The sequence below is a fragment of the Grus americana genome, chromosome 5 (genome assembly GCF_028858705.1).
Source record: "Grus americana isolate bGruAme1 chromosome 5, bGruAme1.mat, whole genome shotgun sequence".
In the NCBI taxonomy this organism is placed as follows: Eukaryota; Metazoa; Chordata; class Aves; order Gruiformes; family Gruidae; genus Grus; species Grus americana.
In genome coordinates, this window is record NC_072856.1 from 35,920,241 (window position 1) to 36,208,598 (window position 288,358).

Consider the following 288,358-nt stretch of genomic DNA (forward strand, 5'->3'; position numbering starts at 1 on the left):
TTTCCGTAAAGATAAAACACTTTTCACCCTGCTCTCAGAAATTTGCAAACACACACTTGCTTTTGTTGTAAGATTGGCTTCCCTCCTGTCCAAAATCTGGTCATTTAATAGCAAGAATTGGCAGCATTGCAATACATTCAGAATTTTGAAAATGATGAAGATTCTCCTCTGCTGTCTTTTGAAGTTCCATGTTTATTAATCAGAAGAAAGCTGTTTTGGCCAAAGTAACTTCATTGTTTGGGTGAACTCAAAAATTAGATTTGGTATAATTTGAAATGGGCAAATCTGTATTTCTCATTAGAATAAAATCTTTGATATTGATGTATGACAAATGGATTGCTAATGTAAACTGCAAAATTCCTGTATTAGCTGTTTTGGGGTCAAGAATTTATGAATAAACCAAATTAACACAATGCAGTATAATATATGTTGGAGACAAAAAAACCACTCTGCTCAAAAAAAATCCACCCCAATCCATTTTAAAAATGCATTCCAATATATTTGCATTGATGTTGATTGTATAAAGAGTGTAATTGCCTTTTGTTTTCTATAGGAAGATATAGAGTAATCTAGGTCCTACAAGTCAAATTTTATTTATTTTAATAATTTTTAAGAAAACAGATGGTGTCTTACACTTAACTAGATGATTTCTTTTTTTGTCTATAAATTATGCCAGAATTGTAATTGAACCTGTTAATCACAATTTATTCTCAGTGTTATTGAGCAGAATCTCGACTGAGTTTTAGATATGAGAAGAAAACTGGCAGGGGGGACAGAAAAGGGATCACAATCTGAAGTAGTGGTTAGTGCATGGAATCCCCGGAATGATGACGCAAATGAGCACAACTCATCCTGCAGTTCCAAGGCATGGGATGGTGTGGATTAAAGAATATGGGATGATGACACAGGGGGGATTTGAGGGGGTGCGGGAGGAGGAACTGAAGAATACAGAGTTCTGAGTGTATATACTGTGCCATAAACACATTCAATTCACGTATTTAAACATGGCAGGAAAAAAATTAATTATTTTGGGTTCAAAACTGGCCATGCAAATAGTCGTAGGCAATGAATTGTTGAATTACGGACCTGAATTTATTGAGAATTCAAAGTGTTAATTTTAAGTTGAAAATATGAAATCTTATATCCCTGTTATACTGAAGTGTCAGCTCTGATGTGCAATGTTAAAACAAGAAAATAAACATAGTAAAAGATGGAAACACCTGTTCAGGGATGAGAATTTGCTGCGGGCATAAAAAAAAAAGGAAAATGGAACTAGCTTATATAGGACGGCTTTTTGCTTTTTAGTTCTTCATGTTCAAATAGACCGGTAACAAGTGCTTTGTCGGCAAGCTGTAATACCTTTCCTACTCCCCTTTTTGCATCATACAGTTCATCTTTTCCTCATGTACCTCTAGGAGATTACCCATACATCTTTATGAACATTTTTCTGACAATAGTAAATTAAAATATTCATCCTCTGAGACAAGAGCACAAAGAATCATAAACATTCAGTTGTCCAGCCTGTATCCTCATTGTTAGCCCTTAGAACTTAGTTTAGACTTAGGTTTCCAGACATCAAAGTCAGTCAGTACCTTTCCAATTCAGGTATTGCTTCTGAAAACATTTTTGTGTTTCCTTTGATGATTAGCTACGATTTCTGGCAATACTTTTCCAAATAAAGGAGTAGCCTGAACAGGAGGTTCCATGAAGATCTTCACTGGTTCCATTAAGGTCTTCACTTGTATAAGCCTTCCACACTCACTTGAACGGAGCCTAAAACAAGTGATAATCATACTAGCCCCACTCAACAGCTTGGATTATTAACTGGAATTTAACAGTTTATAAAAGCTCCTGAAAGGTTTAAGCAACAGCTATCGTTGCTTACCATCCACAAAGTCACAGATTAAGATATTAAATGGTAGCTAAAAGTAAGGATTGTTTCATCTAAAGCAGGGGGGTCAGTTTGCATACTAGATGTAGTGAATAGCTTTCAACTCTAATTAGCGTGTCAACTTAGCAAACAAACGACTTCCAACCTTTAATGTTCCTTTAAAAACTGAATGGTTTCAAGTTCCTTTCCGAATACATTTCTACATAAGCTCTTACTGCTTGCTTCATACAAACCTATACTAGTGTTCTATATAGGGTAAATGAAGCAGAAGGCAGGTTGCATTTATCCTATGACAAGATGAAAAGCTGATTACGCAGATGAGTGCAGATGAAGTGGAAACCTCTCGGAGATTAGGTTTTGCTCTCAGTGTGCCCTACATTGCAGCCTGACATAATAGTTTCATGTAGGCTGCTTTTTTGAACTCTGTCTCCATGTAAACCACGTGCTTGCAGAAAGGGAAGTTACTAACCAAGTAATTGTTAATCTTTGTTTGAAAATACTAAAGATCAGAAGAGAAAGCCTTACTTTCAGCTAGGGCTTTTTCCAGTCCCTGGTCTGCAGCCATGTCTCAATATGCAGAGTATGAGCCAGTATTTATGTATAGGCAATCGGTTGATGGTCAGAAAATTTCAGGCAAAAAGGAGAAAACTCAATTTGTAAAGATTTCAAAAGGAAATGATGCTGTGAGTGGCCTAAAGCGACAGGAATCTGATGATCCCCAGTGTTTCAAATAGAGGTGGATGATTGCTGTTAAGATCCCATTTATGAAAAATCTGCACAGTGAGCAAATAAAGAATTTAATAAATGTACCACATATTAATGAAGCTCAGCTGACCCAAATGTGACATTTTCAGGAGGCTGTAAGTTACAGTGAGGAAAGGCATTTCATTGCAATGTTTCGACATTGGGAAGGGTCTATAATACCAAGAGGAATCAAAAGATCATTTCTTTCTCCCAGTTGTGTCTGTTACTAGAAATATTTTAACCTTAACTCTGTTACTTCTGAATTGTCTCTATTATTTTCCCCTAAGTAAGTTGTTCCAAAGGACTTTTGCTTCCTTTCTGGTGCCTTCCAGAACGGAGTACTTTCAGCGAAGAGTAGCGGGAAGATTACTTGTAGAAAAACAATGTTCAGACCAACAAATTAGGTCTTTTTCTTGCTCCATCTAAAATTCTGCCCCTTAAAATAGCTAGGTATTTTATGAGGTAGTTTAGGAAACCTGCCTGTATTGTGATTTACGTCTTCAAGCAGTGTTAGGAGTAAAAGGTAGGATTCCTCGTCCTCTAACGTTGCACCTGGGAGTTACATCTGGTTTGCTTAAGGGCCGTATTGCAATTACCGCCGTAAGCGGTAGCTACACGCTTGGCAGCGATGCTCTTCCAGGAAGAGATCTGATGGATTATGCAAAGGCAGTTTATGACAGAAATAATCAGGCTGGAGCCTCGATATGTCAGCTCCCCGGAAACCCACACTTTGCGGGACAATCTGTTTTCTGACCCATCAAGCGGCAAGAATATACGGCCCAGCGACAGCCCTGCCAGAGAGCCAGAAAATACCTCCAGCCCACCGCCCCCCTTCCGGACAGGACCGGGAGCAGGGAACCACGGCAGCCGCCACGCAGGTGACCTCAGCGGCCGGCGGCGGGCCCGCTGACACCGGGGGCTCGGCCGCCCCCCCCCCCGCCGCCCGCCTTCGGAGCCGGCCGGCCGCGCGTCCCGCTCCGCCGCCGCGGGGAAGCTGCGCGGCCCGAGGATTGGTCACTTGCCCTGTCAGTCCGTTCGTGTCGCCTCCCCCCGGCGGGAGGCAGCGGTGGGGCGGGCGCACGGCGAGGGGCTCCCGTGCCGGGAATGAGCCGGGAGGCGACGGCCGCGGCGGCGGGGAGGCGGCATCGGCGGTCACCGAGGGGAGGAGGCGGAGGCGGCGGCCCGGCATAGCACGGGGCAGCTGCAGTCGTGCAGCCACTCAGCATCCCGTGTCCTCCCCGGCACCTGAAGCAGCAGCAGCAGCAGCAGCAGGAGCATCTGAACCCCGGGCTCCGCTTCTCGCACGGTAATACCCTCTCGTTTGCTTGTCCGCCGCTCTGCCCATCTGCTCGGGTCCCTGCAGCGGCTTCTGGCGCAATCGAAAGGATTAAAAAATAAAACCACTCACTCCAGACTGCAGAGAAGGGATCTGTTTAGTCCTCGTTAGCATCTCGTCTGCTCGCTCGCAGTTTATTTATAAATAGCTTCTGCGGGATCACAAAAGCTGGGATCTCTTAGTTTCTCTCGCAGTCCTAAGAAAGTCCGTAGCTTTCCTCCCGCCCCCTTTCCTGTCAGTGCTATTAATATAACTTGTTCCTGGATTACTTCCCCCAGCCCCAAAATGACTCGTGAAACTGTGTGCTCTTTTCCTTGTGGTCTCATCTATGGGATAGGTACAGTGAAGTGGGCAATGCAGATTGGTATAATTCTGTAGCATTTGATGGATGCAAATATCTTCATGCGCTCAGGAGGGCAGATGAGTGGAAGACACGTGATTAATATTTACAGCGTTCAGACAATCTGTTACTCTATATTGTAAAGCTTATGGGAGTCACCATTGCAGCTCAGGCTACTGAACTCTTACCCTGAGTTAGAATGCATTTGTATAATGACATTTGCAAATATCTTTTGCGCATAAGAAAAGGACACATACTGACATTGTGGAGAAACCCTTCTCTTGCTGTCTTGCACAGTCTCCTTTCTTCAGCTGCAGTATTCACTCACATTATGATACAACTGACAGAGAGTTGGTCTGGGAACTGTATATACTCAGTCCTTCTGGCTGTCCCACGGTCTTGTCTTGTGATATTTATTTTCCCAAGACTGTAGCAGGAATCACAATGGGTCCCTACTTCCTTGGAGCATCACAGAAAATTAATCAGTATTAAAAAATTGTTAAGAAATTATAGGGAAGTTTTTATTATGTTCCTAATTTTAGTTAGTTATTTCCATCCATCCTTTAAATTGTTCATGATGGTTTAATGATCATTTTACTTGTAGAAATGTCTTGTGCAGGTGTTGTCATTAAACCATTATGTACACACTTAAAGATATTTCTACAAGTTTATCAGTAGTATTACTATGAAGTTCAGGTAAATCTCTTGCACATAACGTTGTGAAACTTTCACCTTTCAGGTAGCTTGGCCTGTGCTTGCAGGTGATTTGCCTTGTTTTGGTAAGTTTCAGCAGAAACAGTTCAGCCGCTTTGGATTAAACGGAGAGTGGAAGAGAGAAAGAAGAAATGCTTTTTGTATTACTAAAAAAGGAAACTGTCAACCCATAACATCATTAACTTGATTTGATGGACTGTAGACAGAATGTCTAGAGATGGAGAGTTGCAGTTTGGTATGAAATCAAACCGTCTTGTGAAGTGTCTTTTTAACAATGGAAATTAGTTCTGACTTGAGTGCAACCTGTCTCATTAAAAGGCAAGTGCCGTGAACACGCATGTTCCTTGTGATTTTTACAGATGTACGTGTAAAGTGTACAGCTACATGGGCACAGGTGACTTAATCATGTAGTAAGTAATGAACGACAGGTGAATGTTTCCTTGGTATTTTGCAACATGTTAGGATAGGACTGAAGTAGAAGCACGGGTAAAAGTATGTTATCTCTGTAGAGGTTATCTTACATAGCCAGGTATTTCCATAAAATTTGAAATTTGCCTTTCAATTTCTGTTATCAGTTTTTCATGTCTGTAGACCGTACAGATCCATCTATCGATCCTTGTTCACTGAATTTAAAATAAACTGTTAATACTCTTCAAAGCAGAAAATAATGTGTTACTACAAAATGACAACAAATTGGAGAAAATGTCACTCTGAGAAAGCCTAGCAACTAGAAACTGAAGACCTTTTCCTTTTGTGGAAGCTGTAGGCAAATATCAAATAGAAAATTGCAAAATGGCTGCTTTTCAAAATAAATGCCAAGGTAATGAATGTCAGCTTTATACTGACATTTGTCAGGATATAAAAATATGGTGAAGAGCCAGTTCTGTCTGGGATATGAAGAACTACTGGTTTTTTGTGGTGGGTTTTTTTGTTTGTTTTGTTTTTAACTAGGAAAACACTAATATCCCACTTTGGCAGAAAAAAATATTTTTTCTGATTTATTTAAGAACAACTCCTGATGATTTGTCTATGTAAAGAAGCATGTAGACTTGAGCCTTTACAATATAATTTAATAAGAAGGTGATCCTTTCTGAAGCTTTGATCCTGCTTTAACTTGCACAATTAAAAAGTTTGGAAGTGGAACCAAAAGTCAAAAGCAGCCTTTGTAAATGACCTCAAACGATACGCTCTAGACAGTGGTCAAGAGTAGGAAAAGGAAAGCAAGAACAATCATAGAGGGCTTCGTCAAGGCTCTAGTGCAGGATGGATTTCTGCTCTTTACTTTTTTCAGTATTTAAGAACTGAATGAGAAAAAAATTTCCATGTGCCTCTGTGTTGCTGTTTTCAAAAATTGGTTTGCATCCCTTTCTCCACCCAGTCTTCCTGGCATCTGAGAACGTTTGTCAGCTTTTAATTTTGCTGTAGCTATTTTGGCATGAAATAAATTCTTTTTCTGGCTTTGATCTCATATTACTTTTAAAATAGATAATCTGAATGTATATTCCATTAGCTTTTAGGTATCATGAAGAGCACCAAAAAGGCAAGAAACTGTCCATCATGGAGTGATCAAATAGATATAACAATGGAATCTGAACCTTGACTGAGTATAAATTGTTTCTACTGTTTCAGCATATTTTATATGTTTATACAATATTCCTTTATGCCCAACCCCTCTTTTTATTATTAATAATCATATCTCAGTGCTATCCTTGCTAGTTGTGACCATCCATGTTGATTTGCACGTACTTGGAGACTGTAGGAACAAAGACTGCATTAATATTTTAATGACCAAGCACAACAAATCAGTCCTTGTGATTTTTGTTGGCTTTTTTGATCTGATTGTATGCCTAATGATCTGTTTAGTTCAACCTTCCTCTGTGACCGCAGACCCTAAAGCTGCCTGCAATGGGGAATCCGAGAGGTTTTTTCTCTTTTATCATTTAAAGCCTTATGCAATTTCATAACATCTTTCCAGATCAATGTTTGTGATTTTGCCTCCCTGTAAGTGTTGCCAGAGTAGAGATACAGCATGTATAGTGAGTCTCAGCACTTCTGCCAAGAACAGGGCACGAAAGCGCATAAAATGTGCTGCATGAATTCTTATCCAAGTAACTGTCTCCCAGTCACGCAGATACTGCCGTTTCTTCCCTTTCCATGGAAGATTGAACCTCTAATCATTAGTTTGGACATTCAGCTTGATTTTAAATCCAGTTCTATGTGTTGGTACTAGAGGACTTAGTACCTCCACAAGATCACGTATTGTTGGGTTGGGCCCTTAGAAAATTACATAAGACCTGTAAATCCTTAATATTGAATTGCTTCTGTCCTCCATTTAAGGAGTCATTAAATCTTATAAATTATTTTAAATGGCATTACTGAAATCTTGAAGAAAAGTCAGTATTTACTATGTCAAGAATTAAGGTGACGTTTTTCTCAAAGCCATTCTTTTTATGCTGCTGTATTTTAAGCTTATTACACTGAAATCCTGTATACTGTGTCTTCATGTTTTAATCCTCTTGCTTTTTTCCTATGAGAGTTGTCTTGCTGCTAAAGTTAGAACCCCCATGGGGCATCTATGCAACCTGTTTAATCTTAAAACAATTTGAGTTTTATAAGTATTTTTAAACATTATTATTGATAGAAGTGCATTTGCCTGTTGACAGACTTGCTGAATTTAATAAAAATTCCATGTACAGTCTTCTATGATAGGGCCCAGACCAAGAAAACCAGAGTGACATATAAGCAATTAACCATTTTCAAGACTTTTTTTAATGTTAATTGATTTGCACTTGGGACAGATAAACCAGACTAAATGTTGTATATATAAAACCCAATACTTAATGTACTTATTTGTTTAACAGGCCTTTGGAAAACCTGTAATCTCTCCTCTCAGATGAATAGCAATTGGGTTTATAATTTTTTGTTAATTGTAGTCATATGTCAAAACCATTTAGCTATGTATGAAATGCTGCTAGCAAAAAGTTGCACGGAAGAAAACAAATGTGACCATAGTTCTCTGCTTTAACACTCCCTTCTTTGAAGTGTTAATATGTTCATCACAAGTCTTTACATCCCATTTCATCCAGTACAGCCAAGCTCTTCATAACTTGAATGATACGTATGAATTGTGAAGCAACGCAAAATTCATTAAGGCTAAAGTACTTCCAAGATCACTAAAGTTTGGGAAAGGGAAATAGTTAAAAAGCTTTCTGAGTTTATACTCAAAGTTTACATAATTTTTTGAAATATTTTAAAATATACATAGTTAAAAGTAGTTTTGTTAACTTGTCAAATACATTATTTCAGAAAATTGTTCTTGATTCCCAAGAACTTAATGTGGGGCAGCATCTTTGACCTTTCATTGCAGAAAGATATATTCAAAGCTTGCTGGATTCTATGGAGGGGTTCTTCTAAAGCTATAAAATGTTGTTATGAGAGGGTTTTTTAATTATTGTTATTATTCTTTTAAATTCCGATTCTCTTCTGTCTTCACTACTGAAGCTTCCTTAGCATTCACACCTCCTTTTGTGGTTGGTCCAAACTTTTTGCAGCTGGAATTACTTTCCTTGCTCATGAAATAGGTCAAAGATTTGCTCTAACATAGCCTTTTAGTTTTCTTCTCCTTTGCTTTCCTTAAATACTGTATTTGGTTTGAAGTTCAGAATGTACGGGTATGCCAGATGTGTCTCTGAAAGTGATGTTTGGTGAAAGACCTTTGATCTCAAAGGCTGTGTACTAAGTGCTTCATTTAAATATCATCATGACACTAATAAGCATGGATGTGCAATAATTAAATAAATAAAAATCTGGTGTCTTGGTTTAGTGTAACTCAAGATTGTAAACAATACAAAACAGAACAAGATGCAGCTCTTGCCTGAAGAGTTTACTGTCCGGACAAGCAAAATCAAAGCTTTTGGACAAAGATTAACAAGAAGACAATTGTTTTACTTCAAAAATATTTATGTAATTCATGTTGGTTTTCTGTAGAAATATCCTGTACTTGCTGCCAGAAGTGGAAACAAGCTACTGTGTATCCTGTAAAACTTACTCATGGATAAAGGATTACATAAAAAAATGTTTTATTTTATGGGGGATTATTTATCTAGGTTAAAACTGGGGAAAAGTCATGTGTGCAGTTTATGACCCAAGCCTAAAATATAGAAGTGTGATCTTGAAAGGTTTTTTTTATTTTGTTCACTATCAATGCAAATTTTTTTTTGTTTTACTTTTCATGATAATATAGTATGTTTCTGTTGAAATATGTAAAGATTACATTTTAGACATGTGAACAGAGGTCTGTACAAGCCGTTTTGGTCTAGTACAGCTTTTTGTTGTTGTTTATTACTTGAAAATCAGCTGACTATTAACTAGTACAGCTTTTCATTAAGACCTCTGTATCCTGAGGCAAAAGATCTTTCTTCTTGCCTGTAATTAATTCGTACATCATGATGTGAGTTCAGCTGAGTATTAGCCACGTACCCGTGTACACATACACACAAGTGGTTTTCAATTTTAAGTTATAAGATTTTATTCTGAGTATTCATCTTAGGTACAGAAAGTTGTAAGGGAGGTTTATTTGTTTGACTAATGTCCAGACTCGGCAAAATACTCTTTTTCTTACCAGCAAGGAGAGTTTGAAGTATTGTTTGCTTGATCTTTTGAATCCCTTTGAAGCATAACAGTTTGTGCATGTATCCTCTAGATATGATGAGAGCGTAAGTCAAGTTGCTATGATGATATTGTACCTGCTACCTTAGCCCTTCTGAATTTTGGATAGATATACTCAACGGATTTTCATTTTCCTTATGTGGTAAGAAATGAAGAAAACATGGTCTGGAGTGTGGTGAAGATGTCTTTGAGTTTCATTGAGGAAGGTGGAAATGGACTGTTGTTGTTGGGTTGGCCTGGCAGACCCAGGCCAGGGAGGGTGGCCTCATCCTCTGAAGAACTCTAGTATCTATTTAGCTCCAAGACTTTCCTTTAGAAGAGAAGATCTGAGGGTCTGTGTTGGTGCTTGAAACAAAGGCTGGCTGGTGTTTTCATGTATCATGCAAAATGGAGCTTCATCCTCTTTCATCTGTCACGTAAAATAAACTTGTTTTTCTGATACTCAATTTCAAAAATCAGCAAGACTGTTTACTACCATCTGTACTGAAGTTGTGCAGGCCCTTTTCATTTTAAGACTCTCTTTTCAGTTATAACTTTGTGACACTATAATTATTTCAGCTGCAATTTTCCATGCCAAATGTTGCCCTCTGAAATGCTTTTTCTTAGGAAAATCTCAGTAAAAAAACTAAGGCGGTTGTTTTTGCAAGTAAAACGGGAGGAGCAGGGTGAGAAATGACAAATATAATTTTGATCATGTTATAATCTATTAAACCTATTTAATATCTTTAAATTCTGTAAGAGTTGCTGTTGCCATCCCTTAGGAAAAACTCCCTTATTTATAAGGCTACGTGTCTTGGGAATCACATTTTTGCTTCAAATCCTATATATCCTGAACTTGTCTTTATCTGGAATGCAATGTTTTTAGTGATACTCTCCTTGCAGTTTGCCTCTTCAGCAGTCAAAAAACTCTTTTCCAGTTCAAAAAAAATGGAAGCAAGATGACTGACTCATCTGTTCTCTTGGTTCCTTCCCTGCTAAGTGGTGGAGAATGTAGAAACCTGACTGAAGTGTGGAGGGATGTTGTTTGTTTGTTTCTTTGTTTAAATGCTGTATTTCTTGAAATACAGACTGTTGCTGTGTTAAGAGTGAGTTCTTCAGGGTACGTGGAAGATTGCCTTTGCTCTTTCTCTCCTTTAATGTCTGCTGGTTTACTACTTACTACATTAAAGACTCTTCATAGTTATAATATCCATTGCGGAATTTTTTATTAGCAACCTAATGGGAGAGTTTGTGACGGAAATCTCATTTGGTAACTTGTTGCAAATTAGTCACCTTTTTCAAACAGATTTTGGACAAATACATCCCGTGGTGTGGGTGAAGTCTGCCAAGACAGTTTCAGTAGCAGTGAAGACATGTTGTGTGTCATCTTTTTTCTTTTTTTAACTTGCTGTCGCAGTTGTGTCAGAAAAAACAACATATTGCTTTGCTAAATTGGAGTAGGCTGCAGAAGGATGAGAACTTCCATGTCAGTCTTTTTTTGGGGGGGAGAGGTCTGGTTGCTTTCTGTAACTAAAATTGCAAAAGATGTATTAGCACAGGTAAAATATTAACAGAAAAAAAAATACCCACTTGTACAAATTATTGTATATTTCCAAATTACGGCAGGTTATATTTGGAAAGTATTGCAGGTAGAAGAAACATACTACTTGCTATCAGAGTCCCCATTAGCATCTGCCTGTGCTTCCACTGCCTTCCTTTTCAGTTTGCCTAGTCGTAATACTGTTTTCTTCTCCAAGAATCAACTCATACTCTAAGATCTTTAAAAGCAGAATTCTTTGTCTTCCTTGAATCACCAGTAGTTCGATGCAGTTATTTCCTTCTTTGTACTCCAAGTTCAAAACTAGACCTGACAGGAAATTATTTTCTTTTGAAAGTTATTTATGAAAGAAATGATACATTAGATTTCTTGCTGAACCTGCAGTATAATAATAAAACTCTTATCTGGATTTTTAAAAATATAAATTTCAAGTATTACATGCTCTTTCTTTCTTTCCCCTTCTCTTTATACTGTAAAAGACAGGAGTGTCATCCAGGATTTTTTCCTATTTATTTATTTATTTATTTATGCATTTATTTTCCATCTGTATATTTTTTTTTTATGGGTTTGAGGAATTATATACATTTTACATATATCAGGTTTCAAGATATGTTCTATGCTTCTCTTTTTTTGTTCTTTTTCCTTATTCCTGTGCTGTCTTCTGTAATGATGCATTAACAAGCAAAATTCAGTTCAGTTCTTTGACCATCTTGATATTTCTGTGAAATTGTAATGTTCTGTTTCAACTGTAACCATCAGCAGAAAATAGTGTTTTAAGAGAGATTTCTGTTCTGTGATCTTCATTCCAGCATCATCCTTAAAATGTACATCACCTTTTAGATAAAATATAGATATTATAAAGCCTATATTTATCACACATTTCACGATAATGGTTCTCCATAATTTTGTGTATAGTTTCTTTTTTTGTTAATAAAAAGTTATGAGTTGTTGCTCATAGAATGTGAAGAGAGTGACAAAAATAATTTTATTAACAAAATTGTGAAAACCCTAATACATTTTCATGGCATAGAGGTCATAGGTGGAGAGTTGGTATATTATTTGTGCATTATTGTAAGATATTTCCGTGGGATACCTAGTCTAATTGAAAGACAGGTAAAACATTCTGTGAACTCTGAGATGCATTAGGTGACAAAATTTAATAGCGAATCTAAAAGTGCATGTTATCTGGAGATTATATTTCCTTTTCATACATGTTTCATCTAGTCTTGTCCATGTTTTGGTGGTTATAATACAGAAAGGGTTCTTTGGTCAGATAGTTAGCCTATGTTCATTTCTTTGATTCCTGTTGCGTAGACCATTTCCGCTGCTACCAAGTGATTTACCAGGGCTGTCTTGTGGCCTCAGACAGCCTTGTGAGAAACCAGAAGCATTTGTTTGTGGTGCTTCTCGTATACCGCTTTTACGAGGAAGCAGTGGAGTGAAAATGAGACTTTGTAGTAGTGGAGCTTAAATGTCCTGGTCTGGTCATATGTTGATATTGCACTTTGGAAATCAGTAAGAAACCATGAATGCTGTTTGGTTAGTGGGTGGTTAAGAGGATAATTTACCTCTTTATGGATTAAGTTTTGTTGTGTGAAACACTGTATAAACTGCCTGGTCCATCTGTACCATGCTAGGCCATTTACGCATACTTTGGAAGATGTATTTGGCTCTAATGCATCAGGAGTGCTGGGTAACCTGGAGTTTCTATTAGTGTTACAGGAGCACCATTAGTTCATCTAATTAGCTGGAGCTTGTTAACCCTTTGTGAATAAAAAGATTCTGCCTAATATAATTTCCTACAGATCTGCAATTAAGTCTTATATTTGCATACCTTTTAATAGTAAGCAATGGGAGAGTTCCTTACAAAACATTAAAATCTGTCCTTCCTGCCTTCAGTCAAGGCTGATCTAGCAGAAGGAAGTTCTTCATGCTGGTCCTGCCTAAGCTAACACATGTTGCTACAGAAGCGTTAGTCTCTTAGAGCTATATTGTTGTATATTGCCCTCGGTTGTGGATGCCCCCTCCCTGGCAGTGTTCAAGGCCAGGTTGGATGGGGCTTTGGGCAACGTGGTCTAGTGGAGGGTGTCCCTGCCTATGGCAGGGGGGTTGGAACTAGATGGTCTTTGAGGTCCCTTCCAACCCAAACCATTCTATGATTCTATGATTCTATTATATTGGCTCATTTTTGTGACTGTTAGAAGAAAGATGGAGAATTATTTGGCATAGTATTTTGCTGGAAGTAAGTACAAAGATTGATAAGGTAACAGATATATTCTTTAAAATTACTGTCTGTTTTGGGGATCTGGAGGTTTTTTCAAGTTGCAGAAAGGTGGGCAGGCTAGAGGAGCACTTACAGGAAAAAAGCTTGCGGTTGCAAGGATATCATTGGAATTATATACATCTCATTCTGAAGTCTTTGAAAATACAGGTCTCTAAAGATACCCATATAATATTTATGACCCTTTAAAGTATCCTTTTTATTTTTTTCTGCTTTTACAATAGCAATTTTTAAAAATTCCCTGTTCCTTGATTGAAAGGCTTATATAGCTTTTCCCCACCATGTGGCTTTTGGCAAGGGATCACTAACAAGTTAGCACAGATGGGTGGAACTAGTTGGAACTAGAACTGCATGGTTCTAACAGGGAAAAACATCATTTATGTCTGGCATTTAACTCAGATAACTTGTATTGGAGGTCACTCGGCTCTAATCATAGGAGCAAAAATCTGAATAAAGGGACTTTCTTGGTCGGAGTACAACTGAAAATATTTGTCAGGAATAATTATAAATAATGAAATACTCTAATTTTGATTATTTTTTGTCACAATCCAGTAAATACAATGTAGACTTATAGTTGGAAAGTTCTTGTTGTTACAAAATTCTTTTATTTACGGCTAAGCTGCTGCCAGGAGCTGTAACATTTTGACTCTTCACAAAGAGGTAATCACTTTTCATCTTTGTAATGATAACATTTGTAAGTCAAATGGTGGTTTGAAAGAACCTCAGAGAAACATGAGAGTTTAAGCAAGAGAAGAAAATGATGGAGTTTGTCTCTATCAAACAAGTTGTGCTCAGTAAACAAGTATTATTTTAGCTTCATTTCAGTTTCTTCTAGCTTGTGACATGGATCTTCCTTCTGTCAGTGTTTTTACTACCTTTCCTCTACCGTCCTTTTTCAATTTTGGTGTGTTAATTAGGTACATACAGCACAGAAAGTTAGCCACAGCATCCTCAGGAACAGATTGCCACTTAATAACAATCAGATATTGGGGAGAGCTGGGAAAGTAAGGAGTTCCAATTCTTGCTTACTTAAAGATCAGGGAAAGGAGGAAGACCATCCGTCGCGCTGAGCAGCGAATGATGCGTCCTGCTAGAGAGAAGGAACTGCAGCAATGGAGACCTGGCTTTCTAAGAGCACATCTTGAACAGCAAAATGGATGGATGTGTTGGCCCTAGACTTTGAGGAGCATTAAATCTGTGACATTTTTTGTTGTTAAACTAAAAAAAAAAAAAAACCCAAAATAAATCCAGCAGCAGAGCAAGTTTGCTTCTCAGCCGCCTATTTAACAATTTCAGTTGTTCTTTCCAGTTTTTAGCTAGCTATCTCAGAGTGGCTGTTTTTATCCTTAAAGTAGTATTTCTCACAACCTGAATCCCACTGCTCTGCTGCTATGTATTTGAAAGCTACATGAGAGAAATGGTTAGCAATGATGCTGAAGGTTGGTTTCATTGCTCCACATCGTATGTTCTGTAGTTAAAATTTTAAGTCTTCTCAGATTAACGTGCACTTTAGTTAAGCTGTAAACTTTGCCTGAATGTGGCTTTCATTTACAAAAATTCACGCCCTATGGTAAGGTTTGCAAATGGAAGTAGGGTGCTAAACAGGTTGCAAGGTGAACAGAAAAGTTGGGGAACGAGTGTTTAATTAAGTTTGACAGTCCTTAACCAGTTTCCTTCCTTAACGTAATTCTGCTGATAGTTTCTGATAAAGCTTCTGCTTATAGAGCAGGGAGTTCCCTTGTTTGTTTGTTTTCTGATGGAAGATTAGAGAAAGGCTGAATAAGGTGCTGAAAAGGTTTTCTTAGTAAAGAATGTATCTGTTAGTAGAAATAAGCTTTAAAATACCGCTAAACAATGCAGCAGTGCATGGTATCACATTATCTTTTAAATCAATGAAAACTTTGATACAGGATATTTTGTTGGCCTAATAAGTGTCCTTTCTGCTATTGCTATTGTTACTACTACTGCTTTTCTCTAAAACTCACTTTTAATATGATTTGATTTCAATGTGTAAATTTTTTCATCATAAGGAAGGGGGTTGCATTCTATTCAAGGTGATTCTACGTTTTAATGTGTCAGTATGTGCGCACCAAACCCAAAGTTTAGTTTGGTGTAACTAAGAAAAGATCTAATAGGATGTAGCCTTTAAAACAGGTCTAGACTGACATAACAGGTTGTTGTCAAAGATGGTAAGATTAAAAAAAAAAATCTTCAATAGATTTGTTTCTAACTGAAAAAGAGTTTTTAGTTGCAATGTGATTTAAGGGAGAGTTGTAGGTCTTGTTTCTGTTATGTAATGATTCAGAGCTCAGATTAGATTAGGGAAGCTGCTTGTGTTTGGAGAGGGGCATAGCCTAGCAAATTTGTGTGGCAGAGGCAAGGGCTAGGTAGCTCCGTTCTTTACACACATATTCGTCAGAAAAAAAAAAAAAAGAAATACCTGTTACCAAGAATAATGTACTCTTCAGCATTGAGCTGAGTTGCACCTGATATCACAGATGTCATTTGAGAATATTAAATTTGATCATAATGTCTGGGTCTATAGCTACTGGGTCTATAGTTTCCATGATGCTATTTCTTTGTAGTCACTTTATCGTATTTCAATGAGAAAATGCCGTGCCAGTTGAGGTGAAACAGAGGAACACACAAAATAATTCAGAGTAATTTAACGCTAAGGTTTTTTCCTAGATAAGACTGAAATACACATAATACAGACTGTCTTATTCAATGGATTAAAAAAATGTCCTTTCTTCCTATTGCTCCTTTCCTTATATTTTCTAAATCAAATGCATTGACAAATACTTTGATGTGATGCATCATCTGCCTTAAGTCAATACTAAGCATAGATTTGGTCTCCTTGGGATATCCACCTGCACCTTAGCTAGGTTTTTCCCTGTGTCCTATTCTTTCTTCTTCCTAGTTTAAGAACTGTGTATTGCCAGTGGACCAAAATAGGGACTGTGCCATCCACAGTCCATTCCCTGCCTAGTAACTCCCTTGAAATTCTGCTCCTCAGTTAAGTTCTCCTGTAAGTAAAAACTGACTCAGCATGCATTAGCTGGGACTGCTGAGTACTCATTTATGGAAATGTCCACAAGTTAACTGGCTCGTATTTGATGGAGCTCACCGCAGTAGATTACTTGAGGGGCAATTTGGTGCTATGGCTAAGGTAATGTACTGGCAAAGTGCTGCTATAAGGGGTGTTCCCTGCTGCCTGGGTGAAGAGTGAGTAGGTTCAAGACTACGCCTGTGATGAAAAGATGTTCTTTGATGGTTGTTATTTCTGTATGCAGAACCACTCTTGGTTGCATCTGCCAGCGACACACCCTGTGGCTGCAGGATCACTCAGTTCTACACCAGAAAGCAGCAGGCGTGCACAGCTGGAGACAAGGAAGACTAGAAGTGAGGCTACTCTTTTTGCAGTACTCAGCCTTGTCCATATGTCGAACTCCAAACTCAGGCAACGAGTTAAAACAAGAATACAAGAAGAACCAGTATGGCATAATTTTCTTATAGGTCTTATAGGTCTATGAAACAACAAGCCAGTCTTCAGCAAAAGTACTGACTAAAGGTTTTGTGCCTTTCCTACCCCTCCGTCTACCTGTACGTGATTCTGCATCGTGCCACGTAACTGTTGACTGCTGATGAACAGAATTAAGAAGCTGATCTGGCTCTGATGGAAGATTGTTCTTACTATTAGTCTCTCTCCTTAGGATCTCCCCTCTGTCTTCAAGGATTATGTGCGCATATTAAAAGTTTTGCTGGCGTGAAGAGTTATTAGGCTCAAAGTAAATGGAAAGTTTGAAACTATTTAAAGAACATTATAAACAGATGCAATGCTTTAACAAAATTTAGTTCAAAATCACTGCAATAAATGACTACTTGCTGGTAGGATAGGGTCTTTTGGGTAAATGCTGCTTGCTTCTTAGAGTTAGGATTCACTAATTACTTATGATTTGTTGTTGGCATCATTTTATATCTGATTTCCTGCATAATAAAAACTGGTACAATACTTGTATATTGAAAAAATATGTAAAACTGAAATGTATGGCATGGTAATGTGACAGCTTACTTTTAATTATTGTTGCCTGAGACTAAGTTTGACTGTTTAGAAACTACTGAAAGTTCTGCTGTATTTATGCTTTGAAAGTTGAAAACTGAAAATCTTCCAATTTAATTGTGGCAGCAGAGTTCCTTCTGGATAAAAAGCCAATTTAGTGCTCAGAAGGAGTAAACGAACTTCTATCATGCTGTATCAAAAGAATGTAAATATATCCAATCTGTAGCAAGAAAATACAATGTGATGCAAAGAAAAGGAAATAGCAAAGCTCAATAGACCTGCCTGTAGTAGTATAATTACACTATTGCATGTTGAATCAAAATAGATTTATACAGTACCTGCATGCTGGCCAAGTAAACAGAACCTTTTTTTTTTTTTTCCTTCTTGCAAGTTTTCTTGATGTCACAGCAGTTTCACAGTTAAATACGAGAAGAAAATGTTCAGGCTTTTTTATTTTTTAAATGTTTTCTTGGTAAAGAAAGCAGCGAGAGCTAATTACGTTGTGATGGTGTTATGTTGCTGGTTGTGCTGACTGAGTAAAAAGGCAACATACATGCTTGAATGATTCTTTTGACTAAATGATCAACAGCAAGTTAACTTTTAACAGAGAGAGGGCAATAGGTTCCAGCATTAAAAAAGTAAATTCTGTTTGAAATGGGTGTTTTAGTGAACATCTCGTGCCCTTATGGAACAGCATTGACCGAGAACCCTGGAGACAGAGTGATGATGTATGAGAGAAGGATTATGACTCCAGCTATCAGTGTTAGCCATGTCATCCTTTTTGTGTCAGATTTTTCAAGGTAAAAGATTTGTATCAGAAAATACTGAGAGAAGATTGTGCTTCTGCAGGCTTGTTATTTGTCATATTAAATTTGCCATAATCAAGTTTGACAGGCTTCTCTTTATTTTTTCCAGCAGACAATATTATTGTTGAAGATTAGTCAGATGCCTTCCGTCCATTCCCTGCCTCACATGCTATGTCATGCAAGCTTTGAAACACTTAGCACATAATTTAAACGAGTGACTAATTTGGCAAGCATAATGGAAGGCACGCATACTATCCTGCAATTGCACAAACCCATTATGGAGCTTTGTTACGTCAGCTTCTATCTTCCAGAGGGAAAAGTCAGAGGATTTACTTACAAGGGCTGTGTAACGCTGGATAGAACCAGTAAACGTTTCTGCAGCTGCTATCAAGTAAGGGAGAGGTTAGAGATGGAGCTGAGAGAACAGCCATATGAGAACTTTGGAGATATTATTTTCAAGCAAACTACCACAAAAGATATTCTTATCGAACTGTACAAACTAACTGCTGAAAAGGAAAAAATGTTATCCAGTCTTCTGAGATCACATCATATGCTGGGCCTTAACACAGGACGTCAGGAGGGAAAGCGACAGGATATTTCCGGAGTCCCGAAACCTAAAGGTGATGATTACTCTAGTTTTACACATCAGCAGGAGTTCTTTCTGAATTCCACGAACACAGACAATTTGAATCACAAAAAAATGAGGAAATATAGAAGGAAAGAGAGCTTTGAGGAGTTCAGACACCGGAAAGGGGGAAAAAAGATATATGAACGACTGAGTGCACAAGACATGCAACTGGAAAATAAGAAGCAGCTCCCCACAAGATTTCCTACCAGGAGTTTTCCCAGTTCCTTTTCTGCCTCCAGTTGGATACCAGTAAAAGGTAAGGATGATTTACCAGCAGACAATAGTATACAGCCAGAAAGGTGGAGAGAAGAGGGGTATTTTCTTAAGAGCAACAAAGCTGTGAAACCGGATGCTGACTTACCAAGTTCTCACTCAAAAGACAACAGTGATATGGTCGCAGTTGACCTAGTGGATCATGGAGAATGCCTTCCTGAAGTTACGGAGGCACAACAGGGTATCACTTTGGTAAAGACATCTCAGGACAGTCTGTCTAACAAAGTTGAGATATTAAGTAAATCTTCAGCTGCTAAAAGCTTGAAAAGTAGCAAGTATACTGAGCTGGTATGCAAGGAGAAACCAGGAATCTCAGTTGTTGCTGAGGCACAGGATTCAGAAGCTTGTATTAAAAAAGTTGCCAAACCCCCTGCAGAGTCTTTACCTGATTTTCACAGGGACAAAGAAACCATTTCTCCTGTTCTCACAACAGTAAATAACGAGTTTATATCAAGAACTGATGTATGCTCCGTAGATGAAGCTGCCGGAGACTCTAAACCCACTGAGCTGCAGGAAAAGGAGCAAGACGGCTCTGGCTTGCAGTACAAAGCAGAGAGAGTGCACATTACTGATGAGTCATGCAACCTTGTGGGAGCAGTCAATAAAGCTCTTCTGAAAGTTATACGGAACGACAGTTTAGATGAAGCTGCAGAATGGAAGAGACTGCAACAAATTACAAGAGTAGACAGAAACCTGCCAGGCTCAATATATGAGAAAAGAACCACGGTATCCCGGGGAAGCAGCAAGCATTTATTGTTGAACCTGCCTGTAAATGAAAGTGCTGATATTTCTCAGACAAGTAATAATCTTAAACTGGAAGAGAAAAGGCTGCCTTCACCCTCGTTAGTAGCAGTGAGTAATGTTTTTAGTAATTCATATCCGCTATCTAATACACACAAACAAATGTCACCTATTCCTTCTCCGTTATCTTCGAGACTGCCTAGCCCGCAGCTGCATCATCGGATTCTCCCGTTACCGACACAGAACGCCGAGGACGAATCTATGTTCAGTGACTATGGCTGTGGGAGACACGGTGCTATAAACCTTTCTTTCAGTGATTTGGAGCCACAGTTTTATCTGAAGTTTTCTGAACCTGGAGAATTGGGATTTGCCACCAGAGAACCAGGCCTACATCAGAATGCAACTGCAGGGCAGTTTGAAAAGCACGCTGTACAGGAAAAATTAACTGCTCAGACACAGCACTATTTCTGTCCAGGTCAGTCCTGTTTCATACATTTTTAAACTAACAGAATCGACCCAGCATGAAAGTATTGGAGTGGTTTTTAATACTAGCCTTTAATAATAAATAGTATGTTTGCAATGAAAGTTTTTTTCACTACTTAAGGACTGAGTGAAAAGTTGTTGAAGTTTTCCAACAAAAGTTATAGCTATATAAGATTTCCTTACAGATGCTTTTTTCACGTCAGCTTATATTCAGTCCTGTTGTTACTGAATGACCTCATACACAAAGTCAATTAAATATTTTTCTATATAAAATGAAAAAAAGTTTACATGCTTATTTTCCTGCTTTTCCTGTGCTGTGTTCTAGTCTGTCAAAATGTTACGATAACATTTACTAACCAGAATATTCTTTTTAGTTTGTTTGGCTTAACTGATAGACTATTGCCTGGGCAGGCTAATTTACATTGCCATAAGTATAGGACTGGTGCTTTGACCCTTTAGCTACCAGATGTAAATCCTGTAACAACAAAGGCTTGTTTTTAAAAGGACTGCATGCAGGAGTCATGTTACAATGTATGTGAGTACAGTACCTGGGTTTATTTGTAAATATATGCTGTGAATATAAAAATGCATAGATATATGGCATACTGAAGAGCTATCTCTGTTAGCTAGAACACGAACAACTACACCCTTATTTTTTTCTCTAAGAAACAGGAAGGCTGGAGGATGTAATTCTGCAGTGGTCTAGGTGTGACTTAGACTGGTCCCTGTCTGTTATAGGGAGGGCTGACAGTGCAAAGTGACATGATTTCACTATAAAAGGGAAAGATGTGCTAATTTGCAGCCTTACTACTTCTCATGGAAAACAGGATAATTTTCTATAGTCTCAAATTAAAAGGGAAGCTAGAAAAAAATATGGAAAAAAAATTTGTTGTCTGTGTTTCTTAGTATTTACCTAGACTTGAGCTTCTTGTGTGATACATCTTCCCACTCCCACCCCTGCTTCCATTTAAAGTGTGTTTGGGTCTCTTGCCATACCTTTGGCTGATTCAGATCACTAAATTGGCACAAAAATATTCTCTCTCTTTTTTTTTTTTTTTTTTTTGAGACGGGAGAGTGGGGGGTGGCAGCAGAGGGTAGTCTGCCGTTTTAGTTACCTAAATTGCCTCACAGGGTGGTCTAATGAGTGAAAGCCAGAGCTGGTGGTGCAAGGTGAGTTACAATATTCTGCACCCTAAACCGGGGAGGAAGACATGGACATAAGAAAAGGGGGTTTCCGAAAGGAGAAGTGTGTAGGGATGTAAAACCATTACCTTAGCCAAAGGGTTTTGAATACTGCCTATGAGGCTTGCAGTTATGCCTGTTACTTCTAGAAATTGCTTTAGTTCCACTCAAGACTAAATGAAATTTAGAGTGTTGTTTGATGAGTTGACAAAGCTGATGCAAACACTCATTGGCAGCAAAAAAGATGGGTGCTGTGCTCTTGTTTTTTCATTCCTTTCTTGGTTCCTGTTGTGCTGTGTTATCCTACCATTCTCATTGCTTCTTGTACTCATCATACTGTTTGGTGAGCCGGTTTAGCTCACAACACCAGCAGAAAATTTCATCCATTTATAAGACTGAAGTAGCACAGCCAGTCTTTTTCTCTCTGCTTTGCATTAGTATTTTCTTAATTAATCATTTAGGATCATTGGATGTGGAACTGTACCAATTGTGCTGTGCTCTTGTACTGGTTTTGCCTGGGACAGAGTTAATTTTCTTCACGTATGGTGCTATGTTTTGGATTTCTGTTGAAAATGGTGTTGGTAACACACTAAGGTGCAGTGTTCGCACAGCATCGATCCTTTCTCTATTCCCAGTGAACAGACCGGGGGGTGTGCAACAGGCTGGGAGAGGACGCAACAGCGCAGATGACTCTAACTAACTACAGAGTTATTCCCTGGCATATAACATCATGCTCAGCAATAAAAGGGGAAAGAGGGGGCTTTAGGGAGTCAGCCGTCTTTTGCTCGGGAACTGGGAGGGCATCAGCCTACCCATGGGAGGCGTTGAGTGGTTGCTTTTGCATCACTTGTTTTGTGTTCCTCCCTCTTCTTCCATTTATCCTTCGCTTATTAAAGAATTCTAGGGGTTTGGTTTTTTTGTTCATTTGTTTTATCTTGTCCCCCAAATTTTGTCATTTTTTATTTTTCCTTTCCTCTTCCTCCTGTCCCACTTGGGGTGGGAGGGGAAGTGAGTGAGTGACTGCGTGGTGCTTATCCGCAGTTAACCCACAACAGCTCTGTAAGAAACAAAGCAAAACACATGCACACAAATAGCATCTGTTGGCTGAAAATCCCGGCTATTAAGCAGAAACATCTCTGCGGAGAGAACAAAGTACAGACAAAACGAGATCTTACTTCTTGTTCACAGTTATCTTGCAACATTAATACAGATAGAAAATATCACTGCAGCTTTCTGAAAGATGTAATACTATTATGGGTGGGGTTTTTCATTGTCATGTACGATTGCATGTCAGCATTATTACTGGTATGTCAGAAAAACTGTAGGTATGTCCCTGGATCTGGGATAATATGACCTTTCCATTTTGTTCTGAACCAGGAGTGGAGTCATAGTTACTGACAGGGCACTGGGAGTACCACTCTGCTGTAAACTGCCTTAAGTAATAACTGACTGACTACAGTGCAATGGGGCAAATGATGGCTCTCCAAATTTAGGCAACGTAAGTGGTGTTAAGAATTACAGCTGTAAATTTGCAGTCCTGGTTTGATCCTTATCAGATTCATCCCATGTGTGAAGAGCAAAATTCAAGACTTGTTCAGATTTGTCTTTAATGGGGTGCTACTGTGAAATGATTTCTTTCAAATCTAGTCTGTTATTAAATTGTGTAAGTACCTACAGTGAACCTAAGAATTATGGAGAACTTTGGTTGACTCTTTATCAGTCAGATTGGTTGAAAGATTTATTTCATGTCAAAAATGCTGGTCTTACAAATGGCTTTTCAAAGCTATATTACTATCACAGTTTGCACTGCTTCATACTGCGAAACATTTGGAGCCTTTTATTACCTGTGTAACTTTCTGTTTGGAAAATTTCATGAATGGGTTAAAATATTTTAATTTATTAGTTTCAGTAATGAATTGGACTCATTATACAGGCCTACACATAATTTTAATTCTCTTTTCTGATTGTTTTAAATCACGATTCTTCATTCTTTGGATAGTTGGAGAATATTCCTGCAGTCAAAACTGAAACTTTCAGCTAAGGCAGAGTGCCTTTTTTTCTGTACTTCCACTTTTTCTGCAAGTTCAGTTTCTTTACGGCAAATATTTATGCCACAAATCTCATAGTTTCATTACACAAAGCTCTATCAGTAATTCACTTGAAATATCCAGTTTTCTGGATCTTCCTGTTGAAGTGCAACTGCTGGCCATGGGAACAGGCCACAGCTTTTATCTTCGCAAGTTAATAGTTAACTGGGAAGAATTTATAGTTCCACAATAATTATTTAGCAATTTTCTCTGTAAGTGGGACTGGGAATTAACATTCCTATATTTGCATGTAATAGTTCCATTTGAATTATCAAAATTCTAATTAAAAGTTTCAGAATAAATTAAGGCTTTCAAGAAATAAACCGTTCAGCTTCTAGCAGCAAAAACAAAAGTATAAACACTAAAATTTCTCATAAAAAAATTTATTAAATTCTCAGAAGCATACCTCCTGCATTTCTGTAGGAAGTTCTTTCTACTCTAACATAAAATACATTACGCTTTTATAGCCCTGGAGAAGCCAAGCTTGCTTTTGAAACAATCCTCAATATATCTGAATATCTGTCTCAGGGAAAGATTTTCTGAGACTTTTTAGTTCCTGACTGTGCTTCTCTCTCAAGTTGTTCACAATGGTAGAAAAAAACTAGGGAGAAGATTTTCAGAGCTGTTTTATTTAATTAGTATGGAATGACACCAATATACTGTTTTACTAAGTATTATCTGAAAGAGGAGGAAGATTGGTGATATTTTTAGCAGTTATTGAAGTGAATTTGATTCACAACAGGAAACTTAGAAATAAAGCTCTCTGGTTATGACGTAGCCTCTATGACTTAGAGCGAGTCAGCCACAACATGCCATTATTTGAGGACAGTGACTGGTGACTGTGCTTTGAGTCAGGGTGAGACTGGGATGGGTCATTCACCACACTTTCTGTTTTATATATTAGTGCTGCTGTGGGAAAAGAACAAAAATCTGGCAAGGGGGAACGGTGACAGCAAGAAAGAGAACAGAAGAGAAGAATGTTGTTACCCTACCCCCACAGCCAATGAAGATCACTCCTTTTTTGATATCTAGTAGTTGTGAAAGAAGAATATATCCAACAAACACAGAAATCCCAAGTTAGTAGGACCGTAGAGAAGCTGAAACTAACGTGGGATAGAACTGAATGGTTAAGGCTCGTGCCAGGTAAAACGGCTGAGCCGATGGCACCGAAAGGGACAGGTCCATTCTCTCCCCGTTATCTTCCCTTCTCCCAGCAAAGGCCTCCTCTCTCACTATCCCTCCCCTTCTTTGGAACAACGTTGGTATTTTTCTTGCCTTTTGGTAATTTGAGTCAGATGACTAAGCAAGTTGAAAACTGAGCCAGCAAGCAGAGAGGTGAGCAGCTTTTGCTGGTTTGCTGAGTGGAATGGTTCACTAGTGGTCTGATGAAAACCAAAGCTAGGGTGAGGGGGGACATGAAAGTGTGCTGCCAGGAGGCAGAAAGGACAAGTGAGCACGACCACCCGCGCTGGCAGCAGGGAATCGTTAGGTCTCCAAAACCTCAGCAGCATCCCAAAACTGGAAGCCGGGAGGCTGGCTGGGACTGGCTAAACCAGAAGTTGTTGGGAGTAGGAGATAAGAGGCGAATGAAGTTGCATGAGGATGCGGAGATACTGCGATCTTTTAAGTGGGTGTTATTAATAGTGAAGCAGGAAGAACAAGAGAGGGTGGACAATCGAGAAAGGAGAACTCCAATGGACTGAGTAGGGAGTGTGGCCTTGGTTAGGATGGAGAATAGGAATGGAGTATCACAAAACAAATGGAGTATGGCAGCTTAGAGTTGAGAGAATTAATTTTTTATGGGGAAAATGTGCAAAAGGGTCTGTAACCATTAGAATGTACATCATGGATGTAAACAGTCTTGCCGATGATCCATGAAGTCAGTGTATAATACCATATGGAATTTTGGAGATGCAGGGAAGAGAAGGGATGAAGAAAAAGAAAGATGAGGTAAAGGGGTTTGTATTTAAAGTCTTAAAAGTTGTAATGCTTATTGTGATGTAGGGAAGGCACCTCAACTTCTGGAAGAAGTTATGAATACAGATCTTCAGATTATTTCATAAAGCATTTTGTTTAATTGACTGATGAGATATATACCCAGTGGTGGGTCCATCTTGGAGCCGGTTGGCATTGGCTCTGTCAGACACGGGAAGCTTCCAGCAGCTTCTCACAGAAGCCACCCCTGTAGCCCCCCCGCTACCAAAACCTTGCCACGCAAACCCACTATATTGATCCATTTTACAGTCTTAAAATATAATAAAAGTACTTCAACCTATAAAGGAATGTTTACTATAATATAGATAAATACTTGAGTAAGTATTATTCTTAAATTGGTCTAAGATTGTGAATCCTCATATTTTAGTCAAAGGTTTTTAAGGGAATGAAAAGCACAAAACTGTCTTTTAATTTCGGTACTTCACTCACTGGTGGCTGGAGGAACAGTTTTCATAACTCTGCTCTGAGAGATATCCTACTCCTTAGGGCTTTTAACTGCCAGTTAAAACTGGGTTTTCCCAGTTTTCCTGGGTTCATTTCTGTTGGCAGTGTAAACATAGCCTACTTCCCCATGAACAAGAATACTCTGATTATACAAATATAGCAGTTATATAGTCTTAGTTCTATACATCTGTTTAAATTCCCATAATTAAAGTAGCAGGTTGAAGTATTCATGTGAGTAAGCCTTAGTTTTGAATTTGTTGGGTGTATTATTAATCACAAAAAATGAATCTATCACAGTGCCAGTGCTAGAAGACTTGTTATTGGAACATGGAATACAGGCAACATTTTTCCTAGATATTTAATGAAGGTAGCAAAAATAATGAATATAAAGTTACTATTTTGTCTTTTCCTAACTTACCTAACTCTTTAAGCTGAAAAGGGACAAATAAAGTCAGTTAAGAGAAATTCAATAACAAGAGCTTATGATGTGTTCCTGAACCATGGTTTTGGAAAATGAAGTTTCATATAAACAAAACTCTGTTTGAAGGTTCTTATAACAGGAGACAGATGATATTATGTTGGTTTTGATGTTCCCTTTATAAGGAAGGGAAGGTTTTATAAATATCTTCTCTAATTGAAGTGGTTCAGAGAATTGCTAATTAGCATTTTAAAAGCACTATAGTGTTCTGTCCATAACAAGTATGCACTTCATGAGGTAAGTTTGCATATAGATCACATGGAAACATGATGCATAGTTTCTCACAGGTAATTCACATGAAAGTAGTATACATTAGTGTGTTGCTTCACTAAAAACAGTTTATTCAGAGTGCATGTTCTTTGAAGGTGCTATAAAGGAGTTAAGAATTAAGAGACTGGGGTAAGAACAGAATTACATAAAAAAAAAGAAAAGAGAATTAGTCATCGAATCTCAGAATCATTTAGATTGAAAGGTACCTCTTGAGATCATCTAGTCCAACCCTCTGCTCAAGCAGGGTCACCTAGAGCAGGCTGCCCAGGCCCACATCCAGTAGGGTTTTGAATTTCTCCAAGGATGGTGACTGAACAACCTCTCTAGGCAACCTGTGTCAGGGCTTGGTCAGTCACACAGTAAAAGAGTGTTTTCTTATGTTCAGGTGGAATTACATACATTTTAATTTGTGGCCATGATACTGTTAGGCTTTTCCTTGCTCTAAGGGTGCCTTGCTGTCTTATGTTCAACTTGCTGGCCACCACGATCCCAAGGTCCTTTTCTGCAGAGCTACTTTCCAGCCGATTGGCCCCCCGCACGTCCTGGTGCCTGGGCTTACTCCTCCCCAGGTGCAGGAATTTTCACTTCCCCTTGTTGAACTTCATGAGGTTCCTGTCAGCCCACTTCTCCAGCCTGCCGAGGTCCCTCTGAATGGCAGCAAGACCCTCTGGTGTATCAGCTACTCCTCCCAGTTTTGTCTCATCAGCAGACTTGCTAAGGGTGCACTCTGTCCCACTGTCTGGGTCAATAATGAAGATGTTGAACAGTATTGGTTCCAGTATTGAGTCCTGGGATAGACCACTAGTTTGTTGCCTAGTTTTAACCACGAGTTTCAACAGGAATTAGTGCCACTGATCACTGCCCTCCGAGCCTGGTTGTTCAGCCAGTTTTTAATCCATCTCAGTGTCCACTTATCTAACCCATACTTTGTCAACTTAGCTATGATGATGTTATGGGAGATAGTGTTAAAGGCTTTACTAAAGTAAAGGTAAACATCATGCACTGCTCTCACCTCATCCACCAAGCTAGTCATCTCATTGTAGAGGCAATGATGTTGATCAAGCATGATTTCCCCTTTGTAAATCCACGCTGGCTACTTCCAATCACCTTCTTGTCCTTCATGTGTTTGAAAATGCTTCCCTGGAGGATTGTCTGTATCACTTTCCCAGGGACTGAGGTGAGAATGACTGGCCTATAGTTCTGTGGATCTTCCTTCCTGAAGATAAAGAGAAATACTTGCTCTCTTCCAGTCTTCAGGAACCTCTACCAATTGCCATGACCACTTGAAGACAATAGAGTGGCTTCATAATGACACTGGGCAGCTCCCACAGCACTTGTAGGTGCAACCAGTTTGGCCCCGTGGATTTATATACATCCAGTTTGTTTAAATGCCCCCTAACCTAGTCCTCCTCTATCGTGGGTAAGCCTTCCTTGCTACAGAGTTTCCCTCTGATCTCAGGAGCCTGGGGTTCCTGGTAAAGACAGAGGTGAAGGAAACATTGAGTACTTCGGTCTTCTCCATGTCATTTCTCACCAGTTCCACTCCTCCATTCATCAGTTATTTAACTGATAATCTTTCATGGTTTTCCAAACTTGGATAGTCTTATCACAGGTTTTTTTTTAAACAAAGAGTGAGCTCATAAGCACATCAAATTTATAAGATAAATTATGATAATGATGTTCAAAAGTTTGGAATCCAAACTGGGATCATATAAATCCTGTCAATCTATTTTGATTATTTAAAGCTATTGCCTTCCTTTTCTGATGATGAAATCATTCTGCAGGTTACAGTCTGGATCAACAATAATGAAATTTTATGTAAAATCTGTTAGTGTCTTAATTGAACCAATATAATTTAGTACTATGCACACTTGTGGGGTAGCAGTCTTGAGTTCTATTTTCCCTCAGTGTTTTTCCTGTGGATTATCATCTCTGCAAAATTCAGTTACCATCTCAGTGTTGTCAATACCATTAACTGCTATTCCAAACTGGTTTGGTTTTGCCCAATCTAAAACCTTGATGTGTCTCTAATATCTTACGAGAATTGTGTTACCTAAACACTCGCTATGGCTAAAATGGAGGTAGTTACTTCTGACATCTTTTCAGATATTGGCTTTCTGAATCATAGTGAGTAACACAACTATCCTGACTGCCACTTAGGTCTGTAAGATAGATATCCTCTTTGATACGGATATCTGTTGCTCCTTTTGTGAACAGTTGCAGGCTGTATCTAAAATTTTCCAGTTAAGTCTGCGTGTCCTTTCTAGCTATGTAATCTTGCAAAGTTCACTACATAGTATGTCCAACTAAAATCACAGTCAGTACATAGCTCTTTCATGGATCTTTGCTCTCCTGTTACATTCAATGCAGTTACTCATCATGCAGTCTATTACGATTTCCTTCAAAGACATCATTGTATGTTCTCTATAGAGTCTTATGACACATGGTAATGATAAAAGATCATTAATATTTCTTCCCAGTGAAGCCAAAATCTTTTTCATAGTGACGTAAACAGTACGCTGCAATGCCGCACTGAAACCGCAGGTTTATGGCAGTTTGGAATGAATGTAGACAGGACCAGAAGTTCAAGACAAAATCTCTGAGTTAAAAAGACCCTCTGAAGACTGACCTTGATAGATGCTGTGAACAAACAGCTCCTGTTTTAGTTGAATGACTTCCCAGCATGACATGCTTAAGCAACAGTTATATTTTCATCTCTCGTTGTAACATGTGACTCTTCAGTCAAAGGCAATCAGTGAGGGGAAACCAAGTGAATTAACTTGGAATGAAAAACCAGAGACAGCTTAATGTTTTCTGCTGGTCATAGATTAACACTTTTCTGTTTCGTGGGAGGGAGAAAAGGCCAAAACATTCACATTCATTTACAGTTTGTGCACTCAGTTTAAGAGACTTACCGTAATGAAATGGACTTCTTTTTTCATCAGTATAAAAAGAACTTCTTGAAGTAAAATGCTAGCGTAATGTGGAAGTTGTCATTTATTAAATCTGTATGTATTCTGTTGGCCATTTAAAACAAGTCGATAGAAATGGTTCAGCTGACATTTTTCTTGATGACTCAGGATGATATATAAGCTGAGATCAAATTCAAGTATTTACCTCTGTAAGTATAAATTAATAATGCATATAGGAATTTTTAAAAGCTATAATAGCTACTCTTTGGTATTTTGTCTCTGAAAAAGTGACATTGCGCCAAATCTAACTTGTAAAAGTGGTGCAAAAAATCTGCATATTCCCTGCTAAAAATGTACTTTAAAATATATGCAATGAAAATGAATAAAGATGCGATTTATGTGTTTGTGGTATCAGTAAATAATTTTGAATAGTATTTCATGATTTAGATGTGACATTGAATCTATAATAATATATTTAAATAATACTTATAAGTAGTGAATATTATTGAGGAGTCATAGCACTAAAATACTGCACCTAGTTGTTTAATGATGTATTTAATTGTTTGTGTCAGAGGAATTTTTCTTTGGAATTAGATTATGACTACGCTTACATTGTAGATTATGGTGGCCTCTCACTCACTCCAAGTGTGTGGGATTTTCCAGAGCATAGTCAAAGATCTCTTTGGGCTTGTGTGTTACACTGGTGGGATCAGTGAGGTGAAAACAGAAAAGTCGAGAACTGTGGGGTGTGTTTTACAGGAGGAATTTTAAAGGCTAAGTGAAATTACTCTTTACCAGAACAAGAGGTGAGTAAGGAAGGAGATATAAATAATTCACAGTCCCTCACCTGAGTGACATCCTCTATATGCTGCCACTTGTAGTGTCCTGTGTGATAAAGATTTTGATGCTTTGTAATATTCTAGCTTTTTTTACATTTATGTTTTGGAAGTGTTGAAATGCAAAGTGCTATTCTTTTCATAAGGTTTGCTATTACGATGAAGGGGCATAAGGGCCATTTTTCTACTTTGGATACAATTATGTTCGCTGAAATAGTCCTAAGAGATCACTTAGCATTCATTTCCTATGAGTACACAATTTAGTGATTTTGACTTGGATAATTCAAAACTACAAAGATTAAGAGTATAAGTGAGGAATGGTTTAGTTAAAGTGTGACCACGTTTACTCCCATTTCTCTTTAGTATGTTGGAAAATTAAGCTGGAAAAACTTTGTGTGTAGTAAAAAAGACTGACTTTATGGAGAAAGGTATTTTGAGTTTCTATTCTATAACTTCTTCAGCGGTTTCTGTATTTGTATGTCTACCTTATGAGTAGAAAATATTTCCTGATTGTCATCCCCTATAAACTGGAACCTCTTACCTCACCAAAACCACTAAAGATTTATGAATAGAAGAATAAATAAATCTTATTATAAGTACAAACTGAAGTAGATTGGTTCTTGTTCTCTAAGCTTCAGTGTTTCTGTTATAGAAACATCAGTAAAAATAACAAAACTGTAGTACAGAGGAGTCTGCCCAATAACAAGTTATTACTTCTATGAATATATGAAATTACTAATTATTTTGGATGGAGAAGTTGCAGAAAAAACTGGTTGTTCCCTTTCCTTTTCCCCCCTAACGCTTCACATTTTGGGCAGCAAGGCTAAGAGCCCTCCCAGCTGGAGGGGCACGCCCTCCGTTCCCAACCTGCTCCCAACACCTTTAGCTGTTATTATCTGCAAAATACCAGGTGCTTCTGTGTGACCTAAGATGTTAATCTTGCTTACCCCATATGCATAATTTGTATATGGGATCTGGTTCATATTATCAGTGTATTTATAACAATTAGCTTGATTTCCACGTCCAGCGAAACTGAACACTACAGCCACTAAGGCAGACTTGTCTAAAAGCTGCACAATTTTCCTGAGCATATTATGGTAAATTAGGAGTATTAGTCACCAAAAGTAATTCCAAGTTCTTTGGGGCAATTACTAAAAAAAAAAACTTATTTTATGCAGCACTGAAGTTAGTGTTTTTGCAGCCCCTTGACTAGCAATTTGTTCGCATATACCTGAGTCCGATAGTTAGTGTTGCTATAAAAGTGAAATCTAAAGCTTCCTTTAGTCCTCTGGAGAGGACAGAAGTTCTGGGGTTTGCTTTCCTGTGCTAATTTTATTCAACTTAAGACATATACGCATGACCTGTAAAGCTGCTGGCATTGAGCCATTTCATCTCACAATAATTAAAATCTAAATTATTTCCTCTAAGTTTCTTCTAGAGTCTATATTCCCATCAGTAATGTAGTTGTCTATACGTTGTAAACTTGAGGAAATGTTTATTAATTTCTGATTCTTCAAAATAAGATTTGTTTGGTCTTAAGAAATTGAAGTAAGGAAAATGTATTGAAAACATGTTATTCAAATAAAAACTATTAACTTTTGCAGAGTATATATTTTTAAATAAATGTATAGTAAAATGATGCTACAGTTATGTATAAATTTTGAATAGCCATTACAGTTTAAACTTTAGCACGTATTTGATTGCTATCGTAATTCATGCCAGTCAGTTTTTTTCTTCTATTTGGAAAATGCCAGCTTTTATAGAAGTAAAACTAAAAATAATAATTAAAAAAATCTAGAGGGTTTGTGTTTTTTTTTTTAAATCAGCCAGATAGCACCCTTCTGAAAATTGTTTTTTAGGTGAATAATAAAACACTGCTAATATACCAAGAACAAAAGACCAGCTTTGGCTGGTAATACACCTTTTTGCGTAGGTAGAATAGTCTTGTATAAGACCTAAGCATTTATTTAGAATGCTTTTGTACCCTAATTTCCTCCCATATGCTTCTTTCCTGGGAGATGGACCTAATAATTTTTGTACCAGTTTACTGCAACAGATTATTCTTTAAATCTGACACACAGTGAAACTATAGTTTTAAATATTATGAGTAAGATAAATACCACCATATAAATTCCCAGGAACGGTTTGCAACTTCCTTTCTTCTGATTAATTTTTATTCCACTTTTATACTTATTTATGCAAGTTGTACTTAATTATGCAAAAATGAAAGATGTTTGTCATCCAGAGCTGAGAAGAAAAATGTTAGCACATACTTCTTCAGTTTTTCACTTTTTAAAAAAACCTCTTACATTTTAGCCTTCAGTCTTCTATCTTGTCATCTAATTTATAATATGAGAGGCAGTGTTCCATTTCAATATTTTTCTTAAATTTTTCCAAGTCATGGAAAAAAAAAAAAAGATACTCCTAATTTTGGTGCTTAGTTTGACAGTCTTAATCCATCCTGAGTTTTTTTCCTCCAGCCTATGGATTAGCAAAAGAGGCGAAGCCTAATTAACCAAAGAATCGTATTTTTCATCTCATCAGGCATTAAGAGTTTGTCTAGTTCTTTTCATCAAGGTGGTTGGATAACATTTAAACTATTTCACCTTGCAACCTAGACAAAAGATTTATTTCCATTGTATTCAGATTTTGGTGGCCAGCAAGACCTGCGAGTTTAAAGGCTTTGTTCAAAGGTTAGCAGAAAATGGGCTATAGTTTGAAGCCATTTCAGATTTCCAGGATGACGTGAACTTAGTGAGAGGTATCTCTTGTTAAAGAGCTACCTTTGTGATAGTTAAGTCCAGTGACATTACTTTCTTTTGTAACAGCACCAAAATGAAACGTTTTTTATCCAGAACAGGCAGAAGTCTGATGGGGTTTTTTTAAATTAAATTAAATAAGTTTTATTTCTTCCTGTCTTCCATGGTATTTGTGACCCTTCTCATTTACTTTCAAGTCCTACTTCTTTTTCCTGTCTGCGTAATCGTATTTCAGTTAGAGAAAGGTAGATGCTTTGTACGAGAGCAGTCATGTAGGGTGTGTTTGCGTTGCATGTCTGGTCCACACTAGCAACCCACTGCTTTTCCAGTCTGGTCTACGAGACTCGCTGGATGGATACTCACGCAGTTCAAAGAGTAGCCTGAGCCTGAACAATTCTTGTGTAGTTACAGTTACTAAGATATGTCTACACAGGCCTCGTACATCTATCAAAATCTTCACAGCAGGGCTGGCATTACACAGCTTCTCTCACCCCAATGAGTTAGAGTCATTCCACCCTTGTGGCACGGAGCAAGGACCTTAAGCTTTCTTCATGTGGGTTAGGTGTGACTGTAGGCTCAGAGGGGATTTCAGGCTACAAACAAGGCTGTGACATAGCCTGGGCTTGAGGCATTAATAATGCGGATGGTCAATGAGACAGAGCATAAAAGCAGGTTCAATTAACTTTGTAAAGTCAGTTGCAGCTCTGTCATCAGAGGGTTGACTTCTCTTATGTGTAACTCTCATTGAGATTGATGTTAAGTGTGCAAATTGGGCTGACAGCTGGGTAGTACCAGTGGGACAAATGAAAGGTTTCTTGGAATTCAGGTCTGCTTTAGCAGCTTTGGCTGCTAAACCCAACGTCTAATGATACTAACATTTAAACGGTCATGGCTTTGAACAGTCATGGAAATATTTCCACCCATCCTCTTGGTGCTGTGTTCATGAACCAGCTGTATAGCATACTGCTTCGGTTTCTTACTCAGCAGTCATCCTCACGGCACTCCCACAGCCCCTTCATCACTTCTGCTTTATTCCTATTACTTTTCTCCTTCATGTGACTTATGCTTTCCTACCTGTACTTTTTTGGAAGAAGAAAGCTCATACTATGGTTGTTGACAGAAATGTTCTCTGCCACGTGTTTCAATACCCTGGGCAATTACCTGTAAGATCATTTCACAAATGAAAGCAAGGCATTCTGAATTACTGTTGCCTCCTTACTCCACAAGATCTTTGGAATGGATGCAAAAGCGTGCAGAATGGAAAAAGCACAGTTTCAGATGCCGTAGGGTGTCTGAGGCACAGGTATAGAGCTGGCAAATCTGACCCGGAATGATCCACACCTTTGTGGACTGGGGAAAATTAATTTCAGGATCTAACCTTCATTTAGGCAACTGAATCCCAATAATTGTATTGTAAATGATGTGACAGCTTTTTATTGCAGCAATGTTGTTAACTTTCATCAAGCCAAATTCATCAAAATTGGATTTATTCCTTCAGAAAAAAATATTTTAAAAAAAATCTGAATTTTGGTCTAAAATCTCACCATACATTTTGGTACTTTGTAGTCCGTCTTCGTTCATTGTTCTAAAAATTGAACTCTATTTAATCCTGCATGCTTTCTTCTGGGAACTACCTGTATTTCCATATTACATTTCTAGTAAAGTATAATTTTGTCATTATCTCTGGGTCAGGGTAGTAAGGGACTTCATTTGACTTTTACCCATAAAACTTAACAGACTATGTTGAGATTTTCTGGAAGATGATTTTACGGTCCTCAGTCCACTGAAATAGCATCCCCTTTTTTAATCCTAGTAGGAAATTTGATCAAGTGAAACTAATTGTACTTCTTGGTGGCACAAACACAGGGCTCAGGAGGACAAACCTTAGAGGTCTTTGGCCAACGTGCAGAATTTGCATAACAGGTTTACTGTTACCACAGAACTGTGAGCAACAGAAATAAAAGGAAGTTATGCCTTTCATTTGGTTCCTTTGGCATCTACAGGTTGAAGATGAAAGAATTTCAAAATATAAAGTATACCTTTTGTGTGAATCAGTAATATGACCAATAGCATTTTCCTGTCACATTCATATAGTGGTATGCTTTAGCATGGCGTATGTTATCACCATGTCTTGAAAGAGAAACCCACCCTTTTCAAGACCTGTACTGAATGCATGCTTAACTTGAAGAAAGACTGAGAGCAAGTATGTGCTTATGATCAATTTAAATAGGAATGCTTTCCAAAATAAAATTATATGCTAGATGGCCAACAATTGCTAAGCTGTAATTTTATTTTTAAAGTAAATGTAATACTGGCAGCCTTGAGGTTGCTGGATTGCAGTAATAACTGGTATTTATATCTGGTTCATTAGCATGCCAGTGAAAAATTTCATGTGACAAAAATTCATTTGGCTAATGAACCACCTTTTAATTAGACCTTGCATTTTCAAAAGAATACACCTTATTTTTTCCCTCAGTAATGTAATATAACTGCATGGAACAGTTGCAAAAATGAATTGAATGACAGAAATATTTTCAAGTGAATTAAGCAGACTACTTGTTAGGTGCTTAGACATCTAAAGCTTTGTTTTGCTCTGCCAATAAACAGGGCCAGGTTACATAATGAAGAGTGTTTTCTTTTGTTTCATAATAGAATCCTTTGCGTTTGAGAAAGCCTTGATAAAGCTAAGATACTTGTGGCTTCTTCTGGTGATTTATACGGTTATTTTGATGTGCAAGTCTTACTGAACATGCATGTACTATCTTGCAGATGTTATACAATCAGTCAGACAGCCTGAAAAAAAGTCTTTCCAAAAAAGCACTTTAAAAGAAGTAAAAAGCTATCCCCAAACTTAACGGGTTTTAACGTGAAGGTGTGTCAGAGTTGAGACTGTGAAATGTTGCTTGTCATTTTGGCAGATACTTGTTAAGATATGACTAAATATAGACTGTATTAAAAAGAAATTTAGGTGGTGACTATTGATGTAATGTTGTAGCTCTTTTTTGCATCGTTTCTGATGCTATAATTAGACAGTCCATTACTGAATCTTGCTGTAAAACAAAGGAAATGAGTGGTGTTGAGAGGTAGCTGTTCTAGAGTAACATGTTCCCTCACGACTTCTGAGAGCTCCTCCATTGTACTCTTCTCCTCCCATTCCCCTCTTTTTCACTATCCCAACAGTTCCTCCAGTCCTAGTCAGTCTTCACCAGTAACTGTAAAATCAGTGTTGCTGTGCCTGCGGATGCATAGCCTGATATCTGACCTGACCTCTCTGAGGAGCAGGAATAGCGCTCTAGCCAATGCATATCATGTCATGCTATTTTGGGAGAAGCGCCGTGAAGAATTGGAGAAAGCACTTACTGAGCAGTAAAAAGGCAGGTGAAATTCAAGGAAATAAATATGAAGCTATGCACACACCAAAAAAAAACCCCAAACCAATTTCACTCATATATAAAAAGAAGCTGACCATTACCTTTCAGGAATGAGATCTTTGAGTCATGACAGATAGTTCCATGTAAATATTTGTTGAAAAATCAAGTTTTCAAAAAAACAAATTGAATGCTAGGCATTTTTAGAAAAGAAAGAAAACCCAAAGCCATTATGCCACCTTACAAGATCTAGTGCTGTCAAGCTTCAACTATCTTGCAGTTCTCATTTCTTCATCTCAAACAGTATGGTAAAACTGGGTCATGTTCAGGGGAGGACAACAGGCTGTTTTAAAGCACAAAAAAAATTGTCATGTGAGGAATAGTGAAATAATTTCTTCAGCTTGGAAAATAAAATAAATGTATGATAGAAACTGTAAAACTGAGTGGCTGGAGAGGCTGGCTAGGGGTGGATTTTTTTCTTTCTCTCCCGTACACCAACTGAAGGGCACCAGAGCGTGTTTGCAGGAGCCAGGTTCAGAAGAAGCGAAAGGACGTAGTCCTTCAGGCAGTGTGTAGCTGAGCTGTGGAACGCTTTGTCAAAGGATGCTGCAGAGCCCAGCGTTTACATCAGCGCCGGGGACACTATGAGTAGAAGTCTTTGGAGGATTACTGAAGAGCTTGCACAAAAACAGGTGTCTGAGTTGTACATGGTGGGAGGACAGGAGAGTACACAGAGGAAGTATCATAGAACTTGTATGTTCTTACACGCTTCCTTAGGCATGGGGCTCTGTCGCATGTAGGATACCGAGCTAGTCAGGCATTTGACCCTTATGTAATTTTTCTTTCTTTTTTGTTTTACTTTATTGTAAAAAAATGTATTCACACTTAATAACACTGATTACACTGGTATTATCCACGGTCTTGTTGCAGTGACCTAGTACTCTTTAGGAATGGTTTGCAGTGTATCCTTAATCTGAAAAGAATTCTGTTTCTCAGAAAGGCAATCAGTTCCCACAAATGCTGTTAGGGATAGAATAAATATTGCTGGACAAATTATTTTGGGCAAATATTTAATTCCATGTACTTACTTCATTTTATAGTTTTATGACTGATCCTGAGGAGAAAGGAAATGGAATAGCTGAGGCAACGTAGTTTACCCAGCTGAACATTTTACTCTCTTTAAGTTGCTTTCTATTGGACTGTTCTAATATCAGTCAATATATAGAATTGAAAACTTTCCCTTGCTGAGAAGCAACACCTAATTTTATGGACCTATGTATACCTTTCTTATCATATAGAAGTAGTTTATAGCTGTTTTCTAGTTTTTCTTCATACCAATGAACAGTTGTTCTCTCTTTTTAATGCCTGGCTAGCTAATCATGTTTGAGCTACAATGAACTTGAGACTTGAGTCTAGAAAAGATCTGATATTACAATACAGGCATGTCTGCAGGTGAGAATTTCAATCCTGTGGCAGGTCCTAGGTCAGGTAGAAATAAAGGGAGGAACCATTGGCTTTCCAACATTGTGTTATTATGTCTGGAACAACCTTATTTTACATAATTTTGTTAATTTTTGTTTCAGTTAATACACTAAGATATTTGATGTCATATTACACTCACCTACTTCCTGAATTCTGCACAAATATTATCTAGCTTGCAGAAGGCAAATATGATTAATAGTATTTTCTGAATATTTAATGTAGAACTTCTCCACTGCTCCAGTTATAACAGGAAAGTGTGAACAACACGTCTGCCAAGACATATGTTGAGCTGGGATTGAAGCTCTTGAAAGGCTGTAATAAAACATATATTTACTTTGGGTGAATGTATGTGATTGCTGTATCTTGACACTCAATCGATATTAACCTAATAGGTCACTCAGATGCACTAAAATGTTGACGATAGAATGAATATAGTAACTGTACAGCATCTTGTCTGAATGCAGAATTTTCAGTTGGCAACCATTTTCAACAGTTGAAGAGAAGCCCCTCATGGATGCCACTGTAAATTAATCTTGAGCTCACAGATGTTATTCATGTAGAGTACATCGCAGTACCTGTTTACAAAAAAAACCAAGATCCCAGGAAAAGCTCAAATGTAAAGGAAATAGTTTGAACCTGAATTTATTCACAGAAAGCTAAAATATTTTAAGCAATCTATTATCACTTCCACCCCCCCATGTTTTTACAAGGGAAGGTATCTAAATAGGTGGCATCATTTATTTTCAGAAGTACTGTTCACATCTAGCTTCTTGTGAAATCTATGAAAGCAGGGAATAATCAACAGCTATGAAAATGAAAAAAAAAAAAAAAGGTCCAGTGGTTGTGTGTAATGATTAAGTCAGAAATGGTACCAAAGAAAAGGAATAAAGAAATTAATTATTTTTCTGAAAATTAGTTGAGAAAGAAGAGAACCTATGGATTATTTTTTAACTGCTTCGTTGTCCCATGTTTAATACAGCCAGCTTATGATTAGCTGAGGCAAGTGGGGCTTTGGAATGCCTTAGATAAAACAAAAGCATGGACAATAATAAAATAATGTACAATAGGCCATTCAGTATTACTGTTCAAGTTTAGTGGAAGGAAGAATACAAAGCAATGTCATGATGCAGCTCAGATTCTCACAGAAGTGCTGACTGGAACTGAGAAAAACACATCTCAGTGCTCCATGAATGTGGCTATACTGCCTTCCTGACATTTTGGATGAGTTGAAGCCCATTTGTGAATCATGATGTGCCACAGTAAAGATAATCCACATGTTTAAGTGAGAGTTGACTGCAAGCATATCCAAAAAATGTACCCTATCCAGGATCTTTTTCTTTGGTGATGGGACTTGAACATATGTGAACACTCCATTCAGAGGATTTGCAGGATTGGTGATCGGTTCCCTTTGCTCGGTCATCCAATTTTCCTAAGACTGTAAAAAATCAGTATAGGTCTGTCTGTGCCTGTAAGTTTGTTTGATAGTGTTTCAAACATCACAATGATAAGATTTACTTGATAAAAGTATAGCATATATTGAGTGGTGACAGGCTTGTTGTCTTTCCACTTGCACGCATTCACTACTCACAGGGTTAAATTGTTGATGGGCAAATTCTTAATATCAGGATTATTTTTTATTGCTTTTTTCCTAAGGAACCTGCCTTCCCAGATAAGTACAGCTGTTTAAGCTGTTTGATTATATACTTTGCCAAGAAAATCTTTCCAAGTGGTACTTGTGGTAGTTACAGTACACTTAAAATCTTCTTAATTGGAATCCTTTCACAGTCTGTTTCTTCTCCTAAATCTCCATCACCTTTCCCTCTCACTGTCTTTTGTCTCATGGCTCTCCCTCTCCCCCTTCCTCTCATCTTAATCCTTGACCCTGGGAACTTTCAGCCAACTCCTCCGTTTGTTGCTTCCTCTGCTTTGTCTCTCTGTTTGGCATCTTGACTGGCTCAAGCACTGTCTCCGTTTCTTGCTGCCTTCTGTTCGCTCACATCTCTTGCTCCTTGTACCTCAATGCTGAGAAGTTTCAGTGTTTGTCTGGAGAAAAATAATGCAGGTCCTTCCCCATTAAAACTAGATTATTCTGCTTGGTCTCTTTCAGTCGGTAGCTGAGCCTGACCTGCCTTATGTTGTTTGAAATCTGTTGCCTCTTTCTTTTTTAAAATTGTCAATTCTTGTGTACCATGTTATTTTGTTTGTTTAGCATTAAGCACACTGCTAAGCACAAAATTTTAGTTGATTCTATAGGCTATATCCTTCCACCTATAAGAGTCTGGCACAGCTGTATGTGCTAAATTATAGGATTAGGACGTATAAAGATGGATCTTAATAAAAAAAAAAACCCAACAAAATAATAATGCTTAAATCCTGCAAAAAATTTTTCACCAACCTTTCTCTTTGATTTGGCAGTTCCTACATCAATATTTATTTTGTTTTTAAATATTTACTACTGAACAGAAGCATTTCATTATTGTAATTAATTCTATGTCTTTCTTCATTGGACAATATCTCTTATCACTTTCCAGGAAAACATCAAGCTAAAATGCACTACATTTAGTACCTTTTAATTTCTTCTAGATTATTGTGTATTAATCATTGCTTATGGAAGTATATACTGAGGACCATATCCCTAACTTAATAGGATTCACATTCCTGCAGATGTGAATTTGGGACTGCCTGTAGTAGGGATAGGACAGGTTACATACTGGGATGAAGGCATGGAAGGTGATATTTTGTTATTTAGTAAGTATTAAGTATTGTTATAGACTACAGTCGGGGCTGTTACTGCTGCTTCTCACTTATGCTTTCAGTTCTTATGAATTCATCAAGCTTCAATAATTTCTGATAAAATTATACATCTTGTGTGCTTATCTTAAATTGAGGTTTTTAAAATGTCAGCTGAAATCATTTACCTACTTGTGAGAAACAGGTTGGAGAAAAATGCTGTTTTAAAAAAATAAAAATTGTTATATTAAAAAAATAAAAAAAAAGCTATAAAATTTTTCTGGAAGATAATTTTTGTCAGGAATATATTTTTATCTTTCCGTCAAATGTGGCTAAGTAACAGGACTTCAAAAACAATAATCATTTGCACATGCCATCAAGTCTAAATCTCAGCATTTTTTGCAAAATACTACATCTGCAGGGACTGTGTTCCATTCAGCCTGTGCTTTCTTCCCACCACCACAGCCCTGGGCAGTGTACAAGAAGCTGCGACCTTTCTTTAAATGAAAGAGAAGAGCTGGAGTAGAAGTAAGGAAGAGTAACCAAGAAAAGGAGCTGGCGCTCAAGCTCATTCTTGATTTACAAGCTTGGCAATTAACTCTCAGAGGACAGGTTGGCACCACGTAACAGCGCAGAAATATCCAACTGGTGTGGAGTTCAGCTGGTGCACCCGCGTGACACAGTCCAGAGTCAGGAAGAGATACTAATTTATGTCTGAAACTAGTACAGCTATATACCATGGCGTTGTACTATGGTCCAGCTGCGCAGGGCTTGTTAAGCAGGACGCAGGGCTGCACTGAGTACCTGTACTAGTAGCTCTGTCTATTAATACCGTTAGCTTATAGATTAGTAGTTTTGATGCCACTGTCTAGACATCCTTCCGGCTGGATGTAGAAAATTAGTGTAACAAAACTTCTGTGGGACCTTAAAGAAGGAAATCACGGATCTCTATGTAAGTTGATCCTGCCCATTCGCAGCATGTTGTCGCTCTCACTCAGGATAATGCGTATGTTAAAGCAGCCTGGCCAGCATTGCTAATGAGGCTATAGACAACAAGAGACGCCAGCTGTCAAACCCTCACTACATCTCTTGGGTTCTTCTAGACTGGTGACAAAACAGGGGTTTTTATCCTCTAAGGATAAAAAAGATTATTTTTTTGACCCCTAAGAATTAACAGTTAGTATGGCATGATCCTTTTGCCACAAAATCTTGTGCATTCTATCTGTCATGGATGTTAAGCAAGGTTGCTGCCCATTGTCTTTGTTTCCTGATTTTCAGTATCTTTTTGGCCATCGTTTGTCTTGCTGTTGGATAACAGGCAAAAGAATGTCACGTGCAATGTGGTGTTATTCCACGAGGAGGAGGAGGAGGAACAGCACAGGCCATGTGGTGTCACCCTCTTGCCATCCTCCTCCTATTATCAGAGTGCAGTTTTCCACTGATGAATCATGTGCACCATGGTCTAGATATAAATAACACACTCGGTGTTAATTAGTTTCGTTGCTGTCAGTAGTGTCCCTGGTTATCTATGCAGGCTATCCTTTTAATTGATGCTTCTGGTGCTTTTGCACATTTCTATCCATATTTCATTAATTCCAATCTTAACACTTGTACTAAAAATCTTTATAGAATAGCATTTGTGCAATGTAGAAGTGACCTAAGTGACCTCTGCAAATAGATTCATCAATGTTAGAGCTTATTTTAGCAGTTTTCAACATTTTTAAGTGTATTGTAAAAGATGTAGATCATTTAAAATCAATCTTATGACATATGTCACGCTTTTTCACTTGCCTAATGCCCAAACCAAATCTGGTCTGTGGTGACTTTGTCTTTCTGATAGTCAACAGAAAAGTGAGAGCCAGTGAGTAAGGAGAAATATTCTAAGAAGCACATGAGATGTAATGTAAACACTTTAAGTCATTAAATAGCTTATTAAATTTACTTAACCTGCTGACATTGTGGTCAAGGATTCTTGTAGCCTCTATTCCTAGCTTGCTGCCTAAAAGATGTTAGCTTCCAGCTGTGTAGCTTTTTGACTGGATTTTCTATATACTTCTTTGTTTTCCTTATTGCACTGGCCACAGGTTTCTAATCTTTTCAAATACTATTGCTTGCAAGGTCAAATCTTGCTAAACAAAATAAGGAATAAAGAATTTAAACATCAGTCTCCTCCTCCACATTCTTTTAGCTCACTGGCTAAGGCCACAGATCAGAAAACCAGTTGTAAAAAGACACGGTGAAACACTCCCCAAATAGTGGACAAAAATTATGGTATCGGGAATGCTTCAGGTTTTGGTAGTTGCTTTGAGTTTAATCTATAACAAATATGGTATGTACTGTATGTACTATGATTGTATACATATGACTTCAGGTAATGAAAGAAAGAGTTATAAACTGGTTTTGGAAAATGGCCATTATCTGTTTTAGAACCCCACCAGACATTTAGCATATGCTTAACACTAAAAGCACCTGTGACTTGTCAGATATTTCAAAGCCTTGTGTGGCATGTAATTTTTGTATGTCCACAAATTGCTAACTTGGGAAATGTATAATCAATATATGCTGATTGGATATTTAACTAGATTACTTTGGGTATTATCCCAATCTGGAAGTTACTGTGAACGCTGAAATTCTTTGGCATTAAAAATGAGCCTTTTGCTAAAAGTTCCTGGCATTGCAGCTCAGCACCTTGGCCTGAACGCTGATTGTGGGGTTTGGCTGTGGACACATGGAACTCCTCTGGGAACAGTAAGAGATTCAGAATTTGCACCAAAGGGCCAACTGCCTCCTGTGTTATGTCCTCGTGGGGTTTTTCGTGGCTTCGTTTCTTTGCTTATAACGTCAATTGTGAACACTTGGAGAGCATCCCGCTTGCATCTGAAACCAAGATTTGGCTGGAAAGTAACAAGTCAGGTCCAGCTCGTTATTTGCCCAGTGTAACTAACCTGGTGAAACTGGAGCACATGCTAAAGCAGTATGCTGAATGGGGTCACGCTACTCAGTAGCTTGCAAGGACCATATCCTAATTCAGCAAATACATCCTGTACTTGTTGCTAGAGTTCCTGTTCCTCAGGTTTCTTGAGCACTTGTGGGATGGTTGCACGGCATTGAAACTTGAATATGGGAATATGGTTCTCTCATCCTTATGCTCATGGTCTTGTGCTTTTTTTTTTTTTCTCCTAATCCAAATTGTGCTAGTTCTTTTACACTAATTTAGTGATAAGTATTCTCATTTTTGCTATTAGGATTTGCTCTATTAGGGGATGGGTTTTTTTTTTATCTGGAATAAAGAGGTGGAGGTGGAGGAAAAAAGCAGTATAAAGTATATAAAGGACTGTAAATGTAGACCCTTAATAAAAAAAAAATTATAAATAAAATTCAATGTCAACAGTCTAAATGGAAAGTTATTTTAATAAAAACCCATGAAATTTATACAAGTAATTGGTGGGATTTGCTAGATGTTGCTAATCTTTCTCAGGTTTGTGACCATTCAGAAGCATTTTTGGAGAAACTTTGAGTTGTATCACATGCTCTTGCAGTTGATACACTCTGCATTGACAAGCTGCACAAATGTTTTTCACAAGAAAATAAATATTTTGAATTTCCTTCACGTTCCTATGTTTAGTGGTTGTACACTCAACTTTTCTAGGCCAGAGAATTTTATCTTCACTGTTTTCTTGTTGTGGTTCTTTTTTTAATGTTAGAGGTTCGTGTCAAGGCTAGGTACAATGTCTCTCCTCCTGTGGGAAGATATCCTAGTTTGAGTTAGCCCTTCAGAATTACACACTAATCTTTATTTACCAGCTAGAGAGGGCTAGAGAGGGAGGTCTTAATTTTACTTGGTAATAGAGTTCTCTGTTAACAATCGAATGGATTTGAAGCCACTTAAATATTTTTCTCCATTATTGGCAATACTAAATTGTATTTACTATTTGCTGGGAGAAATAGGACACAGCCAAAAGACACAAAATTGTTGATTGTTTTCGATATTGATACTCCAGGAGCTTCTAGCTCTCTGAACATTACAAGGACCCCAATCCTCAACTCCCACTGCAGGGTGTTGATGCTCCAGGGCTTTGTTCCTACACACACCGCTTTCAGGGATTTGATTTCAAAATTGTACCGTGCTATTCAGGTTTCTTTGTTAGAGCAGTATAGCAAGTAGCAGGCCTAACATTTGCTTTTTGAAATCCACAAATTGTCATCACCAAAAAAAAAATCCTTAAATGTACTGTGGAAACATAGACAATCTTTTGTTAAACTGCTTATAGTACAGATCACCTCATGCTCCAATACAGAATAAATAGAAACATAGGAAATAGGGGGAAAGATGACAAAAAGTCACATATGTCTTCATTCCTAAACACATTCTAGATTTTTTAATTCCCTTTCAGCTTTTCTTATTTTTCTCCCTACTTATTCATATTTCTTCAACTTCAAAACAGAGTTTAACTCCAGAAAAGCAAATCTTATTGTCCTCTGTGTCAGCTACGTACATGGGAATATTGGATGCAGAATATATATGTTTATACAGAATTAATGTCTTAATGTTCTAACAGATCTAAGATACCACAGATGGCATGTGCATGGAACTGTGCAATACCATCTACCCACAGAATCTGAAACTGCGGAGACTATTTCACAATGCTATTTTTAAATTGAGATTTATTAAATTGGTGTCTGTACCAAAAGAAAAGAGAAATTTTAAACAAGAAAAATCAGGAAGCATTTACTGCTTGGTTCCTGATTTAGAAAGAAAAAGGTCAGGCAAGAGGGATGGATTGTAAAATTTGAGGTGCACACAGTAAAAAATAGTTTTGGTAGGATCTGTGTATTTTGGATTTCCATGTTTTTAAAAAATATGTTGACTTTTCAGCTGAGGTTACCCTTACATTCCACCAATGCTTTCAGTAACAGTGGTCAATCTTAATCTATTTGGGCAAGGAACTATACCAAAGGTTGTTTAACATGCTGTGACTTGCTGATGTGAGATCTTGCAACAGCTACATCCCTACAGTAATATATTGTCTTCAGTTAGTAGTACCACAAGTGCTCTAAATGTAGTTCTGATGTGCAGAGTGTTCAGCTCTGCTGTCAAAACGGTGACTTTAAATAAGCAGCTTTGCCAGACTGCTTCGGTTTTGTGGTCCACTTGCTGAATAAATCTACTTGCATATTTATTTTGTTTGTTTGTTTCTAAAATTTAAGACCCCCAAAACCTTAAAGGTCCACAAAATTTGGCATTCTGAGACTTGTTCTCAAATGGTGTACAAAGACTTAAATTTTATTTTATTTACCTTTTCACTCCTTCCAAGAGGCAAGCAGTGGACACAAGCACCTAATTAACATAAGGCTTTCTTTATTCATGCTGCACATATAGGAGTGTTTATAACATTTAATCAAATAAGCAATAGAATTGTACATTACATAGGAATCGCCATACCAAAAAGAGTAGCCACCGTGTTTTCAGCATGTGTGCTATAACAAAGCAATCTAGAAAGAATGGAGTGCGATTAAAAGATTAATATACAGAATGATCAGTGATCAGAAAACAAAAGCTAAAAAGACACAGTGTAAACATTGGTCTCAGCCTGAAGCGTGTTGTGGTTAAGCAAACCATGTTCCCACAGGGAATGGGTATTATGACTCATCCTAATTCCTTGGACTAATGGCAAAAAAAAAAAAAAAAAAGAGAAGCTTATTTTTTTCCCCCGAGTTCTTTTTCCAAGACAGCTGAGAAAGTACAAACAGGCTTTCTGTAGAGAGACTGCCCAGAGAAAACATACTACGTCCCGTAGAAACTGTAGAACTGTGGATTCCACAATAGTAACTTAATGGAAACGTATTACATGTTATCTAATATGCCTGTTTGCTAATTTAAGAGATTGTGTTTAACAGACTTTGTATGACAAGAGTGTGACATTTGTACAAAAAAAGTACAGGTGTAATTGCATTACGGTTATGACGGTTCAGCATAGGACTAGTGGGTTTAGGAGATCCTGGATGTGCTCTTTATTACCACAGTCTGATGGTATGACCGCCTCTGTATCCCTGAGGTTTCAGCGCCTCGTTTCTCTTACCTGTAAACTTGACAAGATAAAAAAGTTGTTTACTTACACTTGCTAAGTCTGCGTGGTACAAATTGCCAAGGAAGCATTAAGTACTCGGTCTTCCTGCATTTACTTTGCTCTGTCTTCTGTTCCCTTGGGACAATAGATGGCAGCAAATCTGTATTTGGGCAGTCTTCTTTCTGCATGTAGTGTTCATGGCAGGCAGCACCTAATTGATGTAAGCTGTAAAACCTGGAAGACAGTTTGAGTAGCAATTGGAGTGTCTTGGAAGCCTTTTTTTCACAGGGGGGGAAAAAGGAAAAAAAAAAGAAAAGAAAAAAAAAAAAGATGTCACATCAGTTAAGTTGGCTAAAGCCGATGATTGAATGGATACATACATGTGTTTGCATATACGTGCATAAAATATATATGACCTTTTTTTAAACACACACTCAGATATTTTAAAACATTCATTATAAATGTATGCAGCATATAAACCTAATTCAACCACAGTCTCTGAAATTATAGAAACAATCTAGTTTTCCTCTTGGTGGATTGCAGTGGGTTGCCAATTTAAAAAAAAAAATTGTTTCCTGGAGAAGTGTAAGCAGCAGTAAAATCCATCTGTCGGAGCTGACAGAACGGTGAACTTAAGGGGAAAAAATGGCCAAGTATTTAAGAATTTGCTTAAAATAGAATAGTTAGAGAGATGGTTAAAGTTCTCCTTTCATATTCCACTGTCTGCTGAGGCGGATGGGTCCCTTAGCGTAGCAGTGGCTGTATGCTCACAGCGCGTACAGGTGAGAACTGGTCCAGGGAACAATGGCGTCATCAGCTAGCAAGGTAAACCCACACAGAACAGAACATGACGTAATAAGTGGAACAGAAGGTGGAGAATAGAGGCTTGGTAACAGACTGGCGAGCAGTCTGCCAACAGCGAAAATAATATAAATGAATATGATGGTGCATAAAATTCAATTTGGACAAAAACTGAATCTCTGCAGCTGAGGGAGGTACTCATTTTTGTAGTGGCCCAGAAAGCTTTTGGCAGGGCTGGCCGTTCTTAGCTGTGCCACGGTTAATCATGGGAAAGACCAGCTGCTGCAAGAAGGAATCCTGAATGGGGCCCCTTGCTACTGCTCTGTATCACTCATGAATCAATGAAAATTATGAGAGTAACCACATTATGGGTAAAATTCACTGCCACATAGGAATTTTCTCTTTAGCAGTAGCTGACCTAGAATAGACATCTCGAAACGGAGGGGACATAGATAAAAAAATTGATTCAAACTGGCTGCAGAATGCAGCTGTAGTCAAGCTTTGAAGTACTGCAGGTAATGCTGAGCGGGGTGGGGGGGGGGAATCAGTGAATAGGTAATTGCAAAAAGCAAAATGAATTCCCAAAGAGCGTTGAATTAAAAATGGTAGTATTTCCTGGGGTTTACTCTATATATATGCATTTTAATACTGTTTTAGTGCTGCATTGTTTTATGGAAGCATGTATGGGTTTTGTAGGTTATATGACAAGATTCCAATTTTTTTGCAGTGTGAAGTCGGTAGATACCTACAAAAACCGTAGCATTGGTATGTGACAGAAATGAGGAGAAAGGCTAAAAGCTGGCACGATAGGTTGCTAGCATGATACAAATATGTTCAATTACCTTAAAAATGGTGATTTTTTACTTTTTCCTCTCCTGTCACCAGGAACTTTCTTTATATTTTCCACGTTATAGTCATGTAAAATAGAGTGGGCAGAGGTAACTGGGTTAATTGTATGGAGCAGTAAAGATGAGGTAAATTTTCAACAGATACATTTTATTCAGCTTATTATACTACAAAGCATAATATTTGTATTTCTGAACTTAAAGTTTTCTAAATATCCGAATCGCTTATATAATGACGTAAGGGCCAACAAGAAAAATAGTTTATCAAATGCGTAAGAATATACAAAAAAGCAAGGATTCAGAAAGTCAGAAAGCAAGTCTCTCTTTAGATGCCTGATCTTAAAGATGAACTTGAGTATGTCCTAAAATACGCTGTCTTGTGTTTGAATATCTTGCTACAGTTTCATATTATATGCAGTGCATCATTTCAAAAAGTGTAAAGTATGCGTTATACTCTTTTTGCAGAAATGCTGTCTTTTGATAGGATCTCATTTTGAGATTTTGTGTGAATAAGAAGAAAGATGAGTTTATTCACACAATAATAACTGATTTGTACTTTGGATTGTTGGCCATTTTACCAAGTATTTTACTTTACTATGCTTATTGATACAGTGTGGCACCTAAATTATTTGGAGCTATAAGCTTTCAGCAAGTTTGAAAATCAGCCTATATTTAAGCAAACAAGCTTACAGATTCCAATCCTAGTGCCTCTTTTTTAACGCGATCTTTTAAAATTAGGGAAAAATGCAAAAAATTAAAAACAAATTACAAAATTGTAAGTGCAGTTGCTTGTATAACACTAAGCTACCATATGTAGCAGCCAGGAATTGTGCTAGTGTCTGAATTTTCCACCAGAATGTTCCAACATGGATGTATCTGTGTATATGAAAGAGAGTATATAACCCAGGGAATATAAAAAGAGGAGTATATATCCTATATCATTGCAGACGTTACACTTCAGAGAACACACTGACTTCGTGGAGTTCATTGGTTTTCTCATCGCTAAATTAGAGGCTATCATGCAGAAAAAGACCTATTGCTGTTTTGGGAGACTACTAAAGCAGCGATGCTGCGAAGGGGAGGGAGAGGGCTGGGTGGCTGCAGTGAGTGACAGGTCTGTGCTCTTGGCTCTCAGGTTTTACTCTGACCTCACCTGCTAAATTCACATCTGTTCGTTTATAACTAAACCATTCCAAAACTTGGTTAACGCTATGTTTAAGGTTACTGGGTGTGTTGGGTTTGCGTGGCAAGGTTTTGGTAGCGGGGGGGCTACAGCCCCCCCGCTACCAAAACCTTGCCACGCAAACCCAACACACTGGGGCAAGGTAAAGTATTAAGTATCGCTTCTGATTGCAAGACTCTGCTTTTTATGCATTTGGTGTAGGGGACTAATGCGGATTGGCACAGTTCCCGCGAAGGCTGTGTTGGGCCGATGTCAAAAACTTTGCCTAAGTTTCCTTAGCTTAGTTTTATACTTCACGGCCACCTCTGAAACGTGCGTAACAAGCACGTTCAGGAGGGCAAGTAAGAGCGCCTTGGCAGAGGCGGTGAAAACTCACGCACCTTACGTACAGCGTGCGTCTCTGTTTGGGAGAAAGACAAGCAGCTCACTTTTGTTGCTCCATCTGTCCCACGAAATTTAAGTACAAAATCATTTTTCCTGAGTGAAAACAAAGTATGTATGTACCCCATTTATGCCGTTCTGTTTTGTTTTAAACAAACAGGAGCACTGTAAGTGCGTGCGTTGGTAGTGTGTACCAGACTTTCAAAAAGATACAGAACTTTCTATGTGCAGGGATTATCTGCAGATGCGTACATTTATTTTATTTAATTTCATTTCACTTTGGCATTCCAGCAGAGTGTGCTTTAAAGGATGACTACACTGAACAGCTGACTAACTTGGATGTGGCAAACAGAGATGAAGATACCTGGGTTTTGGATTGCAGACTGGGGCACTCAAACCCATTTGCTCATTCAAGTGAGAAAGAGAAGATCAACAGAAACGTGTTGCATTTGAGCCTAGAACTGAATGTGAGTAGGACTCTATTCATGCTATATTGGGTTTAAACAAGGATTTATTATATACAATTACATTTCTGGTATGCTTTTATTTCTGGTATGTCTAAAACCATGTTCCAAAATAACTGACGAACTGCAAAATTTTGGATGGGATACAGTTTTCCAGATGGTTTGTGAGTCCATATGCGTTTGTGCAGCTAAGTCTGAGAGCAATACATACAGAATTTTTTTAAAATTATATAAATAGATTAAGATATATGATGCGCGATTTCTAAAATCATGATGCGTGTTTAGTTTAATTTAGTTGTTTTCCTGGAAATAGATTGTAGGAGCTAGCAACTAGGAGACGACAAGGGTAAGAATAGGTGCCAGGAAGATTGAAGTCAGCAAGCAGTGTGTGCGCACATGTGTGTGAGCGTGTGCGCCCGTGCACATGTGCGTGTGTGTGTGTGCGTGCACGTGCATGTGCACAGCCCAGGACTGCCGGGAGCCGTGTTGTTGCTTCTCAGAGTTTTGGAGCAGCTGAACTGGCACTGGAGTCAGACTGGCCAAGAATTTGACACAAAAAGTTTCTGAACTTCCTGGGATATGAGACACCGAAGCTTCAGATGGCAACCTGAGTTAATCACAATGTGAGCCGCTTGCTCAGCAAGGCCCAGCCCAGTCTAGCTGGAAATACTCCTGTGCTCCCAGGATGAGCAGTAACCAGCCGACAGATAGACACTATGTTTTGGCACTAGTTTTCAAATCAGAGGGAGAAGGCAACATAACGTAGTAGAAAAGGAAAGAAACATAGAAAGGATGGCATGGTTGAAAGAAAATGCTTTAAAGACTAGACTAAATAATACAGTTTGTGCAAAGAAACGCTAACACAAATTTGTGTAACAGTGACATCTATTGGTAGAAATACCAGAACTGACTTAGAAGTACATTTAAAATGCTTTTAATGATGCTTACACTCACTGTTGCTATTCTCCTGAGCATGTTATAAAATCGATTTCTAGTCCTAGCCTCCTTTTCCTAAAATAATTCATTAGAATGTTGTTGTAGTACTGTAAAGATACAGGTTTATCCTTGTAAGAAAATGTTGAGATGAAAACAAATAACTGGACTGAAAAGAACTGTGACGTAGTGGTTATCACTGCTACAAATACATGCTACAACAGGGAGAATCCAGTTGTCCTGGTTTCAGCTGAGATAGAGTGACTTTTCTTTCTAGTAGCTGGTACGGCATTGTGGTTTGGATTTAGGATGAGAACAATGTTGATAACACACTGATGTTTATAGTTGTTGCTAGGTGGTTGCAGTGTGTACACTAAGTCAAGGACTTTTCAGCTTCCCACGCCCTGCCGGGTGCCCAAGAAGCTGGGAGAGCACAGCCAGGACAGCTGACCCAGGGCGGCCAAAGGGAGATTCCCTGCCATAGAACGTCATGCTATGTATGTTCAGAAACAGACTGGGCATCGAGCTGTTTTATTTTTTCCTTCTGCATGTGGTGAGCAATTGCATTTGTGCATCACTTGTTGTTGTTGTTATTATTATTATTATCCTTTGTTATCCTATCAAACTGTCTTTATCACAATCCAGGAGGTTTTTTTCCATTCTCCTCCCCATCCCCTTGATGGAGGAGGGGTGAGCGAGCAGCTGCCTGGTGCTCAGTTACCGGCTGGGGTTAAACCATGACACCAGTCCATGAGGATACTTTGCATTTACAAAGTCCTTGCGTAGAGCAGGAGGAGTTCCAAATTAAAAGCCATTTAATTTGAGTAAAATATGAGATATCTAAGATTAGCAAGCAGTTTGTTTCCATTTTTCTTACTCTTTTTTAAGCAGCATTTTCTGTCTAAAAATCTAATTAACTGCATTATGAAAAAGGGAATTATTTCAGTTTCTTGTAATTAAAAAGGAAGCATATTTATTCCACTGTTTCTAAGAGATTCAGAACAAAAGCCTCAACTTCTATAAAAAAGGGGTGCTCAGGTTGGGCTGATGGGCTGTTAGAGACCCACCAGGACACTTCATCCTGCAGCTCACTCCCTGTGACACTCTTGAAAGTTTTTCAGGACAGAACTCTGGGCTGAATTACTTGCAGAGCCCTTGCATCTTAAAGACTATTTTTCCGCTTCAAGATTAAGCAGATGTCAAGTTGTGCAGCAAGGGATTGGAGGAGGAGCTGGCAAAGGACAGCAGTGAGAAGGTTTCTGCTGGTGCTGCCATCAGAGTCCGTTTGGACGGCAGCACTGCTGCAAGCAGCCTATAAGAACGATAATGGCCAAAAATAGGCTGCATGAGTTGCTCTGGTGACAGCAATCCACTCCCAGATATTGTCTTCCCTGTGCACGCCTCAGATCGGGCGGCAAGACAACTGTGGTCAAAAAATGTGGCTGTGTCTGAAAAGCAACTCTGAAACAAAGATGATGTTTCCAGGAAATAGCAACTGAAATGGACCAATGTATTTACTCACAGTTGCGCTACATCCCGTCGTGTGATCTATGGCCCTTTCCCGCTGTTGGAAGAAAAAGTTCAGCCTGACTGATCAAAAAGTTAGGCAGTACTGTTTTAAAATGCAGTTACAGTCATGATAGTGACAATGTGAAAAACAAAGCTTCTTATTGAATAGCTCTGCTTTCTATGGATTAGGAACATCCTTACAGAAATGTATAATATATTTGTATATGTGCAGATATAAATATACTAGTATTTGCTTATGTTATTGAAAAGATGTTTCTATTCGTTGGAAGGAGGCAGATAAAAGTAGATGAGGGAGACAGTGGATGAATTCTGCTCTGACAGGAATTTCAAATGCACAATCTCTAGCAGAAGCCTGAAAAAAAGTCCTGCATTAGATTTTAAATCTTAGTTGGAGCATGCTGAATTCTCATTCACAATCCAGCATACAGAAGATATAGAGATACGGAAGATAATGAAACAAAACAGAAATGCAACTCCACCCTGTTCTTTATACAGCATTTCATCTCAGATAAAAGCACATAAATGAGATGTGAAAATGCAGCTAAAGTAACTATTAATAGCTACTAATTACTTAAGAAATTCTGGTAAATTATTTGACGTTTCCTATGTGGATTTCATTTTATAAAGTTTTTTCTTTAATCTTTATTACATCATACTGTAGATGGGGAGCAAAAGGCCTGTTGAAATGAAAAGAAGGTGAAAAGAGAACAACCTAGAAAAGGAAAGCACAAAGGGAAAAGATTAAAAATTCATCCCCATTCTTTGTTACACTAAGTGCCGGCCTTTGTGCCTTAATGCACAAAGATCTTACTCAGTTTACTTACACAGTTCACAGTGATCTTCTGTTCCCTGTCTTTGTCACTTGTATGTCTGCTGGTTTTAACCAGATCAGCCAATACATCTCTTCTACAAGTGCAGCCTCAGAACTACCACTGGTTTTTCATATGATGGGTTTTATAGGCTAACTGCTCCATACATTTGGAATGCGTACTGCGTTCAGCTCTGGGGCTACCGCGTTCAGCTCTGGCGCTGCTGTGTTCAGTTCTGGGACCCCCAACATAAGCAGGACATGGACCTGTTGGAGCGAGTCCAGAGGAGGGCCACGAAGATGACCAGAGGGCTGGAGCACCTCTCCTATGAGGACAGGCTGAGAGAGTTGGGATTGTTCAGCCTGGAGAAAAGAAGGCTCCAGGGAGATCTGATTGCAGCCTTCCAGTACCTGAAGGGGCCTACAGGAAAGACGGTGAGGGACTGTTTACAAGGGCATGGAGTGACAGGACAAGGGGTAATGGCTTTAAGCTGAAGGAGGGGAGATTTAGATGAGATGTTAGGAAGAAATTCTTCACTATGAGGGTGGTGAGGCACTGGAACAGGTTGCCCAGAGAGGCTGTGGATGCCCCATCCCTGGAAGTGTTCAAGGCCAGGTTGGATGGGGCTTTGGGCAACGTGGTCTAGTGGAGGGTGTCCCTGCCCATGGCAGGGGGGTTGGAACTAGATGATCTTTGAGGTCCCTTCCAACCCAAACCATTCTATGATTTATTGATACAATATGTAGTCCTTCGAAATAGTAAACTGACTTTCTTAATGTGCTTTCTGGTTTTATAACCACATAACTAAAGTAGTCCATATTTCAATGTCAAGCAGAATTTTGATGAAGATGTTAAAAACCACACTGCATTTCTACAGCCCCCTATACCAAATGTGCCTGGTGTTCACTCATTCTGTTAATATCATGTTATGCTGAATTTTGATAAGAATTATCATATCTATGTTTCTGTCGCTACATCTAAACTTAATTATTCACATTTAAAGTGATTATGTTAGTCATACCCAGATCCTCAAGTCTCAGGAAAATTGCTCACATAATTGTCTATAGTAAGGTAACAACGCTGAGAATATTGATGAAAATGCAGGACTTATAGGTTTCCTTCCATCGCCACCGCCTTTTATTTCAGAGTTTTTATTTAAGAGTTTTTATTTCAGAGTTTTTATTTAAAGAGTTAAAATGCTAAGTATAAAACAAGATAAACAGCAGGAGAGACAGACAGGAGAGCAGGAGAACGTTAAGATCATTATCAGTCAGCACAGTAAGCATTGGGCTGGGGACGGGGCAGAGGCCAGGACTGTGTCAGCTGAGCTTCAGATCTGTTCACACTGCCTGAGACACAACTGCGGCCTGCCGCTTCACAGGGCTCTTCTGAAGCCTGACACCATTTGTGCAGATTTGATTCTATAATCATTTTCAAGAAATTATGCAAAATTTTCTTTGTTTAAAGCTGTCATGGATTAACCCAGCAGGCAGCTAAAACAACCACACCACCATTTGCTCCCTCCCCGTCCCCAGTGGGACGGGGGAAGAGAATCAAAAAGGAAAAAAAAAAGTAAGACTCGTGTGTTGAGATAGAGATAGTTTAATAGGACAGAAAAGGATAATGATAATAATAATAGAATATACAAAACAAGTGATGCACGGCACAATTTCTCACCACTTAGAACCAATGCTCAGCTAGTTCCTAGCACCTCCCAGCCAACCCCCAGTTATATACGGAGCATGACATCACATGGTATGGAATATCCCTTTGGCCAGTTTGGGTCAGCTGTCCTGGCTGTGTCCCCTCCCAGCTTTTTGGGCACCCCCTACCTTCTCGTTGGCAGGGCAGTATGAAAAGGCTGAAAAGTCCTCGACTGCTTCGCAACAACTAAAACATCCGTGTGTTATCAGCATTATTCTCATCCTAAATCCAAACCACAGCACTACACCAGCTGCTAGGAAGAAAATTAACTCTATCCCTGATGAAACCAGGGCAAAAGCTCTTTATGTTGAAAAAGCAGTAGGAAGTTTGTTTTCTATACAGAACCGTGTCTTCATGCCCTGTTCATGCTTCTCTAGTTTGCTATTACAGTCATCTGAAAAGGCAATCTGAATAGATATGGGGTCAGGAAGCCTTGAGCTCAGCTGTACAATAGTGATAGACATTAGATTACTTTATTCTGGCTTATTGTGTGTTTTCTCCAAAGCTAGTTTTAAAACCTACTACAGGGGAGCTCTTAGACACCTCAAGAAGAGAGCTGGAGCGACTTGTAGGTGTGACTTCTGTCTGTGATGAAATGTAGGTCAGAAAGGGTGTGGATTATTAAATGCACTTTAAGCTGTAAGGAATTATTGTCCTTTTGTATAATTAGTGTGTTCACTGCCCTGAAAGTTGCTATGACAGGTTTTAGGGGCTTTTCCAAGGCGCCAGAGAGTTGTCAGTTTTATTAAGTAAAGAGACCTGTAACATTATCATAACTGATTTTTTCTAGAGATTTTGAAGTTGTTTCTTCCTTCAGATGCAGTATTACAGCCAGTTCAGAGAGATTTTCCTTATGAGATACATCCACCCAGCATTAAAACACTTCTGCCAACAAACTGGCTCCGTCTCATTTGCACATCACAATATGGTGATCTCCTCCTTGTGTAAAAATATAAGGGCACATATTGATGTATGTATTTTACCCAGAAACACTCTGTGGGGTAAGTACTAATGTGTACTTCATTATCAGTTGTCCAGTCCCTCAGCAGGGGACTGTCCACTGGGATGATCATCACACTGTGAGAAACAAGTCCTTACAGAAGTGTTAATTGAGGCTGGGGGTTCATGGACGGCGTGGTGAATTTGACAGACTGGCTGGCTTCCAGGTTTTGATCATTTCTCCAGGGGTAGATACAGAGATGAGTCCCTCTGTTCATCCTAATGCTCAAAAAGCTTGAAAGTCTCTTCTCACTTCCTAGAGTTCATTATCAAGAGAAGAGGTACACATAAAGCAGTATCATTTTCTGCAGGCTTTTGAGATTACCTCTGGTTTTTTAAGGTACATTTCTCCTTTTGGAGTTTTAATTATTCAGTGTTCAACTGGGTTTTCTAGCATCTCAATACATTGCATAACTTCGGCCTGACACCCAAAGCACCATCCTTTTCACTACTAATTTGATCATTGTCTCATAAATTTTGTTGGGGTGCTGTTTAGATGTAAAGTATGGTTTTCCTGCTTTTAAGTCCACTTTTAAACTAAACTTTTCATACATACTGTTAAAACCTTAAATAGTTAGATAGTGGCTATTTTCAGTATCCTGCCTACGTACCATATTTGTAGGACTGTTACAGCTTGATGACCCTAGATTATTACAGAGAAGTTTTATTCTAAGTGTGGGTTGTCATTAATATAAACAGTTAAATAAATATTTTGGCATAATCTCTGAATACGTATGTTTAGTTTAAAAGGTACCACAAAGTTGTTCATGTAGGTATATTTTTTGTTAGTGACCAACTAAACTGTTCTAGAAAAATACGATTTAATGTTTATCCATCATAAGTTAACCAAACCCCAAATAAATAGGTACATAAATAAATAAGCAAGATATAAGCATAGAATTTATCAGGACAATTAACAATTAGTCCTGTGGTTGAACATAAAAATAGATGTAAATTTAAATGTGTAAAACTTTGGTTCACTAGGGTCACTTTGCCCCAGTTATTTTGTCATAAAATGAAATTTAGAATTGCTGTAGATTTGCCTTCAGGAAAGGGGGAAATGACCAGTGCTGAGGTAGCCGCCTTCCGCTTATTAACCCTGGGACTGTAAGAGTGGGTTGGCATAGGGAGTGATAAAGGCTCAGTGTCTCTTTCCTTATGTAGAGCTTCCTTTTGCGATATTAATCTATATTAAGCCTGGAAAACAAGGGGAGCCAAGACCTGTCAGTCGTTTCTGTCCTTGGCACCTGATGATTAAGCATAGCGGAGAAGCAAGTCCGGAGCTCACTACAGGAAAAGGCAGGCGGTAAGGCAGAAGGCACAATGTTAAATCACAGATAAAGATGGGAAAGATTCCAGTGCCCTCTGTCTATACGTATGCGTGCAACCCTGTAATTGAAAAGATGTCTGTAAGCTTCATCTAAGCCCTTAGTATTACAATCTGATTTTCAGGAAACTTTCTTCCTGCAGTAGATACCAATGACTTCTGCCGTTGACTTTATGATCTTGTACAGTATACTGAAAAGGTAAACACATGCTTTTTGGACGGTCTACATTTTTAAACATTAAACCAAAAGTTAAATGTGTTGGGATACTTTGCTGTTGCTTGTTGTCTGTCACATTCAGCTTTTCAGTAAATGTCTTTCAGTGATTTGACAGAGTGGCGTGATCTGCAGCTGGTTTCCCCGTGAAGGACAGCTTTCCCCATGTTGCTTGTTTAAGATTCCTCATCACAGCTAAATGGCTGACTGTGGAATGACCCTCTAACTTGGGTGCAAAACCAGAATCGTATCTTTGAATTTCTAAGGTGCCAATGGAGAAATTTGATTAAACAAACTTCTTAAAGGCCACGGAATAAGAAAAATATATATTCCTGCAGATCTGCAGTCTCTGTAGTTCCAAAAATTGAAAAAGGAGCAAAAGCGAAGTCTTTTGACTGGAACCTGACCTAAATATTACTGACTTTCTGAATATCAAAGGTGCTTAAGAGTATTTCGTACTTTCTTTATATGTGTGTTATGAAAAAAGTATGTATTATCCCTGACAGCTCCAGTCTTGAAGATTTCCTTCAAATGTTTTTGCCAGCATTAACTGAAACAAATCTCTCATGCACATATACCATTAGGTAGATGAAAGTTATCAAAAAAATATGTCAGCAGAGATTGTTCTGGTTTGAAATAACCCAAGCTTGGGTGCAGTGCAGGTGGCCAGCCTGCCTGATTTCTAAACAGTTAACTCGGCGTTCCTGGCTGTTTACCCTGCCCACCCAAGAGCTCCGAGTCCCTGGGTGTGGCGAACGCCTGTGATAAGTACCTGTGTACAGTTCGCAGAAATAGCAGTGCACAGTGAGGACAGTAGTAATATGAAACCAGTCTTGTTGGTTTTTGTTCATGGCCCTGGAGGCTGAAATCTGCATTCCAGATGAAACCTGCAGCAAATCGGAAGAGAGCCTCTCTCTTTTTTTTTTTTTTTTTCCTGCTTTCTTTGGCTTCAAGGGCGCTCACCCGAGTTCGCTCTGGCCGGCCGGGAAGTGGGGACTCTGCACAGGCTCCGGGCGGTGGCACTGGAAGCTTCAGATTCATTTCTTCGGGTTTCCATTTGACGGTTTTTGGTGATTATGGATTTACAAAGGAAGATCTTTATCAAAGTGAAAAGACTATGCAAAAGAATCCGTCAGGAGTTTTCTGCTGAAAACCACTCACAGCTCGTGTACTGGGACGAGGAAGTAGGAAACTACAGATGCGCCCAGTTCAGTTTGGGAGGCTGGTTTATATAGCTGCTCTGCACTTAGCACGTAGGAAGTTGTGTGCAGCCAGTAGGATTGCAGGAGTCCCAGCAGTAACCATTGGTCGAATTTTCAACCGAGATTAGTGCGCTGGCATATTTGCTGTAACAAAAAGCCCTTTGTGTAAAGGAACAAGTTACCGACGCTGCTGAGAACTTTTTTTTTTTTTTTTTTTTTTTTTTACGGTGGGTCTTTTTGCTGCTCCCGACGTAGAGTTTGGAGACCCGACGGACGCCTTGGCTGCCGGCTGCAGCGCTGGAACCCGAAGGAGGGGCAGGCTGACCTGGGGGAGGCTGGCTGCCTTCGCAGGGCAGGGGAGCGCTGCCTGTTGCAGCGCCTGTAGTGAGCTCAGGCTGCTCTCTGAATGCATGGAGTAAACATCTGTTTAGGAGCTAGCAGCACTGCTAGAAGCAAACCTATCCTGTACTACACGCAACATGGAAGAAGAAAATGCGGTGCCTGATGGTAGTGAGCTTTCAGACCTGGAGAATACAGCAGAAAGCGAACCTGATCTTTTCACTACATTTTCCGTGAAAACACGTTTTGGATTTACAACTAAACTTGAATCTACAGCTTCCAAAGAAGAAACAGTGCTTAAAGCATTTCAACCTTTGCACACCAATATAAATTCTCATGCTAACACCTGGCATGAGAGGAATGATAATGATTGTAATGACGACTCAGAAAATCAGCACGGCATGAATAGTACCAGTGGCCAAGCTGACCCAATGTCTGGCAGGCAAACTGGAGCTGACCTGGAACTGGAAGCTGAACAAAATGAATTGCTTCTTCACCAGTTAAGGTTTGTACAGACGTCTTTGTCCGAATTGGACAATGATGACAAGGATGCTATTCTCGTGCAAGGTACTTTGGTTCATACAACAAGTGATACAGAATCGGACGCGGAGAGTAAGGACCTAGACACCGATGAAAACAATATGAGTGAATCTGGGCTAAATAATGCTGCTTTGTCTGCTGAGACTTTGGATGATAACAATCAAAATAAGGAAGAGTCAGAATCAGAAGGGCACAGCAACAGTGATGACACTGTGGATACAGATGACATTGAGTTACACCCATCAGTTTCTAAGCTACTCCCAAAAGAGCTGGATGGTATTCTGGAGCATGACTCCAATGGAAGAGACAAAATGTTAATGGATGAGCAGTTCAGTCGCTTGCTTGCTACAGGCGAATGCCCTCAAGAACTTCCAGATGAAGAACAAGGACCTTCAGCTGATAATACATCGCTCAAAAAAACAGCACTGGCTGAAAAGACTTTCCAGCTGCCTGCTTTCTTTAGTGGACTACGTGTGAGGAAAAAGGGACTAACCACAGAGGATGGGGAAACTGTTACAGAAATTAAACCAAGGGAAAATGATTTAGCTCTGCTTAAATTACGACAGCCTGTTAAGAAATCCAGTATTACGTCAGGTTTGACCACTAAAAAAAAATCAGCTGAACCTAAAGCAAGTCCTACTTTCCTGGAACAGCTCTCGCACTTGTTAAACATAGACGTCTCCAAGAATGAAGATAGAACCGAGGACTCCGGTGAGGGATCTGGGGAGACCGAGGACAGTGATGAAGCTCAAGAGAACAAAGCCTCCGGCAAAACAGAACCACGATTTCCCTCTGAGGAAATAAAATCAAGCCCTGCTGAATCTGCACTGGATGTCTTCAAAGCTTTATTCACACGGCCTCCCAAAAAAGAAACAACTGCAGATACTTCAGAGCTGGAAGCCATAAAACGCAAAATGAGAAATGAAAAAGAGTCCTTGAAAGCTGTATTTGAAAGGTCAAAATCAAAACCTGGGGATGGACCAGCAGACAAATCTGTAGGTTGAATTACTTTTCTTCCTAAGATCTGGAAGTAGACAGATAAAAAATAATTTCTTGTTTAAAAATTATTGGTGGGGACTTAAGGTCAAAATGTCATAATTGTCATCTTCTTTTGGCAATCTCAAATTTTGGATTCCCAACTGAAGAAATCTTGGAGCTAACTTGTCAAAATTCTTGATCATCTGCAGTTGTAGCAGAATTCAGTGAGAACTGGTGATAGTCACAGCCTTTCAATTAGAAGTGAGAACTTAAAAATCAGTTTCTTATTTTAAAAGATCACTGCAAAACAGTTGCCCATATGTTAAGTATGGCTTTAAATCAGTTTGGTGCTGCAAATATTTACTGTAGTATTATTTAATAGTTTCTCAATCTCACTCTGTTTTCTTTCATTGAGTTTTTTATTTTTAAAAGTAATACTTCATTTGCCTTAGGAATAATTCTATGATAAGAGCTGATACAAGAAGTTACAGATGATTTTCAACTCGGTTTGTCCATGACATAGAGTTTGAAGTAATTTTTTTCTTACTTACATGCATATATCTGGCTTTGCAAATATTGGTAAGCATTTAACCTTATCCGACTATAACTGAGTGATTCCAATTAGACGACTCACGTTATGGTTTAATATAAACATTTGCAAGGTTAATATTCTTAGGCATATGGAGGTTTAGTTAGTATATTTTTAAGAAATTAAAAAAAAAGCTATGCTAAGTTTTCATAGAACCATAATGATAAATGAATTTGAGTGTGACTTGAACTTCTTAATTAAATGCGTAACTCTTGGGTTGGGGTTCCCCCAGCCCAAAATTCTTACAGCTACATCTTTGGCAGATATAATGAGTCCAGAAGATTGTGCTCGTTGGCTAAAGGGGGAATTATCTGAATGACTACATTTGCAGGACTGGACTCTAAACCTGAAGCTACTTAAGTTAATTTGCTGTGTTGGTTGTACTCTCTTTCAAATTTTTATTCTTACATAAAATTAAAAACTTTTTAAAAATCTTGGCTGACACCTAGGTAGACCGATAATACCAGTTGGTAGTAAATTACCTATGGGGAGGAGAAAAGAGGTACTCATTGGCCGTGGCATGTACAGCAATTGCACTCTGTGCATGCCCCTCCCATTCCTGGCTTGCTCCTTCCTGCTTACACCATTCCCTGCGCTGGCGTAAGCGTTCGTGTGGCTCACAGCAAAGCTCTTTGGGAAGCTGTCATCACACGCGGTGAGGCAGGAAGCTCGGGAGTCAGCGGGAGTGGCTTTTAGAAATGTCTGCTTAGCGTCTGGTCTAGTACAAACGTAGGTTTTCTCGGGGCAAGGCCGGAGTAGAAGGGCCTTGCCTTTCCATCTTCCTTGCTCCTGTGGGCCGCTTGCGGGGCCGCTTTCGTACAGGGCTTTGCTGTTGCTGCCGTTGTCTCTATGCAGTTACTCGTAGCAGCATGTTGTAAATCAGATTACAGAAACGCTGGCGATGTAAAAAAAAAAACAAAAAAACCCAAAATGTAAACTTCTAAAAGAATGCTCGTTTAGTGGGGGTTTTTTTACGCATTTAAAGGGTTACTTTAGCATTCCAGTTGACAGTGCAGTCCCATTACCAGCTTCAGCAGCACTTTGATGTGGCAGTACTATGCGGTATGTGGACTGAGCAAGCTGCCGGGGGTGGGGCAGGAATTTCATAAATTAGCTCTGCTTCCAGAAAATTATATTTTCAAATGATGTCTTAGGTGAATCCCACTAACGTTTACTTGTAGGAGGAGCGCAGATGGGTCTTTCCACTCTGAAAAAAAGATACAGGAAAAAACCCTAGTGTTCTTGACCACCTCTATTGTTCACCAAAGGACAGACGTCTTTTCACACAGATGTGAACAGTTTCAACACGTCATTGTATGTCACGTGCAATATGTTATTTTCCTCCTCCAAATTATTTTCCTGCACTGATTTCTTTGTGTCTCTTCCAACCAACTGAGCACTGTTTCAATCGGTAAAATGAGGCAGATAACCATTCTGGACTACATATGTAGAGCTGAGCATGGTGGTTGCTGTTTTGGAGTCAATTGATAGTGCAGACTTTAATTTTTTCTTGTGTAATTTTAACAGCCTGACCTGAGTCCCTCAGAGCAAGATGACAAGACTCCAGGGAGACTCCAGACTGTCTGGCCGCCACCAAAAGCAAACCATGAAGAAGTAAAAGTAGGATTAAAGTACACAGAAGCAGGTAAAACAAAGAGGTGAAGCATTTGCAGAAGTTAGTTTCTGATATTTTTAATCTTGTTTAATAGAGAGATGGTGATAAGTCACAGTATTTTCTTATCTGGAAAAACAGACCTGATGTTTTGGATGTGTTAGTTACTGCTACTTGTTAAGCATCTGATTTTTAAAGGTAAACGGCTAAATCTGTGTTGAAATCTAAATGCTTGCCTGTACAAGTTCATGAGGAATGAAGCGAGGGTTTTGATAAATTAGGTTATCCATTTCTAATGGGATTCTGTTCAATTGAGCGAGAGAATAGTGACTGAATGGACACCAACTGCCTTTTCCATTGCCTTAGAATGCGGGGGGCTGGGGGCTCTAGTCTGGCTGCAGATTTTCTTCAGATGGTGTCTGGAATAAAAGTAATGAATACCATTATTACAACTTGTGTATAAACAGAGGAATACTTATATCCACTCAGATCACTTTTATAGCTAGCCATGTATATTGTCCTATACAAATGCATAAGAGGGTATGTCTGAAGAGCAATGCTAACTAGTTAGCAGATAAGCTTTCCACAGAAAAACATTTCTAAATTTTTTGTTATTTAGATAAATGCATAACATATTTACAAGGGCAAAAGTGATTATTGTAGGCACTGCAACTGTGTTTCAAATTTGTATTCTTAAACATAAACCAGGAAGTCCTTGTTACTCAGAAATTAGTCATAAACTGTGGAAATGTCTGAACTACCAAAATGAAAGGCAGCAGACCATCTGTTCTTCATGTACCTGGAGATTTTAGAAAATAACACCTAGAAAGGATTAAGTAGAATTAAAACCCCAGCTTTTCCACTACCTTGCTGTGCGAAATTGTACTGGGTAATGCTGTATGGTTCTTTCCAGTTCCAGTGGATATCTGTTTGGCCTCGTAGATGAGAAAGAATAAATAGGAGTAGTGTATGTACTGCTTTGTATTATTTAGTGTATTACTTCCTTCTCCTTCTTTCCTCAGTTTTCTCTACCTTAATCTTCCTTTTTTCTAATGTGGGCATGATACTGGAAGTATAAAAGTTGCTGGAAGATTCAGGAAATGTGCTTTTGAGAGGAACAACATGTTTCTAATATAGACAGAATGGAATTTACAGTGTATCTGATCGGTCTGAGGTGTGGGAGTCTATCACTAGATGACCAGGAGAGGTATTCAGCTGTTGACAAGGAGTGCTGCAGGCTCTTGCTGTTACTCTTACATTCTTATTATAGGCTACATGCTTGCCGTATTTAATTTTACCCAAATAAATATTTTTTTTTCTCCTAATGACTGTAATCATCTGTGGCAAAAACATATGCTGAAATAAAGAAAGGAAAGGAAACTGAATTAACAAAAGCTCCAGATTCTACTACTTGTAGAGAAATTAGGTCATGCTTTCCTGAAATTTGAATAGGAAGGAAAGACTGGCTTAGAGCCCATGTAAATTGTTACTCTTTTGTTACTGTGATATTTTGGGTGGCAGTGTCATCAACATGCTGATGGTTAGTTTGCTAAGTCAAATTTTTATACAGACCAGATTCTGCAGTTCATTAGTCACTCCAGTGTCTGGCAGAGAGAGGGATTTGAATGAAAACAAACTGCTGCTGGTGATTCAGCTGGGATGAGACAGAAGCGGTGCTTTTGAAGGAAAGAGGCAAAGATTATATTTGCAACATATGTTAAGAGTGGTGCAGTAGAGTTGTGGGTGTACCTCAGTGATTAGCAGGTTTGTGGTTTTTTCAGCTGTTCACGGATGCCCAGAAAGCAGTTGCAGCAGCAAGGACACTGCAAGCAGTTGCAAGTTGCGTGTGACGGTCAGTTACATCTGCTTTTCTGAGCGCTGGGGTGACTGGTTTAAAGCACTGTGTGCAGGAATGAATTTATGCAGTCCCCTGCAAGTGAAGGAAGGTACTGTTCATGAGCAGTGCTGATATAATTTAAAAAACAGAGTTTGTATTCAATGTTGGTCTTCTTGCTGGAGGGCAGGGTTTGTGGTTTTTTTAATGAATATGAAGGTGCATTATCTTCTTTCTGACAGTGGTTGGTACCTTCAAAGTGTATGTGCATTTCCCCTCATGCCCCTTCCCATCCAAAATTCCCTCCCAGCCACCAGTACCTCAGGACCTTCTTGTCCACAAAGTGGGCTTCTTAAAAATGATATAAAGCAGTTTAGCGATCACCATTAGACTGACTGGTCTCAACCAATCTCAACCTGAAACCCTATTTCTTACCCCAGTGTCTTCTCCTGACAGCTAAGATCAAATGAAAAATTCTTGATTTCAGAATAGAGTTCAAAAATTGTGTGGGCAGGGATGTTTGTGATTCCAGTCTTCCTCCACTGATGTTTCTGAATAGATGATTATCTGTAACACAAAAAAATGCCGAAATGACTTGCTTTAACTTTCAGTCAATGGTTTATTTAATTTCTGTGATTAGGAGTTTCATCTACCAAAACAATAGGAATCTGTATACAAGCAATAATAATAGGCTGAATTATTAGCTAGGTATTCATTTAGCACAGCTTTATTTTAGGTTTAAACAAAATACATCTGTCACAAGTGTGATCACATCCAAGGATAACTATGTGGACATAAGTCTTTGTACTTCTAGCAGGGTACAAGAATATGTACTTATTTTACGAGATAGCACAGATTTTTTTCATTTGTCACGAGAAATCAGTATTGAAAGTTGGAATACTGTAATCTTTCTCACAATTCTGCACTAAGTCTTTGATTTACTTCCTTCATCACCATGCACTGTGGCAGCTATGACAGGAAAGCAGGGATGTTGAGGGAGAGGATTCCTGGCTTTTTGATCTCTTCTGACCTCCTTGCCATGTTTTTCCTCATTGTTCTTGCTGCCTAGTGGAAGCAAGAAAATCAGGCTTAATTTGGCCTACGCAGCAGACATCACAGTGACTCATAAGAGCTTGGAGGAGCAGCTAACTCCCTCCTGAGGCTCGTAGTCTGGCTTGATGTGTGGGAAACCAACTGAAAAGCAAATGGACATAACAAGGAACACGTGTGTGGGGCTGACTAGGCCTGTTAGGAATATTAGAAGTGAAAGAAGCTAGTGGACAAATACAACTTTGCAACAGGTTTTTTTCATGCCTTTGATAACGTCTTGTGTAGCCATAGTATTGTCACCCCCAACACCCCAATCTTGACTTGTAAATTCTGAATTAAAAGGATGGTATTAGGATATTTTGGCATATTTTATGTTTTCTTAATCCTTTAATTCCTCTGTTTCCATAGAGTAAGTGACTGCATTGTCAACTGGCTCTCTGTAATTAGCACAAGCTGCTTACATGGTTCTCCAGAGAAACTGGAACTTCTTTGAAGTGTGTCAGTCTAAAATTGTTTAAGTCTAGAAAGTGTATAGTACATTACACCATTTATATCCTGAAAGACTAGCAAAAACATCTCTTACTTGATAGTTACAGGTTTATACCGTGGAAATCTTTCCCGTGTAATCAAAGACATTTCTGTGCATATTTCTCTGGTCCTGAAATTCTGTTTTTCTGTTTTCATTAAAAGTTTCTTTTTCTTTTTCCTCCGTAATTCTTAAAGAGATTTCTCCCATTTTTAGGCACTAAATCTGATAGAAGGGTAGATGTGTCAGCTAGTACATATGGTGAAAATTTCTAGCCAGGTAGAGGAGACAAATACACGTCTATACGGAGCGAACTCATCTGTGGTACTAGATCCCATAGAATCCACCTTACTGTAATGAATGTCTCAGCTGCTGCGTATGATTGATCAGCACTTGCAGCCTCTCACGCCCAAGAAGAGGAGTTTAGACAGGAGTTCTGCTGCTCATAAGACTACTTATGTTTGAAGAACAGCCTCCACGTTAAGGTGGTATAGATATACAGATTCTGTGATTCCTATTAAAAATGCATTTTTAGCCATAAGGATCAAAATAGTTCTATATAAAACAGAGAGTTTAGTTTTTTGCTTAAGCAAAACGGAAATTTAAAAAGTGATAAGAGAGATGTCTTTGACATTCCTGCTGGAGAAAATTAAAGAAAAAAAAAATCAAGTCTAAACATTAATCCATTTAGTGCTTTTTTTTATTACATATTTTCTTGTTAATTCAAATGTCTGTATTTAACATTAAAAATCCCTGTTCTCTCACAGTCTGTCTATTCATCATCCTTAACTCTGCAGTGAGGTAATGCTGTCTCTATCGTGCCACAATTTCTATAACAACAGTCTGTTATGCTGTAAGCACAATTTTCAGAGTAAATAAGAAAATCACGAGGTGACTGAGAAAGCTCTTGTTAAACAAAAGGTGTCTAAGTAAATGGCAAATGAAACACAAAATAATGACAGAGGTTTATTGGCAAGTCTCAAATATATTAAAGCCTTGGTTCCCTATGCTCTGGGTTCCCAGCAAGAAAATCACTTTATGGTCATGATGTAAATGCAGCTTATGTGAGAGAAAGAGAGGCATAATGGCCTGAAGAAAGAGATGAGAGATAAGAACATGATTTCTTATCTTTCTTTATCATGAACTTCCTTTGTGGCCTTGAACACTTTGTGTTTGTCTCTAAAACAGACATAATGCTTAATGTCGTTAGTGTCCTGAGGGAAGTTGTAACAGTGGCTGCTAGCTTTTGATTTTGCCTTAAAATTAAAAAAATGACATTTTTTTAGTTATTTCATCTTACTTGATTTCAGTGTGGTCTTTGGGGTTTAGTTCTGGAACTGTATTGTAAATATTATTGAATGACTTAGATAAAGCAGGACTACAGCAAGCAGGATATTATGCATTGCTTGAAGATAGTGCTTTTGTGATTTAATGGTCACCGAGCAGTTTGATGTGCCCTCAGAGTGTAGGTGGGCTGCGTAAAGGTTTTGTAAATTATTTTGCTACATTTTACGGCATTTATTGTGTGGCAAGGCAGGTGTATTTGGCCATGTTATGTCAGTGTTTCATATTCCGACAAACACACTAGCTTGTTACTGAGAAGCTGAATTTTTTATTACAAGCCAGATTGTTGTAGCCATATTATATTCCCTTAGAGTAACAATGACATTTTCTCCCCTTATTTATGCCAACAAAAGCTATAATTTTATGGATTTGGAAGGTTTTGGGCATAGTGCTGCTTGGAAATCTCTACAGTCTTAGACAAATGGGTTGTGAATGTGCTGATCAATGCAGCAGCCACTTTTCCACATCTCTTGCAGCCCTGTCTGCTAAGATTTACTTTGAAAATATTTTTAAAAAACTCTCAAAACCAAGCAGGCAACAGAAACTTCCTTTGCTAACAAAAAAGATAGGCATCTGTTAATGCTGAAGATTTGTTGTTAAGATGCTTATGTTCCATTTCCAGCCCTTTTGGTACCTTCTGGAATGCCTTCAGTAGAGTTGTGAGACCTTTCCAAGCTTAAGTTTACCCATGCATAAAATTGGGATAAGAATCCTGACCTATTTTTCAAGCCAAATTAAATTCCTTTTCTGTTTATAGGCTATTAGCATTAGATAGAGATTCAGAATGGAAAAGAATACTGATTTCTTAAACTTAAGTCTGCAAAAAACTAACACACTATGGTAGCTGCGCCTAAGGCGGTGTGATAAAATGTTCGTGCCTTCCTATACACTGAGGATTATGTTATTACAAGGTGAGAGGGAAGAAGAGTTATGCTCCACTTTTTCAATAAAAATCCCTGCTTTATTACATGTTTTACAGTATATAATGCCGTATCTGGATACATATATCTGTGCAGCCAGAGATACCAGCGTGCTTAAGAATTCACATACAGGACAGCTTTGGTACACTCGAAGGAGACACCTGATTTTTAAACTTCGTTTTTCAGATGAATCTATAGTCTGAATATAATGAAGGCAGGTTCTGTGAATTATTTCTTTTACTGTAGTTTTTATTTTGAAATGTAGGCACCACTATGAGTCCCACCAAGGTGACATTGCAAAGGCCCAAAACGGTCACAGGGTTTTACGAGATGATTCTGGTTATATAAAATTGAAACACAGTAAAAGAGCGATTGTGTACAGCACAAGAAGAATGACTTTGTATTTTATTTCCGTGGTTCTATTTCAAAATACGAGGCCCTCAGTAGAACAGAAAAGTCTCTGAGTTTTATGCAATTCACTTTCCTGTTCCCCAGTCTCCTGTTCAAGTGAAGTTCTGTTTGGCCCAGCATTTGAACGCGAGAGATGTAGGTACTAGTCTGAATGAACACCCTGGCACTTTCTGAAAATTTGCACCTGGATTTAGAACTGCTTTTGGGGTTTCTTTTTAGTTAAATTCAATATCATCCCTGCCAAGTTTGCCCCCTCTGCTATGGCACAGACACATACTCTTATCGTAAAAACCCCAAACTTATTTATTGTACGTTTCTTCATTTTGTATATATCCATGTTTTAAGTTTGTCAACAGCTCTGAACGTGAGAATTGCTGAGAATATATTGGGGAAGCGCTGTGCCTATGCGTGTGGATATGTGGTGTGCCTACACTCACCTACATCACCCACATGTGAATAAATACATGCTTAACACTGCATGTATACATGCATTCTCAACGGATGCTTACTCTGTGTAGTATACAGTGATTGTGAAGGTGTTATAGATCTAGAATAAGTGCTTTGTATTTTAAATTTGTGCTAGATGAAGTAGGTAGAGTCTGTAACTCATCAAAGAAATTCTGTAATAAATTTGTTCCTTATGTTTGCTGATGAGGAGTTATTTGTTTACCATATTGCACCAGTGAATATGATCCTGTGATAGGTTGGGTTTGTAAATCGGACGTTTATTGAGAAAGCAATCACGCCGAATGTCCCTAGCAGCAGTACCTCTGATGCTGCCTTCCTGGGAGGGTGAAAATGACAAACGAAACTATTCATTTCTGCTCCCAGGGAAACGAACTGTCGCTGTAACCTCACCTGTGACAGGAGAGGAACAAGCAAGTAGATAACTTACTCAGGTGACTGCTGCTGAATGGTGCTTTATACTGCTCTGCAGACAGAAAGACTAAGAACTCTTTTCCATAACAGAGAATCAAGGGGTTGCTGTTTTTTCCTTCAGGAGGCTGCTTTTCTGTGGGTATTCAGTGAGTGTTGTGAAGTTACTTCATTTTCTGTAGTATGTTAATTCTTATGTCTTCTGTATAATCTCAATATCCAGACAGTATTTAGATACTGGACTATTGGCTTCTTTGGGACTATTTATTCTCCACATGTCCCTCTCCTTCTCCCTTCCTCACGTCTTCCATATTTTCACTGTACCAGAATCTTTAAGGTGCTGAAAATCATTGAAATTTTAGGCTTGGAGGGTTCTCCCTTCCCTTAAAAAAAAAAAAAAAAAAAAAAAAAAAAGTGAAGGATATTTCCTCATTTCCCAGTCTGGGGAACTGACATCCTTATATGTATTGAATTACGGGGCTGTAAAAGAGTTCAGGTTCAATGGGAAGTAAAGAAAGGAGGACAGATAGGAGTAGATGGAGTGGGGTGAGGGAGAAAGGATTAGAATAATAGAATAATGTGTCAAAACTACATTCAGTATTGTTTTAGCCAATCCCCTATCCCTAAAAAATAGGTAATTCTAAGAATCAATTTTAATTTCCTACTTCTGAAAGGATGCTTAGATGCAAAACTTGTTCAAACTGATGTTCAGAAAGTTTAAGGAAGTCTGTCTGACAACTTTTTACAAACTTAAGCTTTGGGCTTTCACTGACCCATCATCTTGTAAAAAATGTGTAAGCCACAATTCGTCTGCTTGAAACATCGCATTAATGTAGGGTTTCAAATAAATGTCTGTATTTCTCCCAGTGTTACTTCTTCTGTGTGAAAATCACGCTTTATAAACACCATTCCGAGACTGAACAAATGGCATGTTTTGAAAGTTACTCATTACTATGTTTATTGGAAGAAAAACCTGAGCATTTGCTGCTTTTTAGGACTGTAGCGTGAACAACCTTGGAAGGTCGCATCAATGTGCCTGTAAAAACAAATATAGAAATAATGGGAAAGGTGCAGTTGTGGTGAGTAGATTCCCTTCTGACACCTGGTGGTTAAAGGGGAAAACTACACGGGGAAATAATGGAGGAGGAACCAAACACTATAATAAAAGAGAATATTGAAAGTGATGTGACCAAGGGTTACCAAGGAGGGAGAAAAGATTAAAAACCCCTCACTGTTCTGAAATTTAATGAATCAGCTTGATTAAAAGTTAATGATTTCCATTACGCTACAGGGTGTGGTACATCTCGAGGGAGGTAGATTGCACTCAATTTTTCCAGCTTTTGTTCTCTAATTACTTTTAAATTGTGTTAACATTATTTTGCATGTTTCCACATACTGAGTTTAATATGTGAGAGCTTTTACAAAAATGAATGTACTGACCAGAAGTGGCTATATGGTTCATTTATCTTCAAAGCTTCTGCTTTCTGCTTGAAGTTTTGAGATCATGGCAGAGAAGGTTCCTAAATTGCTTATGTAAAGTTTGAGGAGCCATTCATCTATTTGAAATGTGAGGTCTGGAAGTTTCTGTGGGAAAGGTTTTCCCGTAAGATTTGATTTAAAATTATTCAGGTAGGTAAGTTGTTTTATTATCAAAGAAGAAAAGATAATTTTTGCTCAGCACAGTTTTGGACACCAATGGAATAATACTGAATAACATTTGAGCGTGTATACTTGCTATTTGCAACACTTTGGAGAATGCAAATTGCCATTTGAAACATTGTGACCCACTGTATCCTGCATTCCCAAAGTAGTAGGTTAAATTTTTTGGGTCACCAGATTTACCAGTGAACGCTTGTGCTTTTTCTTTTAGAAATCGTGATGAACAGTGCAGTTTGCTCAGTATCATGACAAAGATTTACATGAGCATGTATTGTGTGTATTTGTGATCGTTATTGCTGCTCTGTATTCAGATAATTTCAGTGTGATTATACAACTGAACATACGTTAAGCATTTGCCTCATAGTTTACTAATCATTAGTAATATCTTGCATGCTTTATTTCTACCACCCGGTGGCATATGTCATACACTGGCCACTGTTATTGCACAGTCTATCATTAGTTTTAAATGTGCATGTTTTAGAAACAGCTTAAAAAGCAAAACAAGGAATTCTTGAAAATGTTCCCACCCCAAGCTTGTGTATTCTAACCAGATTGCCTGGAATGAGTCTGTCAGAAGAGGCTCAGCTTTCTGAGCTCTCCTTGCCTTACCACGCAAAATGAAAAGGGAGTCAGGAGTGAGCACCGTTGTTATTTCCAATTGAAATTCCTGAGGAATGAATAAAATAAATTCTTTAATCATTCTACAGTGTGCGATACACAATTCTGTGTATATATCAAGCTGAGAGCTTTATAGAGGTATTTCCAAGTTTTCATTGTGTTACTACATGTGGCCTATGGTTAACTAAGGAATGGTCTTGGGATTTTTTACATGGTAGAAATGTATTTAAATACTTGCTATTTGATTTTGATTCGATTTGATGGACAGTGCTAATATCTAGGAACACTTAAGAAATTAAGCAATTCAGAAACAATTGATAATTTTTTGCAAAACAGAATTATATAAATGGGAGCTGAAAATACTGAGCCAGGTATATGTCTGTAGTAATGAATGAAAAGCAGGGAGTCTGCCAAACTTTTATGAGTGTAAAAATATAAATTCCCTGTGTGAAGCTTAAATACAATCTTACTTATGCTTTTGTCTCTAGCTCACCTAAAGCTTTACAAGGAGGGACCACCAGGTGGGTGGAACAGTGTAATGTTGTCCGTCTGTGTCTAGTCCTTGGTCTCTTTTGTTACTGTAAAGGCAGTATTTACCTTTCCTTGATGGAATAAAAATGGTAAAGGCAGAGTCTGCAGTACCTACCACTGTTTAGGACTGAAAATTTAATAAAGACTACAGAAATTCTGTAACATAGATGAGGAACTGTTTTCAGAATTCTAGCTTCCATTACTTCAGTTTCAGTGGCCACCATCCCACTAAAGTGAGTGGAAGTTAGGGTGATTTCTTTGACTTTCAGACCCATCCCACAATGCTGAGCGTGAAATTTTGCAAAGTTAAGATTTGAAGTCTGATGGGAAGAACATCGCAGTTGAGAATTGGTGTATTACTTTCTCCTCTTCTTCGTCATCATCTTTTTTTTTTTTCCTTATTTCTCTTGTCTATGATCTAACTCCAGGTAAATGTAACTCATTTTAGAGATAATCTAATATGGCTAATAAATGGGCTTGTTATAATTTGGCAGTGCTTATTCTAAAAATCTTTGAAGCAAAGACTGTAGGTGTAGTGAAAATTGAGCTGGAAAAGTTCTTTCTGAGTTGGTGGCTAAATTTAAGCGAAAAGACAAGATGAAGTGTATTAATAAATAATGAGAAATATTGCAGCAGCATACTTTTACTAATTTGAATAATTATTGTGTACAAAAAATGGGAGCTGAAGTTTTTTGTACAAGAACTAAATTTGCCCTGTTTACTAGTTTAGTATTAGTCAGTTTGGAAGGATTAAAGGGATGATAGCTTTTTGCTTTTCCATAACCTTGATGTATTTGGACACACACTGGTCCTTATTCAAAACAAGAGCACATTTAACATTGCCAAAGAAACACAATACAATCCCATTGAAAACTGTATGAGGACTAATTAGATCCTAGCTGATAATGCCATTAGCAATGAATCAGTAGGGATGTCTTTTGAAGGAAAAGGAGATTTAATTGTGCTTTAAGAAAGGGAATGAATGATATTAACCTGATTTATGGAAGTTTATTTCAGTTATAGCCCCTGCCGTGTCTTTCTGCATTTTCTTGCTCAGTTTTGTATCCCACCAAGAGCAGGAGACACAGAGCCCTCGCCATTGGATTTCAAATGATGCTTAAGGAACTGATTTTGTACAAACTCTTGTGACTTGGAAACTCCTTTTAAGCCACTCTTTCGAATTATCTCAAATTACTGTCGAATGTGTGATAACTAACAAGCTGAGTTGGAACTCAGTTTATTTTAGGAGAGATTTTCTGATAGCGTTCCTCTTTTCTCTACAATGACTTGTCACTTCTGCAATTGCTTGCTGAAGTAACTGACGTAACTGAATCAGGCATGTTTCCAAGCATTTATATTTTTCCGTGCGTGTACAAGTGAGAGAAAGCGATGTCTTCTGGAGGGTCCTTCTGTGACGGCTGAGATAGCAGGGGAGCTTTCATGGTATTTTAGATGCAGACTGACTAGTTTCATTCCAGTGTCATGAAGGTGGTGAACCTGTGTACTTTTTATAAATGTGCTGCTTTTTTTGATACTGACTTTATATAATCCATAACATACATAAAGTACTCTGAAATTTCGGTCTGCCTTTTTTGCTTAAAAAAAACCCCCAAAATTTGAATAAAAACTTCGTAAAGACATCTCAAATAATGAAGCAGCAACTCCCAAGTGATTAAAACACCCTTTCTGAAGAACAAGTTGTTCTTTCTGAGTCCTCCTTTTAGCGTGATGTATTGCCTCAGTATCTCTAGCCTGTCTTCTCCTTTATTGCTGTAAATTAAGAAAGTGTCATTATACCGTGTGCGGATGATTGTTATTTGTTTATTCATTAAGCAGTTTCCTGTTCTCATGCTTTTCAAACAATTACAGTATAGCAATCTGCTGAGTTAAAACTTTCTAAGGATTAAGATTTGGTTTTTTTTTTTTGATCCTGTTTTTGTAGTTGAGTTAGGAATACTACATGTTGTTGGTGAATATGCAGTGTGATTATTTTACAAGACTTATAAACAAACCTTGATGCATTATATCACTGAAGAGCAAGTTAGTCCTTAATTCTACCATGAAACGCCATTTAGATGATGATGTGAGTGGACATCATATTAGAAGAAATAAATCCAAAGGACTTTGAAGCCCTGTCCTATTCCCTTTGAAGTTTCATAAATGAGAGTCCACTCATGTTCATTACAGCTGCATGCATACTTCTTAGGAAATAAGACAGTGTTCAGACATTTTTGCATTAATTAAAGCAAGTTATGTTGGAATTTGTTATAATTTCCCTGCACATACCATCAATGATGTTAGGGTAGGAAAGTTACGTTGTCTGTATAAACTGTGAAGTGGATTTCTGAAGAGTGTGGTCTGACAGATTCATCTCTCCCTGGCAATTCAATTGCTGGCATTTCCCATTTCCCTTGCTTGAAGTAGGCTCTGACTTACAGGACTCTGGTGGTGGTGTGGAGGTCCTGGAAACACTTCGGTATTTCGAATTACAGGCCATTCATGTGATTTACTGCCTGCTTGGAGACTGGGCAAGTGAGCAAGCTATTACATTTGCCCATCCCATAAAAATCTCAATTTTTTTTCTTCCTTTCCAATGGAACAAATAAGTAAACACCATCTTAGAATTGTTCGTGGAACAGAAAAGGAAAATCCTACTGCTCATCTCTACTCTCAAAAGCTGGGATTCAGAGGTGAAGGAATTCTGGCCCGTGTAACTTCTTGAACACAGTAAACAATATTTACTGATCATACAGGTACACGGTTCAGATTTTGAAGGTGTTCTGAATCTGTAACTAAAAAGATCAGAGGTGTAATTATTTGGCAATTCTGTGTATTTTAAAGAAGCCAGCTCAAACTAAAGCCTCCGTTCAATATCCTTAACATCTCGACATCCTAGCTCAGCTTTGTCTGTAGAAACCACAGACCCGAACGGCCCCACAGAAGTTACGGGTGTATTGCCTGGAGACCGTGTTTATCCTGGAAGGTCAGGATAAATGCTACAGTGGAACAGTTGGGCCAGTAAATACTGATGGACTCATTCATATTCAGATATCAAGGGCCTATTTATACTAGAATATGCTGCTATTCTAGATACTTGGGTTTGTGATTAGTAAGGGTAGATTTGAGCAGTCCTGCGTTACACATTTTATTTGCAAGATTAGCTTTGAGGGCCAAAATTTTAGAAAACATAGTGCTGTAAAAATTGGTCCAATATACTGAAAACATCTTCCTTTGTTTCAGGTTATTCTGTGTTAAAGTTTAAAAGTCATAGTTATAAAATACAATAACTATTTGAAAGTATGTGCTTTTTGTATAATTTATATCAGGATAAGCAACCTTTCTCTATTGCCTTACTTTTTTCCCCATATGTAAGTTTTGGCATCTGTCAACTTTTGGGGTTCCAGGTACTTTTGTTTTTAAATTGCTGTTCACGAGAACATGAATAAAGCCTTCTGCTGTTGTGCCTGTGCACCCCTAATGTTCTTTTGTGTATTTGTACACTCTTTGCTCCGGCAGATGTGATGTATAAATGGTTGTAGGCATTTGTCCACTGCTTCACAATACGTGATGCTCTGTTGTTTTCATACAGTTGATGTCTGTGATTCTATAATGAATTCCATTTCTGGCTTCTTCGAGCATTTTAAGCCCTTTGTTCACCTCTTGTCCATCGTAATTATTCACCCATTTTTAATTGTTTGGGTTTGCTTCTTCAGCTTTTCCATTGTGCTTCCACAATAATTCTCTTATCTGTTTGCATACCATGTTTGATGCAATTATAGGACACAGAGTTGTTTCTTCCTCCTTGCACTGGGTATTTAGTTAAAACATAATCTCATATTTCCTTCGTGCAACTCATTACTTTGTTGTAGATGTTCATTCCATGCTTTAACTGGAGCATTTCAAATATTGTAGTACCTTATGATAAAGAAAATACTATTAAAAAATCCTTGCATTTAGATCCAAATTTCTTTTCCTGATATACTGATATCTTTTTAGTCAATGTTATCTTTGTATGATCCATATTGCCAACATACTTTAAAATCATGAAGCAGACTGATACCAAATCTGGAAGTTAGTTAAGGAGGAATATCAGTTTTGCACTGGTTCTGTCTTTGCAATGTTCAGTGCTAAAATATTTGTTTAAAATCAGATAAAATGCTAATTAGAATTAATTTCTCCTGCAGTTGTGTGTAGGCAGAACCAAATATAGTATGATTGGAAGTAAAGTTATGATACTTTCTTATATTGACTATATCTATGGGTGGCAGAACAGGATCATGACATTAATCTAGTTGGTCACTCCAGAAATTGTGGGGTTTTTTTTCCCAAGCAGCTTCTAAAACATACAGTTGAACAAGGAAATTTCAAATGTGTATGTTACTATCAAATACAATTTAACAAGCTAATCATTATGAAAAAGATAAGACAAAAAACTGTATTAAAATAAAAATCTAGATGAAAAAATAATGAGATAACAAGTTCACATCTAGAATAAAAGAAAAGTATATATATATATATATCCATAATTTGGGGAATTATAGTTTGAGTTCAGAAAAAAAGAAAAAGAAAAAGAAAAAGGTTATTAATGGAGTGCAAAACTGCCACCCAGTGGAAGTGGCTAATTTTACATTTTCTCAATCTCCTCCTTCAGATTTTGAAGAAATCAGAGATCTATTTTCTTGTTACTGGAATGTATAATATATTTACTCATTATGGAAATTATTCCCAATTTTCTTGTTTTAATCGTAATTATATTTATCTATAGTAGAGAATAATGTTTCAAACAAACAATACCAAAAAAGGACAATTATGATTTTACAAGAGATAACATTTAATGTACAGTGAATATTGGAATGCGTACATGGAGCTAGATTTAAAAAAGCTCCATATCTCTCTTGTACTGGGCAGCCCAGAACTGGACACGGCACTCCAGGTGTGACCTCACCAGTGTTGAGTAGAGGGGAAGGATCACCTCCCTCGACCTGCTGGCAAAACTCCTCCTGACACAGGCCTGGAGGCTGTTGGGTGGCTCATGTCCAACTTGGTGTCCCCCAGGTCCTTTTTTGCAGAGCTGCTTTCCGGCCAATTGGCCCCCCGCATGTCCTGGTGCCTGGGGTTATTCCTCCCCAGGTGCAGGAATTTTCACTTCCCCTTGTTGAACTTCATGAGGTTCCTGTCAGCCCACTTCTCCAGCCTGCCGAGGTCCCTCTGAATGGCAGCAAGACCCTCTGGTGTATCAGCTACTCCTGGTTTTGTATGGTCGGCAAACTTGCTGAGGGTGCAAACACTCTGCGGCTCTACACTCTGCACGTATTCATAAATGAACTGGAAAAGTGAGACCTGAGAACAAGAAGCTGGCTGATATGAAGTTAGTAAGAGTAGTAAAGATAAGACCTGAATGCAGATTTAACATTCTCTCATCAGAATGCAAATATTTTTCATGAGAATTGGGGGGAAAAAAAAAAAACAAAACCAAAAAACAAACCCAAACTGTAAAAAAATTCTAAGATTGAGGGACTATGCAATAAAATGGCAAAGGAAATCCAAAATGTAGACTTATTAAGATGTGCAGTTGAGGAAAATAATCCTAAATACATATGGAGAATAATGAACTCTGATGTGACCATTACTCTTTAAAAACGAGACCTTGATGTTAAAATAGATCTTGGGAAAAGTCAGCTCAGTGCTCGGTAGTGATCTAAAAGCAACTGAAGTGGTAGAAAGTAGTAGGAAAGAAATAGAAGATAAAATTTTCTAGACCATCATAATGCTGTTGTATAAATGTCCACATTCTGTAGTTTTGTCAGCTCCGAGAGGGTACAGTAGAACTGTAAGAGGTTCAGGGAAGGACGGCAACTTTGATCAGCAGTATGGAAGATGTTCCTTATGAAGAAAGCCTACCTAGACTAATGTTCTTTCAAATGGAAAATCAGTCAAGGGGACATATGATGGAGATCTCTAAAATCATAAGACACAGCAAATGGGTTGTTCACTGTTTCTTGCAGCACAGGAATTGGAGGCATCAAATGAATCTAACAGATGCAGATTCAAAATAAACAAAAGGGTCTTTTTTTTAATTGCACCTAATGTGCAGTTACTACTTTGCTGCAGGACGTTGTCTGCTTGCAGGAGTTTTAAAATCAGCAATGCACATTCCTGGAAGAAGAATCCACTTGCAAACTATTAAATATGCAAACAACTTCTCCGGTTTAGAAAGTTCCTGAATTGCAAATCAGGTTGCTGGAAGAGCGTACTGGAAAAGTGCTACTACATTTTTGCCAGTTTTTAATTTTTAACATGTCACCTGCTTTTTGGCTACTGAGACAGGTTACTAGGCTTTTGGCTTGTCTCAATAGAGGTATAATTTTTTTTCACTATGAAACTGAATTATTTTTATTTCACGGTTGCACTGCTCTGCACTGTGGCAGTTCTCAGTTTACGTCTTCAGGGGCCTGTAGAAATACAAACAAAAATAGGCTTTGCATTGTGCCCTCAAACCTCTGTAAGTTAGGAATATGTGACATGGGTAATCCCAAAGTAAGATGTTTTTGCTTAACTCACTGCACTTTGGAGTGTCTTCTGGAAACGAAATCAGTTTCTGGTAAGAACTTAGCTCCTTTTTCCAGCGTTCTGCTGCTTTAATGGTCTACAATGAGCTTATCTTCCCAAACTAGATATTTTCTTTTTCTTATGTAGCTATTTTCCCCCCTGTTATGCCTTGGTGCAGCTTTTCTGTAAAATCTGATTGACTGGATAACCCCCAGGTACCTTCATCAGGCAACAACTGTTCCCCTGGAAGTGATCTGGATAGAACTCAGAACTCAGACAGGTGATTTGATCTAGACCACAGGCATCTCTCTGTCCTGCTTCTACGTGGAGAGAGGATCTTCCCAGTTTAATGTTGGTGTAAGTGGCGCATTGGGTGTAAAATACGTATGGCAAGTCCTGGAGGCAGAAAGTATGAATGCGAAAGATGGAAGTGCAGAAAAGTGTTACTGGTGGTGGAGGGAAGGACATTTTGTCATCATTATCATTCTCATGATAATGAGGTCCAGGTAGAGTTTTGGTCTATCTGATAAATCCGTATGATTAGCAAGACTGCGTTAGATACCAGTCTTATCTACCGACTACAGCAAAACATGGAAGTAAATGGAAATTTAAGTTTCACAGTAAGGAGATTTTTTTTTTTTTTACAATTAATAACCAATTTATTTTTCCAACAGCAACATAGAAAGAGACACCTCGCACTGTCATGTCACTGTATATCTTCAGTTTTCACCAAGGCCTCTATCCAGCTTCCCATGTACTTTGCCAACTTTCATGTTACATTAAAAAAAGTATTTTAATGAAACACTTTTCACTAACCTGGAATTTTAAAATGCATTGCTAACTACCAGCAGATGTAACAAATACTTGTATTTATTTAAGATTTCATAATGTATATCTGCTTTATCTCACTACCTTATAAAAAACCATCCAGTTTTATGAAAGCTTGTTTTAGCTGCAGTGGGTTACAGTTATTGACTGAAGGAAGCATCAAGTTGCATAAGAAAGGAGTATGCCCAACAACATTGGCAACAAATTCCATCATTTATTAAATTTTTCTTGGGATAGAGTCCTCTCAAAACAAAGGAAAAAGTAGTAAATTAGAAGTAGTAAATGAAAATTAAGAGTTAGAGCTGGTTGGAGCTGAATCTGTGCAGTGAGATTGTTTACTTTTTTTGCTTGTTTGCCTTCTGTAAAGGACTAACAGTTTTAATTGTTTTCTCAGTAATGAAATCCTAATTTGCTTGTGGACATTTTTCGGGATAGGAGAACTTGCCATCTGATTTGTATGTGATTTGTTTGTTTCAAAAGCCCTTCGGAGTAATATTTGCATTAGGGATAGCTAACTTATTTATGCCCTACAGCCGTTGTCTCCCAGCAGGCTGTTTGGAGACCAGGCAAGTATTCAGAAGCATTCAAAAGCTGTCTGGACGTGGTCCTGGGCAACCACCTCTAGGGCGGGGGTCGGACAAGATGACATCCAGAGGTCCCTCCAACCTCAGCCGTTCCGTGGTTCTGTGTTCAGAAGCTTTATTTCCATGTTGGTCTTGAAGGTCCTTAAGGTATTGCAGCACCAGGAAGCGGGAGGTCATACAGTTCAGTCGCAACCTTATATCTCAGCTGGCTCTGAGAACTATCCACATATGTTCGTGTGTCTTCACTAATAAGGCCGTATGAGTTACAATGGTTATGCAAGAACCAGGCTGCCTACACACGGAGCCGTATCAGATTTCTTAAACTCTGGCACAGTTAATTCGTAACCTAGGCAAATCACTCTGATAATTTAGAGTTTACAGTATTTCTGGATTGTTTCTGTAGTCCAGCTTAATTTGTTTTGTGTGTTAAATGGAATTTAAGAACTCAGTAGTTTACAAAGCCTGACCTATATTTTGTTCGCAGCACAGTTATTGCCATTAACATGTCATTGTTATTTACTGTGCTGTTGTGATTTTACCATTCTAAGCAGCATCCCAACACCATTGCGTGGTTAAACTTTCTTATTCTGTTGCCAGTATGTTAAGAAACTGATTTTTGGAATTATATGGTTGCAATTACTCGTTCTAGTCAAATGCTTCAGTATTTTAATGATTGAGATTGCCATCTCTGTGTGCAGGATATTTTCTTGGGATGTTAACTATCCATGTAGAATTTTAACAAAATAAGGTGACTTCACAAAATATATGAAGGGAATGGACATGGCACATGAGTTACTCTGTGTCATACTAAACTATAATTGTGATGTGATTTCTTTTTCATTATAGTATCTTACAGACAAAAATAAATGTTTACTTGAGAAGAACTAAAAAGGTACAGGTACTTTGCTGGGTGTCAGCTTCTATCCAATAGTTTCTTCTAGTTAAAAAAAATACAATGGTAGAAAGAAACAAAATAAGCTTATACTGTAGAATGTTAGTTTATTGCATAGTAGCCAATCTATTAAATATGTTAGAGTCTATGAATTTATGATGCACTTGCTTTTATGCAGCAGCAGTGTTTTAAGTAATGAATTAGGTTTATTAATTCTTATAATCTATACTTTCTAAGGATATTTTTAAGGAATAAGTAAACCATAAGAGAATTACTACTCTCTATCTTACCTCTGTTTTAGAACAAAGATTAAACAAAGCAATCTCTAGAACTTGTTTCGGAGCTTTCAGCTAGGAGAAGTAATGAAAAACACATGCCAACTTAACTTAAAATGATGTCACAAAAATGATATACACTTAATTTAAAAAAACAAAACACAACTTTAACTTTTTATGCTATGTTAGGTTTCATCCATGGGGGTTCTTCCATCATTCTCTGACTGCACAAACATTTGTGCCAAGATAAGAAAATAAGCAACAGGGGGCTGGGAATGGGTAGACATGGTGAAAAATCTGCTTTTGGTGCCAGTGCAGGTCTATGTCAGTGCATGTGAACTATGACTCTCTTACCCAAATCCCAAAGAATGATAAGCATTGGGCAATCCCACATAGAAAGCAGATCTTTTGTTAAGGTAGATCTGTAGATCTGTATGCTTCTGTTAGCCACACTGAGAACTGATTGTTAGCAGCAATTTCAAAGCCTGTTGTTTGTTTTGGTTATCATGTGACCTTCAAGAGCTGCACCTCAGGTCAGGATCTTCATCAGGTCCATGCCCTGCAAACTCCGTGAGTGCTTAACCAGCTGAGGTGCCAGAAGGGTCACAACTTTTCCTGGGGACCTGAGGCAGCTGCTTTGTTAAGTCCTCTTTAGGTGAATGGATAAGCAGAGCATGTGTCCAGAGGGAATATCAACCAGTCAAAGGGATTAACAGCAGAATATCTAAAAGTCTGTAGACCTAATCAGTTGTGATTCCAGCAAAGCAGGGTAATTTTCCCATGCTGGAAAGCTCTAGGTAGAGGCCCGCTAGAGAGGAAGGAGGAGTGTAGATAGGTACTATTACTAGTTGGAATCACTCAAGTTTTTTCTGTTGCGTCTTGTAAAATATCAATCCCTTTTCCTTTTGATTTTGTATATCAATTCAGTTGCTTGCATATAGCTTCACCTCTGCTTGAAAAAGTAGCTTTGCATTAAAAGCTTCCACGTCATACAGATTTGCGAGTGATGGCCAGGATATCTTTCCTTTCCTCTGTCCTCCATGTGCTCTCAAGAGAAAAAGAAAAACAGAAGAAAAAAAAATGAAAAAAGCACCTAGGCACTGGAATATTTTACTGATCTGGCGCTTTGGCCCATGCTTTGTTCTAATGCTAGTTTATTGGTTCTACTGTTCCAGGGACCATACAAACCCCTTAGTGTTAGAGAACATTGACAGTGAAATTTAAAGTCTTTGGACTATTTTCAATCCTTGTTTAAATTAGGATTTGATTCCTTTTTTAGTTGAGGAAGCAGAAGCCAAGCCAGGGAACTGAAAATACACTTTTGGATGAATTTTGATTTGGAAGCAGATAGAAGTGGGGCTTTGATGGTCTAAGAATGAACTCCAGTTACTTGTTTAGGAGGACGGTAGCTTCTGGGCCAATGTCTTACAGAAGACAGGCTTCTCTTAAATCATTACACAGCTGTAATGAAAGGTCTTCTCTTTCTTCGTCTGGCCAAATGTAGCCACGGTATGGATTGAGGGAAAACATAGTGTGAGACCCAGGTTCTAGAGGTCCATTTGATAAATCTGGATCTTAACATTACAGCCATCACTAACCCTGTGTAATCAATGCCCAGCCTCCTCATTTTTTCATTGCTGATTTAAATTTCTCTGACTTTAAGTTTCATGCTTTCAATTTTGTCACACCTTAGGATTTTGTTATATTCTTGCTAAATGGAAAAGCTATTCTGTGCCCTGTGAAGGTACTTAAACTCTGTAATTAATCTTCATCTGACAGAATTAAGACAAAGAATTCTTCGTATCTCTTGCTGTTGGGTACTTTTCCAGGTCTTCATTTGTATTTGTTATTGTTCTTTTATCCAGTTTGCCTGTGTATAGTGATTGTATGTTTACAGTTCAGTTTAAATCATTGTATTTAATGCATTTTTTTAGAATTCAGATGTATGTGTGCATGCATGGGTATGTCATAATATCCTATCAGCTCTACATTTATCTGCAAAGCGAAGGAAAACTAAAGTTTCCTCTTGCTATTTCAGTCTGATAGATCGTCTTCCCATTTTCCCCTCTCCGCATGGAAGACCTCTTTGCTTTGTTCTCTACTCTCTGAAACACCATGGAAAATCTGGTTGTGTGGTCTTAGAAAATAATGCTAATTGCTGTGTTCAGATTTTCTTTTCCATCATCATTGTAAAAAGTCTTTTATCTGAGAGCCTACATCTGCATTCTGGACCCAGTGGTGGTGTATGAATTTTACTATGCTTAAGATGGCACCCTGTTTTCTGACTCTAATGGAATGTACTTTTTTTATTTTTCCAGAGTACCAGGCTGCCATTTTGCATTTAAAGAGGGAACACAAAGAAGAAATTGAAACGTTAAAGGTATACTTTTGTAATGATTTTTTTTCCTTTCCCTGACTCTAGTGCATTTTACAGATTTAAGTAGTGCAAACATATACTTTCCGTCAAAGGTTAAGAATTCAATCATTTCTTTCTAAAAATTGTTTTCAGTTGACTGCCAGCTCAGTTAAAATTAATCTAGTAAAAATCCATACATGCACTCAGATATGATGAGAAAAAGCAGTTTTACATGTCTCGCCTTTGTAGTTTTGCTTATTATTGTACTCTTAAATTCTTCCCTCTAACTCAGCAGTGCAGTACTTTTACATTTGCTCATTATATTAAGGCACTGGTATTTAACTACTCACTCTTAGTGAAACATACTTCTGTAGAAGCAGTTTTCTGTAATTTTAGACTGAAAAAATAAGCATGGTGATTCCATTTGTGATACTCTGAAATTGTGTATTGAACACTTTTTATTGATGTCTGGTTTTGTAAGTGTAAACTTGACCAACTATCTAATTGTCAAAGTCAGAAATAACAAAGTTTAATATTAGAACTCACTTTCTCTTGGCATGATTGACTCCGCTAAGCAAAGTGAAATAATATAGGAAGTGTTTTTATCATAAAACTAGGAACTTAAATGGCAGTGTAACTTAGAGTGAATTTGTTGAGCAGTCCTAGTTTAAAGAAAATTAACAGCATCTTCCCTTTTCCACCTATTGTGGTATATTCTCAAGCATAGCTGCACTGTGTTCTAATACGGGTCCATAAGCTAAATCTTGAGTATACAAGTCATCCAGTACAAAACATTCCGTATTTTCTTTGTCATCATTAAGGCAAATAGAATGGAAAAAAATCCCAAATATACAAATACAGGGAGTCTGATAATCCAGTATATTGATACACTGCCCGTGTCATTTGGCAGGTCACATATAGCAGTCATCAGACTAGTACAAGTACAGTATTTGTATTATACAGAGCATTCATGTCTTTGTGTCTTGACAAAGGCCGGGACATAATGGACGTAAAACCTAGGAAGCTGAGAAAGCTCAGTGAGGTCTTTGAGTAGACAGGGGTGGAGTGATGGTAGCAGCTTGTGGAGTGGACGGGACAGGCAAAGCACCTCCGGTGTGTGCAGCATCTCTTAAAAGTCAGCACGGGGAAATGCAGGCTAGCACTAAAGTAAATACAACAGCAATGTACAGTAAATATTATTAAGAACTCTTACAAAGAATAGCATAACTCTCCCACACAAGAACAGCAGATCGATGCAAGGGGGATTTATTCATTCTGAGAGGGTATTTCAGAGAATACCTAGTCTTGGTGAGAGAGAAAAATGTGTTTGTGCATCTCCAGAAACCCTGGAAACAGTAGAGGCAGAGGAGACAGTTACTGGCAGGCATCCATGAAGAATCACACATCTCTCCAATTTCATCTTTCATTAAAAGAATTATTTTTTTTTTTTCCATAAGAGTACATCTGAAAGACACTGGAAGAGAAGTAGATTCATTTATTTGCTGCTTATAACTTTGAGTTTTCCTCAAATATCATCATGACTTAATGATTAATTGTGTTTATATGTTATCGTGTTTAGTAGGAAGGAAATTCTGAGTGGGTTGTTTCCAGAAAAGTGAAATGGTGATGTAACTTTCAGCACCATAAAATCTTACTATTTTATATATGTATGTAAATATAATTAGAAATTAGATAAAATGCAAATATTTGCTGACCGTGATTAGTAGAAGACTTACGCACTCTTAGCAGCAATGTCCTACAGATAATGTTTTCTTATATTGCATGCATTTGGTGATTATTCTCATGAGTGGTACTGTTTTATCTTACAATATGTAGTTCCAAAAGCAAACCAGAAAAGGTGATACAAATGTTTTGTAGGCCTTTTAGGTAACGGCAGTGAGGTGTAAGGTCTACATCATGATGATCAGAAAAATAATTTATTCAGAAAAATATTACTTATGTTTATTGTACGCAAGACATAATTCAAACAGGATTTTTAGACTTCTGTTTTGGAGTTACTCATAAGCTACTGGAGACCTTGCACAGAGTTCTGGTTTTAAATTTGTTAGACTGATAATTCCTGAGTTATAATGTGATTTTTCATTTTACAATATTGAAGGACATAAAAACTTCCTATACCAAAGGCCAGTTGAAGCAAGTATTCTGTCTCCAGCGACGGGTAGTTAGTAAACACATATAGGAAATAACGGAGCGTAAGAGTAATGCTTTCTTCCTGTATGGTGCTTTTTGTTTTGATTTGGGGGGGGTTTTTTTGGCAAGTCTGAGTGTCTTCATTGTCTCTTCCTTGTCACTTCTGCTATCACTGCCTCCATGCCCCTTCCTTACCAGTGTGCGGCTGCTTGACGTTTGGACCTCAGCCCAGCCGCGGGTAAGGCATCAGGTTCATAAAAGGTGCATAGTGACTAAATTACTGCGAAATGTTGCCCTAGTACACCATTTCCAGCAACCAGTATTTTAAGGGTTTCCTGAAACAGAGTCTGCACACAGGTTATGGTAGATAGTACTGGTGAATAAATTATAGTATCACATGGTTCCGTGACTTCTGAATGCTATGCCATCTGAGTAGCGTTCCTGTTCTTTTTCTGTATGCCCTTGACAATGAATTCCTTGTACTAGAATGTGACCCGTCATAGATGCATCCTTTTTGTTTGGATGGTTGTTTTGGAGCTGTTTATTTCTCTGGAACGGGTAGAATGTCATGTGAAAATTTCTATGTAGTGCCAGACTAATAATCTGAAAAACATTCAGGCTGAAAATATTGAATTCCTATATTCTTAATATATCCCGTGTCCAAAGAAGATCAACACCAAGTTACTCATTTTGTGAAAAGAATGTCAAATCTTACTGCAGCATGTTATTTTTTATAGTGGGTGAAATCTGAGACTCAGATGCTGCTACATGGTCCTGATGCTTTGGTAAATCATAAATTGTTAGTTCTGCTTCTAAGTTTTAGTAGTTTCCTAAATGAAAGGGTGTAATTTCAAACATTTTTTCCTTTTTTTATAGCCTACCTACTTTAAGAGGCTCTTTCTCCTGTGTCCCTGATATTCAAACATTTTAAAGAACAAATTTTTTTTCTCCACATCTCTGCTGTTAGCCTTTATTATTTTGTCTTTAATTTCAAAGGAAATTTCCCTGGGTTTTGTGGTTCATTTAAAAATTATTGCTTTTCCCTGAAATTGCTTCAGACTGGAATATTTAAATATAACAGCAAAGGGACATGATTTTTCTTCATTCTTTACGTTACAAGTGTTTGCACTGGTAGAAATGGAATGCATTAGAGAAGGCCAGACATTGTCTGTATGCTCTCTTTCATGTGGCTTTTCATTATTTGAAGGAGGGCAAAGATATATTTGAAGATAAAATGTATTAATTGCTACATACTGCTGTACATTTGGAACTTTATATTATAAAATTTCATATGGGAACATATAAGGAAGTAAAATTATATTGTGATCTAATGTAATAACTTGTTGCATTCTATTCTTTAAGGGTATAACAGAAAAGTACAGTGGTAATGCTTGGGTTAAAACTGATTTTGCAGTATGCACTGAAGTAATCTACAGATGGAGATTTCTCTGAACCAGCTCTTTTGCAGACTGATCTGAATCCCATATCCTGTATTTATGAAGAAGGTCGATCATCATACCTTCTCTGTGAAAGATTAGGAGTGAGACCCTTATTCTTTGTCAATCCTAAAATGCCTAGAAAACTCCTAAGGAACCCTGGAAGGTATGTGTAGGGAAAGTTCTCAAAAAATTATTAAACTGTCCTCTGAAGGTGAAAGCAAGCAAAGTTATCTAGAATCTGTCCCTCAAAACCTATATATAGTGGCTTATAAGTGAGCGAGCTGCTTACTCTTTAGCAATAGAAGGTGTCCTGCACTTCTGTACTGTTTCCTTTGGAAGTTATTCTTTTCCTTGACTATGTGAATGAAATTCCTAATGGATTTTTATTCTTTAAGATTTATTATTGCTGTGTTCATTTCCTGTAAACTTCACGTGGAATACCCGGAGTCCAACCAGAGCTTTACCCATACCACCAGTTTGAAAGGGCTGGTGGTGGTTCTGTAGGCAGTTGAAGTCACAGCGAACGTAGCGGTCTTGAAGGATGTGAAACAATCACTGGATAGGGAGGGTGAATGACAATATTCTGTTTATTTTATGCTGCCATCTTTACGTTATCACACTAACTTGAAGCTTTGTTCCTTTTTTTGATGTCATTTGAAATCAATTCTAGTCATGTAGCGTGCATATTAAATTAAGATTACAACATTTATTACGCCAAGTCAATTATTGCTGAGTATGTACCATATCATATTGCATAACAATCCGAATAACTCATATCATCTCTTAGTGGGTTCATTAATGCACATAATTCAACTGAATCATCCACATGAAGATAATCTTTAGAAAGGGTAATATAGTAGAGATAAATACTTAGTTTTTACCCATCTACTTTTAACTACATTTGCTAGGTGCTGTGTTCAAAGCATTTCTTGAATTTTTCACCTGTTATTTACAAAAAAAATAAATTATGTATTTTTAAGACTTCAGACTCATTTCTGTTCTGATTTTTTTTACTTTTCCCGCTCCTGCCGCTAGATGTCAGCTAAGTCTTTCAGAAGTTCCCGAAGCATGTCACAGCTTTCCCATACGGGTGCAAATTCCATACTTCCTACTAAACTCGGAGAGTATGTGTGGTGGTAACATCCCGCACACTATTTATCTGGGGATCTGGCACAGTCTTAGCTTTAGGTCAGAAGTTAGCTTGCACGTTATGGAACTAGAATTGAAGTTGCTCAATGGATAAGTAGTAGCTGTCGTCACCTTGGTGGTATTTTTCCCTACAGAACCAAGTCTACAGTATCTAATCACCGACTAAGTAGATGACAGCGACTTAACATTAAATCAAAATATTGTAAATGGACTACCGACTTCTGAACGGAAGGAATTAACTCAAAGGCGATGTTCTGATTGCAGTATTTAATAGTTAATCCAACACATAGCTGCACAAGGCTGCAGCATACCTTTTTTTTTTCCCCCCTGTAAGTTCACTTGATGAAATGAGTAAAACAGTTAAGCTTTTTCACTAATTTTCCTTCTTCCGTTTAGCACAAGGGTACCAAACGTCTCTTCATCTTCAGCTACACAGAAGTTTAGTACTACTTTTGGAAGATGGAATCAAAGTCCTAAGCTGTCCTGTAACTCTGTACCCTGTGCATGGATCTTTCTCTCTGATACAGGTTATTAGGCTTCCACCAACTGACTACATCTTTTGTATGTTCCCAAACGGAGAATACTAGTGCCTTTAGCCATTAATCACAGGCTTTTATAATAATATCCCTATGTATTATACAATGCACTTATCAAATATCCTCTTTGGCAAATAATAATAGCTATTTGATAACAATAAAGTATAAACTATAGATAGCTTGTAAATTATACAATAAATATGACATGATAAAATAATTTTTCTACATCTCTCGAAGTATCTCATTGCAAATTGTAGAGAGAAATACCAGTAGTTGCATCTAACACAGTTATGAGCGTGTTATGAAAACCTAAGAAATAGTGAATAGAAATGCAGTTGGAGTATAACTGCCTGTGACATTAGGAAAGAACAGGCTGGCCTCATTTAGAGAAGAAATGTGTCATGGGGTGTTCATAGTGACCTTTGTGGTCTCCCTAGTAATGCTTGCATTTTTGCATTTTTGTGAAGGTTTCTAGATCTGAAATGTAGAAGTGGGTAGAAAGTCGTTTCTTTTTCACAGAACTTGCTTAACTTTGAAAACAATTTCCTATCATAAATTGAGATTAAAGACCAGTGCCTCAAAGTGCCACAGAAAAAGGTTGAAAAATGTATGTGAAAAAGGAACGTGAAAGGGAAAGTCATAGCGCCAGTCAGAATTGTCTGATAATTTCAAAATGATTAATTTTTATTTTGTACTGAGACCACAAAGGCATCAAAGCATTTTCTCAGTTACTGAGTAAAGTAATAAAGCTTTACCTTTGTGACAACCTTTCGATTCTTTTACAAATGTGTTTTTACATCCCTCATGCTTCACAAGTCCTTTCCCTGGCCCTTTATCTTTTCACTTGCCCGTTTGTTGTTCCTCACAGTCAGTGTGCTTCCATTTGTGAATGCTTCCGTTGCTCTTTAATTATAACATGACTCTAACAAAAGGTGCTGCTTCTCCCTGCTACCTTTTGAAATTTGTAATCCGACTGTAGGAGGCAATGGTGAATAGTGTTGAAAGCTGTTGTATGCCAGAATGCATATCAAAAAAACTTTCATAGAATTGAGTGACTTCACTTTTATTTTGACAATTTAAAATGCCTTTTACTTATATGTAAAAGTGAAATTGCATTTCAGCTTCAGAAAGAACATCAGAAATTAGATGGTTTAACACCAAATCCAAACATTTTAAAATATTTGAATTTGTCTAAATCTTCTCTTTTGTAAACAGTCTATTACAATAAACAAAATATGATTTTTGAACAGATTCAGTTGAAAAATTTCTGACCTGGATGTTCTTAGGTAGGGATCTTTATAATTCCTTTCTGGGGAAAAAAAAAAAAAAAGAAATTTTTAATTATTTTTTTTTTCCTGGCAGTTTTGTGTGTACATATGAATTCTTGCATAGGATAGGCATCTCACCATGTCAGAAGTCACTATGTTTGGAAATCTAGTATTAAAATATGGGGGCCAATGATGAACAGTGTTGAAAGCTTTGGTATGCCACGGTACTTAACCAAATGTTTAAGAAGTGGATAATATGCTGACTTTTAGTAACAAAATTTTGCTTTGGGATGCTGAGATTATTGTTTTTAACCTCTACAAGATGAAATGCATCCGTAAGGTGGTTAGCTGCTTTGTGTGTTCTTCGCTGGGTTTTCATGTCCCAGCATGCACGAATAAAAGAAAGCCTGTATGATGTAGGCTTCTGTCTGGTGAAACAGAGTTGCAGCTCAAAGGAGCAGCCAAGGTCAGCAAGGGTTTATTAATCAGTCTTTCCTAATGAGTTGTTCAGGCTTTTCAGCATTTCCATGTGGTGTTACTGATGAAGGTCTCCCAGCTTGTGGTTAATTATTGATACTACTCCTGCCTAACTTGAAATGTTTCGGTCTTTCGTGCTGAGCTGCTAAATGTATGGTTTCACCACTGTGTGTGTACTGTGTCTCTTTATGAATCTTCTTCTCGGCTACTTTGTCCGCATGTGGGAATTCTCCCTGTTCAGTGCGGAGTCTCTCTGCAGTGCAAGACAGTGAAAGTATGAAGATTGAGAAAAGCACAAAAAAAATGAGAAAGAAGAGGCTGAAATCCTATGATAGTGTATTAAAATATCAATTTCAGTACCCGTAAGGCTCCCAGACAATGGGAGCAAGATTATCTTTCAAATATGTATTTCCTGAAATAGAAAAATCCCAGCAGGAGAAAAATCACCTTGTAATGAAAAAATTGCAAGGCCAGTGCTAGAGAAGGTGGAGTAGCATACTAGGGAATGATAGCAAAGGACAAGAGCAATAAAACAGCAATTTTCTACAGGGCACATGCAAATTCATAGAGAGCTAGCAAGAAGCGCTTTAATCTCTTTGGAGCCTCTTGTCGACAATTGCATCTTCATTCAGAAAGGAAGCATGGAATGATTCTTCATGGTATATGAAGATAATGCCCAGTTCAGTGCTTAATTATGTTTTAAAAAATTGCCCATTATAATGCCTATATTCATGTCATACTCTATAATCAAATTCTTGATGAAGATTTAAGTATCTTTTTCTGTGCTCTGATACTTACATTAAGCAAAATTCTCCCCCTTCTCCTCCTCCATTGACTTCGTATTTTCCATATTTTTGATGCAATGGGTGCTTTTCATCCTCATTTGTCTTTGATCATGTGATTACATTGCAGTTGTTTTCTTATCAGATAGCCTGAATATCCAGGAAGACTCTTTTCTTTCGTCATGTTGGGGTTTTTTCACTGCTACTTGCCATGTCTTATATTGCCGCTGTATTATTTTTATCAATACAATTTCCCCGTAAGAACTTGGATTGTTTAGACTTTGTGTCAGCTGCAGAATGCTGTTAATTCCACATGTTGATCCAAGGATTCTCCTGTTTATTTAAAAAGTTACCACAGATGATATTCTGTGTATTGAATACAGTGAAAATCTCTTTAACTCTGTTTCAGCACATGGACACGGACATGGTATTATGTAGTTAAAATGTGTGTAGAGATCAACAAGATAATTTATAGCCTTAAAACTTGAGCAAGATGGAGCTCCTGCTCAAATTTAGACACATTACAAAACACTCTGCTTAATTAGGGCTAAAATGAAACTCTTCTAAAAAAATTCATTATAAAACCCTGCATTTATCATAGTTCATGAAAGTTAATTTATCCCGTCACCTTGAGTAAATATGTTATGCACTCGGGAGAATAAAGTAGAACACATACTGTGAACATGATGACATTTTATTTTGACAGATTTGGAAGACCTCTGTAACATAGGAAACAATTGTCTGCAAGAGAAATGAAGTGAAATGTGATCATGGGAGTATAAAAGCCACTAAAAATTAAGTAGTATCAATATCTTACCATTTTGATTTTGCAAACATGTACCGCATGCATCTTTGCCAAAATTATCTGCTTTTTGAAATTTATTGCTCCAGATATTTGTTTGAATCTAATAATTGTAAGCCATTTCTCTGGATGAAATACATAATTTTCTGTAGTTTAAAAATTCTAGCTCCAATATTCCTTTTTTTAGAACAGGAACAAATTTGGCAAGGATGAACATTTTTCTGATAGAGGAAAAACCTATCTGAAATTGGAAGTTTTGAAACAAAACTATTTTTTCTCATATTCAGTAAAGACTTCAGATTTTAGCAGCTTCTGACTTTGCAAATCTGGTGCTCATTGTACCTAATTGCATCTTCTGTTGCTGACCAAATTTTTAATGTGCCATTCCCACAAAGCCGCCAAAGATACCGAGGCCACCAAATTCGTTATAAAATAACACTGGGGCAAAACTAAGTTCCACTGATTAATGGGTGCCACAAGTTACTCGTGGTTTAGTGGGGATCACCCTTCCAAGGATGCTTTGGAACTGAAAGCCTGTCTCCTGACCCCTTTTTTGATGATGAGGCAACGTGAAAGAAAAGCCACTGGAATTTGAAGCAGACTACAAGAGCTGGAAAGATGTGTGGAGATGTGAGAGGTGCAGCTTTAGGTAGAAAATGGTGCGTGGCGATACTAGAATGAGACTGGCAAGCTGGAGGGGGAAAGTGGTCTGGCAGCTGAGACAGAAAACTGTGGGAGATAGATTGCAGAGACTTGGATCTGGGCATCATGATACAGGTTTTACTTACAAGTGGATGATTTCCCCCAGAATATGTATCCTAGAATGAATGCAGTCCATTCAGTATTTGATTTTATTTTTGTTGGTCAGTGAGTAATACTATCCCTTGTTTATTAATCAAAATGTGATCTGAAAATAGATAGCTTTAGTATGGATTTTCCAGTGTCACGAGTTTTAATTTGTCAGGATGTTTCATATGTATAAATTGGATTTTACAATATGTATTCAGATAGGCATGTGTTACTATTCATTTTTTATGCACATCCCAAATTTATTTGGATGCTTACGTTTGCATATATGTTCATATCACCATTCACTTTTAACTTGCAATTATAAATTGGATCACAGAATCTCCAGGTAGTTGCTTAGAAAATAAGGTGTATCATTGGTTACCACTTGAGAAACACTGACTAAAATGACTTGGACTCATCTTGCAGGAGCTTTGCAGTTTGAGCAAGTATAGAATCTGCTTTTCCAGGTCAGCATTATCATGCATATAATAATGTAATACAGTTGTGTCTCTTCCTGAGGTTGCATGCTTTGTTCATTATATACCTTTCAAATTCAGCACACGTAATGATGAAGTCCTAAAAGCTTGTAGCTTTTTCATAATACAGTTTTTGATTATTGTCTGGAATAACTCCCGTCATGTTCATGGAATGGGATACTGGTTCCGTCAAAGAGAAAGTTTCTCCGTAGCTGTGCTACATGGAAGCGTTGATGGAGAGGGAGAAAATTAAGGTTGGTCTGGCAACCACACTTGTCGTTTTCCCTTTTGAGTAATTGACCCAGGTTGATTTTTTAATGCATTTTTATGTGTGCAATATTTTCTTCAAATTCTGTAATGGGAACCTCTAGAATAATGTGATGATGCACAATTAGCATGTAGCATAGATTTGTTTAAAGCAGGTATGTCTTTTACACAAGGAGAGAGTCATTTCCGTAAGTGATGTTATACTTCTGTTTATCCAGGTAGAATCTCTGGAGTTCGTAACCTGTACCATAGTTAAGTGCACTGATATCTTTATCTGCTCAGTGTAGCAGAAACATCTCTACAGTGTTAAAAAGAAGACTAGTTATAAACACAGTGTTGGGTTTTCTTCTAAATATTACCTGATTGGTGAATATTAAAAGACCGTCTTCTGTTTTTCCCACTAATGTTTATGATAGTGTCTGCAGAACTGGAAGCTTCCTAGTTAAACTAAGAAAGAAGTCATGAAAGAGAAACATGTGTGTAGGATCTCCTCATATGCTCTGCCTTGACAAGGATACCTACAGTTTGAATTTTCTCTTTAATCATTGTAATAGAGTCAAGCATTATTGTCAATATGAAAATATATTTTCTATAATGAAGTTGTGAGGGAAGGAATAGATTTTTTTTTTCCTTTTGTAGAAAATGTGTAGCTTAATGAAAACTGTTGTTTTCTGAATATGAGGCTGAATGTGAAATTAACATCTGCCTTCATTTCCTTTGCTATGGAGAAAGAGGTAGTATTTTTTGTAGTATAATATATTTTATGTTGAAGGAAGGACTGTTTCACCAAGCAATCCATTTGTTTTGACGTGTTGAGGTCCCTCTCTATAACACATGAGGAATGTGATAATTGTAAGCATCAGAGAATTACTCTCTTAGGTGATTATGTCCCTTAAAGTAAAATCAAGCCTCTGTTGTTATTTTGGTATCTGGTGTCAAAAAGGCCCCAGAAAATTAGTTTCCCTCCATAACTAGGAAGTGAATGGCTTGCTACACCTCAAAGTCTTTTAGTTGTTTTCATTGCATCTGGGAAGTGTCTATATGTAGGTGGAGAGGCTAGTCGTCTCCTCAGTGTAGGTATTCTTAGAATTTTTAGACAAAAATTATGTTCATGCAGAATGAAAATCATCAATTTTGAAAAGTCTGGAGTTACGTTACTTTATGCTCATAGCACTATTTGGCTGAATATTTCCTATTGAAAAGTAGTATTTATTGTTGCCCCTTATTCTTCTATAGATGTATAACTTTATCTTTGCTTATTGTTTTCCATGTGCTGTCCTTGCACTGGTTTTTGCTTTGACTTTTGCTTCAACCAAATCGTTGGTTGCAACTTAGCAGAATGTGATATATATATCATTACTTTCCTATGTAGTTACAAAGCTTTGTTATAATGGCTTAATCTTGGAGCCTGGCTGCCAAAGAAATTAGTTCTTTATACTGTGAAGCAATGTTGACAGTAAACTCTCCTTTCCTCTCCACCCCCTCCCCAAAAGAAAAGGAAGAAAAGAGAAGAAAAACAAGGTTGCATTACAATTCTGGCAACATCAGCCACACTAATAAAATCAAATTCAATGTTGTTTTACGACTTTGAATTTATGTGACTGCACAGGATCAAAGGATTTGTATCCCACTGGACTGCAAGGTCTATAGTTCATGGCAAAAAAACTCATCAAAAAGAACATTTTAGTAGTAAGGCTTTTCATTTTAATCAGCCACAGTAATAAAAAAGCTGTTAGGTGTCCAAAAACATTCTCCCAAGATCAGAGACAACTTGCTCTCTACTACAATCAGTTTTCTTATTGGATCCATACTTCCTCTGTAGTTTTTGTCACTGAAACTTCATCTTCAACTTGTTTTCAGCCATTTTTTGCATTGTTTTCACATTTTGCATTCCAAATCAATATATCTATCAGTAAAAGTAATGATTCATATAATTTCCCTGGCAAATGAGAAATACTGTAACTTCTTTAGAGTAAATTGTCATCATGATAAGGGATTAACTAAAACGGAATGTTAAATACTGGTCTCTATTTTTATATATTGCATTTTAAAATATTTGAATAGCAATAGTATATTTTTTTTTCTCCTTGGGTATAATCTTTTGAACATCACCAGAAAGCATAGGTGTTAGTATTTTTGTATCTATACAGACATAGTAACCTAGTCGGTCCTAAGACTATGGTAGCAGTTGCAAGTGAGAAACAGAATAGGGAAGTAACTACAATATTTGTCACAGGAAAGGCTCCTGTTATCATGTTTGGATTCTGCATGCTAATTGTTCGTGGTCCTAGTTCAACAAAAGTTTGAAATGAATTTTTAACACGTGGTGTAGTTTCATACTTTAATTAGTTTGGCCTCAGAGACGTTGTATGCAATATATCATTTACATTTATGGATGTGTTGCATGCTGAATTGCTTCATTCCATTCGGCAGAATTCAAATGTTTAACAGAGTTTAACAGTATGCAGAGATTTTATCAATGAAATTGTCTGTGAAAGTATCAGTTTTCCTTGAAATTTACAGGTAGGTCTCAATTTCGCCGGCTACCCCTTTTTTACAAATTTTTCCTAGCATAAGCCAACTTTCATTTAGTAAGAATCAACACGCAGTCACTTTCTGCAAGGATCGCTCCCTTTCCGCAGGGCATGACGCATGGTGGATGTTACGTGGCCTCTTGTAGCTGCTGTACGCCACTTACTTACTTGCAAAATTCTGGTGGGTGTGGTATTCCCTTCTCACCGCTACCTGAGGTACTTGCAGGCTTACATTGGGTTTTGTCAGTTGAATATTTTCATGGTTTTATTTTTTTAAAAAGATTCATTCAAATGAACAGAAACTTTAGTATTAGTGGGAATTTTATGTCACCTATTACACAGAAAATCTACATAAAACGCTAAATTATCTGCTGTTAATATTTATTAATAAGCTGAAATTTACCCCTTGAAGCATGTGTTGTTGACAGTTGGCTTTATTAAGTAATATTTAGTCTAGTTTTTTGGAGGTGCTATCATTTATCTCAAGGGATGACATTGCTTAGCAAATGTGTTTGTGCAACAAGTTAGTGAATCCAAGGCATTAATAATTTTCTGCTTTATATATATGATTCAAGAAGGATTTAGATTCCAGTGAGATTTGTCTGTGGCTACAGAGATGCTGCAGTAGAGTACATCGCTTACCAAGTGCTAAAGTTGACATAATAGGATCCATAAATGTGGAGTACGCTCTGGAGTACAATGAACATTATTAGAGATATTTTTCCATATATTGGAATTCATAATGTTTGCAGGATTTTGAGAGATTACCCAGAAATTTCAAGGATGGATCAAGGGTTCTGCCTGGGTGTTTGATTAGAAGTTATGGAGAGGAGGAGGGATTTACTCCTAATGAGACGGTTCATCTGAGTAAGGTTACATGTAAATAGGACAGCTGTAGAAAAGCAAAGACGATAGAGGAGCTGCTGTGAGTTATGTACTGTATAACAAAATTCTCCGAGTGGGTGTACAATTACAATTTGTGTAATCTCAAATGGTTGGATGGTGTTATTAACAGGGAAAGAACTGAGGGGAAGATATGTATGTGTGCAGGAAACAAAACCTAGATGAATGTAATTTTACAGAAGCACTTAGAGTGCAGACACAAGTCAGTCAGGATGAGGAAAGCAAACTTTAAGGCAACCTGGAAATCACACTGTGCGGAGCATGGACAAGAGGACAGAGCATTAAGAGAGAATCGAAGGTCCACAAACAGCTGGAAGAGGAAATGCTAAAGCTTAAAAGAATGTAGGACTGTGCGCAGTCCATAATGCAAGGGGCGGTTTGTATCTTGTTGGAGACAGGCACACGGGCTTTGCAATTGGAAGGATGGTAGCCTGGCTCTTACCGATTCTAGGTCCTGGAAAAGGGTGACGAGGAGGGAGAGAAGACAGAAGCATATATAAAGAATCAAATTGCTAAAGAATGGGATTTAATTTAGGGGAAGAATAATTTTATAGTAATATAATAAAAGTGAAGGGTGACAACAAGCCTATAATGAATATAGTCATTTCAGTGACACGTTTCCCATGTAATATACAGCTAAAAATGCTTAGAAGATGAAATAGGAAAGACGACGACAAAACCAGCCCTGGGAGTTGCTAGGAATTCAGGGAGCAAAGCAGAGGGGTAATACAACTGACATACTATACGGAAGGAAGAGGGTGAAGAGTAACTGAAGATGTTAATAAATGTTTCTTAATTTTGTACGCAGAACTGAGTATAGAAAAGAAGTGTTCAAAATGTGTTACAAATGCAAACTAATTCTGAAGTGGCATGAAGAACATATTACTGGCTACATCAAGAATAGTTTTAACTGAAACTGGAACAATGAATTGGAAGAATATTAGAAACATATAAACATACAAGAAAATGTAAGAATATGTTAATTTAAATACTCACTATAAAAATTTCATGCTTGATTTGAATGGGTTTTTGCAGTAGAGAGAGTAGATATTATTATGTTAATACCATCAGTTTCTCGTTGATTTTCTGTATTGTGAGAAGTGCAGTTTCCTGGTTTTGAAGCTTTTCTAACAAAGAATAAGAAAATACCAGAAATAACAGCAGATGGACTACAAAACAGTGCATTTCCCAAAAATAGTTTTTCCTTAGGTTGCCTTTAAATACCTACTTGTATTGAGTGTGTTACTTTCTCATACTTTCATTCAGTTGTTCATTTACCTGTTTGGGGTTTGTTTTTTTTTTTTAAGTTGATCTTGATTAGATGGTGTTTCTTCCAGACAGGACAAAGAAAAATATGAAGTGTGTCATAGCAGTTATTTCAGCACAATCAAAAAGGTGAGAGAGGGAAGAAGTAGTAAAACTTCTTTACCATCTCCTTCCCTTTATACCAGTCTAGAAATACAAGGTTTTATTTTATTTTGTATCCATCTGGATTGGTGGCATAGGAAGGAGAAATTCATGAGGGAATTCAAAATGCCAGGTTGATGGCATTACTTTGTTCTTTCTGGTAGATAATTCACACAACTTGTGCAGTTATACTACCAATCCTTTTTTACATCAGTCAGACCTTAAGATAGTATAAATACGAGTCTCATAAAGGCTGGACATGTTAACTGCATCAAGCTTGCTTTCTTCTGTTATACTTTCTGTAACAACTTCCTCAGGTTCACAGTAATGTGTATTTTATAATAAAACAGAGCTTTTAACATCTGCATTCCTTATATGAATATGCATTGTTTAAATATAGGGATCCATCTGTTAAGTATGGTGATAAAATATTAAGTAAGGATATTATTATGGAAGATGTATTCTGAGCCATTCTAAATGTGTAACTGATATATTCAAATACCTAATTATTAAAATTCTTAATATAGGATATACAATTTGGTCATCTAAGTTTCCTTTTAATAAATAGAGATTTTTACTATTCTGTTTTAAATAATTAAGCTATTAAAGATCTGCTTTGATTTTTTGATGTTTAATGATATTTGACATTGCAAAATGCAATTTAACTAGAGTGTTGAATAATCATGAAATTTAGTTGTTGGAAGAATAGTACCTCATTTTTTAAAATGTGTGATCAAATAGCTACATGCTTGGTGTCTATTTCTAGGTTTTACTTCAGTGTAGTAACCTGAGAATGAGGACCTCTTCATAATATATCGTTGTAGAAATGGTAATTGTTCAAAGAATCACAAACCAATCTCTACACGTAATTGCAGGTGTTGTTAAATCAGAAGTTGTATTTCATAACCTATCAAACATGATATATATTTTCACAGCAAATATTTAAATTATCAAACTTGAAGTGAATTAGTGCTTAAAATGTTATGTGAATTTTGAGCCATCTGTTCACATATATAAGTAATCATGCACATGATTTTTTTTTTTTTAAATCTGTGTGTTGCAGCGTAACCAGGTATATTGTAACGACGTGCTATACCAATAATTTTGTACTCCAAAATTACTGGCTACAAGGCTGTATTTCTTTCTCAGCTACCTAAATGGCAATAATTGTTACATAACTAAATATTCATAAATATATAGAAAAACAATGTTCTGTATACCCACTATGTTCAAATTTCCTCCCAACAACTTTTACTGTGTTTCCTCTATAAAATTATGGATATAAAATTTTTAAATTAGAGAACTGGGCTCTGTATACATAGCCTGTACAAATATTTAGACTTCTGGTAATGTTTGAGAATGGTCAATCATTTAGCTTACTTTTTTACTATGAGGTATAAGAATAATCCTTACTGCGTACCCTTGAAAACTGTGATATACCATATGTAACTGATTATATTTGTTGAGGTATTTGTTAGAGAGGAATTCTGATTTTTATGTAAATTGGCACAGGTTTAATTTTTTTTTTCATTGAGAAATCGTTTGCTAAATCTCTGATTGTTGTTAAAATTTAAAACAAATGTATGTTTTTTCAAGGACAGAGATCTAACAAAAAAAGGCTCTTTTTCTTTGTCAACACAATACAAGAATAAAAAGTGTCAGCTCTTCCAAAAACTGAGGATGAAATTACTTAGAATGAACAAAACCAAAAAGTCAGAGGCTGTCTGTGAAAAATGTGTTTTTCCTCTCTTTTCTATGCACACTACTTTGATTGCCAAAATGCTATTAAGAAAAAGAAAGCTGTAAAGGCTGTAAAAATATCTTTCATTGGCAACTCAATATTTCATTTCTTTCTCTTTTCTTTCTTTCTTTCTTTCTTTTTCTTTCTTTCTTTCTTTCTTTCTTTCTTTCTTTCTTTCTTTCTTTCTTTCTTTCTTTCTTTCTTTTTCTTTCTTTCTTTCTCTCTCTTTCTCTCTTTCTCTCTTTCTCTCTTTCTCTCTTTTCCTTTCTTCCTCTCTTCCTCTTTTTTTTATTTTTTTTAACGTCCCTCCCTCCCCCCCCAGCATTTCCACTTCTAGAAACCATATCCTTAGATACTTTGTGTCTTCTTTGTTCGAATTTTTTTTTTTCGTTTTCATGGCTTGGCATAAGTAACTAATTAGATGTAACAATCAGTGTATAAAGTCAGAGAAGGGAATAAAATCAAGCTCACTTTCTCTCTATTATGTTGTTTTTCCAGGCTAATTAGAGTAAAAACTAGTAAAAGTGTGTATTTCTCAGTTAAAGAAGAGGTCTGTCTCTGATATACGTAGAACAGCTTTGTTCATTAAAGACGTGCCATTTTTACACAGTTGCTATTCAGAGTAGAATTGCACTGTAAACACTAGTGAAAAAATATTAGGCATTAACAGTGAAGCATTAACTTGCTAGTTTCAAAGCAAAAGTTCTGCATATTGCTTGCTCTAAACAGTGTTTTAGAGAACTTTTTTTTATGTCTTACTGTTACACTTCTCAGGAGTTTTTTAAACATTTATGGTGCAAGTAATTCTTGACTAATAACAAGCCAGCAACTGATTTTTGAATGTAGATTGCTGTAGAGATTTATGGTTTCCTCATAGTCATACATACAAATTGTTCTAAAACTTTTCGTAATAGAGGAATTCTATGTCATGGTTAGAAAGGCTTTGTCCATATAAAATCACATCATATAAAGCAGTAACACAACAAATACGCTTGAGTTGATTGCATTTAATTGACTATATTGACTGTATTAAATGAGACTGTGATCTTTCTGTCACCTATCAGAGCACAGAGTAAAGCTGTCACGTTGGTATTGAGGTTTGTCTATGACAATCCACGTTATCATTTCAAAGACATTTAGACACCCTGTAGGTTACAGTCTGAATGAGAGGGTTTAGTCTTTTTCTGTTGTGATTAGTTACATGCCTTATCATCGGAGCCTGTAATGGTTAATGGAAGGCCAGTACACTGATTCAATTTGGGGGCTTTTTCTTCCATATGCTCCATACGTTCCCGAGTCTCATGGGACCAAGGCTGAGCTGTCGGCATTATTTCAGAAAATATATCTTACCTGTTTTCTCTGTGTTATGCCGAGTCACTTAGCAGGTGAAAAAGGAAGTCACTGGAGTCCTATGGCACAGGGCTGGCTGTAAGGGGAAAAGACACGAAGACAGCAGAAAGCCACTCCAAAAACTCCTCTGATTTTCCAGGTTACAGTATATCAATATTTTGCATATTTGCATAATCATCTTTGTGTCATGGCAATATCATGTGTTTTAGTAAAAGAGGTGATTTGATGATTTATTTATTTTTTAGGTGTGCCTTTAATAAAATACAGTAATACAGATCTTCTAACCTTATATATAAATGTCTGTGTTTAAGGGAACTGAGAGTCAGCTGGGATCATTTGCTCTGGTGAGGTGATTTTACTCAGTGGTGCCCATTCCAGCAGCACGTACCGGGCAAAACTGGAGAAATTAAAGAAACTCATTTGTGAGTAGAGATGTACTGGTGAGGCTTGAATAGCAAATAAGCATGGATCTTCCTTAGTCAGAATCAGAGGTGCAAAAACTCTGACACCTGCGGTCCAAGCAAGGGCAGATTTGGAAGCAAAAGAAGACTTCTCAGGGAGAAGGACAGACCGAACTGCCTATTTATTCAACCGCTTCAAAATGGCTATTGGGTGGAAGCAGCAAGCCTATGGAAGAATGGAAAAAGAGGTGCATCAGCCGGGAAGGCTAGTTTTAGAGGTCAGAAAACAATAGGATTAAAAGGACAGTTGACAGCGCTCAAGTTGAATTACATCTTGCAAAGCAAATTTAAGGGTACAGTGGAAGTATTCTTCAGCAATAGAAAGGGAAAGAAGCTAAGGAAACGAGGGAGGTGTTATCCAGTAAGGGTGAGATGGAGACAAAAGGCAACGTAGACTGAACCTAGAAAATTCAGTCCCTTCAGTGGCTGTGTACGCTTGCCGTTCTCTTTTTGGAATCGTAGCATGCGTTTTCAGACCACTTCCTTGAGTGACAAAATTATTATGAATTCTGAATTCTAACAGTGTTCTTCAGCATGCTAGCATAGCATTGTTTCCATGTTTAATATTGACAATGAATGCAAAAAAGATTGTACTAAGGTGAGGCAATTTTTTTCAGTAGCGTACTGCTGTGTGGATTAGGTTTAAGGTACTCAGGAGGTACTTTCAAATTTATAACTGAAATCTGATTTCGGCACATTAAGGCTTTTACCGTACATTTATTTATATACTTCTATTTTCTTCTGAGCTGGCAATATGAAGAGGAAAGAGTAATAAGGTTTTATTGAAATGTACCTGCCTCTATTCTGGTATTTGTAACAGTAATCTGGAGAAAATATATCTCTACTGTCATGGAAATTTAGGCAGCTGTAAGTATCAATTTTCTCTGTGTGTGTGTGTGTGTGTGTGTGTGTACAGGAGAGGGAGGAATATGTAACAAAAACTAGATAATGTCACTGACTGGGTGGCAAGACTCATCGATACAATGAGAAGCCAGAAATCCTCTACGTGCCAAGGCCTGAGGGCTTGATTTGATAGACTCTCTGAAAGAGTGGCTTAATGCTGCAAGAAAGTGAAATGGTCAGGGGAGTTGAAAAATGTGTTCCTTGCACTAGTTTGTTGGGTGTTGAATCTACATATACAATCCCAATTTCTTATATCAATGTTGTTGAGAAGCAGGCAACTAGGCTTCTAAACAAGTCAGCAGAGTGGCAAATGCATTTTTCAAATGCAAAAAATTGTTATTCTGTACATCTAAACCATGCTGATGAACATCTCCCTAATTGTTCTTCTCAATGTCTTGCTTTCATTTTATACAGAAATTTATGTGGACATTTTACTCTGATAGGTTTCCAAACCCTCTACCCATCTTCAGGAATAACTCATGTTCATTCAGGCTGCATAGGGTGGCTTTCTAAGCTTTAGTTTCCAGCCTTCTTCCCATATCTTCTGTCCCTCCAGCCTTCTTCCCACACCTTCCCTCCCTCAGACATCTGCTGAATTATTTTGGGTTTTTTCCATTTCATTCTGCTTAAAATATCTGTGACCAAACTATTATATTCTGATGACAGTCTTTGGTCATTGTTCATGTTAACAGCAGTTCCCAAGGACTCCAGGAGTCTGGTAGATGACGTGCCATGAAAACAGACTCGGTATAGTAGTAGAGTGATAGTAGTAATGGCTGACAGGATTCGGTAACAAGATACTGAATAATTTGAACTGTATCTATTCAAATCCCTGTAGGTTTGAAGTTAGCTAAAAATCAGTTGGTCCCAGCAGCCACAGGTATTGTTATGTACCCATCATAAACATTTTAAAGGAGTGTTGCCAGACACCTGGAAATAAAATGGTAAGCTTTGCTAGACATATGTGTATTATATTAAAAAAACCCCGTGGTTCCCATTTAGATGAAAACAATATATTAACTGGAAAGGTTGTGCACAAGTGCTTCTAACACTAATTTCTATTCAATAAAATGTCTCTGTGTTCACATTATGTTTTTAATATTTCAGGATTCTGGTGACAGCATATAGTATAAAAGTAATTTTGATTGATTTATTTCCCACTTGAAATTGTGAGATGCAAATAGTTCTATTATATTCCATTTCAGTATGTTAGATTTGTTTATAATAATGTAAATTATAAAAAGATTCCATTGTTCTTATCCATCCTTTTATGAATTGTAATTGTAAGAAAATATTTGCCTGGATATGTACTGTATCACCAATTGCTATAGCAAAATTTAGTGACTTATCTTTATAATAAAAAATGCTAACTATAAATTTGATGTATAATGCATCAGAAGGATTCTAAACTAATACAAATCCCACAAGTTCTAAAGAACAACCCATTTGTAAAGTGAAGAAATCATAATGAATGGTTGTATTGACAAAAAGGTTGCATCAAAATTTATTTTAGTTTAAACTTAGTTTAATTAATTAAAGTTAGTTAATTTTAGTTAATTTCGTTGTAGTTTGAGTTCTCCATAGGCTTCTTCAGGATTTGGATGTTGAGGTCTAGTGATTATCAGTAAGTATTCTGCAGCCTGAATTCTGAGATTTCATTCTAATAGGCAGTACCATGTAAAAAGTTTTAAGGCACAGACAAGTGAAAATTGTAATTTTTTAAAAAATTATTTTTAGTTGTTGACTTACTTTCAGGAGTCAAAGATGCCTAAGTTTAGTACATGTTGGTTTTATTTATTATTTAATACTACATGTTGATAAGGTATCTAATTTGTCCTTAGTGATGTAATAAAGAAAATGTGATAGACTTTATACACACTTGTCATATTACATGACAGAAAGAGAATGTTTAAATTCTGCCTGCGTGGCATGACTGGATGCTGTTTGATCTCCATTTGATTCATTATAAGATTTTAGAGCGTTTCATCTCTTTTGAAGAAATATTTGCCAGGAAGCAGACCTTTATTAAGAATATGTATGCATTATTTATGTGTGTGTGTATATATATATAAAATAGTACATATTAATATCAATATTCTTGAGAATTTTGTTGAAAATACTGTCATAGCTATGTAAACTGAAAAGATGTCAATATTACTTAATCTTATTTTTGTGAACAAGATTTATTTTGAGATGTAAGGTAATTAAATTAAAAACTTGTTTTATTACTTATTACTCCTTTATATTGCAGCCAGTTGGAAAAGACTGATCTTTTCCATTGATGAGATGTTCAACACAGATCCCCAACGTGTCATTTTTGTTAAGCCTGCTTTTCTTTTTTGTGCTTAGTCATTTTAGCTTTAATTCTTGTTTATGGTAATAATTTTATTATTTTTATTAACAGAAAATAATTTTGGAAATGTGAAAGAGTAAAAAGCAAGACAAAGCATAAAACTATCATCTCACATATAATTTCGAGTTTAAACCACCAATTTTATATTGTAAATTAAAGACTGAAGATCTGTAGTTGAAAAGGTATATAATACTAACACAGTTGCTTTCGTGCCCAGTTAAATGTAATAAGTAGTTCTGTTAAATACTGTGCTTGTTTTACAGTGTGTTTTTAAGGTGACTTCAGATTTACTGCTGGGAAATTCTTTAACGTTCAAAGTAAATTGTTCTATTGGGGAGTTTTTGATGTCCAATAGGGGCAAAATACTATGATAAACAAAATAGCTAAATTCCCTAAGGCAAACTTACTTCATTACCTCCTTTGTGGATAAGTATGCCAAGTTTAAAAAGAAAGGTGATTGCTCTGGAGCAATTCAAATGGCAGAAAATCTTGTGATAGTTGAACTGAACTAATAATTAAGCTGAACAAGAACAAACTTTCATAGAGTAACAGTAGGAAAAGAAAGAGAGCTAAGCTAAAAATGTTCTTTTTGTTGTATACATGTTAGTCCTAGTTCTTCTGTAAAACTAATAGAAATTGGGTTGTTTCCAGTACAAACCTCTGTTTGATCATCTCTGCAAGACTTTAAACTTGAATTCCCACATTTACACTTGCCGATTAAGAAAAGGAGCATTTTGTATCCAGTGTTTTCAGATTGTTTACTTTGGACTTTATCTTAACAAATTGATCAGAACCCAAGCTGTAGGAAATAGCATATATAGTTGGCATATCTATTCAAGCTTCTTTGTATGATATAAAATTAGAGTATATTACACTACTGTATTTGCCATACTGAGCTACACATGCATGACTTGAATGCATATTAATTAATGCTGTAAACTATTAACTCTGACCTAATACAAAGCTGGAACGATAAGTAGGGCGTGCTACGTTGCCACTTCTGACCAGCACTATGTGGCAATTTTTTAAGCGTAAATTGCTGTGCCTGCAGGAATTTGGGAAAATCACAGCTCGTTATCTGCTTCTCTTGAAACGTGGGCTTCCCTTTGTGCAGAGATCCTGAAAGAACCATGGGAAATGGCTCCTTCAGGAGTCATTGCCTTGCAAAGAAGTAAGATAACACCAGTCAGCTGCCTGATAGTATCATGGCATAGCAGCAAAGAGCTTGTAGGGACTTAATCATCTGGAATAGCAGGATTGGATTGGATTATTTAAAGGAGATATTTCTGTGTCAAATGGTTTGTATTTTTCTGATATATGGTAAGAAAAGTGGGGTTTTTCTTCCTTACATATATGCTTCAAAGATTGTTATTTTCTCTACCTCAGTGAAATCCTCTTGATCCTCTTGGTTCTAAGATACATTTTGCCTGAATTGTAGATTGAAATCTATCTGCTAGAAATAAAGTTTTAATCTAATAGGAAAGATAAATTTGAAGAATAATTTATGTCTACCTCTGAATTTAATTGATGAGAACACTTTTAATAGATTAAGAAAGTGGTTTAATTTGTTTATTTAATGTTTTATCTAGGAGGAATTTCAACTTCTGTTGTGTTTATTTTTTTACTTGCTAACATGTTAACTATATATATGGCATATTTATGAAATGACATAGGCAATAAAATCATGTCATTAAGTGCAATACCATTCAAAAAAGGTAGCTTTTTTCCATAATGAACTATTAATTATTGCATTCAGCAATTTAAAACTACTAAGTCTGCTTAAAAACAAGGTACAAGTTAGAATTTGCTAAACTGATGTTCTGGATATTTAGTCATAAAATATGTTTTGTTGAAATACATGCTACTTACATTTCTTTAAAGACTAGTAATTGTCCAATTATATAATAGCTTGCAATAAAGCCATTTAGAACTGGGAAAGTGAAGTATTTCTGTCATTATGGTTTGCTTAAAGTAAGAACATAGTCTAAATGTGAAGATTTTAAATTACTACAAAATAAACACTTTAGAAAAATATTTGCACTAAGGGTTTTTTTCTTGTTGTCCTACAGTCTCAGTTCGAACTCAGGGTATTCCATATTCGCGGAGAACATGCTGTATCAACTGCTCAGCTTGAGGAAGCCATTGCACATCTGAAGAATGAACTCGATAATAAATTAAAGAGAAGAAATGAAAAAGCAAAAGATATTGGTGTTTCTACTGAAGATGATAACCCACCAAAGACATACCGAAACGTATGTATACAGACTGACAGAGAAACTTTCATAAAGCCTAGTGAAGAAGAAAACAGAGCTGTGAAAAATAACCAAATAGTACCCAAAAAGCTTAATATTTCTTCTTTGTCACATAGTATTTCTGCCCAAAGTGAAAATAAGGACAATTACAATGCACAGTCATCAGAAAGTGTCTTATCGTGTCAACCGAAACAAATGCTGCCTCCACCACCACCACCACCACCTCCACCACCACCACCACCTCCTCCTCCTCCCCCCCTTCCTGATTCTTCACTACCAGGTTTAGTTCCTCCACCACCACCTTTGCCAATGGATCTGACTTCACTGACATCTCAGTTTGGATCTGGTCCACCACTGCCACCTGCACTTTCTGAAGGCTGTAGAAATTTTCAAGCACCGCCACCACCACCACCACCACCACCACCGCTTCCAGGGCTCGGACCTCCTGTTCCTCCTCCACTGCCTGGATCTGGGTTACCTCCACCCCCTCCACCTCCTGGGCCTGGATTCTTTTTTAATAGCACTTTATCTTCAAACCAAGGTCCTCGAAAACCTGCCATTGAACCTAGCCGTCCCATGAAGCCTTTGTATTGGACACGGATACAATTACAAGGCAGCAGGTAAAATATATTTATTTGGACTTAGGGTTGCTATTTATAGGCCATGATACAAGGGTATGTGTACTATAGAAGACTTAATAACAAAAAGTTAACAGTCTAGGAATGTGTAACAGTATCAGTGTAGAGGCATGGAATTTACATGTTTTAAGAAAAAATTGAATCAGTTCTAGAAGTCTAAAAATAGATAATTATTTTAAAATATTAAATATAAATTAAAATTATTTGCATTATAAATGGAAATTATATGCACTATAACAAGAATAAATTTTGTTGTTTTTTCCAAAGTGCTCCATGGACAACTCTAGTGACAAGGTAGTTCCTAGACTTATCACTAAAGAGAAAAAAAATAGCCAAGAGATTAGAAAGACTTTTTTTTTTTTTTAAATGTTAATTAGAATTAGAATTGAAATGTTAAATTTTGGTCAGGTGAGAACTTAGAGGTTCATTTTTGCTTTGCAGTCACTGAAGGTGATACCATTTTCAGAGTGCTACATTGTGTCATCCTCTATGATTCCAGTTCTAGAAAGAGTTAAACTGGAACCTAACCTCTGTGTATAACTCTGTCAGAGCAGGAAAAGTAAACCATATGTATAAATATATGCAGCTCGGGAACCTCAAGCATGAAGTATCCATTATGGAGGAGTCTCAGGACTGATAGAGACCACTATAGTTTAAAAAAAAAAATATAAAAAAAATAAATTACCAATCTTATTGTGAATTAGTGCTGGGATAAAACACTAGATATACTTCAGGGAAGGGATGCCATCCAGAGGGACCTTGTGGGCCCATGCAAAACTCATGAAGTTCAACAAGGCCAAGTGCAAGGTCTTGCACCTGTGTTGGGGCGATCCCCGGTATCAATACAGACCAGGGGATGAATGGACTGAGAGAGGGCCTGCAGAGCAGATATTGGTGGATGAAAAATTGGACATGAGCCATCAAAGTGAGCTTGAAGCCCAGAAAGCCAACCATATCCTGGGCTGCACTAAAAGAAGTATGGCCAGCAGGTCAAGGGAGGTGATTCTTCCCCTCTATTCTGCTCTCATAAGACCCCACCAGGCATACTGCGTCCAACTCTGGGGCCCCCAGTACAAGAAGGACATGGAGCTGTTGGAGTGGGTCCAGAGGAGGGCCGTGAAAATGATCAAAGGGCTGGAGCACCTCTCCTATGAAGACATGCTGAGAGAGTTGAGGTTGTTCGGCCTAGGGAAGAGAAGGCTCAGGGTGGACCTTATTGTGGCCTTTCAATATATAAAGGGGGCTTATCAGAAAGATGGAGAAAGACTTTTTACCGAGGCCTGTAGTGACAGGACAAGGGGCAACGGTTTTAAACTAAAAGGAGGTAGATTTAGATTGCATATAAGGAAGATAATTTTTACAAGGTTGGTGAGACACTGGAACAGGTTGCCCAGAGAAGTTGTTGATGCCTCATCGCTAGAAGTCTTCAAGGTCAGGTTGGATGGGATTTTGAGCAACCTAATCTAGTGAAAGATGGCCCTGCCCATGGCAGGGGGGCGGGACTAGTTAATCTTTAAAAGTCCCAGACAACCCAAACCATTCTATGATTCTGTGAAAGTAGTCTAATAGCATATACCGTTGCAGCAAATCTAAAACTAATATGAAACATATTGGTTTATTGATTTGTTTATAAGGGATCGTTTGGTGAACAGGCATAAATAAACAATTTTTAGACAGTCTTTTTGAAATGATCCCACAACTTTTGTTTATGCTATCCATTTATTCAGCTGACAGAAGAAAAGAACTACTCCCATTTACACTTTCTATGCCAGGACGCATACCTTACTGCCACAGCGGTATGTGGTTTCAGTACTGCTCAGCTGCTCTGTTGGATTTTGGCTGATAGTAACTTTGCTTGAAGTGTTTATTAATGTAACATAGAGCTCTGTTAAGAGGGTTGGCTCAAAAAGTATTTTCTGGGGATGCTTAAGCAACACAGACTATTTCTAGTTTTACGAGTTGCTAGAATCCTGAAATAAAATTCAGGTCCTGTGTTATACAAGTAATGAAATGACATAATTCTTCGGGTCTTAAAATTCAAATCATTATTATCTGTGTTCAAAATTATTTTAGCATAAGTGCAGTTACAAAGATGCTAAGTTTATTTTAAACATTTTAATAAATTACATTATATTATTGTATATGATTTAGAGTCATAATATATAATGTAATAGTATTATATATGTTATTCTGTATATTACATACTGTATTATATCTTGTTATTATATTGTAAAATATATTGATATATATAATGAATTATTATACTGCATATGATTTGCTACAGATTACTTATTATATTACTATAAGTCACTAAATTATTTAAGTATTACAAATTATTTATGATTATTTTTAAACTTTTATTTTGAGTTATTTTTATTATTACATTTAGGCACTGCATTTAAATCTGCATTTAAATGTATTTAAATATGAGTTTTATTTTAGTTCACAGCTTTTTGTCTGAATTTATTTTGATGAGAAAGAATCATTATTCTGGTATAATAAAGCATTGTAAGGTTTTAATATTTTATATAAAATGTTTGACAGAAACAAACAGTTAATGAAACATCAGTCGTATTCTTTCAACAATTCAGAATTAAAGGCATTGAAATATTTTGGAGCAGGAATTCTGAGCATTTTGGTTTTACTTTCCCAAAATTCCTAGTGAAAAATTGTTTCATAGTAAGTGAATAGTTGGTCCATAAATAAACATTGTAATTCTTTCTACTGATTCACTGACATAAAAATTTTTGTTCTGAAATATTGCTGGTTCATCAAGCTTTTGCTGAATGCAAGGTAAGGTCTAAGTCGTAGCTTTCTGGTGAACTGCTGGTCACCAGATGTAATGGTCCTGCATTTTCATAGTCTGCACTAGAACTGGAAACTTCTTCAAGGGTCTGCTGCTCAGATCAGCAGCTATACAGGACTTCAAAGTTCTTCTTACGGAGCCAGGAAGAATCCTTCATTCTTCAGTGTGGCTGACACTGTGGCTAATATCAAGGAGAGTGAAGCTATGGAGCTGTAAGCATGTCCTGTGCACAGAATATGCAGCATCAGCGAATGCTAATGGAAAAATTAGAGTTACTTAAACATTCATCATAGTCAATGTACAGTTGAGTACTAAGTAGAAAAAATCGTAAATTTGAAAAAAGAAATTAATTTTGATTCCCCTTAAATTGATGGGTGTTGCATTTTGTTGCATATTACGTCTAATAAAAGTATGTTTAGTGACATCAGCCATTTGTATTTTATAGGGTTTTTCATCACCTTTTTTTAATTGCAAATAATTTCACTGCCTTTTAGTGACATCTGCTGGAAGAAGCGGCCCACCTTCCGCTGATAAACAGACAAGAAGAGCACTCGGTTTTGTCCCACATATTTTCCTGAAGCATTGAAATTTTGAAGCAAAGCCCATTCAGAATTGAAGTGCCGCGTTTGCAGCGTTACATAGTATTTGCCCCAAATCCAGATAAAACTAGAGGGTTGTGTAAACAAGATGCAAAGTGTTCCAAAACTAAATCTGGTCTTGGAAGGCAAAAAAAAAAAGAAGGAAAGAGAATCCACATTTAAAATTTACAGTTGGTTGAATGGAGCAGAATACTGGTTAGTCTCCCAAAATATAGGCCAAATAATTACTCTAGTTTCTGAGAACTGGAGCAGGGATAAATATGAGCATACAACATCTGCAGCTAACATGAAGCGAATCAAGCCCTATGCAAATGACCCCAAGTGCTGTTAAAATATGCTGGAATAAAGTTTGTTCGCTATTTGTTGATACTGGTTTTTTTATAGGTCTAAATAGATTACTGGGAATTTCTCAAAAAATCTGCTGTCGAAATACTCCTAATCCTAGTTGAAGTGGCAGAAATCTTTCAAGATGTATTTGCACAAACTGCAGTTGTAATATTTGGTTGTTGTACAAAAAACCTGTACAGTACAAATAATGCATTTTGATCGTCTAGCAGGTAGGGGTACTAAATAGCTAAACTTTTTGGTACGGCCTTCTGCAAAACATTTTGATTCCTTACAAGAGCACGGTATAGGGAAGGAATGCTGTCTGTATAGCAGCAGTGCACGCTGCTTTGAGTTTTAAATCTATTATGGATTTTCATCTGTTGTGGTTAGATCTATTATGGTTTTTCATGAATGTTTATTGGAAATTTTATTATTATCTTTCCCTTTATAGGAAAACTGCTATGCCAACATTGTGGGAATCACTAGAAGAACCTGATATACTTGATACTACTGAGTTTGAATATTTATTCTGCAAAGACACCACTCAGGAAAAACGAAAACCATTATCAGAGACTTACGAAAAAAAAAACAAGGCCAAAAAGGTATTTATTGTTTCCTTGTATTTGCTTTTTTGCGTCACTGTTTAATTTTACATTTTAAGAAAAACTTCTTTTTTATTTATTGTTGAACAAATAGGTAATAGATAATAGATGGGTTTGTAAATCTAATTTTAAAGCAAAATAGGTGGATTGCTGATTCAACTCTTGCTTGAGAAAGCGGGGTCATTATTTACCTTGGAAGATTTCTTGCCATTGAAAATGAAAGTTCCACATCCCAGTGAGGTAGAAAAAATATTGTATAGGGGAACTGAACGAAAGTTCTAATAGGTATCTAAAAGTGCCAATCTTTCAGCCCATGTCTGCCCTTGAGTGGATTTATAATTAAAGGCTGTCATTAAGTTACTCTAGCAAACCTCTCTTCCATTAAGATTAATTTTGTTGGAAAAATAAAGTATAAAGCAAGGAAGAACTGTTAGACATTTTGAATAAAAAATGCTAAACCCCTTTTTTTCCAGTATCGCTAAAGAGCTGTGTCAGGAAGGGGCAGGACAGTCATGTCTTTAATGGCCAAAATTTATGCAGTAGCTGTGTCATTACCGTAGCGCAGGTATGGCCTGCCTCAGACGTGATCCATTACAGAGAGACACTGTACATCTCCATTACTATGTGCAGATACGACAAAGATATGGCATTAGGAGTATTTGCTGCCGGAAAAATTCTAGGCTGAATAATAATTGATACTGTTTTCCTAAAACAACGTGATTATATGTTAGAAACCCATTTAAATATATACTTTATCATAAATCTCTTTGAGTTTACCTGCTTGGAACCACAAGAGGGCACTTTGTATGTAAGCTATGCTACCTACATTTTTCAATTTTATAATACATATAACATGGATATACATACGTAGAACCATATCAGTGCAATCAGATCTTTCAAAACATCTTTGATCATAAAATTCCTGTACTGTGTCTTAGCGCAATAGTTCACGAGAAGTGTAAATAAGGCTACAGAATTTATAAAATTCAAATTCATGTGATGCAAAAAAGTGAAAAATGAAAAATGGAGCCAGGATGGGGGCATGCTGGCATTTGTAAATACACCCTAAAGAAATTATCGATTGTTAGAATCCTTCGAATGTTAGGTTCAGTTTGGACATGAAGATCTCTGTGAAGAATATTTTGGCATATTTTACTTGAGAAATGCTTCAAGTATTGTATCTACTACATGTTTCAAGCATGTAGTACTCAGCTGTATCTGTAAATCCCATTAGTTCACATTTCTGATGGCCTTGTTCTAAAATTTCTTTTTACATTTCATCAGTTTGCCTCTTTCAGAAGAAAAAATATTTTAATAGGAAAAAACCAAGTTTCTAAAGAATTTTGAAGAAGAATGTAACCAATGTAACTTTAATGCGGAAATAATATGCACAGTTGCCTTTGTATTTAAAAATCTCAGCAATTAGGGGAATATACCTATTTCTCCAGGTGTATTACAGCAAACCAGGTAGAGAATTAGATCTGTATTCTGAAACATGAAATTGCATTATTCTTTTCTCCTTGCTGCTCTGTAAACTAACTTATTTGCTACAGCAGCACAATTTTTTAAAGACCTCTCTTAACTTCGTCCAAAATCGAATTGGATAATAGTTACTCCATACAATATAGGAAATGATGGTATAATACTAAGTACTATTTCTTGTGAAAAACCAATGTATTTTCTGACAAAGATATCTTCTTTATTTATGTTGCTGTTTGAATTATTCTGTTTTGTTATTAAATGTAAGCTTAATGTTTTAAGACTTGGGATATGTTTACTGAAATTAATGAAATGAAAAAGGTTCTTTTAAAATACTGTGTGAAAATACAAAACCAAATCACCTGAGAGGTCAATTAAGAGTTGTATCTGTTACTATGTCTTTAGTTGGGTAAAACTTATGGAATTATGATCATGGTGTTACAAACCATGGGATTCATAGGGCTTTCTGTGAAAATTAAAAAACTCATGGTCAACAATATTAAACTTTCCATCGTTTGGTCAATTTAAAAATTAAAAATAAATCATCTCTTAGAATTCAAATGATGTTTGAATTTAATTGAGTACAGAAGCCTTTTCTTATTGTGTATCCTGTCTTTCCATCTTTCTCTGTTAAATTACTCGTCGTAGCAGCTGAATATTTTTACAGAGAGTTACTCCTCTTTGATGGTCCTGTGTTTTGCTTTGTCTCTCTGAAAGCCCAGATGTCTGCAGGCTGGCTCCAATGGATCAGTCGTGGTGGGCTGCAAGCGATACAGTAGTAGAGAGGCATTTTATTTACTTACAGGAGGGTTTATTAGTAGACAGTAACAGAAAGCTCCTGTAGGCGAATGCGAAACTATCAGTTCTGCTGGCTTCATTTGTGTTTTCTCATGCTTTTTCTCGCCTCTTTTCTAACAACTGTATTTATCTGCTAGGGTTTTAACAACAATCCTTTTCTTCAGTACAGAAATTTGTGCGTGTCTGGTCTTTAGAATGCTACACGTGTCATGGTGTGTGGAGTTGTATAGTCTGGTTAAAGATGCTTTCTACAGACATGAAGAAAGACGTATGAATCTTACCAGGTTCATCATATATTATAATTTTTAGCTGATGCTGCGTCATTTTGCATTTCTTTGTACATCCCTTTCGCACATTCTGTAAGAAAGCCTTCCAGAGCAAGATATAGGTGCAGTGATAGAATCTGGAGTAGTACTTTGTGTTTGGAATAGGTGAGCTATTTTATTTAATAATACATATTACTGCTGACCTATTCACTGCATTATATCTCTTATCCTCTGCACAAACAGATTAAAATATTCACTGTATGCTGTGCTTTTGTTGCTTACAGCTGATAGACATCTACCATTTTCAGCCAGAAATACCTAAAACTTGTCCTATATAAACGGAACGGATGGTCTGTTTTCCAGTACCATTTGGCAAGTTATGCTCAGAAGGGAAACTTTTCAGTATATATTTATATTCATATATATGTTTATACTCATATATATATGTATATAACATACTTACAATAGAATATATAATTTATAAAATAAGTATTTATAATATAGAATATATTTATACTCATACATATACTCGATGTCAAAATAGGAGAATACGTTGAGGATTCTGTGGGCATCTACGCTGGGTCTGGTTACCTCAGTATTTTCATTTATAACCTGGATAATGGAATATTAACTCTGCAGCCACCACCTTGTTGTGAGAGGCTTCAAATGTACTGGAGTAGACCCTTTAGAAAGCTTTCATGTATCAGAGATACAGTCTGAAAAATAGGGGTAAGCACAAAGATAATGTAGTTCAGGATATGCAGCTACCTAAAAATGAGATGGGGTACAAATGGCTAACTGATTTGGTAAAATAAGTTAGCAGAAAGGATCTTGGGATTACAACAGCTCACAAGAGGAACACTAATTGTCAAATTGTGGTACTGCTAAAAAAGGGAAAACAGATCACTACAAGTATTGCTTGCAAGACAGTCTGCTCGGCCATGTCTCAGTTAAGAACTGCATCCGGATTTAGGCGCTACAGCCCTTCATTAAAAATATTTACTAACTGTAAAGCATCAAGAAGAGTGAGAATGATGAAAAGTGTAAAAGTAGTCTCTGAGAAAATAATTGAATTATGATGATTGTTTAGTCTAGAAAAGAGAAGGTTGATAAGTGTCATCAAGTGCATGCAGCTGCTGCAAAGAAAAATTATAAAAAGCTTTCTAAGAGTAAGGATAACACAGGAATGCAGAACAATTTTGGCTAGGGAAATTATGTTTCTGTATTGGGAGATCTTTAAGAAAATTTGTTTCGAATGGTATACGTATAGTTGATACTGTCGTAACGTGCAGAAATGCTTTGGATGACATTTTGAGTGCCTTTCCAACATCATGATTCTGTTACTCAATTAAAAGGCATAAAGTCCACTTTCTGTCCATTGTCCTGTGGATGGAAACAGCTGGCTTTCTTTTTTTCCAAAGTGGAAGCACTTTCATGATTCCCAAATTCATTGCTTTCGTGCCTGCCAGAAAATGGCTCATTAATTGAGTTACACTAGCTTCTAGAGGCTATCATCCTGACATGAGGATGAAATTATTAGAATTTGAAATGCAGTTATTAAAAAAAAAAAAGGTATTCTAACAAGTATGTGAGAAGGGAAGTTAAGAACCTTCCAGCAGCAATGGTAATATAACTTCTTAAATAACTGCATAGAGGGTGATTTTATTTATTTTTAGGCATATATTAGCTCATTTTGGAAAAATACAGTACCTTCACTTGATAGTGATACAATGTAAAAATAATATAGTTTAAATGAAGGTCAGATGTACCTTTCTGGTACACTTATATATTCTTGAACTTTGTTATGGTAATGCTTATCTGGCTTAGAAGCTCTGCAAAGTGTGTGGCTGTTCATGCTTCTTCGATCATGCACTCCTTTGGACAATTTAGCAGCTTTGGAAGAATCTCTTTTCTTTTTCAACTCTACATCCTCTGAAATATTTCAGGAAACCCTCATTCTTGTCCATTTATCTCCTCTGCATATATGCGGTCTTGTTAATAAAAGTTCTACAGTTTTATATAGATAGTGATAAAAATAAATATTCTAATTTTGTAGGTATTATGTCTTGAGAGTAGAATTTGTCTTTTCTGGATGGGGAGAATTTACTATCTGGATGAATATTTAGTTATGTCCCAGTATGAGAGCAAAATAGTGTGCAATATATTTAAGAATTAATAAATGTAATTCTTCTCTCATAAGAATGCTTTTGAAGTGGAAGACTAAAAGCATGGTAATCTCATACGAGAAAATACAATGCAGTGGTTTTTTGGATGTGATATCTATGAAATGGAAAAGAGACTATTGCTTGCATCCTGACTTTCCCAGAGACTCTAGATGGATAAATGATGTATAGAAGGACTGGGATTTATTTCCTAGTGGTTTCCTAGTTCTGAAGTGGTTGAATTTGCAGCAAAGCTGTTTACCGGAGAAAAGAAGTTCATTGACACCTGAATATGAATCACATAAATGTCTCTCTGGTTTTGGCCTGTTCAGTTACTGGTATGACGCATCTTGGCAATATTCATTGACTCTAAAAGTATTTATGCCGTGTAAGGTGTTGTAGTCTTTAGTTAAGCTTTTTCAAAATTACGTAGAAGTTATAGCTTCTTGTAAATGAAGAGGAAAAGGGCTAGATCCACCAGGTTATTTTAGTACATAACTTCAATTTAGGTATTGATTCTATTGGACATTAAAAGCCTTTTGAATATGACTCCTATTTTTAACTCCTATTTTTAAAGTATCACTGACACGCTGTGAAAGTGCAATTGTTAATCTAGACTGTTTTCATCATCATGTCTGTATTTTCTTATGCTTAGATTGCAGTTGTAGCATTCTGGACATAAGGTTTTTGCACCTATTGTGTTATCCACTAACACGCACATTAAAGCATTTGTCTAGGAATGTATGGTTTATTTAAAAAAATTATTATAAGTTATATTTGTGAAATTGTAAATGGACTTCAGCTATGAAGTTTTATGTACCAAAAATATTTAACCACAAGTAGGTTCAGTAGAGTACCATTGAGGTCCGTAGCTGTTTATGAAAACAGTGAAAACTGAAAAAATTAGCGTATTAAAACTCTAAGCTATTTTTCTGAAGGAAAAAGAAAAAAACCCAGCCATTGATTGTTTTTGAAAGAACTCAGCTTTCAGTAGATTCGAATATAATTTGAAGCATCAAACATCCTTCCCAGACTCTGAAATTCATCTATAGATATTTGCATGTCAGATGAAGGACTAAGTCTTACATACAGACAATTTTGCTTTCATTCATTCTAAACTGTTAACATTTCTTGTCTGTACATATCCATGCAAATTATTAAGCTGATAGGCACATGTAATTATTTTCAAGCCATAGGTTCTGTTTCCTGTTAAATTTGCAGAACGAAAATCTGTTCTTGTGGTACCAAATAGAAGAAAGGCAGAATTAGGTCATATATTTTGGAATGAAATAAAAACCATGATTCATTATATATTAAGCTATGAGACCCTGTAAGCCTGAAAAAGAGGTACTTTAGGGAAGGACATTCCTTTGCTGTGATTTATTCCATGTGCATTCTGTACCTCCATTGCTGGACTTACACATATTTTGAAGTTGCCTTAGTTTTTCCAATATATTTGAGCACTTGTTAGTAAATTATCCTCAAAAACTCAAGTATTTTCTATACTTTTCAAGAAACAGGATAGTTGGATGTTTGTGATGCCACTCTGTCTTCATCTTACAAAAAAATGAGTAAAAGTCAAGTAATTTGTGTCAGGTGTATGCTCCAAATGAAAGTCCATCAATCATTTTTGGCCCTTTAGTGCAATGATTATCATTTCAAAGACACAGGAGGACATTAAAGATAATGGCTTTTCTGTTGTCTATTATCTCTAACAGACTTCACATAATTATTAACATGTGTTCTCATTTAAGAAGAGTGTCAATATTTTGAGTGAATTGCATTTTTTTAACTGAAAGGGATATGTCTGTCAGCAAGTTTTTTGTCCATCTAACTAAATGAGGAATTACAATTAATGAATTTTGGGTTTCCGCGAGAAGGGTAGATATTGCAGAAAATGTTGGAAGCTTTGCAGGGTTGAAACACAATGACTGTCTTCAGCTGTCTGCATCAGATAATAAACAATGTTCAAACTTGAGCAGAAGTAGTAAAATGCTAGTGCGTGCTCTTCCGAGGCACTCTCACTTTCTTTTTATTTTTTGTGCTGTACTGAGAAGAATGAATACGGCATTTCCTTGTTTACCACAAAGCTCTGCAGTCATACAGGATATGGAAAGTATCCATAAAGGGTAAATATCTATTTTGTGGCTTTGTCTTGTTTTTACAGTTTTGATAGGAATAAAGATACTGATATGTTTCTTACTAGCTCATTTCTTACCTCCTATTTTATCCTGAGAAATTGCCATTTGCTTGTCCTTTAGCAAAAGGCTAAAAATAGTGGGGGGGTTTAAGCCGGTAGAATTGCAAATAGAATTACATGTCTCTTAAAGTATTTTTTAAATATTTTAAAAATATAAAGCTATGGTTCATCCATGTGAAATGAAAAATAGTTAAACTGGGCTCTCCTTTGAGTAGGGGTAGAAGAGGTAATGTCTAGACTTAAGCTTCTGAAATTTCATTGGTAACTCTTGGGGTGTTTATGTAGAATGGCTTGAGGGGCTTACTTACTTGCTTCTTGTGCAGGATATTCTTCCTCCGTTTGAAGAGGGTTTCAGCAGACTACTTATGGGACCAGGCTGTTGACTTCACCATAAAAGTTAATGAGTGGGAATGGAGGGAAACACTGTGATATGCAGGACAGCGTTTTAGCTTATGGTTTCTCTCAATGAATTTAAATATTATGGAAAGAATCCGTGCACCAGCAGGAGGAAGGATTTAGCTTTTAATCAGTAAAGTAAACTGAATCTGTTCAGATTTCAGCACCAGTAAGCGTCCTCGACAGAACGTAGACATTGCAGTTAGACAAAACAGTGAAGTCTGTCGTATAATATTTAATGAAATACATTTCTGGCTACATTAGAGAAACACCTTTTAATGGGAATGACAGAATAATTTATGAATGTATTCAAGCTTCACAGTATGTCTCCACTTTTAAATTAGATGATAACTATTTGAAAGATGTAGAAGGGGCACTTGTCTACAGCAAATCAATTAAAAAATAGTTGGGGAACATCACATAGAGCAAATAATACCATGGATCGGTGAATTAAATGAATTAGCACCAGCAGGCACGACTTTGTCACTGAGCCAGAAGATGCTGCATCCGTTGTAACGATACATTCATAGTCTGGAGGAGCAAACCCTGCCAGCTGGCGTAGCAGCATCAACTGGCGTCAGCTGGATTTGAGCTGCTTACCTGTCACTGCCAGCTACAAGCAAGCCCCAATATGCTGAGAGGTGATCAGTGATTTGTCTTTTAAAAGCTTAGACTAAATAGTTCAATGCAGTCTTTACAAACTTTCATTTTATTTGCCTTATGGTTTTTATGGCCTGGAAAAGTGCTGATTTTTGTGTGTCTCCTTTCCATTTGGAATTCACACACATATTTAATTCCCTGACAGTGATTTCCCCAGAATAACCATAATTCGGGGCAAAATGAGTATCTCTGAAAATATGTTCTCTGTTTTATTACTGATTATGTATTTTTGTCAAGTTACATATTGGTTCTAAAAATCTATGACAAAAGTCCTACACTTGGCATTACAACTGTGTTTTTAGAGTAGTTTTATGCCCAATTTAAGCTATTCTGTTGTCTTGTTGCTCCATTTTTGCTCTCTAATGAATAAAATATCAGCCTTCAGTCACAGATTTCAGTTGGTTGAAGCTATTTCAGGTAGTCTGAGTCTAGTCTGATGCCTGGTAATTGTGACCATGTGTACATTTGTCCAAAATGCATGTGAACATACAGTTCGTTGGCCGTTTTAAAACATGAATCTCTGTTTTAGCTTTTGAAATTATACAGGGTCTTCCATAAAATTTTTTTCACTAATCTTTTAAGGAGAAAGTCTTGCTTAGCAATGTGAGCTAGTTTGATCATATCTGGAGAATATATTAGCACTTAAAAATACTTTAATAGAATGATTTCAAATGTCATATCGTCTACAACGGCTATAGTATGGAAAGGTTTTGCCTCAAACTAGGCATGTCTAATGGGGTTTATGACAACCTATGAATTTGCCCCTGAACAAGGTCAACTTGGAGGTCAGTGAATGCTATACAAATTGCATACTACTCAAGCCTGTAATTATCCCTGTAAGAAGTTAATGTGCTGCGGAGTTCAGCAAATTCATGTAAGGCTTCAGAAATGACCATGACAAACTGAGCAGTTACTTACATTTGCTCTGAAAAATCAGAGTCAGGGGGATGTGATGCTTATAGAGTATTCATTTATGGTAACTTGTAGCCAAATCTGCTTGTGTAGTCAGGAGATAAAGAGCTTTAATTCTTTCCCATTTGTAGAAAACACTTTAAATGCTATTACTTACTTAATATCCAGCATACGTGCTGTACATATAGGCTGAAAAAACCTCTCAGGATAGAATTGATTTCCAATTTTGGCAGAAAATATGCAACATCTACTTTAACATCAGTTCAGTAAATGTTGAGTCCCTGCCACAGGGACATTAAATATCTGTCAGATCTTTGTTGAACGCAACATGTATTCCAACTTGTTCATGTATCGTCCAATTTCAGTATTCTATAAATAAGAACTAACTTTGCATTTTCAGGTGAAAATGTCACTGTCGTTCCTGTTTTTCCTGTATTTTTCAACTATAAATCTACTTTTACATAGGTGAATAACTAAGCAGTTGCACAGTTAAATAGTCCTAAATCCCATAAAACACAGATAAGAAACATTTGTCTGAGTTAGTACAAATTTTGTCAGTTAACTATCTGTAATGTGAGCATCTATAAGAATGTTACAGGGACAAGGGATAACAATTACGTGGAGTTTTTTATATTATATTTAACATCCAAATATTAGTGTCACCCAACTATTAAAATTAAATTTGGATACATATCGATTAAATACTGTTTAGATACTAGGAATATAAATTTAGAGGAAAACTTAGCTATTAGTTTTAATTTTACATATGAGTTAGTATTTTTAATGGTATTTGTTCATCAATGCTATGAAGTAAGCCAACTGCTTGGATCTGAACATTTCTTATTTTGAAGTGCTTATGTCTGTATTGCATTTTGTGATGTGCTGCTGTCATATCTTCCTTACGATGCAAATCAAAATCACAAATACCAACAGTCCAAACCTTGTAGGAACTTTGATTTTGACATTTCTAACATCCAAACTACACTTCTAAAATTCTGATGGTTTACTTTTCATTATTTATGGACTGATCCACATCAGTATCACTAATTTCAACCAGCCAAAATAACTTTCCCAAGGTTTCCCTCCCTCCTTTTTCTTCTCCTCCCCCCACCCGTCATCTGAAAAGATTACAATCTGAATGTCAGTATATTATACTAACAAGGGTCTGTTACCCAAAATGTGAACAAAATCTTCAAATCCTTATGAAAAGTCAAGGGTGTGGAAGAAGAGTAAAAGAAATCCTTTCAGTAGCCCCTGGTGTTCCAGAAATAGAGTTGAGAGGGCATAAGAAGACAATTCTCCAATTCTCCTTGGCCAGACATTGATCCTTTGTGAAAAAGCTAGACTTACATGTCTTCACACTGAAGTATAAACTAGCAGACAAACTAAAGAGCATGTGATGTACTCAGCGTGTCTTAAGTGCTTCTGCCCCGATCACCTTAAGGAGAAGGGGGGGATGTATATTCAAGAATAAATATTTGCTGTACCTTTTTTTGTTTGTTTGGGTTTTTTCGTTAATAGCATCCTACAAGTGAGAGGTGATGCTCTTTACTAGACCTGGTGAAAATTCAAGCTTACATTTATCAGCCATTTGTTAAGGTGCAGAGCATAGGGATAAGATGAAGGTCTGATGTTTGGAGAGACATTGAATTCAATTCACAAATTAGCTTCTGTCATTAATTTGAATGAATCCTTTGTAGGGTGTTCGTTTGATCTCAGATCATTTTGCATTATCTTTCTAGATTATCAAACTGTTGGATGGAAAACGGTCTCAAACTGTAGGAATTTTAATATCCAGTTTGCACCTGGAAATGAAGGATATTCAACAAGGTAAGTGTTTCTTACACTTAATGTATCATATTTGGATGTATATTTTCTCATAGCCCCCCTCAGAGAATTTCTTACGTTACAGAATTCTGTGCTTTGAATATAGTCCTCTTTAAGGTATCAGAAGAATCATTCTTTCAGTATGTGTAAAAGTTTCACCTAAATAATCGGAATTGAATTTAGGTACAATTCCTTCTGTACCAGTTCAGCTCGCATATCACTTCCAGTACAAGGTTTTCTGAAAACTGTTTCATATTCCTCCCCTACAGTCCCCTCCTTTTTCTTAAGCAAGTCCTCCACTGACAAAACTTAAATGGAGGGCTTATATATAAATCGTTTGGGCTTCAAACACGCAGTCGGTATTTGTTGAATGTTTAAATTATGATTCATTAGCAATATAAAAAGTACATCCCAAACTGATGCAGCTACCACGTAGCAATCAGAAAGGTGATTACTGGATGGCATGTTTTAAAGCATAGAGCTACTCATTGTATAAATTCCATTACTGGTAGAAATTATCTGAGTTTGCCAATAAAACTGTAGAGAAATACAGATTTTTCAGAACACTGGGGTAATTCAGATTCTGCTTATGTTCTGGATTTAAAAAGATATTGTTTAAGGATATTGTTTATTTCTTTTTCACATTAAAAAAAGGAAAATATTCGCCATTTAAAACAACTGCTGGAAGAATTCAAGTTGATGTCTCCTTTTTGCTATTGTTTTCGCTCCATCACATGCAAATACTGGGTAGAGCGTTGAGATGCTGCTGGCATTGATTATTATTAATTTCAGAAGAGCCTTTGAGCATCTCGCACTTTAAAAGCACAAGGGCTTACAGATGTCTCTTGGGGTGGAGGGAAACAACAAAAAGAAGGAATAACTTTGTGCCTGCCAGTATTGTGTGAAAGGTATCAGAATGAGATGGAAAAAACCTGCTATTACTAAAGGTCTGAATAATTTGCTGGCAGGAATTGCAGCAACATAGGATAGGATAGCAGCTGTATTATAAAAGCTGCGTAGTATTCTTAAGTATCTTCAGAGATGTTTTCAGGACTTTTTATTTTCCATGCTATGACGTTCTACTGAAATAGAACATCTCTCTCTCTCTCTCTCTCTCTCTGTCTCTCTCTCTCTCTGCCATTTGCTGCACTTCTATAGCTTTTGAAACCCTCTGGCCAATTTATACCAAATTTAAGAGAAAAGAATAAGTCAAATGTTTGGCTACGTATACACTAGCATTTTAGCTTGAATCAGCAGTGCACTTTTGAATCAAATCTACCAGTTGCCCCCTTTGCTGTGTTTGCATTGCGGAGCGCTGCAGAGCAGTCTCAGAGTGCACAAAGAGCCTTCAGAATTAAATTAAATGGGATGTGCCCTAGGAGCGTGCCAGCAGTCTCCACCTATAGCAGGCTTTAAATTCCACAGGGTCAGGTGAGAGATAGTTAAAACTCCCCGAAATGTGTATAGTGTGAACACTGGATCCTCGGTACCAGCTGTTGCTGTCTACAAATCCGTTTCTAAAGATGACACTACTTGCAGTTGTAGACATAGCTAATGTAGTCCTACAAGTTTAATGAAAATTAGAGTGGTGGTAGAAGAGAGACACCAAACCAAGTGCTGTCACTGAAGGAAAGTTTATAACTCATCACCCTCTCCATTCTGAGGTAGCAAATGACTGGCCTGTCACCACGTGTGTTGCTCAAGGCAGCAATAGGATATGCTGCCTCTTGCTTATGGAAACAGCTAGGAGATACAAACAGGATTTGGGACTAATGTTAGTGGAACTTTTTTTTAAAAATATTTTACAAAGCAGGAGGAGTGACTCTAATCAAGATCTGTGTGCAGAGACTATCTAGGGAAAAAACCCACCAGACTCAAGGAAAACATCTGTTCTCTAGAAAGGATCTTTAGAAATGCATACGACAATGAAGGCAACTGTAGAATTACGCTTGTTTCTTTTTTAGTGTGTCTTTAACCCTAGTATTTTAATTAATTTAAATCTGTGCGCAGTCCTGCCTATCAGCAGACAAATTCTTTGAAGATAGCTATAGTCAACATATTGGATGAAAAAAGATCATAATACGTTGAATAGCTTATGACAACACCTAACCAAGAAAGCGCATGATCATTGAGTGATGAATGTCAAAGTTCTTTTTTTTAAACAAAGTAAAGTTACAAAGAGCTACCTCTAAGAAACATGAAAATTGAGCACTCGTCCATTTTTTCAAACCAATTTCCATTGCATAATTCAGTATGTGAAAGACATGGAAGAGAAAAGTTAATGGTCTTTAGCAGCTTGCAACAGAGAATGAAGAAACTTGAAGCAACAGAAAGTTGACATGAAAAAAAAGCATATCTGATTTTATTTCAAGTTTTTCTGACCATCTTTGTTGAAAAGCCATGTACGAATTAATTTACTGCCTATGTATAGCGTACTGGTTACTCTACCTTAAGTAGCAGTTACGGAAATAGAGATATAGAAAAACTGTCCTCAAATCAACTGTCCTATGCATACAGATGCGTGCAGAATTGTAGAGAAGACAAAACAAGAGTAATCCCAAGAAAAATTACATCCTTCTTTAAAATAGTGTGAGATTTCTGTATCTGTAGGATCACCCTCTCAAATGAAAGTAAATAGCTGCACAGCTTATTCTGTAGCGAGCTCAGCAGTGTGAAACAAGCAAGTGACCATATCTGGCACCCAGATGTTTCAGTTTGCATTTGATAATGAGCCAGCTACCACACTTCAGGAAGGGAATCTTCCGCACATCTTTGTTGGAGAGTGTGAAGTTCATCCTTTGCAGATAAGTTTAAATTCTTGCTGTATCTGAGTACAGTCTAGGGAGAAGACAATGTAAAATGGAATAATTATTTTGGCTAGTGATGGTATTATATGATGCAGAGAGAAAGTTAACATTGTCATGCTGCACCTGTCCTAATATTCAGCTTTTTGGTAGGTGGGAGAGGAGGAGAAATCCTAGGTACTGTAATGTTCTGAGAATACTAACAAATTTTATTGGTGGATCTGGTATTCAAGAGGATAATATAGTTTCTGATTAGACCACTACTAATAATATTCATTTTCTGAGCAGAAGCAGCAGACAGAAAATCTGCCTGTCTCAATATGCTATATAGGATCTGTATTTATATTTAAAAATCAAATAGCAATAATCAAATTATGCATAAGTTTGAGATTATTTTCCAGACTTCTTCCCTGTGTTTTTTTAAAACCTTTATAAAGAAGAGATGAGGAATAGTGGAGATCATCTCTTAGGTGAGGAACATGGTTTAACACTACACACAGAGAAGTAATCTCCATTTCCTATCAATGCACCTCTGTCTTGCTATCATTGTTCAGCTGAACGATTACGGCTTGAGAGACAAACTTGTTGCTCAAGACTACTTGTGTGGCGTTGCTGTTGAAATACTACAACTCCACGGTGAGGTGTTTCAGTTCTGTTTCTAATGGGAAATGCTGGTTATAACTGTGTATAAAGACCCTCTGTGGGCACTGGTCCCAACTTTTTACAGGGCAATATTCCAGTCACTCAGGCAGTTCCCAGTATAGTAGCTAGCAACAGCAGTATACTGGAAAACACATAATAATACTATTTTCTGCAGTGTATATCGTCTGTGCCGGCTTCCCATGAGCTACTGAGATTTTGTTCAAGAGTAAACTGGCAAAATTCTGGGGCAGCCCAGATAAAAAAAAAATTTAGTTACAGAAAATGGGATGTAGATAAAATGTAGATGCCTATGTCCAAAAGAGTGATTCTCCCAAATCCCTCCCTACCTCCATAGTACCTACATTTTGCCACTGAAATTGTGGGGCACCAGAAGTTCTGCTTCTGTACATTTCTGGAAATAGTGTCACTGTCTAATACCCCTAATTTCCATCAGGATGCATTAACTAGATAGTCTCACATGCTGGTGTATTTTCCTTGGGACCAAATCTATGAGATGCAGTAGGTCACACCAGATGCACACTTATTATAGCCTGTTGCACTCTTTGTGGCAATAAAGTGCCGTATTACTCCGCGCAGAACACCTGCAGGCTTTGCTAGTACATTTACCAAGGCAAGAGTTTAACACCGTAGCACTGCAACGCTGGCAGAACTTAGCCCATATGGCAAAGGGGACATTTAACACTGATCCTTGGCATTCAGACTATTTCTAATGCTCATTTAGTAATGGTTTTTTCTTTCCTAGATTTTAAGCAATTAAATAAAATGTCTGAGACTCCATTTATTAAATCAGAGTAGCACTGGCCAGCCTGTAATAGCACGTGGGACCTGGCATGTTTATTGTGCATTTGGAACATTCTTGTGTTCACCAACAATGTAAATTATCTCTGCAGAGGCGCATCAAGCTTTGAAAATATTAGAGAAATGTATCTGATCACACTTAGATGGGATGGATTTTTTTAAAAAAAGCCTAGGCCATGCCATCTTTTTTTGATTCTCCTTCATTATTGGTTTGGGGTTTTTTGGTTGGTCCTCAAATGTGAATATGTTTTTATTATAGTGTCACAGTAATGATACTCTGATGGTGAGCTATGCAAATAACTATCGTGGCACTCCGCATCGAAATTTTTTGCATGGTGTTGTAGGAGGGGACCAAGTTTCTAGAAAGAACACAGTTATGGTACTATTTCACAATGTCAGTCAACCAGTTGAAAAGTGTTTGATTGGTCTTCTCCAACTTTGTGATTTACCCTCCATTGTCAACATACTGGAGTAATTAATTGGAAGAATGTGAACAGCAGATTAACTTGCCCAGCCTGATGATCAGTCCAGTAATCATTCTAATTCTATATTACGTTTCTAATCATCCTGGGATTTCTGTGTGGTCTTCCTCTAATGAGAGGCCACAGAAGTTATATAAATAAGTTACATTTTCTTAATACAATTTATGGTTTGTGGCACATCTAAGCTTTAGAGAACGGTATCATTGTTAACCAGGCACTTTTCTTAGCATATGAGAGACTATGTGTTATATGTATAAAGCAAACTATTCCAAAGCAACTCTAATCTGCAGATCTTAGCGTGCTCAGAATTTCTGAATCCCAATTTGTGTTTTAACCATATCATGCAGCACAAATAGTTTCACAGTTCCTTTCTCTATTATATTTTGTAAATACTTCTGGATAAAGATAAATGCTTTGGAATATCTCTTACTTACACTATGTGAAAAGAGTTTTACTGGGTTTTCAACTAAAATATTTTGCAGGTTGGAAGCATAGATTATAAAGGTTTAAAAACTTGTTCCAAAATTGTGTGAATTTTCCACCTACACAGAATATTACATGTATGCATTCTAAATATACTGTGTAGTATGCATGAAGTACAGAGATAGCTGCATACCCAACTCAGAAGTTGGGAAACAATTTTCTTTAAAAGTTATTTTCTTTGTTCTGGAAAATTCACAACATATGTTTTTGTGAATCTGCCTTGGGCATCCAGCCTGATGGGGTAGGTTAACATTAGTGCCAGAGTCTTTTGCTCATGACTTCTTGCGGGAGTTGAGCTTTCTTAGTGTTCTAAACCTACGTTGTGCCCATGGTGCTTCTTTGTAACGTATATTTTAATGTTTTTTGTGTTGTGTGACAGTTAAATACTGGAAAGAACTATAAATAAGTTTAGAACATATCAATTTGTCAGAAGTAAACCAGAGTGATTTGCATATTTTAGGCAGTTTTGCCAAGCAGAGATTTGTATTTAACAATTGTTGTCATTTTCTGATCGACTCGATTGGGCACAATTTAGTTTAAATTTCCCAGGGACAGGCTTCACGTTCCCATGAAATCAAGCCTTACTCAGCAAAAGGTACTACATAAAACAATGAAGTATTTCCAGGTCAAATAAATGTACCTTTGGCAAGCTTGTTTTATTTAAATAACATATTTCTGTTTTATCATTAGGGGGCGGTTAAGGTGATTTCTTCATATTTCATAGCTTAATTGTCACATTAAGTGGTTTGATACTGCTGAGTATATGTAAGCTCTGTCAGCAGGACTTAAATCCTGATTTAACCAAAATGTGTTTAGTAGGAGTGAGGCTGTATATCAGAGTCAGCCTTAAGACTGTTGGTATTTAAGCTGGTTAAGAGGAGAGAAGTATCTTTTTCATATTTAACCTCTGAGTTCTACAGTTGTGTGTAGACTGCACGCAGTGTGCTTTAAATTCTCAGTTTTTCTTTGGTGTACGTTTCGATGTGAAAAATCCATGCAGTAAGGAATCTGGTTTTTACAGTTAGATTCATTTTTTAAAAAGTGAGTCTGTTAAAAACCTTTGGTACAAGTTTATATCCGAAGCAATGCCCTTAGTATGTGAAATGTAGTTGGCAAGTATTTTTATGTGTGCCTGTTAGTTTGAATACATGATGCTGATCTGTTTTTTGTCCTAGCTGACGGTTATTATATCCTAATGGGTGCAACCCTGCACTAATGATCCTTGTGTATATAAATTCTTCTTGTTGTGAGCAGACACCATAGGCCACATAAAAATGTTTGCCTCAATTTCCCTGCAAAAAAGGATCTCAGAAACCAGACTTGGCCAAGTAACAGATTTTTTAAAGGTAGAGGAACCCAATAAAATTACCAGCTTTTCACAGCATGAGTCTACTTCCTTTCGACATATTGTGAGGTGTAGGTGAAATATTCTAACTGAACTGACAGTGTAAGGAAGACAGCTAACTAGAAAGCAAGATAAAAGTAAAAACCACCAATGATGATTGATATTGTAATAGCTATTAATTGTTTTGGAGCCTCTTTTGTGGATTTATGATACTTCATCCATATTACTTACACTTACGTGAGTCTTGATATAATGAGATTTAATGTAGTAAAGTATCACGGTTAAATTCACTGTATCAGGAAGAGCATTTTGAGAAACTTATCAAGGTTTTTATTCTTTTTGATAATGTTAATATAGATATGATTGAAACTGGGTTTTGTTTTTCACAGAAAAAAGTAAGAAGCTTTTGTTCCTTGTAACTCTTAAGTAAAAATTGAAATAATTAGTTTCTTTGATCTAGTGTAATGGGGGTTTTTCAGCTGCCCCAATTCAAGTTAATTTACACAACATAATGTGAATGTCTTGCACATGCTGTATTTTAAGAATATGAAAAATATTGACACCTGTGAATTTGGGGATTTCTTCCACATTTTCAAAATCAAAATGCTTCTTTTTTAAAAAACAGGCCAATCTTCATAATTTTACATGTTTTCGGTTTTTGTCTTCTGCTCCAAATGTGTATGGCATTAAGTTCGATCAGTTTGAATGAAAAAAGATATAAGGATAAAGATATTGAAATACATAAAGATGAAATAAAAGAGTTTGTGTGGATTTTGGCAGTACTTCTGATGTTTTGGAAGTGTGTCTCTACATACGTTAACATCCTAAGATGTCCAGCTATCATTGAATTGAGTAATGGGGGCTAGATTTTTAACTGCAGCCTGGCTGCATGGACATTGCCACTAACAGCAGGACAGGTTGTATAGCAAGTAGATCGGAAAATATTTTTTGGTACTTTTATACAATCACATACTTGTCCAAAAGAGAAAATAATTCATATTAATGTCTCTTAACATGGATTATTATTAATTCTGTTAAAAAATTGTTCATTTATCAGACTGTACTTTATTAATCTCAAACATTTATGTCACTTCAAAACAACGCTGATTTGTTCAAACTGGTGTTGAGTACATAAACATGGATAAGGAACAGCATTAAAACCCACTTTGTGTTTTCAGGGGCTTTTTTGTGACAAATCCCTGACTGAAAATTCCGGTTAAATGTAAAAATCCTGATATTCTTATTAAAGTGTTCCCTTTTTCAAACTAATTCCTCTCATTGTAATACTTCTGTACCTAAACAAAAAAATCCGCTGTTAGTTACATGTTTCGCATTTCTAGTACGAGTTCAGATTACCTCCAGTAAGTTGCTTTTCTATATAACTCTGGACAAATATATTTCTCCTTGCAAACAGTTTTCCATATATTCCAAAATAGGATGAAAGTTAAACCACAAGGGGAAACTTTTGAACTCAATATGCGTATTTTAAAATCTCAACAATTAAATATATTGGACTGTGAAACCAACTTTCCAATAGATTTTCCGTTATCTTAGGTTATTTTGAAGTTTCATTGGATAATACAGCAGATAATGCAACTCATGGAATCGTCTTGCAAGAGCCAACAGATGATCTCGTAGATTCAGTCTCTAATGATTTTTCTTTAAACAATTATTTTTGTCAAGCTCGCTTGTTTGGGCTTTATATTTGGTTACACTCTTCAGCTTTTTCTGAATCTTTCCAACAGGACAAAAATAGTTGGAGATATTGCTTTTTTTCACTGATACTGTCTTCTTCTGTATAATTCTTTACTTCTAACCAAGGTGCAATGTCAACAGATGGAATCATAATTGACAGGCAAAATTTTAAAGCATTCTAAATGTCATTGGACTTTTTAATAAAATTAATTAGCCTGCCACAGAGAAAATTTACTAGCCTGCTGGTTAATTTCACAATGTAAAATCATGGGGTAGGTGGAAGAGCAGGCGAAAGCTTATTACTTTTAAATAATTATTTAAAGATGTGTGCCTTGCCCCTTTCAAACATGTATTGCAAATGCAGCAAGAGCTTTTAAAATCTTCTAAATTCACAAGCAGTCAAGTTTCCTTTGAAGAAATATAATATAGTTGAAATTAAAAGTTATCAGGTACTAGCTAATGATGAGTCACTGGTTATGTGGAAAATTGGTAGAGGGCTTAAGCTTGATTCTTTTGGGATTAATGTTTCCAGTAACATTTAAACATAAGTCAGGAGTTCAGAAATTGTGCCCAGTCCCAATATGAATCTTGATGAAATGCTGGTTTCAGAAAAACTAAACATCCAAAGTTATTTCTATTCTGTTGTGCATCTCTTAGCTTATTGGAATTTAACATTAGAGAGCATTAGAAAGCACCGTGAACCAATCCTATTTACTTTTCAGAAGAGTCTCAATACGTTGCCTAAATTGTAATGGGATTTGCAAATGTTGGAAACACCTAATGCCATATATTCCAACCGTAGTAACATTTGGAACTGGGATAGGAAACTTTTTGAGACTTTTCATTTTTGGTAATGAGGCATAATTAATCATCAAAGAGTATACTTTAGGTGTCTCTGTGTGATGTTTAAAAGTATTTATCTGGAAATTGTCATGTGGGTACTTTTCTAGTGGATAAAGTTAACTCAAACATGAGCTGCTGTATGAAGATACTTTAAAAATCTGTAGCACAATATTTTGTGCTTGCAAATTTGCAATGTGCAAATCTTGCAAGTTTGTCTACCTGTCTCCTTCCCAAGATTGCCAGCCCCAAGACAAGCAGATCTCCCTGTTTTCATATCTCCCTGATCTCCCATGCACATTGGGAGACTTAAATACCCTAACTCTCAATTCCTTCCTACCCAGCCTCCTAAGCTACCATGAAATCTGTGCTGTTCATAGTCTGGTATCCATTGTTCTCATGTTCTCCTGCCTGGCCAGCTACACAATCAGCGGAGTACCTGGCACGTCATATCTTTGACTGCTGAGTATACTGGAGAGGAAAAGTAGAACTCCTTTCTCCTGAGACAGAGTTTGTAGTAAGTTCTTGCGTGAGTGCTGCACCTTGAAGTCAGAATTAAAATGCTGAAAATAATAAAATAGTAACTGGATACAAATGTGTGCTTTAGCTAGGTCAGATCTCTTTCGGACATTTCTCAGGAAACAGAACTGAACTCTTAAGTATGTTTTCTAGCATCTAATTTGTGACTGTATTCTATACAGCTATTCTATGTGTTGATGACTCCGTAGTAGATCTGGAAACACTGGAAGCACTATATGAAAATGTAAGTAAGCTGGGGTAAAGCTGTGGTTAATTTACACTTGGCTGTAGAGATATCAGAGCTACCTCTCTGACCTAAACTGTGAAGCATCCTATAGCAATGTTTGTAGTGCTGTGCTCTACAAGGATGCTCTGCTTTGTGGCCATAGGTAGCACAAGGCACTTGAAGGAATTTATTATGGATCTTTATGCCTCACTCCTTTGCATAGCCTAAATTTTTCCTAATAAAAAATATAATAGTTACTAGCAGACAAGCAGGTAAATTAGTATTTTATTAATTTGTTATTAATTAGTTATTAAATATTTTAATTCACTCAGAGAGCACAAAAGGATGAACTGGAGAAAATCAAGCAATATTATCAGACATCAAAAGAGGAAGAACTGAAGCTTCTGGACAAACCAGAACAGTAAGATTTCTTTTTTTTTTTGGTAATATTTTATCGTTATATAGTATAGTCCTTTGCTGATATATTAAAAGGGATCTTGATACATAATTTTCGGTAACTAATTTTTAACTTTGTTGAGTATTTCAAGGCATGATTAGCCTTTATCACATAACTTTTTTCAGACATGACAGCTTTTACTATGTCAGCTTGGACTACCAGAACTGATAAAATATGTAGCCTTGAATCCATAAAAATTCCTGCTCCCATTCTCACATTTGTAAACAGCTTATCCTTCCCTTAGAGCTTTTAGGGGTAAATTAATGTGTCATAAAGCTGGGCCAGGCTGGTTTTGGTTGTTCATTATTTGAAAGAGGTGCACAAACAGAGGGTTTTAGTGAGTCCTGTGGCAAAGACGCAATGTACACTCTGGTCACGCTGACTGAAGACGTACAAGGCTGATTCCACAGTTCATCTCCTGCAACTGTTGTGGGCAGTGACAACTGTTAGGATGGACAACTTTTTAAGTGTTGCTCCTTCTGTTGTAATATACCTTAGACCAATGTGAAAGTTACAATAATCCATGAGCAGAATGGTAATCCTGAATTTTATTTTAGTATATACATTTGATTTCAGATTTTGGTCTACCAGTGGTGTTTGTCTTCTGCTACTTTGCTACTTTTCCCTTTGTACTTCCATCCTCTTCTTCTAATCACAGTACAGTTTCCTGCCCTGAGGCCTCTCTGTCGTCTTGCTTCCTTTTCCCTCTTGTTTCTGCTGTCTTTGGCGTAAGAAAGAGTAGGGGGAAGAAGAACTGAAACAGCAGAGAGAGTACATGATTGGTTGATGTCAGAAGTATTACGTTTTCATACGTTTTCTCCCATTAAAATGTTGGTGAAGAGCAGAAATGCTTTTTCTCTTTTTCCTAACACAAGGCAGCTAAATACCCATTTGTCCACTAGGGAACAGGTTAATGCCGGGACATGAAGCTGTCACGCGTACTCTTGATTATGAGTGACTACCGTTCTTGAGTAAGGCTTAAGGCGGCAAATTTCTGTAAAGTGTATATACTAGCTTGTTTTTGCATCCCATATCCATGGCTTTCGTTGCATTGGCTTGAGGAATAAGAATACATTGTGTGACTAGTTGATGTTTTCCAGAGCTTGAATCTTTGGCAATCTGTTTGCTGTATGTCTGAGTGAAATAAATATTAATGCATTTTGTGTTCTGGAGAATACGAATCTTGTAGAGCTCTAGGGTTATAAAAGGTTGTCTGGTTTTGTAAATTATAGTGGAGAGAGGTTGATCTTAATTAAACACAGCATTGGATTTATTCTATCATTGTTCCATAATTAAAAGTAAAGAACTGTAAATAAAGCAGTTACGCCTGATCAGTCAGAATAAAATAGTAGTGTCAAAGACAAAAGCTACTTTTTATCAATTATTACTCTTTGTGTTCTCTCTGCAAGTTTTAATTTTCACATTTTTACCCTATTATTAAACTACATAGGTTAAGAAAACTAGCTTTTTAAAATGTTGCCTCAAGGGGGAAACATGTTGCTGATGAGGCACTTATGTAAATTTCATTGGGCCTTCAAAATAACGTCCATTCTGAAAACTCAGTAGATCAGGTGCTGCTGGTTTTGCTGTCTAAGTCAGCCTCTAAGTCAACCTAAATGCAGAACTGGAGATTGGTTGGAACTGTACTATGCATATTAACTCCATAAAAGGTTAAAGACAGAAAAGTGCTAAATTTGTACGTGTGAACAAAAGTATTTACTACAGGGCATAATCGTCAATGTATTTTCTTTAATGAGGATCAGAACAAAAGTGTAAACTAAACCATTTCTCAAATAGTTGCAAATAGTAGCAATAGGCATTCATATAATGAATTCACTGAAGTCTAAAGGAAACCTTTGCCATTTTTAAATACTTGGATTAGCAGTCAAATAGAAGGCTTTAGTGGTATCACTGATGCTGTCGTGCACATATGATTTTGATTTGTTTTGCTGACATGTTAAATTTGCTATTGTTGGCACATACTGTAAGTATGATAGCAACATGACAATACCCCCCTAAATTATGCTTCATGATAATAGTTGCTAAAATGCTAATATTCATTAACATGATAAAGATTTATATGCACAATTGGCTACAATTTGGGGCTTTGCTAGCAGGATACAGATGCTTTAGCTAGTTTCCAAGAAGACCCTTCTAGTTGCTATATAATCTCTGTGAAGTCCTCTCTACTAAAAGAAATACTAGTGAAGGAAATAGTAGCAAAATAAGGTTTTGCATGCAGTTTGAATTCAGGACGTAGTGAGCTATTGATAATTGCTGTCCAGTAATGTCATTTGCTTCTCTTTGAAGAGCACTTCCCTTTGACTTCAGTTTAAATCCTGCCGGTTTACTTAGAAGCTTGCAGGATTAGATACACCTTTCCCCCCCAAAAAAAATGTTTCTAAATTTTATATTCTGCAAATCTGGATAAATGTGAACTGATAAATAGCTTACCTCCATGGAATCAGCTGCCTTTGTCTATCTTCTGGAAGAATGTTCTGTTACACTAACAACATGTTAATGTGCCTGGCTTGAAAGTACTGTCAAGTCCTTTACTACAAGATTCTGGGAGGGAAAAAAGAGTTCTCAGGTAAATGCATTTTTTATTTACAGTTTCTGCAGGAGAGGAGTAAATTGGACCTCACAGAGATGAGCAGCAAATTCTCTATGTTTACTTTAGGGCATAAGAAGTGCAGCAATGAGAAACCCATCAAAAAACTATGTCACAGTCATGTCATCGTTACATTAAGTCAAAATCATACTTTTCTCAGGCTAAAATTGCAAAAGTGACTGAACTAAGAATATTCTTTTCTCTCCAAAAGTTTTGTCCACCTGAATTGGTGGTTTATCTTTGATAACCACAGATTCATGCCATGACGTTGTGTTTAGTAACTACATTTGTAATCACTAAGATTCCTTTTCGTGACAATTTCAGTTATAAGCGTTCTATCTGGATATTTACATTGAATACTTTGAATTCCAAAATCTGGAGACTTTTTTTTTTAATACTGATGCTGTTTTAACTCTCAGCACAATTATGTCATAGTTTGATGACCAGCAGTGTAGGAGATAGCTCCCTTTTCAAGGGAAGGCAAGAATATGTGTCATTTGACTCTTTCAATTTAAACTTTAAAAATATATGTATGTTAGAACATTAGTGAAGCAGTTTGGGTTTTTCTTTCTTTTGTTTCTCTCACACAAAGTGCAAAGTATCCTCTTTTTTTCCTGGCAATACCATTCATTCCCAATAGGAAGCATTTTTATTAATACCAGCTTGGCATTTCTTTTTTTCCCCAGTGCTTAAGTGTAAGAGCCAAGCTGGGCCTCCCCAGTCCTTCTCTCACAATAGACTTTTTTCATTCGGCAAGAAAGAAAAAGAAGGAACAAAAATGATATTACAATTAAAACATAGTATTTCACACCAACCACAGGTGGATTTTGCTGATTTTTTTGACAGTTACAATGTATTCAGCAAAGCATTGAATACATGAGAAATTTATAAAGTGGATTTGAAGACAGTGATATTAATTATTATGAAAAAGAAATAATTTGGAGAAATCAGATGTATTGGCTTAAATAATTAAAATAAATTTGATAAGAATTCAAGCTAATAATGGTTCATAGAATTTCCCATAATTCAGTGAGGCAGCAAAATCTTTATGGCAATTGTGTTAAAGGATATCTCAGGATATCCATAGACAGGAGATTAGAAGAATGTTTCTAAAGTGATATTGGAGCAAAAGACAGCCTGTTTCCGGATTTCAGGAAAGCATGTGCATCACTGAAATCCGAGGCTTAAAAGTCTCAAAGCACGTTATGCAAGCCCTGTTATTATAAGAAATGCTAAAGTTTCTTCTGTTATTTAGCCAAGCTCTCGCATTTTAAACTGAAGGAGAGAAAAGGGAGGAATTACTCATGCCTTTGGGATGCTTTCATTTTATGATATCCGAACTGGAGTTGTTGAATGTGCTTCTATTTATTTTTATTTAGCAAAGAGTTAAAGGAAGAAAGCTGGAATACACTCATGAGGAAAGTATATGTATATGAGGACAGATAAAGAGAAGATAAAAAGTTAGCAACTTTGCTGAACAAAGACTGGAGAGAGATATAATCTGCAAGTGGTTTAGAGCTAAATACACGGCTAGGTGCATTACCATAAAACATGCTGCTATATAATTGGAAGTGTGGTGCAAATTAGTAAAAGAAAATTGAGGCCGAGCATCAGAAGAAATTTCTTGGCAGATATTTTATATGATGAAATAACTTTGTAGGAATATATTGAGTTACGTATTGCTGGGCACATTTTTAAAGGAAGTAAAAACACATGAATGAAAAAAGTAAATAGTGTTTCTCTAGCTCTTTTCTTTTCTTTTTCTTTTTTTTTTTTTTTTTACCCTATGATCTAGGTTTGTGGTTCTTCTATTTATTGCTATGCAGCTGTGATGCTGGGTTAATGGATTAATGTGATAATAATTGTCTTGCCTTTTTCTGGATTTTAATAGGATTTCTTAACACATTGAGGATAAAGAATATAACAATTATAAATTCTGTCTTATTTGATTCAAAGTAGGAAAGACTGCATGTATATTTCATGATACTACAGCTTTAATCCATTATGTACCCCACAGATAAGAAATATAAAGATTTATTAATATTCTTTTTTTTCCACAGATTTTTATATGAGTTATCTCAGATCCCAAACTTCACAGAACGAGCTCAGTGTATTATCTTCCAGTCAGTTTTCTCTGAAGGAATAACATCAGTGCACCGGAAAGTTGATATCATAACTCGTGTTTCCAAGGTAAGTCCTAGTGAAAGCCAAATAAAAACATAAATGTGTTTTAGAATATTCATGCTTCTTTTTTTTTTACTGTAAGTGATGAACCTGAAGACTAATCATTGGCTTTTCAGGAAAATAAAAATATATTGAATCTTTTAGCTGCTTATAAGAACAAAACGAGGAGGAAAGAGGTAAGGCGAGTCGAGTGTGATGCCCCGTGCTCTACATAGGAAAATATATTTTTATTTGAATGGCAGATTTTTATTACTTTGCGCATTAAGTAGGGTAGTAGATAATCTCCATAAAACAGAATTTAAATATCAGACTAGCTTAGTACAGGGCCTTGCAAACTTACTTTTTTGCATATCACTGTTGATGCCATCAGCAACAGATGCCTGTCATGTTCATTAGCTTATTACTTTCCCCTAATATCTATACATTTCTATATAGAAAAGTAGAATGAAATAAGAATAAAAAGTGACCTAAAGGTATAGCGTCCAGGCCAGGACAGCGTTTGAATTTTTTTTTCCAATTTGAAGATTAGCTTTTGGTTAAATTTGCTGCCACGAAGTACCCATGCTCTACCCCTTTGGATTTCTTTGCATATTCTAACAATAAAATTAGTTAGTTAGTGTTTCCTGTCCAAAGGAGACATAAATAAGGAATTATTTCTGTATGAGATAGGGAAAGTGATATTGCCCTCAGTTTACTTATGAGGAGCTGACACTACTACTGGTTTATCCAATGGGTAGTATAAGGGCTACATGGTTAAGAATTAGGCCCGTGGTCTCAGATTCTCGATTGTCAAGATAGATGTCTTTATATTTAAATTAAAATAATTTATTAGTTCTTCACTGTATTTCTGGATTTCTTTTCTGGTTTGAGGCATAGTAATTTAGTCCTTACTGCTGGTATATTTGCATTAAGAATGGATTCAGAAATGTGAATTTTCAGAGCGCCAGGACCAATGAGAAGCAGACTGAATATGACAGTCCGAGTCTAACATAGTGGCAGCAAACCCAGCACATCTCCATTTGACTGTCTATTATGTAAACTCCTGATAAACCACCTTGTCTGTAAGATTTTTAAAGGCTGCTAAGAATGTTTAGTAATCTTCTTCCATTAATCTTTTTTGTCATCTACATAGTATATGATGCCATATAATTTGCTTTGTATGGATTAAGTTAAACATAGTATCTTAGGTGGATACAGTCAAATAAATGCTTCTCTTAAATGTTTGATTCTTGTACCAATTTTAGCTTCCTTTCCCTACAGGGGTGAAAACAGACAAGAAACAAAACCTCTAGCAAAAATAAAATTTAAAAAAAAAATAAAAATAAAATTAAAAATATAAAATTAAAAAATGAAATTTAAAAAGGGGTTTTTTATATTAGTGATTAGAATTTTTGTGCCAATGGAAGTTATAGACTAGTATCCATTTTCCAGGCTTTGCTGAACATGACAAGCATAAAGGAAATTTTAGGTTTGATTCTGGCTTTTGGAAATTACATGAATGGCGGGAATAGGACCCGAGGTCAAGCTGATGGATTTGGTTTGGAAATACTCCCCAAACTAAAGGATGTCAAAAGCAGAGTAAGTACTAATTTTTAATTAAGATAATTTTTCTCAAGTGATCGTTTTTTGTTCCGTCATCTGTCAAAAGTTAATCCTTTCTTATTTCTTACCATTCTTGCTTGAAAGAGCAAGGCATTTTGTACCATTTTGGGGGTTTTTTTCTCCCAACTTTTCACCTCTTTCTCCTGCACATGTGCATATTTCCATAATCTCCAATTTCTCCTACTCAGTACTACCAGGATAGTTGTCTTATGTGAGAACTTCTGTGTGTCTCTCTTACTAGTAGGTACTTAATTACAAGAGGTTAGAGAGAAGTGAGAGAGCACAGACTGCTGAAGTCTTCTCCAGTAAATGTCCCCATTCTTTTTTCTTGGTCTTAAAGTTAAGGTAGCTCTATGTGAGTAAAATGTTCTAAAAGTCAGGTTTAAAAACAAAATATCAGTAAAAATTCAGTGTAGCATATATACTAAGGAATTATACGTAAAGGACATAAACATATAATATACAGGATTTTAATCCTCTTCGAAGAGATGTGTCAGACCCAACAAGATATTTTCAGTCTTTCTTTTGAATTGACAGTTAAATGGATGTAGGGCATGAATTCTGAATGATATGAACGAGAAAATGCTCATAGATGGCAATAAATTATTTTGTCAAAAATTGAGAACCACTAGCACGTTTTTGATTAGTCATGCTAGGATCAAAGTCAGGCTCAAACAAACTCTGGACACATTCTGAGATGAGGTTACTTTGTTCCTTATTTCAGTAGGGCAGGGGAGGAGGTGCTAGATAATGTAGGCAATGGAAACACTGCTTAAAGTCGTTCTTTGCCAAAGCATACCTAGACATCACATGGATATATGAAGCAGCAAAGAATAGGATGTATTTTCTGCTGATGCTGGTGCAGATTTGGAGGGTGAGGAAAAAACTTATTCTTTCATGTTCTTCCTCTTTTCCGATGTGCTGTCTTGAACTATAAGAAAGGTAGCTCTTAAGCTTTTGTTCCCAGTTATGCTTCATGTACGTAGGAGTGCATTTATGAGACAGGCAACGTCAGGAAAGCAGTAGGTCAAGGGAGCTTTTTATTTTACTTGTGAATACCGTCATTAACAAAGTCTAAAAACACGTTTGATGAATTGTTCAGTGAGCAACTGTACTAATGAAAGTTTTTCCAATTGATTTGAGTCCTTTGTTTCCTAAAGACTTTGAGGTGCTGGAGCGTGTCCAAAGAAGAGCAATGAAGCTGGTGAAGGCTCTAGAGCACAAGTCTTATGAGGAGCAGCTGGGGGAACTGGGGTTGTTCAGCCTGGAAAAGAGGAGGCTGAGGGGAGACCTCATCACTCTCTACAACTACCTGAAAGGAGGGTGTAGCAAGGGGGTGTCGGTCTCGTCTCCCAAGTAACAAGTGATAGGATGAGAGGAACGGCCTCAAGTTGCACCAGGGGAGGTTTAGATTGGATATTAGAAAAATTTCTTCACTGAAATTATTATCAAGTATTGGAAGAGGCTATGGTTCTAATTTTTACTTTCCTTTTCACTGCAATGTTTCAGCTGTTCCCAATGACCACTTTTCTTCCAGTCCTGCTCCATGGGCAAGACACAGTACAAGCTGCAGCTAAACTAGAACCAGGCCAAATTTCCCAGTACTCAGGTGTTCATTGGTTGGGCAGCTGCCGTGCAGAAGAATGTAAAACTGAGCTTTGCCTGACTTTTCTCAGCAGAAGTATTAATTTTAGTCTCGCTTTTTTATCTAACCATAAACTTGTAAGAATTTAATTATCTCTGGGACTTTCCAATTTGGCTGAATTTAGCCAGCACGTTACAAAATTATGAGTTATGAAAAGGAGTGACAGATGTACAGTATAATTGCATAAGACTTGTTCCTTAGCAAAACAAGCTAAAAAATTACAGTATTTACAGTTTCCCAGTAGCCAAAATAAATATATTATTAGTTTAGACTAGTCTCCAAAAGGCATAAAAACTCAAAGGGGCCAGCTGCTACAGGCAGACACAAAACCTCAGAGATAATTGGTAGACCACATTTGCAAGGAAGAAGAATGCAGGGTCTTGTATATTTGAACACTAAGGTATCCTTCCTATGTCCCGCAATTTCCTTTTTGGGAATTGCCAGCAAGCAATATTACATCTAGGTAAGCTCAATTCCAAGAGCTGAGGTAAAGAGTCAATGATAAGTATCCCTTATTTCACATAAAAGTCATTTGTTGTTAGATGAGAAAGTTACTCAATGTAGAGATTTTTTTTTTAATAATGTAGCTCACCGCTTCAAAATCTCTGTCTTCTGTCTTCTGCAAATACTCTTTAAACCAAAGTAATAGGTTTGATAGTTTAGCATATGGAAAATAGAATAATAGATGTATTTTTCTCTAAAAAGGTAATCAAATGTTCACAAGTCACCTCAGTTCCATTTTGTCACATGACCTGCCAGCAATGTCTTCTAAAACCGTCATACAAGCCGCGTGGCTTTGTCTGCATGACAGCAATGACTTGCTTGGTCAAGAATTTTGCTGGTGTATGATATGAATAAAATATAATGTGCTGCACAGCTCTAATATAGGTGAGGCAGCTCTGTACGGGAAATCAGGCATTGCTCACGATATACAAATGTTTGCCCCGATATCTGTCAATATACAATATGAAAACGCATCCAAAATAATCTTCATAGACATTCCAGATATAATTCCCTATATTATGATTCTTTTGTGTTATTGAATGGAACCCTGTAATGTAGAAGTTGCAGTTTTACACTTTTCCTTTAGTTCATCTGGCCTACGCCAACTCAATGACACGTAACAAAATAAAATGATGTTGTGTACAGTTGTTGTATGCAAGACCGTGGAAATGTTGATTCCACAAATTGAGTATTGAAATTCATATTTAAATGGCAACAGGGCATGAAATATACTTGTTAGTTATATTGGGAGTAAAATAAGAAAAATATCTATGCCTCTCTCAGATCTTCATTATAGATGAAATAAGACTAGAGGAATCAAGAAATTCAATTCACCTTGATATATCCGAGGTGACTGTAATATTTAGTTAATATTATATTCAAGAATAATATTCTTAATTAATATTATTATTCAAGTTAATATTATTATTTAGTAACGCCTTGTATTATTAAAAAAATACAAGGAAAGCTTCTCCCAGTGCATATTTCTTACCTGGTATTTAGAACCAAAAGCAGCTCTAGCTCCTGTGGTGGTACGATCAAGCCTATGTTATAAAAGATTGACTTTTTGCTCAGTAATTCTAGGGCTGAAGACATTGCGAGTCCTATTCCTCACAGCAGTATAAAATAGTAACATATTTTGATTCTGAAATAAATTTTCGCTCTCTTGGAACAGTGTTAATCGCATACGTTTTTAATAATATATTTATTTTTTCCTAGGATAATGGTATTAATCTTGTGGATTATGTCGTGATATATTACCTACGCCATTGTGATAAGGTAAAAGATGTATTTGCTGTATCAGCCTCTCCAAAAGTAGGTTTCTTTAAGAAATTGCAAAAGGGGTTATATTAGCTTTTTAAAATCTGAACACAGTAGCTCTGATGGAAAAAGAAAATCCATTTCTGTTGCTTTCTTATAATAGTCGTGGACCTCAATACGTCTGAAATTTGCTACAGGTTTTCCGAGAAGGCTTTGGAACATTTTACGTTAACTGTTGAACTGCCCGCTGCGGGCAATTGCCTGTGACTGTCGTAGACCGGACAGGTGGTCACTCCAGCCCTGTCTTCCTGCGTCCCGCTTACTGGAACGCTGTAAAGCTTCTTGTCACGTGGTAATAATGGAAGACAGAGGCGGGATTTCTCTCTCGTGACAGAACGCAAGGACAGGTTGGGATTTTAAGATGGGTGAGTCAGGTGGTGGGGATGAAGTTGGAGGTTGAAAATGTGGGAAGAGGTGCGGCTGCTGCTTGGAGTGAGTTACATTTACGAGGCTTTTTGATAGGTACCACCAGTGCCCACAGTTTTTGAGTGGAAAATTTGAACTATTGTCTTTTAAATGAAAATGTCACTATTAATTGATTTTAAGTATGTAATTGCTTATTCTTGAGATTAAGAAGATGCCTTTACCTAGTCTGTGAATCGAAGACTACTGTAACCAGGCCCTCTGTCTGGTTGAATATAAACAATTATTTTTTTTCTTTTTTTTTTTTAATCCTTATGTGAGCATGTTGAATTGATGACGTAGTAGTCATGAGTATTTTTTCTAGTAGTAAGACTAAAGTAAGTGAAGACAAAGTGAAGACATTTCCCTGCCCATGGCGGGGGGGGGTTAGACTAGATCATCTTTAACGGTCCCCTTCCAACCCAAACCACTCCATGATTCTATGATTTCTAACAGTGGAGGATCTGTATGTCAGGAGACGGTGGAACAGCTCCTGGGGCTGAGCTGTAGATGAGATTAAAAAAATAGCAGACAGGTAGTTCTGTGCTTGTTTTCTTTTTTTTTTTCTTTCTTTTTTTTTCTTTCTTTCTTTTTCTTTTTCTTTTTTTAACAGGGAAATAAAGTGTCATTACTTTAACCTAAGGACCCATCTTGTAAAAAGCCTTATAACAAAAGCAATTTTGTCCAGCCTGTAATGTTTCTCAGTTCTCAGGGTATTGACATATATATTCTTTTCTCCTTTTTTAATAATGCTGAAACTAATGCTTTCTAATTCATTTATTTGTATTCAATATTTCTGCAAACATTCTACTATACTGTAATTTTACTTCAGGGAATTTTGTAAAACAAACCAGCTTATCTTCCTTGGGAAATGCACACAATGTAAATGTCATCTGTTGTACTTCCCCCTCCCCCCCCCCCCCAAACGTTTATATCTTTATAATAATAAAATTATTTTTTCCTTGCTCACAAAACAATTAGTTCTCCAACCTGTGGGTTTTCCTTTATTACAGACTGAAATCTGTGCACAGGTAGTATTTTAAACTCACTAGTATATGCTTATACACAGCAATGTCATGTTAATGCCATGTTAATGCCATTTATATACTTGTTAAATTTCCACTGGAGATATTGCTTTGAACCTTGTAAGGTTTTGTTTTGTTTTACTTCTGATTTTTTTTTTCTTACTGTGCTAAAAATAAGGTATATACTTAGGAGTTCCATACAGACATGTGATTTATTTAGCCACATAAACCTTCAACTGTATATTTTTATCTGTATAAAATACTTGAGGCAATATATAAATATTGTTTTCAATTAATGCTTATAATGTCTGTGTATATTTAATGAATTGAGAGAGAGTGAAACCACAAACTTTTGGCATAAGATCACTTGTTGCATTAAAATAGGCATTCGTGTTATCTGTTTTTAAGAAACTTCTAATCCCTTATCTAAACCTTTATTGATATAAAATGAACTGAAATGTTGTGAGCTCAGTGCTGTTTCGTAGTTTAAATTGAGCACAGTTTGCTTTACAACATCTAAAAGGAAGTTTCAACACTCAGAATGGTCAGGATTTCAGCTTAAATGATATATATGTTGTTTCAGCAAGAATGATTTAAAATATATTCTTTTTGCGCTTTTATAATAGTGTTTCATAGACGACATTTCAAAAAAAGTAATTTATTTCACTGCGAATGCATTTAATTTTCATAGTGGCCTGTTTGTTTGTTTGTTTGTTTAGGAAGCAGGAACAGACAAGAGTATTTTTCCTTTACCAGAACCACAGGATTTTTTCCAGGCCTCCCAAGTTAAGTTTGAAGACCTAATAAAAGACTTAAGGAAACTGAAGAGAGATCTAGAAGGTAACTGGGAACTTTCACATTTGTTCTGCGAACAACAAAGTGCCATTTAAAATGTGACCTTTATGAGGTTTTCTTATTGCTAATTAGGTTTATAGTGTTGATTCATTTGGAGTTTTTACACTGTGGCACAAATTACTCACATAAATTAAAAAGGAAAAAAAATTCAAATTCATGACTTAATAAAAATGAAAGTAAAGATACTGAAAAGTAATGTTCCCTTTTACAATCGAAAGGCCCCTGCAGAAATGTTTCTGAAATTTTCTTTAGCTATGTGTGAATTTTCCTCTGGCTTCTCCAGAACCGTGTGTTTAACTGTAGATATCTGCTAGTTCCATAACATAAATACTTTCTTCAGAACTTGTATAACAACAATTTAACAGCTACAAGAAAGAGTTGAATACTATTAATGTAGAAATAAAACACAGCTTGCCAAGGCACAGCAAAGGGAAATGGAAAGCTCCAGTTCAAAATATTTTCACCCTGGGACATAAAATAAACATTTAAAAATGTTTATTATAAAGAGGGGCTCAGAAACCCAACTCATCTATCAATCAAGGTACTGAGTGGAAATAAAGTAGGAAGGGTTGCTCTCTAAGTGTTCCAAGCAGTTTCGTTTTTATTTTGTGCTTCATGTGACTTTCTAAACTAAATCCAGCAAATGATGACTGAATATTTTAAGCCTGACTTTTTTTGTTAAGGAAAAGTTGCTACTTTTACTGAAGCAGTTTTCTGTAGAAAATAGAGTTTTGGAGAGAATCTGCATAAAAGCTTACAAAAACTTCTTCATTTACATTTACATCTCTGCATCAAAATGGAAGAGTCCTTTTAGAATCAGAGTTGAACTCTGATTTTTTTTTTTTTTCCCAATCTAATTCAGTGAAAACCGTTACAAAATAATTTATCCTTACAGTTAGAAATTGCTGCATTAGGTCACTGCCATCCTTCGGATGGTTTCAAAGGTTAAGTGTGGTAGGAAAGTATCGGTTGTTGTTTGTTCGACCCGGGCATGAGTGAGTGCTCTATCTCCTCTCATCGCTTGGCCCTGTAAACCCCTTGGCCTGCCCTCTTTTGGGCTAGTTTGTGCAGAAACATGATCTGTGTTTGATCTTGTACTTTTTCAGCTTGTAGTCCTGCTGTCATGCATCTTAGTCTTGCAGGATCTGCACTGAGGCTGTGGCATTCACATCATATTTGTTCTACGTTGCAAAGACACAGACAGCAAGTAGGGAAAGCTAAACACTTTAACTAACTCGTAAAATAAAAACTGCAGCTTTCTTATAATCACATTTCTTTTTTCTAAAATAAATTTTCTTAGGTATTTATAGAAAATCTAGAAAAATTGTTCTGTTGAGGTTGTTTTCGTAATTCTTCGTTGAAAGATGTATTTGAAACCCAGCCAAACCAATTAACATATAAAGTTAATGACAGCAGAGATGTGAAACAAAAAAGGTTGTGGAAATGTTTCAGATGTATTTTATCACTTAGAAATATGCGGCAGAATTCTAACAAGCATTCATGTGATTAGTTTCTCTTATATTTAAACAAGGAAAGAATCACTCATATAAAAATGTTTTATCTCTTTCATACATTACCTTTCGAATTTTTTTGTCTTCAGATAATGCTGTAGTTTATTTTTAAATCAAAATTTTAATTGAAGAGGTTATAATTTTAACACGTACAACAAAGATTTGATGAGTCTCTGTAGTTTATTGTAGCCATTAAAAAGTTGTGGCTGCTGGCAGAATACCAGTGAAAGTCTAAAGCTGAAACAGATGTGAGTAGCAGAAACCAAGTCCAGAGAAGCGTCGGGCCCAGCTATCCAGACAGGCGCGGCCCTTCAGATGTAAATAATTTGAACAATATTAACTGGGGCTGCCTGTGTTATAGGGTACGTTGGATTTATTTCACAGTGTGGTTGGCGAAGGTAGTCTTAAACAGATTACCTTGGAGGTGGGATGAGATAAAGGTAATAAATGAAAGAGGGGTTTTCTTGTGTGTCAGTAGTGAATGAACTAATGTTCCTGTTAGTGACTTTTTTCCTGAGATTTGTGCAGAATGATTAAAAAAACAAAAAAGATAAATATCACCTCTTGTGCCCGAAATGGCAATTTTGATAGACGCTTTTCATAATAGTTGTCATTCAGTATTTAAAAATATTTTTTCTAGTTTATCAAGGCATTCATTTATCTTTCTAGCACGGATATTAACATAGGAAAGATTGAGTTATCATGAGTGGCATGTCTTAATGGTGTAAACCTCTGGTTTGAAATACCTAGACACTGTGGAACCGAAAGCTCAAATCTAGATGGAGCACAAACCCTTTCATCCTTTTCAGATAAACAGATTGAGTTCCATACAATTTGCTATTTTGAAGTATTTCAGATTAGACTTTAAAGGGACAGACTAACTTTAGACTAAAGGGATTGGCACAAAAATTCAAACGAATTTTTGAAGAACCTTAATCCAACAGGTTTTTAGCACATATTCCAGAACAAACTTTGTAATCACGAGCATTTTTAGGTTAAAAAGAATGATAAACAAGAATATGCACTTAATATAGGTGTTTAAAGGGAAAGAAGTGCAAAAGAATGCAATATTAACTAGTGAGGTGAAAATTTTAGTGTGAAATCTGGTTCCACTTCCAAGTCACAGGAAAAAGCAAAGTTTTCTGTAAGCTCAGGTTTTCACTCCATGTCTGTATAGTCTGTGTATTTCCAAGGTTTTCAAATATTACATAGTAGCCTAAGCAGATACATTTATTTGTTTCACAGGTATGGATTAGCTTTCCAGCTAATCTTTGTATTTACAGGAAAAAAAGGTTTTGCTTTGTATCCATACTTTTAAGATTGTAAGATATCTTATTCCTTGTCTAGGGCAATGATTTCCACTTTTTCCTTTCCCTATGACCAAACGTGATTTCCCTTCTAGTCTGGACAATGCCACCTGATTGGTATTCTTCTGGAATAAGCACAGAATATTTGAAATGTGTCATCGTAAGAAGATTTTTAGAAAGAAAACCACTTTACCAAAGCATGATAGACTTGTATAAGTTTTACCATAAACCTTTTATTCACCTCTCTCCAATGTTGAACAATCTTAATTATTCAAAATTAGTTACACTGTAAATTGTTTCCATCTGTCATACTCATTGCTCTTCTTTGTAATGTAAAATTTTAAAATGCTGTTCCATTAGTCAAAAGAAAGCAATATTAGATTCCTTGCATCATTTACTGTAACGTCCATTATAACTTCTTAGTATTCTTGACCTTAACAACTGAAAGAGCAAAAATATTTATTGAATGGTTAAAAAGGGAAACCAGGGTAGGTCCGCTCTGAATGCTTTCAAGAGTCACACCTTTATTTCTCATAATTAATTAAATTTCCTATGAGATTGTAACATTCTGATCCCATTGAAAATCCACATACCTTTTGCTTTCACCTTCTTTCAGGACCACCAGTAGAGATATTAGTTGCCATTTTCATACTATTTTTTTCAGTACTGTATATATGTTTTAAAGTTTTACTAACTTAACTAAGTGTATAAGAGTATTTATGTAGGTGTTTGCACACACACATACATGACTGAAAGGAAATAATTTCATCTAAAATAGAAACAAGACTTTGTGGATCAGCTCCCTGTAATAATCAGCTGGATTTCAGTACTCCAGGAGACATGGTTTCAAACTGGGGGCCTCTTAACCTAATTGTTGACAGATCTATATCTTGCATAAGTATCTTAACCCCAGCTTTTCCACATTTAAGTAGTGGAACTTCATCAAAACATCAGCTTATGCCAACCCAATCCTGTAAAATTGTATAACCCTTATAAAAGATTAAAAGGGAAGCAAGTAAAACTATGCATGAAAAAATGAGAAATGACAATGTTACATTGGCTGTTTTCACATTGGTTTTCATACAGAAGCATTACAAGTATCTTAAAATCATAGAGAAATGTAAGTAAGTTGTTTGGTTGGAAGGTACCTCTGGAGGTCCTGTGGTCCAAAGCCTTTGAGCAGGACTAACTTCATATTTAGATCAGGTTGTACAAGGCCTTTGCCAGCTCAATTTTGAATCTAAGGATGGAAATTCCAACACCTCGCTGGGCGCCTTTTCCAGTGCTGAATCACTCTCTTGAATATTTTTCCTTATCCCTTGTGAGAATTTCCTGTGCTGCAACTTGTGACTGTTACTCCTTTTTCTTTAGATGTGCATTTCTGAGAAAAGTCTGGCTGCATCTTCTCTGTAGCTATTTGCTAGATAGTTGAAGTGAAAAACTGGATCCCCAGTTAGCTTGCTTTTCACCAGGCTGAACGTACCTGGCTTCCTCTGCCTCTTCTTCCAGTGCTTCATTTTATTTTCATTCTCAAATGGCAGCATGACAATATATATATTCTTTTTCAGAGATGACTATGTGTGTATACATATATTTTCAGATACATATATATTCTTTTTCATAGAAACAGATGTAGTGTTCTGGATGTGACTAGCATGGTGTTGCTGTGCCGATACCAGCATCGTAGCTAATTAACCCTGTCTCTTAGCATGGCTGACTAGACCAGGCTAAACTGTTGCATCTACGTTGCTCTCCTTCAGTGCCTCTTCGGGGAGCTCTGTATTACATTATATTGCAAAGCAGATGTGTGTAAGAAAATTAAGGTAAGAATGGAAGAGAATTTAGAAATGAGAAAAGGGTGGAAATTGAAAAGGGTCGCTCATTCTTGATTGTTGCAGCCACCATCACTATAAATAGAGACAAGGAGGAAGCTGCAAAAATAAAAAATTAATTAGCTCATGCTTATTTAAGACTAAAACTCTGATTTTCCTGATTTAAAATCCTGAACAACATCTACTTTTATCAAGGATTATAAGGGAATATATTTACCAATAGGGAGATATACAAAAGCAGAAAAGTTTAATCAGTGTTATTCACAAGAAGTTAATTTAAAATTCTTAAATGTGTGTGTTACCATCAGAGACTTCAAACTGAGTTAAAGGTTTTTGCAACAAAATGTCCACCAATTAACTGTAAACTATTTTTGTTCTAGAGATTAATTGATGTTTTCAATGAATTAATTGGGATATTTTCAGCTTTTGTTGGATTTTTGTGTAAGCACAGATGGAGAAATTAATTGAACATATTATTGTTTATTCACATGGAATTATATACTTACCTCATACCTAATATGGACTTAGATAAAGTCTGTTTGATGGAATAGAGTTTTAGTATAATCATGATACAATAATTATCAGTAGGGCAATGACGACAAGGTTGAGAGGTTTTGTCTATTGTTTGCTTTATAGACAGTAAGGTTATGGGATCACATCATGAAAATTCCAAATACTATATCAGTTTGAGTGTTAATTTTGTGAATAATTTGTTGGATCAATAGATATTTCTCAGTAAAAGGTGATTGTTTATTCATTACAGGAGGATAGTATTCAAAAGAGTATCAAAGGCCTTTTTCTAAAATATTTTCAATCATTTGAAACCTTAGTCTAATTTAAATTTAAAAGTGGGATTTAGACATCTGAGTCACACACATATTCTAGAAAAATTTTCCTAGCAGGAGCAGAGAAGTTGTAAGATACTTTCCAGGAACTAGTCACTTTAATTTTCCTCATGTTAATTATACATTTAAATTTCAAAATTCACCTCAACATTTTGGAAGTGCAGGCAAATAGAAATTAGAACTGGCTGGTGGAACATGAGGAGCCAAAGAGGCGCATGTCTTATTTCTTTAGACAGTAGCACAAATGGAGCACATTGTTTTGTACCTGGTAAGTATTGCTATATTTTTGCATTGTCCAGCATTTACGTGATATATAAAGGCGTAAGGAGAAGCGCAAAGGTCAGCTTCGTACAGGAACAGTTATTTTATTTTCAGGAGTTGACAAAACGACACTCTTTTCCTTCTCAGAGTTTTCTGACCTCTAGTCGAACAGTCTCTTGCCTCAGCAGGATGAGATACATTTCAGTTTGTTTTGATTTGGCAAAGATACAACACAGGCATTAAAAAACACATTTTGTATATGTGCACTGGATTCTATTTTACAATAAAACTAACATTTTGACTGTGTTCCATTGGTAATGTTCATATGTGAATACATTAAGTGAAAATTTTCCTAAGTGGATCATTTCTTAAAATTCCATTAGATTTTCTAGTTTGTGATAGTAGAGAATTGTATGGAATGGTTTTAATAAGATTCAGAAATATAATAGAGGAGCAAAGCAATGATGTTTTAGAAGAGTTTATTCCCTGGAAGCAGCTGTCTGCATGTGTGCACAAAGGCGAGAGAGAAAGCTTTCTGTTGGTTAAACAATGGCATGCTGTTATTTTTTTTTTCTTTTATATTTTTTCTTTGGCTAAAGAATCTTCAGAAATTTATTGTTAAAAATAATTCTCCAAATGCGAAGACTCCTGCAAATACTGCAGTTATGATTTTTTTGGTGCACTTTTCTGTATGCCCTTGTATATAAATAAATAAATAAATGTATGTAGGTGCGGGTGTGTGTTAAGCATTAGTTGCATAGCTATGTAGTATACACCTGGGAGCAGGTAGTGTACATCTGGGAACAGGAGGAATATTGTCCCTATCAGTGTGGATGATGGATAATGAATGATGTCGTTTGGAGAATGTGTAATGCTAGTGTTGGGAGGAACAGTGACTTCATATTTGTGGATCTCATCAGCATTTCCTCTTTGAGGGAGCATACAGTAAAAGGAAAAAGCAGATTTCTGCTAGAAGTGAGGCGGTCGCTTAGGTATTTACTGCCAATGATCAAAGATTGAAAGTACGTTAATTCAGACAGTGGTATACAAATTAGGAGTAGTGAGGCTAATTAGCACTTTCAGAAGCGTTCCTGCTGATACTGTAGGTAGTTTATGAATTTACATTATTTTAAATCTAAGCAGGATGCTCTAGCTGAACCAAAGCCATAAACTTGGTAGAAGAATTAATTAGGTGGCACTTTATGATCTGTCTTGCACAGAAAATCAGAGATCGAGCAGTACGGAGGGAAACAGGAGATCGCTTCTCTGGCCTCTACAATTTCAGCTCATAAACATAGTATTTCAGCCATTGCCCAGCAATTCTCTTCTATGTAATGCCTTGTTCAGTACGCTAAGTAATAATGTGTTCCTGTGTTTGAAAGGTCTTTATTTTTCCTAGCAGTGTAAAAATCTTAAGCTCATCTGATTAAAAATATTATTATTATTGCTTCTGAAAAATTTTGTCCTCCTCTAAGTTAGCCAGACAAGACTCTTCAATTTCAAAATATTCATTTTTTGTAGTGTTCAGACAGAAGGGAAATGTTCTGCTTTCTCAGCGGGTTCTGCTAGCGCGCATTTCTACACTTCTGACGGATCTTAATGATGCGTGGAGGTCCGTATGTTTCGATCTTGACACTAAACCAAAACTTTCTACTAATAATGTGCGCTGGCATCTCTTAAGGAATCTTACAAACTCGACTGGAAAATCATGAGGGTTTAGTCATTATATTCATTCCTATGTGCTGTTCCGTCCCTTGCAGTATGCTCCTCTGCTGAAGGGCGCGCTGAATGTAAACTACCATTTCAGGGAGAATACATTAACCAGAGTCTCAGATATGTTGCTATGGTGTGAAAAATATTTAGTTTTACTAGCAATCTTTGTTCATTTTGTTAAATGTATTCTTAGGAAACAATCTTAGCAGAAAGGGTTTTAAAAGATTTATATAAAATGTTGATACCCTTTGACAAAACGAGGAGCAAAAAAAATTTTTCTTTTAGGTTACTGGAAACTAATATGTGTCTGACAGTTCCTCTGCATGCCATCGCATACTGTAAAAGTTCAAAATGTTATTAAACGTAAAAGAAATAAACAAAAACCACTCACAAATCTTAAATCTGAAAGAAAAAGCCAGAATATCCAATCAAACTCGTGAGAATTGTCAAGATGACTGCCTCTCAGCTGCCATTAAAACTCCAGTAGAACAGGTGAACTTTACAGCGTGTTTCGTATGCCACTAATTCAATTATTGCACTTTCCACAGCTTAGCACTTATCACTGAAACGTTGTCCTGTCTCATTTACACGTGAGAGCTTGAGCACCTAAACAGATACTGGTTTCTCTGTGTCACAAGGAAAATTTCTTTCAGCCAGACAAAGATCGGACTGTTTAAAGTTTTACAGGTTAGCTTCTATCCTCTGGAATGGCTTTTTAAGAAAACCGAATTATTAATGAGGGAAGAAAATAATTGTGCATAGAAGCACGTTTCTTCTTCTAAATTAGCTGAAAATAACTTCACAGAACAGTAACTACATAAATGTATTTAGTAATGTAACGGTGTATTTAGTTTTATGTGTGCTAACATTTTTTTGCATTAAATTGTTGACCTTTATTTAAAACAATAAAAACGATGCTTGAGAATAGAGTACCGCCACAATTTGATCCTCTTCTACGTTTTTCTCAGATATTTTTGTCTCAGAAAACCTCACACCCCACCTCATGGCATTTCCCTCTCTAGCTGGTTCAGAGGCTTCTGTATTAGTCACCCCAGCTCTAGCCAGGGTGCGAGTGCTTGAACCTTTCTCTGTTGCCGTCATTGAGATTTGTACGGATTATCAATGTGTGTCTAAAAACGCAAAAAAAATACGGTCTCTGAAACTTTTCTGGGTCAGTAACAGCATAACCATTTGCAGTTAGAAGTTGTCAAAATTCTTATACTGTACTCCAAAGGAACCAAGATAAATCTCTTCCCTTCTTCTCCACATTTATTTAAAATTCTGTCTGAAAAGAAACATTTACTTGCAAGATTATAAATAAGCACGAGAGCTGTAGATGGCACAGCTATAATGGATTGTAATAAAGCTAACATTCTTACGGGCATACCCGCAGTAAATATGTATCTAAGTTGCATGTACTAACAAGAGAATATAATCAAATCCTGCAACAGCGTCCAACAGGTAAACGTGCATCTCCTGTAACTTGTTGTTTAACTTGGAAAGTTGTTTGCAAGTAAGAAAATGTAATAAAGCAAACCCAAACAAACTGAATCATGAGGAAGTTAAGTAGCACTTGCTGCATGATTTAAATTTATGCATTTTATCTGAAGTTCATTAGATTCTTGTTTGGGTATATAGGCCCAAGTAGTGTAACAGGCTTCTGCACTGTAAAAAATCATGGATCCTCTCATACAGAAATTTGGGGTTATTTAGTGCTACATTGAATTCATTAGCGCTGTGGTTTCAAATCTCCTTTGAAGCAGAAAAGGTTCTAAAACAACAGAACAGAAAGGATGTGAAAAAGAATTATCAAATAGCAACGCTCCTGTCAAAGATAAGCCTGCATTACAACAAGAAAGTAAACCAGCAAGCGTAGCAGTATAACCTGCCGGGCTCCGAACAGCCGGGGTGGCGGGGGGACGGGCACGACGTTTTGGAGCTTTCACAGTGGCATAACTCACGGGGGATAGTGTCAGTGACAGGTTTATAGGAATTCACGGTGTTGATACTTGGTTTCACTGTCAGGATGATTCCTGTAACTGCTACTGGTGGGTTCTGGTGAGTAGATAGTTAGTAATTCACTTTTATCAACATTAAACTATTTCTGGTTTTGCGTTTACTTTAAAAATGGTGCTTAAAAAATTCCAAATCCTGTCTGATTGACACTGAAATGCTCTTTACGTGAAAGTTTGTTTATGGGCAGTGATTCTTTTGACAGATTTACAAGTGTCTGTGGAGTTTTAAAAGACTATTGCCCAATAGGCATTAAGTGAGAAACATTCTATTTTGTAAATATTTTCACTTATATTGGGGATTTTTAAAGAACTTTTTGAGCCAAGTACTGCATTAAATCTGAAGACAGTGGCAAACTGATAATCAGCAGTTTCCAGCTTTGTTTTAATGTTTTGCTAATGGTTTCCATTTCTGTGGCCAAGATTTGCAGTGGGTGAAGCATGATGTACATCCAACAATTTGTAAGGGCTTTCAAATACTATTGCACACTCTTATTTTCTTTTTTTTGCAATAGCTCATTTAGAAATAAACAATTTTCAAAGTAGCATATTACATTTAATTTCACTAACATACAATGCATACCAAGAAAATGAACTAAAAGTTTGTTACAGTAATGGAGAATTTGCATCTGTTTGAACTCAGTAATGATGAAACAGGTTGTTTATTTTCTCATATGATTATTCTGGAATGAGATGATGAGAGGAGAAGTGTACATGTGGTGTGCTAGCTGTCAGGTTCCTCAGAATTCCTTCAGATTCCTCAGAATTTCAGACAGAAATTTTTTTCAGAAAGGAACTTTTCAGAATTTATTTCAAAGAAGGAATACATAATACCTCAGAGTCATTCTAAAAAAACCTTGCTAAAATAATTTTATTTTTAGAAGGAAAGGGTTTCTATTGTAGTGAATATGAGAACAAAATATAAAAAAATCATATAATCTTCCCTTCCACGTTACAGCATTTGTAGCAAAGAAAATCAGAGCAACTGATGGAACAGGACTTTTCAGTTTAAATTTTAATATAATGTTTGGTATGACTTGGTAATTTTATTTTTTTTAAACAATATATTTAAAGTAAATTTTTGAGAAAACAAAACCAAAAATCACCCGAACTTATGTAATATTAGTTACCAGAAACCTTTATCTTATGTTGTGTAGAACTGAGGCTGGTCATAGAGTCATATGGTAGCCTTTCACCATTACTACAAATCTAGATTGACAAAGATCAGCTGACTTTAATATGTAGAATTACAACTGCCATTTTAATCAAAACCTTTGATTTAGCCCTGTCATGAAAATCTTTTCCTCTTCCAAGTATGTCTTTATTTGTATCTGATTTGTGATTCCTTTGAACACACTGCCACTGGTCTTTGCCATATCTATCCCCAGGCAAATTTGATGATGCTCCAAGGTTCTTCAGCCTAAAAGATACATCTGGTTGGTGGTCCTAGCCATCATTTTCTTAGAGGTATTGAACAATGAATCATTATTCTGCATAGGACAATCCATTATTGAAGGGAAGACCGAGACCGGAGAGATTTCAGCAGGAGTATAAAATTTTTGAGACTGCAGTTCCAGCTGAAGTGGAACTGCCTTCAGCCAGTGACTCCATACCTATGTGAAGTGTCTTATTTTTAATGTGAGCAAGTAAATAAATTGACATTTTTCCCAAATATTTCAATACAGTTGTCTTTAAATAGAATTCATTAACCTTCAGTTGCCCAGATACCTTTTTGTTTGTTTGTGGTCCAAAAGTATAGGTTATTGAGAGAAGTGTAACCTAAATTCAGAGTCAGTTGAAGGAGGATTAAGCAGTATAGGGCAAATACATTGCTTTTGTGATTAACAGATTTTTCACTTCATCACCCTTGTCCTTGATTCCTTTAACTGAAAGCTAAAACTTTCTCAGAGCCCTTCAGCCTATTTTGGCAGTTATCTGAAAAGACTTCAGGAAGTCAACTGATAGATTTTAGTTTTAGATAGATATCTCTAGCTAAATATCATCAGCAGAGAGAATCGTCCAAAGGTCTCTTTTTAAGGCTTTCCAATAATGTAAATTCTTAGAGTCTGCCAGCATTTACTTGACGTCTTTTGTCTCTTTCAGTTTCATTGTTTCAAGATGACTTAAGCAATGCAAACTGGTAGCTCATCTCATTTCATCTTGTCTCAAACTTTTAGAGTTTTAATCAGCACCCCTGATTCACTTATTCTATGTCATCTGCCTCATTTGCTCTTCTCTTCTGTGCCTTTCTTCTTACTCTTCCTCTCCCCTCATTCCAAATGTTAATCTTCTTGTTAAGGATGTTAGGATTCTTCTTAAGAATTCACTATCCAAATCAACTTTTTCTCTGTATGCTGGTACTTCTTCTTGTCCATATTTTCCTGTAGCTTTTGTCATCTGATTAAGGTTAATGTCAGTCATCTTTATTTTAAAAATATATATATATATATAGAAGGGGGTTTATATATGTTTTTATTTTAGAAACAATTCATTCTAGTCTTAGTCATTTAAATATTTACATGGGACATATCTGAGTAACTTTTCTAAATCTTGTGTTATTAAAGCTTGTAGGAAATATCTAGGAAGCTTTCAATACTCCAGACAATGCATTAGCAACACCATATGTTTGGGAAAACACCTTTCTAGAGTATGTTAGAGTATGTTTAGCTACTACCAGAGCTACCAGGCTATTATTATGATACATATTCATAGAAATCTACCTCTGTATATATTTACACAAATTTATTTAAGATTATTAAAAAATATTTTTTGGCTTGTAATCATTGCAACCTTACATGATTGTAGTAATCATGTGCATTCTATAGTCACTGTTTACCAAATGCCCAAAACAATGTGTACTTTTACACTTTTGTCATTTTATATGCATCTAAACAAGTTTCTAAATATTGTCTTATATAATTTTCTGCAGTTTTTTTAAACACAAAGAAAAACCATGAACCTGTAGCTGCTACTTTGTTCAAACTTCCAGCCAGAATCTTAACAATACTCAGTTATTTTGCTAGATTTTTTCCACCATACAATTCTAATGTGTCCATCTTCTTCCAAAGTGTTATAATTTGCTTCAATAGCTGTAGAAATCTCCTTCTAATTCTACAAACATAAATGTTGAGTATACATAAATTTCATTCAGTGTCTGATAACAGTCATGGAAAGTTCAGATTTTTAATGGTAAGAGACATGTATCATAAGAAAATAATCTTTAAAAGTCATATAAACTTGCCTGGTTTCTGATTTGTTTTGCTTAATTTAATTTATTAAAGACACATAGCTCAGCACCTAATAAACGACTTTCTTTCCCAATCTGTTATGTTTAAATTAATGCTCCATTCTGCCTACTATCTGGCATGCAAACAAATATCCATTAACTTTCCTCTGAACCGTTTCAAAGGTCTGTCTTACGCTGCGGGTTGCAAGACTAGAGATTAAAGATAAACTCAGACTGTAGCCAAGGCCATTTTACATAAGCTCTGGAGCTCCCCACTAATGTCATAGTCCACGACCTACATGAGTTGTGGAGGGATGCTAAATTAAAATATACACTTAGGAGACATCAGGTATCTTTTCAGTATTTTTCTGTAACAACAACTGTCCAAATGTGTTTCTTAATTAATTGAAAAACTGGGGGTTTTTTAGTAAGTCCTGGTGGTCCAAGAGTATTATAGGCACACTACCAGTTGTACAATACAATGTATGCATCTGTTTTCAACCTTTTTTCACTGCACTGCAAACTTACATTAATATGACATTTTAATTACGAATTCTCAACTTCTGTTTCCACAGTTTTGTATTAACTTTTGCTGCGATAAGTTGAATTATATAATGGTGGTAGCAATATGGTGTGAATATGTTTCATGCAGCCAAACTGTAACTCTTGGGTTTAACTCCAAAATAAATTTCCATCTAAAAATTTAGCTTCTTGGGGATGAAGAGTTGTGGAAAAAAAAAATCTTATAGTAGTTCATAAATCCAGTTGCTAATTGGAACGTAATTGCATTTTGATTTCTAACAGTCTCGTTGCATCTTTAATGTGAAATGCTGGAATCTACAAAGGCTACTAGATGTTCTAGGAATGTTAAAATTGGTGAATAACCTGGAGTTTTTAGAAATTGGCATGGCATCGGGTCTTAAAATAGATTAAATAGTAAACGAATTGCAGTTAGATCTAAGTTAACTTTCTTACAGACTTCTACTATTTCATGTCATAGCCTGGAATTTGAATACTTAAGTAAAGCTGAATTCTTGCATCTGTGTTAGGAAAAATGGTTGAGTATAGGATGCCTGGCACTGACTGATTAAAATCATTCCAGATACAAGGCATCCTCCACTCACCACAGACACAAAGTTTGGAGCTTTAAACGCCATCTAGAATTTGTGTGTGAGGCACGCTGTGTTAGTGACAATTCTCAGCACACAGCTGGAGTTTTAGGACAAAGTCATTACGAAAGACAAATTCCACTCTTTAAACAAGTATAATTTTTTCTATTTGGTATGCTAGACCAGTGTTGGTATTTTTTATTTTAATGTAATTGCTGGATTCCTTAGTGCTTATTTGTTTCGATTTCCTCTAAAGTACATCTAGGTGACTAATTTAGATATAGGCTTCTAGAGTGTTGACATCTACTTCTGGTAAACAGATTCTGCCACAAATGTCTCTCAACTTCTTTTTGTAGCCTCTGAAAAGCAGATGAAGTTAGTTTGCAGAGAGTCTTCTGAAGAGCATCTCCAGCCCTTCAAGGAGAAATTGGAGGAATTCTTCCAGAAAGGTAACCACATTTGTAAAAAAAATTTTTTTGGCAAATAGTGTAGTGGTTTCCAAAGTTATGCATAATGTAAGCTGCATTAAATATCTGTTGCCTCTGAAAATTCCTACTGTCTGTTATGGATTATGTTCCTAATGTGCCTAATATATGTTTGTAATGGTTACACAGGTCTTGGACATCACTTGTCAAAGGTAATTTTTCCCTTGATCTCACCCATTTCCTACTGAGTATTTTCTGCTTTGTTCTTTATAAATACTTGTAGGCAAAATGAAAAATATCATGGACCAAATTTATCAGAGTGAATATAAAGCTTCAAGTTTATAAAAGACTAGAATGAAAAATACCTTTCTGGAGAAAGTCCGCATATATGCGTGAAGTAATGGCATCTTTTATAGATAGTGTGGGCTGATGAATTCAGATTTAAAGATTTTGTCTTGTAGAAATATGCGTAAGGATGTGATTTACCAGGGTAGAGGCTGGAGACAACGGGGGTGAGATCCAAAGTACAATGTGATCATCAGTTCAAAATGGTGATGTAAACACAGGTTGCTGTTGTTGAAAAGAGCAGTCCTGCTCTCACCTGTTTCCCAGACTGTGATTCCCAGTCACCTGCTTCTGCCCACACCATTGTCTCTGGAGCTGTGCAAAATATATAGGGGAAAAGATTATTTCTTTTCCCCCCAGGTTGTAGGTGTACAGACTATTTGGGTAAACGGAGTATGTGCTGCATTTCTGATTACTATATTAAGAATTTTTAAGAATTAAATATTACCAAAGGGCTAGTATTTCTCACATAAATCATGAACAGTTTAACAGTTTGCTGTCTGAGAAGTCAAGTGAACTATCTGAATCTACTAATCCATGCAGAATGTTTACTTACTACTAGTGATTATTCAGATTGTTGTAATAATTTCTGAATTAACTTAATCCTTTTTGTAAAGTTTGCCCTAATGTCTTTTTAATAACTTTATTTCATGAGGCTATCTTATTAAATACTTTGATAAGTGAAAACAAGATGCTTTAAAAGTAGCAGTCCCTGTTAAATTGTATTGTTAAATAAACGAAGACTCTTCATCACCCTTCTCCCAGGCCATGGAGCTCAATGGATATATTTACCTGATATGTTTTTTTCTTTTAGTTGCAAGTGTATGTGGACAGTATTAAAGCTGCAGATTTCTTGCCACAGAACTTGTAAAACAAAAAAATTATAATGGAAATCTTTATGTCACTGTAGGACAGTTGTATTGTCTTTCCAACTTAAACTGGAAATTTTCACTTACGTTTAGCAATAACATCAAGATTGAGGTAATACTATGTATATTTCTACAGAACCATTATGATCTCCAGCATGCTGCTTGGTCTTACTTCCCAAAGTCTTGTAGCAGATCAGTGTAATTATATCTTTTATAGATTAATTGATTCATGGTACTGTATGAATTACCCTGTTAGAGCAGCTCAGAAATGAATGGTCTGTATGCTTTCCTCACTACTGGCCACAAATGCATCAGAGCAGAGCAGTCAAAATGGTAGACTCAGGTATAGATAATTCAATTTTGCCCAGTTCTTGCCAAGACCGTAATCAAATGGTGTCTTCCACGATCGTATCACAGGTTCTGTAATTCTTATTACACCCTGGATCTCGTGAGGACGGTTGTGGTTAGTCTGGCAGGGAGCTAAGCACCACACAGCTGCTCGCTCACTCCCTCTCACTGGGGTGGGAAAGAGGGTTGGAAGAGTAGGAGAGAGAACACTCATGGGTTGATATAAAGACAATTTAATAGGGAAAGCAAAAGCTATGTGCACAAGCAAAGCAAAACCAGGAATTCATTCCCCACTTCCCATGGGCAGGCAGGTGTTGAGCCATCCCCAGGAAAGCAGGGCTCCATCACACATAACCACTACATGGGAAGACAAACACCATAACTCTGAACTTCCTCACCCTTTCCTCCTTCTTTCCCCAGTTTTATTGCTAAGCACGATGTCATATGGTTTGGGTTATCCCTTTGGTCAGCTGGGGTCAGCTGTCCCAGCTGTGGCCCCTCCCAACTTCTTGTGCACCCCCAGTCTATATTCTGGGGGTGGGCATTAGAAATAGAGAAGGTCTTGATGCTGTGCAAGCACTGTTCAGCAATAGCTAAAACATGGGTGTGTTATCAACACCGTTTTGGTCACAAATCCAATACACGGCACCATACGAGCTGCTGTGAAGAAGGTTAACTCCACCCCAGCTAAAACCAGCAGAAAGAATAGCAAATGCGTATCACCACGGTCCCCAAAAATAAAGGCAACACAGTACTTGGTTTCTCCTGCAAAGCTGAGCTACCCTGTTTTCTGGTGAATGGAATATGGTAAAAATGCCCAGTTGATCTTGGAAGAAGATTAGTTCTGCTTTAGAGAAATTTGCAATTTAGTTGTACGTTACCATGTCAAACAGAAAAACATATTCCTCCAAACATTTGCCCTGTTTATGCTTATTGATGTGGAAATTGAGATGTATTTATCTTTGTCAGCGTAACAGAAAATATTATCCTTATGTTGGTGAATTATATATACATTGAAAAAAAAAAAAACCAAAACAAAACAAAGCAAGATACATTCCTGGGACAATGAGTTCTTTCTATAAATTATTAAATTTGTTGGACCCTTTTTAATGTTTCAGGTTTTTTGTATTCTAGAAAGAGCAAAACCACAGGTATTACTCACTTGTCCACTTTTTTCTTATGTTCTCTTGTTCTCCTTTTGCTTTATAATATTATGTTTTATGGTATCTAATTATACACATTTAATTTTGTCTAATTTACTTCTCATCTTTTGACATTTCTGTTTCGTCTACCTTCTTCTGAGATGAGTTGTCAGTAGGTTGTCAGATCCAATAATTATTGACCCTGTATCTCTTTCAGTCACCTGATTGATTTGGATCTTTATAATTAGTGGCTGGTACTTCCTGTGGCATTACAATGGAAATCCTATAAAATTCTACACTGAAGATAGGTAAAAATAACACACAGAAACCCATCTTGAGTTATGGTACTAGAATAGGCATTGGACAAATATCAAGCTCAGAGGTTCAGTTTAGATAAGTGTCTGGAAACTCAGCTGTTTCTCTGAAATTAGGAGTTAACTGATAATGCTCAGCATCCGTTAAGCATCTGCTTTCAGTTTTGTTTGTTTAAAAAAGAATTGTGACTGGTTTAAGCAAATGTAAGAAAAAATTGTCTGTTATCTTTCTGCCAACTCACAGCAAGTATCCAAAGCTCAGATGCTTTTCTGAAACTTCTGGCTTGAAAATAGGGCTGGAACGCATAGATATTCAGGTTTTTCTCACACGCACAATTTCACATAATTTCTAGTCAATGCTAAGTTGGAAATACTGTAAGAAACAAACCATATGAATTGCTTAAACTGAACTGTTTACATTTCCTAATTACAATTAATAGCAATTAAATCTAATACTTGCTCTGTTGTAACAAAAAACACTGAGAGTGTTATGGAGACTGACATTCTAAAATGCTAGAGGGGATAAACTGTACTTCTGCTGATGTCAGTGCTGTTTTGTACAACTGGATGTAATGTAGCCTGGTGCCTTCAACAGGGAATTAGGTGCCAGAACCTTTAGATTCGATTCCCAGTTTTGCTGCTTGATATGTGATGCTAGAATAGTTGGTTAATCTCTTTTTCAGAGAGCACTTCACTTTTCTGGTACACAGAATGTTAAATATTCTTGCCTTTTTTTTTTTTTTTTTTTTTTTTGTAGTGAAGGATAATCTTTGTCAAGTACTTTGTGGTTCCCACATGAAAGAACTGGTGTGTAAACTGTGCTAATGCTTCATTAGCTGTATTTGATATGCCCATGCTTTTTGAAAAGGGCTTTGATTATTCTCAAAGTGGAAATAATCTTTAGTAGATTTAATTATATTATATGCAATGAATTACATTAGCTTTACTATAATATGGAGACGTAAGAATTACTATAAATTATTATACATTTACTGTATTTTCAGTGGAATTACCATAGTTTTATTTATTTATTTTTTCCAAAATATGTTCATAATGTTTTCCATTTAAATTGCCATGATATACAAAAAGAACTTTGAAATTATGAAATTAATGGTTGGTTTGGAATGCTCCTTAATTTATTAAATTCTTGCTCAGAATTGCTTGGAAGAAAAGTCCTCTTTATATATGAAGCTATTTCACTCAAAAAAAAGCAGAATAGTTAGATGAATATGAGAAAGATGCAAAAAATACTCTGTTTTGAAAAGGAGAAAAGAGTGAGTTTGATTACTGCAGCTATGAAGCTCACTAGAAGGGATGCTGGCCAGTAGCCACTGGTGTTAGTTTTTCATGACATTTTTTATTCTCCTTGTGGATTCTCTCAAGAGTAATACAAACCAGAAAGTAATTGACATACAGGAGTAGGCAACTTGCCTTAATAAAATTTACTTCTTGTTTTGCCACTTGACTATTTCATATTGTTTGTCCATTTTAATAAATGTGGAAATGCATAACACAGTTTCATGCAAGATCTTGCAAAATCTGGTCCCAAATTCCCCTTCATTGGTTCCAGGTCAGAAAGTATGTGAAAACTTTAATCTGGGCTCAATTTCCTCCCTCATATACTGGAATGTGCAAATCGAAAACTCTTTATGCTTTATAGCAGTTAGCATAGGAAAGGCATAGCTGCCTCTCTTCATTTCTCTGAGAATAAAGCATCTTGATGATGAAGACTTTGCTGTTAAAGGAATTCATTTAATTTACAGCAGCGTCTGGGAAGCAAGTAGTCTGATGTCAAGGCAGAACACTTTCTGAAAATCATTAATAGTGGAAAGCAAAGCTGTTTGGGAAAGGCAGATGATACACTGAAGTGTCCAAGGTAACAAGCAAGATGGAGAGGGAGGGATTTGTCAAATACAGTAGATAGGTTGAGATTAATCCTGTAGTAAAAGAAATAGTTCTGTGTTTAGAATTCTAGCCTAGCACTTAGGAAACCTTGGTTAAGTTCACTGCTTCGCTGCAACTGCTGTATGTCTTATACTACGTAAAAGATCAACACTGTGCAGTCACGGGACTGGACAATAGAAAAATAGAGTCATAGACCAAGCTACTCACCGCAGCATTATGTCAGGACATAGTGCTTTTTTCAGAGAAGCTTAACAACCACGTGGAAAATGTCAGTAAATCTGATTTTTACTGCTGACTGATTTCTTCTTAATAATTTTAGCCAGGTTGCAGTAGCTACCTGGGCATGCATCCAGTCTATTGCACTTTTTAATGTATTTCTGGTGCAGAACAGGAGCTTTGATCCACATTTCCTCATTTGGCTGTTGGAATGCACCGTAGAGGATTGTCGAGGTAGTCCAATGAGAAACAAAATAAGAAATCATTCTAAGGGTAGCCCGCTTCACTTGTATGTTAACTACTTTCTGATTTATATTATTCTTGGGGAGATTATACCAAGGCATTAAGAAATGTTATGAGAAAACAACATCCAAGTGTACTGTCCAGAAACTCTGATCAAAACTGCTACACTCTCTGACGTGAGAATAGGGAGGGTAAACAGGGGGACTTGTGCGATTCCATAACATACCTGGCTGCCTAAAAAGGCAGAGAGCGACCTTCTGGCCTTTTCAAATGCGTGACTCAATTTCACATGAATTGGTTGATCTAGGTTACTGCAGTTACAAAAAGTAACAAATTCTTATTGGATACTGTGATTCTGTATATTTTTTACAAATTTGTTCAGCAGTAAGAAGATGAAATATTGATTCTTTATTTGGAATCACTGTTTTTTAGATCACAGAGTTCTAAGTGAAACCTTGTTGAAGTATATTTGACTTCTTTTAACCAAATAATTGAAAGCCTAAATCATTTAGATCTTGATTTCAAGCTAACACCAGGAAGGTATTTCTATTATTGTTGGTTTTCATTCCCAATATCCCTACTCAAATAATTTTAGTATCACATTACTTGTTACCATCTTAAATTTATTTTCACCTAACTTTACTTGTTTGCATTTTCTTCCTCAACAATACATAAAAAACATCTTATAACAGATTTCATATAATACATTTATGCCACTAACTTTTCTTTAACTATACCGTAGTATATTTCAGCTGACAGACTTTCAATTTCTTGATTATTTCCTACTTGTTCCTGGGTATATAAATATTCCATCTTAAATGTTGTTCTTGTGCTATAGATGCTCATAGGTAGTGATTTATGCTCTTCATCTAGTAGTACCCATTGTATTAACCCAGGGAAAGCAACCTTCCTTTCTTAGCTTATAGCCCCATATGGATTTTGAGTGTAGGAGGATGATATAGTATAATTCTTTCTGTTTCAGCAAAAAAAGTTTTTCCACTCAAAACTCTTCTGCTTTTCAATCAAAGCAGTCTATGAAGTACAAGGCGGGACGCTAATGGCATTTAGTACTAGTGAATCAGAAATCAAGAATACTCCAAGACACCATTACCAGTACCATTTTCACAATACAATAATATTTCTTATTTCTCTTTTACTGTCAACAGGACATACTTTTATAAATTCTACTAGAGTCAAAGATTAGGAAGAAATTTACATTGGCACTTGTTTCCTTTAACAATCTGACAACATTATATTGTTTTTAAAACAGATATAGAGATTATGTTTTAAGTCCTTATTCATAGCACTTTGGTAGAGCTTGCCTGTGATGATTTACCGAAATATCAGAAGTGCCTGAGAAATATTTAAAATTCTTGCTTCTCTGCAGTAAAAATATAGCTTTTCTCCCCAAGAAGACTATTAACAGAAAGAAAAATATTCTAAAACTGCACAGGAAACTAAGTCACATACTTGTCTTCCCACTAGTGTTGTAGTCCTTTATTTTAATCTACATATCGGATTATGGTACTTGTGTTCCATTTTATTTGTCAAGCTCTTGAACGTTTTAATGCTGAATAAGTGAAGCAAGAAAATCAAAAATATTTTTAAGACCACCGAATTTCAGTAACAGCTGCCTTTTAAAATATAGTGTGCAAAGAGCAGCAGCAGAGCAGTAGCACTTACAAGGATCTTACAGTTGCCCTGGTTTTCTGTTACCTGCAAGTCTGTCAACCAAAAGTCGTGTGTCTGTAAAGATAACCAGTTCTACGGGACATCAGACTCTCTTGCAGATTCTGTCACTATCCAGTCTACGTATCAAATACTGATTCTTCCTTTTGTGAATAAACTGTACAAATATGAAGACTTTTAACTTCAAAGCTTTATTTTCCGTTCTACTTATCATAACTCCTTTTTTTCCTCTTCATTTGTTTTCACTGGGATGTTTTATTATCTCTGCCACACATATGCAGTTCTCACATTAAACAGTGTGGGAGGATATTTATGTCCAGTGTCAAACATGAAAAATATGTCATACTTCCTCACAGTGATAATGTTTGCTTAAAACTTTTTATCCTTCCCAGCAACGACATTACAGACCAGGCAAAGTTTGTGTTTAGATGTGGAACGCTGTTTTATACGCCAGCAGCAGAATTACTTTAATCTTTCAAACTGTTTGTGACAGTCATAACTGTTTTCATCACTCAAAGATCGTTGTATTTAAACAGATGAAAGAGTGATTTACATAAATTGGCATGAGTCTGCAAAGCACAGAACCTTATTGCTGTGGTACTCTGAGATTGTGTAGTTTGACAATAGCCTCAGTCCGTGAGACACCAAAAAAGGTGTCCTGGAATGTGATTGCATCCATATGCCTCTAACTAATGCAATATTGACAGCGAGCTGATTCAAAGAGCAAGAATTTGCTCCGAAACGAACGTTTCCTCCTACACTACCAGAAGAATTACCAGCATCAAAGTCCTAAAAATTGATGTTAATTGAAACTATGACTTTTCAGGAAACTTTCAATTGCTTTTTCTTGAGACAGATATGCATCAAATTGCTATAATCAGTTCCACTATATCATGACTTACTATAAAAATTGGAGGGTTACACCACCTTAGAATGTGTAATATGAATGCAGTTCAGAAGGACTTGTAATTAAAAATGCAATGTCATCCTCTCTTAGACGACACAGAAAGAATCTCTTCGAGACAACAGTTCTTTCTGGCTTCTTTTCAGTTTGATTGTGTTACACTGAATTACCATGGCTGCTGCAAAGTCACTGGCATTTCATGATAGAGAAAGATTTCCAGTAACAGCGAGTGACATAATGAATATTAGTTTGATACCCTCGATTTAATAAAAAAAAATATGATGTATATGATAGTTATAAAATCTATACCTAGAATTACAGATACCTTTTAGTATAACCACTATCAGCTGTCTGGAGTCTAATATTTCTCATTGAAACCTTTATTTTCTGTTCAATTCCACTGGATTTCTTCCAGTGCCTATATCATAGGCTTATAGGTAAACAGAACCGTAGGTTATATATGTTGGCTTTTCACATGGATTCTATTAGACTATTCTTTTAGTCCCGCTGCTTTCTTCTTCTTTATGGTATACTTATGAATTTCACGCATGATTTCCTGTTTATCTACTTATCTTCTTGTGTCATTATTCTCTGTACTGCAGTCAATACCACTAGCATGGAGTTTATCTGGATTTGCTCCGCTAGTTACATCCTTGTCTTGCCCTACTGATATTCAAAGTCAGTGAACTAATAGAATTTAAATCCCTGTCAAAGCTCTTCTTGGCAGGAAATCAGGATGCTCACTGATTGATTACTTTAGATTGTATATCCTATGAGCAAGTGCTTACATATATGGAAGCTATTACTGCAAGGAAAGAGCACAGTCGAGAATGGGAAAGCACTGGATGGAAGAGATTAATGCACTTCATTATTTATTAAGGACCCAAACACACTTGCTCTCAAAAGCCTTCAATACCTACCATCACACTGGTCACTCTCACCTTATGTTTGTCCCTTGTACTCTGTAATTTCACACCATAGTCTTTGGATTAAGCTTGGAAATACCCTTCACTGCTACCATCATACAAACTCATTATGACAATAACATGCTTAATCTGGTATGCATTTATGTACAATTTCTCTGTAGACTTTTGTAGTTTTAGTATGTTCATTATTTTTCTCAATTATGTTTTGTACCTGCACAAACACATGAGTATCCTGTTTTAATGCTTTTGAGCATGATTGATAAAAATACTAGATACTGATATCAGCAGGAAATTGGAGGTCTCTGGATTAAATTCTGTTATGAGGTAAACTATGTTTTTCTTTTTTAAGCAATGATAACAGGTAAAATCTGTTGGCCAGACAGGAAATAGCCATCAGAAGGAAGCTTCTTTCTAAGAAAAAAAGATAAATAAATTTGACACCCAAATTTGTTGAACAGGATGTAGCAGGACCATTTGTTTTGAGAACAAAAATAACAATCGCAATGTCCATAGGGCAATTCTCAGAAACTTGAAGCTAATTAAAAGACAAAGCACCAGGTTGCTACTAAGCTCTCAAAATTGGAGAATGACAGAGTAAAAACATATGGATGATACAGTGTTTTAAGATTACAGCTGTGATAAAAGACAGACTTCTCCCAAATGCAAGAGAAGTCTGATTTCAGGTCATCATTCAGCCTCTCCTGCAACAATTTCTGTGATACCTTCAGGTGCCAGGGCAGGATATTTAAAAACGCATCTTCGTCCTGCAAAGAGCCCTTACGTTGCTGCTTTGTGAACACCTTAACAGAGGTGGAGAAATCAGTAGGTTTATTTCTTTTGATTTTTCAGCTATCTAAACTTTGTCCCAAGTCAGCTACTTCGAAAATGTCTCAAAAATATTTCTTAAAGGACTTCTTTTCAGCTACTGTATAGCATATTTTAGAATATAACTATTTGCACAAAGCATGTGTATAGAGTCTTTCATTTTGAGAATGCCTTATAATCTGAAAATTCCCGCCACGAAGCATTGCCATCTCTGGAATGGAACGTGGTATCAGAGAACGTGGTATCTCCACCCTAGGACAGGCAGGGATACCTGACCAGACACAACAGTGTAGCTTCTGTGGCCAAGCAGAAAACTTTAAATGTCAAAGAATATAATGCCAAAAGGAAAAACTCCTCTATATAATGTATTTGGTTTGATTAACTATAGAGTTATGGGTACAGTTTGTCAGTAAATGTTGATAATACGTTTCCTTACCTTGAGTTTTGCACACAGGGCCTGACCCAGTGTTGACCTAGAGTTGACTGGGAGTTGGGTAAGGGACATCTGTGTTTAAGATTATTTAAGCTTTCCACATTGGGGCTTCTTTTTGTACGTGTAATTGAGCAGTTCCTAGGACAGAGAATCCCCAAGCTCAGTTAGGAGAGCTGACTCTACATTTCTGTTTGAAATAATGGTACGGGAACTTTGACTTTCCTGCCTTTTAAATGCCAGTCATTTTTCATTTTAATGTAATTTGATATTGTTTTGGCTTTGATGTGAATGAAGTAAATTGTCTCAAGAAACAAAATTTCTTTTCAAATTTAAAAAAATATTTCCAAACATCTTCTAACATTTCCAGAAAATGTTGTAAAATAGGTTGTCCTATTAAATATTTGATGTAAAGAATATTCTGCCATTATAAATGCAGATGCATGAAATTCCAAAGTGTATTATTACTTTTACTCTGCATATGATTTTTTAAATCCATTCGAGACTTTCTTGTTCTAATGGAGAAAAAAATGGAGAGGAATTAAGCTCATTATGACTGAGTTATTACAGCAGAATGAATCCAGATACAAATTATATTGGTATGGCTTGTGTTAATTATTATTCCCAGAAATAGTTTTTGTGGGGTTTAATAGATAAGATTGAATTCAAAATGGTAGTCAAATAAAACTTCAATATGAGTACAATTATATTTAACTCTTCTACTAATAGGTCAGTTGGAATTGCCTCCATTTTCTAGGATTTCAGTTAAATGATAATTATCATGTATTTCTATTCCTCTGTCTGCCTTTTGCATGGACCTACTACTATTATTGAGTAAAAGCCATTTCCAGGAGATAGGAGGTACCTCATAAGCAATGAGGTAGTAATAAAGGCCCAGAGGAAGAGTGAGCAGAAAGTCTGCAGTCACGGGATTAGCTGCTGCACTCACATTCCCTGGTCCTGTTATATAATCCTCACATTCTTCTTCTTTCCATGAGGCAAAACATGAACATGTAAAAATGTTTACATCCACTGTGAGGGGAAAAAAATCCAGATACTCCCAGCATAGTGTTCAGCAGAAAATAAGCAAGCTGTAAAAAACCAACATAGATCAGATAGAGGCAATAATAATTCTCATTATTTTCTTAGGCTTAAATTAACATCAGATTTTTTTCTTTTGTACACACTCTCATTTCTCTTATCATGGTGGTATCTGAGCACTTTTTGTAGGAATTAATTAAAGGGTCTGGCTAATATGTCACACATGCTTTACTTTTCCCATCATCCTTTCCCCATAAGGAGAATAGTAGGGATTTTATTTAGAAATTTAGAGATCCTTTTTAAAAAAAAATATTCTTCTATGTGTTTATCGCAAAGAAGGCAAGCAAGTACAAGAAAAAATATATGCCTTGTACTTGAATGTAGATTGGTGTTTCTTGTAAAAACATTGATTAAAAGAATCCTGACAAAATACTTTTTAAAGTTAGTATCCTGTGGTTTATTTGTGGTAAGAAGGAGAAATGTTGCAGGTCCAAGGTTGCCTCTTTTTTACTTTTTGTTTCAAATTACAGGCCTCTCAAACTAGTATCTAGATAAATTTTTCTGCATAATTCTAAGTTGTAGAAGAACTTTGAGTTAAAAATAAGATTTAAATACATTGGTAATATGAAATCATTTGACAAATATTTCTGGTTTTGTAGAGGAAATTACTGCATTTTTGTTTAGGAAATTATTGAGCTTATATTATGAGATATATATTTTTTTAACAATCTGTCATAACTATTTGTGTAGAATGTATGTAGTCCAGCGGAGGTGATTTTTCTATTGATATGTTCTTTAAGTGGAAGTTAAATAAGACACACATGCTTTTTCATAAAGACATATGTGATTTTTGAGCACTATAATTTCTTTCTTTTGTACTGGTTCTTTCTTATTTAATTCCACCTTTTTGAATTTCATATTTCTCAAGCTAAATCTTAGGGTTTCATACTAATTAAGAAACTTTATAAACAGGAAGGTTCTTGGTTGAAAATTCAGAGTTTTATTGAAAAAATTTTCCTCTCTTCTATAAGGCATACAGGTTTGGGTTTTTTTCTTAAACAAAATCCTACTAGGTGTTCTCCAAATTCGGTTTTGATTTGAGTGTGATGAAGACTAAAACATTGAACTTTAGAGGTCAAGTTCAGTGATGTTAATAGATAAATGTGGAGAAGTTTGCTGTATACCTTGTTATACCTCATCTATAGTTTTATAAGAAATTTTCAGAATAAGTTCATTTGGCAAATTTCACGTCATAATATGCAGTTATGGATACTGAAAAAAAAAAAATAGGCAAAATCTACCTTACTATTTCACCTTACATTTAAATGTGAATGTCCAGAATCAATACTTAGATTTGATTTTCATTTTGATTTGATTTAGCCTTAAATGTGTGTAGCTGTATATTTGAGAATCAGTTTGGACTTGAAATTCTCCTCCCCCATCCTGTCTATACGGCTGAACAAAAAGGGGAAGGTGACTGTCATACTTCCAAGCAGCACATTTTTAGAGGGTCAGAATGATTAAATTCGTTCTCAATAATGTAGTTTTTCTGTTCATGCTTTTTATTGACAGTCTTTGTTTCTTAAAGAACCTTCATTGCTTTTTTTATTTAAACAAAAACGTAGCAAAGAAACAGATGTGTCCCATATAAAATATGCAATAAATCTTGTCTCACAAATTCTTTGCTCTGAACTTTCTGACAGAAACTGTCAAATATCCACTTTAATTCTAGTATAAAATGTTCACTTTGTGTCATGGCGCCAACCACCATATGCTGGAATAAAGTCAGTAACCAGCAATAAAAAAAGGCAACATACGCACCTTTGAAACAGTACAAGCAATCAACAGTGAGAAAGGTCTATATAAATCTATGGAGAATTAATCTCAGCTTTGCCACTATCCTGCTGTGCATTTACAATGAGACTTTGCTCCCGACCACCAGAAGTGGCTTACTTTGCAGGAGGAGTGTATCCTAATGAGGGGAAAATGTAGGGAAAACAAAGCAGCGGCTTTTAACCCCCCACCCCCATCCTTTGGATCACCTAGAAGAGCATGTCCTAGTGTGTTCAAACATGTGGGGCCACTACACATCGCGCATTGCTGTACTTTAGCTGATCATGTGAAACCAATCTTGACTGAGCTCAATCAGCAGAAATTACTTTAGCTTCATAAATCATTGTTATCATTCCACAGGAGGAGGCAATGCTATGGCTTTTCTCTCCTAAAAGTTTTCAGGCCACAAATTTCACAAGCTTTTCTGAAATTAGTTTAATTATGATGGTGTAATTATTCATCCTTTACCCACCAGATTAGCTGTTGGTTCGCCATCAAATTAACTCCTTTTTTTTCATATCCTTCTTATGTTTTTGAGAAGACCTCCTGCATCTTACTGGTTTTAATAATCATTCAACTGTTTAAAAGTAATGTCCTTGGTATAAAAATGTGCTGCTCCTTAAAGTTTTTACCTCTGCTACAACAGGAGATTGTAGTTACAGCTAACCTGGATAGTTAGTTTTCCCAAACACAGACTGGATTTAACCTTGTTCTGTTTGAAAGGGTTAGAACTGCTTTTTCAGTTCTATAAACTAGATACATTTAGTCACCTCAAAGATTAATCTTGCAATTAGACCACGTTGTAAGTGTTTATTAAAAAGAAATTAGAATATATTTCTATAGTGTTTAAGTACTAATATGCTTTAAAAATATTTATTCTCTGGAACCACGAGTGTGGGAGAATGAGAGATTAATGGCTTGATTGTATTTTAACAGAATGCGGTTTCAAACAATATAATTGGAATAAATTTTAAAATGTAATGCTAAAACTTGCTTTGTAATTAAAACTCCAGAACACAGGAAAGTAAGACTAATGGTAGTCCCAATTTTAGTGCAACAATTATCTTTCTGTGTAGATGCTAACTGAAAAAATAGCTTGAATTTAAAAATCTCCTCTCATAGATTACAAGATAAGCATCGTGCTAAGAAACATACATTTTAAGAAATATAGGACTTTATGAAAATAAATATAAAAAAATTTTTCTCCATAATTAGTTCTAATGCTCTGGTAAAATGACCTTCCACACTTTTTCTGGCACATTTATAGACAGCATTATCACTTTTAAAAGAAAACATAATTTCCTAGGTTTTTTATTACCTATGATAATAAACACTTTCTTGAATGTGTTGCGTGAGTGTGTTCTGCTGGTGGTGTGTGCCTCTGTGTGTGTACGAATGTCTACAATTTGTTATGGTTTGGTAACATTAAAAATACTGAATCTCTTATAATGTTTAACAATTTCTGTGTAGTAAATGTTAATTAATTAGTCCTCGCCCAGTACTTAAGATACAGTTGGTAACTAATTTTCCTGATTACTTATGGGGAAACTTGTTTGTTAAGCAGTTTTCCAAGACTGCACAGAGACTCTTTGTATGATAGAAACATTTGTACATTTTCATCATTAGATGTGGGTTTCTTAGTTAAAAACAGTTTTTGTACCACTGCAAAGGAAAATAAACTTGTAAGGACTGTTTCAGGGAAGCATGATTAAGACCTCATGGCAGCAAGTGTTCTGAAGATTGTTTTGAAAGGATTTAAGATGTCTATACCAGTATTTAAACCATCTAAAAAAAAATGCATAGCCAAATCCCACGTTAAAAATGTGACATTTTCTAATTTAGAGAAGAGGTAAAGGAAACAAGGCTTATGTGATCACTGCCCGTTGATTGTTCCCCTGCCAGTAATTTTTAATGCATTGGCCGATCTTGACCAAATGTGACAGAGTTAGAGATCCTAAGATATTAAGCTCCTAAAATCTCAATAAAAATATGTGGCTAAATAGACAAGAGTGACCCTATTAGCTTTCCAGGGAGAGAAAGGCTGTATCATGAACTCAACCCTTAATTAAACATTAATGAATCCATCTGGGAACTAACTCTAAAATACAGATCCACAGTAGGCCAAGTTTCATGGATTCGATTGCTCCCAGACCTTTTTGCTTAACTGATACCATAGACGAAAGATCTCTTGATGGGCGTGGGATCGTTTGTTTTGGGGATTTTTTGCATTCTGTTATACTGGAATAGAAAACTATATTAGACATGGAATGAAATATTTACATGTAATTTCCAGGCTGTCTGTTGAATTCCCTGAGTTCGTAAAGCCTACCAACTAGAAGTTAGTAACTAGCTAAAGAAAGTTAAGCAAGTAACACATATTAGAAACATTAGTTGCTAGGAATCTGTACATAGAACTCGTAAGGGTTTTTATTGTTTCTGAAATAGAACATTTTTATAAGACAAAAAAGGTCCTGCATGAGAATGGTGGACTGTAGCCACATGAAATAATTTGCAGTCATATTAAGTATGTATTTTTCAAATTTGAAATTGAATACAATACAATAAAAAAAAACCAAATAAAATGGAAAATGTTTTACACTGTGTATTCTCTCCTGATTGCTATGGTTATATATGAAGTCTGTCCTTAAGCAATAAGAATTTTTTGTATAGAACTAACTTAAAAGTAATATTATTTCACAAAAGATGGTTGTATTAAAAGTAACTCAATATAATAATGTTGAAATAGCAGAAAGTTCAAGATTTATGTATAGCTCTAGATAAATAGATGTTTCTTGAGTATATCTCTTCCTAGAAAAGGAACCTCCTGTTCTAGACCTCCTCTAGAATTTCTGAAACTTCATAATTTGCTAAAAACTTTTAAGGTTTGAGAAATCCTATTAAACAATGAGAATGAAAAGTATAAATGTCTGAAATTACAAATTTCATTTTTATTGTGAGTACGTAATTTCTGAGAACTTTTATACCCTCTGTTGCTATATGCTTTATTATAGGATGTGTTTTCAAAAAGTAAAACAGTTCTAAAATTGGATTTAGTCTGTATGAAATGTAAAACTTCATCCCAGTAGCATATGATACTAAATTAAAAATTGAATTTCCATGTCTTCAACAATTCCAAAACCCCAATTTCCATAGTCAGTACCATACTTACTCTTAGTCAAGCCATGTTTTCAAAATACAGTATATTACAGTTTGATAATGAGAGAAAAGGAAAAAAAAAAAAGGAAAAGAGAGATTATCCATTTTCTGATTTTACATTCTCTTGCATTCATAGCTGTATTTTCATGAAGACTTGTTTATTTGCACTTGATGTTTGTTAATTTGTTTAAAAGATTCTATTCATTTGATTTCCGTTCCTTTAAAATTCACATTTCAAGAAAGCAGATTCTGGCAGTGTCAGGTAATGAAATGTATTTCCATGTATTATAGTATACAAATTGCTCATTTATATCATTTGCAATGTATTCTATTCATGGCCTTTTTATGCAGGGCCCTATCTTTTTCTAGACAGTAAGATAACACTAACAACAGAAGGATTAAACAGACGTTGATGATACTTAGGAACATTTTGTATAAATTGTTAGCCACATGCAGTTGGCTTTGCTATCATCAGCTAAACAATAAAACCTCATACTGCATTGAAAACTACAGGTTGTTTAACATGATAAATCAAGTGGCTGGACACCTTGGCTGTAGTAAAAAAATAACTATAGACTTGATTTTTATGCATCAAAACTGTCCAAATGATCCAAATTATCTAAATCTTAGGATTCATTTACGATGATTTTTCTATGTGGCTATGTGTTGTTGTACTGGGTCTGGCTGGGATGGAATTATTATTCTTCATAGAGTCAGTATGAGGATGTGTTTTTGATTTGTGGCTAAAACAGCATTGATAACACAAGAGTGTTTTGACTATTGCTGAGCAGCACTTGCACACTGTCAAGGCCTTCTCTTTTTGCTACTCTGTCCCCCCAGCAAGTAGTCCAGGTGTGGGTAGGAGTTGGAAGGGGACACGACCTGGATAGCTGACTCAAACTGACCAAAGGGATATTCCATACATGTAATGTCATGTTCAGCAATAAAAGAGTAGGGGAAAGGATTTTGGGAGAAGTAGTCACTGCTCCAGAAATGACTGGGCATCAGTCTGCTCGTGGGAGGTGGTAAGTGATTGCCCTCGCATCACTTGTTTTTTTCTTCTCCTTTGCTTCACTTATTGAACTGTCTTTATCTTGACCCGTAAGTTTTTCTCGCGTTTGCTTTTCCTGTTCTCTCCCCCATCCCACTGTGGGGAAAGGGGGACAAGTGAGCAAGTGGCTGTGTGGTCAATGGCTGGAGTCAACCCACCATGACTCTAAAATAACAATCCTTAGGAAAGCACACTTTCATTAGATTGTTCATGATAGTTCTTTGTAGCTCAAAGAACTGTAATGTGCTAGCAAGTGTACCCCTGTGAAAATTTTGTTTTCCATATTATTACTTGTGGTCCAGTAAGTCTTGAGTAAAGTATTTCTTAAAAATGAAGTCTATTCAGAAAGTTTCACTGGTAACAGCTCTATTGAAACCAAAACCGAAGAAGGCTAAATTAATCCTACCGTTGATCCTGCTGTTCTTTGTACTACTATAGTGTCTAGGAGTTTAAACATGTCCAGAATTTTGTACAAAAACAGAGAACATCTACATTGTCTTTGATGATCCTCTCTAGTCTTTTTACCCACCTAGAAGGCCACGTTTGAGCTTTTTCTTCCACTTTGCATAGTCTCTGATTAAACAGTGTTATTAAAAAGTTTCCCTTGTATGACAATTGTACTTGAGGGTGGAGAATCATAAAGTATACTTTTAGCCATAGAGTATTCTGAGTTCGACTTCTGATACCCAAGTATATCAGCGATAGATAATTTCTAAGAGATTTTGATCTCTGTTATCAAATGGTGGTATGTCTTTGTGATTTAAAAACACCAAGAAAATAAGGTCTATTGTTGCTTATTCTCCTTACTCGGTAGTGTCATAGAATGTGACATTCAGCACTTTGGAAAAAGATAACTCAGCTGAACCTCTCTGGGGATATACCTTTCTGCCTCAACCCTTGATTAAGGGGCTAGTATGTTTCTAGGATGGATTTCATCTTTTGACTACCTTCCAGCCTGACTACTTAAGAGGTTTTAGTCTTTAACAAGGAAGCTGAGTTCTTGTGAGCCTAGAAAAATGTGTAATAACCTTCTGCCACTGTTTTAACAGTATCTGTCCAGGCTCTATAAAGTTCAGAGAGGAATGTCATTAGGGGTTTTGTTTTGGTTTTGCATGGTTTGTTTTGGTGTGAGGTTTTTGGGGGGTTTGGTTGTGGGGTTTCTTTGGTTGGTTGGTTTTCTTGTTTGGTTTTGGGATTGTCTGGGGTTTTTTTGGGGGGGAGGAGGTGTCTATGTCTAGGTTCTGTCTTAATCTTAACCCTGGGTGGTTGGAAGACATGAGTCAGAAAAGACACATTCCCTTCCTTGGGGCAAAAAAATCAAATGTCTTGGTTTAGGGTCTTTTTTTTTCCCCTTGCATAAAAACCTATAATTTACTAGTCTAAAAAGTTCATGAAGCATACATTTTTTGAACCATATGAACTCAGCCTTGGAATGTAAAACTAAGAGTTCTGATGTCTCCATCCTAACTAGTAGTTGCCTGAGTGTTCTCATAATTTTGAAGATTGCTATTCTTTAGAAAACTTATAAAGAGTTATGCATCAGATCTTTCAATTTGGAAAAGAGTAAGATACTGAAAAGTAAAAAAGTTGTAATGGGTACAACTAGATCAGTAGACTTGCATGAATTATCCTTCTTACATGCATTCATATATTTAAGATCAGAGAGAAATACCAGAAAATTTATCCAGTCAGACTCAGTAAGTGTTAAAAATTTTTACTAGAAGGGCACAAGTAACTATGAGATTTTGGGGCAGTTGTGTCTACCCTTTTTTTTTTTTTTATCCTCCCCTTTTAGAGCAAGTAGTTTCATCATTCTGTACTTGCCTCTTAGTTACTGTCATCCAACTTTCAGTCTGTGCCAGTATCCAATATTTTCTTTTCTTTGTTCTCTGGGGAACTATTTCACAGTAGCCTGATGCATGAAGAGGTCTTGGTTCTGTTGTATCTGGAAGCTGCTATGCATATATTAGACCCATTAAAAATAAATATTTTATGGTCATTTCTTGTTCTCAAAATAGCGTTTGGCATGCTGTCCCATCCTCAGCAAGCAGAACATGTAGAAGAAATAAGTTGGGGTTTTTTACTATTTCACTCTAGTACTGTTTCACTCTTAGAACTGTTACAGGATCACGATTCTTCAAATGCTTACTTCTGCATTTTAATAAAAGAAAGTCACCAGAAATATCTCAGGCTCATAAGATCATAGTCCATTTATTCTCTTACACTTTGAGCTAGATACAGATAGCAAGATGAGTAAGACTAGTGTCTGGTCTTCAGAGTCTACAGCTGTCTATATTACAAAAGACTATTCTTACAGCAAATTAGAACTGCATATTTTGTAAATATCTATTTTCCTTTCAAAGCTCTTGTCTGTAAAAAGAAATTCTTAATTGATCTTGGCTTTTATATCTATATTCAAAGAAGATATATTGATTAAGATTGTCTGCTTGTCATAGGATGGAATCTGATACTTTATTCGGGATATGGACTTAACCAAATCCAAACAGTAGATTCTATTAAGAACTTGCATTTAGATGTGAGACCAGGCAGCAAAGTTTACATTTGACAGTTCCCTGTCATTTTCAAAGCCGGTCAAGCCTAACGACTGCAAGGCCAGACAGAAAGGTGTCACCATACCAAATTACTTCTGGGAAGTAATTTTGAAGGACCTCTATGTAGTCTGTATACATGTAATGCAGGACATCTACAGCTACCTTATGGAATAATTTAGTGCAGTAGGATTGGATCAGCAGATTGAAGCAGCAGAGTCTTAGGCCAGTGTGTTTATAGTAGAGGTTTAAGCTTTGAGTTAGATTTAATCTGAGGTGAACATCTCCACCTCCTGTGTTTCAAGGCTGTCTGAAGGCTCAAGCATTATTTTGATCCTTTTGTCCCTATTAAGTATTGGAGTGCATTTGCTGTGGACATAAACATTTCCTGTTTAGTTTCCTGATTAGTTTGCAAGCACCAAAACTTATCTGCAAACCAAATCAATGCTCAATAAATGGGGACAGTGAGGAAATTAACTTCAAAAGCATCCTAATCAAAAAGCTAATGCCAATAGTCACTGTATTTCAGTGTTTGGCACAGTCATGCATTTCTCCAATACAAGTAACAGAGAGAGATGCCAGGAGTCCATTTCAAAACAAAATGTGCTGCATGTAGTTAGGCTATAGAAGACTTGCCACAGCAGTTTGTGGAACCTAAAAAGCTTATAAAAGCTTAAGCAGAGAATGAGCAAGTTCTTGGGAGAGAACCCATTGAGAATTGCATTGAAGTGACATCCAGTGCGGGAAGCATTTTGTATGAACTGCAGAACCTCAGAGGCAGGAGAACGCTCAGGGGAAGGATCGTGTGTTTGTCCTGGTCCTTACCTCTAACTGAGCACCTGCTTCAGTGTCTGCCAGCGGCAGGATGTCAGGCTGGAGGAATCCCTGTGCCAGTCTGATCGGGCTGTTAGTACATTCTGCACTTCAGGAAACTGAGGAAACTGAGATCAAGCATGTGGTCTAAGGATGAAAGAATTACATGATCCCACTTCAGCAAAAAGGAAATTCTATGCGAGCAAATGTGGTCTTGCCGGAGAAATAAAAAGAAAGAAGTTCTTTCATTGATGCAATTATTTCAATTGCCTTCAGTAATTCCACAAATTAAGACAAGGATTGATATCCTGACTATGGGGCTTTGAGGACTCTGTTGAGGAAAATACAATGTTTCCTGGAAACCTTTACTGACAGCATTGATAGTGTTAGTTATTGCAGGCTGGGGAGGGAGGGGGGAAGAGCAGAATATTACAAATTCTGTGTGGAAAATTGCTTAGAAATTGTATGGAAGATTAGAAAATTGCTCTGGTTTCTTGTCTTACACATTATGTTGTGTTTGTAACCCCTATTTACGTAGAATTTGTTGCAGAGTTGTTCATTTGTTTTCTTAACAAGTCTCAACATCTAAATTTCAAATAAATGCTTTTAAATAGTTCCTTGGTAGACATGCTTATGGAAAATACTATTTGTCATACAATATAGCTATTTTCTTCCTTCCTCTTTGCCTTTGTATTGGTACACAAACACACACATTATTATATTAATGTAAACTTTGTGTGTTCCTTCCTAGAAGTCACACCTTTTTTCTATTTTCTATAACAAATTAAAATTTCTTTCCTCTATCTTCCCTTATTCTTTTTTTACAAGATTGAAAAACAGTAAGTCAGGTCTTACCACCTAACTGTAAACATGTAAGCATGTTGTCATTGTTAGTTATTACGTCCTTGTTCGTGCGCAGGGACCTGAGGATGTTCAATTTCTGTTGTAGCTGTGAATGTAGGTATGGTGGGAAATTTGCCTTAGTTGACAATTTTTCATCTCCTTAAAAAACAGAAAGAAATTATTATGGAATCATAAAGTGTACAATTTTATACACAGTTCAGCTTTTAACCATCTTTGTTTTTCTATATGTAGTTTATTTTGTATCATGATGAACCATCAGAATTCCAACCTATGTTTTCTACTTTTAATGATATAAAATGAAAGAGCTGTGGAAATAATGAATTAAGTATAGCAGGTTAACTTCAGCTGAATTTCTCAGGAGCCCAAGATGAACGCAATGAATCAGAGCTGCCCTATCTATTTCAATTGCAGCTGTCTTGCCACCAAGATTTGAGGTGCAGAATTTAATGGTATAGAATTAATTGTTTTCCTGGCAAAGGGCGCACGACATCATTGTTTCTGACTTTTGCCATACTGAAATAATCTGAATAAGTCTCGCCAACACGCTTGCCCAATGTAGGTAAACATACAAGTTGAAATTAATTTCTTTTGTTAACAGCAAATGTTCTGAAGTAATCCAGTTTTTAAATTATTCAACTGTCTTAGTGCAAACCTCTGTGTCGGTAGCCTTATAATGCAATGGAATCGCTCAGGATCTGTTTCTCAGTTGCCTTGCCTGTGAACTCAAGTTTGTAACTGTATTTCAGCCAGCCAATGCACTCCAATAGACTGAGCAGCAAGAAGATACAGTTCTTTATCTTTGTATAAAGAATTGTCTGAATTCTGTTTATACTAACATTTGCACTTAAAGGATTATCCTAATGTGGAATGGGAATAACTTTTCCATGGTAGTATCGTTTTACATATGTGGTATTCTGCCGCAGCTAAAGTTGCTCCACTGTACTGAGAAGAATGGGTGAGCATTTTGTGAAAAAACTAGTGCTTTTGCTTGAATATGCAGCTCAGGAAACATTTTCAAAAGTAGAGAATGCCCATCCTTTGAAAATGAAATCCTTTTAAGTAGTTCGTGTGAGCGTTCTGTAACAGAGGGGCTCAGATGCACTAACCATATTTCAAACTCTTGGCTGCTTTTTCAAAAAAAAATCATGTACATACCATACATTTAAAACTTAGTACATGTGTTTTCACTTTCCAGCTTCCTGAACAGAATGTGATAGCTATATGGAACAGTTGGTGTTAACTATGTTTGGTACCTGTTCAATTCCAATTGAACTTCCAATTATTTGCACTGCAAAAACAGGTCTAAATTTGTAAGTTCTGGTCTGAAACAATAAAACAACATACACGATGTTCTTTTTTAAAATCTGTAAGTCAGGTTTAATTATTTGCTTTTTATTCAGATTAATGTCTGCCACCACATATTAAAGCATGGATTTTAAATAACTTTTCAAATCTAATACACTTTATTGGTACATTAGAAGCATTCGTTTAGGCACATGAAATAAATGAAAATTGAAAATTAGAAAATTTTTATCACTTTTATTATATTTAGCATACAACCTCTCCAATTTTTAATGTAAGAGATGTTTAATCTGTGGGATCTTTAAAACAGTAAGGCAGTAATTTATGTCTTTGAAATGTTTTTCATTGGCAGCTAAAGAAGAACGTAAAAAAGAAGAGAGCAGTTTGGAAAATGCACAAAAATGGTAAGGTTTTTGCTAGTGTTTTCTAACAGTTTATTTTGGTCAAAGATGTTATTGATCTTAGGAATTACATTAAATATGAAAAAGGATCTGTACTTCAAAGAAGTAATATGCTTTCTGAAAAATTCTTATGTAGTCTTCCAGGAAAAAGTTCAGCTGAGTTTTTAGCCAAACAGTGTACTGTGTTTGAGGTTTTAATTACTGTCAACACTGAATTGAATCAGAGTTTTACAGAATATTGTAATAACTGATTAACCACTTAAAGTAGTAAAAATTAGTTTCATCGTCACTGAACGTTTTCAGCGCTCAGGCTATTGAATGCCGTATACTAAGAAACCAGTGAAATCCTAATGTTTTTATTGCCTGAATATCTGTGTGTTACTTAGACCAAAGGAGGCAAAATAGGGAGAGAAGTGAGATAAATTGATTTAGAGATAGACAGTAACATATGCAATAAGTTAGTATTTCTAATAAATTTTGTTTACCAAATCACAGTTGTGTGAGAGTGAAAGATCTGCCTTTGACCTTGTTTGTGTTAAGTACGGAACTGCTATAAGTCAGCTGAGGTAAATTAATTTTTAACTTCTTAGCGATATTGTTTTCTTCATGGTCACTAAAGGCAGATCTGTGGTAATCTGGACTTCTATGTTACTTTTCTGAGCCCAGAATCACTCCACCTAACTGAGGGACCTAGGTTAGTCTTCCTAGACAGTCAGGAAAAGAGAGACAGACACCTCCCGGATGCAGTTCGAGTCTTAGGTGAACTGTTTCCATTTGCTTGCAAAAGGTGCCTAAATTGGCTGAGCTATCGCCTGACGTCAGCTGGGGCTTTACCTCTTAATTTCGTTTGTCAAAGGTGGCTGGCTGGCTTTTTTCTTTTCTGCCTGGCTACAAACCTACCGTTTGTGGCACGGGCTCTTTCATATTCTCTCTGCTTTGTAGCCTTTCTGGAGCAGAGTAGACTCTCCGGGGTATGGAGGTACACCTAATTTGTGGTCGACTTGAGGAATTAGTTGTCTGACAAGGAGGTTGGGTTTTTCAATTGCTAACTAAACGGTCAGCATTTTAAATTACTGCTAAAAAGATCTGTTTGTTAGTTTTGAAAGTCAGAAAGCAGCCCGGGAGGGTGGATTAAGCTGGGTGAAAGCAAAACAGAGCTACTGGGGGAAGGGCTGAAGATGAAACATGAAGAGGAAATTGGGACTAAGCATCAGGATGAAGGCAGAGTGAGAGAGAGTGTGCAGGAACTCAGAATCCCGGAGCGTGCAGAGACGACTGTATCAGCTACATCTGGGATGGAGAAGGGTTCCGTTAGGAAGAAGAGAGCACGATGTTACACGAAGCGAATCTGAGAAGAGAGTTTCTGGTCTTGCTGTTCCTGGCTCAGCTATCCTTGTCAGGGGGTATGAACAGCTGAGGAATATTTGGCCCGAGTGAATGTAATGGAAATGACATTCCTCAGTAGGCATAAATGGTTTTACCATGTGATTATGACTAAGGTATTTTAGTATTTTTAAGGTTTGAAATTCTAGAATGGTTTACACAGATATTTAAAGGTGTATTAGTTTTTTCTTTATGTATTTATTTTCTTTATTTATTTATTTTCTCCTTGTAGTGCCCTACAGACCCTTCAGCTCAGAATGTTATTGGCTTATTCATACTTATTTCATTGTGATTCCTTTACCATGGATCACCAGTTAACTTGAAATATAGTTACATGCTTCATACAAAACCTATGTAAGAAATTTCAAAGGTTAAGGTTATCGTATGTGAAGATTTAAAAAAACTATTATATGAATAACTCATCTTGGGCAAAACGTGATATTCTTCAGCATGTCCTAGAAGCTGTATCCATCTTTAAAGTGTCAAAAAACCCCAAGCATATTGGCTCACGTGACTAAAATCCATGCTGCTTTACTTTGAGAAGCAGCTGGAGTACATATTCCTTTATTTTGGGGGGTAACTTCTGTATTTTTGATGGTTACTTTATATTCTTCAAGCCTAGCTAAAAGCTTGAATCTCAACCTAAGGCAAAAAACTTGACCATAACCTTGGCAATTCTGTATGAAAACATGCAATGTGGACTATGCAAATGCAAGTCTAAGTTAAGAAAGAAATATTTGCTGAAGCTGCATCTATTGCTGAAGTAACATCTGTTGAATAGTTGGGGACTCCTTGCAAGTTTTTAACATAACTCTTATTTATTTTATTTTCAAGATTTATACTTCCTGTGTTCTAGATTTAGGACCTATTGGCAACTATAAAGATGAATATAACTTTCTTTTGCTTAAATAAAATCAGTACTTCAAGAAAAATGAGTTATTTTGAAATATATTGTTACCTTTCTTTTTAAATTATAGCATTATTTTTCATAAGTATCACCAAATCTTTCAAGATTTTTACATCTGCTTTGCAGAGAAAAATGATTCAAACTTTACAAAAGTGAACATACTTTTCTTTTGTTTTCTTTAGATAAGTTTTCACGTACCTAGTCATGTGAATCATTCTATTTTGTCTATACAAAGCAATATCATAAAGGTTAAAAATGCACAATCAGTTAAAATGCTATCAGAAGTATCGTCTATAATAAAGGACTACTTTGAAAATATGCGACTGTATAGTAATTCAGTAGCCACATTATAAAATAAAAAAGCATTAAAATATTGGCAATGTATTTTCATAAAATTACTTGCTTATTGACCCATGCGGACAGAGATGATTTATTTTCAGTGAAAGCCTTGCAAACTGACTATTGGCACTGTCTGTGGCTTTTTGTTGCTACTCCCAATTTTCCCTAAGTGCTTGAAGGTTATTTTTATCCAAGTGTAGATTTTTCCTGACTTGGCCTGTGATTCTTCTGTAGTCCTTCAGTAAAGATAAATGGGAGAATAAGATCTTTGTGGAGTGCTGCAGAATGAAATTAAAGAAATCAATATGGATATAGATATAGAAATAGATATAGATATAGATATAGATGATATAGGTATAGACAGCATTTCCTGAAACGCAAGATGTTAAGTTTTTCTCATGAAAATTGACTGCCCGTTGATTTGCCTGTATGACATATCTCTACGATGGCTCGTGCATCTGTAAGTTCTCCTCCTGGGAATGAGGTAGGTGTTGGAAGGTTAGTTATACTCAGCGTGAATTGCTGCTACGGTTTCCAAGGCTGAGGGGAAGTTATGGTAATTACCAGCCTTGACTACTGAATTGGGAACCAGCCCTCAGAGAAACTGTTTCCCCAGCGGGCTTACGTGTTGACAGTTTTTCCCCCCCCCCCCCTCGTAGCTTTGAAGAAACAGTGGGATACTTTGGGATAAAGCCAAAGCCTGGCGAGAAGGAGATCACACCAAACTACGTTTTCACGGTGTGGTACGAATTCTGCAGTGACTTCAAGACCATTTGGAAACGAGAGAGCAAAAGCATTTCCAAGGAACGGTAAGGTTCTAATAAAGTCATTAATACCATTTTAGATGTCTGGGAAACTGTTCCTTCTCAAACCCAACAAATTATACTCCTATATTTCACAGGCGTCATTGTTTTCTTTCAGATCTAATGGACATCAAGGAAAGATTATTCCCTCAGGGTGCGTAGGAAAATTCACCAAAGGCATGCTGTCCCCACAAAAAGATAAACACATATAATCTGATAAATTACACTTTTGTAACCCCTTCCAATTACTAGCTAGTAAAATGAAAGGGGAGCTGTGCTAATTTGTAACAGATTGCTTCTCTGTGCATTTTCATGTTGAACTAGCCTAAATGAGGCGATATTGCTGTCGCAGACAGTACAGACAAATAAAAGTGAATGCTTTTCCAGTTAATATACTGCACTTGCATCAAAGGGAAGCCCCAGAGATTCAGGCCACACTTAGCACAGTGTCGAAGCCCCACACTGAATTTACAGCACTGCTTCTGACTTTTGGTGTCCTGCTGAGGACATCAAACTACTTGCCGCTAGATCTCACCACAGTCTCCTGATTTTATTAGTAGAGTAAAAAAAAAAACCCAAACCCCAAAAACCTTCAATTATTTGCTTGATTTTCTTAAAGAAGCTTAAAATCTTTTACAAAGGAAAACCAATTCCAGTGCAAGCGCACCATGCTTAACATATCTCAATTCATTTGAAAAGACCTAAAGAGTGGTAATGTGGTCACGCTTTGGAAAAGAATGGATTAATCACTTGCAGCATGAAATGTAAATCCAGGTGCTTATTGCAAATCGTCACAGATTTAAAGTAAATAGTATTGGCAAAAGTTGTAAACTCATTTACACTTACATTTTCCATTTGGCTGCAAATCAGTGGGGCTTTTAGGTTCAGGTACAAGTAGACTTTTAAAGGACAAGATGTAGAAATTATAAATTCCCAATTAGCAACCTTATCGATGTTGTTTTACAGACATTACAGGTTTTAAACACTTGAAAGCTGTAGCTTTTTGTATCGTCTGTGTTATGATTAGATTGATTTTAGAAGCTGAAAACTGCAAATATTTACAGAGAATCTTTTATTTCTTTGTGACAAGATCAATATGCAGATTTGTTTTACACATTAAAAATTGTTAAATAACCAGTCACTAGCAGATTGCTATAGTCATTGTAAGGATCATCTCAGGGATATATTTTCTGATGAAACATGACTTGTTTTTATTCCAGAAGCAGTTAGGAAGAATAGAAATTAGCTACCCAAGGAAAAAAAAAAAATCCAGACCGTACATCCATTCCTTTTCATGTAATTAGCACCTTGCTGATGGCATACAATGATCCCTTCAAAGAAATTGATTTTAAATGCCTTGTAAATGTTTTAACACTACATAACTTCTTAAACTTTCTTAATACAATAATCAAGAAATCTTTGTAAGTAAAGTGCTATATTCTCTGCTTTCCTACCGGGGTGAGAGGATATGTTTATGTAGATAAAATGTACAAATAAAAATACAGCACAGATATTTCATCAGGTCCTTTGATGGATACCTTTATTCCTATTCATAAATGTAAAGCAATACCAGTAGAATGCAGAGCATGAGTTACTATAATACTTCCAAGAGCTGACACTTTCTGGATTACATAGACTTTCTCATAGTTCACTTCGAATTATTTTTACAAAGTTTCGTTAATCTTAAAAAGACAATTCGTTGTCCTTTACATTCACCATTTGGGTGATTCGTCAAGACAATGAGCTGCTGAAATGAGGAGCCTTGTGTAATAAGTAAATTAGAATGACGGAACAACTGTTTTCATCATCCTAAATTGTTTTGTAATGTGCTACTGAAAAGAAGAACATCATGAAATCAGTAGATTAGAATGATGGAAAAGCTATTTTCATCACCTGAAAACGTCCTGTAAAGTCATGAGCACTTAAGGGTTCTGTTTTACAAAGTATGAGACTAACAGTGCATGAGCTGCTGTCCAAAAAAGCAAAGAGTCATTGTGCACTTTGGTAACTAAAAACCTTAGCATGACAGGAATGGACAGCTGTCTTCCTTAACTGGCTAATTAATTGGATGCACTATTTGTTGTGCATTTTTAAAGATTGTAATTTCATTTTAAAAACCAAAAATCCTGTTTATTATGAACTAGTTCTTTTGTTTTGGAGGAACTTCTGAAGAGGAAGAATTGGCAGTGTAAGTCAGTATTTTCAAACTTGGGTTCTGAAACTGAGGCATTATGCAAACACATTTACAATTGGAGTACCCTTCAGATTTCAGGAGGAGCTGCAGAAACAGCGTAAAATGTGCCTAAATTAACTGGGCACATAGATACCTAAAAATGGATTTCCTTGTTTACATTTATATAGGAATGTTAAGATTGGATTATAATTTGTTTCTCAAGAAATATGGCTCTGAAAAGTCAAAATTTAATTATAATATGCAGAATTATTATTATTATGCAAAGGTATAATTTAAAATTTATTAAGTTAAAATTAATAGTAGTAAAAATAGGTTGAAAGATCTAAGATTCCAAAATTAAAATTTTGTACTCAAAACTAACTACTTTGCGTTGTATAACAGACAACTTTAAAATCTCTGAATTTCAGGAAGAAAGAGTACCGCCTTGAACTAAATGACAGCCTCAGCTGCAAGAGCCTGTTTTGTCTAAAAACTACTCGGTTCCCAAATGTAACACAACTGTAGAAATCTGATTAGATTTCTATGAGACTTTTTCTTAAAGTAAAGGAAACACTTTAACCGAGCTGCCCTGCATTTAACCTACCATGAAAATAAATTAGCTGCCTGCAAAATATAGTTGAATCATTGTCTCTTTCCTGGACAAAATTTGCACACCATTTAGGAATGCAAGACAGAGTTACAGATAGATAACAAACCTAGATAGAGATATGATATGATATATAAATTACTATAGAGATAAAATGAAGAAAATTTTCAAAACCATATTCCTGATAGGAATGTGATTACAGTTTTCTTTCAGGCATAGTATTCCCTTCAATGCCAGAATGCAACTACAGTACAATAAAATTTGCTCTAACGATCACCTCTTTATATCTGACAAACACCTTAATGTACCAGATTGTTTAGCAATGCAGACAGAGAAAAAAGGGAAGTTTTTTACATGTTTCTGACATTAAGGTGTAGTTGTGGGGCAAATTGAGGAGATAATTACAAATTACAGACCTGTGCTGCAAAACACAAATGGCTTTTTCCCATAGAGCGTACGACAGATCTGGCAACGTGCTGCATCAATAGAGGGGAGTTCTTTGGAAAGGACCCTACTGAGAAGGATACGATAGGATCTGTACAAGCATGAAGGATGTGTCGTGGTTTAACCCCAGCTGACAGCTGAGCACCACGCAGCCGCTCGCTCACTCACCCCCAGTGGGATGAGGGAGAGAATCAGAAGAGTGAAAGTGAGAAAACTCGTGGGTTGAGATAAAGACAGTTTAATAGGTGAAGCAAAAGCCACACATGCAAGCGAAGCAAAAGCCACACATGCAAGCAAAGCAAAACAAGGAATTCATTCCCCAGTTCCCATGGGCAGGCAGGTGTTCAGCCATCCCCAGGACAGCAGGGCTCCATCACACATAACGGTGACTTGGGAAGACAAATGTCATCACTCCAAACATCCCCCCCCTCTTCCTTCTTCTTCCCCCAGCTTTATATGCTGAGCATGACATTATACAGTAAGGGATATCCCTTTGGTCAGTTGGGGTCAGCTGTCCTGGCTGTGTCCCCTCCCAACTCCTTGTGCACCCCCAGCCTACTCACTGGTGGGTGGTGTGAGGAGCAGAAAAGGCCTTGGCTCTGTGTAAGCACTGCTCAGCAGTCACAGAAACGTCCCCGTGTTATCAACACTGTTTTCAGCACAAATCCAAAACACAGCCCCACACCAGCTACTGTGAAGAAAATTAACTCTATCCCAGCCAAAACCAGCACAAATTAATGGGAAATAGTCATTACATACCTCATCTGATAAAACAGTTGAAGAGCATCAAATGAAAGTAGCAAGTGGCTGGTACAAGCCACATGCAGCAATGCCTCTGTACTGTAGGCGTTCTTAAACTGTTGAGCACTTTGCCACAGGTTGTCACCGATGCCAGAAGCTTGCACTGCTTCCGAATGGTGACAGTACAAATTCATATTAGAAAAATTCATGAAGGACTGTTACATATGAAGAGAGTTTCCATCTGTAAAAGTGTTCTGAGGATTATCACTTTGCTTTGGCTTGGATTATCATTATGCTTTGGCTGTCTTTATGTACTCCTAGGTATCTGCCAGTGGCCAGCTCAGATCGGCTGAAGCATATTTTTGTTCTGAATTGGTGTAGCCTTTTGCTTCCTATTGGTTTTTCTTATGCACCAGCTTTCTTAAAGGCATAAAAATAGATTTTTTTTCTTGTGACTACTGAGCTAAAATTTCTCATCCACTTTATACAGATAACCAAAACGCTGTCAGTAGACCCAGAAAAAATAGAAACATATCAAATGTATTAGCAATTTGAGGTTTGGAGACAAATTCCACTGACAACATGCATTTTACTGTATTTGTACTGATTTAGTTAGTGAACATTTATTTGAAATGCAATTTAAAGATTTAATCAATAATGACCAAGTTCTTTCCAGAAGATTTAAGCTGAAGGCTTGATCAGGCAATTGTATTGTACAACATGGTAATAGAAGTGGACAACGTTCAAACTTCATAGTCTTCATAGGCATCTGTCTTCTGAAACATGGAGACTGAAATGTAGCCTGTTACATTGCATGGGCTAACACTGTTTTCAGGAAAAAGTGCTCTTACTTGAGGATTAACTTATGGGCTGCATCAGAAATTATCATAGGGCTGAGAGCAGTAAGGCATGTAACACATGAAAGGAATTTGAGCTATGGGGATATTTCTTAGTCTCTCAAGGCGGGTCACTGTTCAGTTGTGTTAAGGATCTGGGCTGGATATGCAGCTTGGTTCTCGGTTGAACAGTTGATGTTGACTGTAGGTACCTCTGCTTGTTCATCTCCACCCATATCTGAAGATTTGGATTGCACAACAATTCCTGTGCCAACACAGTCTTATGTGAGAATTTTGAACTTCAAGTCACAGAATTGTCATTCCAAGCTATTTCATAACCCACAGCTATCCACATAACCCACCAGCTGCCTGGAAGGAGCTGTAGAAGCAAAGAGAATGGATTATTCCAGAATATCAAGAGGCTGAGAGAGAACCAGATAATTTGGTCTCTGTTCACACACCAGAAGAGTCTGAACGTACATGAGTAGCAACTGGCTTGTTTAGAAGGGATTCTAGTTTTCCTAACTGGGGGCTTTAGAGCATGGAGAGTGCCAACTCACACCTTCTTCTGTCTGAGTTGAATGGGAAGCAGGGGTGAAAATGATAATGAGTTTATCTGGTTAGTCCCTGGCTGGATAATATCTTTTCCTATAAGGAGGAAAAGTATTTTCATGAGCTTATGAAGGACACTTTTAATAAGTACAGGCTTATGTTTAGATTTAGTTTCTGTGTGCCTAGTTACAAAATAAAAGTAATTATTTTGAATAAAAATAATGTCTTTATTTTTCACTAATATCTTCTCATTTAAGAGGTCTGACTTACATTCAGTTTACAGTGGAAGACAACACCTGCCACACAGAGGCAAGAAAAAGCCAGTTATGTTCCCATTGCTTATAGTAAAGATCCATATGCAGAACTGGAGTCATGGCCTATTTAAAAATAGATTGTTTTGATAATTACATTCAATTTTGTTTTCCGTATTGTGTGGTAATGTGCAATACTGCTGAGTATTACAGTTGACGCCACATCTTTTGCTCACTGTTGAAGGAGAGTAACTTTTCTTTCAAACACATCCGTGTTGCAGCTGGTCAGATTTCAAGGCTGAACTGGCCTGCATTCCTTAATTTTTTGGCCTCATGTTATTGTTTGCTAAATTAGCACTTGCACACCTTTTCTCTCTGTGATGTAATTCAGCTATTCCACCCTCCTTTCTGGTGCCTTTGTCCTCTGCGGTTCTCTCTGTTCAAAAATGTTCTTGTCACCATTTTTCTAGCGTGTTTTACTACACGCTTCTATCCCTTCTTGCTTTTCTGTTTTAGATATACTTCTGTTGACATTTCTATTGCCCTTTCTTCCTCCTTGACTTCACATCTATTAGATTAAATCCCAATTTCTCTTCAATGGAATCTCGCAAACATGGCTAGACTAGTGTGTACATCCATGCTATTTTATACTGGTATAGGAAGAAAAAAACCAAAATCTTTTCATTGAGTCTATTCCTTTGCACATCTCCAAACTCCCCCTCATGGTCATGTGTCTGTAAATGTCCAGTTCATGGGAGCTGCTCCCCTGTACGTTAATTCGCACTAGAAAAACTCAGAAGAAAGGGGCATAGAGTGGTTGGTGGGATGCTTAGTTCATGTTGTTCAGCCTATACCTGCGAGTTTTAAGTTGTGGAGCTCTGTCTCAGGGCTTGATTCTCCTACTGTTTCTCCAGGAGAAGGCTCTTGAGGAGTTTCTTGTCAAAATACATATTAATTGAACTTCCCTAAGTTGAAGAACTTCTTGGTCTCTATTATCCTTCCAGCTGGTTATTGTACTATCTTAGTGATTTCCCTGCCTCTCTAGGGAGCCCTTTTACTATGTAAGGTTCTGCATCCTCTCCCAACTTCCATTTGGTGTCTCATGTAACACTTAAGTAATGAATGAGCTTAAGTAATAAGATGAAGTGAGTAAACATTTTAAACCCATGCTTTGTAAATCTCACGTCCTAAGCAGTGTCACTAAGACATATTTAGCCTAGTGTATCTACAGTAAATGTTATAGTAAAGTTTTTCAAAGTACTCTTTAGCTGTTTTGTTGGCCCTTATACTGAACACAAGACTTCAGTGGATTTCCCATATTCCTCCAAATTCTTTTCTATTCCACCTGATTTCTATAAAGTATAAATGTTAAAATTGACCACCTTCATTATCATCTAATATAACTGCAGTTACTCACAAGGAAGAAGAGAAATTTAACAGAGTATTTATTTACCTTACATTTTGACATTCCATGACTTAGCTTTTGTTTTACTTCAAACATACTTTGAACAAGTAATTGCTGAACAATTAAAAGTAGTCGAGGAAGTTTATCCTTTTATAAGAAGTTGTTAAACAATTTACATCTATATAAATTCTCATAAACTACAATTAATGCCTTAACTTTATCATACATTTAATAGTTTATTTTAACTAAAGATAATAGTATGTTGTGTGGTGTGTCTGCAGATTGGTTAATAACATAATGTATGGGTCTAAGAAAGGATCAGAAAATAATTAGTAGTTTAGTTCTATTCTTTTGAATGTACTTTATTTGTAGTTTTGTTCTTTCTGTGCCTTATTCATCTCTGATTCTACTTCTAATTTTAACACTTCTAATTTTTGGTATTTTAATTAAAATAGTTTCAAACAAAGTTATATTATATGATTTATACAAATGGAAAATTATTTCTATTTGTGCTAAGGAAAGGCAGTAGAAAAAAAATACAGTGAACAGAGAAGAGGCATACCTAAATAACTTCTGCTGTTGGCCAATTTTATGATTTTCGATTTGACAGTTTTCATACTATTTCATTTTTCTCATTTCAAGGATAGTGCTTCCAAACACAATAGCCAGTTCTAGTATCCTGACCATGTTTAACAAAGAATTATTTTTATTTATAAGGCACCTTTACAGCATGGGTGCTTCACTGATGTGATTACTGAGCTAACTACTTTCTTAAAATCGATCCATCTGATTTTTTAAATTCCCAAAGAATTACATTCCTTTTAAATTATGCACTTCTGGTTCTGATAATGCCTGCTAATCTTATCAGTCATATGTTAGCAAAGTGATGGCTTTTTTCCCTAGGAGATGAAAGTGTAATAGATAATTAGTCTGTCATTTTTATGAGCCAAATATCACATGATTCAAATCACATTAGTGAGCTAGTTTATTTTTATTTTGTATTCTGAACTATGCATTCTATTTTTAAAAATCCAGATTTCCTGGAAATTACGCAAATATGGAATAAAATACACAGAGCTAGGCCTAAATCAGTGACAGGCATAATTTCTTCTTTAAGTCTAAAAGTTTATGATCCCTAGAATTCTCCCTTCAGATGAAAATAAAACATTTAAAAACTCTTCAGAAAACACTCCTAGGACCAAAGGCAATGTGATCAAAAAGAAAATGTGCTCAAAATAGGGAAGAATTTAGAAGTTGATCCCATGGTGTGATTCTGCTGAACCTGAATACTGTCACTTGAAATACATCATCATCTTTGCATAAACTTTGTAGCTGTGAGGAATAGCGTGCTCTCCAGTGGCTGCTATCATCCATCATTAAGAAGTAAACTGTGCTGATTAACAAAAAATTGTAAAAAGATGGAATGGTGTGTTGCCACTTCATTGTTTACCTGTAGAAACAGGAAACACTAAGTTTTAAAAAGACTTAAGATATATTTAAAAATGTACAGAATAGTAATTTCATATTTGTGCATTTGCGGGTGTACTTACGGCTTGAGTCAATATTGTAGCTAAATAGTGTTGAAAATGAGTTTACTTAAAAGTAGTGTAACTGTTTCCTCCTGTTCTTTAGCACTGGAAAGTGAGATGACATCAATAACTACCCAGCAGAAGCTTCTAAAATACATAGCTCAGAGAAGGAATTTTAGTTTCCAACACTGAGCATTGATAAACGGAATAATGAACTTATGAATGTGTTTTATATTTTTAAAAGAAGTTGTCCAGAATCTAGTTTGCTGCTAGTGTTACAGCAAGGAAGTGCACATTAGTAATTGCAGCTATAATCTACTTTCCTTTTTGCTTTTCTTCCAAAATTCCTCAAAAATTGAGTGTGTCGAAAGTGGTTTGAACTGGACGTGGTATTTTAAATAGTTTTTGACTGGCCATAGCAATTATTTCTGCCAATGGAAAAAAATTAAATAGGAGAAGAAAGTAGAATTTTTCAGTTCAAGATTGCCAAGAAATGTGTTGTTTATAGTAAAAGACTGATTTGGTGTGCATTAGTCAAAATTGGTTTGCTGAGTTCTCCTTGCTTGTAAAAATTAACTCGCAACTTCTTTCCCGCTCCCTTTTGCGTATAGAATTGTAAAGTAGGTGTTTATAGCATCAGCATTTTAAAGGCACTGATAGCTGGGCAGATCCTGTCTTGGGAGTGCCAAGACTTTTCTTTCCTTTTTATCACTGTTTAGCACAGAATTTCCCTTACCCTTTCCGCTGTCTGTAACAGGAGAGTCAAGTACCTTTTTGTTAAATTCTCTGTTTTTCCTTTTCCTCCTGATTAAACTTCTCATGGGGTTCTGCTTATTAAATCCCCACAGAAACAAGAGTTCTGTATGCAGGACGCTAAGAGCAAAAGGCAACCAACCAAGGAATCGCATTTGTGTTCTTCTCTCCCCTTATCTCAATAGCGCTTTCAGTAGACCGGTCTGTAGCTGCACACAAGACAGGTTTGACTCCCTCCAGACAAGAACCCCTTCTAATTTGCCCCTCCTCCTGTTACCACATCAGTGAGGCTGGCCAGTCAAGTCCATGTAAAGCAACGGGGAAAACATTGAGGAAAAACGGGCAGATGCTTTCATTTCAAAGTTTTCAGAGGAAGTATAATGTGTGGCCTGGCAAATGGCCTACTAAAATAGTATATTCTGTATATACAACAGATTGAGCCAGCTAGGTTTTGGGTTTTTTTCAGAGTAGTACTTCTCACCTTGGCACTGCAGCTTTTTTGGTAGGAAAGATACCCCATAAAACCCAGATACTGCAAGAACAGAGAAACTGTCTGCCTGGTGACGTTTTCAATGAGCAATACAGGCAAACTGTCCTTTTGCTTTTGATTTTCTCTATTTCAGAGTGTACTCTGATCTACTTTTGGTACTTATATTAAGTGCCTTTGAATAGTACTAGCAGTTTGTTGGGCTAATGTTTCTAAAAAAAGTTAGGGTGATGGTTCTTACAGAGAAGGTGTATACCAAGCAGAGCCAGAACAGCTTTAATTTCTTTGAATCTAATGATGTCTTTTCTATATATTTTGTTTCAGAATTAAAGTGGCTCAGCAATCAGTAAGCAAGCTAACTGCAGAGAAGAAAGTTGAAACGAAGAAAATCAATCCTACAGCTAGCCTGGTATGATGTGTTTCTCAACGTGACATTCAGAAGGGTTTTTGTGACACTATTCTCATCATTCAGAATGATGGCGGGTTTCTGCTGTTGTTGAAGCGTGAAGTAGTATGCTTAGTTTGAACGTAGCAGAGTGATTTTTTTCCCACGGAGAAATCTTTAAGCTTATGCCCTATGTCCAACAGTTAAGTTTAAAACTTAGTTCAGTTGTGCCTAAGCATGGATCTGCATATTTTAAAATATGGTAAGAGCTGCTTTTTTGGTTTCTTCCCTCTTGTATTATCTTCCATGCTCCATAGCGCATCGAGACTCACTGCGTATGTTTGTCCATCGACTAAGAGTGTGGGTTTTTTCAAAACTTTACAAAATCTTCTTTGCTCTGTTAAATAATGGTGGAAGGGATTAAATCCCCATTTTGTTCCTTGCTGTATCCCGGTTTGTTTGATATGACACAAAAAGAGGACTAATAATTAACACTGAAGATAAAACCTTTTTTGTCTGTGTGCAAGGCACATAGGTTAGACCAGCATTTCTCAAACTGTAGGAAGCAAGAGACTAAGGGAAGGAAATGTACCTGAAGAAATCGGTATATTACTTCTGTTCCCAGCAGAGCGTATCAGTTGCAGGGCAGGCAGCAGATGTGAATGACTACACTTGGTTAGGAAGAGGTCATTAAACAACATAATCTAGTTTATGCTAAATTAGAGCCTTTATGTCAGCAGAGCCATTCCAGAGAAGAAGATTCATATGAATTTGAAATGTATGTGGTTTTCTCTAGCTGCACTGGTCTTCACAGAGCTGCGTATTTTTAAAGGTACACAACGTTTGACACGTGTGTAGCTAAAGCAAGCTCAGCTTCTCTACAGTAAGTACTGAACTGCTTCGGAGCCTTCCTTGACTGCTCCAGGCCTTGATTTTTTCTGTTAAAGGAAACTTTAATCTACCGTGACTTGTTTATTATTTCTCAGTCTTCTAGACCAAATGCTCATGGCAACTTGAGAGGAGATGGAAAATCGTAGGCAAGAATGATAATAAACCTCTTTCTTTTTCTTTAACAGAAAGAAAGGCTACGTCAAAAGGAAGCCAATGTGACTGCCAACTGAAAGAAGAAAGATGAAAATGATAGTGTGACTTCATACCTTGCATGATGCTTTACTACACCCATGGCCCAGGGAGCACCTTATATTAGATACTGAATTCTGCTTTGCTGATCTGTTCCGAGACAATCCACTAAAGACTTTTCAGTTCCTTCAGAGGAGTTTGTACATTCAGTGGAGGGAATTCTAAGAAGGTTTTTACATGGGAAGTCAAAATTATTTTCTGTATCTCTTCCTTCCGTTGTTTAAAATGCATCTGGTTGTTAATGGTTATTTAAAGTACTCTGTGCATAATGCATTAATATGGAAGAGCTAAAATGTGCATTTTGGATGCTAAGTGATGACTAACAACCTGTAAGTTATTTACAGGGCTTTCTGTAGATGAGAGCAAATATGCCATTCAGCTCACAAAAGACTATTACATCATACTTTCTTTTAGTTCAGCAGTAACTGAGGTAAAATTGACCGATTCTAAATAATTTTACAGTGTCTAAGCACTGGATGCATCTTTCTAAAACGGATTAAATGGAATTATAGATTTATGCTGTATTTTACTATAAATATTTTTATAGAAGCTTCAGCTTATGCCATACATTGAAATGGAAACAATATTTTGCACATGAAAAGGAATAGCTTCAAATTCTTTAGTTTTATGATTGATGGCATAACTGATTCATTATTTTTATGGTTTTAACCTAACATTTCCTAAATTTTGAGCTTCAAAAGAAAAATGATAAAAATGTATATTTTTATTTCAGTATATATGGAAAATATTAATTCCATAAAATGATGAGCTTATTAGTCATTATTCATTGAACTAAAATACGACAATATGTCTCTTTGAAGTTATACATTTGCCATTAAATCTCTGGCTTTCAATTCTATTGAAAGCTTTCTTTTAAACAGTGACTATCTCACTCTAAAATATATTATCCAGCCTGCTCTTGTCCCCCTATATTTGTATGAAGAATGTGTCTAGCATACATATATATATATAAATTAATAAGTAAAACTTGAAGAAATAAGAGTCTCGCTGTCCTCCTGTAACATTATAACCATTGCCTGTAAAGTAGCAGAGCCTGAAAAAAACCCTACAGAATATCCACTGTTACTTTAAGATTCTTACTTCATTTTAAGGATTTGGACTCTTAGAAGGAGAGATCTTGAAGCAGAAGTTAACTTAAGATGAAACAGAAGAGTGATTTTTAAATACAAGTAGGTAACAGTCTATAAATAGGAACAACAAACCGGAGAAAACATGCTTCAGCTTGCTGTCCCTAAGAGAGAAATCCCCTTCTTAATGATAATGGTGTCTGAAGATGGTTACGAAGAGAAATTAGGTGAAGCAAAAAAGTACAAAAAGGTAATGGAGGGAAGGTAGTAGACCTTTGCTTAGAAGCTGGAAAGAACATATGAGACAGACACGGGTTATCCATACAGCAAATTAGATAGAGAAACTGTGATGAAACCTAAGGCAAAGCCATCCCTAGAAGCATGCGCTTATTAAGGAAAACAGCAGTTTAACTTGAAGATTTCATATATTGCAGGTTTCTTAAAAGACTCTCTCTCTCATTCCTGCATAAATAAAAATAAGGGAATCAAGATTCCCTTCTATGTTTTGGAGTTTCTAGCTGCTGCAGATATACTCAAGATGTGTAGGCATAATTCTTACGAAAACAGTCAATAATATAACAGCAAAAAATAATCTCATTTGTAGTTCGACTGTTGCCATTGTGGAGAAATAAATTCCAAAGATTTAAGTTTTCTCTCTTCCACCAAATAGGTAAAGTACGTTTGTTTCCAATATTATTAGTGATAAACAACAGGAGCAATAAAGCTTATAAAAGCCAAAGATCAACAGCAAGCAAGGCAATTCTGATAAGTGTTTAAGAAAACAAGTGTTGAGTTTTGATATGGTTTTCTATCTATCATGATGATAGTGTATATTGCCATTTGACTCGATCAGGAATTTTTCCATGAAATGTTTTACTTGAACTATTAATCAAGAGCAGCACTTTTTGTGAAAAAGGATTGGTCTTGAAAATTCTCATTAGAAATATATTATGGAAAAAAGTTTTTAAATTATTGAATTATCCTGTTTCAAAATTTCTAAACGTGAAGTTTCCTTTTTCAGTTCAAATTGAATTTTCATTTTGAAATGTTTAAAAATGTATTTGAAAGGGATTAAAATTAAAATCATTGATGTAAAGCATTCCTTGATTGGATTTGTAATTCTTTTTTTCAGATTATCTATTTGCCAAAGTTTTGAGAATTTAGGCTATTTTTTCAGAAGATTCAAAGAATTATATAGCACAGAGACATTGATTCTTCTTCATCTTCAATTGTACTGATTTTCCTCTCAAGACAGAGATTTTGATTCCAGCTTCATCCATGACTTAAATCCTCTATTACTAGTTAAACGATTGTTAAGTGGGAAAAAAAATAATTTACCCAGACTATTTGATTCGTTCTCCTAATCAATGCTTTAAGACTCTTGGATGGAATTCATCAGCTAAATATCACACTTACACCCCTGGTGATACCCAGAAGTGTCTTCAGACAGTGATTGAAGTGACAATGGTACACCTGCTGACCCTACCTAAAATGCTGTATTAAGGAAGAAATATTAACAGATATTATATATCTAGGTAATCTGTTTAATGATGAAGTATGTAGAGACTAGAGACATAACAAGTGGGCATCAACCAGCATTCATTCCAGGGTCACCAAGTGTCACCAAAAGTTTAAGCTCGCATTGAGTTTGGTGCCTGACTTCACCCTGAGTTTTCTAGTTTGGGGGGAATAAAAGGAGAGAAGGAGAAAAGAAAGAAAATTAAAAGATGGAATGGAACAGAAGTCTTTGGTACACATCTATATTGCTGTCAAGGAGGTCAAAGTAAAGAGTGGGTAAATTAAGCCAAGGAGCAATAGCTAGACAGTTACAATTTTCCAGGCTATGTAATTTAAAATACCTCTGCTCTGCACAGAAGTCACTTCTGTGACCACAAAGTAGATGTGACTTAAGAGGGGGATTTTTTCTGTTTTTTGTTTTGTTTTCAACTCTTCTACTATTGCCAAGCTTCTCAAAATCTATAAAGCAAAGCACTACTAAAACCCATCTTACTTAGTAGGTGCTTATTACCCAGGAAAATTATATACATTGCTGATTTTTAAATGAAATTATTTGGAAGTATTCAGTTTAGATGAGTGAATATCAATAATTTGTGAAGTGTTCTTTACCTTATTTACAACATTACCACTTACTGATTTTAAAATGAAAGACCTTTTAGCATCTTTGAGATATTTTGACAATATAAATTATATTTTCATTATGTTTTTATTACTATATGAATACTGCCATCACTAACCCATGTAAATGTCTTATCATGTACTTTATTATAGAGTTGTAAATGTATAGATTGAATAATATTATACTTTTGTATTTAACTTAGAATTTTTTTATAGCAAAACAGAAGCTGTATGATCTTCAGTTTCTGCACATGTAGAAGATTAAAGTAGAATGGATGGAATATTCAGAAAGCAAAGAGAAAAACAATTTAACATCTTCAGCAGTTCTAGGAAGGATAAAGTTTATATAGGATTTCAACCTTTCTGAATTGCTGAGGATATCTCCTCCAACCGGATATAAACAGCCAGGGTATCTCTGACCAGTCTAATTTTTTTCTACGTGAATAAAATATTTTGTTTTCCTATGATGTACAGGGTTCTTATTACCCTGATTTTCCAGTAAGTTGTTAGCAATTTCTTTCTTAGATCTAAACATCTTTCCTATCTGATGAATATGGGGCAGTGGAAGACTATGTATTTATTTATTTAGTAATACTATTTCTTCATTGCTTCAGTCAATATCTTAAAAATGGATGCCTTAATCTTGTGTGGGTGTGGAATTTCTGAAACACCCGAACAAGTTAGAAATATTCATCTCATTACACCGTTGATGTGGTTTTGAAAATCCACTGCCTCAATCTGTGTTTAGGCACCGGTCTAAGCTTATAATTTCAGAAAATTGTACCCACCCAGGTTTTGCTCATTCTTGGCCTTGTCTTGATCTTGTTCAATATTGTTATGGATCTCACTCTTTTTTTTTTCTTTTTTCTTTTTTTTTTAACTAATTCAGAATTTATTCATGCCAGTTAGTGAATTTCAAGACTTGCACTCTGGAGAGTTCTCTTTGGCATTCTTCTTTTGAAGATAAGCCTATGTATTTGCATATAAATGTAAAGAAAATAAAGAAGTTAAGAGGTAGCTTGATTATAGTCAATAAGTTTCTTCAAAGAGAGAAGATACTAGGAACTAAGTGGTTCCTTGAGCCAGCAAGGAAAAATATAATAAAAAATTTTTTAAAATATGTATTTTTAAATATAATATAAAATTTAAAACCAGATAAATTAAAATTAGAAATAAATTCCAAACTATTAGTAACAAGGCTAGTTAACCACTGGAAGAAGTTAGCAAAGATAATTGTGGTTTCTCCATTTTCTGATGCTTTCAAATCAGGATGAAAGATCTTTCTGAAAGGATCGTGTAGTCTAATACAGCTTATGGGACTCAGTTCAGATGTACCTAAGTGGCATCCCATATCCATTGACTCATCAGTTCAAATAGTTCCTCTAGACAGAAAAATTTAAGAGTATGTCAAAAGACTTAAAAAAATATTTTTTCTCAACTGTAATGAAATATTCTTATCCAAGCTAGAAGACCTCTTTACTGTGATTTTAAATTTAAAATATTACAAATACTGTGGTGTGGAACAACATAACGCAGGAAACCATTGACAAATTATAAACATTTGTATTTCAAATGATTAATTAATTAATATCTGTCTAATGCATCTTGCGGTACTTGCAAGGTAGCAAATCTATTTACTCAGGAATTCAACACTGTTTTAAAGATTCCCAATCTATGTCTGAGAAAACTGGCATTTTGGATTGCACAATAAGAAATCCCAGAGTCACAGAAACCCTAGTTCCTTAGCATTTCTCAAAGGTTTGAGCATATGCAAGGGAGTTTACTTTGGGTACAGTTAACATGATGCAAAATTTAAATAACAGTCTCTCCTTTTAGTGAATTATTTGATATGACCTCTTAATATAATTACCAAACATTTCCACTGCTCAATAGGGTTTGAACCGTAACAATTTTATGCAATTGTTTTAGAGATCTACAGTTCAAAAGTTATGCAAGCAACATTGGTAGAACTCTTCAAAAATACTTGGGTTTGCAACTTTTTTCAAAATGCCTGCAAGAACTTTTCTTTCTTTATTGTTTTTTCTTTTCAATAGTTTTTTCAATTCAAAAAGTCTTCTTAGAAACATTGCTAAAATGGATGTTAGGTTTTTTCCACTTGTTGCAAATGTGGTGCACCTAAACTCTGTAATTTGGCAAGCTTCAACTGGCTTTAAATTATTTTGATTTGATACCTCATAGAATTCAAGCTTTTAAATTAGGATCTCTTTGTAAAATGTAAGCACTGGGTATAAGAGAACATTTGTTTTAAGAAGCAATGAAGTAAAAATGCTGAACTGATAACTTAGACCCAGAATGCACCACCTGCCTGGGAGGACATTATCAAGCAGCGTAAGCTTTCCCATCATGTAGAACAGCATTGTGTTTCCTGTGGTTTGTTTCTGCCAGATGCCATCTTAGAGTAAATTAAAGGCAGCATTTTCATTTTTTTTCATTAAATATTTCTGATTAATTTCATTTCATACTTTGTCACCTAAATTTCATCTTCAACAATCTAATATTGAGGTAATACTAAGTCTTTTTATAGACGCTGATAGTTAAGTGCTTATATATGCAAGTAGTTTTATTTATGTAAGTATTGCTGTGGCCCACACAGTAAAAAATATCCATAGAGGACATTATGGGGTCGTGGGACTAAATAAAATCTCTTTTAGAATCCTGTTTTGAAAATTATCCTGATCTATCCTAGTATGGGACATGGATTTCTTTTCTGTGGTAGGATCTGCCTCAAAAGGTTTTGGAGCTCTGGGAGCTTTTAGAGGATGGAGGATGAGGCTGTTGGCATGGCATCTTTGCTTTAGCCATCAGTTCCTAAAGGTGCGACTTCTCTGGAATTACACTGCAGTTGAATTCCCTGAGCCAAGGTTGCCCCAGGGACTCCTGGAAGGGAGACTGGAAAATACTGTCAATGGCCCTACATTTTCAAAAGGGAAAGAGATCATAGTTATATTTCCAGATTCAAGTAAAAGCTAGCAGACTCTTCCAAAATAGCAGAAATTTTGTATAGCTGTATGTATCCTTTACTTAGGTTCTATAGCTTTCAGAAATTCTGCATTCATACATGAAATTCATTCTGTGCCTGTGTTCTTGTATTTATTGCTCATATGATTATTTAGTATTAATAGAATTGGTTATTCTTATTCTTATTCTTATTCTTTTACTGTGCTGTGACCACTAAAATGTTGACTACAAAAACTGTTGAAAGACAGCATTCCAGGTTTCCCAGTGTCATCCTGCCAGGAACCTTCATATTTTCCTAGAGGTAAGAAGAGTTTAGCTGCCATCTGAATGCTCAGCTTTTCCTAATCATAAACTAGTATTTGTAACTTAGGGCCAAATGATGGGGTCAAATTCTGTCATCACTGATAACAATTGTCTTCACTGGAATTAGAAGTTAACTGGGGCACAAAATAATGCTAAAGATGGCAGAAGGGGTGTTTTTGTGTGATACCCATTAAACTGTAATGTATTTGATAAGCTCAAAGTCCTAAAGAGTACTGACCCAGTCTGAGATTCATGTACTATATGGACTCTGACACACAACATCTTTATAGGTTAAGCTCTAGTGACTTTAGAAAGAGGAGCTGTAATATCTGTTCACTGGTTGACAGTTTTTCTTTCATCTTTTTTTGAATCTGTAATAAGATTATTTTTGTCAATCGGTGAATAATGCATTAGAAAAATTTAAATGGTACATTTTGTCTCTGACTTCTCCCGGAGGGACCAAGCTTGTAGTTCTGTATTTTTACTTGCTCATTTGGCATGCTGTAAATACATTCCATTGTAGCTGAACAAATGCTCATCCTGAGAACTATTCACAGGTAATATGTTAAAGAAACTGTGTGGAAATCAAAGAATATAGCACAATTTCCTACTGCTTGGAGCATCAGTATGAATATATATAGAGTATAGCACCTGATGCTCATTTCTTAGTTGCAAAGTAGTTTAGGGAATGTATTGCCATTAGCAGCTAATCACTCTAAACTGGATAAAAGCCATGTTCTTCTTTACTTCTTATTTTTTTCGCTTTGTTAGAATGAGTTTTTGTGGTGTGGGTATCTTCTAGGTTCCAGGGGGAAAGATACCATTATGTAATGAATCAAAATGGAACAAGGTCACAGTTCTATTCCATACTTCTTTTGTATCTGAAAGGAAGGTGAAGGAATAAAACTGATTTCTTTTCACTCCACATAAACCCAGTACATTTTCCTGATTCCTTTTCATTCTGTTATTCATTTTGTGTTACAGTCTAGTGTCTTAGAAGGGCTGTAGAGAAGTTAGAAAGTCCAGCTATGAAGCTCATTCCTTAAAGATTCGTTATAACGTTCAAATTCAGCAAACTGGCAGGGGGAACTCCTCCCCTATCACCATTTTTCCTCAGCAATTCATAGAATTCACCACTCTATTTCTTTTGTTAGAAGTCACATAATTACCAAACTGGTTGGTAAAGGTCCAAGAAAAACTCAACTATTGGGTGAGAAGGGGCCAATTAACTTCCAAATCATGATAAAGACTTTACTGAGCACAAGTTGAACCTCAGTAATTCACCTAAGTTGAACACAACTCAGTTTCAAAGAGTCAAGGCAATCAATATGGTGTATTCATGCGTTTCTGTTACTTACCATTTTACATCAAGAAAGCCTGTCTCTCTGAGTAGGAGGCAGAACTTGTGCACTTAGCAACGTAACCAACTTCTGCTTGATTCCAGACCAGAAGTATGTGTGATATGGGAGATACATCTGAGTGCTTTGGCATTACGTTCTATACATATTTTCCATCACTTATCCAGGGGCCAAGCAAAGACACTCAGTAACATACCTAAAATGAAAATGTTGGTAAAACATGCCATTGAAACAATATAAAGCTATTTTTTTCTAGTGGATTTTCATTTGAAGGAGTCCGTCCTCACATAACTTTCTATTGAAGTGTTTGGTTTTATTTGTTTTAATGAAAAGATGATATCAGATAATCAAGCCAGCTTGTCTTGGACAAGCTTCTATGGGGGCTTGAGCGCTAGTCAAGTAAAATAATCTGTATGCATGTTCAACGCGTCCACTTGTAACTTCAGTAGCCTGAACAACCCCGTTTCATCTGCATATAGCTCAGAAAAGGGAGAGACTTGAGAGGGAAATTTAATGGATTTTTCAAGCTCAGAAAAGCTGTGTCAAATGAAATGCATTTTTGTCCTATTGCTCTGGTTTTGAAACGTCAGTGATACCTGTTGCAAAGGAAGACAAGGCTCGTGCTCCTTGTCAGATGGGATTGGATAAGGACTTACTATGGAGAGCTGGTAAAAGTACTGTTTCTTGGAGGAGCTCTCAGCAAAGCTGTGAATGCCCAACTGATGACTCGCAATATGTTGCCCAGGAGAAAGAGAATTATTTTTATAGTTTTCTGAAAATATATATTTATTACAATGACATTTTGTTTTTCTAGTATATCAATCTCAAGAAGAAAGGCTGCCCCTGTCATTGTATTCACTATTACTCTGAAGTACAAATCTAAAAGCTTCACCATATTCAGATGTTACAGAAAGCAAAAATGGAGAAATATTATTTTGGAAGGAATCAGAGTTGGCCTCTGGAAAGTGTTTTTAGTAGGATTATAGTGTGATTTTCAACTTTCATTTAGTTATTTTGAATTTTTTTTTTTGTTTTCCTTTCCAATCATTTTGAGTTGAATAGTTGCACTGTTGAACGTTATTGTTGTTGGTACTCTTCCCTCTCTTCTCTCCATATGACTCAAAACCATCCAAATACAGGCCTCTTTGGCTGGTTAACTTCTCTTTGAAGATGTAGCAAAATGGCAAATTCTCTCGTAATGCTGTTAACGTTCTCTGTGTACCTAGCAAGTTTCACAGACATAACAAGGTTTAAGTCTTTCATGTCCATATGGGATTTGCTTTCATTAAATCATAGATTTGCTTGAACGTTAACACATACACTCAGCAGTTATATATTTGCTGTCATTTGAATTGAGCTCAACTTTGCATTTTTCATCCCACAAAATGTACAGCAAAAATAATGGAATATTAGTTTGGTTTAGGTTTTTTGGTTTTCAGGAATCAAACTCCTTTGGATAGTTCTTGACTAAATATGTTATAAATGTCTTAAAAGAATAAGCTAAATAGATTCAGGAGCTTTCCCCCCCCACACCCTTTACATTGTAATTGTATACGTGTGTGTGTATGTGTGCGTGTTTCTACTATTTATCTGGAAGTTTAATTTTCTCAGAAAACAAGATGTGCACATGACTAACTTTGTAAAAGTTACTGTAGTGGAATGGAGTATTTATTTTTAAACTAAATTTGTAAGGAACCATTGACTGTAAATAAAAGACTGTATTTTCCTGCTCAGTATTTTTGTTCATTTTATCAATTGTATTTTTGTATGCAAATATATTGTTGAGATACTGTAGGTTTCTCTGTTTGAATAATTCTGTCTAAATAACATTTTTTATTTGCACTGCTTTACTGATCTAGTTAATATTCCAGGATCAATGTGCTTGTTAAAAAGATACACAATATTTTGGGGATCTGCAAAGAATTCAAAGATGTAGTTCACTGATGTAAATTTCTTGAAGGTATTTTAATAAATGTTGGGGGGGTGGGGGGTGCATCTGAAACAGTTTTTACACATGTTTGGGGATGTGGATTTCCCTTAGTTCTCATGTGACATTTGGCAACTTGTTACATTTGCAAATATATACTATTAAAAAGCTCTTCGATGCTTTTCAGTAACTCAGAGCATGCTGCCCACAAAATGATATTAAAATAGTATCTCAAAAGTATATATCATCCATGTCACCAGACACTAATGTTTGGGCTCCATTATCAAAGGGGGAAAAAAATCTGTAAATAACATTTTAATTTTATCTCTATTTTACTGTTACTTGTATTGGTTTAGACTGATAGTCTAGGAAACCTTATTATAGATCATTAGATATATTTTTTCCAGTTTCCCTACAGCCAGATTAGAAAACAATTACAATTTAAGTATAAAATTATGCAGTAATTTCATCCAGCAACTGACCATTGAGGGAGTACAGAATCTGGAAGCATCTTCACCAGGATGCTCAGCAGCTCTCTAAAGACTGGTGTATTTTAGCCAGTTCTGAGGTATTTTTTTGGCATCACACATCACATAAATTTAAAATAGAAAGAATGTGATTTGGGCTTAGATGTTTCTTAGAACAACATCAGTGTATTTGTTTGAAAATCATTATCCTGAGCCAATCAGAGGTTGGAGTGATCATGTCAACAGACACTAAAAGCAAAGTTATGCTATGAAGGACCTTGAAAATCATAACAAACTACTCAGATTAAGAGAGGGAGTCAGTAGAAATACTCAACAAATCTACAGCAGCATGATGAAACCAATGTTTTTTTATTTGAAAAGCTGCATTCTCATCACAGAAGAGACTACTGCATTGAGACTGGAGAAGACAAGAACCTGAGCAAGGATTTCAGCTACATAAATGAATTGGAGATGCCAGATAGAAATAATCACCAAGATGTAGACATTAACTAAATATGAAGAACCATTAGCAGCCAAGGGGACACATAGGCATTGGGAAAACATGCTAGATGCTTAAATACCGCGATGATGAGCATGTTAGAAATATCTAGATAGGCACTGAACAGTTAAGCAAGTATGTAATGAGTTAGATCATCCTAATTAAAATTAGCTAAGGCAAAGCAATCCAACTTAGAGACAGTTGGTCTCTTTTCCTTCTCTTATTATTTATTGCCTGGTTTCTTGATCCTTTAAGACAATAAAAGACTGTGCCACTGACGAGACAGATGTTATAAGCTTTTTTTGCTTGGAATCCTACTGATATGCCAAGATGTCGGATTACAGATTGTTTTTCTTTATCCACACGAACAACTGATTTAGTGTTCTTTAAGAAATTAAATTTGACCCTCGGGTCCAAAAGAAGTGTTGGAGTTCTAAAGTTTTTAAACTGTCTTTATGCTTCTTGGAATCCAGGATTTTTTCAGCAGCTCACAAGATCTACCCAAAGAGCAGTATTTGCCATAGTGCCGCGCCAGTTGTACTAAGGGAGAAATACCACATGCAGGGAAGCAAATACATCAGATAAATTGAATTTATTTCTAAGAATAAACCTACATGATAACACTAAAGTTTAATAGAAATCCAAAATAGTGAGACCGATCCTGAAGTTCTAAAATAAATGCTACTTTTCTGAACATACAAAGTTCTCATCAGACATAAACCTTGTTTTCTATGCTGTAGCATTCTTCATTATTTCATTGTTAGTGTATTTCAGCTCTAGGGTGATTGAAAAGTGTTATTTCATAAATACACAATGAATTTATGATAGACTACTGTTAAGCACTATAATACAATTTGTCTGCTTTTAATTAATAGGCAGATTAGATTCATACAATTAAATAATTTCAGAGATGCATTGTTTCATATCTGTAAATATTACAGCTATTTATCCATGGGTTAAAGTTGGAGATAAAAGCAGGCAATTGCTAAGATATTTTATTTATAAATATGCAGATACATATGTATATTATACACACACACATCTCTAATACAAGCTATGCTATTTATATGGCAAAAGAAATTGATCCAGTCATAGATCTAATAACTCTATTTTGGTAGTACATAATGAAATTTTTATACATCCATTAGTTTAGGAAAGGATAGTTAGCACAAAATCAATATTAAAAGCTGGAATACTCTAGTTATTGAAATAATTTCAAGGCAAATGAGCTGATGACGCTAGTATTTGAGATGTGCTTGTCAGAAACTTTAATCAAAGCAGACTGTGGATTTCTATGTGTAACCTCTTTCATGAGACACATCCCAAAGTGCTTTGCAAAATAATGAAATTAACAATGCAAATATTGATGAATACACTAGGTCAAACAAAACAGTCCTTGGTCTTCAGAGTGCCACTACCGTGAGTCAACAAGCCAAGGGATTCCAGATGCAAAAAAAAGTACAAGCCACAAAGCCAGCCAAACAGGATATCTGCCTTTCACTCTGTGCTGTGGTTTTGCAAAGGATAAAAAAAAAACGTTCAAAACAGTTTGCAATTCTTGGCTGTGCTTTCCACATAACTGTTGCATTTCAATGTGTCTGTTTGCTGTAGGTCTTCTGCATCTTGCATGCAATCTGTGACACCATAAATATGCCAAATCTTTTCTGTAAGACGGTGGATGAACAGGTGGATGGGCTTCAGAAGTTTCTGGTTTCCATATAGGCTCCCTACTGTAAGGGCTATTGTTGGAAGAAATGCTGTTCTTATATATGTAATTCCCACACACTTAAGAAAAGTTGGGATTTTTCAAGTTTGGTCTTACAGTACTGTTTTATCTATCCCTGACAAGAGAAACTAAAACTCCGCAGATCACAGCTGAAGACAGGCTCAAAAGAAATGAGTGGTGATTTAACTTTTACAACTTATTCTTTCCGAGTGAAACTTGTTTAGGCATGCTGGGCCTTCATGAAAACCCTCTGCAGCTTCTTAAAAAGAATGTGAGGGGTGAGTGAGGAATAATTTTTTCAATCACAGTGTGTTATAAGACATCTTTTTTTTTCCTTTTGCATTGTTTCCTCTCTGTAAATTTTTCTGTCTTCCTCTTTCTCCCTCCGTGTTTAAGAAACCATTGCTAGTTTCATGTGCATTTATCCAGCTCCAACATTTGTTCATTGCTAATAATGAAATTTATTCAAACTGTAAATTCCAGAACTGCAATGATTAAGACATTTGAAATGGCTCCATCAATTGATCTCCAAATTTCTCAGCCAGATTTTTGGTCATACTTGTAAGTGTTTGTACTAATACTTACAAATTTTTATTTCAGACTCTATTAGTCACAGTCAGGCACAAAAACCTACCACACAATTCATAACTAATCAAAATAGTGCCAATCAACCATCGAGAAGTCTACAATTACATAATTAGCTGAGCAGTAAAATTTGAAATTAACTTCTTGTGAAAAGCTTGACCCACAAATGGCCATATAAAGTAAGCTCCAGAGGCCCATGTGTATGAGTTAAGGGAAACATTTTTAAATTTTGATGTTTATATCTTTTATCCTTTGCTTCTCTTATTAACCTCAAAACATGACAACATGATGACGTTTGAAAGTGCTCTTTGCCAGTCTCACTTGCAACATCTATAGCAGTATTTTGCACTGTTGATTGGTTATGAATCAGATTTATGTGTGCCATGCCCCGCTGTTTTTTTTTCTTTCCTTGAGCATCTTTGATTTCCATCAAATTATTGATGAAGACTGGCGGTGCTGGTTTAATATGTGATTGGAAGCAGTCCTAACGACCCTGTCTTTGAGAGATGCAATGGTATCATGCAAATGTTCCGAGGAGGCTGTACATTCATGATGTGGGATAATGGGCTTTTAATTATAGGTGACAAAATGCTTTCAGATGTTTGAGGTGTATGCAATCCCAAAACATTTTGCCTCAGTGATTAAAGATTTGAAAGATTTTTAAAGAATTTTAAAGGAAAGCACAATGTGAGATGTATTCTCTGACTATAGAAATTAGTTCCTAGAGGATGAGTAAGAGACAAGAGTTAAAAGAGAGAGAGAGAGAGAGAAGGTGTTTCACCATGTGAATTTTGCCCTCCCTTTTTTTCCTGATTTAAAGTAATCATCAGAAACTCTCACATAATGATCTTCCCACACACGCCCCTTGGGTGATGCATTCCAAAATTCCAAAATGACAACGCAGAAACAAGATGGGTTTCTGAGACTGCTTCATGCACACACTTCTGAAGTGGTCATCTTTAATGCTTACGTACAATCGTATATTTTTGGAAGTTTTCACAATATCACAAGAACACATCTTTCTACTCACTTGGTGATACTGCCACAGAAAGCAAGTTATTGGACCATACACCACGTGCTGGCAACAAAAAGAATGCCTTGAGATTTTAAAAGAAGTTTCCCATCTCTTCTGGTCTTAAGTGTCTTCTAAAATATCAAACCAAATCTATCTGCAAGTCTATCATGATACTATTACATTAATAAAAAACATGAAGAAGGAAATCAGTTTCCAGAAGCTGAGAAAAGAGTTAAGATTCTTAAAAAGAGAACAACTTGCATATGAATCTAAAGATTCTATTCCAAGCCAGGCAGAAAAACTAGATATTTTCCAAAAGCAAGATTCGATATAAACTTGCATCGCACTGTGATGCTAGTGTGTCCTTTCCTTTAAGCAGCATTGAACAGCTGAGAATCGTTCACCTTACTTCAGCAGACATTTTTTGAGAGAAAAGGGGCAAAGGCAATATTAATTTTTAAGTAATGCGAGCACAAGAAATCCGATCCCAAACTGCCCTTTTTGCTCCTTGGATTGTGTTGAGCTAATTCCCAAGGCATCCTTCTGAAAATGTATCCTTTGGACTAAAAAAAAAAGAGGCAAAAACCACCCTCTTGTACCCTACTGTTTTAGTTCCCTGTGTGAATCTTCTGGTTTGATTTAGGAATGTGCTGCTCAGTTCCCATGTGCATTGTTGTTGTAGTATTTACTTTGGAAGGAAAAGTGAGTATACGGTTCACGCCTTAACCTTGTCAAGCTTCCCCCTTACCAACTTGAACTGACACCATACAAATTCTGAAAGGAAAGGCCACAGCCAAAATTAATCATAAACATTAACCATAAAATATTACTCTTGACCCTACCAAGGGGCAGACCTCTAGGAATAACATCCTGCTCCTTAAGAAAATAACATCCCTCTCCAACTGAGAGGAGCAGACGGTCTCATCTATGCATGACGGACGTGCTGACCTGTGCCTCAGGGAGTAACATCCGATTTCAACTCAGAGGGTAGTAAGAACTCCAGGCCTTACGTTATGGAAGTCCTTCCCCAAACACAGCTCTACATATAAGATTTGGCAGCCTGCGCCGTCTGCATAAAACAAGTCCTGTCCAAGGTTATGCTGCAAGGTTAGGTTTTTATGCAAAGCCAAACAGGCTGAGGCTGAAGCTGGAAAAATGAGAGCTGCCACCCCAGCTTCCCGGCTGTTTCGACCTGAATGAAAATTGTATATATACTTCACATCATTGTACTAACAATGGACCCTGAGGAAAGGCTACGGTCTGTAACTCCTCTGTAACATTTCACTTGCATAGACTCTTAGTTTATTCCTAGAGGCACGATCCACAGATTGGAGAACCTATTTCCATAGCTATCAGGCAGGATATTTTCCAGCAGCAAATAGAATTAATTAAGCCTCTGAAATCTGAAAAATCCAGAACCAAAACATATTGCCCAATACTATTTTTATTTGGAAAAGAACTAATAGATCAAAGAATAACTAACTTTATTGCAAGTCACTGGAGATGAGTCTTAGGTGCCTAAATCAAGCAAGACCTGCAGCATTGAATGAAGAATTTCCTAAATATCACAAAAAAATCCGGGCGTGGAGCAATAAGCCAGATTGCTTCCCAGGGCGCGTCGGTTGTACTGGCACTGACAGTGAGAGATTTCAGCAGCAAGCTGTGGAACTTGTGTCGAGGATGCCCTGCAGATATATTTCTGATATTGCGCTCCTCCCTGAATTCATTCTCTTGCCAGCAAGAACAAGATGGAAGTAGCACCAAGCCCCACTTAGCAGAGGGTTCCCCTCAGCATGAAAATCCCCTCCTTGGCGTCACCTCACCAAGTGACTTTGGTCTTCCTTTCTCAATGTGTCAGCCCCAGGCAGAAGCTGAGCTGCTATTGGGACAGGGAGGTTAAGTGGGAAGACAACTGAGGACAGCATAGAGCATCATTCCTAAATGTTGGTGCTTTCAGCAATGACGTGATGTCATCATTATAGAGGATTAAAGGAAAATTTCCCTGATAACCTTTGTTTTTTCCCTGTGCTGGGAAAGAAAGCAGGGTTTGTCTCACCCATTGAATGCTGTTAATTAAAGAATAAACTTCAGGATTTTGCAATTAAATTTTTGCTAGTAGTCATGTTTGTGAGGTTAAAACTTACCTAACTCTATCTGAGAATTCTGTGCTACACCGAAATGTAGCTGTGCCCCCGGTAAGTGAATGTGACAGATTCGATAGAGGTGGCAGAGGCTTCTGCAGTGTCATCTCCTGGATAAACGCCTTGAGGTGAGTGAATGTTTTCACAGGAATTGAGCTGTACTTGATTTGTACTTGCGTAGCCTATTGATATCTAACAAATATAAACCGTACTCTTCCCAGATGGCTTATTTCTGACAGCACAATACAGAATACACCCCTCCTTTCACACTAATGCCAATACACCTCTCATGTTATTATTAAGCTATTTATACACATTCTGACAGCAGACTAGACCTCATCTTTGAGATCAGTACCTGACGCTCATATTTCTTCCCTCTTGCCCTCTGTTTCTTTCCACCATCCATCACGCTGACTCTTACTTCCTATCCTCTCCTGTGAAATAGACACTACCTTCTTTTTTCACCAACGGTAAAACAGATCAAGGTGGTTCCATGTGTTGGTAGAGATAAATGTCGAAGCTAAAATCTTTCCTTGTGTGGCTTCCATTAAATTTCACTGGGTAGCACTTGCACACCTTTCAACTATGATGCACAAAGGCTAGTGTTGCAAAAGATTTTCGGAGTCTCATAACATCATGCCTTTTTAGGAAACCAGTGCTTCTGCGCTCCTCTTAATTGAAATCAAATGCCGTTTAAACCTCCCTATGTTTTGTGACTTACTTGTCCAGTCTTTCCAAATAGCCCCTTCTCTGACGGTACAGGTGGTACATCATGTCTAAGAGAAGACTGACAAAACGTGCCTTGGATTATGCAAACAGTATTTCAATGTAATTGTGATAAATATAGTAGACTACATTAACTATGTTTTAGCTCTGGAGATGTAGCAAAGATAAGGAAGAAAAGACATGAAGATGCATTTGAACCTAAGGCAATTCTCACTGGGAGACATTTTTGCTTTACCCAGCTTCTCTCTTGGAGTGAGGTAATGGGAAGTCTTCTCACTTGTCACGGTAACGTGCTAGGAAGAGAATAATATTTATTACCATGTGTCTGTGTATAATGTTTCTTTCTTGGCAATGGACTAAAAATATTCGGTTCTGAAGGAATTAATTTTTCTTTTAGTTTATGAAGGACATTGCTGCAAGAACTAATCTTGGCGGTAGAGGCGAAGAGAGACTGCTGACTTCTGATAGCCCATCGGCACGGCCAGTTCACAGAAACCTGCCAGGGTCACTGTTCTCTCCGCTGGCTGAGCGATGACAGTTTCATCAGCAGGCAAAGTTCAGAATTTCCTTCAGAGGAAAACTGACTCTGACTTTTTGAACTTTCAGACTACTGGGCTGAGCAGAGTGAAAACAATTGTTTAGAGACATCATGCATGGATCTAAGGGACAGATGGTTCTGAACTATGCCAGAGAATTATGATAAGACATTCAGGCTGCATACCAGGATTTTTTCTGTTTCTTTTTAATCATCGTTCTTTCTCCACCGTTAGCTCTTAGTCTCACTTGCTTTTCGTTCTTTCTCAGTAGTAGTGAATATACGAGATATTCTGCTAGAAACCTGAAGCCACTTAATAAGCAGCAGCTTATAATCAGCAGCGAGTTCAACCCACGTTGACAGAGCAATGGCCTCCTTGAATGTGAAGATCCAAACTGAAGGCAAGTTGGACGCCTCTTGGATGTGATGGCTTCTCAGAAGCTTTCACTGGTGTCCATTCCGTGGCAGCTCTCCTTATAAAGTATGATCTGTACAAAAAGAATCCTAAAAGCAATTTAATGGTGAAATTAAAGATCTACATAGATTACACTTCCAATGCAAGGGAATGGATTAACTTTTCTTTCAACTCCTGCTGCTTAATGTTGATTTAATATATCGTCTTGACTTTTAATAAGGTTATTGAAAAGCATATAAGGAGCTGTGCCACAGATGCGACAGCTACAACTTCATATGCAAAATAAAAAGAGACATTATAATAAAAAGAAAATTGAATGTTGCTTATATAAAATCTGGCTTTGTTTTGATGCATAAAATAGCAAACATTGTTCCACACTGAGGTTTTCAAGAGTCTTAAGTATACAACGCTTCTGATGCCACCCCAGTTGCCTATATATAGATCTGTCTTGTGTAAAGAATTTAAAAAGCATTAGAATGGAGAAATCAAAGAGACAATAAATTTTAAACCAATCTTATTGTCTGCAGCCTAAAGTGTTATTAAGATCAAAGTGGAGCAAACATCTGGCATTTGCCTTTCTGCAAAAATTAGATCAAATTACCTACCATAGGATTTAGATCCATTCAGTAAGTTCTTTCCATTGTACACATAGTTTTCTTTCTCCTTTTTATTTGCTAGATCTAACTGAACACCCAAATTCTAGCCTCTTCATTCATTTGGAGTTGAAACAAATTAACAACAAAAATGGAAATATATGTTCCTCATGAACATCTGTTTCCTAAGGAATATTCAAGGTCCTTCAGATCCTAAGGAGAGAGGTTCAGCTAGCCTTCATCTTTGCCATTAAGTCTAATTGTCTAGAAATAAACTTTACTGAGTACACACACCCCTGTCCCCCTCCTTGAAAAAGAAATTCTTCACGCCCACTGTTGTAATTATTGCCATTGGTGACTTTATTCTATACTAATCACTCATAAAGTACGTTCTTAAGAAGCTTGGCACACTGGCCCATACTTTCATGCATAAACTTATCAAATGTACATTTTTCAGACTTTTAAATATATCTAATGCATTCCTAGGCTTTTGATACCTTTGTTTAGAGAGATAAATACATGAATGTTACATCTATATAGCAAAATTTTTTTTAATTCTTTGAATAGAAGAATACACTAATAGAAAGCTAAGACTGAGAATATGTCTCTCTCCTTAAATACAAAAAAGACTGTGCCTTTATACATCAACAAACTAATTACAAAACATAGAAATTCAGCAAAAGTTTAATTCAAAGGAAAAACTGTATTAAGGTTTGCAAATTTATCATTAAATAAATCAAACAAACTTAACAGTGCTCCGTAGTGATGCCATGCAATAACTATAAAATTATGATTAATGAATTTGAGTGTTGCTGTCCCAGATGAGCTGTAACTGACACATTAATTCTTTCCAATTGCTTCCTTGCTGGAATCCATATTGATATCACTAGACAGAAGGATAAGATATAGCTCTCAATTATTCTAAAGAGAGATGGAGATATTATTTTAACCTTTGTTCTTTTGATCTCTTGTAATATGAATTGGAATATGGCTGTTTCCATAAGGCATTCTTTAAAAAAGAAATGCAAACATGGTGATCTCAAATTTTATCTGCAGAACTTTTATTGGGAGTCAGTGTAACTTCTCCATTTGATTCATCCCCAAGCTATGTGATTTACATCTGTATCACAGCAAGGAGGAGTTATTGCTTATTGCAGCTTAGAAGTTTGGGGTTTTAATGTGATGCCATTCTTCTTTTATGTGAGTATATCATTTGATCCTCATATTTTGTTCCTTGATCATTGAAAAAAGTCAGATTTTTAATTTTATTTTCAATAATTTTAGAAAATAATGGGAAAGGGAGCGAGTGACAGTTAAAATTTCTTTCCTCCTTCCCCTGGACCCATAAAAGCTAGGGGAGGAATTCAGGCAGCCAGCAGCCACACATTGTCAAAGGGCACCTTAAAGTCGTCAGATACATTCCCAGGCACACAGTGCAGACAGGCTTCAGATGCTTTTATGAAGCAGCTTTACAAGGTAGCATCCAAAACCTGCACTGGGATTCGTTACGATACCTGTATGTTGCTGTGTATTTCTGGTTTCGGTCTCAACTGATTAAAAAAAAAAAAAAAAAAGCAAGATGTCTGAATCTTATTATGGCTAACCTTCTTGATACCTTAAGGCCAAGATCTGATGGTTATTAAAAATAAGTAGCGGTGATATCTACAATGTTTTGACTAAATCCAAATACACATGAATTTTTTCACTCCCTGAAATTTTAAATGAGGCAGCTCTCCCCTTCAGAAGCCTTTGGTTAGTGCAACCAGGTAAGCAGAGTGACTCAGAAAAAAATGTAGACCTTCTGCCAGTATTGACTGCTGTATTTCAGCAATTAATGAAGAGATTTCTAAGGCACATTTGAGTTATCTGGCGCAAATAAGATGTGTTTTTTTAAAAGCGAAGGAAAAAGTGTGTAAGGGGATCATTGGGTTAGGCAAACAAGTACTCTTGTCTCCATCTTCTACCAGTGACTTGGTGCTTCTCGTTTAGGAAACCTTTTGGAACTGACAACTCTAGGTTTACTCCTGTACACTGGATAACACAAACATCAGTCCCCAAGGGTACAGTTCTCCAGTGCTCTTTTTAATTTTTTTTCCTTTTTTTTCTTTTTTTTTTTCCCCCCACTCAGAAGGTGGTAAATTACAAGGTTAAATTTCTGCGTCATTTTTGCAAATGCGATGTCCCTCTTCCCAGCCAGGCACCGCCGTTGACAGGCAGCTGGAGCGGAGCCACGATGCCGTCTGTTCGGCTGACCCATCCAGGACGCACCATACCTACTGTGCGCATGTGTTGCTCAGATGTCTTGCACATGCTCAGCAAATCTGACGTGCTTTTGATGCCTCAGTCCTATAACGTGTGCGTGAATCAACTGTGCGGCACATGGATGACAGAGCGCACACAGAAATCCCGGACAGAAATCGAGCCTACCTCACTGGGGAGACAGAAAAAAAGAGTCTTGCTTCTATTTGTGGCCCTGAAAGCTGATTAAGGTGTGCGAATTCTCTCTCTCGTATCTTCTTTTGATCAGTAACTATCTACAAAGCACACGGGACTTCACAGTGGCTGTATCTTCAATGCAAAGCTGGTATGTAGGCCAAATGCAATTTATAATGAATGTCTGAGCTTGTTAGCATATAAAGAGTAAGACCATGATACTACAGAGTACTAGAAAGGTAAAGTCCAGGAGGTTTTTCTCTCTGTTTTAAATATTCGAATGAAGATATATATGAACATCTTTTCGAGGAAACTTACTCTGTCCAACTGCCCATATCTCAGATCAGAAAAAGTCAATTACCTTCTAAAAATAATGATTTTAATGTTATTAGCCTTTCAGTAAGTTTTAGAAGCACAAAAAAACTAAAAGAGAAGGAAGACTAAACCAGAAAACCTTTAAAAGACCCCCAGACAACCAGTACTACTAGACTGGTCAGCTCCGTTATTGCATGAAGGAAGAACACACCACATCTTACCAGCATCCAGCTTCTCACAGCTGGACACGGGACATCTGACCCTTTTCTCTGATTTTCTGTGTGTGCCATGGGAAAACGCTACGTGCTGTTCCCTCATTTGACTGTATATCTGACTATGTCATTAATTTCCATGAACTAAAAGGTGTATACGTCTGAAAATGGCTAGGCTTGTATCACTGCTCAGAGGTTTATGTGAAATCAGAGACAGTTCTCAGTCCGGTTCAGCGAGATGGCGGTCCCCGTCAGAGCGGCTTCCTTCGCAAGGGCAGACAACGCCACCGCAGCCGCGGGATTGCATGGGGGGTCTGCAACGACTGGCTGAGTCCCTCACGCATCCGACAGGGTGGCAGGTTGGAAAGGTAAGATTTATACCGCTACCGCCCGTCTCCCACCGGCAGGGTGGAAAGTTTGAAGAGACCTGTTCTCTGTGGTTCCACTCCTTCCTCCATGCTGGCCGTGCTCCAGTGCTGCCAACGGGGACAGAGATGGTAAAAAGAAATGACAGATCTTCCTGTTCTCTTTTAGAATTAATTTTTATCTCCTCTGTCCCTATTTACAGCTTGTAAAGTGCTGTATTGTAAAGGTGTTCCTTATCCTTTTTTTTTTTTCTTTGCTAAAAGTCAGAGCAAACTGCTAGCTAGACATAAAATGGGGATAAGGTGTAAGGCAGGCACACCAACTTCGACTTTAACTCTACAACAATTCAAGGCTGATTTATATTTTGAACTGTCACTATATAGTTTACAAGGGGAAAAGTGTGAGTAAAGATTGAGATTTTCCTTCTATAAATTGTGGAAGTGTGAGAGGGAAGTGACAGATCTCATTTAAAAACCTTATTGAAGTAGCCGTGTTGAATGACGGTGCCATTGCTTGTCTCTGTGTCTCATTGTCATAATGTAAGCTCTTTTATAATTAGAAGAAACCACAGAAGTCAGAGTAAAGTACAACAGATCCAGAAAGAGCTGGAAGCTTAAGGAAGAAATAAAGAAAAAAAAAAACAACAATAGACATGGGCTGGAGAAGATATTTTATTTATGTGTTACTAGTAGTTAAAATGACGTACAAAATGCTGGGAAGAAAAAACTCCAATTCTATTCAGTTACAAAATAATTAAAACTTCATTTTAAACCAAGTTTTGCTTTGTGAGACTGAGCATGAAAATACTGCAGCCTTAGGTTATATAGTCCATTGTTTTTAGAATAAAGCAGACATTTAAATACATATTGTGGTTGATATTAAATACCTCGTATAATTGTAAGTTAGCAGAACTTTCTTACTCTCAGGCAATAACTAGCAATTCATAAAAGTTCTTTGTATAAAATTTACATTTTTTTGGGGGGGGGGGAGGGGGAATCTGCCTCAAGGGGAGTTCCGTCATGATCTATGCACAGGCTGTTTGGAACATAAAGATTTGTAACACTTTTATCAATTTTCCTGCAGAATGCTAGCCTAATCTTAAATAAAGGAGTCAGTAATGTCTGAAGCTTTGCTTAATGGCTAAGGGTTTAGGGACATAGCAGTCACTGTAAAAGACAATGGGACCTTTACTGTCAACTTCACAAGCAGAAAAAAATTCATTCTTAAGGTGTTCCCGCTTCTTGAATAGAAACCTTAGCTAGTACAAAACTTTCAGCAATGACTGAGATTGGGTCTTTCCCCTGCAAACCAACTCAAAACAGTATTTGAAAGGAAAACAACCCCTGCCTATTATCAGTGAAAGAGGATTTGTATTAATAATAACATTAAATATCCATTTCTTTCTGTTTAACTATTCACATTCCACACAGTGGAAATTTACCTCCTGTAATTCCAGATTTTAAAATTGGATTTTAAAATCCATGAAGAAATGTGTCAAACCTGCTGAGTGAGAGTATACCAGATGAAATGCATTTTAAAATATCAATCAACAAGTTGCAATCTCTCAGTCTTACAAATGCAGACCTCACAGCAATGGATTTTACAGTAAAAATACATTAATTGCAGAGATGCAGGATATCGCCAATAACTGTGTGATGCACCGTGTAACAGCTGGGGTATCTGATATAACGGGGGCCCACTGGATGCATCTGTGACATGCCACTCACCATGTATTTTTCCCCTTGGACATGTTAGTAAGAGCAGAATTGTCTTCCTCAGCGGACACAAATGCTGTCAAGATAATCAGCTCGTGGCTGAGAGAGGCATCTGGTGTGAGAGAGAGCAGTTACACTGATAGCGGATACTGGAGAGCTTGCTGCTGAACGGGGAAACTTAGTCCTGGACCGTCCAAGCCCCATCGTACGAGTAACTTGGACCTAACTCCCACTTCACTCACGTCAGTGATGTCTGGGTTGCTTTCAGGACTGGTGCTGACCCTGGCATAGGAACACACCTTTCCTTTGGTGCCCCACCGGCCAGGACGGGCGGTCGGGGCCCCGCCGGCACAGGCAGAGGCAGAGGCACAAGCACAGGCAGAGGCACAGGCAGAGGCACAGGCAGGAAGGTGTGCAGCACCCTGTGAGCTCTTCAGCACCCAGCTGGAAAGCGCCCTTGCAAAGCCAGCACCCAGGACGGCATGAGTAGTCTGCACACCGTGAGGTATGAGACGCGGCCAGCGAGACAAGCCCCAGGCTTCCAATCGGAGCCCCAGGGCAACGTGCGTGGAGAGGCTGCCCCTCAGGTCCAATGGCCCAGGGTCCACCTAGCTAAACCGACTTCTTTTGCAGGACCTTCTGTGCTCTTGCCAAACGTACAGCCCTGATCAAGTTTAAGCTCCTAATCCTGAAGGAAAGAAGAGGCAGGATAACCTCACAGGTGAGATTCATCGAGCTGTTGGAAGTTGTGTGTCCCCTTTTATGTTTTTCCCCCCGAATGAGAGGGGCAGTTAGCCTTTAATTTTCAGGAAATTCTCTTTACTTAGTCCAAATCCAGTTTAAATGCAAGTCTGTGGTAAAAGATAAAAAAAGAGGATTATTGCTGGCAAAGTTCTGCATCTCTTTTTCAACAAACTGCATGCCTGTGGCAAAGCTAAAATAACAATAACAATGCAATGTTTACTAGTCATGAATGTCGTGTCTTTTGTCTCTTGTGTGGTTATTGCATTTGCAGTCACATGATGCTTGTTTTAATTTTTGCTTTGCTCTTTATGTACTAAATTACTGCCATTCTGTACTTGATCTTGGTTAGCAAGATTTTTGTGCTGTGGTTATGTATGGTTTTTATGTATGTGTGTGAAAAAGAGAAGGAGAGAGTTCGGATACGCACAATGGAGTATGCATACTCATTGTATGTACGTGTAGATACCAATGACTAAAAGATACTGCATATACATATATATGTAGATATGAAGAATAACTGATATCAGAAATACAAGACATCAAATGGATCTAGTGGCACAAGAATGGGTTTTGATGGAGTTAGAGAGCCATTAGAACTCAGAAGTATATTTATAGCCTTGTATATAGTTTCTCTTTAATTTATGTAATATACGACTAGGTATATAAATTAAAGCAAAACGTAAACAGAAGACAATATCTCTTCCTCTATGTCTTCCCATGTATGTATCTTCCCTTTTTCTACTCCCTTTTGTACTCCCTACCTACTTACTTTGGCCTTTTGCTTTCTAACTTGTTGCAGCTCTGTTTTCCATCCTCCTATACTGACTTTTCAAGACTCCCACATCCCCCCATTGCTCTCCAGACATGGCTTTTGGATTAGTTATTTTTTTGAAGAAGCGTGTTACAAACTCTTGATACACCTGCTATTTGCAGCGATGGTTTTGCTATGCTTAAAACCGCTTTTTGCCTACTTTGTATTTAAGAATAGATTCATGCTTTCAAATATATTGTCCTCTCACTTTGATGTTTCTCGTAATACCGTAAAAGCAAACAGCATGGCAGGTGAACATTAGCAAAAGCCACAGCTCCACTTTCCCAGCAAGCGGCAAAAATGTGAATATACACTAGGAAACCTAATTCATCACTGCAGGTAAATAGATTTTTTTAATATTTCATACTTTTTTTGTCATAGTGAGCATTTATGTATTTGCTTGTACACATCCATTCTCTCCCTTACACACAAACACACGTGTGCCCTTCCCTTACATCATTTTTTTTCTTTGTTTTTTTTTTGTTTGTTTGTTTTTTGCTTGTTTTAGGTTAATTCACTAGGTTCCTTTCAGTTTTGTCCAGCCCCGAAGGTATGCTAGTTCATGCCACTCATTCTCACGCTGGCAATGATTGCGTACAGTCAGAGTGCAATCGGTACAATATTTGTCTCAGTTTAGTCCAAGTCAATAGATATACACCGGCATTCCTTAACTCGGGTGATTCTTTTCTTCTTTCTCGGGGGCTGAAGCTCGGGGCAATTGAGTGTAACAGTCATGGAGGTGAATTTCTTGGGCTTGCAGAAGGAGCAAGACTGGAAGGAGCCTTCTTCTTTACGGACGTGTCTGGGGATGTAGAATGAATTGCACTGGCCGTAGCAGAACCTGTTGATAATGGTACGACTGTTGCAGCCTTCTTCGTGGATAGTTTGTTTGAGGGGTTGAGTTTTACACCAATCCCGCTTTAGGTATTTGCGCTCAGTGATGTGCAAGGCCTCCTGACTAGACTCCAGCACCTCTTCGGCAGGCATTGAGGTGCCTTTTCCTCGTTCTCGATGCCTAGAGCCCGACTGCTGCTGTGTCTGCATTTGCTCTGAATCATTGGGCTGATCTTTGTCAGGAGGAGGGATAGCACCTTGAGATCCACGATTCCTCTTTCTCCCTTCTGCTGCTGGTAGCAGAAATCCCATCAGAAGAAACACGGCACCGACGGCGTACAGTGTGCGGACCATCCTACATGGAGGAAGTTGAGGGAATAAAGCACAGTTGTGGATTTCAGATATCAACAGAAGCAGTAAATTTTCAGTTCCATAAAATAAATGGGCTGGGGGGCTGCGGGGGGGTGTATGCATGTGCTTATAACAGATATGCATTCATTTAGCCTTTACCAGCTGGAAGCTGTTTCCAAATTACCAAATGATAAAAGCTTTCATATATGGTGAGTGAAAGAGGCTAAAGTAGTCCAAACAGAATTTCATTTTGTGTAGCATGCATCTTTTTCCAGCTCTTTTTTCCATGTATATTACCCTAGTTAAGAATTCTCGTTCCCTTCTCGTAGCTCACTGACATTAGGAAGGTTGCTCCTGACTTAGACTGGTGAAAGAGCAGATTTTATGCTACACATGGACTTACATGACATAGCTGTCTACAACACCAGGGGGCTAAACTCTGACTCAGGAGATCCAGTCTAGCTGTGTTCCTTAGTCAGACTCAGAAGCTTTGTACAGCTTCTTGCATAATATACATCCAGACTATAATGTGCATGCTATATCCACCTGTCGTCTGAATTACAGCACCCCAAGCTCTGTCACACTGCACCTCTGAATTGGTCCAAGGTGTCTGTGTGTAATGAAGCTTAAGATAAGAGATGTGCAACAAGATAGACAACTAACATAAAAGCATATTTAGGTATAGGTTCAAAGAGATGCATCTGTGACTTCAAATTACAATTTCTCACGCATTACTCTGAATCCTTGATAGAAGTTACACAGATGCAGTCACAGTGTTAAGAATTCTTCAGATTTCTGAATTTTGTTCATTGAACACGGCATGATATTGAAAGGACGTATGAGGACAGCAGAGTTTCATATACAGCATTAAGTATCATGAGGTATCATTATCAGAAAAGAATGCAGTTTGTGCACACAAAAAAACACTTCAAGAAGTGCAGTAAGTGGAGACTATTAGGTTCTTCAAAATGGCACCCCTGCTCCAAACCTAACTAATAGTGTAGGAACAGCCTTTCTTGCCTCCCTTATTCCACCGCTCCTGCTGCTTCCCAAAGCTCTGAGCTCTTTCAGCGGCTCAGTCAGCTCAAGACACCAACCAGCCGGGAAGAAACTCACTGGAAGTCACACTTTCCCCCTCTTCCAGACGTACCATGTTGCTCTGGAAAGCAAGGGATGTGGCAGCAAGAGAGACAGATCGGGAAATGAGGCTTTCACGGGACCCTCCCCGTGGGAGCTTGGAAGAAGCCACCAGAAATGAGAGCCTGCTTGCAAAAACCCCATGAAACAGGAGAACTGCGAAGAGGCACATGCATTAAAAAAGGGGAAGAATTGTGAAAAAAAACCCTGAGGAAGCTGGTGTCTTCTACCTGCTTGGACTGCTAGGGTTGTATGCCTTATTCGACTCATTTTATCAGTAAGGGACAAATTAGTGTTTGAACCAAAGAGTCCTGCTCATGTTACTACCCAAGAAACATATGTGAAACCGAGGGCACCGTCCTGGACGGCTGTATCCGCTCTGCCTGAGACCACACAACTAGGCAGGAAAGCAGCCAAATGCCAACGCTGTAAGGGCCACCTAGAGACTCAGCAGCGGCGCGGGGTAAGTACCATTTGCTATAAAAGATAGCTGTTAATTTCTCAGTTACTAGGTCTTTCCAGTCACACGAAGAAAATAAATGTTATATTATGCTGTTCAAAAAGCCTTTCTCACTGAATGGACTGGGAAAGGAATTACTGGAGTGGAAAAGTATCATAGAGGGGTTCAATCGTACTCAGGGATTTGCTTGTGGATGTAATATTTTAAGTGTTTGTCTACAGATTGTTAGAGCACCTGGAGTTTATAATGCATATGATAAATATATGTATTCACTTTATTCATTTATATTTATGTACCAGTATGTCCTACGTTTGGCAGAAGCTCCAGGCTTCAAGCAAGGGATGTAAGAATGACACTGTTGCTGACTCCAACAGACAACTTGGAAGGGCTGCTTTTAATATCTAAATGAAATATGGTACAGAACATGCAATTTTAATAACCTTAAGGCTCTGACATAGAACAAAAAAGAAAGTTGGGAATTCTAATTGAAGACTAATGCAGCATAATTTCAAGTGTCAGCTTGGACTGCACATTTGCTGGTTTTTCCGGTTTCTATTACAACCTGAATGTTATTTAAACGTATGTCTTTTTTAATTTAATCTTTAAAATAATTTTTTAAAAAGAGTTATAAACCACTGCTTATTTCCTCAAGAGACCAGAATGACTCCTTCCTAAACTATTCCTATTTCTGCTGCGACTGTATACCCATGCTGTATTTAGACAGTATTTTAATATGCACTTTATTTACTCAACATGCTGCCACAGCCTTAAAAGAAAAAAGAAAAAAAAAAAAGAAAAAAGAAAAAAAGTCATTGCATGCAACTGAAAATAAATTGCTAGTTTATAAGCAATGCCAGAAAAGTTCAGGTGTTTGTTTAGTGTCCCATAACTGAGTTGAAGTTCCACCAACATGCATATTGATGGACTACTTTTATTTCTAAAACTGATGACCTCCACATTACTTCACCTTTTTCTTTTTTCTTTTTTTTTTTTTTCATAAATGCGCAATTGGTAACGCAGTAAGGTCTAGTCATGTGAAAATGAGGTGTACTTTGGGATGGGAATTTGGGGGAATTTGATGGTAATGTTTACTATTGTAAGCTCTGTATCCCAGATACATGCATCTTTATGAAGTATGTGCTTAACCCTAAGGAAATGCAAGTGTGTGTTTCAGTATAATCCTAAACAGGGGGAGGAAAGGTAATTTTTCACTGAGTTTGTTTCCAACCTTAAAGGCAGAAGACATATTACGTGCTCATAAAAGAAACTGTGATTCAAGTGAAAATTAGCAAACTCAGCAAAACCATTTGTTATGGTCACTTCCAAAACACACATCTAAAAGTAAATACAGTTTAAACATAACCCACAGAGGAGGCTGTGTGAACTCCATGATCCCCACAGCAGCTCAAGGACCTTGAGCAGCTAGGACCTTCTTTTAATAGTAACTTATTACACATTTATTAAAAAATTAAGATTATTTTTAAAAATGCAAAATACAAAGGCAAATGAGGTGGTATGCCTCAGTAAGGAAAGCAGCCAAAATGCAGTGTGAGCATTCTGCACCACCTCTGGTCCCTAGGCATTTGCTTATGAGAGAAGACGACACCTCTGTGTGCTTACATTAGGAACTAGAGTGGTTCATCCATCGATGAATTAGTGTTTGTGAATGTTTCCTTACCAGGTTTTTTTGGGGGGGTTTATTACTGCAAAAAAATAGAACACAGAAGAGTACAAGTAGCTAAATCACTATTGCCATGCCCAGTTTTACCAAAAAGAAATTTCTCCTGAAGTAAATGGGTTTGTCCTTGTCTCAGCCTTAACTCTGCAGAAGTAATACCTCTGGAGCTTGGGTAGAAGCTGTGAGGAATTATATTCCAAATTTCTGCAAAATTTTCAGTATTTGATACTGGCTGTTATACTAGCATAACCAAAAACCTTTTTGAGAGTCTATCTGAGAATCCTTTGAACAAACAGATAACTATAACCAAAATTCCCACTTATTTCATGCAGATCCAGAGATCCAATAGAACTAATATTTATTTTTTAAAAGTAACAAAATACTTCCAAAATCTATTCTTTCCATGTTTCACTGCTAAGCTGAGTTCTACTTTGCATCATCTGTAAGCTCTTAGTCCTAAAGCCAAAAGAAGTTTTATTGCTGACTTCAAACAGGAGCAGAATTGGGCCCTAACATTCATATCACCTCATATGTGGTTTATCTAGAGCCTGGGATCTCATCATCTAAAACAGATTAGGAATTTTGTGGATTAATACTAGAAACCATTCACAGAGAAGTGTAAATGCTTTCAGGTTTATTATTTCATTCAATTAAGATGTAATTTTTTCATTTATACATTTTCTGCTATAAATTAAGGATCTCCATGTCAGTTCATAAACAGCACTTCCCTGTGAGTTCCCAAGCAAAGTCAGAAAGTTATTACTGAAATTTTTAGCACAAAGCAACTTGTTTAAAAGAACTGGATGGAATCCTGGTTCTATTGAAATATACAGCAAAATTCTCACAGACCTCAGCAGGCCCATAATTTCATCTGTGAACCATATTTACTAGGAAAATATTATGATGAGCCATAGACTCATGTGCTTCACAGAAAACATGAAAAATAATCTGATGAAGACCTAAAAAAATAAATGTATTTGGTGGGCTTCAAATACCAGCCAAAGAAAGAGGCAAAACACAACCCTTTGACTGCTGAGAAAATTGAAGTGGTTTATGTCCCAAAGGATCAGAATAATTTTATGCCTGGCTTATTATATATGAATTACAGAAATAGTCTTATGTAGTGTTTTCATAGTTCATAGATCTGTACTTTTAAATATACAAAAAGGCATGGCAATGGCAGTTCCCAGAGAACCATAATTTATTATTTTTTTCTTCTGAGATCAAGACAGCAAAACTAACATCTCTGGTAGAATTGGGATACGTTTACATTTCATATCATTTTTCCTTGCGAGCCATGGAAATGGCTTTTTTTGAGACACGTAATGACTGCAGGCAGCAATACAAGAAAGAAAAAAAGAACTTTGAAACTTAGAGAATTCCCCCTTTAAGAAAGTATCGCTCTGTAAGACATTCTATGGGACCACAGGGAAGTTGAACATCATGGTGGGCACGGCTGGTACCAAACCCGAATTAGACTTGCCCTGAAGATGCCCACACAGCCTGACAGCTCCACTCCCCAGAGCGAAACTCCCTTCAGTTTTGCTCACGGAGCCCTAAAACCACCAGAACAGTTTTGCTCCTGCACGCAGCCATGCCTACTGAAAAGGAGAAAGTCTTCAGGAGAAGCTACGCATTTCTGGGTGACATCGCCGAGAGAAAAATAAATGCTTTTAGCACAGCTTGGAACCGAATCCTAAAGAGGAACAGAAGGCTACGGGCGTTGGCGCCCTTTATCACACACAGTCTGCACCGCATGCTAGTTGGTTACTCCCAGGCTTTTTCGGCGCAGTGAGGAGCGGGGGCAGGAGAGCAGCGGTTCTCCAGCTCAGGAATCACCGGGCGTAGCTCAGAGGCAGCAGTGCCTCGGGGGTTACCGGCGCTGGACCTAAAGAGCTCCGCGCACCTCACAAACCGGGTAACTAAACCCCGCGTCGCTGCAGCGTCAGCCAGACGCACGCTGGTGTTTCAGAGCCCTTGTCTGTGCACGTTTCCCCAGCACCGGGTCTCAGCGCTGATGAGCGAAACGGGGTTCACTCACCGAGAGGAGCCACGAGCGGGACACCAGCACCGAGGCCGCAGCTGACGGCCGAGCAGGGACGGTACGGCTCAAGAAGAGCGGGCCGGGGCCGGGCAACGCAACCCGCCAGGATGCGAGGGGGGCCGCCCACCTTCCGGCCCGCCGCCGCCGCGGCCCCGCACCGGACAGGACAACCTCTCCCGGGACGGGACAGCCCCGCCGCACCGCCCAACCCGCCCAGGTAAGACGGGGCTGTCGCCGAGCGCAGCCTGGGTGCGCTGCGGGATCGCCGGCGGCCGTCGGGGCGCAGAGGCCGCCGGCTCGGCCGGGAGCGGCTCACCCGGCTCCCGGCGGACGCTCCTCGCGGGTGGCTGGCAACACCGCCCGGGTCTCCTCCCCGGGGGGCGGCCGCCGTCTAGGCCTACCCAACGAAGGACGAGCTCCCTGGAAGTGACTCCCGAGCCCCCGGGGGATGGCATTAAAACGGGGCAAGTAAACAAGCGTCCTCCCGGAGGGAAAAGCTCGGCGTTAGGTCGCGCCGCGGGCCCGGGGCCGAGAGGAACGCGGCCAGTCCGCGCCCTCGGGGCCGCACCGGGCCGCCGCGCTGCGCAGAGGGCTCCGGCGGCGCCGAGCCGAGCCTGGGGCCTGTCAGCGCCGGGGAGAGGAGCGACGGCCGACGGATGCGCCGAGCCGTCGGGGCGGCAAAACGCCCTTGGCGCCGAGTCAGGTGGGAGGGCAGGGCGGGGAGGCGGCGGAGGGAAAGGCGGCGGGGCGCCGAGCGCAGCGGTGGAGCCGCCGTCCATCCCGCCCGACGGCGCCTGAGGACGCGCGGTTGCGGGACGCGCGGCGCTGCCCGCGGGCGCGCTGCCGGTGCGGACCCTCCGCTCCGCGGCGCTCGACCCCGCCGGACATGCCGACTCCCCCGGGCGATACCGCCCCCGCCTCGGGGAGCCCCTGGAGGCCCAGGCGCACGCTCCGCGGAGAAGCAGAGGTTTGCAAAGGCAGAGCCGGGGGTTGAGCGGTCTCGTAGAGGGAACTCGGCGGGACGGGACGGGACGGGGCCGGCACCTGGGGACCTGCCCCCGCTCCGCGCAGAGGCCGGACCGGGATTTTGCCGTGTGTCGGGTGGGCGCCGAATCCAATTTGTCGGGAGTGATGCTGTAGGCGGAGATGAGAGGCAGAGCTAACGGGGCTTTTGCAATCCCTGAGCTTGTCAGGGGAAAGAGATGTAACGGCGCCCTAAGCCCCAGCACTGCAGCGGAAATGTCGGTGTCCGCCTCACTCCCGCTGACGGGAGAGACGGGTGTCATCCTCTGCAAAACCGAGACGCCCAGGAGTTTTGCTAGACACCGATGAACGACTCCTCCCCTTCCCCCTCCCTGAAGGTAGGATAAAGAGATTAAAATTTTGCCTCCCGCAAAGACTGGCCGAACTCTGCAGCTGCCGGAACAGTTTGCGCCCCCGCTGTGAGTGCGCGCAGCGCAGCGCGGCGCGTCCCGGCTCACCTGCGCGGCGGCGGCGGCGGCTCCTCGGCGGGGCCCGGCTCGGCGGCGGCGGCTCCTCGGCGGGGCCTGGGGCTCTGCGGGGCTCTGCCCGGCGGGTCACTCGGCGGAGCGGGTGGCGTGGGAGCCCGGAGCTGCCCGGGAGTCCATAGAGAGAGAGTCTCGGATCCTGCCTACAAATTGCAGCAGCGCCGAGCTGTCTCCCATTTAAATGTCTGCCAGCTGAGATCTGCTCTCCAAGCCCCTCCAGATCATTGGACAAGCGCCTCCAAAGCCCGTGTTATCCGCCCCCTTTAACACTTCCATAAACTTCCACCAGGGAAAGCTTTCAGTCATCCAGATAAACACTCGACTACTTTCCTCTCTTAAGAGAATCGGTGCTAAAGGTCACCACCCCAAGGAATTGTTCCTGGAATGCACAGAAAATTCACATTTTCCATCCCCGTTAAAGGATGACATTTAAGAAGAGTTAAATCCCACCCCCCCGCCCGCGCCTCCGCTGCCCTTCCATGCACGCTGCCCGGGCCCGCGGGCTGGGCTGCTGGGGCGCTTCCCTGCCCAAGAGCCGGGCGGGCGAGCGGTCCCGCAGCGGAGCCGCCGCGGGGTGCCCCTTACCGGCCTGCCTTGCCCAGGAGGTAGGCAGCCACCTTTCTGGCCCTCCCTGTTACAAACTGGCATTGCTGGGTTTTGCCTTCTGCAAACATGCCGTGAATTACGCAGCTTTAGCAAAAAAAACCCTTGTGTGTGTGTGCGTGTGCGGGGGGGTGGGGGTGGGGTGGGTGTTAAACCCTGGCTCCCAATCCGGAGCCGCGCTCATAGCTCTTTATCAGTGTGAGGTTTTTTTATTATTATTATTAAATTTATTTTTTGTTGTCTCGCAAGAGGCGGGACGCATCGGGTGGCTTTTCCCCCTCCCGTCACTGCCTCTCTCAGAGGTCTGCGGGCTTCTCAGGCGTCCCGCGAAGGGCAGAGACGGCGAAGGAGCGGCGCGTCCCGCCTGGGCTGAGCGCGGAGGCGGCCGGAGCCTCCCGCCCGTCGGGGCAGCCACGGGGGGAGTCACCGCTCCGCACCCGCGGCCGCTCCGCAGACTGCTGCTCCGGAGCCCCTAGGCAAGGCGGCCGCGATGCTCGGGCCAGCCCCCACGGGGGACAAAACTCGGAGTTGGGCAAAAACCGGCGGGGCTGAGCGTCTTTGCGGACCGAGCCCTTCGCAGCCGTAACCGGGGGGGAGCGTCTCCACGCTGCGGCTGCCCGAAGCTTACCCCGTCTGCAGCCAGCGTGGGGTTGGGGGCATGGAGAGGCAGAGCCCTAGGGGGGCGAGGGGACCTCGCAGCCCGGCAGTGGCAGCCCGCACCTCCCCCGGTGCCACCCGGCCGCCCCGGCCTCCAGGCGCGCCAGCACCGGCGCTCGACCCCCCCCGGGCTTTTTAACACGGAGGGCTGCAACGCTACGGAGGGACGGAGTCATTACGAGCAGGAGCAGCCTCTGAAATATGGGTTGACCTTTGGGCTTGCTAATTAGAGACGTTTGTCAGCTGCCGCTTCCAGCGGTGGGCATCACCCAGCACGAAGCGAAGCAAAGCAAATAGAAGCGCCCTGCGACGGAACTGGGATGTGCAGGCGGTGCTGCAAGCAACGGTTTGTTCTCTCCTGACTGTCCAGCACGAATTACTGCCTGTGAACCGAACCAGCCCTGCAGCTCAGCGACCCAGCCCTGGTAGTCAGCACCCACCGTGGGCCTCGGACTGGCCCGGATCTCACTTGGCAAATAGAGATTTTTATTGTCCCCGGTTTTGCCGGTGGGGAAGACAAAATAAAATGAAAGGATCAGCTATGTTAGGGATGCTGGGTCTAGGCAAGATGCCAGGTTTCTGACTTTCTAGAGTGCTTAGATCAGCTAAGGCTCAAGCATGACTCCACTTAGTGCCAGTTACATAGCTGAGTGCTCAGCAAGGTAGTAAATTAGGCCCATTGTTGTAATTCACGCACACATTTAGCAATAACTTGTTAAAAAAATAATCACTTCAATTACTTGACCAGCAGCATGTAGAAGTGCTGCAGAAATAACAGGGCAAGCAAACTGTAGTGCAGTGGTAGGTGGCAGCATGAGAGAGAAGATGTGTTGGTGTGCAGGGGCCACTGAAATTCAAATACAATGAGGCGGGGGGAGGATTGCTGGCAAAGAATCACAGCAAATGACATCTGGATGGATGGAAGGAGAGGCCTAGGGAATTTTTAGGATTTTTTTTGTTATTTTACTCAAAAAACTGCTTTTAAAATTAATAAATGTTTTAATTAACTGGAGTCCTTCCTTTGTGAATCCAGATTAAAAGTCACAACTCCACCTCTCAGTATGTCGGCAGACTTTATGCTCCTTTTCTTTTTCTTCTCTTAAGTAGTTGTGCTGATGTGTAGGGAAGGGGTCTATTCACCTCTCTTCTGCTCTCTGTCTCTTACTCTGATTACCTGTCCTAGAGCCAGGCTGGTGGGCTGGGGGACTGTCCCTTTCCCAAGGCCATGGTCCAGGCATTTGGTGCTGGAGGAAGTGTTTCTGTGGTTGCTCTGAGCTCCTGTTGGCGCCTGATGATGGCACTGGCACTGCATGCACTTCCAGGAATTGCTGTAATTTTCTGGGATGTAGTTTACATGACACTCTGGCATTGGCTTTCCTAGATGATGATACTTCTGGACATCTATTGCAGAGCAGTCATCTCTGCTTAATGCCTCACTGCAGTCAAGCATCTAGCCAGAGTGGCTGATCTTGAGTAGATCTCAGTCTGACTTAAAGCAAACTAAGAAACCCTTTAGGAAGCATCTCCAGGTGTGGAAGGTATGTTGCCTTCTCCAGACGTCTGTCCATTTCTTGTGGCTGAATGGTCTGCCCCATATTTCCCCATGGTTTTTTTTCACTCAGCTTAATCCAGAGTGTTTCAAGTAGGCACTAGCATCTTGGGTCCAGGAGGACAATTTTTCAGATTTCTCTGATTGTTGCAAAGTAGAATTATTCCTGCAAGAGTTTGCCTGCTCGTTCAGAAAAATAAACCAGTTGGGTACCAATAAGGTAAGTAATTGTAGCTGTATCTGCTTCCTTGGACTGAATGAAGGTAGAAATAATAACAACAACAACAACAACAACAACAACTACTACTACTACTACTACTACAACAATTTCTAAAAAAAAGACTTGGCAAAAAAGAAGATACATTTCTGTCTATTTTTATTTCTTTGTGGTTGAAGGAGATGGGGGAAAGATGTCTTTTTCCTCATTGTTCTTTTAACATCAGGTATCCAGATCATTTCCAGCTTAGAAGTTTGTATTCCTTACACTGCTGGATTTACAAGTTTACTCCAAAGGTTCATCTGTGCTGGTCAGATCCCAACCAAAGACAAGGTTCTGCCATCTTCTGGCTTAAAAAGCCCCTACTGCTTAAAAGAAAATACTTCCCTTCCTCCCCCCTTATCCACACTTGAAATTCTGTTGATGCTCACCAGTGCTGCTACTTGGAGCTGGAATACTGATGGGGTAATCGCATGTAATGATTTAGTATAAAAGAGGCCTATGGGAATATGCATATTTTTGTGGCATAGGTTTGAGACAGAGAGCTTCAATGCCATGGGGCGGTAACGGCGTGTAGTATGAACCTGGCTGGATTCAGCTACTCGCTCGCTATTGTTTTGTTGGTTTGGGTTTTTTGTTGTTTTTTTTTTTAAATTTCCTCTCCCATTTCTTGCTGGTATTCGCTGTGTGAGTTGTTCTTTGTTTGAGTGGAACAGTAAGAATTGTTTTAAGCTTAAAAGAAGAGCTGTACTTAATTCTTGCAGAGAAAAATGTTATTGGGCTGAGCTCCTGTCTGCTACTGCTAACTTTGAGCTCTACTCAATATATCCTCACTGCCAGGACAGTTGGCGCCTTATTAAAAGCCTTTACAGAGAAGCCAAAGACTGACAGGGGCCAGATCCTCTTCTTGAGTAAATTGGAATAGCTTATAATAACTTCAGAGAGATGTAACTGATTTATGCCAGCTGAGAATCTGGCCCTAATATACCTAGAAATCCAACGTCCCTCACTCCTAGACGTGTTCTTCCAGGTCAGAAGTAAGGCAAGCTGTCCAAGAGAGACGGGGCACATCTGAACTGCTTTACTTGGTATTTTGAACTGTTCTGCTAAGGAGAGAAAGGAGCTTGGTTTACAGGGCTATGAATCTGGCACCAATTTACAGAGGAAAAACTAAAAGGGTGCATAAAACTCAGCCATTGATGACAAAATCTCTAATGTTCTCAGTGCTTTTTGTATGGCAGTGACTTGATATATTTCCTTTCTGTTGGTAACATTCAAGAAGAGCAATGCCAAACCACTCTATTCGTGTATTTCAAAGTATAAAATATGAATGTACGCATCTACATACCTAGCTACCAGCGTGCCTCAACTTCTTGTTAATACAGAGGTAGTGATGTTTTGCTGTGCTTTTTGCCCTTTAAAATTCCAGTGGTGCTCGTGAAAATCTTGTGAAAATAAGGGAGCAAAGTGTTAAGGAAGAAGTTGTCTCACCAACACAACCATAACTTTTCTTATTGAGCTCGTAACAAGGCAAGAAGCAAGCACGGACTTCCACTGCAGTCTGCTGCTCACCACCTGCCATCCTAGGGGGGATGTGAAGCTGTGCAGTGGAGGTGTGAGGCGATGAATTTTGGCGCAGTTGTTATTTGATGTGACAAAAGATGTGTGCGTTGCAGAGGTGTCTGGTTTCAGACATGAATTTTGTGGGGGACAGTCTCAGAGATGAGGGATATCTTCACATTATGGGGATTGCTGACCTTCTGGTGGTGTACACAGCTGATCTTTCTATCTTGATGGGCAAGATGAGCAGTGTAATTCATGACTTGCAGCATAAGCAAGGTTATATGTAGTGTGTGTTGGATGGGCTGGGCACAGAAATGCTCCATCATTACATTATTGCCCAGGTGTGGGAGCTTGTTGGCTTTACATGGGAAAAAAGCCCTGGGTTTTGTCATAGAAAAGGAGTGACACTCAGAGAATCCAGTTCCATGTAGGACTTAGATATGTCCAAAAGTAATGGACAAAAAGCCTTATGGTAAACCAACAAGGAAAAGATTTTTCCTTTTTTTTATTTCAAACCTAAGTAGGTAGACAGTAATAAATGACATAAGATGAGGGAAGGAGATGTTGTGGGCTTTGGTTTCAAGATACTCTATTAACATACCAGTCCTGTGGTTCTTGTTCCGGTACTTCACTGTTTAGTATTCTATTACATATCATTGTATAAAACCCCCCTCATTTAAATAGGGTAGCTGAACCTTATCTGACCATTGTTCTTCATATCGAGCTGTATAAAATAATACCAGAAAAGGCTGTGGTTAGTCTGAATTGAGTTAAATTTCTCATAAAATTTACAAGAAAAATCAAGCTTGAGACTGTGCAAAAATTACTTGAGACTAACAAAGTTCTGTTTAATTAAAGAATTTTAATCTTTATCTTATTTGAGTTTTAGAGTTAATGTCCATGTGGCTGAGGCTCCATCCCACAGCCTGAGAAGAAAGATTTGGATAATATTGTACTTATTGAAAAAAAACAGTATTTTAAATTTAGGTTGACAGAACATCAACATTTTAATGTGTAGATTTCCATCAGCTGAATGAAAGTTAAGCAAGGGAAAATGTTTATTTTGTGGGGTTTTTTAAATGAAATATTTTTTTTTTTAAAAAAATATTTTTTTACTTTCAAAATACTACTTCATCTAGGAATACACTCCCATTTCATTTGTGAATGTTCAGAAACAGAACATTGGAAATCAAAAGAATGAATGGGTTCAAGATAAAATCCCTAGCTTTTAGCAGCTAAAGACTTTTAAAGTCTGGGATCCCACTCTGAAAAGTATGGTGGCCTGGTATGTCTGAAAAGCTTTCTTGTTCAGCGTATGCTACATGAAGATTCAGGTTGTGGGCTTGTAATGATCTCTGCACCTAGAGCCATGGTCACCCACCAGCATTCCACTCTGCTATGTGCTGCAGACATAGAACAAAAAATATGTTTTCTGGCCTCAAAACACCTACATATATAATACAATCCATATGCGACTATTTTTCAAAAGTGATTTAGAAAAGCTTATTTTATTAGGATGAAGTTTGACTGCTGGACAAATATAAACTTTCATGCCAAATGAGGAAATATCATTTGTCAAGCTAACCTTTTTATAATTCTTTTCACAATTTTTTTGATGCGTCGTATGTATTTGATGGCTATAGAAGAATTTGCCAAGAAAATGAAAGCCATAAAATACCCATGAAAAATTCCTCTGCCCTCATGCATTTGCTTTTCTTTTTCTTCTGTCTCATGAAGCTGTAGGAGGTGTTTGCTGACGTGCTTTGCTTTCAGGGCAGCTCTGGAGCAATGTGATATAAGAAGTGACGCAGCTAAGCAAACCGGGTTTGTGTGAGTATAAGAAGCCCTTATAGTCTGAAGGCGTAACTGGGTATTATGAAAGGAGGCATCTAAGGAGCTCGATGTGTTATTTGCTTACATATTTCATTCCAGGGGCATGACAGCTATGAAATACAGTTTCCAGTTATGCTGCAGAACTAAAAGACTCCCTTCCCACACCTTACTGCGTCCCAACATCTTAGACAGATTACATACACTTTTAAGACGTGTATAGATAGTTCTGGCAAAAGAGTCCCTTTCGCTCCTTTCTTGCTACGATGAAAGGCAGTTTGTTGTTGTGTAGCCACCTGTAACTCAGGATGTTACCTGGAAGAGGGGTGCTCTCTCTTCCCTGTCGTGTGGGGGCTTCTGTGCAACACCATTAGGGCGTATGACGTCAGCCTAGCGGGGAAGGTAGATAGCTGGAAGTTAAGAAGTCTAGGCTTTTTTCCTGACTGCCACTTACTGCCTGTAGCAAAAGAAAAAGGAGTAAGAGAGGCAGGAGAACTATTTTATTATGTAAGGGGATTTGCAAGGCTTTTGGTTTGGGTTGGGTTTTTCTCTTATCCCATTGCCCTCTTTTCAAAATTCAAATCGTATCTGTTCTTTTTTGTTTTTTCTGGCAATATCTGGGTAAAAACGGAATACCAGATAAAAAAAAGTAGCTTTGCAGGAATGAAGGAGCTGAAGCCCTTTTTGGCTGAGACAAAAACTTATTTAGACTGTGTAGAACTTCTGCATTTTATATTTGAAATCCAGTGTCACAGAAGTGGCAGCTGTGTTATGGGAAGGAAAGAACTCTGTTAAACAGTTGTACTGCTCCACCATCGGTTAGTCCACTTCTTGCAGTGAATACTAATGCAGGTGGGAAGAAACAGAACTCTTCCTCACTGCTATTTTTTTATTTAGATAGTCTCTGTGTCAAGAAGAAGACGTGTAAGAGGCACAAATACACCTCACCCCCCACCTTCATCCTTTTGCCTTTTTCACTCACACTGATTTTTCTCTTGACTCCATTTCCCCACCTATAAAACTGCAACAGGGAACAGAGTTTTCAAAGGAGCCAGAATCATTTTGGCCTAAATCCTTAAAGCTGGTTCGGTACCAAATTTCCCATGAAACGAGCAGTTAATAAGAGGAGCTGAGAGTTTGACTTAATCTGGGAAGAGAAATTTTTTTTTTCTTTAACTTTCACCTATTTTGTGTCTACGTGCTTGAATGCATCCATTTTGAAATTTCTAAAAGCTTTTAATGGGGAAGAAGGCCTTTTAACTTCTGTAATTCTCCACAATAAAAAAATGATATTTCCAGTGAATAAGCCAAGTTTTCACTGTTGTGGACAAAAAAAAATCTAAAGGCAGACAAAGAAGTGTTTAACCAGTTGTGGTTATCTAATAGCACTGCTAAAGATAAGGCTCCAGTTTAGCAGTCTTTGTTGATTTTAATAGCATTTTAAGTATATACATAAATGCAAACAGATAGTTAAGTGCTTTGGTAAGAAAGGTGGACTTGTGCGCATACTTCATTTTTTTGCTAAACTTAAATTCGGACTCAAATCCTGCAGGGACTTGCCAGATGCTTGACTTTGTTTTCAGTGGGGCTATTCGGAGTGTATAAAATGAAACGCACGCAACAATCCAAGAGACTTGAGTCAGGCGAGCCTTTCTAAAAGACCCCAGAATAATTTATGTAGACATCTTTCCCCTGTTAAAGGGCACTCTAGCTGATGTTCATATTAGAACGCTAAACTTTGCGAACTTAAGAATTAAAAGTACAATACAATAATAGTAAAATACAAAAATAGTCTATTTTTTATCTGTATGGTTACCAAAAATGTACTCTTTCAAAAATTGCCAAAAAAAAAAAATCACTTCTGGGAAACTACACAGGCGAGCCTAGGGCCAAATCTCTTGTCTTGATATTTCCAACTGCTCTGTTTTGCTTCTTCTGTTTCCTTGTCAAAAGTATCCTGTTTAGCCTGTTTGGCTAAGGGCAGTTGGATATTTATTCATTGATCTTTCCCTTTCTTACAGTATCTTGAATTCTAATTAGCAATTTTTCAAGCCTTTTACTTCATTCTCCAAATACAGTTACAGCAGACATCACTCTTCCCTGTCTGTGGAGCTGTTCAGAGCCATGGAAGAGCTGTCATCTGACATTCTGGGACTAACCACACTGCCCAGCAATTCTCCATTAGCTGCTTTCACTGGCAGTTTGATTAATTTTTTATTATTTTTTTTCCCCACAAATAATATGCAATTCAAAGTGCCTGGAAAAGTGTAAAATCACTTGATGTTAGGAGAGGTTCTGTAAATAGGCTCGGGAGCAATCCTCTAGGTGTTTGTAATTAATCAGGCACCAAACACTTGGAGCTTTTGGATGCACTTTTAAAAAGTCTAAAAATGTAAACAGTTTTCTTTTCCCTCCGCAGGAAGTCTTAATGCACTAAAGACGTAAGCGAAGAAGTTAAATCGCAAGTGACCAAATCAATTACACTTCAGATCAGACTGTGGCATGGCTTTTTGGTTCTCAACCAGATGGAACTAGACTCCTTGTGAAGGAGGTATTAGTATTGCTTGTCAGGGTTTCAAAATGAACGTATGAATTCACAGTAAAAATTACATATTTTTCCTTTTGAAAAATATAATAGAACATTTAGAGGAAAGAATCCTTGGGAGCTGGCGTCATCAAAAGCTATCAGACACATAAAAAAAAAAAAAAAGATCCTTGTAGTGAATTCTTGTTCTGATCTGACCAAAGAGAAAACAGAAACAAACAGGATGTTTTCCTGTGTTGTGAGGCAAAGAAGAAATCCTCCTTTTTAATATAGTTCCAAATTCTTGCATTCAACGTTTACGACTTCTTTTGGCTATGCCTTTCCTGTAAGCTGAAGTTTTTACATTAAGACAGCTATCATGATGTAAAAACATACCAGAGACAAGGGGCAGTGGTTTTTATCTTGATGTAATTGGTTGAGATAAATCCAGGTGAGGGCACAGGCTATCTAGAGGCAGAAAGCCCTTTTTTGTGCAATGGAGGTAGGACGATTTGTTTAGAAGGCCTCTGTGCATTAAGGGGAGGAGGTGACTACTACAATCAGGTGTAACAAAACCGCCTTCCTAGATAGAGAAAAACCACCATAACCAAATGTGACTTCTTTGGTTCTGATTTAGAGAAGTACTTTGTAAGACCAAGTCCTTTTATATTTTCTTATCTCCAGTCAAATTGTTTGTTTTCTCTGGGGTCCAGATCCTTGTTGCTTTGAGTATACTACCACCAGCTTCTGGAAAAGCTTTGAAAACCCCTTCGCTATTTTGCCCTGCATATTTTAATAGGGAGAATTCCACCCGAAATCGCCTTGAAAAGAATTATTCCTGCTGGTGTGGAGACAAAGATTTTTATCTTTGTTTCAATGCTGAAAATGCTTATAACATGTCTTGCTGTAAGGAGATGTCCTGTTAGCAACACGAACAGGGTCCCTTAGGATCACTGGAGCCCTTGGTCAGCAAACTCTTCATGATAATGATTGCAAGATTGAATTTGTCACTGGAATGCTAATAGTGAGTAAGGAAGCAGGGTTTAAAAATGCTTCCTTTTCAACAGATGCAAAATGATTTAAAGATATTTTTTAAGTTACTAGAACAAAGAATGCGCAGTCACGTAAATGAACCCTTGCTAATCTCCAAGTCTTGCTAAATGTAACAGTCTTCCAATTACTTGAGTAGCAGCTAAATACATCTAATTTTCCTGGAAAAAACAATACATTAAAAGTGAGCGAAAGAAGGCAGATATTGTTTCAGGAATCAGAAAATAAAAGATTGTGGTCTCCATCTACTCACTGGAGGGGTTCAAACCTGTATCTCCTGCACCTCCAGAGGTGTAGTGGCCTCTTAGCCACGAGGCAGGAGCCTATTTGTACGGGAGTTCTCTGCACCTCCCCTGCTGAGGCTGTTCAACAATTCAGGAAGCAGTTACATAAAGACAGGGAGCCAAAATAAGCCATCTACTGGGGAGGATGGGGGAGAGTGGTTGGCTTGGTTTTGCCGTGCTCTAAGACTACTTTTGTATTTTTATCCAGTGCCTGCCTGGCTACCCAAACACTCCTTGAGGATAGCTAGAGCCCAGGTGTTACCCTGTCATTCCTTATGTTCACCTTGCCCTACTAACCACTAGATGACAAATTTGTGTTTATTCTCGATCCCCTTCTCTGACGTTGATGGAGCTTTGATTCTTTTGCCATACCTCTTCCAGACACTTTTTTTTTTTTTTTTAATTAAACTGTCTACTTCTGCTGTGGTATTTTGTGCAATGCCTGGTCCTGTAGACGTGTGTGAGGTGAGTCCTTACCAGGCTGGTTCCCCCAGGGAATATAGGGGAGGAATTGCCAAGTTCGTGGATTCAGGCTAGGATTAGGACTGAGATAGGAGTAGAGCTATGCAGGTTCACCAAGTTTCAAACAGTCCTAGGCATGCACAGTAGAAGGTTAGGTGCCTGAGGTACTTCATTGACAAGAAAACGTGGTTGCGTGTAGACTTTAATAGCCTAAGGACTCAGGCAAGGGAGGCAGGGTTTGAGGATCGTGTGCTTGGGCTTTGGTGCTTGTATTCCACACAAGGCCTGCTGTGGGCACTTAGGCCTTTAATGGAGCCGGCCCTCAACCTCTTTGCAACCGTTCACCCATCTGTTAATTGGAAATAGTTCCCAGTTTTGTAAACCTCCAGATATACAACAAAATAAACACAAAGTAGTTTTAACAAGCAACAGATATTTTAGAGGCAGTCTATGAAGGTCTTCAAGTTTGTGCATAATTCTTGTCCTTCTAAATGTCTCATAGGTTGCTGCTGAGAACACAAAAACACAGCAGGGAATAACCAATACTGGTGGTGAGCCCCAGAAATTAGAATATAGCCTCAACTACTAATGCAGAAAATAAATAATGTAGTTTAAATTGAAAGAAATGTACATTATTCTGACACGTATTGCTTGCATGCTGGATAACTTGCACTCATGAGAGCCCCTGAAACCAAGTCTTCTGGGACCCCATAACTTCAGACCCATAATAATCAGAAAGGCTGCAGTAAAGCTGGAGACACTGTGGGAATAGCAGGAAGAAGCTATAAGGAATCAGAAGCAGGGCAAACTTTTCTGCTTTTTTTAACTGTGTGCACGCACGTTACCTGCGCACGCACAGACCCCCCCGTGGCAGCTGAGTCGTGGGGTTGTTTGGCAATTTAACCAATAGCCAGGGTCTACACACAAACCATGACAGCAATGCTTGTCTGTTATAACAATGACTTCGAAAGAACTTACTTAAATCAGTTACGACAATTTTTTAAATTGATAAATGTTTCATGCAGCATTAAAAATAGGTTTCTTACTTCAATTGCAGTAACACAGCTTTAAAGCCCATAAATCTTATAGCCGTTGCACTACCCGTTGGAGTCACTTAAAGTTTTGCAATTGAGTTAGTCACTGATGCAGCGTTCTTAAAAAAAAAGGGGGAAAAATTAACCAATGGTGAATTATGAGTGCTTCTCTGGATGACCTGACTTGTTCTTTCATGAGTCTGTTTTGTCCATTTGGAAATACAAAATGCCACAGCATGGTATTTTATTCCCCAATGTAGAAAGGTGTTCTATGTTAGGATGAGGAATCAGGACCACATTTCCCCATAGGGGCTATCCCATTTGAATTTCAGCCACTTTTAGAGGACTTCTGGGCATTAGAATGTAGATAATGCACTGAAGAACTTCTAGGGGTTTTTTTGTTTGTTTCTCAGAATAAAGAATTAATTAGAAGAGGCTAAGATGGAATTCAGCATCAAAGCTGTATGCTCGTTCTGTGATATAACAAATATTTGGATACCTAGACCTAAAAACCCTGTCATCTGTAGCAGAGATATTAATGACTCCCAGGAAAGTTACATTGTCATATGGTGGTTAGATTTGGAACAAAGATCTGGAATAAAAGTAGTCAGTGTTTATACATTTAAAATCAGGGCTTAATGGTCTGCAATGGTTAGGGAAAACGGGACAGTTTGAGGCTAGTAGCAAATAACATGTTATTTTTCTTTGTGCTTTCTCCTTTGCCTCAGTTTACAATGAAATTTAGCCACTGACTCCCACCACTGTTTGTCTTGGAGAGCAGAGCAGGGTGAAGAAACACAGCGATTAAATGTAAAAGACACCCATGCATTGCAATAGGAGCTGGATTTTGTGTGTTTTGGTAGCAGGAACTATAGGACAAAATAAAAAGAGGTGACTCAAGTCTACCTAATCTTTAAAGTCTGAAGCCATTCTGAATTGCTACCAGCTCTGATTCCTTTCCCACCTCTGCCGCTCATACAAAAATAGACCTCGTTAGTAAAACGGGATTTTTTTTAAGCTCTTTCAGTTCCAATTGGTAATGCTGCTGCCATGACACTCACATCATTTAAAGTTTGTTATGCTCCCATGTGTCGAACATATGGCTAGCAGCTCTACCAACCGTCAGGATCCATATCATCACAGCAAAGCAATTAGCATCATAAATAAAGCAAACATGAACTGATACTGCGTACTTCCTTCTCATGGTGAATTAGGATGATGAACTGGAATTCAATGTCATTCTTCACTTAACAGCAAAAGGCTTGAGTATGGTAGACCTGGACCATGTACGTGCCTTGGAAATAATTCATTTAATCCTTTCATTGTCTCATATTTAGAAATCATGGCTTAGGACCCAGTCCTGTGCCAGTCAGCCATATTTGTGGTTCATGGGGCCCTTCGTGATGGCAATTGCACCCTCTTCTTCTTGCATTTCCTTTTAGCTTTTATTTAGTTTGTGTCCGAGTAGCTCATTGTCAGTGGCTAAGCATTTTAAGGGAGCTCGTTATCTTTGCTTATCATTGGAGAGGTACCTTAAATCTTACTTATAGCTCACTTAGCTATTAAAACAGTGAACACATACATCTGCCCTATAGGTCACATGAAATTGTACTTTCCTCATAAATTTTAAATTTTTGCGTGGTCATGGTAACATGTCCTGAATCTGCCTACCTTCCTTTTCTCCTTCCATAAATCTGAGTCTGTGACTTTGACTGAAAAGTTATCTTTGAACTCCTTGTCTTAATGATCCAGACATTCCAGACTTGTATGTTAAGAAGAAGTACTTGCATAAAAATTTATTCACGGGACAAGTGTTACAGCGTTACAAATGAGGTAAGAGATGGTTTAATGAGCTTACCAGTGAAAAGGCCAAAAGATTCCATTTGTTAGGGGTTGTTAGGGGCTTTTTCCCAACAAATTTAAACGTTTTTGTACAGCATGAAAATGAAAATAAAACCTTTTCAACACTTTCACACGGCTACTGGTTAAAGGCCTGATTTGGGGGCATGGACTTAATCTTCTTCTCTTCATCATCAAAAAAATACTTTTCTTCATCCCCAACTCCTGACATTTGGAAGCAAAGGGGCTTGAATTTTACTTTATCTGCAACAAAGCCACAAACTTCATTGACTTGGTGGTCATCTTTCTGCCTGTGTCCTTCCTCAGTTTAACAGATGAAGATACACTTCATCATATTTTGATAAAATAAGCTTCAGATCAGCTTTACTTACAGTCCTGTAAGGGACTCTCGGGACTCTGACATCACATTCCCAGGAACTGCTTCCAAGTTTCTTTGGTTTGCTTATGAGTTGCTGAATAGATTAGCGGCATGGTTTTGTTAGGTGAGTGCAAATGTGCCAATAAAAAGAAGCATATCACTATTTCCCCTCCTAAATAATTCACTAAGCATTTTTATATTGCTTTCTTCTGTGGCTTGACATCTTTATATTCTTTACTACTGAGTTTATTATAAGACGATATTATCTTTTAAATAGTATATATTGGGGGGGGGGGTGTGTGTACACATATATATACACATGCACCCCCAGAGTAAGTCTTGTGTGACATATCAAATACTATAATCTGCTCGGTTACATAATGCTTTTTTTAAACAAGGGCCATAAGTATTTCTTTACCAGACAAAAGCAACGTTGCATGGAAATACTTTATTTTGTATAGCTTCTTTCAAGCACATTGTGTCTCAAATATGTTAGAGGTAATTAACACACTTGCAGATTTTAAAATAATCTAAAAAGGTTTTAATTTAATGAAAATTCTAAACAACAATAGCAATATACATGCTCCCTAATTCACATCCATCATAAATGTAAAAGAGTGATTACACCTGTAAGAGCTGAGCAGCTAGTTACGTTCTTGTAAGTATTGCTTTGGTGGAGTGAGCTCTTAGTGAGGGCATAGTTGGTATCTTTGTTCATTGATTCCCAAAGACCAGCACTGTGATGATTCTTTATGAAAAAAAACATATATATATATATATATATATATATGTTTGGACTGTTGCTGGAGAAACAGGAGGGCCAACTTTTTTTGCTTGGTTTTGGGCTTTTTTTTTAGTTAATATGGGACTACCAATCCCAGTACAGAAAGACAGCTCTACTATGAAACTGAAATTAGAGTAATTAATCTCTACTGTGTGTAATAGCTATATTTTATTAAAATTTCACAATAGTGCGGTTGAGTCTTCCTGGTGAAACACTCAAGCTGCCTGATGGACTCAGCAGATGGCTGCTCACCGCCCCGCGTTTGATTTCTTCCAGCAGACAGTTCCTGTAAGACGCATCATTGTATTGTTCAGTGTCAAGGGCGGGGGGTTGGGGGGGGGTGTTGCTTGCATTTACAGACAAAACCACATCTAAATTGTGTAATTTTTCCTTTGCCTGCTCTGTGCAGATCTAGGAGAGGGACAGCTCCTCAGGCCCCACCAGGGTCACAGGCAGCCACCAGGGATCCCTGTTCGGTCGGTTTGCAGCGCCAGATTATCACATCCCCACGCAGGGTGCGTAGTAAGTAAGCTAAAGTGCTTCGAGAAATCAGACGTGGCATTTCTGATACTATTAAGCAAACAGTACTTCTTTGCCCCTCCTTTTTGAAGCCCCCCATTTACTTACACACCGCCTTTAATTATGTGCTGGTCCATACTAAGAGCTTCAAAAAAGAAATAAATTGCCTTCGTGGTTGCTTCGTTTTTGTGATTAAAATGGCATTTACTGGAGCTAATAAGGACAGAATGTAGCTCAGATTAAAAGCTGAGTACCTGAAGAAACACCAGTTTCTTAGGAGTGGAAATCCAGCCTCTGAGCAACTGGAAGCCCCGTGGCAGTGCCAGCGGCTGGCTGCGGGCTTAGGTGGGAGGAACGACCATTTCACATGCGCGGGGCATCAGTGGGTGCTGAGCTCAGATTCGTGCCATGACACATAGTTTTTTCTGGGTTTGGAGACAACCTTTGCAGCTCTGCAACTCTCAATACCTGTGTGAAGACTAAGCAGGAGCGCAGATAAAAAGAGCAAGCTTAAGAAGCAGAGAATATAAATTCTCTCATGTGAACAGCTGGATTATTACTCCCGTCCCACTCCAGGCACTGGAAGTGCAAGGAGCTCGGCGATTCACACAAACTCCTCAATTTCGTGCCACGTATGAGAATAAACCCCGCTGCGTTACATACTATTTCGTTTTCTCTTCCAGATTTTTTTTAAAGAGGAAGTATGATTAAAGACATGATAGTTCAGCCTAGAATGTTACAGAGTTGTGCAATCTACCCCTAAATGACGTGAGAGGACTGACTTTCTGCATACATAATTTATTACAAATTACTAAGTGCTGGGATAGAAGAAGCGTATGCCATACACAGTCGTATTTGTGCCATCCTGATAAGTTTAATTTATGTCGCTAGAACCTTTAGTTTCTTATCTGTTTTTTCTAAGGGGTCATCATTATTTTCCTGTGTCTTTCTGTAGGACGGGGAAGGAAACCACAGGTTTTTTCCATCGATTTGAAGTTCCAAGCTGTAAGCTAATGCTGTTTTCCATGATTCCAATGTCCCATGCACATGGCTTGAAATATTTCAGATGCAACCTGAAAGTAACAAACTTTTAGGTAATTTTATATTCTCATCTTTCAGAAAGAGAGAAGTCAGCTTTCTGGAACATAACGTTCTTCAGTTTCCTAGGTGCACAAAAAGGCAATTTAAGCTTCCCGGAGCAGCTCCAAGAGCAGTGATAGCTACCAGTGTTGCTAAAGTATCATAGTTTTACAGAAGATCATCAACTGTAATGACTTTCATATCCTGAATTTAGATTCAGAGGACGTTGACACAACCTTATTAACACAGACAAATGTCTCCACGTTCACTTCTAACATCCCAGGGACACATGATTTAAGAACACTATAATGCCCAAATGCTGCTGTTCCTGAGACAAAGAACAGCAGTGGAGATTAATTTCCACACAACAGTACCATTGATAAGGAAGAAAGATGTGCAAGTGTTCAGGAAAGTTGTGGACATGGAATGATTAACAGAAAAATATTCCAGTGGACAGAGTCAAAAAGCAGTTCTTTAATTTTTAAATTTGCACAGCAATAACCGAGACAAATGAGCCTCTGAAATATTTTGGAAAATGTCACTTTGCAAACCTTGTAGATTGCTTAAATGTTTATTAAAATGGACCAAAAGCCAAAATTCTCTGGGTAAAATAAATACTTTGTCTTTGCTAAGTAACAATATTTGTGAACAAAACATAAAACTATAATTTTCATGTGTCAAACATAGTAACATTTAAGATTAAATGTTGGAGTCAAACCGGACATTTTTTTCACATCTTCCTATTTACAAGCTGCTCATTAAGACCATTTACCTCACGTTAGCTATTAAAATGACTAACATTTTTAAAGTTTGCTCCATGACTAAAATAAAACCAACAGAAATGGCCTTTTACCATAACTTAACAAAAAGCAGAACCATATTTTTGTTATCTAGGAGAACATACTGTTATAAATACAGCTGTTTTTCATCTACAATTATATAAATAATAAACATGCTGCCATTCACAAGGATTTTAATAGATGATTACATATAAGCAATAGTACGATCTAGCAGAGGATGGCATGAGTTTTCATCATTCATTTTTATTGTACTTATTCAGGACCCTTGTCTTCATCTGAAAAATGTGGAACAGACTTCTTTGCTACAACATTATCCAGTCGCTGTCCTTGCAGATATGGGTTCACACTCTGAAAAAGTTTAAAATTATTCATATTTATTAGAAACAGGGAAACATATAAAAGGTAACTAGGATTAGTGGATATATTCATATATTTCTTATCTGTCAAATACTTGCAGACTGGGGAAAAAAAAAAAAAGAAAAATCCTCCCAAGGAGTAAATCTACAAGTCAATCAATACTTTGTTTTCTAATATTTTTTTGTGTGCAAGAATTTAATCCAGTCCACTAAAAAGAATACAAGTGAAGGAGGACTATCGAGAATATCGGACTGTCTTTTTGCTCCACTCCTCCTTTCCTCAGCTCAGCAGAGAAGCAGCAGCAGCAAATCTAACTCCCTAATTCCTGAGGCAGGACAGAACTTGTTAGAGAAGTCCAGGTTAGCTTTAGCTTCAATCGCTACCCTCTGATGGACCTTATGCTGGGAGACAAGTTAGATACCACGATACCGTTTTTGACCAAAGTCTCTTCTTCAGCCCATCTCCTCTCCAGGAAACCCCTCCTCGCTTCCTCTCTTGATGCTGAGATAAAAAACTGCTGGCACAGAAGCAGAGCCAAGCAAGGTTTTGGCATGGGAAATGGCTCTCCTACCACTGCCAGAACAAGGGAATGCTGGAAAGAAGATCCCCAGAGAGGGTTCAGCTTCACGTTGCGCCATGCAAGCAGCACAACGTGAGACTGAAGAAGAACAGATCCTGTCTCAAAACTGTTTGGAGATCATAGTAACGTAGAAAGCCTATGCTTGAATTTTATCTATACCCATGGAATAAAATGTATTAACTGTATTTGCAAGTATCGAGCAGATTAGTGGAGCTTCAGAATTAACCAAAATATTATTTACACCCACTTTCGGGCCTGTTACAGTGCCGGTGTAAACAAAATTCAAGTATATACTTTCTCCTTCACAGATATAGACAAAAATTCTAGTGTGCTGGTTTTTGCTGCCAATAAAAATTGTTTGCCTAAGGACAAACTTTGGAGGAATGCAAATTTTCCAGTATCTCCTGATTCTTGTCAGGCTGACTGTATCGCAGAAATTACTTTTCTTGAGATATTTCTGTGCACCAAAATGTAGGAATTCAAAACTATGCAAAAAAAACCCCAAAAATGTTTAAAATAGGCATGAAATATTTATTTTCAAATATCCCAAGTATTTGTCAAATCTCTGGAAAAGAGTTGGGGTTTATCTGTCTTTGAGTTTAAGCCCTTGGGTTTCTTCAGATTTGTAGATGCTATCATTAATACTTAATCATAGGGTAGAGCTGCCCTTTTGCTTACTTCTATTGGTTTTTGAGTGCTTTGCCTGCTGCAAGTGAAAACAAAAATATTAAGAACCAGAAATGAATGTGGAAAAATCTTTGAAAGTAAAACCAACACTAATTTAAAGCATTAAATTGTTAAAAATAAGACACATGTAAATGATTTGTTTGTGTTTGTTTAAAGAAGTTCTGTTTAATGTTAATTTAGTGAAATTCAGCTGTTGCATAAACTTCTAGGAATTATTTGAAGATTCTTAGGAAGATTAATTGGTCTTTTTTTGGAGTGGTACTTGCTACTTTTTGAAATAAAGTAGAAGAGAATGAGAATACATAAAACTTTGAATCTTTCTCAACTGACAAAAGAAAACACAAAATATAATGCACAATTTTTGGCTGATTTGACTAAAAAAAATGTTTAAGGCTATATAGCTGTGCTGAATTCAAAGTGATGAGGTTCCCGAGTACCCCTGTGCACAGCTCTGAGCCCACGGCAGTGTGACTCAGTGATTACAGAAGCACTCCTGTCACGTTCAGGATATTAGATTCGGGACAGGGCTATGCTCACATATAGAAATTGAAAAAAAAAAAGGGGGGGGGGGGGAAGAATTGCTAGTTAAATTAGAGGTCACTATAGGTTTCCTTGTCTTGCACTGCAAATGCTGCAAAAAATAACACGGTAGCAAATGGTAAACACATACCTTTGCTATATATACTGCTGCTCTGTAGGTATGCTTGTATGTGTGTTTATATAAAAAATATAAATATGTGAATGTACACACATACTTAGAGCGCGTAGTGTTGTAGAGTGCAGTAGTGCCTCTGTGACTGTTACGCTGTAGCATCGTATAGACACGACACACTGTGTACACAGTTACACAGGACTGACTTTAAGCTAAAATCGGGGCATTCTGACCCAACAGACCACGCTGTTGCCAGCAGCTGTATTCCCTAAACTCTCTGTCTGCGCAGAAGGGCACGGAGGAGCGGCAGGGACCGCACCAGGGGAATCCAGCGGGCTTTTTGGTTTTGGGAGAAATAGACTCTGCCGCTGACAGCTCTAGGTTCCCCTTCCGCTGACAAAGTGAAAATTCTGAATTGTTCATTGAAACATTAGTAATCATTACAGTATGACTCTCAAAACAATGAAATACCTTAAATGATAATGAATTTACCCTTAAGTGACATGCCTGTACTAAGAAGATAAATCTGCTGCAAAGCAAGAAAGTGAAGCTTCACCTCCAAAATTCTGGGCTACCGCTGGCCACGTGGCTCTCACGTCTCTCCAGCCATTATTCCTTTTGTATCCGATTCCGTCAGTCAGCACACAGACAGAAAAATGTATTTCTTTTTTTTCTTTTTTTTCATGTATATATTGCACTAATCCTATTTTAACATGCTGTTCTAGCTATTAATAAATATTCCACATAACTATTTCCACAGTAAATTCTTTAGAGTTAAAATCAGGTGCCTATCCTTTTTCCTTTTCCGCTAACAAACTTAAAAATCCAGTGTAGGCGGGAGGCAGATACTAAGCTCAAGGTAGATCGTTAACTTATAGTTGAGCAGTGTTTACTACCAGTGACGTGTGAATCGGTAAGAAATCAACTCATCTTCTCCCCTTCTAGCAAAGACTTCAGGTTTGAGAGTTAAATAAATAAATAAATAAATCTTCACTTACGCTTCAGTTATTTTAAACTGAATTTACTTCATTTACAATATAAACTGTGCTGTCATATTTTGAAAAGCTACTTTCTGGCAGAGAGCTAGACTTTTTCTTCTTGTAAAAAAAAATATATATATATACATACACCAGCAGCAAAGCTACGGACTTCGGCTCTGCCTTAAAGTGATTTTTTGATGAAAGAAAGGCTGACATTACCAAAAAAAAAAAAAAAAAAAAGAGATGAGATAGTGGAATGTGCAGAGGTTTTCTGTGATATGCGGATTGCTGCCTTTGTTTCAGGGGCAGAAAGGTGAGAACTCATTCATCTTTGTCTTTCAAGCAAGTAGGACACAGAGACAGGAGTTTAATCTGAGGTAAATCTAAGGATGTAAGTGTATCAAGTTACATCAGCTAAAGGACCAGTTCTGTCGTCATTTACACCCAAAAGCATATTCACGTGCATGGATAGTGGTAATCGATTTTACCAATATTTTTATTAGGAAACTTTTAAATTCTGTTTTAAAGACATTTAAATTATTTTAAATGGGTTTATGCCAATAAGATCAATTAAAAACACAGATAATGTGAAGCTTTTAAATTAATAGTCTGCACTGAAGTGCATCTTCCGAAAGCAACAGGCCATTTAGAGAAATACATCTTGTACTCGGTGGACAGTTCTGAAGCCTGCCGTAGTGGTTTATCACAGAGATTCCCTGACTTTACGCATTATCTAAAGTATAATGCAGGTGCATTAGACTAACTCTTCATTTCAACAGTATGATTTTAATTCTGATTAGCTCTCTAGAAGATACAGGGGCTATAAAGTATTCTGATAGTTACCCTCTTTCTTCTTTTTGGACCACCATTAATCTTCTCAAAGAGTAAATTCTTGCTCTGGAAGGGGAAAAACACGCAGCCATTAAATTCATTACACTCTTCTTTCAAAATACTACTTTTGCTGTTAAGTATTAGCAAGTTTAGAGGGGTGTGTATTTTTACGGGAAAGATAAACCACAAATAAATATTTGGATATTCCCGCTAATATCTTGCAGTTCTTCAGGAGCAGTCACAGTCTCACCAGCAATTCGGAAGCCAGTAATTTTCCATTGTGTTGCACTATATTATCATCCAGGTTCAAGCAATAAGTACTTCAAGTACATGCTGTTATAATCATATAGACTGGATGTTCCCCATCATGTGATACATGGTATAAATACATGTATATTAAAAAAAAAAGAATGAAAAAAAGAAAAATAAGAGTGGGAGGGAGAGGAAGCAGGAATCCTGCCTCTGGTTCATCTTTCTATACATTTGAGGTGACACAAGAACAGGAGCAAAAAAAAAAAAATCTTCCTTTACAAGGGATTTTCTAATTCCTTTTAAAAACAGCAATCGGCGTCATTCCTACTGTTTTGTTGTTTTTGCTTATTCCCTTCCAGATATCAACACTTCCCAGCGCAAAGTTCTGCTGAAAGGACTTCAGCGCCAACTCTTCCTTTGTTTAAGTAGTGCCCTCAATAAGGTTTCTAAAAACCATTTGGTCTATAACATTTTTAATGGCAAACCTTTTAAAAACTGCCAAAAACATCTTGGCAGAAGAGAAAGTTATGATGATGAGAAAAGAAAAAAAAAAACCCCTGACCATAGTTTACATAAGTGCATCCACATATTGTTGTATTTCATACAAGTAGAGAATTCTAATAAAATCTGGAATAACACACACATGCTCAACACATTTTGTTTCAATTGTGTATTATGAAGAAAAACAAAACCAAAGCCTAACCTGAAAATGGAAGGAGAGAAGAATTACATGTATAAAAGCAGAACACTGTATAAACAAGGCCATTAATTCTGCTATAAACAACTGACCTAACATTGATTATATAAATAGAAAGTGTAATTCTAGCGCGAGACAAATTCACCAAACACTTCTACCCTCTCTGCAGCCTTGATATGAGAAAAAACAAACATTTTCAAGTGTTACAATGAAATCTGCCAAAATTGTCTGTTTTGTACTTCTCATGTTCATTAAACCCCAAATTCACAAGGCCTATCTCTTGCCCAACCTCAGTTATTTTGTCCGAGCTGTGCCAAAAGGGAACAGAGATGAAGCTGGCCAAGGGAGACATTCTTGGCCAGTCATTTCTGCAAACTTACTTCGGGAAAACTTAAATTTAACATTTTAAAGAAACCCATGGATGCGTAAATTATTCTCTTTAGGAAACAAAGCACCACCAAAGCCTCTCTTTGTAAACTATTTGACCGTATACTTTTCAAGAGAGGAAAAATAGTGTTTCTGAAATAAAAAGAATTTCATGACTACTGGAGCTAACATTTCTGTCACTCAGGAAAATTCCTTACAATTGAACTATTCCTGCTCAGGAAGATTATATTTTGTTTAGTCTGTTTGGGGAAGTTTTAAGACCGTAACTACTACTTACGCATTATGTGGAGTGCAAAGCAAATGAGGTTATGGAGCATGAGCTAAGAGTGTGCTTGTACGGTGATAGCAATCCTGAAAATATGTTCCACTGCATAAGGGCCTGAGCTCATCAGCCACCAAAATTTGCCCATGAAGTGCTCACCATTCTCACCCCTCACCTAGGAGCTGTTAGGAATGAGAGCACAAAGGTTCTCCAGTTGAAGATACACCTCACACAGAGACGTGCTGCTCGTGAATTGCTACTTTCCCCTCACTCCTGGAGCTTCCTTTGCACCCTCCTGGCTACTTGGATTAGAGTACTACAGGTTGGGATTTGGGTGGAGAAAACTCAGAAGCTAAAGCGCTTACAACCAACTAAATAATGCCAGAGAGATTTACCATTAGATCTTTCAGACTTCACTGAAGTTTGTCAGTAAAAATCGGCAGCTCTGTAATCTGGACCTGCACGATTATTAAGCAAAACTGAAAAGGAAAATGGCATTACCAAGATTGCGCCCTTTCGGGAGGGCTTGTTTTTCAGTCAATTCATAGTCTTATCAGGAATATCAAACATGACAATTTCTATTACACCAACCATACTACACTGAATTAAGCAATCTGTATTTACTGCCTGAAATTGAATACCAGACCTATCATAACCCATCCTAATAATCACCATTGTCATCCAGATATTTAAAAATGTCAGTTGGCGAAGAATGATGCACTTAAGGTTGCTTGCTATAACTGAAATTAGAATAAAATGAAATTTATGAGTGACTAGCTTCAGGATTTCATTAAAATTGGGAAGCCAGAGATGGCAACTTCTTTAGCAAGGAGTAGAATAGTTTTATCCCTGCTTCCCATTTGCCTTTCTTTGTACTGTCTTGGATCCCTCCGCTGTAGCTGATAAGCAAAACTGGTGTTATTTCTACCCTGAGAGTGAAATATTATCCACTGCTTCAGTAAAAAGAAGTGTTGCTGGAAAACATAGTTGCTTTTAATTTTCCATTTGTAGAGATACTGGTGTGAGAAAACATGGCTAAACTTCCCTCCTCTTTTTAACATTTTGGGTTTCAATAAATACACAACTTAGACGTGAGTGGTTTTAGATTTGTAAATTGTGTGTTCTAAGTTATCTTTGTGCAAGTCTTTCTGGATACCAACACTACTTCTTCAGACCATCTAAAGAGTCAAGTTGCAAGATGTGGAAAAGGCAGACTCAAATGGAAAGTACCTGTGTCCTGCAAGGAAAAGTCTGAACCGAGGGGGGGGAAAAAAACCCCATCCCAAAACCTCTGTGGCCAGAAATTGGAGAAACTGTAGTTGCACACTAGGGTAGAAACCTCCACAAGTCCCTCATCTTACTATTCCCACTGTCCCCTCTATGTTTTCCACATATGAGGAGAAGAAAAGGAGTCTTTGGGGCCAGGGACGAGAGTGCAAGCTCTGTATCTTGCCCTATAAACAGAGCCTGTTCCCGAGACTTCCCACGTGCCAGTGTAATGATACATGGGGAGCTCTCCCAAGGACAGGAAAATTCCTCCTTTCTTCCCTCTCTTAACGCAGTATAGACAATTTATATATTCGTATCTTCATATGTATTAGCAGTATTTACACATAATATTTAGCAACTACGTAGAATTGGACACTTTGCTGTATGAGACAGCTACTAGACCTGTTTTACCCACATAAAATGCGTCTGCTGTGCCCAGGGTACTGCAGAATTCCCACAGCTTTGCAAGCGTTAGAGTCTGTCACCAAAACAAACCAACCAACCTGTTTCTTTCCCATTATTCACGAACAAGCAGGTCTTTTTTTTTTTTTTTCTTTTCCTTCTGACCTGCTAATGTAATTTGGGTTTTACTGTGGTTACGCTAAGGAATGCGTGCTGGCTCCTCGAAAGGACAAGTCAGTGGGAAGCGTAACGCTGCCTCAACCGCTCTGTGGCAGGAAAAGGCAGGGGAGAAGCTCCCCCGAGAGCACACGCCAGCTCACGCGGGTCCAGGAGACACGCTGGCTCCGAGGGCTTCAGACGGTGGTGACAGCCTAGCGCCTTCACAGCACGCAGGGCTTGGTGGAAACGCACAGCCCCTACAGCCCCTGGGGCGTTTGGTCCTAGGCTCTTCCGCAGGAGGAGGAGGAGGAGGAAGGGGCTTGCTGGAGGGCAGAGGGGGATTTTGGTGGCTGGGGGCAGCAGGAGGATGAGGATGCACTCAGTCACCCGCTGGGCAGCCCACAGTCGGCTGCGTTGGTCATTTACGACCTAATCCAGATGACAGTAAGTGACCCAAAAGATCTGATCTACTTTATCGCTCCCTTATAAAGCCTCAGGCAGCTAATTTTTAGAGTGCTTTTCTGCTCTTTTTTTTTCCCCAGAGAGATAAAAATAACAAAACCAGCCATAAAACCAGATAGCGTCGTATTTATCTTTTTAATGTGTAGTAATATACAGTGAGGAGGCAATCGGGGCAATTCTGGATCTCAGCAGAACATTTGCTCATGCACATTACCAGCTGTTTCATCTCTAATTAAAAAGATCTGGAGTTGGCTATGCTGCAGCTAGATATGATTACTGTTTAGGACCTAACAGTCTGTTTTAATCCATGCGTGAGCAGTTTTTTCCCCTGAATTAGTAGTGATGGATGGAGAAATGAAAACGGCCGGTATTCGCTAATGATTACCTACCATTTGTGAAGTATATATGTTGCTGATGACAACACAGTATGTACGCTTGATTCTGAAATATTGCTATAGGCCAAAAATTTAAAGAAGTGCTTTTGTAGTCTTCAAAATGGTATTATGAAAGTAAATTATGTATGAATAATAAGAAAACTAACAGCATTATCTGGCATAAATAAGAAAGTTCACCATCTGGTGTTTTTTAAAATGAAAACCTTTGATGGTAATTACTTCGAATGCAGCAAGAGTTTCCAAAATTTGGATTTTTGGCATGATTCTCTCTAGAAATTTAGCACTCACATAAGTAATTAAGACTATAAATCTTACACTGGTTTGATTATGAATGATGAATCATTGTCTCACAATTACAGCAGGAGAAGCAGCTGCCAAACATGTCCGTTTATCGATATATACTTAAAGAGTATATAAACCGGTTGAGGGAAATCTTAAGTAAAGTGTTATAACAATGTAAAATGAGATTTCGTGATTTGCTCTACAAGCATAAATTATGATCGTTGTTATTGTTTTCCTGGCGCCTGAAAATGGATTTGGGATTGGACATTTAACTGATGGAACCTAAGATTAAGCAGCAGAGCTCTTTGGAGCCTCTAGCCTGCAGAAATAGTCTAGCTGGAGTTATTAAAGTCCTTGTACGCTCAGAGCAAGATTTTTGCCCTTAGTGCAGCTCACTGTATTTATTATACGCAATGTGTCAAGTAAGTTTTCAATATAATATAGTGCACAACCTGAATAGAGGAGGAAGCAGCATCAAGTCCTCCAAAATCCTTAAGCCAGAAAAGATTCCTAGGTCCAGACAACTTGCTCTAAGATTTTTTTTAAGGTGTTTAGACACTGCTGCACTCCATTTTTATTTTTTTTTAGCATTTAAGTAGCTGAACAGTGAATACTCACTGAACATGAATAATATTTCAAATTAGGGCCCTGTTATGTTTTGAAATCTTGTGCTAAAATCTGCACTAATTTTGGTTACACGTTCACTGTAGTTTGAAATGTGGTTTGTCACATTTATCAAGGACATATACAGTTGTCGTGCTTTGGGACAGGTAATAAGACAAGGATTTCTACTTTCTATTTTTATGGGCTTTTCATTGATCACAGGCATCATTTCTATATTTTTAAGGGCAAGTTGACCTTTTTGAGAAGTTTCCCTTAAGGCGATAATTTTTCCAGCAACAAGCACAATATTGTCCTTGTGGGTTCATAGTATCCCGCGCAGCGGACAATGCCCAGTTACACATGCAACAAAAATAAGCAAGAAGCATGTACTCACCCACTTGCCCATGTTGGGATAGTCATGCTCTGGATCAAAAAGGTGTTGGTGCAGCTGGTATTCCCTGCTGAACTCTGCTGTGTCCGGGGTGTTTTCTAGACAGCCGTCATCAACTGCAAAAGTATGTTAGAAAGCACTGAGTGCTTAGTAGCTTTGAAACACACAATATGCGCCACACATTTATCAGCAAACCTCTTAAATGCAATTATGCAATTAAAAAAAACAAACAAACAAACCTACATTTAAAGAACTGGATGACTGGAAAACATCAGGTATTTTTTTTTTCTTTTGAAAGGAGTTTGTCAGGATATTTAAAAAAAAAAAAACCCACCACTTAATGAAAATTCAAAACTAAACAAATTTATTTTCCAAGCTCTCCCCCTCCTTTTTGCTTTTCTTTTAAATTAGTGATTGAGCTTAATTTTACATAGAATTGCATGTTATTCTGATTCAGAAGGGATCCTGTTTTCATTTTCAAATGCCCACAGGAAGTTGTAGAAGTTGTTTAGGCCATACTTTTGAAGCTCACGGTAAACCGATGCTGTGAGCAAAGACAGAATTTCCTTCACTAAGTAGCTCTTCACGGAAATCCATTTCTGGTTAGCTACTTTGTTCAAAACAGCTGAAAATAATTTCTGTGTCGTAAGTTCTCATAAAAACGCGACATGGCAGAATTTTTATGCTGAAGACATCTGATCTGATGGGTCCAGAAACCTCCTTTAACAACAGATGGTTGTGCAGACAATGTCACATCAAGGATAATACCCTTTTAAAAATCAGCTTATGGACTTTTTACCAAAATAAGTCATCTTTAGATTAAACAAAGATTCAGCAACTTGAAGCCAGAGTAATTCTTTGGATAGAGTCTGCTCCTGGAGCTCCCTCTGCTTTATCAGCACGGGGAGCTTGCAGTCCAAGTTCCTCTCAGACATTCCCAAGGAGATCCTACCACCCAGAGCATGATGCTGGGCACCCAAGTGGCTACATCTGCCAGAACAGAGTCACTCCAGAGGACGCACCTGTGGACTTTCCCTTCTGTCCTTGTGTGATCATCATGTAAAAAGATTTGCAGATGGCTTATCTTTTTCCCTTAGCTGTGAGAAACAGTAAAGACTTGACTTAAAAATGAGTTGATTCAATGACCTGAGGAGGTTAGACTAAAGTCCAACAGATCCTGCTTTCTCTCTTTTCCACTTAGAATGGAGGGGAAAAAAAAAAAATAAAGTTGCCAGCAGAAAACGGGGAAACTAACCATACTGGCTAAGTAACTCAGAAACCATTAAAGTTAACTACAAGCACTTAAAAATTATTTCAGTCTCAGCAGGGGCAGGGTTGTCTCAAGAGAGAAGCAGGTGACAACAGAAATGCGGTAGACCTCCTCAGAGCATCTGTGCCTTTTGGTAGAAAACACAAAGGGCAGCTGGACATATGCGCGCCCTCTGCGACTGCTCATCCAAAAGCCTTCAGGATCAAGTGCTCCAGGCTTACGTATTCCCGCTGTGGAATGTACATATGTAGACAGTGACTGGAAAAATTGTTTTCCATTAAGCAAATCCACAGACCTGATTGAGGAAGGCCTCCAGTAATTTGTATGCATAATACAGTTTTAACAGTCACCACTTGAATTTCCATTTAAGGCTCTGAAAAACATTTTACTCTAATCCTAGTAGATACTATCTTCACTCACAGCGTACCTACAACAGAGCCATTTATCTGAGCAGGCAGCACTTTCCTAAGAATTCCCCCCGCGTTCATATCTGACTGTATTAGCTTAGCTAACAACTTTTATTTCACCTAAGAAAGAAAAATGGAAGGGATTTTCAAAGGCATTTCTCTGGATGCCAGGTTTTTATTTTATTTATCTAATCACTAACAGAAGTCTAACGGACAAGCACAGAAGATAGAAAGTCTGTGTGCGCGTGTTTGTGCGTGTGTGAGAAAACCTAAACCCATCATTTGCAACCTGTCAGACAACAGCTATATTGAACAAAATGGAAGATGAGCTATTATTTCAGAGGAGATGCAGGCATCGTCACCAAATGGGCTGTAATAGAAAACAGTAAGGGAGGACTATTCAAAACTGTCATTCTTTGAATGAAATCTAAAAGCACTGTTTGCAAAAGTTTTCATGACAAATATTTACTTTTTATCAATTCTAAGCTAGTTCAAACATTTTTAATAAGAATACAGACAACTGTTTTGCATTACCCAAATAACATAAAAGACGACTACACAGAAAAGATTTAGAAAGGATCTCTTAGCTCACAAATAAAAAATGAGCAAAAAATAGAGCGCTCATTCCCAGTTCCAGCTCCCAAGGCAGCCAATGGGTGTTTTACTACTACTTTCAGTACTGAAAGTCATTCCTTGGCTCAAATAACAGGAAAAAGGTCAATTCCCTTAGGGTAACATCTGTCTCACGGTCGCGCAGCACTGCTTTAGGGATCCCTCGGCGCTAGCCACCCGCACGGCTTGGTATCGGCGCAGCTCCGAGCTGCGGGACGCGCCGGGTGTCTCGGGTACCGCTCCGGCGCTCCGAGGCTGCGCTGCTGCTCTGGCAGGGCGAGCCTGCGTGCAACGAGCTGGGGTACGTCCATGTAGTTCTCCGTTTCTTGGCACGGGTGCACCCTCAGTGAGCTATAAAGCCACGTGGATCGGAGCCAAGGTATCTTAAATATTGACTCATGGTCTGGGTTGGAGATCAGGGCAGACAGTTTCATTCCTCTTGGCACAATGAAAGTCTCTAAAATAAGGGTAAATCTCATCTGTACAGAATGATAACTTTTTTCAGGGGCCAGCCTAAAAATGAACTCCTCCAGGAACAAGACGTTATCATAAATCTCGCCATCTTCTCCGAGGTCAAGATGATTTCTTCCACCTCACCTTCTCTAGCAGTCATACAGCAATACAGAAGGTGCACATATTAAAAAAAGAAAAATCTTATCTAAAACACCTGATTGCTCAACAGTTCTGCTCCTGGGCTAGAGGATGAAAGAGAACACCTATTGCTGATCAAGCGTCATACTGGCTAGCACAGCACAAAGACTGAAAGATGTACAGTGAAGACCGGTGCAAAGGCTACAGCAGAATTACCTGTTTTTCCAAGAGGGCAGGGATTTGGAGGGTCAGGATATCCTTGATCTTCACTGAAATCCTTTGGCACGTTATCTCCTGTCAGCTCAGCCACGATGTTTGGGATATTGCCGTAAGGACCCAAGTGCTGGAGACCCTCATGTGCACCACCTAGCAAAGACGATTTACGCAGGCACTTTTAATCTTGTAAAAAGACTAAGTGCTTCAAGTAACCCAGACTTAGATTTAAAATATATATATAAATTGTTATAGAGACAGATCCAAGTTTAGATTTCAAACATTTGTTTTAGAAACATAACCCTATGACCTAAATCAGATAACTTAGGTAATGAAAAATGAAACTAGGCAACAAAATCATCCACTTACTATTAGTTAGGGTTGGGGTTTTTTTCCGTAGCTATGTAAGTTATAGGTAAGAAAACGTAAAGAAACATAAGATAGTAATGGGACTTAATACATTTACTGCACAATCATCTTCAGTCACTGATACTGTTACTGTTCATTGGAGCAACTAATAACTGAAGAAGATATGGCAAGACAGCATCGTGGCAAGAAGACAAAGTTAATGACACTGTAGAAAGAAATAATGCTATTTATACAGCATAGAAATACATTAATAAAGTCATGTGAGGGGACTGAAGATGATATAGCAAATTTGGTTGTATACAGCTAGGAAAATTATTTTTAAATCAAACCGTTTCTTAAATGCAAACTTGAGTTTCCTGCAGTAATGGTGAAAAGTGATTAAGAGTCAATATGGTTAAAGGGAATTCCTGTGCACGTACACCTACCACAGCAGTCATTACAGTATGAATCACCACATTCAGTGACTTGTACACCCTTACTTAATAGCTCAGTTCTAGATGCAGGCTTTTATATTTGCCCTGCGGGACTCGGAGCACCATCGCTGCAGGGTTACAACAGCGGCGTGCAGCAGGTTTTATAACTCAGTGGTGGAGGGCACGATGACGGGCTTCCTCTTCTTGGGCAAACGCACACAGAAGTCGCGTGCTACAGCCTCCTTCCATGCATCTCAGCTTGGGCACCTTGCCTTTGACGAGTAGGGTCTTCCACTAAAGGTCTGGGAAGCAAGCTCAGGCCATTCTCTCTCTATACCTCCTTATCTGCTCCAGATCTTTTCTGCATGCGCTACTGGCCACATGCATCTACAGGCTAAAACCCAGCTGCTTGCGGAGTTTTCTAGATACTATTGCACAGTATTCTTTTGAATTTCAGACAAATAAAAACTTCGTTTCAAGCACGCTCTTTTTCCCTGCCGTACGACATTCACCACACACACTGCAGCAACAGCTAATGTAGTTACTGAGGACTGAGATGGTTCTGTGGCAGCAGAGCAACTTTTTTTTTTTTAAACCCTATACAATGAGAGATAACAACAGTCAACATATAAATTCCACTAACAATGAATGAGAGGAAAAGGAATTTGAATGATTGGAAAATATGAGTTGAAGAGTGAAAGCAGACACAACTGTTTGGGTAAATAGCACGATCACCATATTATCACCAAATAGTCTTATTTTTCAATTTCTATAATTTTCATAGATCTAAAAGATCGGAATAAAGCTTCTGAACATGAAAGCTGCTCCAGAAGAGTCACTCGAGTACTCCTGTCCCAACTAACAAATAAGTACTACCAGCCTAAATCATCATTTACACAGCTAGGCATTGTAAGCTAACGTAATCGCTTTTAAAAATTGCTAACATACGGCAGTCTTGACAAATTTTGTATTCATTTCTACATTTACAAGTGGTAGAGTCAAATTGTCTATATTTTGCAAATAATCTGTTGGAAGCTGGCATTATAGTACCAGAAGCAAGTTAGTCTCTAAGCATATATATTTGTTTTATTTGCACAATGGACTAAAATCTAATCAACATGCTAATTTTCTTCCTCAAGTAAAAATTTCATATTCTGTAATGCAATGTTGAAAGAAAGTTTTACAGATATGTAACAAGTATAAAAGTAGCCCTATAAAAAATATGCATCTGTGTTATGTGAGGTTTTCCCTTGTAGCTGACCATGAGACCTGGTACTAAAACCAGAATAGCGTTATACACACCGTGAACTTTATTATGCATTTACAGTCCATAGTCAACACAAAGGTGATGCTTGTAAGAGTTGCATAGATTCACAGTAACGCTATGGCGATGAGATTAAAAAAAAATCTCTAACGTACATTTAATCTAATGTCACTTAATCTAACGTCTAATGCACAGCATAAAATATTTCTTTTCTATCGAGCTCCTTCACATGAGGATTGATTGCATATATATGCTTAAAAGCATCAAGTTATGATTCTGCTGTAAACTACAGAACCACATAATCGATACGTGTTTGAACATCCTGTATACAATGTGGTTCACTACGGGACAATCCGTCAGAGAGAAGCGTATCTACGCTCGTATGTGGTGCAGACCTCTTGGCACCAAAGCTCCATCCATAAAGAAAACAGAGGTACTTAGCAGGCTCCAGTGTGCTATATATACATGTAAGTTTAAACCGCCTGCCAAGAATTCCCTTGACTGAGTACAAAACAATCTTTTTATATTAATATAAAGGATTGTTTCCTTTAGGTATAAATGGCCAGGATTGTTTAAGGGTTTTTCCTTTTTTTCCAAAAGAGCTGGAGACAATAGCACCTGCTCTGGTGCCATAACTTAGCACACTTGAGCGATTTAATAGCCTTAGCAAAGCTCGTTCCTTATAAATTCTGATAAATGGTGCACTCGGTAAAGACTGCAATAATAAAAATGAAATGCTGTGAATACACCAAATAGGGGTATTATGTACAGTAATTCACAAGCTGCATTCGTTTTGGTATTGCAACGTTACTGATTTGAAGAAACATATTAGGATGAAATACAGCGCAGCTACCAAGTCAAAATATTGTGATACAAACACAGTTATCTTCAAAACCAGCGCAAGATGGGTCTCTTGAACCCAGACCAAACCTTGAGGCAGAGACTGAAAGAAAAAGACAAGACTACTAAATATCGAGGAACTTTTTGTAATTCCCTATCCAAGGGAAGGATGAGAGAGACCATTGTTAAATTATTTGAACCTGGACTAGTGAGAAATCCAGAAGAATACTACAGAGGACACTCCGGTACTGAGAAAGGATGGGCAAGGTAAATCATAGTTTTTCCCATCTCTGCTTACTACTTGTATGAACTGACTTGTGTGCCACATACTAGCAAAAAAAACCAACCAAACAACCAAACAAAACCCCACTGAACTTCCAAACAACCAGCTCCCTTTCACGTGCAGGATTTCTGCATGAGCATGTGGTTATTTTATGTCCCTAAAAGATAAGCTAGACGTTTAGGTCTTTTGGGCTGATATACACACATATATGTAGCCATCTTCTGGCACAATGCTTGAACTGTTGCAGAGTGGAAAACAAAAAATGGAACAATTCTCCATTCCTCCAATTCTGGAAAAAAGTCTTTAATTGCCTCACCAACTACTGCTATTATCTCAACTACAGATACCTGGAATGACTAAACATTTAAAGTGCACAGGTTATAGCTCATTTTTTTTGTAGGACCTACACTGTCTCCATGGGAGGAAAAACAACATAACCACTCCACTCTTGGAGAAAAAAAGAAAAGAAAAAAAAAAGAAAACACAAAGAACAACTAGTTTCCTGCCAGTATTGAATATTTCCCCTGATATAACACATCCAATGGAAATGCTGTTAGGTCACTGAATTTCTAGTTGCTCCTACCCATCTGTTGGGACCATAAAGCACAACTGAAACAAACCTGCTCTCAGAAGCAATTCTCCACATCAAATATAAACAGGCAACGCTGCCCCCCAGAAGAGTCATTTTAAGAGGGTCAGTGAGAATGCAGTTTCAAAAAGAATGTGAAATGATCGTAGAATATTCAAGACAAATAATGGGGCAAATTTGCCTTTCGGTCTGATTAGAACAGTTTCCCAAGTCACAGTGTAGATAGGGTTATGGCATGTACAAATTCAGAAAAGAGGTGGTTTGGCCAATCTTAACAAGGAGACACAAAATAAAACAGATCATGTCAGTTGTGACTAAATACATCCCAGATCCTAAATTAAAGCCCTTTGTCACAGAGTCATGCTAGCTGCCTCAGTTTTCCTATTTTTGCTCTTAAACATCACGAAGCAGATTCTTAAAGCATCCAAGCCCTTCCCAGGTGCACAGAGGAACAGTCCCCCGCGTAAGAACTGCACCTCTTACGATCTTGAGCGGTACAAACTCCAAGCGCAGATTTGCTGCAAGGGAAGCCTGGCATACCTCACCCCACTGGGGTACGACTCCTGAGGGAGCCATTGCCAGCAAGAGATGGAGCGTATCAAAAACCCGTCTGACATGCCCCTTTTTGCCACTTTCCCCTCACACGATGCCAGGTACAGGAAAAGACAGAGAAGGAAATGCTATGCTGGAGAGGAAGCCTTCACAGCGGGAGGCTCCTCTGGCAGCTATTTGCAGCCGCCTCGCATTTCACTAAACGTGCAAAGCACACTTAGCTGCCTGACGAACTTGAGTGGAGAGCAGCCTTGGGTGCTCTCCAAGACCTGGGCAGCGTATTACATCTCTGCTGTAAGTTAGTGCGTGAAATGTAAATAGATATTAATACAGAGATGTAATACGCTGCCCAGGTCTTGGAGAGCAGCCTTGGGTGCTCTCCACTCAAGTTCGTCAGGCAGCTAAGTTTGCAAAATCTTTTGTTAATCTCGACTATTAGTTCTTATCATTGGGAAAATCTTCAAACATTTTCCACCGCCTCCTCTCTGATGTACTGATAGCTCTTTTTCCTTTCATTGTGACAGTTTTCCACACTACCCTGCACTTCTGTCCCCAATCATCTTGCTGTAGCTACCTTTGCTGTGTCATCGTCACACTCAAAAGTGATGCCTCATCCCTAAATCAAAGGCAAGTTTGCCAATATGCTTTCTGGTGCTCTTGTATCTTAAAATGGGACACCATCCACTAACTTCCTTTTCCTTCCATTTAATTATCTGCAAGACTCCCCACCATGTAAATCTGATTAATACTGTCCAAAAAATCCATTTTCATTTTCCTTATCCTTTCTACCATCACTGAAAGCTTTACAGTCCCAATGCCATCTTCAGCTAGCTTCGTCATCCTAGAGAGTCCTAATTGATTACAATCAGGAAATGAGAAGCACTGAAAAAAATTATAAGTGATCACATTTTCTGTGTTCCACAGAAGCTGCTAAACAACAGGGAAGGAGCAAGAACATAGGAGAACCAAGAATGGAAAAATGCAACCCCAGCCAACTTCCTTAACCATGCAAGAGCGTGCCTGGGGAAGCCCAAGACAGCTACAACTATACATACTCAAGCATCCCAGATTCCAGGCTCAGCTTCTCTTCTCCCTAATGACACAAATTTTCTTAAAACTATAAAGATTAGTTTTCTCTGCAGAGGGACAAATTCCTTTCGGTGTTCTCTAAAGCCTTAAGCGCATACATCATGCAATTACTGACCTTGCTTTAAATGAATGATTCCATTTTATCCCATATTTTAATTACAAACAGTACAAATATTTAAGATATGAAATGCTTTTATTGTGGAGTGGTTAGGACCAAAGTAACGTCCACGCCCCTCTCACAATAAATTTCTAACAGTAGCTTATATGCCATTATTCATTATTCAAATTGTACACACAATAAAAAAAAAATCCAGCAGCTCACTTGCTGACAGAGCACAAAAGCAACCTCTTATGCCTCCCTTGGTTGAACAATTCTCTAATGGACTGTATTAATTTGCCTTTCAGTCTGAGCAGAAAGCTTTCCCATTTCGTCATGTGGATAAGCTTACCCTTTTCACAAACACAGTGCAACCTGCAGTATGAAGCAACGGGCATTCTCTGCTGCACGGACTTCCAGCTACCGTGCATCAGCAGAGGCAAGGGAAAGCACGTCCAGCAAACACCAGACGCCTTGCTAACGGCCACGCAGCGCATGGCTCAATGAAACAGGGCAACGCAAGGAAGCCAGCAAGCCTGCTTTACTGCACAAGGGATGGGACGCTGTTCCAATCCTATAAACGTAAGCGTGGCAATGGAAGACTGAAGCACTTTATTCACTGGCCTTGACATCGGTGCAAGAGAAGCCCAAACGCTCCATGAATGTCAACGTACTCTGAGAAAAATACTCCTTTCACTCCTGTAATGTGAAGCCTGGAGGCACCAGAATTGTCCAGAACGGGACCATATTTTCTCTACTGCTCCACTAAACTTCACGGTTTTCCGTGAACCCATTCATGGTTACTTCAATTTTATTTTCCACGCAGATGGCTCAAAGTCTCCGCCGGTTCCTCAACAGAAGCGTTTAAAATCTTCACGTGCCCGTCTGACAGCTGCCAGTGGTGCAGGTTTGCTAACTCCCCCAGACGACCTCACTGTGAACACCACCAGCTCCCAAGTCTCTGCTTTGGTCAGCCGGTATCACCTCACAGCCCTAGAAGCAGAGGCTTCAAAACTTTTCCCAACGTGGCCTGAATCAAGACAGGGTTTATTTTGCATCTGAATAAAAGGTCAGGCACATGATGAAGAGGCAAGAGAGCAGTGAACTAACGAAGAGCCTTGCCAGGTAAGACCTGGCCCAACGCTGCTAGAGGGACTTGGGCCGGCTAACCTGATGTAGTAAAGCACCCCCAGAGGAGAAAACAGCTTCTTCCTCCCCTCCTGTTCAGCAGCTGAGAACCTTCTTCTCCTCATTCATCCCTGCAGCAGCTGTGAGGGCGCTGCTGAAAGCGTGCGCGACGGGAAGCAGAAAGAACAGCTCTGGAAACCTCCGGAGCGTGCCAGAGATCCTATCTCCTGCACACACACCGCCACCATCAAGAAAAGCAAGAATCTCTTCTTTGTCTAGACTTCTAAAATATCTTTTAATAGAACCAAATAAATTAAAAAAAGCTTTTCTTACTGCAAGTTAATTTAAAATTCAGATGGGAGCAGGGGAAATGCATATGAGTTTGAGAGCAATTACAAAAAGGTATAAATTCCAACTAATGTGCCCAAGGATTTCTCTTATGCATGTGAAAGACAAGCAGGGAAAAGCCTCTGAAAATAAGAGCTCCTCATAATTTGGCCAGTCTTCACTGGCAGACTTTTTAAATACTTATGGACCATATTTCATTGCTAGATAAAATTTCACCATTTCTTATTAAATTTCTATATAGCATCTGCCAACATCAGAAAACAGAAGTACTATAAAGCATCAGACAATACAGAAGCTATCGTATTCCCTCTCCTCCTCAGGTTTCTTACCTCCTTTATCGGGTCTCTCTGGTAACATGTACAAAAATATATCCTGGATGTAAAATGTTTGTCTAATCCCATTCTAATTGATTAATTACCTTTAGGTACCTGAGAATCTACTTAATTGTAAATCCCTACAGACCTGCCACCTTTCTTCCCTGAAAGATTCCCATCTCAAGCTGCTTTTTCCTTTGGTGGTATCTTTTAAAGATGACTTTATGAATAGCAGCAGCAGCCTATACCATGGAACAGTGGTTAGCGGAAGGTTTTAAGAGCTGGAGTCACTTTATCTTCTCGGTTCCTCAGAAGAGGGATGTGACACCTGCACTCCCTCCTGCAGCCATAAGAAGAGGACTGCTATACACACACATCACTTCAAGAAAATGCCCAAAAATTCCCTTTCCCCCTCCCCCCCTCCAAAAAAGCCCCAAATCCAAACAGGTCCCTTAGTCGGACCCACATGCAAATAACAAAGATTTAGAGAGAAAGAGATTAACACACTTTTCTTCTTGCAATCCCCATTGACCAACTTCTCTGACGAGCACGCTAGTTTTGAGAACTTTCCCCTCCTGTCCCCAGACAGACCGAGGAGACAAGAGCGGTGCCTGCGCACCTCCCGCGGCGCTGGGGCGGTGAGGAAGGGCAGCTCCCCAAATTCACGAGCGGCAAAGCCCACAGCGGTAACAGCCGCAGCCTTCGCTGGATCCTGCCCTTGCTCCTCAAGAGGGAAAGTTGTCGAAAACACCTTGAGGGAACACCATACCACATCCACACAGCAATATAAACACCAACTTTTGTTTTCTTATTATTAAATGCCTGTCACGGCTTATAAATTCATATGGAAGCAAGGATGTTATGGGCCAAATTTTCAAATGCTTGTCTTTAATAAAATAAAGAACAAAGTCATACCACATCATTATTTTCCTGTCTGCAGAGTTACAGGTATAATCATTTTACATGCAAGTTCTTCAGAGCGGTGCCATATCACTTACGCAGATGAAGAAAATCCACTGCAAACCACTGCCGCCATTTGGCAGCGTCAGTTGGCACTGTCATTAACTTTTAAATTTCCAGAATCAGCATTGTAAACGCCCTCTCTTACGACATGCACCACTGCCCGGTACTCAAATTCTGGTTACATTCGATGTTACAATTTGGGGAATAAAATACAAAGAAAACAATAGGTATTTTTAGTCAAATCTATACAAATCCAGATGCCTACTATCTTAATGTATAAAAACGTGTAGCTTTACCATTTTCATTTTATGTTACAACTCGGAGGTGTCCACGTTAAATTTTGAAACAATATTTCCTGGACTATTTCTGTAATTTGAAAAATAAAAAAAAAAAAAAAACCCAAAAAAAACCCCAAAACCCACAAACCACAAAAAAAAAAAAACCCAAAACCTGAAAGCAGAGACTAGGAGAGTGATGTTGAAGTTTGATTTTGTTTGTTAGATGTCAGGCCCGTAATGCAGTTCGATTAAAGTCATGTGTGCTTCAGCAAAATCAGTCCCGCGGTGAATGCAACTTTACCTTTTAACTTCAGTAGGGCTTTCTCTATCGAACAGATACAATAATCCAAATCCCAAGCGATTGTGTGGTCCCTTTACACTAAGAGCGGCACGCTGCCAGCCCAGGGACTCCCACGCTGCTGTCCCCAGGTGCTGGCACAGAGCATGTGAACTACAGCCGTCACCTCGCCATGTCTGCTCACCCCCAGATATTATACTCCCACGTCGCCCAAGGAAGTCCAAATATATTCAGGTATAAACACAGCACATACTAGCCCAAAAGCAAATGGGTGCAAAGGTAATTTCTGCACTGGTTTCACCGAGTACATTCACAAGCGAAAGTTTTGGCAACTTTCTGATAAGTAGCAGTCTGGTAGGTATGTTACTAGGACTGTCTATCCTAGTTTTTTTTCTTAGGAAAATGTGAACAAAACAGACATTATTAACATGCATGAGTAATCTGCATAACTTTACAGACAGTAGATTCCATGCAAAGTGCTGTCTGCACAGAGGCTGTGCTGCTAAGTCATTAACTACCAGTTGTTAGTAGAAATATTAGCATAATGTTCCAGACTCTCTGAGTTTTCTTATCTCAGTCAGGCAAACAGTAACTACCTTTTTCTAAAACAATAACCAGGTGTTTATTTCCTTTCAAAACAATCAAATAAACTCAGCCTTTTCTCTGTAGCTCTAGGTCTCTGCAGGAGAGCCAAAAGCTTCCCAAAGAGGCATTGTATTTTCTTATCCCTACAAACGATCAGGATTTAAGAGACATCATTTAATGTTGTCATTGAGGTTGACAGCGTTACGCCTCTTTGTGGATTGAAAACTTCAGGCTTTCTGGGCTGTCGTGCCAACACCTTTATCAACCATCGTCTTGTTTGAAGTGTTTTTAAGAAAGAGAAACAAAACAAGCAAATCAAACCACAAGCAAACGACCCAAGAGGTTTTCTGTTGTATTGAATTGCACAGGAGGTAATGAAAGCGTAAGGAGATGATATTTGCAAAATGAAAACAGGACTTCACATCTTCCATTATGAAGTTAAGTGCTATAAACTGCCCGAGCTGAGCTACTGGTGCCCCCGTGTGTTTAAGTGAGATTTTACTGTTCTCCCACACACAGTATAGTAGTCCAGAAATTTGCATTATATACATATTCCCTCCCCAAAAAAACCCCTTAAATATTGGCACAAACTTGTAGGCACGCAAGGAAAGAAAAAAACCATGTGGTCTCTTACCTCATAAACTCCCTGCCAGGTGAAAATAAACAACTTCTATGTTTTTCAAACGTTGAAGGCATTTATCTTATTTTTTTGTCTTCTGTTAACATAGATACAGCCCCCTTCTTGTCTATAGGAAACCTGAATACAGCACTGTGGTGCTTGTACAGTATTTTAGTCATAAACCTAAATGGTAACTACAGAAAGACAGCTACTCATTAAAGATGCCTATTTTGGTTTTCTGTGTTTTTTCCTCTCTTTTTACAAATACCGCTAAGTGACTCCAATATAGCTTTCTGAAAAGCTAAATTAACGAGGAGAGCAAATATTAATAGAGAAATTAAAGTAGTTAACATGAGTTTGTTACTTTTAGGAATCGGGGGTGTGCAGAGAAAGAAAATCTGTTCAGTGGTCAGCAAAAACCAGCTGCTCCTAAGATACCACCTCGGGTGTTAAAAACGTCTTCGCTTGACACTCATCGTGCGGGATCTGTTTGGCTTCTGCCGCGCTGACACGCCACGCACCATCTGCCGGCTGCGGTACACGAGTACAGGGAATCAGCCAGCAAATTCCCATTTTCCTGACATATTCATCCAGTGAACTGGATTTTATTTATTTATCCACTCAGCTAACGGAGCCCTAGCACAGGGGGAGAGCTCGCGCTGCCTCCGCACCTCCCTGCGGGCTTGCAGAGAGAAAAGCCACCATGCTCAGAGTCCTCTGGACCTCTGAGCTCTGCTTGGATTACAGGCAGCTTCGAGTTCACAGTCATTTATTGGCCGATTCAACTCTTTATCAGGCATTTTCTAGACTCTACTCCTATTTTAGCAGCTTGACATTAGGTAACAGGTATATAGACAAATGCAAAGGGAAGGAAAAGGAGAGAGGGGGGAAAAAAGCATGTATTTACAGATTTTAACGTAAGAAAAAGACAGTAACTTCTTTCAATTAACAAGCTGTACGTTCGTTTCTGTCCATCAACAGGAAAACTATCTGGTCACTTAGGAAAGAGAACACATGCTGTTAAATGTATTTTCTGAAAAGTGTCCATTTTTCAGTTGTCTTTGGAACGGAGCAAGTTCGTGACTTCCCTTACTACAGCCAAGGCAGCCCTAAGCCTTTTTTAGCAGAAGGGGGAGAGGAGAGGGGAAGACCATGTATAGTTCTTTGCAACACATCCACCCTCTGGTTTTTAGCATTTTAAAGTCAAAATATGATGATTAACACTGGAAAAAATGTAGATAGCTGAGATGGAAATTGGGCATAATTAGGAAATCTGCAGATGAACTAACAGCAGTAGTATTTTTGTTACATATAAAATTATTAAGATCTTATTCAGCTGGAAAAGGTTATTACAATAATCACTCAAATGTGCAAACATTTCATTATAATCAGGCTGCTAGTATAAACTTGTCACTATTATGGCAGCCTAAATTTGTTTCCAAAATCCAAAGCCACAGAAATTAATTTTTCCTGACAGTACCTTGTTTGCAAGTGTACACATATAATGGGTGAAATCTTGGCCTTTTGAAAAATCAGTGGTACTTCTAGAATCCTGGCTCGGCTGGAGCTGATGGCATCTGCACTTAACACTGCTGCAGGCCTACGCTGCCGGGGCAATTTCTGACAAAAAAGATTTTGTTATGTAAAACAATCTTCTCTAGGAACATACTAAATTTATTAAGCTCTGATTTATAAAGTTTTTTTTTATGCTGAGATGCAATATCTGGTCAAAATGAGAAACAGACGTGCTCCAGAACAGTCAGTGGGTTGACGACGAGGATGCTGGCATGGGATGAACAAGGTTTTAAGTTGTCTACATTGGTCACCGAGACCTACAGTCTGAAAAATGGCTGGAAGTCAACACACTCCTGGCAGCTCAGAATTTCTCATAAATAATCAGAGTTTCATACCCAATTCTACTCTCCACTACTTTCAGGCAAAAATCCCCAGTGAAGGCACTGCCTCAGGAGAGTAGTTAGTGAATTATCACTTTGCCATGATGGTATTTAGGATGAAAACCCTATTTTGCTGTGACATATTCCAATTATTATTAAACGTCTTTCTTCCCTTCCCCCTTAGTTTTCCCTTCTGTTATCTTGTAGACTTTTTTGAGCGCTTGCACACAGAATTATTAGACAGAGATAACAGTGTAACTATGTTGCTGAAAGTTCATAGGTGCATCCTTCAGAATCTGAAGCCTTGTACTGATGTACTCTAAAAACACATGCAGTTACCTTTTCTATAGCTCAGCCATAAATCACTTATTGTTCATACGGATACCACCGGGAACATCAATCACAAGTCCTCTCTCAATCCTCCTGTCAGCCAACACCTGTGCTACAGGCACAGGTTTTTTTGCTTAAATGTTACAACCCACAACACACTGTCTTGTGCTGCTCAGTTCACCTCCTTGCACACTGGCCAAGAAGCATTTGAGATACAAGCAAGCCATAAGAGCTCAGCACCATCAGAAACATTCTTCCAGAAAGCTCTGCAGGTCTGGTTAGCTGAGCAGAGATTGGAGCTTCCTTCTCCAAGGAAATTCTGTTTCTAAATCATACAATGGCATTTCACAAAATATGTAAGATCCAAAACCACCACACAAAACAATAATAAAAACCCCATTCGGAAGGATCACAAATTTTTACTACACTGAGCATTACATGTTATCTGCACGTAACAGGGCAAGACGTCACAGGAGTCCTTGTCCAAAGGATCATTCTTCACCAGAGGACACAGTCCTTGCCTGAACCCAGCTCCTCTTCTGTTTTGTCTAGAAAACATCGGCTGACTGGAGCCGCTGGGAGGTCAGGAATGCCAGTCTCCTGGCAATAACTGAGTAGTGGGCAGACTGGGGAAAATGGTAGAAACTGCAGTTTTTCGGGCAAACGCTGTACGTGGAGGCATTATGTATGGGAATCTCTTACAGAACTAGACTGTTTTGAACAAAGGTCTTACCATGCCATTTTAGCAGTTCTGTTTCCAAAGTAGACCTCTAATAGAAAGTCAAATCCATTGTGCAAGTTTTTCCCCCAAATTACACACAAAAAAAAAAATTTAAAGAGGATAAAACAGAGCATTGTTAGCTGATCAGTAATTGGTATATTAAATTCTGAAGTCTTTCACAACGTAATAGTTAAAATCACTGGTGGAGAATGAAATGCAAGTTTTGTTGGATTAGCTATTCTGTAATTCATGGTCTATATTTAAATATAAACTCATGGTGAATATTTACTGAATTATATTTATATTTTAAAAAAGCAGTATGAGAATATAATGCGCAAAATGACCTAAGATCATGTTAATCTTGTAACTGGAACCAACACTTTCAAAACACTTTCTTAAGTTGAAGTTTCTAATCAGATACTTTAAGAGATATCTATCTCTCTCTAGGCAGACATGCATCATCACAAGAAACCAAAGAAAGAGCGAGGGATTACTATCTGAAAAACTTACCGCAAAACACTCTCTGAAAAGCAACGTTTGACATGAAGGTCTGATTTATTTGCACCCCTATTTCTACGCTGAGTGATAGCGTTCACCTCACAAGGCTTTTTTGCTTCTGCAGAATTTTCTCCATAGGCTGCTAAATACCCATCGTAGACTTGAAAAAAGAGAGTCACCCTCATCTGATCAAGAGGGAAATGTTAAATATGATAAACTGGATTTATCACCTTTCTGTTTCACTATGTTCTATACACAGAAGGTATTTTTTTTAAAAAAAAGGAAAGAAAGAGGTGAAAAGAGAAAAAAAGTTTTGTCCAACCTGCATTTTGAGGAAGATTTTATAGATGATTGAAAAAAGTAGTAGTATTATTCGAGTCTCACAAGCACCAGAAAAGCTTCAATACTTAAAAGAGATTCTTAATTTGGTTTTGCTAACATTGCAATTAGAAAGTAATGGCAAACAGCTGAGATGAGATCCAGATTTGCTTATCTTTTCTAAGGTTTGTTTTTTTTTTCTTTAAAAAAAAGTCTGGGGAAGAGAGGGAGATGGAGATTAAAATCACTCACTTCTACCAGTCTGTCCCAATTTCTCTACATACGCTCTAAAATAAATACGCTCATAAAGGAGGAGGAAAGGGCACAGGCCAAATTTTACTCCCTAAGCTGAATCTCTGTCATTTAAGTTTGCAGAAAGCGTATGCCCAAAGTTTCTTTAGAAAACACATCAGTTTAGGTCTGCAATTATCTGGTAGAAATGCCTATTCAGCTTTAATCCTCTCCTTAGCCTCTATTAAGGCAAATGTATCTCTTCGGCTAGGAGAGTCTTAGATCCTAAGGAGGACAAAAGAAAGGGCATAGGCTTATGAACTGTGAGGACCTGCTACACTGTGTCAAATTGGTTTCATTCTAAGAGAAGGGTTGAGAGTTTCCGCTCTGGTTTGATGTTTGCACATCAATATTTGGAGTTGCATACCTTCAACTGTTTGCTGTAATCCCAAAATAAAAGCCAGTTTATTACAATTCAAATAGCAATACATTGCAACATGATCCTAATACCCTAACATTTGAGCCAGATGTTTCAGATGGTTTGATTAAAAAAAAAAAAAAAAACCCAAAAACCTACTCACACCAAGTGAGACCAGAAGTACCGGCCAGGAAACTGAACCTGAGCCCCAAGCATTCATCACAGCAACACGGTGTTGAGGAGCTACTTGCGGACACGGGGAGAGGAGTGCCCGTGTCCTTTCCACCCTGCCTGCAGCCCCGTGTGCTCCTGCGCTGATCCTGTCCCATGGGGGGGCTGCACAGTATTCTGCAGCATGTAGGAAGACACTCCCCCAAGATTTCTCCCTTTATCTCACATGACACCGCAAACATTTGATTTCTGCTCGCCCACAAATGTTTCTAAAATCCATGAGATTTGGGCTCTGTAGGTTGCATTTGTTTCATGTGAAACATATATGTGATGTATTTATGCACACTATTGGGGAAGAATTTAGTAAACATATTGTTTTGAGGTACTAGAGACCAGACACTTCTAAGACAACATGACTTCTTCTACAAAGCCTGTAATTTTTAACCTACTACTTCCTCTGCCAAAAGCATTACATTAAGGAAGGTAAAGGATGGATGATGATTTTAAAAACAAAGATCACACAATAACATGGTGAAGAAATCCATCATTTCAAGCTCAGGATATTCTGCATCTGTACGCAAAACAATAATTATTACCAAAGAATACTAATAAATTCATCATAAAGTAGAAATTAGCTACCTTCAATGCTCTGTGGACCAACTAGATTCATAGCCTGGTGCGCTGGATATTCTACCCGGGGTCTGGCAATGCCCAATTGCTCCATAACCCCATGGAGGAGCCTCTGAATATCTGCTTCAGAAACCCTGTCAGGGGTCCTAGGGCTGTGGCTGAAAGCTGAAGCCAATCCAAACGCCAGCAGAAATATCATGTTACAAAGCAAGGTAGTTGTCATTCTGGTAGCCACTTTTATCCTGTGAAAAAGAAAGGAATTTGATTATAAAAGATAGTGGAAAAAACCTCTACTACACACGCTGGAAATAACTTCTGATCTTCCTGCTTACTGTACATCACAGTTTAATACCACAGCTTCTAGGAGCAGCTGAAAATCTAGCCACCTGAAAATTGGGGGGGGGGGGGGGGAGAATGGGAGGAATAGAGTGGATAGGCTCTTCTCTTCTAAACAAAAGAACTAGTAAGCTACAGAAATCAATTTTCTGATTTGCATTTGCCCATAACATTCATTAACAGTCACTGCAAACAAAATGGATCCGCTGTTTCATTGAATGAGAATACGTTTCCCCTCCTCCCCATGTTTATTATGCTATTTTATAAAGCTCTGGGCTAAAAGCAAAGAACTCTTCAGCCAAGAACTGTGTTTTCCAATCTCTATTCTTGCATTATCTGAAAAATTAATCATTAGAAATTGCTGAACAACCTGGATTATATTTTATTTGTACCTTAAGACAAGAGGCTTCCTACTTCATATGCATCGTATAGGTTTCATTTGTTTCCTTGAATCCCTTTCACTAAATGGCTACACAGTGTAGTATAATTAGGGAAAAAAAAACACAAAAAGCAACGCAAAACAATAAAACCCCCCTCAATTACCACTTAACTGTCCTCCTTGAGAGGCTGAATTTTAATCAGAACGCTTGATTCTTAAAGCTCCTTTTCCCCTCGCATCAGAGAATAATTAAAATACCTCACTTTCAACTCCTTGAATAAACAAAAAACCCTCAAGCCCCCCTAGTCTTCCTTAAAACATACCCAGCCGCCCGATTTCCCCACGCCAGACGCTTAAAGCCGTTCCCCTGCTCCAGCCGCCCCACGCCAGGCACCTGAAAACGCCTCGGGGCCAAACATGGCTGCCAAGGCCACTGCTGGCCGCGGTCCCCGCTGCGCCTCTGCGCGGCTCCGCCACCCCGCCCCGCCACTCCGCTTCATCAGCCTCCGCGGGAGAGAGCTGCACGGGGGGCGAGCCGCCCGTTTTCTAATTCCCAGTGACAAAAAGCCTGCTTTCTACAAAATCTTCCCCGCTAACATGCGGGCGAGCAGGGCTGCCGCTCCGCCCCGCACCCCTGTGCTGCGCCCACGGAAAGCTGGACCGTAACCCCGCTCCCTCCCCTTCCCCCGGCACCCAGGGCGGCTCAGCAGCGGCACGGAGCCCTCCGGCCCGGCCCCCGGTCCCGCCGCACTCACCTCCCGCTCCCGGCGCGGCTCTGCGGGTGCGGCGGCTCCGCGCCGCGCATCCTCTGTGCGCAGCCACGGCCCCTCGCCCCCCTTCCCCCGCAGCCGGGCCCCGCCAGCTTCTCGCAGGTACCTGCGGCGGCCGTGTGCTTGCTGCAGGGATTTGTCCGATGAAGAAGATGACACAACGCTGGGGGGGTGGATATTTAAGATCTCCCCTTTTTAGCTAAACGCAATAGCCTAAAAATAAACAAAAGGTTGTTGATGGATTAACAGTCATAGAAATAAAATATTACATATTCCTAGGATCGCACCCATCTTCCCCCTGCAGTTTCTGTCCCTGGAATATGGTCAGTGTTTACTTACAGAACAGTAGCATTTACCTAACTGCAGCTTTACCAGGTAACAACATGGCAACCATCTCTAAGCATTTGCAGGTTAAGGTCTCCAGGTTAAGCAATACATCATATACATCATCCATAGCAGAGGGTAACAAAAGGATAACTATCAAAGGATCTTGCTAAATGAAGCCTATCATTTAATAGCAGTTGGCAAAATGGTAATATAAATGGTAATAATCTAAAGGCTATTTTATGTAACATCTTCACTGCTACTGACATGAACATGACATGTCCAACTTTAGGATCACTATCTACAGAAAAGCTGAGTTTATACCCCATAAGCCACAACAGAACCATGAACTACACTTTCAAATGCAGATTACTCTCTTTTTGCTGGTCTCTAGCACATTATGCATGTTTAACTTGCAGGATGAAGCAGTAGGAACCTCCATTGGGCATCTAGTGTTTCTAATCTTTCTCCCGAACACGATCAACTTCACATAAATAGGTGTGTACCTAAACTGTTCTGTCAAACCTCTAAAAATGGAGTCTACAACTTTCTTTGACAATCTTTTCTGGCATTTAAGGGTTTGTTTTTCAGGCCTCTACCAAAAATTTCCCATTCTGACATGTAAGTCTACTAGCTCAAGACCAGCTTGCATTGGTGATCAAAAATATTTCACTGCCCCATCTATGACACATTGTCAAAGCTACGTTAGCATTCAGAATACTTGGTACATATTAACAGAACAAAAAAAAGTCTCAAGTCTTGTTCTTTCAAACACAAATTGATGCAATAGCTCACTATTTCAGGAGTCAGATCTCATTTTCTTCCTCATGACATTGCCTTTAGCTCCTTCTGTCCTATTTCCATCTCCCACCTCCTTGCATCAGCTGTGACAGCTGGCAGGTGCTCTGCCAAGCTTTACTTACCTTGGTGAAACGATAAAAAACATGGTGCTCTGGTGCCTACATTCAACTTGCTGAGGGATCCGCCAGCACCAGCTAACGGCGGAGGGCAGACGCACATCCTTCTTTGGATGGGTGGTGAACTGTTACCTTAGCTCCCTTATTCCATGAAACTGAAGCTTCCAATACTTCACCACAACACCAAGCCATCCTGTTAAGATCCTCTCGTGGTTGTTTCCTCAGTGCTTGATCTTAACCATAAGCAACAGTGAGGCAGCTCAGCTGGGCTGATGGGGGCAGGAGGTTTCTGCCAGATCACCAAGCTGAACCAATTCAGCTGGTAAGTTGGTGGTATGTGGGGGAGGAGGCAGGGAACAGAAAGCAAGCAGAACTGTTCCTTTCATTAACATATCACTCAAGAATTTTAGAAGCTTACTCCTGCTAAATTATGTTCCACCATGCTAGTTGTGAGAATCACCAACACGTATTTAAGATGAACAAAAAGGAGAGCCAGAACAGAATCACTTCTGACTTCAGTAATTTCAGACTTACTCATTTCTTATGTCCACAGTCTACATATGACAACATAAATTTCTAAATCGTTATAGAACAGGGTCAGAAAAGGGACAAAACCAATGGTTTTATTAAAACCAAAAGTATCCAATGCTTTCAGCTCTTACATTTTGCCAATAAGCAATTCGCACATACAGAAAGCTGATGAAAATTCTCAAGTGTTTACTCTTAAATAATTTTACAATTGATGACAGACAAACAGTTTTAATTCCCAAAGATGTAAACATTTGCTTGTGCAAATCAACTTTTAAACACACTATGGCTTCTTACATTCATTTCTTGCAATATCATCAGCAACATGCTTCTGCACCATCTAGTTAACACTACTCGATTGCTCTAAAAATAAGTTAAAACCATCCTTTCATATTAAGATAAAATATTTTACTGCTCACAACTGAAAATACTTGGTACCTATTGCAGAACACACTGCTGGATGAACTTTTAAGACTTTTCACTTCTTGAATAAACTGCACATTTCTTTTCCATGTGTTCTAATAATTCTCCAGTGTGTGTACACATGTCAATTTACCTACTCAACAAGGAAAACATACTCCCAATTTACTGCAACAGAAATAAAAACCATTGTCTCAAAAGAAGTAGAGCTGGTGTAGAGCTATGCTACACTTAAAACTAAGTAGTAAATCAATTTAACAACCAATACTCAGCATCAGGACTTTTCTCCCATGTCTGTTTGAAATGTCTGAGAATTATTATTTTAACTTGGTACTTAGTCTAAATACTGCAAAAATTGTTTTGGGAGATGCAGCATGTTTTTAGAAGCTGAAATAATCAAATATGACAGCTAACACAAACATTTGTAAAATCAGGTTATTTTTGTTTTAGAAGTCAAATTAATTTGGAGGAACTGACTAGCATTTACAAGTTTCAATAAGTGAAGAAAACCTCAACATAAAACAAGTTATTTGTACAAGTCCATGACTTGTACAGTTAAAAAATAAATCAAAAATACAAATAATTAGAGCTAAAAATAATCATACAAATTTAGATTTTTCCAAAGGTTAAGTAAGTTACAATAAGCCCATTTAGCCATCATATTTGATCTTACAAGTCTACTGGTTTTGCAGTTGGTAGCAGTTTCACTTTAGATATTGGATTCTTTGGAGAGCCTCTATAACGAACCCTTTCTTTTCCTGCAGCATTTCTTGTGAGTGTAGATTTTGCTAGGGCAGCACCTGAAATGTTTATATTTGCATTAACTTTTGAACTGGATTTCACTGTTTCATGATTGGTTAGATCTTCTAGAACAGACTTTGATGAATGAACGGTCATTTTCTGCTCGTGGATTCCAGCAGTTCTGATAGAAACATCAGGCTTGTCTGATAGATTTAATGGCCTGCAACACGATTTGGATGTTAAGTCCAGCTGCTTATGAGATATAGAAACTTGGTCATATGTACTATCACTCCTGAGTGACAAAGCCACAGAATTCTTTGAGGGCTTTTCCATGCAGGAGAATAGTGCAGAATCATAGCTCAAAGATTTAACGAGTGGTGAACCAACGTCACTTGCTTTAAGCAGCTGAGAGCTTACAGATCGTCTGTTAGCCTCCAATAAGGAATTAATTCTTCTTACAGACTGTCTAACAGGAGTACGCTGAAACTTAAGAGGTGGTTTAGTTTTGCTTGCAGAACTTGAATCATTTAATGAAAGCTTGTTGAACCATTGTACATGGTCAGAAACCTTACCGTGGTCAGAAACAGTTGATGTTTTAGTTAAAGTTTTATCAGAATTTTCAGCTTGCAAGTATTGGTTGCCCACTTCATTTTGTGATTTAGGCAACTGTGAAGTAGGAAGTCCTGCTGTAGAAAGTTTAGAGGTTTCTTCTAAATTACAGCATTTTACCATACAATTTTCAGCTGTTTGTGAGTGTGCTAATTCTATTTCCTCTTTTCTCCCGAAGCAATCTAATTTGTTTAAGTCATCTTTTGATGAACTGTTCTGAACAATCAACTTGTCTTCCTTGGTCAGTACTTGAGGCACAGAAAGTTCTGTTACATTTTTTACATCTGGTTTTGGGACCTGAAGTTCAATCTGAACAGAAGTTTTGAAGTTTCTTTTCTCCGAAACTTTTATTTCTTTTTTTTGTGATTGCTGTTTATCAATAGCATAAGATTGATTAAATTGGTGCGACAGCTCTCTGGATTTTGTATTTGCTAAACTTTCAGAAACTTCTTCAGCTAACAATTCTTTCTCTGGACTGAGCCCTGTAAGACACAGAGTTTCAGTTAATGTTTCACCTGCTGCATCTGAGAAGGAAGATTTTGTATCACCTATCGAATTGTGAAGATTGCTTCCAGATGCAGAAAAGGCTTGCTTAACTTTCAGTAATGTTTCTGCAGTTGAATTACTTTCCTCTTCACAAAGCAAAAGTTCTAAGCTGTTGTCTTGTTTGCTTACAGTTGTGGATTTGAATTCATCTGGAACAACTGATGGTTTCCCAAATATCAAAACTGGTTCTGAAGAACTGATTCCCACTTCAGGGCATCCTGGCAGAATTCCCTCATTCCTGCTGATCGCCTGAGAATCTTTAACAGTTGGACTATTCCATGAAATTCGGTGAAGTACTTTATCATATTTTGGAGTCAGCAAGTTTTCTTCTGACTTGCTCACATTCTTTGAACCTTAAAATAAATATCACAATGTTTAAGAACAGTATCTTGTGATTTTAATGATAATTATAGGCAAAATTATTACTAAAAAACCTAATTATCAAAAGCAGCACTGAATTTAAAAATGCCATTAGTCCCTTAAGTTTCAGAGATGTGAAAAAAGGTCATAATATTAAGAAGTGAAATCACGCATCTCATCTTGCTTAACTAAAAGACAACTACTAAAACACACTAGAAATACAACAAGCCTGTCCTAAACCGATTCTTTTTCCCCAGGAGCCACTAACATTCAAGTAACTTTTGTCCTACTAGCTAGAAGCACTTTTAATCCACTTGCTTTTATAACTTCATTCATAAAGTTACTCTTGCTCTACAAAAGCAGAAGAAGTTTTCCCCATCTAATATATCCTGTTAGATACTTACCTTTCTTAGGGAATTTTTCATTGACACATGGGCTGAAGAGCACATTTCTCTTTGCACATTCAGTTCTGCTTTCCAAACCTTGCTGACTTGCAAGGCGCCTTCCAATATTTTCAGATCTATTACCAACCGCACATCCCGATACAATATTCTTGAACAAACAAGAGGTGTTAATTACTTTCATATAAACTTTTAATTTGGAATCTCATTTACAGACGAACCTCCAGGAAAAGGCTACGCAAATCAGCCATAGCAGCTTTTTCTTGGCCATACTTCATATTCCCTCGATTCTCTGTAGAGCTAGGTAGGGAACAACCCACCTGCACTTAGGCTTCACCACACTCTGAACATAGTGATTGCATGCATAGGCTCTGTAATATCAGAATTTCAGCAACTGCAAGACCTACTGATCACAAGCATGGTGGGTTGACCCCAGCTGGCAGGTAAGCTCCAATCCAGCCACTTGCTTACTCCTCACTCCCCAGAAGGATAAGGAAGAGAATTGGAAAGGCAAAAGGAGTGGCACAGGGACAGGGACAAAAAAAACCCAAAAAAGCCAAAACAAACCCACCAAAACCCAAACCCACATGCAATCACTCACAAGTAGACTGACACCCAGAGAGCCCCTGAGCAGTGGCTACTTTACCCTGTCCCAGTTTTATTGGCAAGTATGACATTACATGGCATGGAATAGTTCCTTGGTTGATTCAGGTCAGTTGTCCCACCTGTCCATCCCCCAGACTCTTACCCCATCCCAGTACAAGCTGACCAGTTACTGCTATGAAAATAAATCTAGGGCTTCTTGTACTTGATAGCAGGTCCGGTTATGCTGTGATCTCCCCATTACCATGTAAGTCCTTCCTTCTACTGAAAAGCAGTGCCCAAAACTTAGGATTAAAATTCACACAGTAACAGGAAGACTGGGTTAGAAGCAGAATACCCACCATTTCTCTGTTGCTTTTCCCCAAACCAAACTTCAAACGTAATGACCTACGAACCATTTCTTTTCGGCTAATCTTGGGCGAAAAACAACCTGTCTTTCCTGATTCAGCCCTGGGACGACAGAGGGGAAGAAGCAACACATAAAAAACTCTTTAGGAGGGCAATGAAAACATCCTGATACTTATTTGTGGTTATTTCCTCTAGTTTTACTTCTATTGCCTTTTTGCCAAGCTTTTTTAATAGACACAGGAGGCTACTATACCAGATCTTATTTTGGTTTGAGCTCCATTTTACCAGATCTGGTGATTTTAAGATTACTATAAGAATTTGGTATATTTTGAACATCAAAAAGAAAGATCATTTTAAAGACAGATTGAGATTTTACACACCATTAATCAAGGGGTCTATTCTTACCTTTCCAACTTATCTTTAGTTTCTGAGAGTTAAGGCAAATTACCTGTATAATTTTTTGCTTGCATGTCTTTTACTTCTTCTGTTCCCTGTACTAGACAGATGATTTTCAGCACCAGTTGAAGGAGACAGTGAGGTTTGTGATAACTCAAGAGAAACACAAGGGCTTGCTTCAAACTGGACTGCAGGAACAAAATCATAAGTACATGATCTTAAAATGGTCACATTTTTCAGATAAAGACTTAATACAATAAAGACTAGGTTTTTAAACAGCACAGATTTGTTTGCTTATTTTGTGGAGTGCTGGCTTGAAATTACTTTGACTTCCACTTTTATTTAATATTAGATGAAGCCGGTGCTTGTAGCATCCATAGAAGTGGCTGGGTTGCAATTAATTGCATGCTACTGATATCACTACCTCAATTAAGTTTCCACACTGCTATCATCTGATGAGTTCCTCAAATTTAAGAGCTTAAGAAAAATTAGATCCAGTCTTATTATTTGCAGCGTGCTTTTTCTTTTTTTACATACCTAGCCAGAACAGATAAAGCAAGAACAAATGAAAGAGTTGCTATTCTACTAAACTTTTTTTATGAAAAAGATGCATCACCACTATTTTTAGAAAGTGTCATTGCTTTGGTTTGCTTATCCATAGAAACAACAATTTCATTGTGAGCATGAAATGATTTAATGAACAAAAGCAAGAAGTTTTATACCACTCAACTGAGGGGAAGAAAATTGATCTTCAGGCAAAACAAACACAGCCTATCTAGAAGTTTTTCTTTTTACTCTAACTTCAGCTGCCAGCATGTTAAGGAATCAAACAAAAATAAAATAGGATTTGGAGAAGAGCCTGACAGTTGGAAGCACTTCAGTAGAATTAAGTGGTATTAAAGCATTGTCAAACAAAAGTAAAACTTTTTCTATAAAATTTTGAGATTATTTAGCCCCTAGAGAAGACAAGAGGCAATTGGATTCAAGAATAAACCTTTATAATAGCAACAATTACATTTCACATAGAGCTAAGATCAGCTATTTAAGTATTTAGGAGACAGAAGGCGGCTACAACTTTCAAAAGGTTGGAAGCATAGCACACAAATCTGTGAAGACTGCCTAAGAGAGAAACATGAGTATAACCTAGGTGACACAGAGGGACTGAAAAAGATAAAAGGACATCAGGATTGCAGATTTGAGAGATTAATAGAACAGAAAACAAGAAACAGAATTTTGCTTTTGCTCAGTCCATGTAACATGACAGTCACTGATGAATATAAACTATTTACTACGATGAGAAAGTAGTGCAAGGACCACTGTTAATTGAAGATTACCAATGACTGCTTAACTAGAACAAAAAACTATACATTTAAATTAAAAGCCACAAGCAACCACTTCAAGTAGCAAGAGAAAAATGAAGGCACTGTACCTGATGCTGGCGTTGAGCCACTGTTAAAAATGCTACTTGGTAACAACTCAAAAGCAAAATTATGCTTAAAAGATCGTCTCTTCTTGCTGGACAAGCCCTGAGCGCAATCAGTTGGAAGTTTACGCTTGATACTTGGAGTAAGAACCACCGGAGTCACTGATGAAAGGACTGAAATTAAGAAAACCAAGTTTCCAATGACAGATTACAAGGTTGAGAGTTTACTAAAATATAAACAGTTGTTTTGATTTTTTTAAACTCTGAAAGAAAATTGTTGTAAAAGCTTAGCCAAAGTACATGCATTTTCAACAGGCAAAGCAACCAGCATAGCTTAGGGTTTGGGGTTTTTTTATTTTGTTGGGATTCTTTTGCAAGTTAGAGTACTAGAAAGGAAAATCTAAATCCACATATTAATAATATATTTCTTAGGAGAAAAAAGAAGTATAGTCATCTTCTGTAAGTTTAAGAGACAGAGTAAGAGTGAAATAATTTCAGTCCTGGCAAATTCATTCCCAAGGTGATAAAACCTGCACTACTGCACTGAAGCCTTAGGGTGCATTAGATAAAAAGCGCAAGTTCAGCTGTGTAATCCTAGAATCGTACAGCCCACAGCTGCAGTCATTGTAGCTGCTCTAAGAACTACAGTAAATGCAGTATCCTCAATAAAGATGCATCTATATTCAAAGTTTTAAACAATTCAAACATAATCACTTATATTCAACTAAGTTTAGTTCTTCAGTTAAAAAAAATATGGAATATAGTTGACAAATCCAGAAGATACTGCATGGGCTTTATTTAGTACAAATACACCAATACCTACCGCTTCTATCTTGTTGAGGTGTAGTGGAGGGTGTTCTGTTAGATTTAAATTTATTCAGTGCTCCACTAACCATATCTGAAATGCAAGACACATCGAGCAATCAAATTTAAACATGAAGTTTGTCTTGCTCTATTTTCAACTCAAGTTTAACTCACATTCTTTCAGAGAGAAATAAAATCAGTTTAAACGGTGGTTTTATGTAAAGAAAACTATAGTCCATATTGCATCAAACAGTTTTTGCTGCTGAAAAATTCTATTTGCCTTAAAAAAATTTCAAAAATGCACAGACAACAGAAGTTTCGTGTAGAAAGTTCTACTGGCCATTATGAAATTATATGCCTTCTGATTTATTGTAGGCAAATCTAGAAAGTATCCATTGAAGCCTCTCTCATGAAGTCTCACTGACTTTCTCCTTTACTGGACAGTCATCTTGAAGCTGAAAAACTCTTAGAGCTTTGAAGTTAGGACCAAATAGAAGTATGAAATTTTGGTCTTGCAAAGAAGTAACATACAACTTTTCTATGAACTATGTGATTTTGGTTTGGGGTGTTCTGTCTTTTTCTTTGTCTGTTTTAAAGGCAAAATTAAACCCAGCAGAGTACATGCATGAAGTTCTACTGTTTTTCCTGCTTTTAGAAGTGTAAACTTGTATTTTTGTTAAGCGCTATTGCAATCTTCAGTTGTATTTCCATGTGTTCATAGCAAAGCTTGGCAAACCACAAGCCTGCAGTACAACTTTTCTGGTGTATGGTAGAATCAGGTAGTTTTTAAAACCTCATCTTTGACAATAGATAAAACATATAGTATTACTATGTTTTACTACATCTGGAGAAAGATTAGAAGCTGCCTACTATCAGAACCTATTCCACCTGATTCTCCTCAAAATTTTAACATTCACAAGCATTTATCACTTTGCAACTCCAGGATGATATCCCTTCTTCAGAGTGGAAAAAGTATATTACACCAAAAAAACCAAACAAACCATGCCTTAGCTAAATATATACAAGAATGAAGTCTTAATTTCAATTGCTGTCAGGTTTAACATTC

The 288,358-nt window shown here is 37.6% G+C and overlaps 5 protein-coding genes across 10 annotated transcripts in view; 2 read left to right on the forward strand and 3 right to left on the reverse strand.

The window, feature by feature from the left end:
* The first annotated feature begins 3,264 nt into the window (after window positions 1–3,264).
* On the forward strand, window positions 3,265–59,453 carry LOC129206754 (formin-1-like). The gene is made up of 6 exons (XM_054826553.1): window positions 3,265–3,941; window positions 18,487–20,494; window positions 50,615–50,790; window positions 56,581–56,733; window positions 57,959–58,068; window positions 59,258–59,453. Exons 2-6 carry the CDS (start codon window positions 18,613–18,615, stop codon window positions 59,451–59,453), a joined length of 2,517 nt encoding a protein of 838 aa, XP_054682528.1. The 5' UTR covers window positions 3,265–3,941; window positions 18,487–18,612.
* LOC129207266 (formin) lies at window positions 59,306–201,315 on the forward strand. Its single transcript, XM_054827950.1, has 17 exons — window positions 59,306–61,379; window positions 63,479–63,596; window positions 84,779–84,840; window positions 108,674–109,476; window positions 113,678–113,828; window positions 124,444–124,531; window positions 134,340–134,401; window positions 134,716–134,804; window positions 139,512–139,641; window positions 141,067–141,213; window positions 144,605–144,664; window positions 146,853–146,973; window positions 161,161–161,253; window positions 184,347–184,398; window positions 187,684–187,833; window positions 197,930–198,014; window positions 199,067–201,315. The coding sequence occupies exons 1-17, from the start codon at window positions 59,985–59,987 to the stop codon at window positions 199,109–199,111; spliced, it is 3,651 nt and encodes a 1,216-aa protein (XP_054683925.1). The 5' UTR covers window positions 59,306–59,984; the 3' UTR covers window positions 199,112–201,315.
* Window positions 201,316–221,996: 20,681 nt separating this feature from the next.
* Window positions 221,997–232,437, reverse strand: GREM1 (gremlin 1, DAN family BMP antagonist). Its single transcript, XM_054826152.1, has 2 exons — window positions 232,205–232,437; window positions 221,997–225,408 (listed from the first exon to the last, which is right to left on the reverse strand). The coding sequence occupies exon 2, from the start codon at window positions 225,405–225,407 to the stop codon at window positions 224,853–224,855; it is 555 nt and encodes a 184-aa protein (XP_054682127.1). The 5' UTR covers window position 225,408; window positions 232,205–232,437; the 3' UTR covers window positions 221,997–224,852.
* Window positions 232,438–248,307: 15,870 nt separating this feature from the next.
* On the reverse strand, window positions 248,308–279,013 carry SCG5 (secretogranin V). 3 transcript variants are annotated; one of them, XM_054826149.1, is made up of 6 exons: window positions 278,858–279,013; window positions 277,397–277,629; window positions 262,150–262,299; window positions 259,057–259,169; window positions 253,505–253,558; window positions 248,308–249,753 (listed from the first exon to the last, which is right to left on the reverse strand). In XM_054826149.1, exons 1-6 carry the CDS (start codon window positions 278,905–278,907, stop codon window positions 249,658–249,660), a joined length of 696 nt encoding a protein of 231 aa, XP_054682124.1. In that variant the 5' UTR covers window positions 278,908–279,013; the 3' UTR covers window positions 248,308–249,657. The 3 variants fall into 3 exon arrangements, with proteins under 3 accessions (XP_054682124.1, XP_054682126.1, XP_054682125.1); XM_054826151.1 differs by lacking the exon at window positions 278,858–279,013 and adding an exon at window positions 278,497–278,741; XM_054826150.1 differs by lacking the exon at window positions 278,858–279,013 and adding an exon at window positions 278,426–278,740.
* A 1,699-nt stretch (window positions 279,014–280,712) lies between these two features.
* ARHGAP11A (Rho GTPase activating protein 11A) overlaps window positions 280,713–288,358 on the reverse strand; it is an 18,356-nt gene continuing 10,710 nt past the window's right edge. For 3 of the 4 annotated variants that reach the window (XM_054826148.1, XM_054826144.1, XM_054826146.1), the window contains 6 exons: window positions 287,312–287,386; window positions 286,495–286,662; window positions 285,118–285,253; window positions 284,663–284,771; window positions 283,722–283,869; window positions 280,713–283,310 (listed from right to left, as the gene is read on the reverse strand). In XM_054826148.1, the coding sequence (XP_054682123.1) occupies window positions 281,731–283,310; window positions 283,722–283,869; window positions 284,663–284,771; window positions 285,118–285,253; window positions 286,495–286,662; window positions 287,312–287,386 (2,216 nt within the window). In that variant the 3' untranslated portion in view covers window positions 280,713–281,730. The remainder of the gene's footprint in view (window positions 283,311–283,721; window positions 283,870–284,662; window positions 284,772–285,117; window positions 285,254–286,494; window positions 286,663–287,311; window positions 287,387–288,358) is intronic. The other variant, XM_054826145.1, reaches the window with a different exon arrangement.

Excerpts from the sequence above, each read along its gene's own strand:
- LOC129206754 (XM_054826553.1), top strand. The coding sequence starts at position 18,613 with ATGGAAGGCACGCATACTATCCTGCAATTGCACAAACCCATTATGGAG. Across the intron at positions 20,495-50,614 it reads ACAGCACTATTTCTGTCCAG|CAGAGTGTGCTTTAAAGGAT; the intron begins GTCAGTCCTGTT and ends TTGGCATTCCAG. Across the intron at positions 58,069-59,257 it reads ACTACAGGAAAAGGCAGGCG|GGCGCTCACCCGAGTTCGCT; the intron begins GTAAGGCAGAAG and ends TTTGGCTTCAAG.
- LOC129207266 (XM_054827950.1), top strand. The coding sequence starts at position 59,985 with ATGGAAGAAGAAAATGCGGTGCCTGATGGTAGTGAGCTTTCAGACCTG. Across the intron at positions 113,829-124,443 it reads AAAAAAACAAGGCCAAAAAG|ATTATCAAACTGTTGGATGG; the intron begins GTATTTATTGTT and ends TTATCTTTCTAG. Across the intron at positions 141,214-144,604 it reads TAAAGGATGTCAAAAGCAGA|GATAATGGTATTAATCTTGT; the intron begins GTAAGTACTAAT and ends ATTTTTTCCTAG.
- GREM1 (XM_054826152.1), bottom strand. The coding sequence starts at position 225,407 with ATGGTCCGCACACTGTACGCCGTCGGTGCCGTGTTTCTTCTGATGGGA.
- SCG5 (XM_054826149.1), bottom strand. The coding sequence starts at position 278,907 with ATGCGCGGCGCGGAGCCGCCGCACCCGCAGAGCCGCGCCGGGAGCGGG. Across the intron at positions 277,630-278,857 it reads AGCCGCGCCGGGAGCGGGAG|GATAAAAGTGGCTACCAGAA; the intron begins GTGAGTGCGGCG and ends TCTTTTTCACAG. Across the intron at positions 262,300-277,396 it reads TGGTCCACAGAGCATTGAAG|GTGGTGCACATGAGGGTCTC; the intron begins GTAGCTAATTTC and ends CGTCTTTGCTAG.